The sequence below is a fragment of the Aptenodytes patagonicus genome, chromosome Z (assembly GCF_965638725.1).
Source record: "Aptenodytes patagonicus chromosome Z, bAptPat1.pri.cur, whole genome shotgun sequence".
In the NCBI taxonomy this organism is placed as follows: Eukaryota; Metazoa; Chordata; class Aves; order Sphenisciformes; family Spheniscidae; genus Aptenodytes; species Aptenodytes patagonicus.
Genome location: NC_134982.1, coordinates 79,564,466 through 79,819,077, shown reverse-complemented (window position 1 = coordinate 79,819,077; position 254,612 = coordinate 79,564,466). Strand labels below are relative to the sequence as shown.

At 43.6% G+C, this 254,612-nt stretch overlaps 5 protein-coding genes across 10 annotated transcripts; 3 read left to right on the top strand and 2 right to left on the bottom strand.

The window, feature by feature from the left end:
• Positions 1-2,485: 2,485 nt before the first annotated feature.
• RNF20 (ring finger protein 20) lies at positions 2,486-20,585 on the bottom strand. 3 transcript variants are annotated; one of them, XM_076363153.1, is made up of 21 exons: positions 20,525-20,585; positions 18,018-18,080; positions 17,589-17,759; positions 17,286-17,453; positions 17,019-17,166; positions 16,674-16,856; positions 15,312-15,430; positions 14,285-14,431; positions 14,027-14,104; positions 13,595-13,714; positions 12,135-12,314; positions 11,804-11,939; positions 11,012-11,133; positions 10,285-10,682; positions 9,586-9,703; positions 7,821-7,970; positions 6,632-6,844; positions 5,368-5,493; positions 4,153-4,293; positions 3,692-3,793; positions 2,486-3,457 (listed from the first exon to the last, which is right to left on the bottom strand). In XM_076363153.1, the coding sequence occupies exons 3-21, from the start codon at positions 17,715-17,717 to the stop codon at positions 3,281-3,283; spliced, it is 2,955 nt and encodes a 984-aa protein (XP_076219268.1). In that variant the 5' UTR covers positions 17,718-17,759; positions 18,018-18,080; positions 20,525-20,585; the 3' UTR covers positions 2,486-3,280. The 3 variants fall into 3 exon arrangements, with proteins under 3 accessions (XP_076219268.1, XP_076219267.1, XP_076219270.1); XM_076363152.1 differs by having other exon boundaries at positions 20,537-20,585; XM_076363155.1 differs by lacking the exon at positions 20,525-20,585 and adding an exon at positions 20,026-20,108.
• A 15,363-nt stretch (positions 20,586-35,948) lies between these two features.
• On the top strand, positions 35,949-51,014 carry PGAP4 (post-GPI attachment to proteins GalNAc transferase 4). Of its 3 annotated transcripts, none has more exons than XM_076362570.1 (2): positions 35,949-36,117; positions 46,021-51,014. In XM_076362570.1, exon 2 carries the CDS (start codon positions 46,148-46,150, stop codon positions 47,333-47,335), a length of 1,188 nt encoding a protein of 395 aa, XP_076218685.1. In that variant the 5' UTR covers positions 35,949-36,117; positions 46,021-46,147; the 3' UTR covers positions 47,336-51,014. The 3 variants fall into 3 exon arrangements, with proteins under 3 accessions (XP_076218685.1, XP_076218687.1, XP_076218686.1); XM_076362572.1 differs by lacking the exon at positions 35,949-36,117 and adding an exon at positions 36,231-36,556; XM_076362571.1 differs by lacking the exon at positions 35,949-36,117 and adding an exon at positions 43,169-43,356.
• A 4,940-nt stretch (positions 51,015-55,954) lies between these two features.
• Positions 55,955-66,132, top strand: ALDOB (aldolase, fructose-bisphosphate B). Its single transcript, XM_076361744.1, has 9 exons — positions 55,955-56,042; positions 62,563-62,684; positions 62,963-63,174; positions 63,709-63,763; positions 63,925-64,085; positions 64,309-64,392; positions 64,879-65,053; positions 65,199-65,398; positions 65,623-66,132. The coding sequence occupies exons 2-9, from the start codon at positions 62,573-62,575 to the stop codon at positions 65,716-65,718; spliced, it is 1,095 nt and encodes a 364-aa protein (XP_076217859.1). The 5' UTR covers positions 55,955-56,042; positions 62,563-62,572; the 3' UTR covers positions 65,719-66,132.
• Positions 66,133-68,033: 1,901 nt separating this feature from the next.
• On the top strand, positions 68,034-69,611 carry MRPL50 (mitochondrial ribosomal protein L50). The gene is made up of 2 exons (XM_076361831.1): positions 68,034-68,128; positions 69,102-69,611. The coding sequence occupies exons 1-2, from the start codon at positions 68,043-68,045 to the stop codon at positions 69,490-69,492; spliced, it is 477 nt and encodes a 158-aa protein (XP_076217946.1). The 5' UTR covers positions 68,034-68,042; the 3' UTR covers positions 69,493-69,611.
• A 3,759-nt stretch (positions 69,612-73,370) lies between these two features.
• Positions 73,371-214,100, bottom strand: PLPPR1 (phospholipid phosphatase related 1). Of its 2 annotated transcripts, XM_076362838.1 has the most exons (9): positions 214,062-214,100; positions 185,367-185,448; positions 152,323-152,432; positions 108,819-109,007; positions 95,914-96,046; positions 86,064-86,314; positions 79,025-79,201; positions 76,922-77,053; positions 73,371-74,902 (listed from the first exon to the last, which is right to left on the bottom strand). In XM_076362838.1, exons 3-9 carry the CDS (start codon positions 152,383-152,385, stop codon positions 74,870-74,872), a joined length of 978 nt encoding a protein of 325 aa, XP_076218953.1. In that variant the 5' UTR covers positions 152,386-152,432; positions 185,367-185,448; positions 214,062-214,100; the 3' UTR covers positions 73,371-74,869. The 2 variants fall into 2 exon arrangements, with proteins under 2 accessions (XP_076218953.1, XP_076218955.1); XM_076362840.1 differs by lacking the exon at positions 185,367-185,448.
• Positions 214,101-254,612: the final 40,512 nt, after the last annotated feature.

Here is a 254,612-nt window from a genome sequence, read left to right as displayed (position 1 = left end):
AAGCTCTGCACGGACCACTAAAAGCTGATAGCAGCAATACCCACGCTAATTAGCCTCATCAAGAAGAGTTCATATTCTATTCCCTGCTCAGTCCTTGGCCTCTGCTTTTGGGCAGCAAGTGTGTCTGCTTCTTTCAATACAGTCAGTAACACAGGAAAGAGTAACTAGGACATAAAACAGGAAAGTGGGATCCAGAGCCCTGCACATCAGATAGGTCTGAAAGACCTAGGATGTCCCTTCTTTCCTTGCCCCTGACAAGCTAGATGACTACAGGCAAGTCGCTTAGGTTGCTTTTGTTACCTTCCTTTACCCTCCCTCATTTAAATAATCAGCTTTTTGGGAAGAGCTTTTTATTTGTGTAGCATCCAGTACCTTACAACCTCCAGCGTAATTTGGTTAGAACAGATGAACACTGCTCTCTTCATTATTATGAGACAAACACTAGGAAAGAAATATTTCAGCCCAATTTTATCAGTATGTTTATCAACAGTTTGTTATGTCCTTAACTCTACATGCATAAGCCCAGAAAAAGTGTGGGGTTTTTTTTTTTTTAAGTAATTGAAAATGCTAATGATATCTTAAACAAAAATGTTTTATTTCAAAGTTCCAATTCAAATACTCCATCTTTCAACAAATCACTCTTCATTTAAAAACAAAAAATTAAGTGAAAAAATGTCAACCACCTAATAATTAACATTAAGCAAAAATCTGTATTTCTGGTGGGTGCCTTAGGGGCTACTCCCATGTCAAATGTAGAACAGGGATTGCTCCAAATTACTGCAGCACCAACTAGAAGCCCTTTGGGAGAAGGTCCAAGTTGTTGTTGCCCAACAGAGACACGTTTTGGCATGTTATTTTCTTACTCAAATATTGCTCTAGCCTGATCCCATAGGAGACAGAAAAAAAGACTGCCGTAGCTTTCTATGGGATGGGGAGTATCACACACATGTCAATGCCTGCAGGCTGCATAAACAGGGGGAGGATTGACTATGACATAAAGATGCACTGGAGACTGCAGATAAGGCCTTTTCTTTGACGACACTTAATTACTCTGGCTCAGACAATAAATTTAGACAGATTTTTGATAAAGAATACTTGTCACACCTTCCCTTCTTTTACCCCAGAATAATTCTAGTCTTCATAAACTTTTAATTATTTCCACTTATTCTGGCAAGTCAAAACAGACCACCTAAAATTTTCACTGTTTCTCAATGTTTAAATTATAAGCAGAGAGAGAAATTTAGTTCACTTCCAGAATGAGCTTCAAGGACTTCCTGAGCTTAAAATATTATTTTAAAATAAGAAAATACATTTTTCTTGGTGGGGAAAGAGAAAACAGGAGTTTCCAAACCTCATCTGTGAAACAAATCCAGACGGTTTCAAGCATTTGTTTCCTACCATGGCCAGAGCGAACCCAACACTGCTTGTACACACACAAAATTTCAAGCTTGATTTTCAGTAGAAGGGTGATGTGACTTAATGACTGAGAAAGGGTAAAGGGGCTTTGCACCTCTACAAGGAGTGTTTAATTCAGATTGTTGTTCACAGCTGTAAAAGGAAGTCTGCTGTTACAGCAAAGCTGTTTGAAGATCCGGACAATGTTTGTTGGTGACCCAGGTCCTGGTTTTGATGAACAAACATTTGTACCACAAAATCTACCATCAGCATTAGTATTCCTAACGCACTGTTCTTTCTCCAACTTGACGTCACAAACTGTGATCCAGGGAGCAACTTCCAGTGAAAGCAGAGAGGGTTCTGCTTTCATTTCTCCTACAGACGCTGTAACAGAACCAAAACCATACCACAAACTTTCAGCATCCCAGCTTTCCCTTGCAAAGATAGAGTCATGTGTTCCTTCTCACTTTTCAGGATTCATAATAATTTACAAGGTTTAATTAATATTTTCTGAATGTTTTCAGAAAGATAAAAATAATAATGCATACTATAAAGACAGTCTGCGATGACTTGCTTTCACTTTACTATTGTTTCTATTATTTCCTACAGTGAATACAGAAAGGTAATACAGATTTTATGATTCAGAGAAGGGACACAGATGAGACAAATCTGACAGCTGCACCTTCCAAGAAAGTTAGGTTTACAGGAAAAACACTATGCCCTGTGAAGGAATGTTGTAAATAAATGACTTTGCATTTTGATTTTAGGAGCAGACTTCAAATACAACCTTACACTACAGGGAGCATAGGGACTACAACCTATGCCATGTCCTTTCACAAAATTCCCAGCGGCCATGACAAAATGACTGCATAAATAGTCCAGCATCTTGGTCCTTCTGTTGTGTCAGGAATAAGGTAGTGAAGATACCACCAAAAGGACAAAGGTTCTTTTAGTTAACCATTTTTTGGAAGCAGAGGAAGGAAGAAAAAAATATCTCTAGAAGCTTAAAGCTTGTTAAAAACATTTCCAATAACTGGACAAAGGACAGGAGCACAGACATATACTACCAGAAGCAAGAAAACCAGAAAAATAACCCAGACAACAGCTTTTATTAGATTTTGTGCATTACAAGATTATTCTTTGTGGCAAAGTTGCAACAAAGTAACCCCTACAGATTCTTTTCTGGAAACTAAGGACAATGACAGCAATGCCTCAACCTAGGGGAAGATGTCCACATCAACCAGGGTTCATCAGTGGAATGCTACTGTCAAAGACTCTCCAACATCTTAGTATCCAGAAGAGCAGAAAGATAAGATGTGTGTTTGCTTTTGGGGGTAGGGAGGATGTTTACTAATGCACCAGCCTTCACAGATTCTTGCCCTGACTCAGGAAGATACATGTCTAAGGAGTCACTCCACTGAAGTCTACAGATGTACCTGTTCATTCGTTATTTGGCCCTTTAACTGGGAAACTATTCACTCTCAGAAACACCACCATACCTTGATGGGATTTAATAATTAACATCCAAAGCAAACTCCTGAAATAAAGGCCTCATTTATCTCTGCTGCACCACAGACAGCTTCCATCTCATCAAGGCAGGACTTCAGTTAGATGTTCCCAACTTGGCAGTGTGAGTGATGGATGGGAAATGTCCTCTCAGGCACAAAGAATCCACAAAAACTGAGGGCAAGAATAAAAGAAAAGGGACAAGAAAGGAACCAAGATCCAGCATCTGTTTCTTTCCATACCCTAACCACACTTCCCAGAAGAGACTGCAGATCAGCTGACAGAAGCACTGACTGCCCCAAAGGTGACAATCACAGAAAGTGAAGGAGGCTAGGTGGTCAGCGTAAGCGGCAACTTTCCGTCACTCCAGTGGAAAGAATCAACCGATGTAGATCCTATGGAAGTCGTTGGCACCAAAGGCAGCATTGCACTTGGGGCACTTACGCTGCCGGGTGTCATAGCGTGTTTTCACGCACTCAAAACAGAAGACATGAAAACACTTTGTGAGCACAGCATCCTTTTTGCGCATGTTACAGCATGGGCAGGTCAGGCGGGCCTGCAAGACAGAAACATTACAGTGAGGGCCCACTGCATTGCACTAGGTATGTTAAAAGATGACTGAAGATGAAGGTCCTTCCATTCCTCATAAGGAGAAGGTGGTTTCTTCAATGCAAGATAGGGCTACAATGCCAGAGTACAGACAAGAGATGTCAAATACTGAAAACATGACTACACAGTCTTTTGACTAAAGTAGAGTTAAAGAGGGAAGTTGATAGAGACAGCTACTCACCTTGTAATCCTTGATTTCTTCCATCAATATCTCGTCACAGTTGGGAACCATGTCAGGCTTCTTAGTGGTCTCCAGCTTCCTGCGTAACCTAGAAATATCTTCCTGCATAAAAATAAGAGACCAAATAAATGAGCAGTATATTCTCTGTCACAGCTTCTTCAAGGATCAAAGAGAACTAGCACCTGGCCAACAGTGCACCTGGCTAAGTCACTCCACCCATACTTTCATCCCCCACAGTCCAACAGACTTACGGCAGATTACATTATCATCCAGTGCCACATGTATTATTAGTTATCAGTGGACAAGAGACCTGAAAGAGCCAAGACCTGATGAAGCTGAAATCAAAGTGAAACTGGACCCCCAAAAAAAGTAGTGTAGTTGAAACCTACTCCAAGCTCAATGTACAAGGAAACAGACACCAAAGCAGACAGATATTGAAGGATCATGCATGAGGTATATACCTCAGCCCTTTTGAAGTTGAACATCTCTTTCTCTCTAGTTACTCTGTTTTCCACGATCTCATCCTGGAAGTCATGTAACTTCTTCTGAGCCAGCTCTAGCTGGGCTTTCAGATCATCTGCAAGCTGGGCTGCATCCATGGCCTGAAAAAGAAAACCAGTATAGAAGTAACAAACATGGAAAAAGAGCTCTAGTGATTTCTAGTCCCTCTGCCTGGCAATCCAAGACTGCTCATGGAATACTCCTTGGGCTGCTGTAGATCTATTTCCACAATCTAATTTTGGTACTTCCAAATGGAGTAATTGGAATTACTCCCTAAACATTACTTCAACAGCAAGATATCTTATTATTAACAAGTTCTGATCATTTAGCTTCAACATTCCTCTTCAGTAGAGCCAACCTGCAATGCACGTCACTTAGAAAAACTTATGACCACACAACTCTGTTCTTGTTCAAGTATTTTCAGCCTTCCACCTTCTAACATTTTCTCTACTAAATTGTTCAGAGGCAGTTCTATAGCTGAACTAGACAGAACTGCAAGATAAGTGTTTATTTTTAATAATTTTCTCTCTTCACCAGTTCTCCTATCACTTTCTAACTGTCTCTGCACCAATGAATCTATTAGCCAAGTTCTTCCGATACCAAATTGTGATATTAAGCACAAATGATTGTGCTGAATTCCTCCCCATCTCCTCTTCACAGTGGTATTTCTGCTTTCCTTTCTGTCTGTTTTAATGTTGTTCCTGCACTTCTACAAAAGATTTAACAACAAAGGCAGCATCAACCATAAGACTTAGTCTTACTTTACTCATAACAGACCTACTTTATTGATCTTAGACATTTGTTAAAGGTCTTAGCATTCCCCAGCCATATTTTCCTTTTACGTACCCCATCTTTCCTATAAAAGCTTTGACCCCAGCTCACTTCATCTGGCTGCTGCCTCTTCTTTCACAATAGGTTTCCTTTTAAAGGCACCTTACTTCAGTTCCCTAATCAGACTTTCACAGAAACACCTATGACCTGCTCCTCCTTATCAACGGAAACATCAGTCTACAATACTTTAATCAGAACTCTCTTCAGGACTCCTCAGCCTTCTGGTATACCAGAAAACCAGGGAATATCCGGTTTGGTAATACCAATGACAGCTAGGAGCCTTCTGTGCTTCCCACAACACAACTCCATCTTACAATCCAAGAGGAAATCAAGAAATCACTCACCTTGCGTTTGTTCATCTCCAGGGCCTGTGTTCGGAGACCTAGTTCTTTCTCGCCTGTTCCAATACTGCTTTGCAGTAAGTGTTCCTTCTCCTCCAGCTTACGTACAACCTGCAGCTGGGCATCCACCTTGGAAAGGGAGAGAGGAGGTACAGAAGGACTGAAATGCATGCTCTGCAAGTCTTCAGAGTGGTCATTAAAGCTGCATGCTAAAACTATCCCTGCCTCCCCATCACTAAGGAGTACCTCTTCAGCTTGCCTTTTTCTCCCTGAACAGACACACTAGCAGTCTAAGAGCTATATCCAGACCTCTCCAGTGAACACTTTAAAACTTAGCAGTCAAATACTCACAACAAAGATGTCTTATTTTTTTGGAAGGTGGCTTAGAGAATTGCTGCAAGGCAGTGAACAGTTCCACCTTGGTTCCAAGGATGGTAGAATATATATGTAGAAGTACCATTACAACAGGAAAATGACTTCCCACTTTCCTTCTCTCTCCTACTCTCCATAGCAATGAACCTGTAGGACATTTTATTCTCATACAGCAGTCTCTGTTTCTTACTATGACAGGTCCCTTTGAAGTCTGATGCAGCATAACTAGGTTGATTAAGGGAACGTTCCCCCCTTACTGATTTTGGCAGGGATACAGTTAATTGTCTTCATAGCAGCTCATATGGTGCTGTATTTTGTATTTGGGACCAAAACAGCATCAATAACACACTACTGTTTTAGGTATTGCTGAACAGTACTCACACAACATCAAGACTTTGTGTCTCATGCTGCCCACCAGCAAGTAGGCTGAGGGTGCACAAGAAGCTGGGATGGGACACAGCTGGGACAGCTGACCCCAACTGACCAAAGGGATATCCCATACCATATGATGCTGTGCTCAGCAATAAAAGCTGGTGGAAAGGAGGAAGCAGGGCGGATGTTCAGAGTTACGGCGTTTTTCTTCCCAAGTAACCATTACGCATGATGGAGCCCTGCTTTCCTGGAGATGGCTGAACACCTGCCTGCCAATGGGAAGGAGTTGAATTAATTCCTTGTTTTGCTTTGCTTGTGTGCACAGGATTTCCTTTAACTATTGAATTGTCTTTCACTCAACCCACCAGTTTTCTCACTTTTGCCCTTCTGATTCTCTCTCCCATCCTACCATGGGGGAGTGAGCAAGCAGCTGTGTGGAGCTTAGCTGCCTACCAGAGTCAACCCACAACACCTCCACCTTTCCCCATCAGTTCTGTTGTCCTCTCTCCTTCTCCCAGGTTACCTGTGTCTTCAGTGTCAAAACTTGGTCTGCCAGCTCCTCCTTCTCCTCTTTCAGCAGCTTGTGGATCTGGTTGGACTTGATGCGTTCTGACATCAGCTTGAAGTTGGCATCATCCTTCTCCCGCAGCTGCTGCATCAGGCGGATGTTCTGCTCCTGCATGTCTTCAAAGGCTTGCCCTGTGACATCCATTTCCGACAGCAGGGCCTCCTCCTCCTGCAAAAGAATCACAGGCTCTGGCAAAACTGCCTCCTGTACCCCCTACAATGACCCTGAACATTTTACTCAGAGACACCAAGCCTAGCACAGATGAAGGAAGATGTCTCAGTATCGCAGAACAGTATCTTCCCAGCAACCAGAAAAGACTGCTCCCTAGAAGTCTGCACCACAGCAGAGATGCCCTGAATTAGAAGGTGTAGAAAAGAGGTGGTCATGTCCACAAGCATTCACAAACTGTGGCTTGTCTGCTGGCAAAACCAGCTGTGACACATTCGTTGCCAGAGCTGGGCAGAAACCGACTCCCAGATTCAGGCAGATAGCTGAATAGCTGTCATACACACTAGGCCAAGAATTCTACATGTGGACAATTCAATAGCTTCCAACTAACAGACTGCCGAGCCCCTTAAACTCACTTAGGCCGCTTCAACATTAAAGGAGTAAGTGACAAGATAGAACAGTTCTGTACAATAAGAAAAAGAATCTGAATTCTAAAGAAGTACATGTCAAGTCACTGGCTTGCCTCTCCCCTACTGAGGTGGTCCTGCTCTTTTATCATTATATTAAGCCCTTTTTTGTTGAAGAAGGTATGTCACGGTACCATGCACATGTATTAATTATATGAACTGTGCAGATAATACTTTTAAAAAGAAATTGTAACCTCCTCCCCTAAAGGCTGATCCAGCCATCTCTCCTCTGTGCTTTTCACCTAGGCCACGAACAATTAACCATTCCCCATAACCCCCCACCATGAGTTTTGTGACACCCTGGTGGTGTGGGTTTTTTTTCATCAGTGTTGGTTTTTTTGGGTGGTTGTGGTTTTTTCCCCCCCTTCAATGAACAGGGACAAAACTCACATCTCTGGCACATAGGGAGACAGAAATTCCTTCTCTCAGGTAATCTTCCTGGCTGTAACCTGAAGGTAGTTCCTTCCCAGGTGCTCCAGCCAAGACAGAAATCATCAGAAACTACTCACCTGCTTAGCCATGGCTAATTTCTTCTGTAAATACTCAATTTGTTCCTCCACTGCTCGGATCTTGCGGAGGGCATCCTCATCAGCCATCTTTTTACTCTCCTTTTTCTCCTTGTCTTCCAATTCTTTCACCCTCTGCCTCAGTTCTTCCAGCTACAGCAAGGACAAAACAGAAATTACACTAAACACAAGAATGTGGCCTCAACATTGTTAAGAGCCTGTTTTCCGCACAATTGTCTGAAACATTGGAGAAACTGCCTTCAAAGCATGGGAAAAGAAAACTCATCTCATCTTGACAGGACAGCGTGTTACTGGCAGATGGACCATTAAAATGGGCTGCAAGCTCAAGACATGGATTTCAAAACCTCTGCAAATTCCATAGCATCTTTTATCAGAGTAGGAACATTAGTCTCTTGCAGTTGTGTATGTAAGAGTATGTGGACGGAGAGCATCTGCTCCTTTAAGACAGTCTGGTCAAGGACCTTTTTCAATACAAAAAGGGATAATAAAAGGAGGAACCCATAACCAAAACATACAGAGACACAAACCTGACAAATGATAAGGGAGGGAGTGATAAGAACCAAACCTGGTCAGTCACACTAATCAACAAGAGCATGTGAGAGTGTGAGAATGCTTATTCCAGCAAGGTTGTATGACTGTGGACCCTGTCAATTGGGAAACTAAGGGGACAGGGAGGGAGGAAGGAGAAAACCAGAAACAAAATATACAGAGTCACAGACCTGAGAGAACAAACATGGAGACAGAGACAAGAAACAAACCTCCCTAGTCACAATAGCTGATAGACTACGAAGAAACTACAGGCACCACTTCCAGGAAGATCAACCTGGACTTTGCAACTGATAAGACTGTAAACCAGGGGTGGATCCTAGACTGGGAGGGCTGTGGGAATCGATAGAGCTGTATAAACCCAGGAGGGATGTGCAAGGGAAAGGAGAGCAAGGATGAACAAATTGGGGTTAGACAGAGAAGGGTATAAAAGGAGCTAGTCACATGTAAAATGAGGGCAAGTCAGTACACACTTGTCTGGCTCAGCCCTGTGCTTGATCACCACAGCCTGTCCTATCTTCTTGTATCTTCTTCCTAAATATTTTCTGAACTGCCTCTGTGTAATCTAACTCTCTATCTCCTGTGTATATGTGCTGCATGGAGTAAGTGCTAGCTACAAGTGAGACCTGTATGTGAAGAAGGTAAGAGGGCCCAGGATCACAGGGCTACCAGACAGACAGAGGGGCCGTGCTGGTACTTGAGGGGTCTGCAAATGTGTGTGTGCCTGTGAACCTAGAGATTGCTGTGCGTGTGCCCGCGCTAGTGACGTTCTGTCTCTACCAGCTGAAGAGGAGGAAGGGGACTTGGCTGCCTATGTGTATGTTTTATGAGTCCTTTATGTACATGCTGTGGAAGGCAGCACCTTGTCTGTGGCAGTCTGACTGGCCGTGTCAGTATCCTCTCTGTGTGTATCTCTCTGGGACATGTGCTCAGCTTTGCTACTGGTTGAATCTGCAACTGAGAAAGCAGAAACCATGTCCTTCCGCCTGGGCAAAGGGATCATCCCTTCACAGAGGAGGACACCCCAAAATCTCCCTGTTCATCTCCAGACCATTCCAATCTCTCTTCTAAGTGACAAAGATGAGAAGAGGAACAATCTCCAGTTTTGAAGACAAAACCAACCCAGTTCAGGTGCAGAGTATCCGAAAAGAAGTTTTAAGTAATGCGCTAAAGAGAAAAAGGGAAGAGAAATGAGATTTACCTCAGCTTTTGCCTTCTTCTCAGCTGCCATCAGCTGCACTTTGTCTCTCTGCTCTTTGGGGGCAGAACGGTACATATCTAGCAACAGCTTCATCTCCTTCTGGCTCTCTTGGGCCTTCCTGGAGACAGGGAGATAGACAACTGTGAGAACACAGCAGGAAAGTTACGCTGTTACATATCCAGCATGAGAGTCAGAGCAATATTCTCTCCGTCTCCCACATGGTATGCATATGGAGTCATCCCTGGCTCATCTTACCCTGGTAATGTAAAATAGTCAAGGATTACAGGCTGGAGGCTGAGAAGAAACATGTTCAGGCACACGGGTTGAAAAGCCAAGAGAAGTGGGGTGGGGAGGAAACATGTACCCTAATAGTAAGCAACAAACTATCCATCTCTGCTTCAGTACTGATCCAAGACAGGGAAGACTACTGTGCCCTTTATTAATAACCTGCAGCTGTAAAGCTTTACACAATTGTTATGACAGCAACAAATAAAGATTACTTGACCTACACCATGAAGTATCTGGTTTGGTAATTCATGCTTTAGGCTGTCATAGAAGTGTACTACATTGTCCAAATCAGATATAGAGGGTTTCACTTCAGTGAAACTAATCTCATAAGAGCGAGCTACAAGTCATCTCACACAAACACCCCAGTTCGGGCACTACTCAAGCAGGAAAAGGAGGAACAACAACTCTTACTTGAGCTCAGCCTTCAGTTGCTTGATCACTTCAGCCTCCTTCTTTCTTCCATCTTCATGCTTCCCTTTCTCCTTCTCTTTGGACTCTCTCTCCTTCTCAGATTCCTTCTGCTTCTGCTTTTCCCGCTCTCGTTCCTTTTCCTTTTCTTTCTCTTTCTCTCGCTCTCTCTCTTTCTCTTTTTCCTTCTCTCGTTCCCTCTCCCTCTCCCGTCTCTCTCGCTCCCGTTCCTCTTCATCTCGCCTGGCCTTCATTTCATTAACATCTTCAGAAGCAGCCTTGGGGACAGACACTTGGGCAGAAGGATCATCAGGTTCCTGCTTGACCTCTGGAGGTTCCTCCTTTGTGTCTTCAGTGCTGGACTGGGACTGTAAGAGAGCACTACCACTGCGAGAGCGGATCTGTTGTGGAATAGCAAGAAAGAAGACAGAAGAAAACAAACCATTAAGTTCTTAGCCAGAAATCTACCTTATCCCCCTTCCCTTTTCTTCCCAGATCCATGCTTGCATGCCCCCTCCATAATAGCTACTACTTTTCATGGACCACTATACAGGTACAAAGGAAGACCATTCATTTGGTAAGTGGAAGCAGCAGAGTGCAGAGCTCCACCAAAAAGTACATTGCATCCTGCATGCCATATCAGAAAGGTTGATACTGCAGGCAAAGGTGACAGCATTTCCCCTTCTCCTAAGCACTTTCTGCTCTTTTCTGGCATTTCCTGCTCTGATACCTTGCTCAAGTCAGACTGGGCCTCTCTCAGTTTGCGCTTGTATCTTAACACCTCTCCCTTCAGCTGGTGGTTGTGATTTTGGAGGCTGCTGATGAGATGACGCATCTCCCGATTAATTGGGCCTACAAAAACAGAAACACAACTGTAACAAACCACACTTTTGCCAACCTTCTGCGAGGACTTTCATGGAGATGGAGTACAAGCTAAGTGACAATGACAAAGAACAAAAATAAGACTATTATCATTCTGCCACACAACAGAGCAACACAACACATTTGCAGAAAAAAGTCATGCCAGTTTTACATGCAACCATAAGTCCTTGCAAATTCCCAGTCCTAATTTCCCCTTAACATTTTTTTCCCCACGTTCCCAGGGGAAATGTGTCATGATACAAAAAATCTCTATGATTTAAATGCTACTTTAGAAATAAATTTAGTTCCTCTGATGAAATTTGAAAGTTATTGGTTTCCTATCCAGGTTGTTATTCCAGACTTGTAAATGAATCCCCCCAAAAGTAATTTTTAGTAATGCAAAATACCCTGTCATAAACCAAATTATTAGCAAAACGTATGTATTTTGCAGCATCTAAAAGGAATTCAGATAACATGGAACTGGCCTCCCATAAAACATGTGAAGAGCTTTGTTTTTTGAAATAGAGAGCCTGCCAGAACAAGTATTTAAAAATAACAAAGAATCAAACCAGGTATTTTACTGCAATGCAGCCTCTGGTGGCGTTGGGGGTGGGGTGGGTGTTGTTTGTTTGTTTTTAAGCACAGCAGAAAAACTCCATACCTGCTTGTTCATTGGCAGCAAGTGTCTGTTCAAACTCTATCCTCAACATCTCATATTCTTTGCGGACTTGTGCCAGGGTGTCCTCTAGCTGAATCACCTCTGTGCGTAGTTTCTTGTGAAGGCTGACCTCGTCCCTCTGAGGAGTAAGAAGAGGACAGAACTTGGTGCTGTAACCCTGCAGTATCTCTCACCTCATCAACATGAGGTACCAGAATAGATGAATTATTGCCAGGAATATACATTTCCTGAGCATTCCCAGAGTCACCCAGACCCAGCAGTGACGGTCAATGGGATGACAATGTTCCCTAGCTTGATGGAGCAGAGGTGCTACCTCGATTAGTTCCACCTGGCGCTGGTGTGTGGTGCGCGTGCCATGAAGCAGGGTGCGGGCCTCATCGAGATGTGCCTTCAGCTGGAGACTCTCATTATACAAAACAGAAAACTGGGACTGCATGCAGCGATATTCTGGGGTCTCCTTCACAGCTTCTTCTACTGCTCGTCGCAGCTCAACCTAGTCAGGACACAAGAAAATGCCACAGAAGGAAAAATTATCTCCTTGTCTTTGGTATCTATTTTGCAAGGTAGGAGAACAGTGCATCAAGCTGCCACAAGCAAAGACAAAGTAGAACTTTAGTAGCATTGCTGTGAAGCAGATGCAAGTGATATGCTTCAGTATGAATTTTAAAAAAATCTATGCTTTTTCTATATGCATTAGGCTGTTTCTCTTGCATAGTCACATGACGAGTCTTTGATTCTCAGGTTCTGCAATAGTTTCTCTAGAAGATAGGAGCTTGGAAAACATGATACACCTTTTCAATGGATTTACTGTAAAACCATAATCACCTAAATCAATAAAGATGGACACATAGAAAAGTATGACAGAAAACTAGAGAAAATACATGTGCAAGTAGGCATTATGTTAGCTTTCTACCAGTAAGAGACATAGTGACTGAAAGCAAGAGAAAGGAGAGAAAGCAGAAGTACAGCATCTGAATTTTCCTTATAAAAAAAAGTTAACAAATGATTGTGACTACCAGCAGTGAAACAGACACATATATACACACATACAGCTTAAGACTAGTTAAGAGAAAGTTGTAAGCCAAATGGTGTTTCTGTCAAAACAAACTCATGTGGATAAACAGAATTTAGAGGTGCCTCAAGACAGTTTCTGGAATCTCATCTCTGAAACTTAGGTTATCAGCTCAGACATTTCTTGTAACAGGCTAACAGATCTACTGATCACTAAGATAAAATTTAGATTATTCTCTATATCATATACTTATCTACTACAGAGTCACAGCTTTTCGTGTTACCACCTTTAAGACATAAGAAACCCATGCACTGTTTCCTATCTATCCTACCACGTTGGGAAAGATTTAAGTTCATTGACTCTTTCTAGAGCCTAGCTCTCCTACACAAGTTCCCCGACTTTTTCAGTTCTCTGGTTCCACTTGCACGGGGCGGAGGGAAGGCGGAAGAGGGGTCAGTACTTGGAAAGAGGTGAGATTAGTTTTAACCACACATCACTAAAATGTACTGAATAAATCAGAATGGAAAACAGGAAATAAGAAACCATTACAATTTCCAGTGATGACCACATGGTGTCACCAAGTGGTCTTATTCAAGCATAAGTCACATGAACTTGTTAAGTTGTACCTTGTACAAAATATAATCCAGCTAGCACAGAGTAGAATAGTATTAATGAGGTTTTCCAGAGACACAGTACAGCAAGACAGAGGGCAACCAAACACACAAAACACCTTCATCCTCAGATAGGTATAGATGTCTCACCTTGAGTTTTTCATTCTGTGTTGTTACTTCCTCAAGATCCTGGCGTAGTTCCTCCAACTCACTGAGGCGATTCCCAGCAAGCTCTTTATTCTCTTCCAGCTCTGCATTCATCTCCTCAAACTGTTGGGGATAAACCACTTGTAAATCCTACTGTGAATGTATCTACTGACAGTACTAATTAAGTAACTGTTTATACAGTAATAGAAATTACAGACTCAACAGTCAGGTAACATTACCAAGTGAGACAGGGTCTACTTCCATCAGGTCTGTTTCATAAGTAGGAAACTTGTACACAGACAAAATGGCTTGCCCAGAGTCACCCAGATTTGTGGCAAAGGAGGTATCTAAATTCTGTTCCAATCTATGGCCTTACACACAAGCTCTCCTTGACTTCATTTTTCCCCTTGCCCACAACCAAGCCCCTGACATTACCTTGCGGGCATTAATGGTGATTGTGCCCCCATAGAGGCTGCTCCCAGCTCCATACACCTTGTAGCCTTTGGAATTCACCTGCAAAAAAGGCAAAAGATTTCATCAATAGCCAATTAATGACAAGACTGCTGATATAGCATATTCAAGACCAAAGATGGTACTCTACAGATTCTCACAGCAAAGTATCATAAGATGATGTCACACATCTCAAAACTACACCAATTTCTCTGGTTTCCTGGCAAAGAGGATGGTGCTTACTCGTTCCAGAACATCTGCTAAGTGCCGGTTGAGCCTCTGCTCCCTCTTGCGTATCTTGTCAATATCCCACTGAAGGTCATCAATCATAGTCTCCAGAACAGACACCCGGGATTCTGCCGTCTCCACTCTCTCTTGCAGTTTCGAGAACTGCAATCAAAAGAGCATTTCAGACAGCATATTGAATAGAATCAACGTTTTTCTGAGACTGCTCAGTGTTCATTTTTCTCTTATATATCACACCCTGGATTCATGTGCTTTCCACCCATCTTTTGCTGTGGCGACAGACTACTTAAAGAACTGTCCTGAATTTTACACTGGTTGAATCCCAAGACAGTAATGAAAATAAGAAAAACTGAAAATGGAGAAAGAGCAAGAAGCTGGTAATATCTGGCAGAGTACAAAGGCAGCTACCTCAGCTTATTCAAAGGCTTTTTTTTTTTTTTTTTTTTAAATCTTTTCAATCCATGTTCATCTACTCTACAGACCACTGAAGTGCTTGGTTGTCTAACACTGAGCAAGGCCAGCGTTAACACAGTTTTTAAAGGAACTGAAACCTCTGAAACAAATACTGCCAATAACATGGATCCCTTAATGACTGGGATTATCTTGTAATTAGTGTCATTATACTTTCATACATGATGCAGAGAAACCAAGGAATTTGAAATGACAAGGATGGCACACCAAGTGTCTCAGATGTTTACACAACCACCTTAGCATCACCTTACCACTTCCTCTGCTCTGTTTTCTTTTAAAATTAAATCCATTCAACTCACTGGTTTGGTTATACTCTTCCATTCAGTGATGTAACAAGCAAATCAATCCGAATTACAGAATCTATGAACTACAGAAAATCTATGTACAGTTCTCCACAACAACAACGCTTTCCATAACCTTTGTTCAGAAGGCAACTTTCAAACCGTGTTGCTCCTGTCCCTCTCCAAGGCAATAACCTGCTTTCCAAACTATGGTAACCACAAATTATTCTAAGCAGGACCCCAAAGCGGATTTCTCTCTCTCCTTTTTATACCTCCTGAGACATGATTCGGTGCTTCTCCTGAAGAACATCAGCCAGCTCCTGCAGACGTCCATTTTCATGTGAGAGGTAGGTATTAAGCTCCAGGACTGCTTCTTCCATCAATGAAATATCTGAAAGATGCATAAAGAAAAGGAAATGAACGGAAATCAAGGAAGATTGTTTTTAATTCTTAAACAGCAAAGAGAGAAAAAAGAAAACAGAAAAGGAAATTTCTGGTTTTAACTTCTGCTTACTGTATCTCTCCAGCAGATGGTTCCCGAGGGTCTGACCTCCAGCCACACAGAGCTTTGACTTGCATTCACTAAGCAAAAGGCTCTGCAGTTTAACATACCACACGTTTCTGACTGTCAGTTACCATCCCCTAATGTCAGAGATCATTCCAATTGTGTCAGTATCAGCAACACAGAATGTGTCCTTGTAACCCAGTGACACCCTAATGCAGATCAAATTCATGCGTAAATCTGCTACAACAGGTGGCTTGAGCTAACATACCAGATGACAATTACAGCAACTGAGTACAGGCTCACATTGCACTAATGCCAATGCTACTACGGAGTTTAAAACTGCCAACTAAGGACAGTAATGCTTTGCCACACCAATGCTAGACTTGCCAGAGCTCCTTGATCAGAGCATATAGAACACTCTGGACAGAAGGCAAACCAAGGATGAGTTGATACTCCACCTAAAATTTCATTCAAAAGATTAAAATTCTAACCTTAAGCTGATGACGTTTTTCAGAGAGTCATCTGAGTGTAAATCGAATCTGCCACATTAATTTTCAGAAGCTAGTAATTTGGCTTTCTTCTGCAGAACTCTGCTTTGTGTTCAAAACTGATGGCTACACTAGGCATACTGAGACATTAGATGGCTACCATTTTGCTCAAAACTCCATGGAAACTGAGGAGCTGGTTATTCCTACAGCTTTTACTAAATTGCAAGTGAGAAGTCCAACATCAGTTTGCAATATTGATTTCACTTCTTCACTTGTAAGCATGAAGCCTTTTATGCAGTAGCTGAGGACAGCTGGGTGATAAGGTTTAACAGTAATCTGTAACTTCTCAGTTGCATGAACACGCTACTGGTTGAAACAAGCCTTTCCTTAGCCCAACACACTGGGCAGAGTTCTCAGCATTCAAATTTAAAGGCAGTTATAATACACTTCTAGCATATAGTACTAGTCTTTATTAGAAGTTTTGGCTATCGAGAGTTTGGAAAGCTAAGCCAATTTATTTTGGAAAATAAATGAGCACGAGAAGGACTGGGCCTTAATGCTTACAAGGCAGAATCATGTCTAAGCTGGGGGTAGACGAGGATTCTTGAGTATCAGCAAGGGATCAGCCACCTTGACCATACCTCCACTATTCAGCTTGTGGGACAGCACATCCACTTTCTCCTGCAGCTTGTCATACATCGTCACAATCTGGGCAACAGCACGGCGGGAGGACTCTACACGCTCCTGCAGCTGAGATTCTATCTCCTCACTAGTGCTGCTGGCTAGAGTGGCTAGGAAGGAGAATGCTGGCTCCAGTCCTTCACCTGGGAACAGAAAGAGGTGCAAAAAGGTAAATGCGCTCTGACAGGCAACATATCACTAGTCTTTACTATGACAGAGAGCCTCTGTCACCCTTTAGAACGGGACATTAACATTGTCCACAGCTGAAATCCATTTTTTCCCCTGTCCCCAAGCAGATGCCTCACCTCGTTCCCTCTCATCTTTGCGCTCCTGATTACTGTCTGAGTCTGGTTCAGGTTCTGGTACCACCAGTGCTTTTCTTTCAGACAAAAGGTCTCCAAGACCTTGGTCCAGGTCGAAGCGTTTAAGGATGATGCGGATATTTTCATCAAACTGAATGATGGGACAGGCAAGACAAGACAAAGAATGGATGTGAATAAACGGAGTGCAGTGGAAAAGAAGAAGAGACAAGAAAACAGTGTGTATATATAATAACAAAGCATGTTACTGACCTGATTCCAGTATCGATTGATAATCAGCAGGGAGGCATCATCAGTGGCCTGCCGACGCTCCAGTTTCTCAATGTGCTCCCGTAGCTCATCTTCAATGGCTTGCCGCTGGTCCAGCATTTCTGCTAGTTTCCGGTTCTTGGTCTGTAGGGTCCGGATGTCCATCTCCTCCTGTGCAGAGGCACAAGTCAGGGCACATTGCACACAAGCCAGATCACTGGGCTCATACAGAAGGCAGAGAGATTTTTTTTTTTCCCAGATGAAAAAAAGCAAGAGGTTGAGTAGGGGTGTGCAAGGAAGACATACCGTTGAAGAAACACCACCAAGCTTAATGGTCTCCACTGTGGTCCCTGAATCTTCAACCCCCGCCTTCTTCTCTGGAGGTGCAGAAGGGCCAGGCTCTCCAGCTGTCCGTTTATTGCCAATTCCAGACATGGTGGCCGAAGCATATAGACTCCCACCTTCTTTAAGTTCTTCCTGAACATTAAAGAACACTATTAAAAAAACCCAGCAAACACACACCCACACAATCAACTCAATTTAGGGTTTTTAACATACTGATCCATCATGGCAACAAGATGCCCGACACAGTACAGACCATATAACTCAAAAGGTTTTGGAAAATACTGGTCAAACATTAAGTCTTTAAAGACACCACTAGGATTAGCACTGCAAACAGCAAGCTGATGGGGAAAAAATCCACTGTTCTGTAATGTTAAAATGGAAGCACTGTACCTTATCACGGTCTTTGGAAAAAAATCTTCATGCAGGTTCAGTCTCTGCTTTTTTGACCTCTCTCTGTATTAACAAAAATGATCTGGGTTAGACTTTAACAGGCAACTGAGACTGTGTATATGTGGCACCAGTGCAGTTCATACCAACCAAATTGTTCCTGTTATATCAATGTTCAAAGTCAGTTAAAGTTGAGGGCAGCAACACCTTGAAGATGAGCCCTGTAAGAGCTTACATAGTGATCTTACAAATCCTATGGAACTGAACAGCGATTCTGAGCCAAGGTTTGTAAAGACCCATTTGAAGAGTTTTCCTGTGTAACAGCAGAGACACAGACATGTTTAAAGAGTTCTTATCCCAAAGTTAATGTAATTTGAAAAGCTCTGGACTACTAGTCACAGAATCACAGAATAGTTGAGGCTGGGAGGGATCTCTGGAGACCACCTGCTCAGTACTCCTGAATAAAGCAGGGTCAGCCAGTGCACATTGCCAAGGCCCTTGTCCAGTCAGCTTTTGAGTATCTCCAGAGATAGAAACTTGGCAATGTCTCTGGGCAACCTATCCCAGTACTTGATGACCCTCAGCATTAAAACAGTTTTTTTCTTATGTTTGAACAGTATTTCTTGCAGTTCCCCAAAATATTATTTAGCAAAATCACAAATATCTCCTTAAAGGGTTTCCAAAACAAATACAGCAGCTAGTGATGGAAAACGAAACCAATTAGATCTTCATTAGATGTAAGCAGCATTCTTCTCCCATATTCACTGATGCTGTGCCAACTCAATCCGCAGATCTCTCTCTACCTCTAAACTAAATGAAACCCAGAAGTAAATGAAACGCAGACCATACAAGTAAGATTTGTATCGTTCCATTTAAATCTATAATGGCATTTACAGTTAAACTAAGGGTTACAAACTGAACCTGCCCGTTCTTATGTATTTGCTTTACTTGAGCAGTTCTACTGAAAGTAATAAAGCTACTGTATTTTTAAGATTAAGCTGGTACACTGCTTTGCCAAATATTATCATTTAACAAGAATTTTAGCTTGGCGCTGCCCTTCACCATATGCAAAATAATATAAAGATGATTTCTAAATGAGTTACTGAAACAGTACATGGTGTTCCTGTAACCTGTCTTTTCACATAAGTACTAAATATATCTCAAAAAATAAATAAAGACAACTTCCACTTAACCATTTTCCTCCTTTTATCAACAGAATTCAGTGGGCATTGATCTTAGCTAGAATGACTAGGCCATTGGAGGGGGTGGGCGGAACAGCTGTCACTAAAAACATCTGCTATCTGTGAGTCCAGTGAGCCACCAGTGACTATTGCCTTTCACAATTTTTGTCCACGGACAAAATATTTCTTCCATTGCCTCTTGATACCATCCCTCACAGCTCGAGCACCTCCTCTCCCCACTACTCACTTCCTCACATACTGTACGCCAGGACCTGACCCACTCAGACCCTCTCTTTCCTTTAGGAACTCAACCTTACCCTCAGTCCCAGGCTATTCACATTCTTCTCTCCCCAAACAAATCACACTGACTCATCAAAGATTGACTGTCCTCCCCTACCAGGGACTCAGCTTCGTCTTAATCCCCCTTCTATGGCTAAAACCCTCTTACACAGAGACCAAAATACACCTCCACCTGGCACTCCCCACACCTACCACTGGCCAAAAGCCATCTACTCTGACCACCATCAATCACCTGTTAAAAGCAAATTTCCCCAGGCCCAATACTTAGCCACTCACCTACAACCCATGCCAACAAACTGCGTTTGAGCCCTTTCACACGCTCGTGGCACCTCTAGTCAAGAAACCTTTCAAAGCTCACCATTCAACCTCCTACACACACCAGCCACTCTCTACACTTTCATTATTTTTTCGTATAATCCACTGCCCTTTAAAGCTCCCCAAAAATCTGTCGTGGCCACCCATTCAAATCCCAGAGATTTCCCCCAGAGACACCGCCCCACGGAGGGTACATAAAGCTCCACATCACCCACCAGAGACTCCTCTCCACACAGCGCACGAAACCTCCTCCAAACCGCCACTGACTCCCCAAGCACATGTAGGGACCCACTTCACGGATGCCCACAAACACTCAAGGACGTGCCCTAACGCCTGTCCCTCTCTTCCACGCCCAGTGGGGACCCCCACCTTCCTGCCACTGACCCCACGCACACCCGGGAGCCTCCCACACCACCAACCACCGTCCGCGCCCACAGCTGGACACCCCTACTGCGCACCTCCGGGTACCCCGGCGCTGCTCCCCGGGCACCGAGAGCCCCCCACCCGCGCTGCCCCGCGCGTACCTCTGGGCAGCCCCACACCGATGGCTGCTCCCCACCACATCCCCACACGTACTGTCCCTTAGGCCCGTCCCTTCCTCCACGGGTGTACAGTGCCTCCGCCCCCGACACCCCCCCCCTTCCCCCGCACCCCCACGTCCGGCCCGGCCCGCCCCTCCCCAAACACCCGGCCCGGCCCGGCCGCCCCACAGACCCCCATACGCGCCCCGAAACCAGCTGCCGCCTCCGCCGCCACCTTCCTCCGGCCCACCGGAAGTCGCTGCCGCCGCCAGCGGTCCAATCCCGTGTGCGGCTGAGCAGACGTCACGCAGCACCGCCCCGCGGCCGGAGCGATCGGCCACCGCCCCTTCCGGCGGCCATTTCGCCCTCACCCGTCATGGACGCTCCTCGCCCCGCCGCTTGCCCTCGCTCGACATGGCCGCCGTTGCCATGGTGCCGCGGAGGCGCCTGACGCCAGCGCCCTTACCCGCACGAGAGATGGCCGCCACCGCCCCCCAGGCGGCCGCGGGAGGCGATGCCGCCTCGCCACACGCCCCTCCGGGCCCCGGCAGGGCGCCGTGGACTGGGCCTCCCGCCGGGGGCGGCCAGCAGGCCAGGGGTCGCCTAACGGCTGGGGTGGTCCCCACCGACACCCGCCTGCCCGGTGCTCCGTGGGTATATATGAAGCGTACGTAAACTTTTGTAATGCAGATAACATTTACATATGTGAAATATATAAAAATACATACGCTGCACAGGCCTAGCTCCAACTAAGATTGAAGTAATATTTTAGATAATGCAAGTTTAAAATGTTAATATTTTGGGTTTAATATCTTCATTTCTGCCCATCTTTGTAGAAAAACATGGAAACGCCTACAAACGTTATCAGACTGACAGGGTTCCTGTGTTATTTATCAGTTTAAGGTAGATTTGTATCTCTTAATCAGCCACAAGCTTTTTGTGCAGGTGCTGGTGATCTCTTCCCCCCAGCTCCACAGCAGCTGTCTCCACTGGGAAATGCCAAAAAAGGTACAGTCCCCACGTTGCAAATCACAATATAATGGACTGCTATGCCCAAGAGCAATGGACTAGCTTAATAATACACTACAAGACTTCAGGCTGAATGAACATCTGAGTTCCGGAAGGAAAAACAAAGCTTCCCCTATGGTTTTTTTTTTTTCCCCCCCTGCAGCTGCCAGAATGAGCTTGGCAAGCCAGTGAGCTGCTGTGGCAGCTTTGTGAGCAAGCGTGAGAGCAGCTGGGATGGGGAAGCTGACCAGCTTGATTAAGTCTGTATCTACACAGTACTGTGGCACAAAATAAACTTCACGTAACAGAACTGGAAAGGTGAGTACCTCGGGGGATTTTTTTAAAAGTTGCATTCAAACCTCTCCTAGTTAAAAAAAACCAAAACATTTGCTAATGCATTTTCTGGCCCCAGCATTTCTTTGCAGCTGGAGACCCTTTGGCTGAGTAAGAAACTGTTGGTAAGTCATTGATTCTCAGTGCAGCTAGTTCTTCACCAAAATGTTTGAAACCAAAAGGAGCTTTTTTGTTGAATTGAATGTACTCCAAATCAGGTCTTCAAGTCAGCATAGCTTTCAGTCCTTGTGTTTTCCCTGCCTTTGCTTTATACTCAGTTTTTCTCCCCTCTACATATTTTTTCTCAGGTGTTGATCCCATGCAGACTAGCTTTACATCATCACAGCAAAACTGTAACTGAAATGGGGACAGTCACAACCTTTTATTTAATTTTGTGTCCGTGTCTTTTATCTCTACACACTTTGGCATTTCCTCCACAAGGAAAGAAAAACCCATTTCCTGCAAAGCACCCTCCTACTCTGTACATTCTCTTCCATATCTGTGTTAATTGCCATGCTTTAGATAAGCATTCAAACTGATCTTTGAGCTGCTCTTTTATACACTGCATACCACATAGTGTTTGGACTTGCCCTAAAACAGAGTTTAAAAGGGAAAGTTCTTGCAGCCAGCCAGATTGTAGTGCTAAAAAAGAGATGGCTGTGCTTCAGGATACCTGTGTAGCTTTCCACACAGCCTGCAAACTCAAGACACAAAGATTGCCCTCCTCCTCCCCTCCACTCCCACTCTGATTTTGTATAACTCCTGACAGTCATTTCCTCTGAGCACTGAGATGCTTGCTCCCCTCCAGTAGAAGGAATGTGCCATTCCCAGTAGTGGTGTTTATAGATTAACTGTCACGTCCTTGTGAATTGTTACGCAAGCATACAGTTCAGCTGTCCAGGTCGCAGGCTGCAGGGAGTGCCTGAGCCTGTCACTTGTACCGGAGGGCAGCAGAGACAACACCTGTGTGCGGTGTGACCAGGTGGATGATCTGCTCAGCCTGGTGGCAGAGCTGAAGGAGGGAGTGGAAAGGTTAAGGAGTATCAGGGAGTGTGAGAGGGAGATAGATTGGTGGAGCCGCACCCTACCATCCCTGAGGCAAAGGCAGCAGATGGAAGCTCTACAAGAAGCAGAGGATCCCCTGCCTTTTTGCCACCAGGTAGAAAGAGGGGACCTAAGCGACGGGGGGGGATGGAAACGGGTCCCTGCTCGGGGTGCCAGGCGAACCCCTGCCCGGCCTCCCTCACCTTCCCGTTTGCCTTTACAGAACAGATATGGGGCCCTGGAACTTGAGGGCCAGGCAAATGAGGATGTAGACGAAGGTTCATCCAGGAGGTTGCCTAGGGTGAGGCAGTCAGCCCCACGCATTATGACTGCCGCTGCTAAGAAAAAAAGGAGGGTAATCATCGCAGGTGGTTCCCTTCTGAGGGGAACAGAGGGCCCAATATGCCGAGCGGACCCATCCCACAGGGAAGTCTGCTGCCTCCCTGGGGCCCGGGTCAGAGACATTACTAGGAAACTCCCTGGTCTGGTACGGCCTTCTGATTACTACCTGCTGTTGGTTATACAGGCTGGCAGTGATGAGGTTGCAGAGAGGAGTCCTTCTGTGATCAAAAGGGACTTCAGGGCACTGGGGCGACTGGTTGAAGATCGGGATCACAGGCAGTGTTTTCCTTAATCCCTACAGTGGCAGGGAAGAATACTGAAAGGAGCAGGAAAACACACCTGATCAACGCGTGGCTCAGGGGCTGGTGCCATCAGTGGAATTTTGGCTTTTTTGATCATGGGGAGGTTTACACGGCACCGGGCTCGCTGGCGACAGATGGAGTCCAGCTGTCTCACAGGGGGAAAAGGATCGTTGCTCATGAATTGGCAGGGCTCATTGAGAGGGCTTTAAACTAGGTTCAAAGGGGGAAGGGGATAAAACCAGGCTCACTAGAGATGGGCCTAGGGGTGGCATGCCAATGCTGGGGGCGAAATTGATCGCCCAACTCAAGTACATCTACACCAATGCACGCAGCATGGGTGGCAAACAGGAGGAGCTGGAAGCCATTGTGCAGCGGGAGAGATATGACTTAGTCGCCATCACAGAAACATGGTGGGGTGACTCTCAGGATTGGAGTGCTGCAATGGATGGCTATAAACTCTTCAGAAGGGACAGGCAAGGAAGGAGAGGCGGTGGGGTGGCCCTGTGTGTTAGGGAGTGTTTTGATTGTATAGAGCTCAACGATTGTGATGATGATACAGTTGAGTGTCTATGGGTAAGGATGAGGGGGAAGGCCAACGAGGCAGATATCCTGCTGGGAGTCTGTTATAGACCACCCAACTAGGATGAAGGGGCAGATGAAGCATTCTACAAGCGGCTGGCAGAAGTCTCTCAATCGCTAGCCCTTGTTCTCGTGGGGGACTTCAACTTCCCGGACGTCTGCTGGAAATACAACACGGCAGAGAGGAAGCAGCCTAGGAGGTTCCTGGAGTGTGTGGAAGACAACTTCCTGACACAGCTGGTAACTGAGCCTACCAGGGGAGGTGCCTCGCTCGATCTGCTGTTTACTAACAGAGGACTAGTGGGAGATGTGGTGGTCAGAGGCCGTCTTGGGCTTAGTGACCATGAAATGGTAGAATTCTCGATTCTTGGTGAAGTAAGGAGGGGGGCAGCAAAACCGCAACCATGGACTTCCAGAGGGCGGACTTTGGCCTGTTCAGGTCGCTGGTTGAGAGAGTCCCTTGGGAGACAGTCCTGAAGGGCAAAGGGGTCCAGGAAGGCTGGACGATCTTCAAGAAGGAGGTCTTAAAGGCACAGGAGCAGGCTGTCCCTGTACGCCGTAAGAAGAACGGGCGGGGAAGACGACCGGCCTGGCTGAACGGGGAGCTCTTGCTGGGACTCAGGGGAAAAAGGAGAGTTTACCACTTGTGGAAGAAGGGGCAGGCAACTCTTGAGTACAGGGATCTCGTTAGGTCATGCAGAGAGGAAATGAGAAAGGCAAAAGCCCAGCTAGAACGCAATCTGGCCGCTGTCGTTAGAGACAACAAAAAATGTTTTTACAAAGATATTAATGACAAGAAGAGAGCCAAGGAGAATCTCCATCCTTTACTGGATGCAGGGGGGAACATTGCCACCGAGGATGAGGAAAAGGCTGAGGTACTTACTGCCTTCTTTGCCTCAGTCTTTAACAGGCAGAGCAGTTATCCTCAGGGTATTCAGCCCCCTGAGCTGGAAGACAGGGGCAGCGAGCAGGATAAACCCCCCATAATCCAAGAGGAAGCAGTCAATGACCTGCTACGCCACCTGGACGCTCACAAGTCTATGGGGCCAGATGGGATCCACCCGAGAGTGCTGAGGGAGCTGGCGGAGGAGCTCACCAAGCCGCTTTCCATCATTTATCAGCAGTCCTGGTTAACGGGGGAGGTCCAGGACGACTGGAGGCTTGCCAAAGTGACGCCCATCTACAAGAAGGGCCGGAAGGAGGATCCGGGGAACTACAGGCCTGTCAGCCTGACCTCGGTGCCGGGGAAGATTATGGAGCGGTTCATCTTGAGGGCTGTCACAAGGCATGTGCGGGACAACCAGGGCATCAGGCCCAGCCAGCACGGGTTCATGAGAGGCAGGTCCTGCTTGACCAACCTGTTCTCCTTCTATGACCAGGTGACCCGCCCAGTGGATGAGGGAAAGGCTGTGGATGTGGTCTACCTGGACTTCAGTAAGGCCTTTGACACCGTCTCCCACAGCATTCTCCTAGAGAAGCTGGCGGCTCACGGCTTAGACAGGTGTACTCTGCGCTGGGTCAAAAACTGGCTGGACGGCCGGGCCCAGAGAGTTGTGGTGAATGGAGTTCAATCCAGTTGGCGGCCGGTCACGAGCAGTGTTCCCCAGGGCTCAGTTTTGGAGCTGGTCTTGTTCAATATCTTTATCAATGATCTGGACAAGGGGATCGAGTGCACCCTCAGTAAGTTTGCAGACGACACCAAGTTGGGTGGGAGTGTTGATCTGCTCGAGGGTAGGAAGGCTCTGCAGAGGGACCTGGACAGGCTGGATCGATGGGCCGAGGCCAACTGTATGAGGTTCAACAAGGCCAAGTGCCGGGTCCTGCACTTCGGCCACAACAACCCCATGCAGCACTACAGGCTTGGGGAAGAGTGGCTGGAAAGCTGCCTGTTGGAAAAGGACCTGGGGGTGCTGGTTGACAGCTGGCTGAGCATGAGCCGGCAGTGTGCCCAGGCGGCCAAGAAGGCCAATGGCATCCTGGCCTGTATCAGAACTAGTGTGGCCAGCAGGAGTAGGGAAGTGATCGTGCCCCTGTACTCGGCCCTGGTGAGGCCGCACCTCGAATACTGTGTTCAGTTTTGGGCCCCTCACTACAAGAAGGACGTTGAGGTGCTGGAGCGTGTCCAGAGAAGGGCAACGAGGCTGGTGAGGGGTCTGGAGCACAAGTCTTATGAGGAGCAGCTGAGGGAACTGGGGCTGTTTAGTCTGGAGAAAAGGAGGCTGAGGGGAGACCTCATCGCTCTCTACAACTCCCTGAAAGGAGGTTGTAGCAAGGTGGGTGTCGGTCTCTTCTCCCAAGTAACTAGTGATAGGACGAGAGGAAATGGCCTCAAGTTGCGCCAGGGGAGGTTTAGATTGGACATGAGGAAAAATGTCTTTCCTGAAAGAGTGGTGAAACATTGGAACAGGCTGCCCAGGGAAGTGGTGGAGTCCCCATCCCTGGAGGTATTTAAAAGACGTGTAGCTGAGGCACTTAGGGACATGGTTTAGTGGGCATGGTGGTGTTGGGTTGATGGTTGGACTCGATGATCTTAGAGGTCTTTTCCAACCTTTATGATTCAATGATTCTATGCACAGAAAATACAGCAGATGTGGGGAAAAAACACAGGCATAAATATGAGCGCTAAGGAGAGAAAGAGAGGGAGTATCAATACTTGGTTTAATACTTGAGATAGTTTTGTGAAGAAACTGGGAGAGCCAAGCAATCTAACGTCATTGAAGAGGAACTGCGGAGGATGTCTTGCAGCAATTTGCAATTTATTTAGAGTCTACTAGGAATGTGACAGGAGGGTTGCTTTTTCTTGAAACTGGCAGGTTCAACCACAGTCCTTCACTTGCAAGTGCTGTAAGGGAGAGTTAAGCACATACTTCATTCAAAACTACAGCTGCTTAAGAATTTGAATGACTGAAGCAGAGAGTTTCTTGGAAGGGATTTGCACTTGTTTAACATGAGCAGAGGGGAGACTGATAGGAAGAAACACACCAAAGACCCAGAGATGAACTCAGTAAATAAAGTTGCGTAAGGAACAGCCTACAGAGGAGACTATTTTTGAGCTTGTAGTGTTAGTATGCTAAGGCCGTGACCGCAAAAGGACACTCAGATTGACTGATTTTCCTTGTGTAAACAAGACTTGCACAGCCTTGTGACCAGGGCTGTGCTGAGCATCACCCATTACCGGTTAATCTCTATTCCAAATCAAAAGGACCTACAAATACTCAAATATTGGCTCTTCTTCAAGTTGTAAGAGTAGTAGCATATACCAAAGTTTGTTATGAAAGCCCAACACATTGGCTTGAAATGCATCCTCTTCCTTAAGTCAGGATGTTGAGACACAGTGTTGGGAACTGTTCATACATTACCCAGATGTGTCTGGACAGGTGGCATGCAGATATGTAGTTAAATTTGGAAGTTTGGCACACCCAGGATGGTACCTAAAATGATTTTTCATCCAGCAGAACTGTGCTGCTTCCAAGAGGAAAGGTCATATGGGAGATGTTGTGATAGCTGATCTCACTAAAACCTGTTAGTGAAACTCGCTCTGAGATAATGGCTAACAGAAGGCTCTGCCCTGGAGCACAGAGATAAATCCTCTCTTTTGCCAGAAAGGTTATGTGCCCTGGAGTCTGCTGAAGAAATACGAGAACACAGATTTATCCCAAAGGTGGGAATGGAAGAGCTTCAGCCACTCAGCTCCTGATGCTGTCAGTGGCAGATGGAGAAGGGGATTGCAAGTTGCATACACAAGGAAAGAGGTCAGACCATACGGACCTGAGGACTTGGGCCTCACAAAAAGCAGCTAGTCTAAGATAATAAGCTAGAAAAATGCTACCTTCAGGCAACCACTGTGAATGGGCAAAGCAAAATAGTATCCACAACAGTCACAGCAGACTAACTGCCCTAAAAGAGCTAACCAGACCCCAAAATTAAATGGAGAAAAGCCCTTGCCATAAATAATTCTGTGGAAAAAGTGTTTTTTTGTGTCAGTACACAAGTCAGCCTTTCATTTGCTAGGTTGTGAACTGGAACCACAACAGTTACTTCCTGATAACTTGGTGCCAATTACCATAGAAGAGTAGGTATGAAACACAACCCTTAGTGTGTCCTGTGGTGGCTTGCACATAGGCTCAGAGCCTACTAGATCAGATCACATAGTTGACAGGAAAGGTAGGGAAAGTCTCAAAAAGGAAAAAAAAAATAGGAAAATGCATGATAGTGGAACATACTTCCAAATAAAAGTGCCAGATCCTGTCCTATGTGTGTGCAGGTCTTTGGCTTCAAAGCAAATGTAGCTGTTTCCTTGGAAAAACAACTACAATAACTAACTAACTAACTAACTAACTAAATAAATAAATAAATAGGACAAAGGGCTTAGACTGAACTCCCTAACCCCCTTAATTTCCTCATATACTGGCTACAGACTCCAAGATGATTCTATCTTACTCAGCTGTTTTGATCATTGGTGCTTTGAAGCAAAAATACAAACACTAGTGTCTTAAAAAACATCCCTTTCTTATGGGCTGATTTCTGTAAGAGGCACTTTCATGTTACCAAAGCGTGATAAGCAATAAGAAAATTAATTTTTAAATCTGACCTTTGAAGCACAAAGCTTCAGTCCTTGCTCAGAATTTGGTTCTTTAAAGTTTGTTCTAGTATCCCATCCTCTTGGCATGACCTTGTCTTTACCTCATTGTGGCTAAGGATGTGCTGTAAAAATAGCATAACTTTTGTTTTTCTGTCACAAATGTCATGAAGTAGCTAATGTTGTTGCTGTGGGCATGAAATGGAATGAAAAGGCGATGCTGCAGTGTGCCGTGTTAGGTATACATTTATTAGGGACACCACTGGAACTGTATTTAATAACACTGAGATACTGTACCTAATTATATCCACCCAATGCAGTGTGTACATCAGATCACACAAAATATACCACTCTACAACATCCTTGATCTATCTAACAGTTGCTGCTCATATTATTGAAGATGGTATAATTTTCTTGGCAGACAAGCTGACTACAGAAAATGAACACACATGAAACTGTAGCCAATGCACTTGGACTAAATGGGGTCTTGCTTTACTGTAAAAAGAAATTTTACTACTCTTCTTTTAAACTAAAATTAGTTAATTATTGCTCATCTAAGGTCACCCTACAGCATACTAGAATACTTAGGACACACATCTGGGAAGGGAGATACAAATTGTATTTTGCCCGGCTGTAGGAATGAAATTCTATTGTCATCTGACCAGAACTGACTTGGACAGAAATGTTTAAGTGGCTTTTATATTCTGCAAAGAAATTCTCACTTACTTTTGTTTTGTCATGTTACTTCCCTAATTGTCTTCCTCTTGTAGAGAAACACTTGATGCTATAAGCTAAATGGAGAATATAGGTGTGAATGCAAAAGGTGATTAAGTGGTTTTATTTTATGGAAATAATGAGGTCTGTAAAACATGCCTTACCTACTTCCCCTTCCTGTTTGGTAGCTCACAAGGATGGCTCCCATACTTTTTCCAAATACAAGCTTTGCATATGATCTAACTATATAGTTACAACAGTAGCTTTTGCACAACTCAGTAAGTCATAAATATGATTTTCTGTAATAAGCTAAAGACAGTTTGCCCACACCACTCACACTGGAAGTGCCTGAAGAACCAGACAGGCCTGGGGATACAGAAAGGTAAATACTGGAAGCAGCTCAATTAAAATAAAAGACCATAGAGTAGAGAAGTGAAAATCACAGAATTTACAAAATAAACTCTAGAGAAATCACTTGCATCTTAATACTAGCCAATGTAGCTCTAATAATTATAGCAGGTTATCCTTCTAGAGCATGGACTAGTCACGGACTTTTATGTCCTTCTTCAAGTAAGGCTGGTGCTCCTAGTTGGCCTCCCAGGACTTGTCTAAAGTGAACATTCAAAAATATTAATCTGAATGAATTAAAAATATGAACTAAAAGTGAACTATTTAGTCTCTGTGTTACATCCTGTACAGACACTATTATGTAGAATGAAAAAAGGTTAAAATTTATTTTGCTTCTTTCCCTTCCAAAGACCATTCAGCTAAACTGAATTAAAACCTCTTACATTTCAAATAGTGCTGTCCCTTAGAGATTTGAAGCAGTTTTAAAGTAGTCGTAATTTGATACAATTTTCCTGAGAGTCTTTGTGTAGTTAAAACCTTGTACGAGTGGTACTCAAACTTTCCAGCTAGACAGGCCATTTCTCTCATGCCAGTAGCAGACCTTTAGTTCCAGAACTGCACACCTGAAATTTGCAGTGAAAGAGAGCAGAGAAATTACTAATACTCTGTGCTTCTCACACAGGCACCGAATTTGTTAGTGAAATGTGCCCAGCAACCATACAAAATAACTTTATGCCATCCTGCAAGGGAAAATTAAAAGCCTTCCAGCAGTCCCTGGGGGATAATTCCTGTCTGACCCTCAGTTTGGAAAGCTTGTGTTTTGCCTCTTTACCCCATTCTCTTTTTTAGCATCTACAAAAAGTACACTGTTCTAGACTATTCTTCTGTGTTGCAACACAAAGCAAGTGACTGAGAGCCAATGTATTTTAACAGATACTTTGGAGAGCCACCTGACCCTATTTCTAAATAAAAACCTTTGTCCCTCTCTTTGAAATACTCGATTTGTGGTCTGCAAAAGTCAGAACGTTGGAGTAAGACAGGTAGGCAGTTGGATCACCAGAGCATATACAACTAAACTGATTAAGAAACATCCATTTCTCTGAGTGCGATTACACTTAGGGTCCTTCTGAAATTCTGCCAACATTTAACACATCACCATGTTAGCTCACACTGGCATTTTTTTGCCATGAGCAGCCCTACCTATTGATTTGATCAGAGAAGCAAAGGAAGCATAGAAAAGCTTTGCGTGTGTGTCTGTGTGCAATACTCTGGAAGAGTACTGGACTACAATTGGCAATAGGTGTGTTTCTGTCATCTTCAGATGTGTGCAGCTTAGGTAGAAGAGATTACAGGAACAGTATTTAATAATGTATCTACAAGATGAATTAGTTCTTGGTATAAGCCTGAAAAGTCTGGAATGCAGTTGTATATAGGAGGCTGTATAGAGGGAAGGCCTGGGAAATATATGAAGAGTGCTTAGTCCTGAATAGATAACCAAATGCACACACCAGGATCAAAAGGAGATCAAAATATTTCAGCCTTTTCAGGGAACATTAATGTACCCTAGACAGCTAAGCCGGCATGAATTCATCCCCTTTGGAGCTGTATTTCATCTCACTACTGTTGTCTAAAGTCAAACACAATAGCTCTGACATAGGAGCTCACTGTGTCTCCAGTAAACAAAGGACTTTGAACACTTTGTGTCCCCAGTGATCAATACCGAGTCTAAAAGAAAAACAGAGAAAGCCACTGTACGTAATTTGGTTATCATCAATATTGTATTCCTACCCAAAACAGCCATCAGAAATGTCTGCTGCTTCTTAAAAAGCAGAATGTAAGCAGGAAATATTTATTGATTTACTCTGTGGATTTTTTCCTATCAATACATAGCAAGGGAAGAAAAATACTAAGTTAGCTTTTGAAGTGAACAGCAGACAAGTACAAGGAGAAGATACCTATTGTGCAGCTGATGGTACAGGAATAATCAGGTCATTATTATCATCTGGTAGCTGAACGTAAAGGAATGTACGTCACTGCACTGGAGAACTTCCCAAAGTGTTTGCAGAAAAGGCACAGCCTTTACAACTGACCAGGTTATACACATACTGGTACAACATGTTGTGCTAAACATACTATTCATTCCTCCTGCTAGAATGTAATCACTTTGTATTTTTTCCTAAGGACACCAGGCTTACAAAATCTTTTATTTTCCTCCTTCTTCTTTTTTCTCTTTTTTTTTTCCTTCTTTTTTTTTTCTGGCTTTTCACACCTTCCTCCATGTCCCTAATAAATTTTGAACACACTTGTCAAATTTCATTGCAACTGGCTGAAGGAGGTAAGGCTCAAATATGTTTGCTGCTGTATACTTCATGCAGTCTCTTGCAGAGCAGAGAGACCCACATCTCCATCCCACTGAATGAAAGCCTTCAGCATACGCTGAACAGGAACCCGTACGTTTGATTTGTTGGCTGGATAATCAGCACATGTAGCTCAAAATCAACTAGAGTATGCACATCCTCATGCTCTTGCTGTCTGGTAAAAACATGAAGCAGTAGGCCTACTGTGGGAGGAAAGCTAAGGAGTCGGGGGGTGGGCAAGGAACATGAGACAGGAGCTAAGGATATTTTGACAGTGATGCATAGGGCACAAATGACACAACTGCGTAAGAAACCAGGCTTCTCAGTTCAGCAGCCCCCAAGACCATGAATTTCTGATCTGCTGCTTTCCGCATTGAGCAAGCATCTAAACATCACCCGGCTACCTTGTCCTGCTTCTAGCACTCATGTTTATGAAAAGCAGGAGCTGTACCTGATCTCAAGCAAAGCAAAAGAAAATATTAGCTCCATTCCCTTGCACAAATGCTCAGTGCTGTGAAAGCTGTTACACTGGATGGCAGAGGGGAAGGCTGCTTTGGCAACAGAAAATACTCGGATCTGACCTCGGATCTGAATGGCTGGGCTGAGTCATAGACTTATAGAATAGTTTGGGTTGGAAGGGACCTCTAAAGGTCATCCAGTCCAACCCCCCTGCCGTGGGCAGGGACATCTTCAACTAGATCAGGTTGCTCAGAGCCCAGTCCAACCCGACCTGGAATGTTTCCAGGGATGGGGCATCCACCACCTCTCTGGGCAACCTGTGCCAGTGTTTCACCACCCTCAGCGTAAAAAATTTCTTCCTTATATCTAGTCTAAATCTACCCTACTTGGATACAATTCTGTCCTGGTTTCAGCAGGGATAGAGTTAATTTCCTTTCTAGTAGCTGGTACAGTGTTTTGGATTTAGGATGAGAACAAAGTTGATAACGCACCGATGTTTTAGTTGTTGCTAGGTAATGCTTACACTAGCCAAGGATTTTTTAGTTTTCCATGCTCTACCGACTGAGCAGGCTGGGGGTGCACAAGAAGCTGGGAGGGGGCACAGCCAGGACAGCTGACCCAAACTGGCCAAAGGGACATTCCATACCATGGGACGTCATGCCCAGTACATAAACTGGGGAAAGCTGGCCGGGGGGGGCCGCTGCTCGGGGACTGGCTGGGCATCGGTCGGCAGGTGGTGAGCAATTGTACTGTGCATCACTTGCTTTGTGTATTATTATTATCATATTATTATTATTATCATTTTATTTCAATTATTAAACTGTTTTTATCTCAACCCACGAGTTTTTCTAACTTGTGCTCTTCCAATTCTCTCCCCCATCCCACCGGGTGGGGGGGAGTGAGCGAGCGGCTGCATGGTGTTTAGTTGCCGACTGAGATTAAACCACGACAAATTCTCACCACATTATTTTTTTTTTTATTATAAAGTATTGTCCTGTTATTGTACAGGCTGAATAATTTCAGAAGTAACTATTTCTTCTGAGCATTTCAGGTTGCAGTTAGGTTACTACATGAGCGGTTGTGCCTCCAAATGTTCATCTCTGCTCTCCAGACCCCTCCCTGCTGTGCTGACGTAGTCATTTGGTGTGGGGAACCGAAGAGATCCGGATAAGAAGTAATCCATCATAAGAAAAGGTTTATTTTTCAGCCATCTCAGTCTCCCTTATGCTTGCGCACAGCAGGAGACAGCACTGTGATAAGAATGAGTAGTCAGGGATGACAGGCTGTTGTACAAACGGTGCCACTGCCCCAAAATCACTTGTGACTTTTCTCCCTCGGTCTTTCGGGTCTAACAGAAGCTGTTTTTGAAGAAATAGGTGTTTAAGGATGAATGTCAAGTGTTCCCTGAAAAGCAGGCAAGTGAGCAAAGTGGGAGCACAGAAGACTATACAGAAAGGCTCCTCACAAAACTACAATTACCTAAATATTTATTCCTGAAGAAAAGGCCTTCTGGCCCATTCCTTTTAATTTATTACTGCCAAATTGTTCTGCTGGTTGAAACACCATCTGAAATGTAATACTGGGTGCAATGTGGCATATGTTTCTGCCGATGTCACACAATAGTCACTCTCCCACACACATACAGACACAGAAGCGGAAAAATAAATACTTTTTGTTTCTCACAAATTCTGCAACTCTGATCCCAGGAAGAACATGCTAATGGAGCTCCCAAGAATGTATAATCTCTTTCCCACCTCCAGTACTCTCATGTACCCTTTTGCCTCTGTTCTGTTCCAGGATCTATTGTGTTTCCAGTGCATCAATATTTGCAGGCGTGAGAACATTTAGGTGGAAGGTAGAGTATGAATCACTGTCATTAAAAACTGGTAGAAAAAGAGGTAGAGGTGGTCAGCAAAGAAGGATTTTGGAAAGCAATCACTGAGAAACTATGCTTTCTTCTACTGTCTTTCCTTATTATTTTCAGACAGTAACATGCATCTAGGTAAACCTGTGGACCTTCCAGTGTGCCTCACCTTTTCCTAGGAGAGCAGGTCACTACAGGAACCCCAGCGCGATGCTTGATTGTATTATTATTATTATTAGCATTACTGTTCCTCTGGCTTTTCCCCTCTTCATCCACATTGTCTCCGCTATAAGAAGGCTTAGCTGAGGGACAGCTCTTGCCGGTTGTAAGAAGTAAGGATCACAGGCATGCATAACAGTTTCTTTGTTCATAATGCTTATTAGAGGGAATAATATAAATTGGTATGTTAAAATTAGAAAACAAACACTTGCATCATGCTAGAAGCTTCTGATCACAGGACTGGGCTCTGGCAAAATTCTAGCTGTGCTTAACAGAACGTAGTGTTTTACTGAAACAGCACAAGGCATTTTTTCTTGGTTTTTTTCTTGTTGTGGGGGTTTTTTCTTAGATTTTTCCTAGAAGTAAGAGAGGTCAGAGCCTGAAAATAATTTAGCCTAAATATATGCACTCACTTTTTCTGGAGCTGCAGGCACAAAACTAAGCGAGTTCTTGCAATTCCTTACAATGAAAGACAGAAAACTTTCTCTGAGGTGTATTTCAGATAACTGCAGTTAGAAACAATTTATATAATTAAGTATTATGGTCACAGGGCTGAAAAGTATGTGTGTAGAAGAACAGGGAAATGGAACAGAGAGAAAAGGGGCGGGGGGGGGGGGGAATGAACTGGTCAGAGGCACTCTCTGGTCAGTTTGATACGATTTTTGGATCCTGAACAGCCTGATACAAATTTTGGTGTAGCTGATGAGCCTCCCCACTTCAGTGAATGCATCTGTAATGAATTCATTGCAAATTAATATGGTGAAAGCTTAGCATTTCTACATATCACGGTTGACATGCACATGAAACAATCTGCTGGGAACTCTGAAGCACTGACTTTCCACCCGAGTATGCGGGGAGTGATCTTTCTCTCCACGAAGCAAGGCATCATGATTCGGACAGCTGGCAAAGGGCTCGGTGCGGGGCGCGGAGCTGGACTCCGGAAAATAAACCAGCTACCGACTAGGGAGGGGTGGGAGCCATGGAGAAGGAGCGAGACGGGGCAGTGCCGCAAAGGCGTGGCCGTAGGAGCCGATAAATACACCTGACCCATGCCCGGAGTACATTTGAAATCCTGGGTGGGGAAGGGCGTTGGGGAGGTTTGTGCAGCCGCAGAGGACCGCAGGGCTCTGCAGCACTACTCGGGCTGGCGTTCCGCTGCTCCCGATGGAGCGTTCGGGGACCACAGAGGGGGAGTGAGGGACTCTGGCTGCGCTGCGGTCTCTGCCCCGGGAGTCCTGCTGGGGCTCAGGCAATCCGCCTTTCGCTTCTTAACCTGCTTTCACAGGCCTCCCCCCTTTCTGGTTTTCGGTTTCTCACGCTTGCCAGTTCCCCTTCCCCTTTTTCCGAGCATCTCTGTGCTGGCGTAGTCACATGGTTAGGCTCTGATGCCTTTAATCCCGCCCTCACCGCCCGAGAGGGAGGAGAAAAAATTGCGGGAGGGAAGTGAGCAACAAGCGGAGTGGTAAGATAAAATGGAAAGCGGGGCGGCCTGCCGCACCCCCCGGCGGGGGCGGAGAGCCCGCCGTGCCGGCTAGCGGGGAGAAGGGGAGCGGAGCTGCCGGGTCCGCGGGGCCCGGCTCTCCCGCAGGCTGCAGGACGCCTCCTGATGCGCGGGGCGAGGCTGCCGAGCAGGAAAGGGTAAATCTCTCCGCGTGGCTCCGGCTATCCCGGGGGGGCTGGCGCTCGCCTTTCCTGCGGGGACTGCGGAGAGAGGGGGCCGTCCTCGCCCGGCGTGGCTTTGGGGACCGCCCGGGGAAGGCGCTCCGCCGGCGGCGCGGAGCGGAGGCTGGCGGGGGACGTTTCTGTCCTGCCGGCTGCACCGAGCCTCGGGGGAGCTGGGCGAGGGGAGGCACGAAGTTACTGACTCCGTAGCAGTGAAGAAGGGCATGCTTTCCGCGAACCAGCTGGGCTTAGCTCCTGTAGCTGACGCACCCGAGCGAGAGGGGAAGTGGAAAGACCCCAGAGAACAAGGAGGTGTTTTGTGCTTGCTCTGAGGATGTGACTATACATGGTGACGAGAAGAGAGGGTGGCCAGAGGCTGGCTGGGCCTAAAGAAACGGTCCTTCCGTTGGGGAAGGTGAGTGAAATTTAAGGAAACAAGAAAAAAAATCCAGCCAGCTTCCACCCTGTGCTTGGTGCCACCCAAAGGAGCCCTCGGCCGAGGTAAAAGCATGGCCAGAATTTCTCCAGGCGCAAGTCCGGGCACGGGGGTTAGGGCTGGACACACTGATATACCATCTGTGTCTCTGCTGTTTTGCAAGGAGGGCAGGGAGTGGAGGGGGGATCAGCTTTTCTTATCTAACACCCTCTTCTCTTTGACCATCATCACTAAGGTAACTGCTATTAATCCCAGTGCTTTAAGGGTCACCTTGTGCTACCTGGCAGCTCTCCCAAAGAGAAAGAGGAGCACCTAAGAAACCTAATGGCAGAAGTCACTGACGTTTAAAATCATAGGCTGTGGAGGAAATGCGCAGCTTGTGCTGATGGTGCAGCAAAACATGAAACTTATACCAGTGTGCACTACAGGTTCATAGGCTGGCTTGCTGTCATATAGTCGCTGAGAAAATAATTTCATGTACAACCAGTGGACTGCCATAAAGACACACCAGGTTCAGCAAGCATTTGCAAACACAAAAACAGGGAGAAATACCCTCCTGCATGTGTGAAGACTGCTGCCTTCTTGTCTGTCCAACAAGGGCAATACAGATTATGTAACAGACTGTTTCTCAGCTACTGTATTTATCCTATTTCCTTCCCTTGGGGCTCAAACAGATCACCAACATCCCCCAGAACCAGGGCATCCCATTTACCATGCCTTTCTAGGCAGGACAGATAGTCTGTTTCATACATGGGCGGGGAGGGAAGGAAGGCTGTGCATTCCTCAGATGCAAGTGGTGAATATGGAGAAAAAGTCAGTAGTACAGTTTAACATCAGTAGACAGTGTCTCTTAAAAGAGGAATGCTGTTTATAATATGACTAAACATTTTCTTTCAAACAGAGGTTAGAATCACAATATTCTGGTTGTCACCTGGTACAGTTTTGCATTTTTATTGTTACATAGACCTGTCCCAACTGGAAACCTACATCAAAGGCCTTTGCTCACAAAAATAATCTACTATGTCCTTATTACTGCGTTTTATTCTTTACAGTTGTAAATGAACAACAGTAAAGCTGCAACATTTTCTGTGTTGGCAGTCATCACCACATCTGTTTCCTTTTCTTTCCCTCTCTCCCCAAGCATATACCCACCCCCTCAGCCCTACTGTCACAGGTGTATTATTAAGAGAAGTCATTGTGGGGTTAACAAAAAGGTTTTATTAATGGTTAAAGGATGATCAAATGATAATTGATCAATGATTGAATGGTAATTAAATGATCAAATTATGATTAAGCAATAATTGAATGGTAATTAAACAGTGATTTAACAATCATTTAACAATAATCGATAATTAAGCTGTAATGAAATGGTACTTGAATGATGATCTAATTGATTTCAGCAATGATTTAAACGATAATTAGATGGCTGTCAAACACTCTGCTACTTACTACACTTCTAATACTTAAGCTATAGCTGGATATATATAAACGTTGCTAGCATACAATATACTTTTAGGCCTAATGTAAAATGTCACTTACCTCATTATGGATATCAGATGCCAGGTAAGGGATCTCTCAGCCTTGAGGAGTAACCTTGAGAGGCGTCCCTGCCCAAGGGGAGGTCATCACCGTGCAGCCTGCTGCTGTACAGAAGAGCTCAGTGGGCTCGGGGGGGCTACAGATATCTACAGCATAAAGTGATTGACTCGTAGTCAAACCCCCCTTTGGTATATGTGCAGGAGTGCAGCTGTAGCAGTTGTAGTTTTGTCTAGTCCCAGCTCAGGCTGGTACTGTTAGCTCCTGATAAGACGTGGCCTAGGCTCCTTAGTTCCTGAGAAAATACGACCTTGCACAATTCTCACGGTTTGCACAGCAGGGCCGATTTGTTGGTGATGCCTGAACCAAAGTGCTGCTCACTCAGTCAGAGTGGGTGCACCTGTCACACCTACCCAAATCACAGATACTCGGGGAGCTATTTTAATCTGCACGTTGCTCTTTCAGTGAAATAATAGCTGGTTTCCTAGCAAGCTCCGAGGGCACAACTCCATATAGAAATTGAATAGAAGAGCTATGGCAGAAGGAGCTATTCCGCAATAGCTGCACTGGAATACCTCATTCCTACTGCTCTGGAATAGCTCCTTCTGGACAGGCTTCTCCAAGACCAAGAATTCTTCATCCTCGTCTGTTCAGATTGCTTTAATTTGCAAAGAGTTGCTATTACTTCAGCGTACCACATTTAGTGGCTGTTTTTTCAATAGCTATTCCAGAATTTACCTGTGTGGATTACCAGTATGGTTAAATTATAAAATGCTAGTTGTTCATGACAACAAAACTAGGCTGATTTGTTACGTATCTGGGAAAAACAGATTCCCTCCTATCTTTTATATTCTTAAGCTGAAGATCCACTAAGGTAGAAATTGCCTCTTGCTATATTTGTGTACAGTGTCTTGTATGCAGGGGCCCTGGTCTTATTTTAGCAAAAGACTGTGACACAAGGAGGTAAAATACCAATTATCTATAGCACCTCTGATGAGTCAATGCTTATTTAGCTCTGAGATTCCAAGAGCTGACAGCAAAAGGTAATAGCTGGTGCCATTATTAGCAGCAGCTTTGTCTAATATATTTTTTCTTTTTTTAACAAGTAGGGATTTAAATTTTATACTAAAGCACAAGTGAGCTTAAACCAAAAGCCACATTTGAGATTTTGGAGGGGTCCAGGCAGATCTCTGTGAAAATATGCCGCAGTTTTTATACAGACCATTATCAAATTCTCTAACAATGTATCCTTTTTTTTACCTCGGGCACAGAAGAAAATGTAAATTCAGGCAGATATGGATTGCATAATTAACTTTAAAGCCACGTAACCTTTGGTGTCATCTTCTAAGAGACAGCTCCTCACAAAACTTGCCTTAAGTCTCTGTGTTAAGCTATTACCCTGCAGAGCTTTCTCCTCCAGGCTGCTTTCCACTCCCACTTCATCTGAATACTGACCTGCCTGCTTGATAACAACAGGGAAGAACATTGCTTTCCCATCACATTGCATAGCAGGGAGGCAGCCAGGTGAAAGTCAGCAGGTGTTGAGAATGGGCTCCCTTCGGATTTATGTGGCAGAGGAAAATTAATATACATGAGAAGCAAGACAGAAGTTGGGGAAGTAACTGTAATTAGTATACATTCAGTTCATAGCCTGTTTCACTAGTGGTGTAGTTTTACCTTAGTTCAAGGGAAATGGAGAAAGTATTTTCCAGCTGCCACATCCATGTACCTTGCCTGTTAGTTCAGTAGCTTTCAAACTGTGGTCCCTGGATTTCTAGGGACAACCTGTAAAAGGTAACCACAGTTAAATGAGAAAAGCAGGCCAGCTTATCGGTAAATTTACATTTAAGATGCAATTCTGCAGTTTCTGGGGTTTCCTAACTGGACAGGGTTGGTCCCTGTGCAGCTGTGCATTTTCACTTTTCTAATAGTGCTTGCATTCCATCTCCTTGGGCAGAAAAAGTTTATCATAGAACCATAGAATACCAAGTTGGAAGGGACCTCAAGGATGATCTGGTCCAACCTTTCTTGGCAAAAGCACAGTCTAGACAAGATGGCCCAGCACCCTGGCCAGCGGAATCTTAAAAGTGTCCAATGTTGGGGAATCCACCACTTCCCTGGGGAAATTATTCCAATGGCTGGTTGTTCTCATTGTGAAAAATTTTCCTCTTTGTCCAATTGGAATCTCCCCAGGAGTAACGTGTACCCATTACCCCTCGTCTTTTCCATGTGACTCCTTGTAAAAAGGGAGTCTCCATCTTCTTTGTAGCCACAAAGTTAATTGACAGGCTCTGAGGCACGGTAGATCAATGGCACAGCCGTCTGTTTTGATTTCTACCTCTTACACCACGTAAGTCATGCAAAGGACCAAGTCCAAACCCTCTCCACCTCCCTAGCCACTTCCCTTATGCTTCAAGCTATCATTAACCTATTAGAACATAGCAGTGTTATGCCTTTAGTACATAGACCCTGAGAAACAAAAAGTAAAGTTCAAAGAGAACTAAGACATCGAGTGCATCACCAGCAGCCCTGGTCTTTGCCATAGCAGGAAGCATTTTAGATGAAAGTTAAATGAAACAGCCTGGCTTATTTGACATTCATTGCCTAGAAACAACATAGTGACAACTGCTTTAAGCAGTGCTCGAAGTAGAAGAGGTAAGAGATATATTTGGTACCTGCTAGTAAAATACAACCAAAGAACAACTGCTGAGCTCTTACCATTAAGATTCTGCTGAATGTTTTTAGAAGCACAGCTCTTGCCAGGATGGTTTTTATTTTCTAGGGAGCCGAACTCCCAGTTTGGCATCTAAGGGTAATGGTCAGATTTGTGAATGCTTGGCTTCTGCTGGACACTACTGTTTTCAAGGCAATCCTGAAAACATTACAGAAATACTATCTGGCACTTGACCTACTAAAAGCTGTCAGAAAACGAGGAATTGCAGATGAGAAAAGCTGGCCATTTGGTCCCTAATAGGGATCAGCTCATGGTAGAGACCTCGGGTTTCAGAAGCTGAGGGTATCTGTACACAACAGTCAGCTGTCAGCATGCATATATGAAACAGAAAGAGATCTATATGGCTCTTTATGACTTTTTGAAGCTTGCATCAGTTTCCTCAGATTTAAGCAGGACTGTTTTGCTGGTGCACTAACAATGTCACAGCCAAGACAAAGTTCCTGTCTCTGTCAGAGAGGGTTAATTAGTAGAGGAGCTTGGTCCTGAGGTTGCAGCTTGTCTGCACAATGTTAAGTTGGGGTGTAGAAGTGTTTTTCGCACAAAGGTTTCAACTTGGCATGCCACTATAGGGTGAACACACAAGTCAAAACTAGCGTGAACACTGTTACTATTCGTGTGTCCAGAGAAGGGCAACGAGGCTGGTGAGGGGTCTGGAGAACAAGTCTTATGAGGAGCAGCTGAGGGAACTGGGGTTGTTTAGCCTGCAGAAAAGGAGGCTGAGGGGAGACCTCATCGCTCTCTACAACTCCCTGAAAGGAGGTTGTAGCGAGGTGGGTGTGGGTCTCTTCTCCCAAGTAACAAGTGATAGGACGAGAGGAAATGGCCTCAAGTTGCGCCAGGGGAGGTTTAGATTGGACATGAGGAAAAATGTCTTTCCTGAAAGAGTGGTGAAACATTGGAACAGGCTGCCCAGGGAAGTGGTGGAGTCCCCATCCCTGAAGGTATTTAAAAGATACGTAGATGTGGTGCTTAGGGACATGGTTTAGTGGTGGCCTTGGCAGTGCTAGGTTAGCAGTTGGACCTGATAATCTTAAAGGTCTTTTCCAACCTAAATGATTGTATGATTCTACTACCACCATTATGGCTGAGGTGGGGACTGTAACAGCTGGCCTTTCTGTGACATTTTCTGAGAGCCTACCTTTGCTTCCCACAGAGATGACTGTATGGCTTCTGACCGCATGACTTCATCCAGCTGTTTTTATGTTAGGAAAGGAATGGCTTTTCCCATTGACACTGAAAAGAAGTGTAGTTAGGCAAAAAGTAATCATTTAATGTTGTAATCATAAAGGAATAATTACAGCTTTGTCTCACAGAGCAGGCAGTAGAAGACAAGAGATGCCCTCTCTTACATTAGCTATCCAGGAGCCTCCTAAAATTTTGCAGCTTTGAAACTCGTAGGAAACTTTGTTCCAGGAATGCCTGCCCGCAGGAGTACCTCTGTGAAGAGGAGTTTGGAGCAGACAGAAAACCAGCTTTCTCTTTTAAAGCACTAGCACAGCAGACAGACAGACTAGCACCCCAAAGAGGACATTACTCTTTTTTCTACTCTTCCTCAGTGTGTGCAGAGGTAACTTTTTCCTGAACAGTATAATTCAGCCAAGTAATTAGGGGACTAATGAAGATGGGAATGTAGATTTGGAACCAGGTGAACCAGGTGTTTCTGGGAGGAATCTTCATCACAAGGATCTAAGTAAAGAAACAAGCTGAATATATAGCTTTATATCGCCACAGCTTCTAAATGTTTTTAAGCAATGGCTCAGTTCTATACAGAACATACATAAAAGTGGCCTCCACTGCAAATATTTACGTGGTTGCAGAGTAGTTACTATTCAAGATTCAGACATTTTTTTTTTTAAAGCACTATAAAATCCAATTCTGATTCTTGCCTTTCTCCTCAAACTTAATTTTTCTGTCTGAAATGCCACTTAAATACTTAAAGAACAAACAAGATTTCCCCCCCCCCCCCCCCCCAAAAGGGAGAAAGATGAAAGTGATAGTACTAAGAGCTTCTGAATACAGAATGGCTTCTGGAAAGTGAGAACCGTCCAAATGACTAGAAAACAGCCTGACCAGAAACTCTGGATTGAAGTCCTGCAGGTAAGATCAAACTTCACCTCTGTAGAAGCAAGAAATTTCTATCTAGATTTGGAACTCTCAGGTTCCCAGTGTAACAGCCAAAAAGTGGGGAGGAGGTCAGTGTCTCCCATCTTTTCTAGATCATTCAGCTTGTTTTTGGCATGACCTAGAGTATTTGACCCACTTTAATATGCTCCTGACTTTTTTTAGCCTTTGTGGTTATTCCACTACCCAGTGAAAACAGCCTTTTCCTTTGCAGATAAACTCATAAAGAGCGTGGCAGTCAATGTGAGTGCTAACAGCCCAGGCAGCAGAGGAACATCTGGAGAGAAGCAAAAGTGCCTGTTTGATGGTGGTTTTCCTTGAGGTGTCCTGGGTTGCAAAACTAGAATCTCTAGTTCTTGAGTTGTGTTACTGATGAGGTGAAGCCAGGGTAAGTCAGAAACGCTTGTGAATATGACGCTGTGACCTGCATGGCTGGCTTGCCGTCCTGTGTGCTTTTTTGGAGTTAGCTACTTCCTTGTATGAAGCGAGGAGATACCTCCTGAGAGGGTGCTGCTTACCTGCGCCACCTTAGCTACCCTACCATGCGCCAGGAGCTGGGACACCAGTAGGTGGAGACCCAGCACAATTTTCCCAGCAGGCAGGGCTGGTGGAGAACTGACCGGCAGGCTGCAGACTCAAAGGGAGTCTGCCCGCAGGGACCTGGGGAGTACCTTCTCATGGTGCAGGTGAGCCTGGACCTTGAACAACACGGGCTGCAGAAGAGCAAGACCTCTGGCAAGCTTCCCTTTGATTCATCTCGTGAGGCCACAGCCCCCACACCTCAGCTGGCCACCAGCCAGCTGTTCCTGCTGCTGCAGGGAGGACGTGACACCCATTTCTCCCTTTTCAGTAGAAGACAGTATGAAGGAGGATGCCTCTTGCTTGGGTGGGGATTATTAATGCTTTAATGTATATCCTGAGAGCTACAGAGCTCACTGCAGGCTCATAGTTCTTGTAGCTCAGATCTCCAGCATAGCTGGCAGATGGAAAGTAAGTTTCTTTACTCCCTGAGAACTAAACTACCTTCTGGCTTTTCTTCATCTCCTTTTCCCACTGTGATCCTCACTTTCAAGTTTAGAGGCTGGCTCAGCGACGGTGCCAACAATGCTGCTTGCATCAAGAGAAGGCTGAAATGTACGTCAGTGTGATACATAGAATATGATTCTGCATTTGTGTTCCCTTAATGTTTGTGACTGGTTAGCAGAAAATGAGAAAAAGGAAAGCCCTGGATTTTGGATGAGTAAGTGTATTTAAATGCCAGGTCTTTGCATCTGATGGATTTTCAGGTCTTCATGTCCTGAATCATCATGGCTTGGATCTGGCGGCCGAAATGCAGCCATCACCTTTAGGGCCTTTACAAGGTCCACTGATGCAATGCAATGCAGTGTCTGTGAAACAGGATTGTGTAATCAGAAAGAAAAAAAAAAAAGCTATATGGGAAGACACTGCAGATTCTCATGCATCAGTATGTACATTTTTTTATCCCTAATTACACTAAATCTTTGAAGTCTTGTGTTTTCGTGAATCCTAAGATAGCACAACACTGATGCCACAGTCTGTCCAAGGGTGGTTTGAGATCTCACAGCATGAAGTGCTTGGTCTCTAACAAATGCTTGGAATAACCCTTGTATATTTTCCATTAATCTTAGTAAAAAGCCTTTCATATAAGATTGTCAGATTCCCATATGGCAATAGGAAGCGGTTCTTTTGATGGTAAATACAGCAAATCTGTGACTACGGTAATGAAGGCAGTTTAGAAGCACTGCCAGATTTAGACCCTGCTCAGTGTCCTCTGAGTCATTTCTTCTACATGGTCCATTCTTCTAAGACAGAGAAGAAAAGCCATGGCCTTGATTTCTTTCCATCCACACATCGTTGCTCAGGCTGCTTCAGATGACAGTGCAGAGAAGGAAAAAGGGTAACATTTTGGTCTGGGAGCACCATTTGACGATCAGAACTTGGTGAAGGCAGAAAGTTAAAAATGGGATAAACTCTCCACCGAATGGGGCACAGTCAGCCAGCTGGGGGGGCATGAATAACTCGGGTCATAAAGAGAGGGAACGGAAAGTAAAAGGGAGAGTGAAACAGCAGATTAAAAAGGGAAATTACTGCCACAAGAGAATGCATCTGAACAGCCTAATTGCCCTGATTTTGTGAAAGTTTCTGACAGCTAGGCTGTTAGATGTTTCGGCAGCCCAGAGAAGCAGAACAGAAAAGCCAAGTATGGAAAAATCTAATTTTTATGAAGGTGGATGTTTGCTTAAAGTGTGTGTGTATACAAAAAATATATATTTATATAAATGTTTCAGTTTTAAATTAAAGGCATATAATTTTAAATTACAAACTTTTAAATAACAAATATGAGTCAATGGCTCAATTGCAACTTGTTAATCTTGCTGTGACTGTGTATTTCACAGGGTCTAGAGAGGAGGAGACACCTGAGAGAGAGAGACACACACACATTACGCTTAGTGTACACATCCCCTTAGTGAAGTAAATTGCTATCTTTGTTATCTTGCTTCACACTCTGGGGACTAAAGTGAAAAAGCATGCATTTGGAAGTGTGTGAGCAACAGAAGGGAAGCATGTCATTCCACAGAGGTAAAAGTTTGTCTCTCAAATATGTGCTGGGCTAAGATACAAGAGATCTGGCTTTGGTTCTTGGCTATGACCCAAGTCTTACTATGTCACTGTGACCAGATAGTGGTATATAAGTTCTCTGCCTTTAACAGAAAGGGATTTCCACGCATCCTGCATCCACGTTGCCTGTTTGTTACGCTTTTGAAGCATAATAAAGTCCTATCTAGCTAAGTCAGATCAGAGCTCCTACATGCTGAAAAGGCCTTAGGGGCACTTTGCTGGAAACTAAGTTTGGCTCATCTTTCCTCAACCTCCCACAACAATTCTGTGATGCCCACACCACAAGGGACAACTTGGGCCTTTTATTTTGGCTTACTCAGTGAATAGCCCTCAGCTTTCCATTTCTCAAATCACGGTCTTCCCGCTTTGACAGTTCCTATTTCATTAACCATCTTTTTTTCTTCCTCTCTAGGCTTGGACAAATTGTGCAGGTTTGGCAACCGCTGCCCCAGTGATACCTTGCAATCCAGGGAGGATGCATCAGAAGTGAAGGAATGAGGGCATGAATAGAGCAGGGGTGCCCTCCTTCTGCAGCAGCCATGTTACACCAAGCCTGGCAGCTCTATGGGAGGTGGTGCCGTTGGTCCAGTCCTTTTATCCATCTCCTCACACTGACTGTGGTGACATTCGGTGTGCTCACACCTTTGATTTGCCACCGGCTCCTCCACTCTTACTTCTATTTGCGGCGCTGGCACCTGAACCCCATGAGCCAGGAGTTCCTGGAGCAGAACCAGCAGGAGGGCCAGGCTGCCCTCCGTTACTTTGAGAAGCTGCAGATACCAAACGTCTCCGAGGCTTCTGGCAGTGACGCCTTCCAGCCCTTGCTGCTGGTCACCATTATAACTGTGCAGAGGCGGAATGATTTCCACTATGTCTTGCAAGTGGCCTCCCACTTCCACCGCCTCCTCCAGAAATGTGGTGCACGTTGCCGGAGCCACCGCATCCTCCTCTGTAATGTGGAGTCAGACCCCAGTAGCCATCAGGATGTCAGGCTGCTGAGCAGCTTCTTTCCTATGGTCAGTCGTGACAAAACTGGGGAGAACCCTGACCCCAGAGTGAACCAGTTTGAGAAGGAGAAGCAGGACTACATTTTCTGCCTTGAGCAGTCGCTGTTGACGTACAACCCAGAATACGTCCTCATAGTGGAAGATGATGCTGTGCCAGAGGAGGAGATATTTGCTGTCTTGCAGCACCTCTTGTTGGCCCGGTTCTCCAAATCATACCTCAGAGACGCACTCTACTTCAAGCTTTACCATCCTGAGAGGCTTCAGCGCTACTTCAACCCCGAACCCATGAGAATCCTTGAGTGGCTAGGTCTGGGCATGTTTCTGGGGCCCATGCTGAACTGTGTGTACTCCTGGGCAACTGGGCGCCCCAGCCTCAGCTGGCCCATTGTCTTGTTCTTTGCTTTGTACAGCATGGCTTTGTCAGAGCTGGTGGGACGGCATTACATGCTGGAGCTGCGCCGGCTGGCCCCCACACTGTATAATATCGTGCCAGTCACCGAGTGCTGCACGCCTGCCATGCTCTTCTCCGCTCAATCTGCCCGCCGTGTCTTAGGTTACCTGAAGGGGCTGCACTGCCGCCAGGGTTTTGCTAAGGATATTGCCCTCTACTCACTGCTGCGTACTAAGGGGGAGAACGCCTATGTGGTGGAACCCAACCTGGTCCGGCACGTGGGAATGTATTCCAGCCTTCGGCTAAATGACAACCCGAAACTGCTGTGATCTGTTCATGCCTTTCCAAACACAAAGTCCAGAGAACTTGCCACTGGGCAGAGAGACAGTGTGCAAACTCGATGTTGTGCTGCTTGCACTGGGCATCCTGTGCCTCCAGGTGGATGAAGAATAACTCTCTTTAAAAAAAAAGTTTCTTAAAAAATAAACTTATGTACATGCAGGCCCTATTTAATATATGCTTGGAACTAATCACCATGCACCATGTGGGAGGGGAGTGGAGGATTCCAGCTGAGGGCGTGGATTTTCTACTCTCCTTAAATCGTTCTTAGGGAAAAGCTCTCACACCAATATAAACAGCTATACTGCCTACTCTCCTTTACATTGGTTACAGAAATCCTCACCTTAGGGCAACAGATATGTTGGGCAAAATGAATGTTTCAAATTTAAGCTAGTGAGGAGGAAAAGCCCTTATTTTCCCATCCTTATTAAGGTCTGATCTCTGACCTCTGTCTGTTTCTAAGCTGTGATTTTGAGCAGACCTTTCAAAAGCAGCAGTGGTTTATGTGAACTTTACCACAAATTTCGCCTGTATCCTTCAAATTTTATGAAGCCTCTCGTTGTTACTGTCTCCCCCTACAGACACTATCCACACCTCCACCCTTCCACTCCTTTTTCTTGGAACAGAGGCTCTTACAAAAACAAAGTCTCCGCTACTTCGTTAAAGGTCACCTCTGAAGGTAGGAATAGGAAAACAGAGTAACAGCCATTGATGTTACACAGCCAGGTCACAAATGCACGTTTTCTTTGATACATTACAGACATTATAAACAACATCGGATGACTACTGTGTTGGTTGGTGTCATCACTAGTTGTAGTGGATCCAGGTCATTAAAAGAGGTCTTATCAGTTGCTGATTGGACTTAGACATCCAACATGAATTTACCTTGACTTCCTATCAGCACAGAGGCAAAGGAAAGGTTAGATCAGGTACCGCTATTGTGCAGTATCCTTGTCTCATTTTCGAGCTGTAGTTCACAGCTCAGCCCAAGTGGTTCATTCGCTGCTCCTGGCAGCAAGCAAAATACCCATAGGAAACAAAGCTAGCTGTTCATAAAAACAAGCCACAATAGCACAAGACATCAAGGGGCCACTCTGATACTGACCCATTAACTTAATGTGCTCTGGTTGTTAGGCATTTGGGATAGGTACTTTGTACCACAGCTGTGGGCACAGTTAAATATAAAACCATGCAGATGACAGAGATCTCATACAGAATCAAAACTGGCACCAAAATGGTTATGTCTAATGAAAAGCCCACCTTGACTTTAGTGGGCTTTGAATCAAATTCACTTATATGTGGAGTTTGGTTGAACTATTTTTGAAACTATATTCCTAGCTTTGGAATGAACCAAGTAAAATATTTTTGTCGAGTTTTGGTCAGTGGGGGTTGTTTGGTTTTGGTGAAGGAAGAGCTCTACTTTGAATTTTCTTTCCCCCAGTCTTTCCCAGGTGATTTATGCCTTAACAAGTCCAGTTGTACATGTGAAAGATAAAACTCTTGAGAGATGAAACCAAAGAAAGCTGCAAACCTCCAGCTGTCAGTGTGCGATGGTTATCAATTACACAACACAAATGCATAATGCAAGTTAGCTGAGAAATGGCTTCACAACACAGAGCAGTGCTTTGCTCTCTTAGTAATCAGCTGGGATACTTTTATAACACCTTTGGAAATCAGGTGTGAGTAAAAACTGCTTGTGGATTCCATGTCATTCCAAAGGCAAAGCACCTCTCCTGTCAGAGGACACAGGAAAAATTACAGGGGCAGAACCACAATTTATTCCCAGCTGCTGAAAACCCCAAAGATACCAGAGTGGTCACACAGTGGCAGGTGGGCAAACCTATTCTCAGGCTTTACTGTAATACAGTTAAGATGGCAAGATTTGAGTGTCATTGTATTTTTATTCCACTAAGTGCCTGAGCGTGTGAGGAAATACAACTTGTTTGTTTATGCGTCTTCAGCTGTGAATGTTTCAGTGTGGTGTGCTTTGTCTTTGCTCTTTTTGTCTTTGTACTATACAAATGCAGGGCAATGCCCTGTTCTTTTCATGAGGGTCCATTCATACTCATTCTTGCAAAGAAAATCTTGCAGCAAGGTACAATAAATGGGACAGGGAAAAGAAAAAGGAGGAAGGAAAAGAAAGAAAAAAAACTTAGAAAAGAAACTAACTAACTATATGCAGTTAATAAATGTTTTGATGTGGGCAATGATTTATCCATTTGTCTCAAAGTTATTTTCCTTGTTTGCCCAGTAGTACTTTATTTGTCGTCCCAGAAGTCCAGGGGAGGTCAATAATTTCATTGAGCTTCATAGCTGTAAATTAAGAACATGAATTTGAAGCATCCCTTCTAAACTAGAAGACAATTTTCAGGGCATAAGAGGCGAGAGAAATTGACTGGGAGACCAAACAATATGCAGAGGGCCTACAACTTGAACCTGCCAGTGAGAGAGTTTCAGATAAACCCGTTGAGAACAAACTCCTTCGTGCAAGGAGAAGGTTAATAAATTCTTCAGGTCCTTCTGGAATAATTTCCTTAAGTGCCCAATTCACCTTTACAACAGAGGTGCTTCTTTTACTGAGCCTGCTGGGGGCTATTTCTGAGTTACTTAGGCGCTAGCTCAGTGCCCGCCATGCCAATGTGGCATCTCGGGCAAGCGTTCCTTCTTCTGCTCCTCTGAACTTTCACAAGTAGATTGATTTTTGTTTCTGTTTTCTGTGCCACATGTTTTATTAGAAATGACAAGTCAGAGAAATGGACTTCGCCCTTAGAGCAGAAAATGGGAGGTTACTGTGAGTTCTTAATTCCTGTTGGATTTTGTTCCACAGTTTGGGCTAAAAATGCAGTTTCAAACACACAAGCTTTTTCCTTCTTTTCTATCAGGGGAGCAGAGCTGAGTTGCCATATCTCAGGCTATGTAAGTTCAAGGCCTGGCATTAACTCCTTGAAACGCTGCCTTAAGACTTTGGTTTTATTCACACTAAAACAAACTTAATGACTATTTTTGAAACAAACAATATGGATTTTCTTGGGTGTTGGTTTATTCCCAATAGTTCGGAGACTATTTTTCAACGCAGCAACTACTGCTTGCACAAGAGGATTCTTTCTTGATGGGCCAGTCAGCAGGACTCAAGGCATTATTGTCCAAGACAATTCAGGGGAAAATACTAATTAAACAAAAACTACCTTTGTTTCCAAGTCATGTCCAACTTAAGCATGATTCCGGCGGAACACAAAGCATAAATTGATAGGTCTCTATTAGATTAGAAGCCCAAGAGGATTTTCTAACTACAGTAGGTATCAGTGTCTTAGTGAGAAGGCACTGCATTTGAAGAGAGAAGGAAACAGCCTTCTTCTCAGTTGTGAGGAGCTGTGAATTGCCAGACTCGGTATTTTAACAGCAATTTGGCTGGATGCAGGGTGAACTACTTTTTTTCTAAAGATATTTACAAGCAAACTTTCTGCCAAATAAACAACCTTTCTATTAAAACTCCATTGTCTCTTCTTTCTGTACGCCACTGTTTGTTTTCCTGACTGACAGATCCATCTTTCCTTACTATATTTGACTAAGGAAGATACCTCTGTATTCATGCATGTGCATGCATCTGCATGGACGTAGTAATTTGGATCCTACAACAATTCAGGTTGAAAAGGACCTCTGAAGGTCCCTGGTCCAATTCCCCACTCAAAGCAGGTCTTATTAGACCAGGTTGCTCAGGCCCTTCTCCAATCAAGTACTGAGGCATTTTAATAGTGACCTGAGATAAAACCAAGCTCTAAGTGCTGGAATTTAAGCTTAGCATACTTTTGTATAGAAAGGCTATACATTTCACAAAAGAAAAAGGGTAATTTTCTGTGGGAGACAGTTGTAGTTACAAAGGCACTGGCAGTTTCTCTCCTGAAGTTAGAGCTTCTTTTTGTGTATTTCCACACCAGCTTTACAGAGTAGTATCCAAATTCAGCAGATGGCAGGGCCCAACATATGGTTCTGAATAATCTTCAGTAAAACATACATCTGCCAAAAGTGCATATAGAATTAGGTACTCCATGGTCTGTGCTTCTTCACCGCATGCATCCCTCTTGCTAGACTAACTTCATTTCCACAAAATATTATGTCCTCACAGCTCATGCTTTGAGAGAATCCGCCTCATCAGCCAGTTTGTGTATCTATAGGCTAAGAGTCTGCAATATCAATGTCCATTTCCAAGACTTTGTTCTGCATGGAAAGCTATGAATGCCACTTTCCCAGCTGTGTAACCACGGGTGATTTTTAAATGTTGACGAAGAAAAACAGTGTTATATTTTCTTGCCCTGTTAGTAAGCCTCTGGCCAGCTATGTATTCTTCAGTGCCTACTTTCTCTTTGGATTTCTGCCATGGTGTCCAGTGTTCCTTCAGCGGTGCAGAAACCATATCTACAATGGTCTTTTCAGCAAACTGGTCCACTTCAGACATCTGTTGTAGTTTGTATTTTGCAAATTGTATGCCAACGTTAACATGCAGCACCTAAGTGTGCTTTTTTGGACTATGTGCTGCTTAGATAAACAGGTAATCAACACTTAAGTGTCTCTCATTATAGCAGCCAATTGTTTGCCTACTTGTTTTTTTAAAAACAAAATGTCAACAGAAAGGCACAGAGACCAGTGTCATTACTGCATTTATCTTCATGTCCTGTTACAGCTATTTTGCACAGCCCAGAAATGTTGCCACTGGCAGCCTGATTTAAAGTTGTATCCTTGCTTGCTATCCCCACTACTGAAATTATTACAAAGATTTGGGTTTTGGTAACAGTAATGTTCTGTGCTTGCCTGTTTTTCATTCCAAGCCATGGTGTTTGTCACAGACCAGCTTTAAGTCACAAAGAACAAAAAGCAAGCAAACCCTCCTTGTGCAGTCCCCTCAGTGCTCTTTGTGGGCCTGAGTCTGCTCTGCCCAACACCCTCCATACCCTCCCTGATGTATGTGTCTGCAGAGACTGCTGTGGAGCCAGAAATACAGGTGATTCCTTTCAGTGGGGTTAAAGGCCCGCCTCTCTGCATTGGGGGTGAGGGCTGTAGGTGAGTGGGGAAAACAAACCACTTAATAAACAATACCTCTGATTAGATAGGGATGAACAAGCTGGACTTTGAGACAGTTAAGCAAGACCACAGAGTACAGAAAACAGGAAACATCCAGCACGGCGTGGAGAGGTGAGGAGCAGTCAGACTCCACTCAGCTCAAGTCTGCTCTGATTAGACTTTAACCCCATCACGCAGGCAGCACTCTCCTGGGGCATGCAGAGCCAGGTGTTTTTCACGTGGATGCATATTATACCCAGACATTCTTCCAACTTCCAGTGGTTTTTTCCATCCCACTTTGAACCCTTTTACAGGCCTGACCACATAGAAAAGTGTTTATAAGATTAATAGTACTTCATTTACTGATGTGCAGAGGAAAGCTTTAACTTTTTCATTTTTCTCTTGGTGACATGTAATCTCTGAAATTGCTTCATCCATTTCTTTCTTTTTCATCTTTCTTTCTCAGATGTACTACAGTTTGTCTCTCTTCACATTTACTTATTATTTTCATTTAAAATGTTAGTTAATATGAGTAATTAAAGGCAAAATCAGTATCGGAATGATACTGCTAGAAACACACAGAAAAAACACAATCATCAACCTGAAGAAACATAAGCAATTCTAAAATTTTTACCTGTTACCTTTAAATCAGGCTTTTCATTGATTTTAACATACTTCATCCAGCAACAGTCTTCACTCAAAACTTCAGTGCAGAACTGACAGATCCTTTGACAGCAAGATTGGAGATAACGAGGACAGCAATTAAATTAACTTCTGCCATGAATATCCAGTACTTGCATTATCAAACTCAAGAAAGCAAAACTACAAATTAAGACCTCAATAATAACCCAAGCCACCTGTAAAGACAGTTTTTAGTGGTCTTTAAAATTTTTAAATGTATACTTCTGTCAACTTTTGTATGGTAATCTCAGATGGAAAAGTCAACATCAGCAAAATCTCCAAGCCATTCAAGTAAAAAATTCACTTATGCTGTGCCGTGTTTATGAGAGGAAATGCCTGATGCTTGTGTTTTAACATTATCCATCTCTTTTATAGCTGACCACCATTTTCTGTTTCCATGCTATAAAAGGCACAACAATGAACATTTAAGCTCTCTTACTCATTATGCATCTTGTTTGCAGTGATGTTTCAAACACAGATTTGAGTGAGCTATAGATTTTTATATTGCAAAACTGTTTATATCAGCTTTCTCATAACAGATAAAAAAAACATAATCCATGCAGAAAAACTTCAGTCACCATATTTAGTTAGATATGTATTTGAGTAATCAATTCTCACACATCCAAAACTCTCAAAAAATAATTAGTAATCCTTTCTCTATTAAAAGATATTTCTCTTCACTAGAAAAGTGATCAGCAATCACTGCAATAGTCTGTAAAATTTTTAAGAATACCAATAACGGAGAGCACTCGTTCTTTAGCTCAACGACACTTTTCCAGTGTCGTTTTAATATCACTCTACTACTAACTTCTGCACAGCACGGTCAGCATCAAGGGTCTGCATGTTAATAGTACTGAACCTTACAGTGACATTATCTAGCATGATTGCTCATTCCATATTCTTGCCTGAAAAGGCTCCCATTCCTAAATTAAGTGAAAAAGTTAACCATCTTGTCCATTCACGTTTTTTTCTCCTCAGTCCTCAGAATCTCTGTTAGACCTGTAATCCTAGTGCTTGAAGTGCTGGATATTGGCTCAGAAGGACTAGAAAGGCACATACTAGCCATTATCCACCTGGAAATACATATATATACTTCTGAAAGAGTTAAGAACACAAGGTGGGCTGCAGGGGATTATCTAAAGACACTATTTTTTTCAAGAAGTCTTGCCCCAGCTTTCCTTTAATAGCCTGTCAGACTATGTCACAGATGACACTGGGAAAGAAACACTTCCAAGTACCTTCCTACCTGTGACGGCTTCTAACCAAACCAGGAATGATGGGACTCAAACTCTGATTTTCTCTGTGGCCCTGAAGAAGACCATCAGTATGACACCTTCTTGGTCTCAAAAGGGTCTTAGATAATGTATTTCATTAAAAATATTTTAATCCATACTGGATGCCTCTGTTTGTGGTGGAGAAACTTTAATACACCAGGGGGGTCATCTTTCTGCTAGGATGGGAGAAATAATTGTATATAAAGCAAATGCTGTAAAGCAGGGAAGGCTTTATGTCCATGTTATGTGCCACAGCATTCTTCAGCAAAAAGGTATGGATAAGGAAGGAGAACATGAAAGAAAACAAAACAACACAAGTCCAAGACCTTCAATTGGACTGTATCCTCAGCTTTTTCAGAGGTTTCTCTGCTGACTGTCATGGAGTGCTACTGCTGGCAGTGTGTAAGCTGTTAAGATTTCCTACAGGCACTGACCTTGGCATGCAGCTCTAGAAGAAACAGGCTGAAGGAGGAAGTGCCCTAATGAAGACAGTGTTGCTCAGTGAGAGGAGAAATCAGATGTCTCACTGTGTCCATGTAAAGGCTAAAGGTGTCACTACATGAGCCAAACAAATGGAGAAACTACGTCATTCTTCAGGCAAACAGTGGGTCTTTGTGGTAAAGACATGCTAATGTCCAAGGTCGCAGAGTGTGTTGTTGCTGAGGGAATGATGTTTGCCTAACAGTCCCTACGCTGTACTTTCCTCCAGGAGTACTGACCCACAGTATGGGGCGGGGTGGGGGGAGGCGGGAATCAAGTCTACCTACCTGCATTTGGTGAGTAGCTGTAGTGTGATTTCATATAAACTGGAATGCTGATACACCGTTTACAGAGCATTAGCATTTTTCACAGAAAAATTTTGCTAAGCAACTGAGAAGTTTGTGTGTCATTGTAATATGGATAGGTGTTTCAATGGGATTTTGGTGGAAGATTGGGCTCGCAGTTGTGCACCTCAATGTGGGCATATTTATTCTGATAAACATCATTTGCACACATACACTGCATTAAAGGGAATCAGAACTTGCAGGTTCATTAACCCTGATACTGTAGCATTGCATTTTGCCTTTCCATATGCTAATTGGAATAGGAAAATATGTTTCTATGCTAAATTTTCAAGTGAGGAAAATCAGTGTAACACTTAGGAAGCCACTGAAATGATAGTAACTCATGTCAATTAAGGATCTGTTGCATTGTTTGCATTTTTTTTTCTACTCTTCCTTCCTGCACTGTGTAGTTTCTGAAGTATAAGCTTTCAGAAAATCTAACCCTAAACAGAAAGTTATGCTTTCCCAAGATCCCTGTAAACAATTTCCATTGTTCCTCTTGTAGTTCTTTTCAGTCTGTTTTAGAAAGAGGAGGAACAGTTTGAAATAACTAGAAAATGTCTTAGTTTCACCGCATCACGAGTGGCCTTATATATGCAGGGGAGGGGAAAGGGGAGGAACACCAGGGGCGAGCCTAGGTCCCACTGGTTGTGTGTGGTTGTGGTTCTGACAGCCAATGACCGACCTCGAGCAATGACACCTCCCCGACCAGCCTGGGGAGGAGGGAGAATGACGGGGGGGGGGGGGGGGACGACACACCTGTCAAGAATTTTATAAAAGTTAGTGATTAGAAGGGCCCGGTCTCTTTGCCTGCAACCACCTCACCAGAAGCTTGTAGCAGCAGAGGCACTGTCCACAAACAAGTAAGTATAATCATTTCATTTCTAGACTGTAAAGGTGGTACGTATATCAGCAGCTGAGACACAATGTGTTTATCTAAAGTGGGCTTGGGGAGTTGTTTTTGGTTTTGTTTTTATTTTTTTGTTCCAGGAACAGCTTGCAAGAAATAAGCACTCAGCCATTCTGCAGTGATCTTCCAATGTGACCCATTTGCTGCTAACACTGGCTTTCTAACTTAGCTTAGTCACTCAGAACTCCTGGAGTAAGTGAATCCTTAGTCTAAGGGGACTACAGCAATAACATACCTGCATTGCTTTCTACTGCTTTGTTTTGTATGTTTCTTTATGCTTGTGGAGTATATAAATATATGTTCTGCAAGGAGAAGAGAGAATGACTGGAGAATGCAGCTGGTCCTGACAAACACCAATGCTGACAGAAGTGTAATTATGTGTGTTTGTTGTGCAGCTTCTTCTGAAGCATTAGTGCGGTAGTGTGGATAAGATTCTTCAGCAGGGGGATGTAAGGTAGTTTGCACTGCAGGAAACTTAAAACTGCTCTTGCATTAGGCTGTAACCTTTCAAGCTGTGAACAGCCAGCTTCAGGAAATTGCTCAACAAACTCAAATCCTCACTGAGTCTGTGATCCTCCATCACTTTCTCAACCATCCCATGTGCCTGGCACCCAAAACTATTTAGCCTACCTGAAACCCGTACCACCACTTCCCCTAGCCTCCCCTGCTGGCATTACAGGACTTGAATTCTCATGCAAGTCTGACAGCATTTTTTTACTTTCTCTGAGAAGAGCCCAGCCCTGAGAGAGACAGCAGCTTCACCCTAATGACCACACTTACGTCCAAGAAACCAGTGTCTTGCCACCTCAGCCATCTCTAGCCATCAAGAGTGCTCCAGGAGTGCTCTGTACCGACTGCAGAGGCCAGGTCCCTGAGTACATAACCTCCTTTCATACTTGCTAGAGAGATGGAATGAGGGTATATTCGCTCACGGCTTGAGTATAGCTCTGAGGCTAATGTGGGCATCAGGACAGGGAACTGCAGGTCTCACATACTCCCATCCACTTGAGATAGGATTTTGAAGCAAGGTCCCTAGACAGAGCATGAAGATGGAAAAAACCCCTTGTTCCTACCCTCGTAAGAGAGAGCAAAAACCAGCCAGGCAATTTACCATCATATATGCCCCAAAGGACCTATCAGGATGGTGAAATTAGTATGTCAATCAAAAACATCTGTTGCTTTTTCTAGGTGACAGAAGTCTGACTATCTCTTTTTGTCTCATACCCTTGACTCACTTTTTAGAACCCAGAAATGAAACATTTTGCTATACTGAAACCTTCACTCCCACTGCAGAGATAAAGGGAGAAACATCCTGTTCTTCCCCCAGAGCTCCTTCATACATACATACAGGAGGCACTGCTTCCACTTCAACTCCCTAAAGCAAGTACTCACACAGAGTCACAGGGTAATTCAGGCTGGAAGGGACATTAGGAGGTCTGTAGTCCAACCTCCTGCTCAAAGCAGGGTTAGACATAAGGTCAGACCAGGCTGCTCACGGCTTTATTCAGGTGGGTCTTGACAACCTCCAAGGATGGAGACACCACGGCCTCTGTCAACCTGCTCCACTGCTTGGCTGTCCCAATAGCGAAAAAAAAATTCTTCATATCCAGTCTGAATCTCTCCAGTTTCAGCTTATGCTTGTTGTCTCCCACTCTCCCGTCACATGCTGCTGTGAAGAGCCTGGCTCTGCCTCCTCGATCACCACTCTGTAGGTATTGGGGGTTGCTGAGAGGTGCCCCCGAAGCCATCTCTGCTCGTGGCTGAACTAGACCCAGCCCTGTAGCCTTCACCTCACAGAGCAAGTGCTTCAGCCCCTGACTTTCTTGGTGGCATCTGCTGAACTCACTCCAGTTTGTCAATGTCTTTCTTGTACTGCAGGGGCCCAACACTGGATGCAGTACCCAGATGTGATCTAAAGAGTGCTGAGCAGAGGATGATAATCCCTGTCCTCCCCTGGCTCTCTGGGCTGGACACCTGCTCACACAGGATGCTGCTGGCCCTCGTTGCTGGCCCCTGTTCAGCTTGCTGCCTGACAGGGCCCTGGGCCTTCTCCAAAGAGCTGTTTCCCCATCCCACTAGCCCTATCACTGCCAGGGCTCTGCCCCCCTGGCAATGGTTGGGCACGTGTCCTGGCTGAACTTCATGGTGCTCCTGTTGGTCTCTTCCCGCCCCGCATCCAGGCTCCTCTGGATGGCTGCCCAGCAATCAGGCGCATCAACTAGTCCTGCCAGCTTGGTGTCATCTGTAAGCTAGATAAGAATGTGCTCTGTCAGCAGGATGGGGCCAGGCTTGCCCAGCTGCTCACACCTATCAGTTTGCCCAATGTCCAAGTAACCAGACTTAATTAGAAATAGCTTTTTAATGGAGCTCCACAGAGAAGTGAGGCCAATAAATAGATTTATCCACTGTGATAAGAATATAAGGTGCATAACTCATTATGTGTCTGTCTCTCCTAAGCACTGAAGTGTAAATGAGGAGTAAATCCAGTCAGGTTAACACTGTGCCTACATGTGATGGGCTAAATTTTTTAATACTTTTCATTCTCCCTACCAACTGTATTTATCTATTTATATATGCAACTTTTGCTTCTTCAAACCTGCTCTTTGAAAGCAGAATCTCTCGTGTGCACAGTGCAATGACATGCACAGGTGGTTTGTATTGCTGTCAGAGATGATGTTGAAGGGCTGTGTTTACTAGTAACTGAACAGGAAAAGCTACATGCATGGGATACAAACTGTCTTTTGAGAGTTTGGTCCTGCACTTTTGGAACCAATTTTATAAAAGAAGGCAATGAAGAGACCCAAGAGAAAAACTTCCAGATTCTAATGCAATCTTTTCCCGTCTGCAAACCAGGACTCAGGTGAGATTTTCCGTAAGATTAGAAGATGCCAGTCACTTGAGGTGGTTGGAAAGAAAAGATGCCAATGAAGTATTAAAGTTTCTAAGATGACCTGAAGTGGAATGTAACAGTTCGTTCCTTCTGCTCTTCGTCTTGCCTCTGCCCTTTGGTTCTCACTATTAATATTAACAGGATGCGGTGCTTGTGCTGATATCCATGAAGATATTTCCCCTGCAGTCCTACATTATGGTAGCTGAGAAAAACTTGAGACTTCAGCAGTACAATATTTACTTTTACAACTGTGCTGTCCCCTTTCCCCCTACCCCCACCTCCTGCTGGTTACAGGCTGGGGGCTGAACAAAGAACTTTGCTTAAGGAGCTGCTGAAGCCTGACAAACACTCAAGGTAGCCATACAGCATTCTGTGCAGTTTTATCCTTTTGGTTTTTTCTTCCACTTTTAAAAAATGTTATGTAAGCAGTTACCACAAAGAGAATACATTGTATTCATACAATGTAAAATCAATGTGAAATCACTTGATCTTGTGACATTATACTAGCCCACAGCCTAAAATGGGTAAATAAAAATAAAACTTCTTGAAAAACTTTAGTGGTGGGACAACTCTTAGATACTGTTACTGAGAACACAGTTCCTTCGAGCTTTTTCCTGCCTGGAAAAGTTGTTAAATTAAACAAATAAAGCAGAATAGTAAGGCAAATAGGCTTCGTTCTTGGAAGAATGAAATGAGCTGTGCAGCTTTGGCAGCCTGGGTACAACTTTTTTTCCTCGGGACCTTTAAGATGACATATCCAGCTCTTTAAGGGGGGACATTAATGTTCCTGTGGATTTGGTGGGAGCTTACTCTTTACAAGGCAGCTGTATGAAGTGTTACTGAAGTGTAAGACTTCTCCACTCCCCTTTAAATGCTTAAAGCAGTACCTTACAGCGGAGACACCCTTTCTGAATCCAGCGGGGAAGATCCTCAGTGATTATGCTCCTCATGAAAGAATGACAGAAAAATAAAGTCCTAAATCCAGGGTCCTTGAACATTCTGGACCTTAGAGCTATCATTAGCTTTACAACTGCTCCTTTGCACTCATTTTTTCACCATTTCAGTTAGAAACACTGTGCATTTTATTCATCCTTGTAGCTCAGCAGGGTAGCTGGGAACTACTTACCATGGCCTTACAGATCATTTTGGGGAGCCTTTTCGCAAATCTCCACCTACTCCTTCACAGTCAATGAGATACTTGCATGGAAACTGGAACTAATCTGCTGTCTTCCAATTAATCATTGTGGAACTACACTGTATTGCTTCAGTCTCTCAGAGCACTCACTTGGACCAACATAGTCCACTGAAAACTCATATTTCCGTATTTTGGCAATTTGCTTTGCAGCTGGTTTTGAGTGATAACTGTCTCTTTGTTATCTTTATGCAAACACTGGAAACAAGCAAGATACAGCAGCCATTAGTCTCATTGCTTACCGCATTGCTGGAGAGAAAGTATACTCATAATAACATAACTAGAGTGACTGATGATCTTATAATTCAGCTAACTGGATTAAAGATTATCTGGATACACCTACTCGTGCTATAGCATACCTCCAAACTGCAACTCCGAAATCCCATTACTGATTTAGCAATTCATTAGCTTTGACCTTGGACAAGATCATATCCTTGCCAGATCACAATTTTCCAGTTGTTTCCACAGAGCCTGTGAACTACTGAAGTGATTCCTCATCATTTTGCATAGCAATTTATTTAACAGTGCTGTGGTTTTGACTGAAGTGCTTACAACACAAACTATTGTTACAGTAATCATAACAACAAGCCAGTTTCCTATTTCTAAGAGACATACCAGACACAGAAAGCAGGTGAGGCATAAGGAGGGCTACAGGTGTACTTAATTAGCTATGCAGCATAAACCATAGCTCTTCAAGTTGTTTTAGGTGGGCTAAACGGGATAAGAGCTGGGAGTGATGGAGTTGTGGTCACCACTGTAGAAGGATGCTTCCCAGAGCTCTGGCCGCAGCCTGGCATATAGAGAGAGGAGTTAAGCAAAGCCTGCTTTTGCAGGACCACAGCAAGGCATTTCACTGCTTGGAAAAGGAACCCTCGCTCATTTGATGCAGTCTTCATCATGCACTCCTTCAAATTCCCTCTAAACCTAGAATGACTCATCGTTGATAAGTTGCATAGGATGAATTCTAGTCTCAAACAATTCTCAAAAAGGTAAAGCAGACATCTGAACACTGCATCTGACTGGTCTGTACTGGCAGACAATGCCATCTGACTCTTGCACAATAACATCATCAATACCAAAGTACCTTCAACTATAAATCAGAGACACAGATTTATAGCTGTCACAGTACTGTGTTGGCATTGTTGCCAGAAAATTTTGGCACCATTTGCCATGGTGCAGAGAACTGTGTTACTCTATCATGAGTAATAACTAGACCCCTGATCCTTTCTCCCCATTATGCCCTGCAGCAGGGAGGGCAAGACAAGGATGCCCTGGCAACATAATACCTGTGTGCAGGGAAAGAGGATGGAGGACTTGGCTGCATACATACTGACATGAGGAGATGTATTTGCTGGCCATCTCTGGCACATGGTGAAATGGGAAATGGCACATTCTCACTCCCTCTAAGGCTGAGTTTGGGAATAGAAAATGCAGATGCTGCTCAGAGGCCTGCCTCTCTGGAGGAAAACTTGTTATTGGAGATCTTTTGTGTTGTTTTTAATGATTCATGTCATGGATTTATCACCTGCTGATAAAAACACGGGTGTTGCTTTAGCTATAGCATATGATAAACAGAGGAAAGAGAGTCTTTATGCCTCAGGCTCACAGGCTTAAACACATAGGGAAGTAGCTTGGACTGTTCAGATGATCTGAGAAACTGTAATTTAATGCCATATAATCAAAACTTTAATAAGATCAAGCATTTTGTCATAAAAACACAGAACCTTGATTTCAGGTGCTGGGTATCTGCAGCTGGTAAGCCTCTGCCACAGCTGAAAAGATAGAAATGAGCTGTGAATCCTTCTAAACCCCCAGGTCTTATATAAAGTAAGCAATGCGCTACAGTTCTGAAAGCAGCCATGGGAGGAAAGAATTACAAACCAAGGCAGGAGGGTGGGGATGGAAAGGTAACTAGACAAAGTAGCAAATACTGCCAACACAGGCCAGGGCATGGGAGAGGGGCACTGTTAGGGCATGTGTAAAGGTAAGCAATGTGATAACTGGCATTCTTCTGATTGGTACAAAAAGTTGTAAGTGCTTTACAAAGAAGTTTGCAGAGTCTGCAATTAGCATACTCGTTAGCTTGGTGCATGTTTTTATGACAGGCTGACCTTCCTTTAGTCTCTGAGCAAATCCATGTAAAATGCAGAGTCTTTCCCACTTTGGTTCTGGAAGGATGTGTTCCAATGTGGCTCCTGCATTTCTCTCTTCTACTTTTGCCAAACACACCAAGCCAAGAAGAACTCGAATGGATTTCTGGGCATGTGCCTATGATAACATGGACCAGACAAGCATCAAGAGCCCTCCAGTAGAAATACCCAAGTGGTGTCTCTGGTTCACAGTTTGTGTATACAGTCTCCTCCAGCTGGTAACAGTAATTCTCTTCCACAGATAAGTCAACATGACCCACCAATTCCCAGCGCTGTCTCCAGAGCAAAAGAAAGCTCTTTCAGACATTGCTCAGCGGATTGTGGCTTCAGGAAAGGGGATCTTAGCTGCAGATGAATCAGTGGGTGAGTTCTGGATATCAATCAATTAGCAGTACCCAAGACTTTCTCTTAAGTTTGCTTCATCTTTAAAATCAGTGGAGTAAATTAAAAACACTTAAAAACTGTTGACTGAGCAGGAACAACTCAGCCAGGCAGGGCTGCATCTATAGCAAAAAAAGCTGACAAACTATGGGTTGAGAAGGGATGCTCTGAACTGAAGCCCCAGTTCATTACTACATACTGGGACCAGAAGGCCAGCCAAACCTAATACCTTTCTGTCTGACCTTTGTCCACCTCGCTAGGTACCATGGGGAACAGGCTGCAGAGGATCAATGTGGAGAACACGGAGGAGAATCGAAGGGCTTTTCGAGAGATCCTCTTCTCTTCAGATGCTTCCATCAACCAGAGCATTGGGGGAGTGATCCTCTTCCACGAGACTCTCTACCAGAAAGACAGCAGTGGAAAGCCATTGCCAGCTCTCATCAAAGAAAAAGGCATCGTGGTGGGAATAAAGGTGAGTATCTGTAGATGTCTGGCTGGCAGCATACTCCAAACCCCGTTTCCAGTGAAAATTATACATGGGCCTGCACTCTCCTGCCAAACACTTTTTTTTTCTTTTTTGTGCTTGGTTTTAACATCAGTAAAGGATCTCTGCCACTATTCTCTGCATTGCTTTTGTACAATTAACCAGGGGCACATCTGCATTTCCCACATCTGCAGGAACTTTTCATCCACCAACTCCCATCTACTCACCATTCACTGCAATTAAATCCCTCCATGCAGTAAACTAAATCCAGTCCTTTCCACATCTGACAGAGCTCTTGAGCCATTCCCTGCAGCCATCTACACATTGCCCCTTCGTCTTACCCAATTCATGCCTTTTCTTCCCCTTTGCTCCACCATTTCCCACCTTTGCACCCTTAGCATGTTCAGCCCCATACTTTACTCACAGTCAGCCTGCAAAGACAGACTAGCCGTGGGTAAGAAGATAACAATGAGACTGATCTCCATCTCTCTGTAATCCTTCCTGTTTTTCTGGTCTCCACAGCTGGATAAAGGCACAGCACCCCTAGCAGGAACAAATGGAGAAACCACCATCCAAGGTAAGAGATAAGGAGAGATCTAAGGAGCCTAAGCTATGACTGGTGCAGCAAAAGCCATGGAATGACTCACCTGAGTTGCAGCCTTGGCTGGTGTCATGGTACTTTTCAGCGCTATGTGCTGAAGAACTGCTCTCAGTGAAGCACTGTTCTTTCATCTACAGGGCTGGATGGACTGGCTGAGCGCTGTGCCCAGTACAAGAAAGACGGTGCTGACTTTGGCAAGTGGCGTGCAGTGCTGAAGATCACCAGCACAACACCCTCTCAACTTGCCATCCAAGAGAATGCCAACACATTGGCACGCTATGCCAGCATCTGCCAGCAGGTATCTATCCTCCAGCAACCTTTCCTGAGATGCTGTTGCCCCTTCTCACTGTTCCCTGTGATAGCATGCTAGATAACTTGAAAAGTGGATCTCTGTGAGGATTTTTGGAAAGATGAGGAAGAAGGGCAGCGTGGTGAGAGGGAATACCAACAAAGTCAGGGTAGACAACAAGGACAATTTTTCTTCCATACTCCCCAGAACTTCCCTGTTTTTCTTTGCTTAGCATGGCTTGGTGCCCATTGTGGAGCCAGAAATCTTGCCTGATGGAGACCATGATCTCCAGCGCTGTCAGTATGTCACAGAAAAGGTAAGAGATTCCTGCCACTCTCCTCCCCTTCACAGATCAGTAGCTAATCTTATGCAGAGTTTGTGTTCACAGATCTCAAAGAGTTTTGACCAAAAAGGTACTCCATAACTGCATCACAAAAATGAGTTGCTCACGGTCAAATAATGAGTTAATAGCAAACGCGAGAGTAGAATCCATGCTTTTAGATTTCCACTCAAACTGCCAATGTAAGCATTCTCAATCTCAAGAAGATGGATTGGGAGGAAAAACACTTACCCCTCTTTCAGTATCTCAGTTTGCAGGGACAAATCCAGTAAATAGGAAGAGTGGTATCCTGGTCATCTCAAAAAGCAGTGGTGTTTCTAGGGCTGCAACCCCTGTGATAAATTTCATGAGAAAGCAAATTTCAATTTGATCTTCTCGCACTCCCAAGGAATAAGCTGTCTTTCCACAGCAGGCTGAGGTGAAGGTTTGAGCAGAGGTCTGTATTCAATCCTCTGTTTCCAGGTTCTGGCTGCTGTCTACAAGGCCTTGAATGATCATCATGTGTACCTGGAAGGGACACTGCTGAAACCCAACATGGTGACAGCTGGGCATTCCTGCCCCAAGAAGTACACCCCTCAGGATGTAGCCGTAGCAACTGTCACTACTCTTCTCCGCACTGTTCCTGCTGCCGTTCCCGGTAATTCCCGATTGATTCCTATGTATCCATTCACACTGTCACTCTTGCTGGCCTTGCTCCTACATCTGACATGCTTGCTCCTCTGGCACGTAAAGGTCAGGGATTGCAGAGACTTTTTCTAAGCCTCGAAACCTCTTTCTTGCAGGAATCTGCTTCCTGTCTGGAGGTCAGAGTGAAGAGGAGGCTTCTGTCAACCTGAACGCCATGAATCAGTCCCCTCTGCCTAAGCCTTGGAAACTGACCTTTTCTTATGGGAGAGCCCTGCAAGCCTCTGCCCTGGCAGCATGGGTGGGCAAAAGCGAGAACAAGAAGGCTGCACAGGAGGCCTTCCGCAAGCGGGCACAGGTATGAGGCTTCCCCTCAGTGCAGAGAGGAGCTGCTCACCATGAAGGGAGACATGTTGTCACCTTCCTAAGACTCCTCTTGTTCCTGCCCCTCCTGGTGCTTCATGCTCACCAGGGATGTTACTCTCCAATTTCTGCCTTGCTTGGTTACTCCTGCTGTCTTTCTACATCTGTCTTTCTTACTCCAAGCTAACTGGTTTCCCCTCCTTTTTGTTTCTTTTTCAGATTAACAGTTTGGCTTGCAGAGGACAGTATGTCGTGTCTGGGAAGACTGACACATCTGCCACACAGTCACTTTTCACTGCCAGCTACACCTACTGAAAGTACAGGAACCTTCCTTCATCCTGTCCCTCTCCCCAAGGTGGAAGATGTTCAGAAATGAAAGAAAAACAAAGAAGTCTAATTTCCCTTACCCTAAACAAAACTGGAGATAAAATGGATTAGCTTCCTCTCCACCCTTTGCTCCCACAATTTACCGAGGGAATATTCTTGTTTCATCTGCCTATTCCAAGGAAGGGGAATTCTCTCCATACAACAAACAACAGCTGCCAATGAATCACAAACCCTCTCTCCCTGTGGTTTAAACTTAGTCCCCAGAATAGTAGGCAGATTAAGTAGTTCCCTAGCAATTCAAATACATACCCTTGTCCATTACCACATTTTGCAGCCAAAATCCTGAATTACAAAACCTGATTGTGTCTTCAATCATGGGAATAAACAGTAATTTAAAACTAATCTCTATCTCACAATTCTTTATTCTGTATAAACTTTACAGTCTTTTTCACACATCTGTGGTTTTCAGTAGCCTATGCAAAGATTAAGTCACGAAGCGTTACTGCTGGTGAGCTTGGGAAACCCTGAGGAGATCAAAGGGAAATAATCCAATAGTGATACAGCTGGGGACATTAATCCTGCTGACTGAAGTCTGACAGACACTGAGAAAACCTGAGAGATGTATATGGTGAGCAGCGCCCTGGACTCAGGCCACAGATAAATAACACTACCTTCAGAAGCTTTTCGTGTCTCTGGAGAATCATGGTGGGTGTGATGAGGCTGCTATACACTGAGTTAGGGTTGCACAGGTTGAGTTAGTGCTGTGCAAAGATCATTTTTCCAAAGCACTTTTAGGTGGCATTTTCCACAATAATTAACATAAAACATACAGGGAGGCATCTTGGCCCACAGTTTGACCTTTGGTTATGTTGCTGTGTACCTGTTCGCAATGTAAGCTTTGTCAGCTAAAGCACAATTAGACAGTTGTTATGAAAAAAAAGCCATAAATGGCAGAAATAGCAGACTTCAGGTCATACAAGAACATTCGCCTAGCAACATGCTACGCCAATCAACTAGCAACACCTTGGAGCCGCTCGCCAACCAGCAAAGACCGTGCAACCCAGAAGACACCCCCCCTTCCCCCTTCAGGGCCAGCTGGGACCAAGCCTGCACAGCTGCAGCCACCCGGCTCTGCAGGCTGCTCTTCCCAGCCACAGGTACCCACTGCCTCTGCCGGCAAGGAGAGGGAAAACAGGGAAAATCACTGCCCTGTAACCTCCGTGTGTTCTTTGCATTAGTAACCACGCTTTCACACAGGCAATAAATAGACAAACTCCTTCACAGGGATCCAATCATTGCATAATTAATGCATGCATTTAGTCTGTCCTGACCACAACCATGAACAAAGAGCAAGTGACTTGCCACGAAACACTCCAGAAGCTGATACCAGAGTCAGGAACACCACCTCTTCTCTGGTTCGGTTGTGGTCCTGAAGGTCTCCATGCACCCAAGTTCAAATAAACCTCTGCTCCTGACGAGAAGCATCCTACTGATCTACATAGATTGCTTCGCTTAAAATTGAGAGTGGAAAAAATGTTCCCCCAAAGTGGCAAAAGAAACCCTCTCACACTTTATAAAACTAAAGCTGTAGCTTTGCTAAATAATTCCTGCTCCTTTGCTGGACATCTCTCACACACACTGTGCCTGATGCAGCTGGCGGCTGTGCCCCGGCTCCTTACGTTTCTCTTTGGCAGAGGCGTTTGTGACCGGAGAAGGTAGACGTCTGCTGAACGTACTACCATGAACCGAGGCAAGGCTGTGCACAGAGGAAGCGTTATTTCTCACTTTCAAAAATGAACATCCTTTTAAAAAATAGGAAAAGTGATATTCTCATATAATTGTGCGCCCGGATCAGAAACGTGGCCAACACAACAAACTCCCTGTGAAAACGGCCTGGCTGACAGCACCGGCAGCCGTCACTCCCCACAGACGGGATGAAAACCTCCACAGACAGCTGCCAAGAGTCTTTGGCTGAGAAAAATGCACAGCGACCGCTGAAGTCGCAGCGGGTGACGACATACGTTCCTGCCTTACGTTGTTTTAGTCCCCCACACTTTGATGCCAAACCTCCTTCCCACGCCTGCTGGCACGGCCTCTGCCGTGCCCGCCCCGCGGGGCGCGTGGGGCCGCTGAGGCGATGGCCGCTCCCCCCGGACCGAGGGGACGGCGGCGGCGGGAGAGGGCGGCTCGGGGGCGACCGTTAACGGCCGTGCGCGCGGCGGGACTACAGTTCCCGCGAGGCAGTGCGGGCGGGGGCGGAAACGCGTCACTCCCCCGCTGGCTGCCGGGAAGAGGCTTGGCGTCCCCTGAGGATGGCGGCGGTTGCCGCGCTGCGGGTGGCGGGCCGGCGGCTGGGCCTCGGCGCTCCGGCGCGCAGGGCGTTTTGGGGCGGCCTGAGGTAACGGCGGGGGAGGCGGGGAAAGCGGAGGGGGGCCCTCCCGGCTACCGCCCTGTGTTTTGGGGGGTGGCTCCCGGGGGGCGGGCAGGAGCTGGCGGCTTTCGACCCCCTCTCCCCGCTGCCTCCCCGTGCCGGGCCTGCGACCGGCCGGCTGGGGGTGGTGGTGGGCAGGCCCGCGCGGTGTCCCCGTGGCCCCCGCAGGGGAGGGTGCTGTGCCGCGGTCGGGAGGCTGGCTGGTCATTCAGACCTGCCGTCCTCAGTGCTTGGTTTTCGTGGAGCAGTCGAGAGCGTGTTGGGTCGCAGGACTCGGGGTGTGCAAGGAAGGCCCTCGTCGCGTCCCTGCCGAGGGTGCGCTGCTAGCAGGCGGGTGTGACGGTGCGGAGTTACGTTTTTTAATGCTTTTACCTGCTTTGGTAAGAGAACTTGCTAAGTGTGGAAGAAGAGATGTTTCAGGGCAGTACTACAATGGGGATGGAAAACAGTCGTTTCTGTATAACTTTTTAGGTGAAACCATGCTTGTCTTGTTGACTAGATTGTGGCACGGGAGCAAGTCAAGTAGCTTGGGGTAGGCTTCAATTTTCTAGTTAAAACTAGTGATCGTATTTTTTCTATAGTAGTGGTTATTTCCCGTTATCCTTTTTGTCACAGCAGGTTGGAAAATGGAGCTGTAACTGGGAAAACAAGTCATTAATCTGGTTAAAATTCTGTTTACACTCAGACCAATAAAATAAGCTAGGCAGGTGATCGCTATGTAGGGACAACCTATGTGGTAGGCAGCATTTGGGGGAAACCCAAAGGTCTAGCCTATGCGCTTTTGTTCTTGCATGCATAATGAACCTGCTGTGTCCACAGGGTGTGTAAACTCTCTACAGGCTAGGCTGAGTCCAATATTAAAAGACTGTGAATAGAAGTGTACTCTGACTCAGTCTGAAGTAGCCCAGAGACTGAAAAGATTTCTTTCTTGTGTCAACAGGAAGAAGGAAAAAGAAGTAGAAGCAGACAAAATAATTCATCAAGAGAAAAGTGAACCCAGCCTGATCTGTCCCCCACCACGCAGCAGAAACTATCTTCCTCCGGAGGATATACAGAGCTGCCTTGAGTCTCATGTCAAGGAGATTTTTGGACCCTCGCTTCCTGATAATTGGCAGCAGACACCCCTCAAAGAAAATAGGTTAAAGTATCGCCTCCTGGCTCAGCTGGCAGCAGAACTTGGTCATGCTGTCCCCAATTCACAGCTCCACCTGATGCACAGTGCTGAGGATGTCCTGAATTTCTATAGCACTCCCGTGAAGGATGCGTCCAAGTTCGATGAACTGTGCGCTGCAGAGCTACCCCCAAACCTGAAGATTACCTGGGAGCAGTGAGTCGCACCATGAAGCATCGCTTTGCTCTGCTTGTGTTCTTAAGGCAGGACTGCAGAGCCCTTTCATTGCGGTAGCAACCGAATATATAAATATCACTAATAAAAGTTCATTTAGTTGTCCTCAGGTTTCATTGTTTCTGTTTTATATAATAAAATGGAAAAAAGAGCAGAAGTTCTCCTTGTGAAACAGTGACGCAGCGTGGTCAGTAATGGTACTGATGTATGCTTTCTGGCCTTTACCATGCTGCCCAACAGTTAACAGGGTCCAGTGGGGATAACAGGGGGGACCAACTCCCCAGTTTCTTCCCTGCGCCTCTTAAAATTCTTGTCCTCAGTTCTGAACTGTGTTATGGGCTTTTGCGAGTGCAGTTTGGTTATGTCAGGGCACCCTGTTCAACTCAGCCACCAAGAGTAGCTGGGCCAGCAAACTCTTGGGGAAGGAGGGGGGAGGTAAGCCAGCATCTTTTTTTCTTTTCTTTTTTTTTAAATTTTTTTCCTTGAGATCGAAAAGAAGACCCTGTCAGCAATAATGTTTCTAAAAGCCATCACAGGTGCCCTCTTAAATAAAATCACTTGTTCTACTCAAAATTGCTATGTGAAGATAGTGCCAAGTGGAATTCTGAAATCTCTTAACTCAGTAATGGTGAACTCTCCAACAGCCCTATAAAAACAGCTGCCATCAAGGCAGCTTGTAGAATTCTTCCATGTCTGTTGAAGGACCCGATTTTTATAAGTTCCGTTGATCCTTCTAGTAGCTGTTAGTTAGTTTTTCTGATGTGTTAGTTTTTATGTAGCTATAGAAAGACATACAATACCTATATGTTAGTTTTTCTTCCTGTGTAACTGATTATGTAGGTTTGCCTTTAATCAGAGGAGGCAAGCAGTGAAGTCAGGCAGACGAGAAAATAAAAAATCTGTAACAGTCTGAGAAGTGCCTGGTACTTTGTGGATGTTTTCTACAAAAGAGGTTGTTTACAGTGAGGTTAGATTCTCTATGTGTGGTATTTCTGGGAATGATCCAGAAATACCCTGGTTATACCTCTCGCTCTCCTGAACCCTTGCTCCCCTGGTTTCTTTTAGTGCACAAATACCTGAAGCATGCTTAGGAACTGCTGCTTTTGTGTGTTAGTGCTCAGTCTCTTTATTCAGCAAACTTCTCAAGTGCTGCTTTCTTCTCATAGCTCTGAAGAAACTTAAGAAACCTGTTCTTTCCTCCTTTTGAGTCCTGGGGAATTACAGAATAGCGTAAGTACTACTACATGTTCCATTGCAGGGTGAACGTGAGGGAACTGGGGATGTTTCACTGGTCACTGTGGAAGGCTGGCTGTTCACAAATCCCTGTAGCTTATGGAGAAACACCGTGATAAACAGCTAAATCTGTGTCATCTTGTCTGCCTCAGAGGCTGTTTGGGAGCAATGAATTGGAAGTGGTTTTTTCGTGAAATTATGTCTTCCCATCAAAGGAGAGATACTTACACCTCCTTGCTTCCTCTTACTCAGTACTCATTATCTAAAAAAACACTTTCAGTGGTAGTTGCATTTTCTGCTCATCCCCCGCTTCTGTCTCTCTCCCAGTATCTAACTTTCATAGCTTATGTAATATGATCAGAAGAGAGAGTGAAAAACAGAAGACTGAAAAACAGGAGGATAGGCAAGAAAAGAGCATGACAACAGCTTTGTCTCGTGTTTTGCTGTGTCTGAGTTGTGTCAAATTGAGACTTCCCTAATCTGAGATACTTTAGTCCCTCTGGGCGCAAACCTCACTTCATCAGCACACCTGTGCAAGAAGCTGCAGCGGCTAACATACAAGGGAAGAAGAGGAGGCGTGGGCATTTGAGATGCAAAACTTTTAACTGCTTGTAACGAGCTGAAAAAGCAGAAGTCTGAAATGAGATCAAAGTCTTGCATAGAACACCTGGGCCATGGAAGGGCTAAGACTTCTAGGTGCTTAAACGCTTTTTTTTATCCTTGGGCTTTCAAAAGTACCTAATTTCTGTCAAATTCAATTATAAATAAATAAAAGCCCCACCCATGCATTTGCAGGAGGGCTGATCTTCATTTCTTTTAGGCAGAACCAGTAGAGAAGATCAAAAGTGTAAAGAAGCCAGGTTAGGAGGGCATTTTTTAACAGAGAGACTGGGTGGACCGGTGTCTCCATGAATGAGAGAAAGCTGCGGTGCACTACAAAGAGGCTCCTGCATGCGTACAACCAGCTGAGGGAGGCTGTCCTACACCACCACATCTGCCAGCCTGTGGGGGCATCAGCAAAGTCTGCCCATTCAAGTTTGGGGGAGGCTGAACATTTTATTTCTAATGCTGACCTCCGGTTTCGATGAGATGGGCAATTTTCCTTCCATACAGGTACTCAATTAAGGCAGGGGCAGATGGTTTTCCTGATACCGAGTCAGGTTCCAGAGCCTTCGCACAGCCAAGAGGCACAATCTGCACACCAGGAGGAGCGAGAACAACAGCTCTGCAGGGATACCCACTTCCCTGTCAGATGGGAGTTAGCTGGGGGACAGAGAGAGGCCACAGCCATCCAGCTGGGTGACCCCCAGGCAGGGGCGTCAGACACTGCTGCCAGTCATATTAAATAGACCAGGTTCATACCTGAAGTGCATGAAACTGCACACAGCCCAAGGGCCATACATCCGTCTTAAGCGGTGATCTAACTCCATCATGAAAAGCTAGCCACTGCAACACGTTTATTTTACACAGTTGGTCATCAGACTGGACTACAGAAGCCACTGTTAGTTGCCCAAGCTCACTGTACACAGCACATAGAGAATGATGTGCCTCAGAAAAGTGTGTGTGTGGGGGGAATCGAAAGGCTACCTAAAGACTGATTTTGCACTGGCTCACAGATTCCAAGAGGTGGACACACATTGCTCATGAAGGGAAAGGTACCTGGGAAAAGCAATGGGCTGTTAGGTTTAGACTGCCTGTGCAGAGGGTTATCTGTCAACTGGAAAAGGCTGAGGGTACTATAAATCTAAAATGGTAGCAAACACATAGAGCTAGCCAAGAGGAAATGCAGTGAATGTGTGTGATAGGTATAGCTTCATCTAACCAGTCATCCAGAACTTAGGCACTTGCAAACAAGCACACACACCCCTGTGGATCTGCATCTACCTGTAGACCTCTCTTGGGTGCTTATTTCAAAGTGGAGAGAGGTGCCTCTCACTGTGCTGCATTATAACTGGAAGGATAAGGCAGTCCTTCAGGAAGTGGAAAATTGAGATTCAAATCCTCCTTCAACCTGGAGGATGGAGAAGAAACTCAAAACCACATCTTCCACCTTCAGAAAGACTGCCCACGCTATCACGGTAGAGGATAAGCAGAGGGGGACAACATCACGACCAGTTCTGTGGAAGCTATTGACCAAGAACACAAGATTCACGCTGTGGTAACAGCACACTTGGGAGGAACACAACCCCAGAGTCCACAGCTGCAAAAACTAGGCTACAGAACATTAAGTTTTTATCTTAGAATTCAACCCCCTGCTAACCCTTTGCAGTGGACTTAGGTGCTGCTGACTGGGCATCTTGAATGGAGTATTCATTGCTGATAAGCTTTCCTGACATGTCATTATTCTCCTAACACAGCAGAACAAGGACCAGTTCCACAGCCAAATTTACTCAGCAGAAATTTTCCCTGTGGAATTTGGATCAAAGTTGTAGTGAAGGACCCAGAACACTATTGATGGTTCCTCATGGTCACAGAAAGCCTGCATGGCCCAAGTCTGATCCTTATATTCCTAAGACTGAAGCAGAGTCAGAAGAAAATAACAACCTGGAAGAAACACCGCAAGACCAGACACAAGTAGACATCCCAAATTTTCTTTGTGTCACAGGCAAATGACAGAGACCAGGCTACACATTTTGGTTTTTTGATAATTTTTTTTTGCATCTGTTTTGGAAAAAATATACAAAAAAAGCCAAGAAGAACCAACATGGAAATGTGAGGTAAACATTCCAGTAAAAGTACAGACAGAGGCTCCATTCTTTAAAGGAGACACACAGCAGTTATCACCATGCTAGAAGAATGAGATGCAGGAAAATCCTAGAAACAGTGAAAAGTCATGTAATGAAGCCTTTGCCCCAGTTCTAGCCATTGTAAATGGGCTCTTTTTTGTTCTTACCCCCTCACCCCCCCACACACTTGTCTTTTTTTTCCTTAAACAAAGTTGTTAAATTGTAAAATAGCAGTTTTGATATAAATTCTGTATGGCAGAATTTACAAAAATGCAGACTGCTACTACAGACCGTGTCCTGTGTCAGGGTTGGGGTTTTTTGTTTTTTGTTTTTTTTTTTACTTGCCAAAGCCCCTCAGTGAAAACTACACTGACAGGGCAAAATTGGCTTCTTGGTTATGCCAATCTGAATGCCAAGTAATGTCACTCCACTGGAGAAGTGGTGTCACTCTTCCTTTGCACCAGTGTTACTAGTTACCCCACAAATCTATGATGAAGTTATGAAACACTTAAAGCGCAGCCTCAGCTCCACAGTGGTGGCTGTATATCCCCATAGTCAATTCCTGAAGCCAGGTTTCACTGGGAGCTTTAGCTGGGCCTTGGGGAGGAACGGAGATCTAGGGAGATGATATAGTCAGCTCACATGCTATCAGCTACTACTATAAATTTTCATGTCCAGCCTGTCTATATTGCAGACTGAGTATGTTGTTTTAGTTATTCTTCAATAACTAGCACAATCACCCACACCAGAACAATCAGGTTTTGATTCAGTAAGATGCTTAAGGCTATACTTCAAGTCTGCCAAGTAGTCTGGAAACTGGATGGCTAACTGAAATCCGTCATGCTAAGGAATGCTTAAGTAGCTCACTGAATCAAGGATGGATGTTTATTACTTGTTGATAGTATCATTCAGGTTAGATTCCTGATCACCATTATTTTAATTTGAATTAAATATATGCAATTACTTCAGATCTATGCTGAACTTACTCAGATCAGAATCTGACCTACTGCTAGAAGCACTTCTTATGGTAAGAAAAGGTAAAAGTGATTTTTTTTTTCCCAAGATATACAAATTCAAAAATGAAAAAAAAAATTGTGTACAAATATCACATAACAACATCAACAATTCCATAGATGTAGTTCCTCAGTGCACACTTTAAACAAGAAAAGGTTTTTTTTGTTCTTTTTCCGTTTTGCTTTTAAATTCTGGCATAATAATATTAAAGCTGACAAAAAATCAGGGCAAGCTACATCACTTCCTCATACAAAAAAAGTACAAAACATTAGCCTCTAACTAGACATAACATAATACTGGTCATCACAGTTAGACATTTAGTAACTGTGTGTCTTGGGAGTATTGTACTGGAGGGTAATAAAAAATAGCTTCTGTTGCCAATCTTGCATCTCAGGTTACTTCAGTCATAGAGGCAGAGTGATTCTGCAAAAAGGAAAAGGCAAACACATGAACATTTGTATACATTTTGGCATTTACATATCCTAGTGTGTAAAATGAATGAGAAAAACCTTCACTAATAAAATCTATTTTCCAGCTAATGTAGGGCTTTAAAATTAAGAGATCACTGCAAATGTGACTGCCGTCACATTTATCCTGAGCTCGTGGTGGGAAACGCCAAGCTCAAGCACTGCTTCTGGGCTATGAACACTCACTAACAGGCTTGAAAAACAAGGTGCCACTTTTTCAATCAAGACTTTCAAACTGGACTGGATCCTGTCCAGAAGGACATGTCAGTACAGGCTCAAGCACTTCATACAGTCACATAACTAATACAGTGGGTCTGCCCTCAGTCAAGAAGAGCCTAAAAGACCACGGTTTGGCTTCATGTGATGTGTGCATGTAGATCCTACACAGTTTGATACTAGGGAACATACAGAGCTTAAAACCACACAGAGGTGGGATCATTATGGCAAAACACGTGCAGCCACAGATATATAGCAACACAGAAGTCCTCTTTAGGTGGAAACAGTGTTGATTCAACCTTCTTGGAAGCCAATGTCCAGGACTTCAGTGGCAGTACTGAGTCGTCCTTGGATCATGCTGTATCTGCAGGGTTTGTGTGGGTGCAAGGCAAAACAAGAGTGGGAATGGATGCAGAAATCTGCACAGAGAAGGACGATGCACCTCCTGTATCTGAAGAAACAGTAATGAGCAGCCACTCCCAAGGACTTGTTTATAATAGCTTCAGAGCAGGATCACTTTTTTCCCAATCTACTCCTGCATGGTAGATGTATGGTCATTTAGAGACTGATACCCTGAATCAGAGAAAATTATCTTGTTGATTATAGTGGACATTAACAGTTAAGGCCTAGTCCATACCTGCACTTCACAGTCCAGAAGCTATAAACAGCTGACTAGACAAAATTTTTCTCACAGTCTATGAATATTTTCACCTGTTCAGCCCTTTTGTCATACACGATACAATGTGGATATATAAGTAGCACATGGTTTCTGGACTGCAAGTCCACTAAGAGAACAGTTAACACACACAGTTCTGCAGATTTAGTTGAAAGTCTTCCAGCAAATCTTTGCTTAATCAAAATTGACTTTTCAACTAAGCAAAATATTTCCAGGTGAAACAGTGTCTTTTCCAGTTTTTTAATTCCTATTTGTCAAAGGGTTTAACAAAAGTCACTATTGATCTTGCCACAAACCATGTACACAGGAATGGTAGGCCATCTAATAAAGGAAGTATAATTTAAAGAACAAATAAATTACACCAGACCATTTCAGATAACTGATAAACTACAGTTCCTCCTTGTTCCCAGAAATTCTTGGCAGGTGGCATTTGCTCGTCTGTTTTGAAAGGACTGGGTATGATTCAGTTACACCAACACAAGCCATTTGAAGTTAGTAGTTTAACAGAAACACCATCAATAAAGATGCTCCTGCTAGCCTATTTTTTTGCAAACTTGAAAGAATGCTACTAAATTCTCTTCTGATGACTTAGAGATAGAAAACAATATATGATCTTTTCTTCTTCTTATAGAAGATACTAAATGGTAATAAGGATAAAACCCTAATCTCTGTAATATTTTTCTGGACAGCATAGTTTATCCTCAGGATTACGAATGTTAAGAGTAAATCCTTAAGGCATCCCAAAAGCATTCTGAAATGTAATTAGACAGAATTATTTTTACTTTCCTCTGTTTTCTATTCTTCTAAGCAAAAGTTTGTTATCACAAACGATATGCAGAGGCATGTGAAATCCTACTGCTTTAGCTTTGGATGTGCACAGGGGCAGAAGATCTACAGTATTTGGTAGTTTAAGGGATAAATACCTTAAAACAAACTCTCCCCTGATGCAAATTCACTCTGTTCAATGGACTTAATGTTAGGAATAAAAACAGCTCCCTATGTAGTTATGTATACAACTAGTTTTTACTCTGCCATAACAGAAAATGTGCTTGGCGACAGTATGGGTGAGAGGATTTACAGTACCTGTGCACTCAATGTCTCCAGAGGACTTTCCACTCTTGGAAAAGCCATTAGTGGCATTCCTCGTGGGTCTTCAGGCTTCGGTTTAGAAGGAGCTCCGTGAGTGCCTTTAAAGTTATGGACAACACATATCCCCTGTGTAATGCAGGGAAAAAAAAAAAGTGAGGTCAGCATGTTCTGTCCCCAGGAAAAATGCACAGGAATTACCATCAGGGGTCTCACAACTGCCAGTTTTTGCAACGAACTTAACCTGGGTTTTGGTTCAAGACATCATCTATTTCAGCCCTGGGCTACAGTGTGTTTACTGACATAGTTGGGCGTGGTGGACTACCTTGGTAAATGGGTTCATCTGGCCTCTCATCTGAGGTGATGAACCGTTCCCAGCCTTTTTATGTTTTGTACAGCAGAGACTCCCATGTCTGCTTTATCATTGCAGAACCATGGACTACCCCAACGATGCATTTTATTGGCCAAATACCCCCTTCAGACTCTGACGTTTCCAAACAGTGAAAACAGCTCACTGGATGGCTGAATCTACTTCACATCTGGATGATATCAGGCTCATGTAGCACCATGCCTGCATACTTCCAGCACAAGTGCTGTGGTGTTTATCCCACAAGCCCTTCCCTTGTGCGTGACCAGACTTACTGCACCCACATGGTGATGCTAATAAGAGCAAACACACATGGCAGTTTGGGGCTTGGGAACACAGTGGAAAAAAAGACATACAGGAGCTGACACATCTGCTGTCAGAGTGATTCCTGCAGCCAGCTCCTTGCTGGCTCTCCCTCTTCGCTGCTCTTTAGACCTGAGCAGGTTGCAGCCTGGGTGAGTCTTGTGCTGGCAGCGGGAAATCTCACAGCACCTCTCCCCTCCAAGCTCCGGGGAGAGCCCTTCCACCACTTTGCAATTGGGCTTGTGACACTTGCAGGGTGGCAGAAGGTCTGCAGGGCCAAAATGCGGCTGGGAGCAGGCTGTCACTGCTAGAAACAGGTACTGGGAGCACACAGATTGTCCTGACCAGATATATGGGGTGACTGCCTCTTAAACTGCATGGGCTAGATTTAAACTGCCTTTGCCAGTGGGAATCAGACAAATTACTTACATTAAAGCCAAGGAGATTCAGGTCAGAGGTTGCAGACATCTTTTTATTTAAAGGGAACACGGGAATAAATGATATGTGAAGGTTTGTTGGTTTTTTTTCAAGTACAGAATAGAAAAAAAAATCAGTTACAGGACAATCTAGATTTAAGGGATCTTTGAAACCTAATCCCTCCTGATAACAGGGATAAAGTGTCTGTTAGTATGCAGTGGATAGTTTTGAAGCCTATTTTGATTAAATGGAACCAGGCACATTTCTTGGTAATAGTGAAAATCACCTTGACTGCTGTGTGGGTAAATCCTCAGCAAGAGATCTCTCACCAAACAAAACACTTAAACCACACAGCCAACAGGGGAGCAAGTAACATTCGAAGTCCAGGGAGATGCTGTTCCTAGATTCTGTGGGAAGGTCTTTGATACATTTTAATAGATTTGGTTATCCTATGAGATGGTGAACAATTTCGGCTCAACTCCAAATGCTGCAAAGGGAGGTAGTTTTGTCTCCCAAGCAGTTTGTCCTGACCTTCCTTTCTATTGCACTTCTTTTATGGTCTGAAACAAAACAGGGAGCCAGGAGCACTGCTTAGAGCCCCAGACAACACCCTGTATCCTACATTTTTGCCAGATACCAGGCAGACAGTTGGGTTTTGCAACACAGGGGTGTCAGAGAAGAAGTCTCAAGCATGCCCCCTTTTGACATTAGCTGCAATCTACACCACCTTTAAAGCATTTTCCAGGATAGGTCAAGTAAGAACATGTATAGTAATTAAAATAATCTTGAAATATATACAATGCACAAATGTCATCATATTAGCCTTATTAATTAGTATCAACCTGATTTCAGATTAGGATTTTCTCTGATGGTACCTTTAATTAGATGGGGCTAGAATTAGTTCTTAGCAACTGGATTAATCAGCTGCAATAGGCCACAAGAGAATAGTAATTTTTTTTTTTTTTTAAACTGAGGTATTTTTAAAAGAAATGTGGAAGGACTGATGGGCTTACCAGAAACAAAGCTACAGCAGTCCCCAAGATGAAGCCTGCGATCACATCCGAACAGTGGTTTCGATACTCAGAAACTCGATTTAGCCCGGTGAGGAATGCAGCACACAGGGTACCCAGACACAGTACAGGTTTGGCTAGCCTGCTACTCTTTGTTTTAATTGTGCTTGTGATGTACATCTGAAACAAAGGGCAAGCCAAAAATGAAAAGGGGCTCTGCCAGGAATGCATCTGTTTCTACCCAGACAAATCCTAAATCAGCAAGGATGTGACAAAACCCATGATTCATTAAAAAAAGCATTGGGAAATGAAGGGAGAGGTTTAAGGTAATTCAAAGAACACTTTTAAGAGAACAAAACAGATACTGTTAAATGCTGTTTCAGGATGTGAAATATCCCACCAACTGCATTTACATACTGGACCTTTTCTGAGCTGGTATGTACAGGCTCAGTTTTACTGACTTCCTAACTTGTGCAAGTACTTGCTCATACGCTAGCAAACATGTACTCTGAATGCACCTGACTAAATGTTTGCAACGGGAGTCAAGAATTTATGTTTATACTCCTGCAGAAACTGTAATATGCGCATGATGGAGTGCCTAGCATCCATATGAACTAGCTGCTGCTCCAGTTTCCTAAGTGGTGTTAGGTTTAAGAAACAGAGAACACTACGAGAAACCATTCCAGACATTTTCTCTGCAAGATGAAATGAAACACAGAATATGAGAGAGATTTCTTTCACAACAAAGTTGATTCTGAAAATGTAGTTCCAGAGCATGAAGTTTTGCTGTGCTCTGAATATTTTTTAATGATCCCCACATGTTTTTGGCACTTTGTATTTTATTTTAAATGCTTTTTGACAGAGAGAGTAAAACCATGTGGGTCACAATTAGCAGCCAGTCATTAATTCCAGAGCCACAAAATTACAAAGACCAAGCAAACCAAGCCTGATGGCAAAACAATTCAGTAAAATCAATGGATGCCTGCATGATTTCCAAAGCTTTGATAAGCAAAGCAAATACGTCAAATACGTTCGCCAGAAATGTCTCCAGATGACACATTGCCTCCCATACACGAAACAGAATCAAGAAGATACATTTGAAAAATTCATTTGATTCTTATTACCAATCACCTGGTACACGAACCTGATTCACATAGTGTAGATGTGATCCAGTGAAAGTACCAACACCTGTTCTGATGGGGAATGGAAAGATTACAAACCATGGAAGTGTCTCTTTCAGTGTTTAATATCAAAAGATGCCATTTTATTTGTAAAGAAAAAATTTGTTCTTTTTCTGTAAAAATAAGTAAAATCACCAAAGCTGAAAATATTTCCATTCCTGACCCTTTTTGAATTGTCAGAAATGGAAATATGGTTCTGTTAGTCTTCTGGACAAAAGACTCTATAGAAGATCCTTACTGTTTTAATTACATCTGCAATAACACCATAACTAGGATCTCTGTGCTGTCTGCAAGTCACAAACCTCAACTTCCTCTGGGATGACCTCATTTCTGGGGAAGGGCACTGCTGAGCGCTTTGCCATGGGCAGCACTGAAATCAGAGTGGGACTCTGCAGGATGGTGGAGACCCGAGAGTTGTTCTCCTTCATTGCTGCTGCAGCAGCGAAGGACACCGTGCTGGCTCACACTGCCAGTCTCTGGCCGAGACTACAATGGCTTGGCTGGGGTGAAGCTACCTCAGGATTTTCCTGTGCCTGTGCCGAAGGAAAGAGGTTTGGCTAGGTGCAATTGCAACTACCAGCACAGCTTGCTTCGCACTCCATGATCTATTTGGCAACCATGGGCAATTGTTTTACTGTATTTTAATGCATGTCCCTTTCTTCATGAGCCAGGTGTACAGAGGTCACTATGGTCCGGCACATAGTTTTGGGATCAAGAAACAGAAATTATATCCATCCTCAAGGTCACTGTGTTCATTGCCTTTCATATATTCCTTTATTCTGCTGTATTGTGTGTATTTTTTACTCTAACTTTCTCCCTGCCCATATTTCTTTTCCTTTTTCCCTGACTGGGCCATCAAATGCCCCTACAGCTGGCTTCCCCTCACTGGCTGGTGTTAAAAATGTTAGCCCTAGACCCAACACAATACGTGACTCTAAAAGAAGGGAAGGGATGCAGCAAGCACCTCCTGTAAGGGAAAGGGACAGGCCAGAGAAACCTACCAGGGGAAGGCAGGTCCGACTGCCTTTGGGCCTGTACCTAGGCAAAATTATACTTTCACCTGCCAAGAAACTGCAGTAGTAGACTTCTAACAGCTGAATTTGCCAGATCTCTGCCTGGGGAATTGAAGTCTTCTGACCTTAAATGTGCTGCTGAACACATCATCTAAAGGTGAATGCAGTTTAGGAACTGGAATATTATGGTGTGTAATAGCCCTGGGAATGGGACTAAGCTACTCGAGTGGTTCCTGCTTGCTTTGTTTTTCCAACCTAATACCTGGCTGCGGCACATGCCTTGAAATGACAGCTAGCAACTGAGCACTAGGCGGCAATCTTGCCCCAGTTTTTGCTGGTAGGTTGAGCGGTACCTGACTATCACCAAAACTCACGCTAAGGTTCTTCTTTGGAAACAATAGGAAAAAATATCATTGCCACTGTGTGAATAATCATGCCCATCCTTTCACCCTATGCATTTCTTTTAGCAGACGCCAATTCAAATGAGCAATTTGGAAATAGGATTTCCAAATAGAAAGCCGGATTGCTTTCCTATTCCCCACCAAAGCACTACTGCGGTTTACAGCATGAAAAGGAAAAGCATCACCTCTTTAAAGTAACAATGCGGTCCTGCTGCGACAGCTGCAAACCCTAGCTATGGAGAACAACCCCCGCATGCTTGTTTTCTTACAGGAATGAGATGAAGCTGGATCTTTGGGTTACCCACATGGGAGAGTTCTCCTTTTTACAGATGGGAAGTATCTAATGTATTTGAAGTTTCACGTGTCTCGGCAGGAAAACGTAAACTTGTAGTAAAAAGAACATTTTTAGCAATGAGGGTAATTAACCATATGAACAGATTGCCAAGGGAAATCTGTTAAACCCTCATGAGGAGGGTTTAAAACAAGACAAACTGTTTTCCCAGAAGGTGTGCTCCACTTCATCCGTAAATCACTCACTGAGCTCAGAAATAACTAGGATAGCTTCTCCATTCTGGTCAGACTTCCCGATCACTGCAGTTTGATCTTTATTGTCCTGGTCCCTAAAGCCAAGATATTTTTTTAAGATTCTCACAATGTATTTACCCTTTCACTTAGACCATCTTTTCAAAGCTATGTGTAAAAGCCCAAAATCTCAGCGAAAGTCACTTACTTTTGTTTTCCTACACAGAGCAGGTGTTTTTGAAAATTTCCCACAATGCTATTTATAGGGTAAATTTATTTACAAAACTCTAAATGTCAAAAACAGTTATTTGATGGGTGGGAGAGGGAGGAAGGAAGTGAATATAAAAAGATGTGAGGAAAACAGAATAAATCATATTAAAAAATACACTACATATGATTTAACTATATAAATTATCTACTCAGCTTCTTTGCTGTGTAGTTTGTCAGTACACTCAAGCAGTGTATTTAGCAATGCGTAATGTATGATAGTAGCATTCGCCCTGTGTGTAATTCCTCTCCCATTTTTTTCAGACAGACAAAACCATAGACAGTCAAGGAGGCATTTTTGTTTGCAAGTTTAAAATAGACATACATACATATATATACTTATATATATATATGAAAATATATGCATATATTTAGAATGTGTGTTGTACCTATGATGAGAAAGGCAGAGTGGAAGAAGTCTGTCTTGTCCTTTCAGCAGAAAGTGGGGAGACTTGTCATAGTTTATTTTCCTTGGAAAGCTCACAATTTCATACTAATACTGGAAAATTCTGTGTCCTACAAGCTTTACAATCTTTTCCTTTACAATAGTTTGCTACAGTAAGAGAGAAGCGGAGCCTTTGACAATGATGTGTATTGTAGAACATGATGCAGCCTCCCAGATGCTCAGTGCAGTTGCTCCAAGTGCCAAGGCCTTGAATTACATTGATTAGTCTGGTAGGTGTTAATGCAGAAATGGAAGAAATTGTTGGTGGGGTCACAGTGACCTGGTTTGCAGAAGGGATTTGCTGTAGTGTTCTCTGCTATTCAGAATTTCCCAAATGTTGGAAGTTTCATGTCCAGGTATATTGTATCACTCTAATCTAGTCAAGAAGCAACGCACCCAGGTGTAAACGACAGATGCCAGGTTGTGATCCAGTGTAATAAGGTAAAGTCTTCTAGCCAGATGGAGGTGACAGAAAGCATTACTTGTGGATGCTGCTAGGCAAGAGCTTAGCTGAAGAATCCTGAAAACACTACTAAACAGTCAATGTAAGTGATTAGTTGTAGCTTTCAACCACAGTGACCCTGTTATGATTGTAAAACAATTCTCCTTGCTTTCACTCCAGAGGCAAATGGGAGGATCAGCAAGGATATCTACCTTCTCTCTACAATAAGAGGTCCTCCAGTTGTGCTGGTGAAATACTTGAAGTTTCCATGTTTTGGTTGAACACTACCATCTGTTAGATGTCCTTGTCATTGACTCTTCCATGACCTTTCTCAGAAGAGCATGAAGTAACCAGTTGTTTAAAGATGATGTAACTGGGATACCCAATGCAATATATGATTTTATTGTCTATTTTTTGGGTTTTTTTTTCCCAGAAATGTTAATGAATTAAGGAGTATTTCTAGCCTACCATTTTCCCTTGGGAAAAGTACTTAGAAACGTGTTTCTAACTGTACAGCAGCATGTACTATGTACAGTGACTGCCATCTCTTCCTGTGATACTTCTGGGAGACTAATAAAACTTCATTAGATGCCATTCTAAGTTTCGTGTAAGTATGGAAGCCTGGGCTGCTGGCTGTTTTCTCTTTCCCCTACTTTAGGCATACAAGATTCATCTCTGCCTGCCGACATCACAAAAGTGATGCTTTGGGTTCTCCTCAGCTTCTTCCGCAGGTGACAAGAAAAAGCCTAGTTGATTAAATATAAAACCCAGATTATAAAAAAAAAAACCAAAACACAAAGCCAAACTGATCACAGTGGGATTACTGTCACCAGCAGACTAATGAACAAATCAGTACACAGACATCTGCAGAGGATACTCAAGGTTCAGTGATGGGAGGAGACTCCTGGATCTCAACAGACACTTATACAATGAAAGACGATGTTTGTGCTGACTCCATTCTCCTGCTTCCTCATGTTCAACCTGTTTTATTTTTCTTGCTCCATGGCTCAAATCTTTAGCTTTATGCAAAATACAGCTATTACTAACCAAATACCATGTGTTTTATGTTCAGCAGCCCACATTATCATGCATATTAGAATCAGCAAGACACTTCTCAAAAAATTGTGCACAGCACAATTATTAAGCAAAGCTAGATCTGAATGCTGCACTTGTTGTGTAATATGATATTCCCAGCTGACAGGCAAGAAAAGACAAGTGGCAACACCTTTAGTGTTAGAGGGTGTCTTCAGGCGGAGAACTGGGCTAAAATTGGACTGTAGGCTGAAATGCCTTAAGGGCAGACTTTTATGACCTTATGGCTCAGAAATAACTCCATGTCCTGGCTCCACCTGGTATCTTCTTATGTGGGGAGAAACGCAGGCCCATCATAGATATGCTTGAAAGAGTAGGGCTCAGAAACACTGAACTACTGGGGACTTAAGCTAAGGAAAGAAAAGCATTGTTCCCCTTCAGTTGTAGAAATCAGCCTGTTTGTAGAAGACTTGCCTTCCTAGGAAACAAAGGAGGTTGGGCAGGGAAAGTCCATGAAAGGATGTAACTAGCTTAGGGCAAAACCAGGAGCAAGCCTGATCCTGGAGCTTCCACCTAAGAGTTTATCATGATGAAAACAGCTGCTACAACGATGCTGAGTTTATTGGGAACTGTATTTCACACATGGTTGCTTATTGTTCAGAAGTAATGCACACAAAATGTTACGGGCTTTCCAAACACTTCCCAACAAATCCTGATCAAAGGAGTTACCAATTTATATCTCCGTCGTTATTCACGCAACATTCAGTGCAAACAGATGGATATTGAAATAGCAGTGGGTGGCCTCTTCATTTTATAGTAATAATGTGGTGTTTTATTAATCTGCTACCAAGATCAGGGTAAAATATTCAGTAAACACCCCGTCATTAATAAGTTTAAGCTTTTCTCAAATCCTGATGACCTACAGACAGACTCTGCCACTCATTAGAGTCAAGCTATTGGGGGAAAAAAGACCTAGTTAAGCCATTTTGTGATCAGAATCAGGTTAAGTCCTTAGATCTTAATGGCAAAACCATCAAGGTTTTCTACTTTGTGAGCAAGCTTCTTGGATCAATTTTCAAACATTACAGAAACTTTAGCCAGACAACACAAAGGAGCTGTTGATCTGTTTCACTAGACTTTTAAAGACAGACGATTTTCTTCCTGACAGTATAGCAGTGTCACCTTGTCAAGATGTCAACTGGGGTCCATTTCTCTGTGATAGCAGCAAAATTCTGGCACTGACTTTTATTACAACCTTCTTTGCAGAGGGAATTCAGGTCCTAAACAAGGGGAGCAAAATCCAGCCTAGTTCAGCCTCCCATTGAAATGGCACAATTTACATCTTAAATGTTCAACAACCCATGGCATGTGAACAAAAGAAATAGTAGTGATCCAGGAGCCATTTAAGCATCAACTTCATTTTAGTGTTCATGAGACAGGGGCAGGGAGAAGAAGAGGTTGAATGCATACTCAAAGGCTTCTGAGAAAATCAGCAGCAAAGACAAGATTAGGACCTCATGCCTCCATATCATACAGTGCCTCAAAAGCAACGAGCATTTGATTTGCTTATACTAGGATTGGTAAAACAGAGAGAAAAGGCGATTTTCCCCTTCTAAGAAGAAAGCCCTCCCCAAAACAACCCTCTTTTTCTTCAAAAACCCGTTGTAAGAAAAATGGCCCCATCTAGATGCACACACAGAAACCTCTCATACAAGTTAGCAATCATCACTGGCACTCACCGTGGCATATAAAGCTGAGTAGATGCTCAAAGCAGCATGTTTGGATGGAAAGGATCTCCTTGCCTTTTCAATCACCTCCACATCCCCAGTGCAGATGTTGCCGTTGTTTATGAACTGGTGGTGGGCCCGACAGTCATTTCCAGTGTAGTTGGGTTTACATACAGTCAGGAAGTAGGGAGCCAAGTTCCCAGTCACAACCTGGCCAGCGTTTACAAATATGTCAGTGGCAAAAAGTCCAAATGCAAACACTCCTGTGAGGAAAGGTTAAAAATAATGATTATTCAAACAGGTTTAAAAAAAATCTTGGTACCTGAAAGGAAGAGACATAATGAGAGGTAAGGGACTACTCCCTGCAGTCATTACTCGCAAAAAGCCCCTGCTGACTCCAGCAGAGTCCTGCATCAAAGGCACGACACAGAAGACTGCATGCTTAACTCTGACAGGTGCTTAACTCAGGGTCTCCAGAAGGACTCAGAAACAGGCTGAAAACGATAAGCAAGTGCCTAAGTACTTTTGTGATTCACAAAACTGTGAACTATAGATTTCACTGAAAACTCTGCACCTGTACTATGCCTGTAAAGTTTCCACTATGACAAAGGTTCACAGCCTGCAGACAAGTGTCATACACGAGTTGTTAAAAACGTTTATGTATTTTTACCACACCTGGGCCAAAAATGGTAGTATAACGGCTCTGAACCTGAAAGAGCAGTGTAGTGCTGAGACACAATACTGCACTTATGTTAATATTACTATCTAATGTCAAGTACCTTTTGGATTTTGACTATTCACTGTCCTGATGGTGAAAACTTGATTGGCAGGTCCTTTGGGAAACATCCTAATGCTTTGCTCTGGAAGATGTTTCCACACAGTTGCAGTTCAGCTCATGTCACTGGGAGCACATACCCACAAATGCTATAGCAGGAAGCATTCACTTGAAAGCAGGAACATTTCCAGGGTTGTGGAGCATCCCTTGCTCAATACTGCAGTTGTCACATCCTCCACTGACTCCCCATGAGCTGCTACAATACCAATACCTGCTACAGCTGCTATGAACATATACGAGGATCTTCTACTTGCATGTACTGCCTACGTACCAAAGGAACAGAACAGCAGGTTTGCAGAAATGCCAAACCCAAGTGTTCCAAAAAACTAAATGGGCTCCTCTTTCCCCCTTCCCATCACTAAAGTGGATTAAAGTGTCACAAAAATTTAGAATAAATATTTACTTTTGGTGTGGGAATGTTGAGGGTCATACATTTTTGCTTTCTCCCTCCTGTAGCTCTGTAAGCAAAAGTCATTTAAATTATAAATTAGCTGAGATTGCTATGTATTTAACTGCGACCAAGAGCTGGACCTCCAGGGAAAATATCTTAGGAGAGCTGTGATAAAATCTTAAAAGCTGGCACCACCGTGGTCATAACAACTTCACTGCTTATCTGTACTGAGTTTAAAAAAAAAAAAGAAAAAAAGACTGCTATAGTCTAAGAAACAAAAAATATCAGGGAGTCAGCAATATAATGCAGCAGAAAATGCTTTACATCAAATTAACAAGAATGAAGGATCGTTCTGCAGATATTGTCACCCACCATGCAGCTAACAAAGCAGAAGGGCTACAGATGACAGAGTTAGGTCCTTCTAAACATTCAGGGCTTATCTGCACCCAGAAAGCTTGTACAGACAGTAGCATAAAATAAAACCCATAACTAAAAATGGATTCATTGTATGAGTGTCAAGTGGGGCTTGCCAGTGCCGCACGCTCACAGAGATGCTGTGGTGTGACTGATACAGCTGTGCTGCAACACCAGTTCCTCAGTGGGGTACTGATGGGAAGAGCCCTCTCCAGGGGAGCAGCCTGGAGTGGCTGCAGGAGTGCAGAGCCGTTTGTCCTCACCACACTTCCCCAAGGTTAGGAAGGAGCCTTACCACAGTGAAGACGATTTTGGGGACAGAGTTTATTACTATTCATTGTATGAGTTTATTATTATTCATTATTAATGAACTGATGTGTGATCATGGATTTAAAAAGCCAGCAGGAGGTAGCCTTCCTCTGGTTCTAGACTGCAGGACTGGGCCCTGCCTTTTTACTGGTGTGACGGTCTTCCTCGTGTTTATCCTGTGAAGTATCTGTGTTTAAAAGGGAAATTGAGAGAGCACTGACACTGCTCCTTTATTTCCTTTATCCCTCTGCTAATATTTTAAATCCATGGTTTTCCACAGCTTGCAGGAGCTCCTCATTTGCATTAGCCAGTGCACAAGCAAGTTCAAAGGAAAAATGCAGTAGGTATCTTTTCAGCCTGGTGAAACAGCAAGTTATGCCAGAGATGAATCTTATTTTATATACAGCTCTTTGGCCAAATTCTTAAAATTTTTTTGGCACAGCTTGCTTTAAATGGCATCTTTTTGATGCGCTGTGCAAATCACAGGGAATGCAGTGAGGATTATTACCCAGCCCTTTACAATACTTAGAGGAAATTTAAGAGCTAGGCAAATATTGCAGTCTGGCCCACAGTCTTTATTGCGTAATTAAGTATAAGCCAAGAACCGAGGTGTTTCAGAAAAAGCTCACAGGCTTCACAAAGTTATTTCAATCTCTAGGCAGTGCACAAGTACAAAGGTGGTCCAGTGTTTTTCTCTGAAAAAAAGAAGTTTTAACACCTGCATTTTCTCAATATTTGGTAGCACAGAAAGTGCTGGCCCAGACTCAACTGCTGAGGGCTGCAGTACTCTGCAGAGCAGCAGAACAAGCCATGGTTGAAACCTTTATCGTGCTCTGACTGTGATGCATATTGATCACCATAATTCCCCCCTTGCACTTCTGCCAAGCTGCGCCTTATGAAAATCATAGCTATGTGCAGCAATGAATTCGGCTAGCAGGAATTTAACCATTGCAGACTGATTACACATCGTGTAGTCTCTGGAGACTTTGAGATAGGGTTGGCTGTAATTGATTTAAAGGCTGTAACACCACTGAGCCTGGGTAGTGGTTGTACAAACCCCTGGTGGTTTTTGTACCTCAGGAATCCATCTGTTCAATGGATTTGTTCAATGACCTACAGCAGCTAAGCTAACTGACCAGAGCACGAGAATGCAGTGACATGATTGCCAGGTTTTTAGAGGCAGACAAATCGCTGCTGAAAGGCTTCACAGGAAGGGCAACTAGCCCTAGCTCTTCAGGGTCATACAGCTGAAGTCTGTGATATAACGCCACAGAGAGAGAATGGGAGAACATGTACCTTTTCCAGATTTTGATGCTCAGGTGTTATGGGAGGTAATGTCATCCTGCTAAGGAGTAGGTATTTTATCTTACCGTGCTCACTCTGGCCTAGAAAACCTGGGAGTCAACTTTAGTCCAGAACTTAGCATATGCTGAGAAAAGATGTAAACAGTAAGACCTACAGCCTCTACAGTTGGTTACTAGCAGAAAGGATGGACAGAGGCTAATTTCATTTACGTAAAGCCACTCCTTCCCCTCATCCACACGTGTCACATAGTCTGGCTGCACGGAGGCCTTAAAGAAGGAGCAGAAGGTATTTCTGGAAAGGCTTCCTGACTTTTTGTCACTGTCCTGGCTCTCAGCTGTGTTTGTGTGTGTCAGGAGCAGCCAGAAAGAAGAGGATAGAAGGCAAACCAGCAAGCAGAATGTAACTGGGAGAGAGACTAATTTAGGCCAGAGACAGAGGGTAGGCTCTACTCCCTGCTACTCTCCTTAGCTGTCCCGGAGTCCAAGAAGAAGGAACTGAGGATCAGATTTGAACATATCTTTACCTCCAGTGAGAAAGACCTTAGACAAACTAAATGTGCAAATGAAAAAAAGAACAACTGCCAAGAAGTCCTCCAAGCATGAACCCATAATTTCTGGGCTCTCACTCACATGCTACTCTAATGGTCCTTCTCCTACTGAGCTCCCTGTATGGCTGTTCATCAGTGTTGCCACCTCCAGCTGTCTATTGCTTTTGCTAACAGGGACATCTGCCCTGAAGAAGAATCCAGCTCTCCTCACTCATTGTAACCTCAGCATAACCCTGTCTTCTCCCTGGCAACTCATGCTCAAGCTCTCTCTTCTTCCACCCTGAATCTGTCTAACATCAGTGACTGCAGCTGCCTGTTGACTCCATGGAGACTCTCACTATTACAGACATTTAAAATGCCACTGATTTGAAAAAAACCAAACAACAAAAAAAAAACCCAGCAAAAGAAAAGCGACTAAAAAACCCCTGGGAGTTGTAGAAGAACAGCTGAAAAGACATCAGGAAGAGAGAAGTGAGAAGCCAGTAGGTGGAAATGAGAATGAGGAGGTAGAAGGCTTTATTAGAGAAAAAACATTAAACCCTTAAGTAAAGTGACAAAAGAAACAATGCATTGGAGGGCTCATGAGACATCAGAAGCTGTGCTCTTTGGTAACATATTGTTATGTCCTCCACCAAGTGCATTTATTTAGGCACTCCTCTCTCTCCCAGTGCCCAGTCAATTACCTGAATTTGTCACACTCAACCTAATTTACTCGGAAAACGTTCCTATTACGCATGCACGCTCACAATCCCCCAACCCCTTTTCCACCCCTATGTTTTTTAAAGATTACAGTTTCAACGAAGGGAGTCCCTGGAAGGACTCATGGCTCTGTGGAAATGCTGATCCTCAGCTCATCTCTGAAGGTTTTGCTCTAATGGTCCTGTGCATCCAATAAAGCCATACGTTTATAGTCCTGTGACTGAGACTCTGCTAAACCACCCTTCATCATTATATCTTAAAGGGTCTTGTTAAAGGAGATCTGTATCATTAATCCATTTTACAACTGGAGAGATGGGGGTTGCAGGGAAATTTATTGTCTGTTGCTATGGCATCAAGAACAGGCTCAACAGCAAGCTTCTTCGGAGCACTCATAATCTGATCCCAGGATTGGCTTTGATCTCCCACAAGTGAAGACCCCACAAAGCTCACTGCTCCAGGCGTCTACTCTTGTGTCTGCCTGCTTCACCTGTGAGTGTCTTGCCTGGATACTGTTCCCTCAAGACGTAAGAAGGAAGATGTGTGGTCTGAGCATGCAAGAAGAAATTCAGTTCCCAGTGCAAAAGTACTCTGGAGCCTCAAGACTCCTCCCCACAAACACAGGATTTCTTTCTTCCTCACTGCTTCACGCCTATCAGTTTTCATGTAGACAACAGCCAGCTCAGAGCCTGGCATAAAGTGGAACAGTAAGGTTTGATTTGTCTTCAACACAGTGACCTGTTTCTCATTGTGGAGGTTCTTCAGTGATAAGAAGGGAGACCGACAGTAGCCTAAGCTGCTGCAGCAGTTTAGGTTAGAGGCAGCACACCCAAACACCGCTTGAGCTCTGCTGAAAGGCAGCCAGTTGATAACAGAATGTGCATTGTTTCACAGTGAACTTCAGATCCAAGGCAGACAGAAGAACAAGGTCAGGCAAACTATGTCCTGCAGCTGCCTAGGGAATTGACATCAGAGCTCTGGGGTATATCTATCCTATTACAATAAACTCAATGTGTGTATAAATCTTGTAAACCTTTATTTGCTGAACTAAAGCCTTAATTTGCTGAAATAAAGCCCTAATTTCATTATTTAGCTGCCCACTGTGAGGTGTCACCATGCTTTAAATTAAGCTGTCAGCAGAAGCTGATCTGCACCATTTGTTAAACGCAAATTATGCAGGTCCAAAGTAAAAGCCACTGGTAACAAATTCATGAAGCACATTGCATTTCTAAATATCTGCACTGGAGAGAGGCTACTTGCATGTTATCAGGGCTTTGAAGATATACAACTTAATCACATGGATTAGAAACCTAATATAATGAAATGCAACACAATACACACTCTAGTCACCCTGCCAAACTGAGTCAGGGAGGTCTGAATCCATGATTCTGGGGGTATGATAGCAGCTGTATATAAACAGACTAAATCCTTGACTGAAACTATTCACTAAATAATGCTAAAATAATTTATAACCTCTATTTGCAATACAGATGATGAAGTAGAACACGGAAGCAAATGCAAGATAGCAAGGTGTTAACAAAGTACTGAATGGGAAATTACCATAAGACAGGGTGAATAAAAATACAAAAGGCTGTGTGTACTCAAGCTGGGAGACAGGGAGAAGAGGCAGAGGCCCAAGAAACAACCACGCTGACCCCCTGGTTTCTCAAAGGTCCAGCACATAAACGGCAAATTTTGGCAGCAGAAATTCATAATAAAACTGCTGGGAGCGGTGGGGAGAGGAGGGAGGAGAGATGATGTGACTAAAGAATAGCAGTGCAGCACCAATATTTTAGACAGAAAAAAAACTGCTCCAAAGCAATTGCACACCACTTGTTTGACCCGAAAATCTTCAAAATAGATGTCTGTGGAAGCAGCTATAAAAGATAAAGAGGAAGATGGAACAAATTGCAACATATATCAAAGTCTGATGTTTCAAGCTAAGCCAGCTTTTTTTCACTGATAAAGGAATTGATTTTCTAAATACAGGGAACATAGCAGGTTTCACCAATCTAGGCTGCAGTAAACTGCTGACCTGACGTACACTGGAGCAAGTTGAGAGGCAGCCCTTCGCCACAAAAGCAAATGTCTACCAACGTGCAGAATTCATGCCTGGGCCAGGAAGCAAGAAGAAATTTTGGTTCTGCTTCCTGTGGACAAAGAACCAGGGAGGGATTTAAGACAAAGCTCAACATTCAAGGTCCCCACTAAACTCAGGAGGGGAGAATCTTAGAAACAGACAGCTGCTGAGGGCTTGGGGAAAACAAGGAGAGAATAAGCAGAGAGCATAGTAAGCAAAATAAGAAAAATCAAGGAAAAGAAACATGGGGCTTTGCCAGCATCCCAGAAGAGTTGCAGGTTTTTGGTTTTGCTTAATTCTTTACTCCACTACCAAAGTGCAAAAAAGTGCTTCATTCTGTATACATGAAGAAAAAGCAAGAGGAGAAAAGGCTCAAGTCTAGCAGCCAAACCCAAAAGATCCCACAGAGATAGTGTGACAAGGGTGCTTATCTTTCACACCACCAAAAGATAGCCTGGAGTTTCCCTTTTTGCTTCTCTTTCCTTAAAAAATCTAAGTGAATGTTCAGTGAAGTATCTATAACTTTCTGCTTGTTTTGTGGAAAGCACATTTAGGCTACTATTCTTAAAACCCCATCTCTTCCCAGCAACTCTAGTTACAGAGGCAGGGAGGGAGAAAAAGCCTCTTTGCCTTTCTAAGATTTGGGAATAGCGACTCTCAAAAGCTCTCCATGATGTGCCTTGCAGGGTCAGGAAGTAGTGTTCATTTTTCCTGAGCACCCAGACACATTGAAGAATTTTTCTCATCCTTTTGAGTAATACCAACTGTAATGACTGATAAGGCAATATTCCAAGAAGTTCAATTACTACTTTTTGCAGGTACTCACCTAAGACTCACCTACGGCTCACACATCTGGGCCAAAAGAAATCATCATATGTGGATATTCCAATGAATTTGTACCAAGACTAAATTGGCAGCAAACTTCTTTGCAACAAGCCAGGCTGCTTGCTAGGGTACGTTGGAAGACAACCTACTTAATGAGCTCTGTAACTTATGGCCCTCAAGTTTAGCATGAGAAGACGCACACAAGGAAATCCATGTGTGAGCAACCTAAATTATTAGTCTCTCCAGAGCCAAGCATCCAGGTAGACTCTTTTTGGAGTAAGCAGCTGTATGGAGCTAACTTCCCTGATCATCCAGCGTGGGCTACAGCTGCTCAGTCTGTGTCATGTTTTCAAAATGCAGGTGGAATGTCAATGAAAAACATGCTGTTATTTTTAGTTCCTTTCATAAATTATTTCAGCCACTTTTCAACAAACTCTACTTCTCTCATTTTACTGCAGAGGCAGGGAGAAGGTTTCAGAAGAAAACAAGCAAACAATCAGCGTAGTTTAAGAAGAGACGAACACTGTAAGACATCTCTAATAATGTTGACTTCATTTTTCTCAGGAAAACAAGTATAGCTGCAAAGCCAAGATTGATTTCTCTAGCAGGGTTCATATCCTACTACTCTCTCTGAGTCCACTGTATCATCGCTACCCCGTTCTCTTCCACCAGAAGAAAAACAATAGCATGAATGTTTAAGAATAAAGCTAACTACAAGAAAACTTATAGAGCAAGCGCCTCCATGGTCTAAGCTCTTTTAGTGCTGACCCCGCAGGCAAGAGTATTTGATTAGGACTTCGCAACATGCCGAATGTGCTGGAACAGTGGACTCCAGTACCCTGCTTCTCTCTTAATGGCAGTTTACTATCCATCAATATATCCTAGAGGTTATGTGAAGTTCAAGGGTATTTTACCTTTAACTGCGTTCCCATGTCTTTTGTTTTCATCAGCAGCACACAGGCCAGCCCTGAGTAATGAACCACAGATGGTTTGTCTCCACCCCCAGTATGGCAGAAGGTGAAAAACCATTTCACTTCCTAACTTCCATGCATAAAGCAGGAGGCACAGAGAGAGGAGCGGGAGAAAGAAAACCATGGCTCTTCCTCCTTTGCAGCATGTATTTACTGATGATGAAAACCTTAACAGAGGATAAGACTTTCAACTCCATGCTCTGAGCAAGTATCCCTGCCTGCAGCCAGGCCTGTGCTGCATGGAAGCAACACAACCCTCGCCACAGTCACAGCAGACATTTTTCTTCCAGATAAAGCTCAAAAATTCAGCAGTGACAGGGAAGAAGCGATACAGATATTTTCAGCTTTTTTTTCCATTGCTTCTTTTAACTCAGACTGTGAATTCAGACCCAGCTCCCTGTAAGATGTGGCGTATAAGGATGCTTTACCTCTAAGAGTATACAGGGAGGGTGGTGCTGTGACGCCCTGTGGGCAAAGCCCCTCTTGGTCAGTGGGGAGCCATATTTACCACTGGCCCATGCCAGCAGTGACACAAGCCATCCCATCCCATGCATGAACTTGGGACTTCTCATGAACGAGTAAGAAGGAGGGAAGCTAGAGCCCCTTGCACGTGCAGTTCAGAGCTACTCTCTTTGTACTCTGCTGCTACAAAGAAGCAGTAAGTGAGCAACCAGCCCTCCTTTATCTCTAAACACCAAGGGGTGCGGGCAGCCTTAAATGGCTGTGAATTGGGAAGCCTTCAGAGGACAACCAGATTCTCTGTCAGTGCCACAGCGGAAACACAAGCTGCAATGCTGTTCCTCTTCCCTCTCCAAAAGAACCATGGGACGGTCCCCTCAGTAAGGTCTCATAGGCATTTTTTCCACTAAACAGTGTGAAAAAGGCATAGCGGTTTGCAAGCACCATATAAAGCAACCTTCAACGGTTTAGTGACAGAACTTACTCATTCATTTCTCAGCGATTAACTCAATGAAAGCTCTAACAAAAAACAAATACAGTTTGTATTTATTAAATAAAATAAATAAAATAAATAAAAATAAGAATGTTATTTTGAAGTGGGCTCTGGGCTTTTTTATATTGCACTCAGCTGAACATTATGTGGCAGAGCTATGGATGTTAAAATTAGAGCTGAAAAGAAAAATGCCAAAGACATGGGCTGGTGAGGACCAATTTGTAAGTAAAATGGGTAGCTTACACAGAATAGCAATGATGGAATTATTCATACAAGGATTTGATTGGCATAACCTTTCTTCAAGGGTCCAGAAGAAGCATTAAGCTCAGCAGAACAGGATATAAACCAGCTCCAGACAGCATGATATGGCACATTTTGAACGTTACCTTGCCAGTCCCGAGAGGGACTATCCCTCTAAGGTAGAAGAAGCCTGAAAAGATTTCACAGCTTAATTAATTTTGTGGTTTAGGTTATTAGGATGTTTCATTCTGTTTTGGTGCAAACAGGGACTAAGCTTGCAATGCTCAGGATGCTTACCTATAAAACGTATTATTCTTCGAAGCAGTGGGTTCAGGTAACAGCACTCTCCAGTCAAAATAGTTTTCTCTTGAATAATTAGGGTTTCTCGGGTTGACTTTATGAAATACATGGATATCTCACCAATAAAAATCTGCCAGGAGAAAGAAATGGAAGGTTAAAAATTACATGAGCAAACATTAAAACATGGGTGTCTGGTTCCAGCCCATAGAAACTACTACACAGCAGTGTGTTGGGACATTGCACTTCCACAGCGTGGCTACACTTACTCACTTGAGATGAACTGACATAGATCCAGCTCCCAGCCAAGAAAAGGATCCATCATTCTTGCACTCAGTGGCAAGACACAGCAAATATTAGGCCTTCTTATACTAACTCCTGGGATACAGGGGCAAACAGAGCTTTAAGGAATACTGTGGATCAGAGAAGCTCCCATTTTTACTGAGATTGGCACAGAATTTGTCATGTCCTGCTATTAGCATTTAAAATTTACTGACAGTATAGACTTCATGGATGGAAGGCTTCTAGACATCCGGGGAAGTGGAAAGTAATGCTGCAGACTTCCACCCCAGCTTTTTACCAGCAAGCCTCAGCAATATTGGATGCTTCCTGCAGCCTCTACACCTTCTCGAACTTATATTCGTCTAAGTCTGCCAGATAGGTTACACAGTTCCTGCCAACTTTGAAAAGAAACGTAGATGAAGGACATCCCTGCAATGGAAATTGATCTGAAGTCACAAAACTTTTGGGGACGTCAGTGAACATTCTGGACAAATACATCATATTTGTATTAATAAAGTAAAAAGTTCCAGGGTATGGGTCCAGCACGGCCAATCACCCATACTGTTACATTGCTAGCACGGTCCCTGCCACAGCCTGGCCTGGTGCCAACAGTCTGTCAGAAAATGCCTGGGACAAGTCCCACGAGGAAAGCTGCCTGCAGCCACTGCTTTTTACGCAGAAGGAGTTTAGCCATTTGGCCACAGTTTGCACATGCCAGCTAGTCTGAGGGCCAGAGGATGACTTCTGGCCTGTTTTATTTACTAAATGTCCTGTTTTATTTATTAAAACATCAAAAATGAAGTCTCCAGGGACCCACTGATCTTTATGTTAGCTGTGCTTATGTATTACTTATTTTTTTCTGATCAGAATATTCATGCTTTCTATAAAAATGATAATTGCTTCCCATAGGATTAGGATCAGTATTTCCTAAGCACTCAGAATTAATTTAAGTCTGTTGCACAGAGGTCTATCTGCCCTAGCTAAAGCTGGACAGACTTTGATCACAGGCTTTAGAGGCAGTGACGGTCCACTCACAGCGGGCACTTCTGAAAATCCCACCTAGCATGTTTTGTCAGCAGGCTTCAGAAGGGGAAACTGGGAGCTTTTAAGAAAGACAGAGTTTGTAATGAAAGTCTTTAGAGAAAAAAAAAAGCCAGTCTGAAGTGGAAGAAATGAGCTTTTAAAAGGGGAGCACTCAAAAGAATTAATTCAATACGTTATTATAAGACACACAAGAGTAACCCATAGTGCTAGGGAACGGTCAGAGAAATGCATAAGAAAAGCATGTGTGCACACACACATGCACACAGACAGCCAGAGTTAGCATACATGTCAAGGAACTAGTCTTAGTTCACTTTGACTGCTGGAATGGTACGTTGTTTCAAGGGCAACAATTTATCCTTATTAAGCCATATGAGCATCCTTATTATTGACATTCAAGCCGAGTATGCTCAACCTCTTTATAATTCTAACCGCTGATGTTGAGAAATGTGGAGTTGTAAAATGTATGTTGATAATGGCATGTGGGGGTGGGAGCCGGTGCATGGGAGCTGCACCGAAGTATTGCCTTTATCCCATTTCACTCCGTCTGCTCTTAACAGAATTGGCAAGCAGTTCAATAAGCTCAGCTCACTAACTATGGGGCTGAGAATTAAGAAAAACACCATCTGCACTAAAGCAGTTTAAAAGTGACACTCTGTTTCAAACCATTTATTATCTGAATTATGATAATGTTCAGAAGTTTGAATTAATGCTTTGGCTCTCTGTCTGCCTGGGGCTGTACATACACATTGAGAGACAATTCACACCCTGAGGAAATTCTGTTCTGTGAAGACATGGGTTACTGGACTTTAAACCCCCCCAACTTTTCAAATAAGAGAGACTTAGGTATAAAACATATTAATAGACCTCCTTTAACAATACATCCATTTTTAAAGTTCCTTTGCATCAGGAGTTAACTGAATATTTTCCTACTTCAATTCCCATCTTTATTTCTATAAATTTGGCTGCCTGGCATAATCCTAGCAACTCCCGTGTGGATAGATTAGTTCCACTTAGACTTAGGAGTAAATTTTGCCAGGCTATAAATCTGTTCAATTCCATGCCACTGATTTAAGCAGAGTTATCCCAGATTTCCTATAGTATAACAGATCAAAATGTGATTTTTTAAGTGAAGAGTGCCTTTGGTTTAATACAGAGTTTAGGTGTATAGTAATAATTTGTGAGGTGATACAAGATGATTCAACTTAACTGGACTATTCTTGTGGTGCCATCTCTGGCACTGAATTTAGTTGCCTAAATTTGAGGATTTTGTTTCATTGTATGTTTAAGGTGGGCTCTAGAAAGTGAGCCTTGCTGTTCTCTAAAAATTCAGTGGGGGCTTTGGGCACCTAGTTCTGGTAGCTGATCTAGCTGTGGTCTGAATGTGGCCTGAATAGCTTCTCATAGAACTGATCTTTTTTTTCGCCAGGCATTTCTGAAGTCAAGTAACTCCACTGATTCTCATGATTTAAAACCTGATGATTCTGCATGAGCAGGGTCCGCATCCAGCCAAGTTGTCCAGCTGGCCTCCCAAAATCAACCACTGAGACTGTGAAGTACCTTAGCTTCTGCCAGAACAGAATCAGCACCCCAGGAATTGGTACAATTCAGTTCTAAATCTGAAATCTAAATATAGATACACAGATATGGGTGGAAAAAGAAAACAGCAAGCAAACTACTTATTTCCGTTTGGGAAAACAATGCAAGGTTAATGAACTGTTGTATTATACTGGCTTAATTAGTTAGTAGAAATGGCAAGAAAATTGCACTGGAGGTTGGGGACTGGTGATCTGCAGTCTGAGGTGATGTAGGCAATAGGGAAGCAAAGGTAGTGCCACTGGATATGATTTTGTTCTTGATTTCCTGAATGCAATAGCAGCCCAACTACACTGAGGTTATGTTGCTTGGGCACTCTTGCTCACATTCCTTTTCATATTACTATTAGGTAAAAATACTACGATGATGGCCCAAAGCCCACGTATGTAATTTTTCCTCTGCTGACTTCAACCTGTCCAATGAGAAAACTTCTTCAATTTGTCCTGCCTTCCCATTACTGGCAATGTCACCAAATACTTGCTCCTCAACATTCAGCACTCAAAAACATATGCTGCACATGCTTTACTTATTTCCTGGCTCCTCCTGAGCAAAGAGACGGATAAAATGATCTGTCCCATTTTCCTCTTCAACAGACTTTTGTCCATGGCAGATTTGGAAACGATAGTCCTTCAACTTATGAACTGACATTTTCAGACAGCGAAATACCACATCTTCCCCTTTCAAGTTCTCAGCACAACATGAGCACCCAATACTCCCTGCACTCCTGTACAGATTACCAACAGTTTGTTAATTAAATTATCAATTTGATCAACAAAACAATGTAACTTGCTTTTAAGGGACATAGAATCTTTATCTTTTCTTTTAATTTTTTTTCCTGTAACACTTTCTGGTAAGCTTACAGTCTCCTTGCCAAATGATTCTTTGCACAACTGCATTCTAAAAATAGATTGGTGTAAACATCAAGAAGAGCTGTTGCTGTAAGGATAAACTAAGATAAACAGTCCAGGAATGAATCTGGGTTACAACACAGATGAGGTTGCAGAAGAGTGGCATCCTGGAGCAGCACTCCTGCAGGAACTGTGCAGTGGGGTGAGGGTGGGGGGCAGCCTTGGAGAGTTATATTCAACTCAGAAAAGTAATTATTGATGGTGCTGACAGCCAAGGATGGGCCCAGCTTTAAGACTTTGTTCCTTTTACTAGTTTCTCTCATTCAGGACGTTAGCCTTGTACCTCAATTCAAATCCTCTAGCAAAGCTGAGGACCGCACCCCTGCTTCACTCCCCTACCACGCTAGCAGCCAAAATCTTCCTCCTTAGTCATGTTTCTCCAAACCCCTGTGCGGAGCGCCACAATCGGGTTCCTCCTATGCACAAACTGGCTTGTCACCAGTCACACTGCCCCAATCTTGCCTCCTTTTTACCCTGCCTCCCTTTGAAAACTCACTACAGATTCACTGCAATTTAGTCAAACTGCTCACCCTTCTTCTCCGATGGGGTCTGGCCTGACTGCTCCATGCAGTCCCACATTGCTGCTGGCAGAAGCTGCATCTCAACAGCCCTCCTGCCTCTCGTTCACTGACTCAGCGGCAACAAATAGGAAAACACTATTTTTCTATTTTTTCACGCATTCAGCGAACACAAGTTGCCACAGACAGTTTTCATTTCAACTGCAATTCCACACAGATAAAGAAGGAGGAGCGTCAGCCAGGGTGCACAGAAGCGATGCAGGAAGCACAGTTGTGCCCACAGCCTGGGACTGCCTGAAGTCTCCCTGTGAAACAACACCCTTCTCCTGCTTCCCATGAAAAAGTATAACTGATGGCATTTCCGATCACAGCAAGAAGATGGAGATCCCATATTAGGAAGAATTATGTGAAGTACAGCTGTCTGTCTTTTCTATGTATAAAGTTTACATTATTCTGATTTCTGGGAGTTTTTAAATCTTTCAACTTGTTTACTCTAAGAGCATTCTTGTGACACAGTCAATCCTTGTTAACACCACTATACATAGAAACTGCAACCAGAGACATCCTATTATAAACGAAAATCTCTGGCAGCAAACAAAACTGAACCTGGGTCTTGGGACATCATCACTCTCCTTTCTGGGCAGGTTTCAGCAAGCTGTGTGACATTCCTGAATCCTCTATAAGAACGTGTGTGGCTGCATTTTTAATGTCACAAATAGAAAAAACTCAATCAAGTCTGCAGCATTCAAATAGCAGCCAAGGGGAGGAGCAGATACAAGGAAGGCACTGGCTGTGAGACAAGCTATGTGCAGAGCACTCAAAAATGGAGAATATAAGCAGATGAAGCTTATGGGGCTCAACCCCAGTCAGCCAGTTTCAAAATGACTCCACACAGCTCTCTCTGGGAAAAGCAGGCCTGTCCACCAAAAAGTGACCTTTTCAAAGTGCTCCAGCAGGTGATTCATCAGCACTGGCTTGCATTGGGCCAAAAGCAATTCTGTCCTTTTGCATCACGGTGTATCTGAGGACTGCATTATCACAGCTGCCTCTTCAGGCTCTACACGGGAGCTCATGGCTCCATTCACCTGTCATTAGTTAAATAGCAGAAAATTTTCACTAGCACTACAGAATGCAGAGGCACAGAATCACACAGTGATTTAGCTGGGAAGGGGCCCCAGAGGCCTCCAGTCCAAGCCCTACTCAAAGCAGGGCCAGCACAGACCGCAGCATTGAGCAGTTGTGTTACAAATGTCTTCAAGAACGGAGATCCCACAGCCCCGAGGGGGGCACTGCTTCAGTGTTTGACTACTGTCATTGTAAAGAGATTTTTCCTAATATTTAATCAGTTTCTTTTCTTGCAGCTTGTGTTCATTGCAGGGTTGTCTCTTGTGCTTCGAACAGTCTGTCTCCATCTTCTCTACAGTCCCCACTAAGAATATGGCTCATATTGACTTTCACTTAGTGGTGTTAGTTCCTTAATTCCTTACATCTCCCTCGCAGTTAGCCTTAGGCCCTGAGGGTTATTGATCTGCCATTCTACCTGCTACCTACAGTGCCAAATATTGACACTGCACTGCTGAGACTCCATAGTCAAACCGGGTGGCAAACACTAAGCAACATTCTTATTGAGAAAAGACACCTTAGGAGGCAAGCGGTCATTGAGGTCTGCCTTGGCACCCTCTCCAGGACACAGTATTTCTGCTGTGATCTGCAGCCAGGACCCTGACCCAAGCCTGCCTGGGAGGGCAGAGGTTTCTCCTGATAGCATCAGTACCATCGTTGGTCATGAGGAGTAGGGATCAGCTGAGAGTTTTTGCAGACACTCTCTCATCTTTGCCATCACCTTCACAGATCTTCTCTAGCCCACAGGAATCAATGCTGTATTTTGCATAACTACAAGAGGAAATGAAGCAATGTCTTCAGCTGAACATTGCAGATCCAGCTCACCCATAATCTTCTGAGGACAAAACCTTCATCTGCATTCCATTACTTATTATCTCATTCTGGTGGGTTTTTTTGTTTTGGTTTGGTTTTTGTTGTTGTTGTTCAATGAAAACAACAGCAAAGAACAGTTAAAAGTTATTTTCCAGAAAAAAAGAATTGGTTTCTTTTATTCCAAGTCAAAAGGGCCAAAATCCACAATTTGGATTCTAGCCTGCCCAAAACCCACAATTCCCTTATCATTGTGCTCAAAAAACGAATTTACTGTGGTAAAACTGTCTAAAATAATTATACCGAAGTTCTAATCAAGAGAAGAAATTTCCCACAGCTCTGCAGTGTTCCTCATAAACTGGCATGTGACCGGCACCATTACAAAGTCCTAGAGACACTGGCAGTAGAAGCATCTGAAAGTGTTACACAAAACAAACAAGATGTATTTATTTTCCAGAATGGTGTGTAAATACCAGAATAGAAACATTTACACAGAGTCATGGGCACACCTTTGCCTCGCTCCTACGTATCCCGGCTTGTCATTCACCATTTCACAAGCTGGGTCCTTAGCAAACCTCAAAAAGAGGGAGACAAGCCGCCATGCGCAGAGGACACCTGACAAGCAGCGGGGCTCTGCCTCGCCCTGTGAGCAGCCCCAGCTCTGTGTCCCGACAATAAAAGGAAGGTGTAGCCAAATGCCCTTGGGTGGAGATCCCCCCGCTCTGGGACCAAGCTGAAACGGAGGCCAGCCCTGAAAGCCAGGACCACGCAAGCACCATGTGTGGTACATCTCCTTGGAAAAGGGATGTATCCTTCCTTAACGAGGAGTAAGGGACACTCCAGGCACTGACGCTGACCTCTCATCCCCACTGCTGCCCAGCTTGCCGTGCCAGCACAGGGGTGAAGTGTGGCGGGTAGGAGACTGTAGCACAGGAGTCTCTGCTTCCCGGCAGCACTGTCACCAGCAGAGCCTAGGGATTTCTGCCTGAAAAGGCCAGGAAGAAGCTACTGTTACAGAGCTCTGAGCTGCATTAGCCACTCTTGGTTTTCCCGGCATCTGCTGCTGAGCAGACGCAGGGGAATCAGCCAGCACAGGCTGAAGTTCCCTGGCATCCCTTCTAGAAATAAATCACTGTAATAACATGGCTGTACTAAGCCAAAGCCAAGGAAGCAAGGTGGCAGAGAGAATAGGAAAACCATCTACGAGAATGGTGTTTCTGAAGCTTGGGAGGTAAGTGCAAATTGTAGGGAGAAGTTTGAACAGTTTCCTCCTGCTTCAGATAACTTTGATCAACACTGTAATTCATCTTCTAATTAATAATCAGACCAGTTCAGTTTGATTGATTCCAACATTATCTGAAAACAAATACTCCTTTGCACAAATTAATAGCACTGGCCAGTTAACAATTAGATGTAGGCTGCCACTTCCTCCCTGGAAATGGAAGGAAAGAAACTGAAGATTGCGTGAAAACAGTAGTGGCACTTTCTATTCTACTTTAAGGAAACAAGGCACAGTGTCCTTGAAGCTTTCTGCTGCTGTTCAGCATTCATTTCAGTGAGCTGGCTCTGTTCCTAAGCCTCTCTGCTTCTCTCGGGCGGGCAGACAAATCACAGTGTATGGAGCAGTGCAGGCAGCAGCTCTGAACTCTGGAAGGATTGTTTAGTACCAGCTGGGGAATTGGCTGATTTGCAGTAATCTCGTAATGGGGAAAGCTCGTCTTGAAGGACACTAATGAATGTGGTGGAGTCATCCCAGAATATTTTTAAGGAAATGCTTTGAAAATTTTATGTTTGTGCAAAGCAACCTGTTCCACTTTAAACATTGTTTTCATAAAGTTGTCAAACTGGCAAAAATTAAAAGAATTGTTAATTCTCCCCCCCCCCCCCCAATATTTTGGAATTGACAGTGCATTGAAATATTACACTTTCTCCCAGGCTCTGCATAACACCCGGCTGTGGGACAGGTCACTTTTAAATTCACCAGACCTGTGATCATGGAACTCAAGCTCCGGTGCTTAAACGTTCAAGCTGCTCTAAATTTTTACATTCCCTATCACTGGAAAACCAGCCGAAACCAGGACAAATACCTACACTACATTTACCTCCAGAAGAAGGTTGCATTCTAAGACCTCCAACTCTGAAAAAAAACCCCCAATTATTCTCCTGCTAATTTCACCCTTCCTGGAGTACCTATAACCACCAAAATGAGGGGCTGTCTGTCTAAAGCTCTGTAATGCAGAGGTCAGCTATCGAAATGTGCAGACATGTTGCTGTAGGCCACCTGAAGCCCAAGACAAAAGCAGTTTTTGGCAAGTTGGAAACTTTTGATCCTTCGAAATGCAGTGGAGGCAAAGACAGAAGTTCTGTGCTATTCTCACAAGGTCACAGAAACAAATATCCTCTTTCTCATTCCCCTTCCCTGGCCCCAGAGACTGGCTGGTAGGTACAGTACCCAAGTGCTTGCCGTGACTGTCAAGGATGGTACATTCCTGCCTGCAAAAATTAAAATGATTTAACCATAGCTTCTACTTTACTGTGAGACAGGCTGAAAGCATTCCTATACCCATCTCAGCATGACAATAGGAACACTGGAAATTTAGCAGTTGTTCAATAACCAACCGCCAACAATGTCAGTACAACTGAAATCAGCCTGCAAGAAGGAGAAAGTCTCTGAGAAGAAAAAAAGGCATTAAAAACAGCTGGCATGAGATGAAGATGAAACCATACATATCTTATGAAGCACTTTGTGGCACCAGAACCTACAGATAACTACAAGTTCAATCCAAAACAGACAGGATTACAGGAATCCCCCTTTTCTACCAGTGCTGACAGCAAAATTTACTACTTGAGTCTGAAGATCTATGTTTCAGGGGATAAATCACTAAATCTGAAATAAAATGGCCAGTTGTTTCTTTACAAAGAAAAACAAATTTTTCCTTAGGTAGCTGCAATTTATTACTAAATTCACCATATCCTACTACTTTGCTGCAAAGATGCTAATACCACCACACTCAGAAAATTAAAAATGAATAAGGCAGATGAAAGCCTTTGACCTATCCTCAGTGGAATATTTGGGAGAAAAATGCATTTCACAGAACGGAGGCAGGCATACATGATTTTCATTTATTTAACAGTGTTGTCATGAGATTCAGGCATCTTCCCTTGCAAGAAACTCCTGTTATCAGAGACTAAGAGGTTATCAGTAGAAGCATTAAAAGACTTTTGTAATTTTGATTTATGATGATTAACTACCCAGTGTAGCAGAAAAAAATGGTTAAATGGAGTCAGCGGCATCACATGTTTCAAGAACAACAAATAAAACTGCAGAAAAACAGGCCAGTCTCATCTATTTTTTCCACTAAAAGTGCAGGGAAATGCACATACAGTGCTACCAACCCACAACAGCACTTCTGAGAAGTGCTGTCAGGGAAGAAATAAAATACATGCATTCGTTTTCCCCATGGCCACTGTCATAGCCAAATGACTGAGACACAAAGATATTCCATTAAATTTACAAAGATGCTCCCTTTTGGCTTGTGAGCATTAGAACACCTCAGAGCTATGCTGGAATCAGTGCTTTGAGTCATCTCCAGACCTGTGCACACAGGACTGCACTTAAACACTGCTTGTGTCTCAGATGAGGGAGCTTGTACGGATGCCTAGACTATTTTCCATAGCTCCAGAAACACTGTTAACTAGTACCATGAGTGCTCCCTCGTTGCTGCTGGGTTCCACCCCTTCTAACAATAATCACTCCACTCATGCCATGAGGTGTCAGGACAGTGGCAATATGCAAGCAACACAGAGAGATCAGATTTGCTGCTGTAAATCCTCTTAGCCAAAGCAACCAATTTGTTGGCAGAAAGTGAAGCAACTAGTGTCTTGCAGAGGAGAAAAAAGTAATTGTATGGAGGGACTGGTACTACCTTTGACTTAAGTAATTTCTTCACAGTGGAGCTGCAGGATGTCAGTGATTATTCCTGAGAGCAAAGTGTAGAGAGTGAAGCTACAACTTGACGCACAGTGAATGCAGGCAAAGCTCCCTCCCATGAAGCCCAGCTGTGTGGGTTCTTTTGTTTGTGGTTTGGTTTGGTTTGTGGTTTTGTTTTTTTTTTTGAGACAGAGAGAATACAATCATCGCAGTATAAATAGAAATGGCTGCACTTGCTCCTTTCACTGAAATCCCTGGGAGATTCAACTGGATCAAACATCTCTTCCCAGACTGTGACGGTCTGAATGGCAGGCAGCACCCATTCGGGTACCAGGTGACAGCTGAGGATACTCACACTCTGAGTGGTCTGACCAGCAGTGCAATGCAAGGACAGTGTTTAGGGAGACTCTGAGCTCACTTTCTGTCTCATTTACTAGCTTTCTGTTAACGGTCATTGCCAAAACTGAGTCTGCAGAGTCAGCTACTAGCTGAAGCAGAAGTCTGAAATTAGCCTGCAAGGAGAGTAAAGTCTCTCAGCAAAAGATGGGAATGAGAAATAAAGTGAAATTACTCATATAAAAACATTGTGCTGAGCACCAGTCAGGAGGACAGAAAAAGATCCCTCTGACATATGCCCTAGTTGAAGATTAGCCCAATACTAATACATTAAATAATTAAATAATGTATTACTAATACAACACAATACAAATTATGCAAATAATTTATTAAATAGTGTATTAATACATACTCCATTAAAAATGGAAAGAAAAATGTTTTCCCACAAAAGTTTGATGTATTGTCTCCTTGAAGTTGTACACAGAGATCACAATGAAGCATGGTGCAGAGAGCCCTGTGCTGTCCCTGACCACATCTTCTCTAGATGAAGCAGTATAGCCAGTGTAACGACACAGCATAACCCAAGAAGCAGAGCTTACTAGCTTATATCCAGCACTGGATCCAATCATCTAGGGTGATTACTGTACTTCTGGACCCAGGCTAGCATCTCTGCACAGCCTGCATTGTATCAGATAGTCACACCAGATCCACACAGCACTAAACTGAAGGTCTCTGCACCCAAAAACTTTATTTGACATTCACTACAGTCTTTCATTCCTTGTCTTTAATATGGGCTATGGAAACTACAAAAACAGCATTGTTCATCTCCTGAAGAAGACTCCAATTCAGCTTTTCATAAGTAAGAGTAACTAGGAAAAACTTCTTGGGCCACTGAAAAGAAAGAAAATGCTGATCCAGTGGATCAAAACCTGAAAGGTTTGCAGCAAACTTTGCCAGAGCAAGGATTTAAACAGAAGATCCAAATAAAGAGCAACATTCTTACTACCAGTTGCCCACCCAATGCCATATTGCTGAATCAAGGGACAAACCTCCCACTAATTTTGTGGTTATGGCATCAAGGCAGAGTAGTGACACTCAATCTCCCCTTACAAACACTCCCTGTGGAAGTTACTTCCCTAAACAATGGCACTATGTTTATGTGGGGGAAGTCGGACAAATGGTTTTTTTTTTTTTCATTTGCAAATCATCTATCACTGCAGCACAAAGTAAAATGAAAGTCTTAACATTCAACTGAGTTTCAATACAGAAAGTAATACTATTACTGCAGAGGATTTTCATGAACTCATGATGTAATCCAATGCAAAATCCCTACACATTTTCAGAAAGTGTCCTGTACCAAAAACTATAGCCTCTTCTGCAGATCTCTTTCACATTTCTTATCATGTTCTGTGTTACACTGTTTCATGCATTAAAATTACTGCAGACCAAAACTTAAAATGGACTATGGTGCAGCATTCACCTTTCACAAGTAAATACATCATGCACAGCTTTAATCAACTTTCAAAAGGGATGCAAAGCAAAGTTAATATGAGAAAGACATATTAAAGATAAAGAAATAAAGAGAAAGAAATAAAGCAACAAAGTACATAAACACAGTCTGATAGGCATTTATCTATGTAATTACAAATGCAGCAAAGCTGGCTATTTGTGAAATTTGCAGCTTTCTGCACAGAAAATGGAGAAGGGCCAAAGTTTTGCTAATCAGTGACTGCAATCATCTGTTTGGAATTGTATGTACTCAGCTAATTGAATATTTTCATCTGCTCAGAACAGCTATGTTGCAGCTTTACTGGTTGGATAGTAAAAAAAATCGGGTAAAAAAAAGTTAAGTGGATGTGACTGCCAAAAATAAAGAGATTATAAACGAAAAGGAAATAGCATTCATACTTTTCTCTGTATTGAGCATCTTTCTGCTCATCTAAGCCTTTCAAAGCCCTTCAACAGTCCTTTTAATATAGCAGCAAATAATCCTGGATCTACTGCATGTCTGACCCAGGTTTTACTTCAGCTTTATCCTGTTTTCTTATTTCCAGTAATACATCACCTTTGCATTAGAGCCTCTCTCAAGCCCAGGCAATTCACAAGTAATCACTGAAGTGAGCAAGCTATTGTAAAAGGTTTAACAACCTCTACCCCTCAGTCTTGCACTGTGATTACCTCAGAATAATTACTTCTGGAGATAACTGATGAAAATCATATTAGGCTAAGGCAAAACAGAGGCCTGGCTAAGTGTAAATCAATTACAGTTGAAAAGAGAGCAGAGGGGACAAAGATATTACAGGACTATTGCGATTATTTATGGAGCAGTCGTGGAGAATTCAAATAATTTCTTATACTTACAATAGCTGTCGGAGTTGAAGCCAGCACACAGTAGAGCACAAGAGGTGAAATGAAGCTCTCATCCTCTGTTCCAGGGTATGGTTTCATCAAATTGCCATCCTGACAGAAGAAACCTTGGATATGCACCTGAAAAGTATCGGTGCACTCGAAGTAGTAGGCGAGCAGAACAGTCCCAGCCATGATGACAAGCTGAAAATAGAGCATGGTCACACAGAGATGTTAGTTGCCTTTTTAACAGATGCAGCTATGCCTCCGAGCTACCCTGGTCCTGCAGACCATCCTCCCTTTATCGTCACCCTGACAGCCCTTGCAATACTGGTGTGTGAGTGTGCGTGTTTCTGCGCGTCCGCTTTGCAACATCTGTTACATAAACCTTTTGGCAAACGACACTAATGAACATCTCAGATAGGAGTGGGTCTGTAACATGGCTTGTAGAGGGACGGGAGCTTTGATGGCTACTTTATCAAAGGGCATGTGAGTGTCAACGGCAGCAACGATCAATGAAAGCTAGCAGGATGAGGGGCAGTGCTGCAGGAACCAACAGTAGTGACAAGCTAAAACCTGTGCACAGCAGTAGGGAGCTGGAAAGGATTATCACAAAGGATAAAGGAAGCTAGAGCTAAAATGCTTCCCCGCTGCAGCTGTAAACCCATGCTGGGGAATGTACACCCTGCGCTAATCCAGAAGAGCCCTCTGTGTCCCAGATGAATTTTCATCCAGAGGGAAATCTGCCTCCTGCCACTCACGTTTCGTTGGAGCCGCTGCTTACGAGTACAGCTTTAGAAGTCTACCCAAGAAATCCGGACTCCCCAAACAACCGGTTGGGGCTAACTGTGCACTGCCTGGCTTCCCCACTCCATCACAACTGCTTTTGAAAAAGACTCTGGCTTGAGTCTGGATCTTCATCTTTATACATATAAACTGCAAGGAGCCTTTCTTGTCTTTTTTTTGGTAGTTTATTGCTGGCTAAATGGGCTGCTTGAAAAACCTCAGCTATCAAAATTTTTGTATATATCCACAGTTACTGCGCATGAGCTATTGTCAGTGTCTGTGTCAGCTTCCCACACTGCTTCAACAACACATCTCAAAACAATCTCACAAAGGTTGTCACTAATCTCACCTCGTGAAATTAAGCAGATATACTAATTCATCATTCTTGTTCCCTCTCTGCCAGACGGCAAAGGAAATCTCCCGTCACAATCCTCGTAACTTACAAAAATAGCAATATTGATTTGGAAATTACGACAGTTACAGGATCTGATTCAGAATCCTCTTTATAGAGACTAGTGCCTCTTGCCACTATTACAAGAGTTGTCACATATATGTTATCCTGCCACACCATAGAAAATAATAATAATGCAGAAAGTGAAATAACAAACTCCAAAGTGGCTTGTTTTCAGTATTTTGCCTCCAAGACTTTTGCATCAAAACTGTGTTGCTGTGAGATTATTGTAAGAATAGACCTTTAAAAAAAAAATTTGGCAAATCCATCTCAAAGATACACTTACAAGCTATCCATGCATTCCTCTGGCCTAACCTTGCACATAGGCTCTGACACACAAGACAGCCACTAAAGTCATTGTATATTTAAGTGAGTGTTGGACTAAAATTAGAAAAAAACATGAAATCAGAGAAATCACTGATGAAAGCAGAAGATCACAGAATCACAGAGTGGTTGAGGTTGGAAAGGGACCTCTGAAGGTCACCTGGTCCACCCCCCCTGCTCAAGTAGGGACACCTTGAGCCAGTTGCCCAGGACCATGTCCAGGTGGCTTTTGAGTATCTCCAAGGTGGGAGACTCCATAGCCTCCCTGAGCAACCTGTAAGATAGACTTAAGCAGGGCAAAGCGAAGCCGAAGTTGAGAGATTCTGTACCCTCCCCCATTTTTTACCTTCAAAATTAACAATATCATTTTGCAGCTAGATTTGAAACACCACAGATTAACCCCACCCCTGGAAAATACAGCCTGGATTGTTTAATGTTTTTAGCTCAACCAATTAGCTTTATGGATTCAAACATCAACTTCTGCTGATTACAGAATTATGGTACCAAGTGAAATTTATATAGACAAAGCACATAACCCCTTTTTAGAAGCTCAAGCAAGTAGGAATCAACATAATTATTTCCTCAAAAGATGCATATTCTCTCTTTCTCCCACCCTGATTTACAGTATGAATGTAATACATCAACGTAAAATGTTAATCAAGCATTTGTTTTCTCAAGATTTTGGCTTCCTTCTGATGATTCAGTAACTTTAAGATCCAGAACTTCGAAATCTACCACCCCACAATGAATTGCAGATATGCTAACCACGTACAGCCAGTAACAGGCAGCTGCTTTCTGCCGCTCCTTCCTGCTTACACTTCTCCTACGTCCTGCAGTGTCCATTGGAGACAGCTGGAACTGGCTGGAAACTCAAAAGATTTAGTCTGTGTACTTTTTCCTATGCAGTATCTACCTCTAAAGGTGTGTGAACACATGTATTCTCTCACATAATTTTATCTGGATCATATAATAGCTTTAGATGGCACTGCTAGAGTATTCAGTTTCTTAAATGTGCAGCTGAAAAAGTACTTACTTTTTTCAACTTTCATTGTTTATCCCGACACTTTCAAGACCCCATACCTACCCAAAAGGATTTTTTTTTAACAAACGTAAAGCAACATTCTGTTATTTGTGTATTCCCCAGAGACCTTTGCAGCATCCTAGTTAGTGGGATTCCCTATAAACAAACTGCTGTGGTTTAACCTCAGTCAGCAACTGAGCACCACGCAGCCGCTCGCTCGCTCCCCCCCAACCCCAGTGGGATGGGGGAGAGAATCGGAAGAGTAAAAGTGAGAAAACTCGTGGGTTGAGATAAAAACAGTTTAATAATTGAAATAGAATAAAATACTACTACTAGTAATAATAATAATAATAATTTACAAAGCAAGTGATGCACAGTGCAATTGCTCACCACCCGCCGACCGATGCCCAGCCAGTCCCCGAGCAGCGGCCCCCCCGGCCAGCTTTCCCCAGATTATGTACTGAGCATGACGGCACATGGTATGGAATGTCCCTTTGGCCAGTTTGGGTCAGCTGTCCTGGCTGTGCCCCCTCCCAGCTTCTTGTGCACCCCCAGCCTTCTCAGTCAGTAGAGCATGGGAAGCTGAAAAGTCCTTGACTAGTGTAAGCATTACCTAGCAACAACTAAAACATCGGTGCGTTTTCAACATTGTTCTCATCCTAAATCCAAAACACAGCACTGTACCAGCTACTAGGAAGAAAATTAACTCTATCCCTGCTGAAACCAGGACAGTATCCACCCCTTATTCTATACCATGTACGTCATGCACAGGTCCCCCACTTTCCAATACATTCCCATTAATCACCACCACTTTTCCTGGTTTTCTATATATATACACACAGATATCATTCCCTTAGTCTATGGGCCATCCCTCCAAAATGTTCGCTGAGTTCATTGAGTCCATGACTTTGGGCTCCATCTGTCGTCATAATCCTTCAGGGCAGGAAAGATGGAGATGGTATGTGGTGTTGGATTGTTTCATGTTGAAGTCAGTTCTGGTTCCATAATCACTGTGCTTTGCTCGGTTTCATCAAAGTTCATTCTTCACTAATCTGGGTGATTCTTATTGTAATATCATTGGTATGGCATATAATATTATGTAGCAATTAACATCACATAATTCAGATCATTGACTATTCTCACCCAAAATCAAATCCCCTTGAGGTACACATCGGACTTCCCCATCCTTCCACATTATCCACCAAGTGCACCCAGGTCCTTGAGCAAAAGCAATCCCACGGATGGGTTTGCCTTTGTCCGAGGCAGGAATAACCCAGACTGTCTTCCCCAGCATATTTTTTATGTGCACTACAGGGACTTTATTCATGTCTACAGTATGTAAAAGTTTTGACTGGGCAGGGCCAGCTCGATTGGCAGATCCCCTCGGGTGGACAAACCAGGTGGCTTTTGATAAATGTGTGTCCCAATGTTTGAACGTCCCGCCACCCATTGCTCTCCGTGTAGTCTTTAACAGTCCATTGTATCGTTCAATTTTCCCAGAGGCTGGTGCATGATAGAGGATGTGATACACCCATTCACTGTGCTCTTTGGCCCAGGTGTCTATGAGGTTGTTTCGGAAACGAGTCCCGTTGTCTGATTCAATTCTTTCTGGGGTGCCATGTCGCCACAGGACTTGCTTTTCAAGGCCCAGGATAGTGTTCCGGGCAGTGGCATGGGGCACGGGGTATGTTTCCAGCCATCCGGTGGTTGCCTCCACCATTGTAAGCACGTGGCGCTTGCCTTGGCGGGTTTGTGGGAGTGTGACATAATCGATCTGCCAGGCCTCCCCATAGTTATATTTCAGCCATTGTTCTCCATACCAGAGAGGCTTTAATCACTTTAACTGCTTGCTTGATTGCAGCGCATGTTTCCCATTCATGGATAACCTGTGCAGTGATGTCCATGGTCAAGTCCACCCCTCGATCACGAGCCCATCTGTATGTTGCATCTCTTCCTTGGTGACCTGAGGTGCCATGGGCCCACCGAGCTAGAAATAATTCACCCTTATGTTGCCAGTCCAGATCCACCTGAGCCACTTCAATCTTAGCAGCCTGATCCACCTGCTGGTTATTTTGATGGTCTTCAGTGGCCCGACTCTTGGGTACGTGAGCATCTACGTGACGGACTTTTACAACCACGTTCTCTACCCAGGCAGCAATATCTTGCCACAACATGGCAGCCCAGATGGGTTTGCCTCTGCGCTGCCAGTTGCTCTGCTTCCATTGCTGCAACCACCCCCACAGGGCATTTGCCACCATCCATCAGTCAGTATAGAGAGAGACCACTGGCCACCTTTCTCGGTCAGCAATGTCTAAAGCCAGCTGGATGGCCTTTACTTCTACAAATTGGCTCAATTCACCTTCTCCTTCAGCAGTTTCTACAACTTGTCGCATAGGACTCCATACAGCAGCTTTCCACCTCCGACGCTTTCCCACAATACGACAGGACCCATCAGTGAACAGGGCATATTGCTTCTCATTTTCTGGTAGTTCATTATACATTGGAGCCTCCTCAGCACGCATCACCTCCTCCTCTGGCGATATTCCAAAATCTTTGACTTCTGGCCAATCCATGATCACTTCCAGGATTCCTGGGCGACTGGGGTTTCCTATTCGAGCCCGTTGTGTGATCAGTGTGACCCACTTACTCCATGTAGCATCAGTTGCATGATGTGCACAGGGGACCCTCCCTTTGAACATCCAGCCCAGCACTGGCAGTCGGGGTGCCAGGAGGAGCTGTGCTTCAGTACCAATGACTGCCGAAGCAGCTCGAACCCCTTCATATGCTGCCAGTATCTCTTTTCCACTTGGAGTATAGCGGGCCTCGGATCCTCTGTATCCCCGACTCCAAAACCCTAGGGGTCGACCTCGAGTCTCCCCTGGTGCTTTCTGCCAGAGGCTCCAGGCAGGGCCATTCTCCCCTGCTGCGGCGTAGAGCACATTTTTTACATCTTGCCCTGCCCGGACTGGCCCCAGGGCTACTGCATGAACTATCTCCTCTTTAATTTGTTCAAAAGCTTGTCATTGCTCAGGGCCCCATTTGAAATCGTTCTTCTTCTGGATCACTTGATAGAGAGGGTTTACAATCAGACTGTAATTTGGAATATGCATCCTCCAAAAACCCACGACGCCTAAGAAAGCTTGTGTTTCCTTTTTGCTAGTTGGTGGAGACATGGCTGTTATTTTGTTGATCACAACCATTGGGATCTGACGATGTCCATCTTGCCATTTTATTCCTAAAAACTGGATCTCCTGTGCAGATCCCTTGACCTTACTTTGGTTTATGGCAAAACCGGCTTTCAGAAGGATTTGGACTATTTTCTTCCCTTTTTCAAAAACTTCTCCTGCTGTGTTGCCCCAGACGATGATGTCATCAATGTATTGCAGGTGTTCCGGCACCTCACCCTGTTCCAGTGCAGTCTGGATCAGTCCATGGCAAATGGTGGGGCTGTGTTTCCACCCCTGGGTCAGTCGATTCCAGGTGTATTGGACACCCCTCCATGTAAAAGCAAACTGTGGCCTGCACTCTGCTGCCAAAGAGATTGAGAAAAACATGTGGCATACCACTTGGCTGCCTTTGACTCCAGTTCGTATTGAAGTTCTAGCATGTCCGGCACAGCAGCACGCAACAGTGGCATGACTTCATTTAGGCCATGATAGTCTACTGTTAGTCTCCACTCTCCATTAGACTTTCGCACTGGCCATGTGGGACTGTTAAAGGGTGAGCGAGTCTTGCGGATCACTCCTTGGCTCTCCAGTCGACGAATCAGCTTATGGATGGGAATCGGGGAGTTTCTGTTGGTGTGATATTGCCGCCGGTGCACTGTTGTGGCAGCGATTGGCACCTGTTGGTCTTCGACCTTCAGCAACCCCACAACAGAGGGGTCCTCCAAGAGACCGGGCAAGGTAGACAGCTCTTTAATTTCCTCTGTCTCCAAGGCAGCTATACCAAAAGCCCACCAGTACCCTTTTGGGTCCTTGAAATACCCTCTCCTGAGGTAGTCTATGCCAAGGATGCACGGAGCATCTGGGCCAGTCACAATGGGGTGCTTCTGCCACCCATTCCCAGTTAGACTTACTTCGGCTTCCAATACAGTTAGCTGTTGGGATCCCCCCATCACTCCAGAAATACAGATGGGTTCTGCCCCTTTATAGCTTGATGGCATTAGGGTACACTGTGCACCGGTGTCTACTAGAGCCTTATACTTCTGTGGTTCCGATGTGCCAGGCCACCGAATCCACACAGTCCAGTAAACCCGGTTGTCCCTTTCCTCCACCTGGCTGGAGGCAGGGCTCCTCTAGTTCTGGTCATAGTATTTGTTACTTCTTGTAAATACAAGTCAGAAGTCTCTTCATTGAGATCAGAAGTAAAATCGGCCCTTCTACTCTGGGGAACTGCCCGCTGGAAACTGGAGCAGCAATTTTCCTGGATGAACCCCCTTTTGTGATTGTTTTTCCTTGCAAATCATGTGCCCGTGCCTCTAGGGCTGAGGTAGATTTTCCATCCCACTTCCTCATGTCCTCTCCGTGGTCACGCAGGTAAAACCACAGGATGCCCTGCGGTGTGTACTCTTTATGTCCTCTCTCTTGAGCAAAAGAACACTGACTCCTAATAGCCGAGATACTGGTCTGTACAGGTGGGGAGTACGACCTATCCTCTTCAAGTTGCTGGACCTCCCAGGACAGTTTCTCCACAGCCGAGATGAGGGAGGAAGAGAGACTTTCTTCGTATTGCCGGAGTTGGTCAGCCAAGTCATCCACTGTTTGTTCCTCTCCATCTTTCCAGGTCATCACTGCCAATGAGTTGGCATATGACGACAGTGCACTCCATACAAACTTCCACCACATGGGTCGTGTGCACTTGACTTCATCTGGATCTTTGGACAGCTGTTCGTTGTTCAGGTCACCATAAATCACCTCCAGCACAGCTAATTCCCTCAGGTACTGGATACCCCTCTCCATGGTGGTCCACTTGCCTGGCTGACATATAACATCTTCCTTGAAGGGATACCTTTCCTTCACGCTTGACAGGAGTTGCCTCCAGAGGCTGAGGACTCGTGTCCCTTTTCCAATCGCTTTGTCAATGCCCCCTTCCCTAGAAAGGGATCCCAGCTGCTTGGCTTCTTTAGCCTCTAATTCCAGGCTACTGGCCCCATTATCCCAGCATCAGAGCAGCCAGGTGACAGCATACTTTTTCCAAATGTTCTACTAATTTTTCAGGATTCTGCACTTGCTCAGGGGTGAAGTTCCAAGACACTGAGGGTGCCCATTGGCCTAGGTACTTGCCCATCCTATCCCACACACCCTGCCACTCATAACTATCCAGCCTTGGGGCAGATCTCTGGATGATATTCTTAAATTGCTTATTAACCTTAGACAAAACCAAAACAATATTCCCAAGAGATACCAATAGAAGTATCTTAACTACCCAAGGATGTTCAAGATACTGAAAAGTTACTGTAATGAAGGAAGAAACATCATAGAAGAAGGTAGTGACGCTGCCATTCTGTATTTCCTCCATAAAAAACCTCTCAAAGGAAGAACTATAATTGCTAATTGTCTCCACGAAGTGGTACCCGAAGTACAGTAATGGCTTCAGTACAAAGCTCAAATACCAGATTAAGCTCAAGGCCAGTGTTTTAATAACAAACCTCCCAGGTGTCCTGGTTTTGGCTGGGATAGAGTTAATTCTCTTCCTAGTAGCTGGTACAGTGCTGTGTTTTGGATTTAGGATGAGAATAATGTTGATAACACACTGATGTTTTAGTTGTCACTAAGCAGTGCTTACACTAGCCAAGGACTTTTCAGCTTCCCATGCTCTACCGACTGAGAAGGCTGGGGGTGCACAGGAAGCTGGGAGGGGGCACAGCCAGGACAGCTGACCCAAACTGGCCAAAGGGACATTCCATACCATGTGCCGTCATGCTCAGTACATAATCTGGGGAAAGCTGGCCGGGGGGGCCGCTGCTCGGGGACTGGCTGGGCATCGGTCGGCGGGTGGTGAGCAATTGCATTGTGCATCACTTGCTTTGTTTATTCTTATTCTTATTCTTATTCTTATTCTTATTCTTATTCTTATGATTTTATTCTATTTCAATTATTAAACTGTTTTTATCTCAACCCACGAGTTTTCTCACTTTTACTCTTCCGATTCTCTCCACCATCCTACCAGGGAGGGGGGAGCGAGCGAGCGGCTGCGTGGTGCTCAGTTGCTGACTGAGGTTAAACCACGACACCAGGCAAAACCATCACTAATCACTGCAGACCACAGCAAACTGCAAAAACCAACACTAATCTTTAACATGTACAGCAAAAAAAAAGAGCATGATGCAGGTCAGATAAACTAGTATCGAGAACAGATGAATCAATATTGTAACCTGCAACTGTTAACAGATATAAATTCCTTAACATGCTTTGGTTAATCTGTTACTACCTCAAACCCTTCGTGCCCCACGTTGGGTGCCAAAAAGGACTGTCGTGGTTTAACCTCAGTTGGCAACTGAGCACCACACAGCCGCTCGCTCACTCCCCCACCCCCGCTGGGATGGGAGAGAGAATCGGAAGAGCACAAGTGAGAAAACTCATGGGTTGAGATAAAAACAGTTTAATAATTGAAATAAAATAAAATACTACTACTAATAGTAATAATAATAATAATAATAATAATAATAATAATAATAATATACAAAGCAAGTGATGCACAGTGCAGTTGCTCACCACCCGCCGACCGATGCCCAGCCAGTCCCCAAGCAGCGGCCCCCCCGGCCAGCTTTCCCCCAGTCGATGTACTGAGCATGACGTCCCATGGTATGGAATGTCCCTTTGGCCAGTTTGGGTCAGCTGTCCTGGCTGTGCACTCTCCCAGCTTCTCGCTGGCAGGGCATGGGAAGCTGAAAAGTCCTTGACTAGTGTAAGCACTGCTTAGCAACAACTAAAACATTGGGGTGTTATCAACATTATTCTCATCCTAAATCCAGAACACAGCACTGTACCAGCTACTAGGAAGAAAATTAACCCTATCCCAGCCGAAACTAGGACACAAACACAGTCCTATAATTAAGGATTTAGAAGACCTGAATTTAACTCCTTGAGCAGCTACAGATTTCCTGATCAACCCTGGGCAACTCAGTTTTATAAATTAGCATCAGAGGAAGGCAATGACACTATCACTACTCTACCTGACATGCCCAGATGAATTTGTTAGAGATTACAGGATGCCTGGATATAGAGGTATTTAAGGTCTGTTCCAGCACCTCATATACCTAGGGCTGTCAGACGCAATCTGACCCACCATTCCTATCCCAAACATGCCCCCAGACATGCTTTAGGTTGCCAGCCCCAGTGAGCCCACACAGGGGAGAGAACAGGAGATGGTACTATATAGACAGCTGTTTTTTCGCCTGTTACTGGGAAAGGGAGAAAGCAGGTACTGAACTTATATCCTTCTTTGGGTGTCATATGGAAAAAAATGCTTTTCAAAAAATGTGGGTTTTTGATATGGGAGGAAAATTTCACTCATCCCAAATGTGCTCTCCAGCCAGTGGTTGCACAACTAACTTTGACCTTCCCAGTGCCAAATGCTGCCTCAGTGCTGCATGAAAACCTCTCCTGCATATAAAATACAGCTCTAGTCTGACCTATGTCAATACTGACCTACAACAACACAGGTACCTCAATAATAAACCCAATCCCGGTCGCACTTCAGTTTCTGTGTTTTGTTATTTTGAGAAGGAAAAAACATATTACCTGCAAAAAGAGATCTGAATTGTGAAAACATCAGGTCCCACAGGTGATGCCCACCATCGCAGGGAAAGAGCAACAGCAGACATCAGAAATTAGACCTCCAGCTCAACAGACCCTACCACAGTCCCATGATCACAAGGGATGATGTGAAGTACAGAAAGGACAGTCTAGCTATTACCATGATCGTGAGCAAAATTTTTGCTGCTCATACAGTCAGTGAAGACCTGACCACATCTGTGTGGCATGTTCCTGTGCCTCATGTTGAGTATTCACTGCTCTAAGCAGCTTCTCAGCAAAAGACAAACGGAAACATAAAGAACTTATTTTCTTTTTCCCTCCCTTTCTCTTTTTCCTTTCCTCTTTCCCTTCCACCTGGTGACTATTTCATATGTATTTATTGGCGCATGAGTGAGGTTTTTTGGTTTTTTTTGTGAAGGGGAAATTCAAATTGTAAGTGCTCAGCAGTGGTAATTTGTAACTGAGGAATGATCTGGCACAGAGGGCAAGAAGGCGCAGCTGCAAGAAGGGGTCAAACTGGCAGGAAGCAGGGATGCCAGAGACAGAAGGACTCCCTGCAAGGGAGTGAAGTTTCCCTTGGTGATGAGATAAGAAACAGCCACAGCGTCGTCTTGCGGTCATCCTGTAATGGGAGTGTTCAGGGGTCACCTCTGGGCAGCAGAGCTGGGCCAGGGGATGGACCCATGGCTGGGCTGAGGTGCCCCATGCAACCGCTCTTGGGAAGGGTGCTGGTGCAAGTGTATACAAGGAATCGGCTCCTGACGCATCTTTGCAGACTCCTTGTAGAAACGCTTATGGTGGTAGGACTTCGCACAATGTGCTGTTCATTAATTTTTTTCTTTATATTTAAGCACAAACGTGACTTCAATTAGCCTTGAGGGGTACCATAAAAATTCCCCAACATTTGTTTTGATTTACTGGTCACAGATGCCTTAATCAACTTCAGTCCCCTGACTTTTTTCAATTTCTAAAGCTAGGACCTAAAAAGACAAATGCACAAATCCCTGATTTTTGTAGCCACGACACGTAGCAGATGACAACTTTGCCTTTTCTCCCTATTTTCAGGTTTACAGTCATTGAAGGAAGCAATGAAGAAGAGCAGGTAGGCTGACAAGATAAAGCTACTAAATATCCAGTTACATAATTCAGAAAACGCAATGCAGTTTAACACTCACATTTTGCAGGGTTTATTTACTAATCCTTATCAACTCATTTCCTTGCGTTTACTTGGGAAAAGTTAAAAATGCTCAATAATTCAGTTTAGAAAAGCAGCCAATGAATGGAAGTGTCTACGGTGCCTAATGGCCTCCATTACCACAGTATTTAACCATGTCATAATCCTTAATATTTATCATCACTACTTCATTGTAAGATAAGAAAATGCTCTTATCACCATTTTACAGAGAGGGGACAAAAGCAGAGGAGATAAAATGACTGCCCTTAGGTCACAGTAGAGCCTCTGGCACAGCCAAGACTTACCTTTCTTCTGGACCAGATTTTTCTGGATTAGTCAATAATCTGCACATGAAAAAGCTCAATGATACATGCTTATGTCCTGATTCTGCAGAAGCTCATTCATGATAGTGGTAAGGAAACGCATCATGTATCTGATTCAGCCCCATTTCAAAACTCCTGCTTGATTTTAGATCAAGCTTGACAAGCTGGACTCAAACAATTGGTGTTTTTTCCTCAAAGCCAGCTATTTAAATGGATTAATTCTGTAGTATTTAACACATGTCCCTTGCCACACCATTAAATTCTGCACTGCTCTACAAGCCCACGCTGATTCTGTCCTTGCAGATAACACTGCACACCTTTGCTGCTCTTTAAGTTGTGGGAGTTCTCTGAAATCAAAAAATCACTTTCTTAAATGTCCAAGAAATATGAAGCAAGTGTTGCAATCTTCTTTAGGCAATTGGTAATTATTTGGTGCAGGTGCTAATCAGAAATTAGTGTAAGATTGTGTCCTGAGTATAAAGAGAATCTTCAAAGTAAGCAGTACAATTCAGTCACACTAATCCCAGGGCTACTGGGATACATCGAGAAGTCCTCCCCTTCACCTTAATACTGTGACAGCATAACTCAGAGACCACTGCACATCCAGAACAAAATTATCACAATACCAGGTAGTGGGACTGAAGCCCCAGACTGCTTACACTCTCCTCATTCACTGCAAAGCACTTCCCAGTTCCCTTAACAACAATTGGAAGATTCCCCCCCCCCCCTTTTTTTTTTACTGTTACCCACAGAGAAGAGGCCCCTGTTTTGCAAACAAGAAAGCAAGAGGCCAACTCCATTCAGGAAAGGGACACAAAGCTCTAAAAGACAGAGATTAATGGAAAATGACAATAGACACAGTAGGAGGCAGAGCTTTTTGATCAGCCTATATTGAAGACTCCCCAGAGTTCTTAATAGAGGAGCAAGAAATTGAGGGAGAAAAGGAAGAGGCTGTAAAAATTTCTCGTGTGCTCTCTAGCCATACAATCTCTGTCCTGTAAGACAGGCATAGAACCACTGCAAAAATCTCCTCTTGCTGTGTTTTGTCACTCATACAAATCATAATGCAAATCCATATGAATGAATTTGAAAACCCCAAGTACTGCTGGTGTTTATACATAAATAGGTAAATTCTTTTGGCTTATCAGCCTTCCCACATGCTACTGATAATGCATCTTACAATGCCTTTAATGTGTATGACTAATAATTGGAAAATTGTTCTTGCACACAAATGACAACATAAAAGACTACATTTTTATTCTTTCTGAAAGAAACCAAACCAGTATATTGCATGAGATGTTCCTCATGGTCAATGAGGATACCTATTGATACCCTTGCTCAGTTTGTTTCCAGCAAGCTTCAGTGGGGGGTTTCAGTTCATGTGCTGAAACTGTCACAATTTCATGAGCAGAGCACCAAAAACCTGCACGAGTGTTTTCAACTCTCAACACACATGCTGTGGCTCACAGTCCATCCATTTTAATCAGATTTCCACCTCCCCTTCTGAATAGTGACCAACTGTTATGCAAAGCCTGAAAATTTTTGGTGTGCTTTTTTGAGCTAGGTGATGAGAGCGTGACTCTTGGAATAGACACACTGGAGCATCCAACAGTCATAGCGTATGTGTATCATGAAAACAGACAGGTTAGCTACGTACAGGACTCCTAAGTTACTGCTGGAAGGAATTGTTAAGAGTGTGTCTTTGCTCTCTACTGGATAATATCAGAAATATTTAACTGTGCATCCCAGACTGTTTTGCCCAGGGGTGGGTCTGGGTCTTCCTCTGTGAAGGAAGCAAGGCTGTTTTTCTTTGGAGATGGGAACTCCAGTCTTGCTGTTGCAGCAGAGGGATGTTAGAAGCACAGCAAATTGGAAGAAATCACATGGATTGCTGAATTTCATGACCCACTTTTACCTTTCTAAAAGCAGATCAAGCCTCTACCCAGAAATCACTAAGGCTGTTTCCTGAAGTATCCTGATTAGCGTGAGGCCTCAGAAACTCATGCTGGTTCAGGGGTCAAGAATTTTTTTGTTAAGTGTTGTCTGTATTTATTTGTGGCCAGCTGATATCCACTTACTAAATCATCCTTCACCTCATACAGATTTCTTACCTGTAGTGTTTGTACCTGACATAAATAGAGAAAGAAAACATCTCATTAGTTATATTTTGTTTTCTTAAATAATCAAACTTCCTTCAAATACCGGCAGAAGAATTACAGACTCCTGGAAAATACTGGATTTGTATTACTACATGATAATTTTACTTAAAACAATTACTTTTATGAGCTTTTTCACAGTATGTCTCTGGGAATTTTTTCAGGACTCCTGAAATTGCCTATGCCAAAACCCCGACTCTAACTTCTTAAGAAGGGTCTACATTTTCATATTGTAGAGTGGTCAAGTGGTAAGGAAAACGTTAAACACCCTCTCAGACAAGCCTATCCTTACAAATAACAAAGAAGATGGAGACAACAGTTAATTAGAAGCCCATCTGATCCAGATGTGCTAGCAGCTAAAAGGCCTATTTTCACACTGAGGTGTGAGGGTACTAGGTACATATCTCCCATTAGCATTAATGGGAATTAGCAATGTGAATTCTTCAGGGATCAACAAAAGCCTCGGTCTCTGCAGCAGTTTGTTAAGCATCTGTTCTGTACCATTTTATCACAAATGACATGCCTTAAAAGGTTTAACCTTCACACTTCTGTAGCATACCCAGGTCTGTCGAAAGAGGAAGAGCATATCAGACAGTAAAGGCTCTTATAGTCTCTGACCGCAGTGAATTAATGTTTTTAATGGCTGGTAAGGATCTGGCCGACTGCGTAATCTTTTAGGTTGCCAAAGGATTGGATGCAGCAAATATAACCTACTTTTTGTTAAAATATTACCAAAAAAAGACAAAGCAGCTAGAGGAATGTGTAACGAACAAATACTTCACTTGGAGGCAGTGAGAAAAACAACCTATATTGGACTTCCACTTAACGGCAAAATAATTCCTAGTGAATAGTTTCATTATGCCAAATAACCATATATTTTACACTGTCAGAGTAAACGCGAAAGCCAATGATCTTTCTAAGCTGCCCCTCTTCAGAAGTGTTTTCTCTCCCTCACCTGATACAACTGACTTTGCAATCTGAAATCAGTTTTCCTAAGCAACTGCGGCACACAAAAGTCATGGTCTGTTCTGAAAGCAGCCAATTACAGGACATGGCTTTGCTACAGGAGTTTTTAAGTCCAGTCAGCATGGTGGCACAAGCTGGAAAGCAGCTTGGAGGGAGAGAGGGGTTATTAGCACACACGGGCTTTTGAAGCTGGGGCTGTGTAGAAATCAGAGCAGCCTCTGCAGAGCTTCTAACAAGTCCATTTCAAGAACTAATTGTATTATTTTACCATTTTAGTAATTAAGTTGGGACTAGGTATAGTTTATAAGGCTGAAGAAGACACTCTCAGACAAAAGAGGACTTTACATCTTCCTAAGGCACTTGTTTCAGGAAAAGAAGTTTTGTGAGAGTAGCATGGCCTCTAAAAATACTGACAGCTGGTTAAAAACTGTTTCAGCTTCTTTTTTATGTAACGGTCCTTGAAGAATTTCTATGTGCTACACTACAGAACCTTAGCATTACCTAAGAGCTCATCCATATAAAGAAGCCAGATTTCTCCAGCTCTAGCTGTTTAGTTACAGCAGTACAGTTCTCCTAATGGTAACAGAGACATAAAGGCGTAAAAATGCTGTAACCGGTACAACTTTTTCATATGTAGGAAATCAAATAAGTAACAGTATGAGGCACCTTGATTATCAGGTGTAACTCAATCCACTCTACACACTGCTCCAACTCTCTCAGTTTAAAGCAATGGTTTTCAGTCTTTTATTTTGTAGACCCTTATGTTTTACCAGTAACTCTTATGTAATAAATTTAAGCTTACTTTCTTTGACAGGTAATTGTGACGCATGGATCGATCACAGGCTGAAACTGTCAGCTTGAAGGGTGGAGGGACGCCTACCCACATGCTGTGCTGTGTATTATAACAGCGTAATATTTTTTATGTAGCCAAGGTCTGAGTATAAAAATGAACCAAGCCCAAAGCATCAGTGACAAACACCTTTGCATTTGCTCAGGTACCCAGGTAGGATAGGAATAATTGGAAATACTGGGTCCAGTTTGTTGGAAGCAGCGTTTGTTAGAAGACTGATGCAGAGCTGGTGGATTTCTGAACTCCAGTTGCACGGGTCTATTACAAGCTATAATCCTCTGGTACTCCTATTAACTAAAAAGACATTTTTCTCCTGGCATCTGTCTTTTCAAAGTTAATAATTCTCCATATCAACACAAAAATCTAAGCTGCATATGACCTCCGCTATTATTTTGGGTTTCCACTAGAGATGGATTTGCTTGTAATGGCTTTTGTTTCTGCCTCCTCCATTGATTCTTTTGGGATCTGTAAGAAGATGGGAGGAAGACCACCTTCATATCCACGGCACTCCTGGGCAGGCACCTGGCAAGGGCACCTCCTACACGTATTGCAACAGTAGATGGAAACATGGGCCATTCCAGGAGGAGTGAGAAGAGCTCAGAAAACATCCCCAACCTTCCAAGGGAACAATAATGACATGCCACGAACAAACTCGGTAGATCCTGGGCTACCTTCCCTCTCAGACTGCTGACAAGGATGCTAGAGCATGTTCTAACCTTTGGGACGATTCCTCTGACATCAACACTGAAAGTTGTGTAAGCTTGAGAGGAGATAAGGTGCCATATCAGATGAATGCATCACATGATACTACCCTGTCAAAAAAACCTCAGAGAGTCGACAAATTTTCCTAGATCCACTGAAATCTGACACCGACTTTATCAACTAAGGAAGATAACTGACATCAATAGCAGTTTGCCCTCCTTTATCCTACATACCCTACTTGCTCAGCACACTTCTCCTTTGTGATGGAGAAAATTCAAGAGATGAACATATCTCGTTTCAAATCCTGGGCTGTTGGCTGTCTACTACAGCAGAAAAGGGTGTGCAAGCATTTGCCATCTCATGCTGTGGTTGTCCAAGAACCACATACCTGCTTCTGACCAAATAGTGGATGAACAATTCTGTCCTATTGGGGTATTTTTTCCCCTTTTCTCACTTGTAATCTGTGACCATTGCCTTTGTAAGGAAAGAGCCCATTCATTCAAAGACTATTAAAAAATGCTTTTATAAACAACAAAGGAAAATTCTTTATAGATCTACCATGCTGTTTCCTGAGGATGCTGGTAATGGTGATGCTAACTTGCCTGCTTAAGAGCTTTAAGAGAAAAGAAAGCGTGTATGTTGTAGGTCTGATCGACTGCCCTCTTAGCTCATATGTCAAGCTAAGTGTGAAGTGGGAACTTCCCAACCAGTCCTGCCTTCCTCTTAATTCTTGGTGTTAGTGACTTGAGTACAAGAAGCTGTACACATTATGGAACTCAAGGTCTGTACTTTTAGCTATTTTGTAGCTGTTTAAACCACAGGCTAATGGATCGGATCCTGTACCAGATGCACAGAAGTTAGGGGTCAGATAGCATTCCTAGTTCTGTTTTCACGGTAAGGCTGTGACACCACTGAACAATGCTCCGCAGCCTCCTCTCACTGACAAAAATCAGTGCTTTAATGCTACAAAATTTGCTGGCCTTTCCCCACACACTCTTAACTTCCCAATACTGCAACACATGTGCAGAAGTGTACCATATGTATGACGCTGCTGTATGAAATGCCCACATGGCTATGAGCCACAACAGTCTTTCTCCCTTCACAATCTCTCTGAATTCCTGCTGAAAGGGAAAAATGCACGAATCTCTGCATTCATAAGGCAATATCTGTGCAAGCTATCGATGACTGGGAGCAGAGCTGGCTTGGGCAGGTATCAGTTTCCCTGCAGAATGCCTGATCTTTGCCTGGGACCCTGCACACAGGGAGGACAGGAGGGCACCAGAAGTGACTCTGTCCCACCCCTGCCCTGCTTTCACCCAGGGGTTTGTGGGCCTAATACTCTGCCTTGTAACAGCCTGACCCTGCTCTCGCTGCATTCATCGTACTCCTGACGAGCTGGGCTGCCATGAGACAGCCTCTTTACATGAGCTCTGCCTGTGAAAGGCTAAACTCACTCTTTGATGCTTGAAAGGGACAACACAGGTCTCCTCGCTCTCTTGAGAGGGAATGACCCGCAGGGGTGGATGTCCCTACAAGCATTAGGTGGCCAATGCCACGGACACTTGCATAAGATTTTATGTACCTCAGAGAGGCAGGGAGATGAATGGAGAAAGAGGAAAGATTCAGCAGCACAGGTGTTGGAAACTGGAGAAAACACAGTAGTGTGTTTTTAATCACTAACAGCAGAGGAAAAGCATTTCCCTTGTGGCTTGGAAATGAATCCCCAGCTCTCTTACGGAATCAGGTGATACCTGTGTTGCCATACGCAAGGCAGTCTCTGTAAAAATCAATACTAACGTTATCTTTTCTTTAGCTAGAAAATAGATAATAAATGTTGTGAAAAGGCCCATCATTTAGCTCCCCCTAGTATAACCCTGAATAGCAATACATCTGTTCAACCTCTTGCAATTTCTCTATTTTGGCAAGCTGTATTTCATTATAATAATCTGCTTTCTTTACAAAATTTTAAAGATTCCTTCTCTCCTTTAAGATTTAGTTCTTACACAGTCATGCTACATCACTTTGTCCCTTTTACTAAACAAACAGTAGAAAGGGTTCATATGTGACAATTATAAGGACTTTTTTGTTACTGCTTTTGTGACAGCACAGGCCTTGTTATGGAGCAGACTTAAAAGAAATGTGATTTATTTAAGATGAATCCAGTTATGATGAGATATAAGCTGGATTTTTTTTTTAATTTAAGGAAAGTAATGATGCACAGTACTATTAAATACTGAGCTTGATCCGAAGTAGATCTTTGAAGGCTTATCAGCAGGGGGCATTAATGAGACATTAAATTCCAAATGCCAGACTACCAAACAACCATGCAGTCTGTAGTGTTTTATGTTTTTAATATGTTTGGTTTCTCCCCTGTATTTTTCAGAGGATTATCTCATTTTTTAAAGTAGACCTGGAATTCCAGGCCATTTGCTGATAGTAGCAATTTGTTTAATAACCTATTGCGGGCTTCATCCTGATTTTAAAAACAAGTCTTTGTCCCTGTTTTATGTAGTTTAAAAGAGGAGAGGCTGATTTTATGACCAGTGAATTTGCAGCCAGCAATTTCGAAGGGGATTATCTCCAGCAGGAACAATAGGTGGGTTCAACACTCACGAAGGGTATTTGGTCATGAGCATCAGTTGCTCCCTGACATCAGATTGTGCACATTTGAGGAAATGACTGACAACACCCAACTTTCCTACACTTGCACTCTGACGGTAGCTACTGACTGGGAGAAGAGAAGCATTTCCAGGAGGCAATTTTTAAATAGCACCATTTTCCACTCAGAGTGCCCATTTCACTCTCCACTGACTCTGAGGGAAAAGTAACCACGCTGATAAATTAAATTATCAGTTATGAAGAATGAATCTAGGTGTTCATGTCAGTAGGATTTTATCTTGTGTTAGTTTTCCTAAACTAACAAACAACAGAAAGAATACACTATTTTTTCTAAACCTTACCAAAGGCAGTTCACAAAGGTACTCTGTCAGAAAGTCAATCCAGCAGTGAGCTGGTGACTGAAGGGGTCAAAATTAAAGCGGAAGAGATAACCAGTGCATTGGCTCTACTCCTTGGTCTTTTACTCAGGGTTGATCCTTACTCCTGGCACACTGTGATCTCGTTCTTACTTTGTTCACTGTTAGCATAAAAGCTACTGAATCTGGTTTGATCCTCCTGTATTAAAATCTATGTGTCATTTACAATAATCCACAGTATGTCCATATGTGTAGCATAAAGAGCCATTAATTTAAAATTTTGACAGGAATTACACTCCTTGGGCTAGCACTGCAAATTTTTTTCTTGACAATAAAAAGCTGGAAATTCAGCTAATGTTTTTAAACTAAAGCTGAGACTGTCACATTATTACCTGACTCCAGGAGTGGAATTTTTAAGAAAAATGAAGAATAGTTTTAAATATACGGTAACAGTGGGACTTTAAGCAACATTCAGATGACATGATCCACATGTGGACAATGATCCACATTAAGGATGTGGATCATTAAGGTGTTTGTCTGATACAGTAGCAAATTTCTCTCTAAAATGACTTAGGTCGTGCTTTCAGGTCCAGACCCTCTAGCTTTGGCTCCAGTATCTGGGACATCATGGTATGTCCCACACTTTTCTGTCTCTCACATACACATCCCGTAATTCACTTAACATATTTTCCTCAGGTACATGCAGCCTGCTGCATTTGTTATGGCAAAAACCAGTTATCCAATAGTAAAACAAAATGTGTTCCTCAAACAGCTGTAGTAATAAAGGCCTTCTGATCTTCCTGTCAAATTGGCGGCTACTTTCTCTGTGTGAAAATTAAGGCTCCTCTCTTAGCAAAACCTGATGCTTGTACTGTAATTTTCCTTTAAGACCCCAGAAACATGGAGTAATATTGGGTCTGATAGCCTTCCTGCTAAATGTCAGGATGAGATTTATAAAAGCAAGGAGAGAAGAGAATTAAACTTCCATCTCTCAAGAGGGAGAATGTATCAGATTTTTTTATTTTTACTTTTATTTTGTACATGAAGAACGTTATCACTATTACCAAGTGTTATTAAAACCTCCAAGCCTCAAGTATAGTATACATCTTCCGTCGAGCAGGTCCCATGAGGCTTTTCAGCAGGTGGCATTAATGCTCTATCCAGTTCCAGATGGCACACAGCCAGGAAACTGCTGCTTCCAGCACTTAACACCTTAAAATGATCAACAAACTATGGCAGAGAGTAATTTTCTTAGGAGAAAAAGGCTGTGTTAAAATGGCATCTGTCCTGAATGATTTTTTTTTAGCAACAGAAGCAGAGCATAGATATATTTTGACTACTCTGATATTAAATTAGAAGAAGCCAAGGGCATGTTTTGTTTTGTTTTCTTTTCATTTGATTCGCCCATCAAGGCATCTGCAGAATCAGCATTTTCAAATGAATCACTGAACTTTTTAGCGTTCAGGCATGTACCGGCACCAATACCTATGCAGCGCCCCAACAACAAGAATAGGCACTTTTTTTCAAAGCAGCCCTATACAGGTTTCCCCAAGTTTAAAGACTTGCTCTTGCAACTAAGAGAGAGAGAGAGAGGAAAGAGAGAGATATTAGGTGGCAGATACATATGACCACTTGGGGCTGAGTGAAAATGAGTTACACTCCAGGACTGGTTATCCTACATACCTAGGGCTTGCCCAAAACAAACAGTACAAAATCCTGGGATCATCTTCAGGACTTGTTAAGGGAGCTCTTACCAACTCCATGAAATCCAGCATCTAACACATTAGTAAAAACTTCTACGTTTCAAGCATCATACGACCAGCCACTGCTAGAAACAGGTGCTTTGGAAGAGCTTGTTCGGTTGGAAGACTTGCAACATTTGTCGCTGATTCTTCTAAGTGTGCCCTCAAAGAACTGTTGTCCACATTGTGCTTCAAAGGATTCAGGGTTTGCTCCTCTAAAAAATGACATTCTGTTCTAAAATACAATAGATCAACCTCTAGGACTGAGCCAGCCAAGGCTCTTCCCTCATAATCTATGTCCTATCCCAGTGTCCCAATGGAGGCCATGTTTTACGAGGCTTCAGTAGGTCCAGTATCTCAGCACTCACTATGCTAGACTGCTCCCTGGGGAAGGAGTCCAGGCACTGGGCATGTATCTGGAGAGCAGATCTTCCCCCAGTTATCTGCCTCATAATGCATTTCAGTCTGTCTCCCCAGAGCTTAGGGAAGATCTGACAATGAGTGTAATGCAAAGAGCATTCTGCAGTGCAATAAAGCCTAACAACACTCCTATGATTACAGGGATCAGCTACAGCAGCACAGGGACTCAGGTAATGCACAAGCACCCAAATGAGGTATACACTGGGGGGTAGACGGGATGGGACAGGACAGGACAGACAGTTGTCCTCTCCTGACATCTTCACACCATGCGAGATGTTTTTATGAAAGAGGTGCTTTGGTCATGAACAAGATATTGTATTCAGGAAAAGGTTGTCTGGATAAAGTTCTGCAGCTTGCTTTTCACTGGAGATTACTCTGGATCTACCTAATGGTCTGTTCCAGCCACAGAAATATCTGAATTCATGAAACTTGTTGGAATACTTAAATATTGCAATATAGCAAAATAATAAAAGTCTTGTAAAACTCAGAGCAACTCCAAAAAGTTTAATGACAATTTGGTGTTGAATTTGTCCTTCTAACTTGAAACAAGATGTGTTCGTCTGTGAAAGGGCTGTTTTGATTCTTCTTGACAGCAGTTCTTAACCTGGACTATACTGACATGAGTCATCCAGTGCACTAGAAATACTGCAAAATCTTGTCATAATTCATTATCTGCCTAATTTCAGTAACCAAAACACAAAATTGCAGCTTATTAAGTTTTGAAGTACCACAGTCATTCCATGCAAAATATGGATTTGATTGTGTGTTCCAGAAGTGTCCAATACAAGGACTGCCCTGGAAAGTTGAAATGCTGCCCTTGGCTAAAACAACTTCCAAGTTGCCATACAACCCTGAGAATGGTTCACTGGCTGATGGTATTTCACTGTACAAATGGCTCATAAAAGCTGTTAAATCCCTCATGCACTCTAAAGGCATTTTAATCCAACGACTATTTTCACTTATATAGAAGCTGTCAGGAAAATCTATTCCTCAAATGACAAGAAGCAACAGATCCTGACAAGACACAGGATTCTGGCACAACAGACTAATTTATCTTTTCAGTATGCTTTTCATTATTTCTCTGTAGTATCTTCATGCGGTATCTTTAACCAAAGCTGTTCACAGATGCAGAGGTGTATTTTGATTTCTGGTGTGTCCTTGTAGGTAGAAAAGCAAGCATCTTTCTGAAGATTGAAGGGACTGACAGTAGGAGAATCATATGAAAAGGAGAACTAGGATAAAGCACAATACAAAAGGAACAAAGATCTGAAGAAAGTGAAAACCAAACCACACCAAAACAAAATCCTTACTTTCCCTGTGCTTGTTTCAGACTGTGAACTTAAATGTTAACGATGACATTTCTAGCAACACATTTGAGGAACATTCAAGGGAAAACATAGTCAAGAGGGACTTTTGCCCACCCTGACTTCTAGACAAATGCTGAGGTGCACTATAGCAGAATAGCCTTCTACATAGTCGTACATACTCTACTCCCAATGAACAGTTGTTTATTCTTGTACACAGTGCACCCTTCTTTTCCTGACTATCATTTCCAGCCTGTTACTTGGAAGAAAGAAGATACCTTCTTGCGGACAGCTGCCATGGGGTCCATAGGCCATTGCCTCATCCACACATTACTCCTCCAGGAAGACCAAAGAAGCTACTAAAAAGTTCCCCATCAGGCTGACAGATCTAAAAGCTGCTGGGATCGTATCTGGCCAAAGGAAGGGGAAGCTGTTTTCCACTCCCCAGCACACCTGCCTTGCAGGCTCAGGGAAGCATTTCTACAGGAAGGGAAACCTTACAATAAAGTCATAGAGTAACTGTGCATGGTTAGGAAAAGCAGCTCGTCAGAGAGCCCATCCTCTCACCTTCCTCACACTGAGAATACTTTCCAAATCTGCTCTCTCCTCAGACATTTTTGCCCGTACTTGCTCTTTTGTTCTGGTCATCAATCTGCCTGTTAGGAAAGAATCTCAATCAGAAACCAATCCTGGCAGGTTCTTAAAAGATGTCGCTTTCAGCAATGCAAATGTGAGTAGAAAAGAAGCCTAACTCCAAAGCAAATCAGTACATATATCCACATTTATATTTTAGTGAACATTGCAGGTAGACTGGCAAGTTGGAGAGCTGTGAGGTTTTGTAGAACAGCAATAACTTCTATTTTGTTCTTAGACAGAACAGACCTATTGTTCTACAATTCTACAATATTTCTCAACCCAGAAAATCCGATGGTAAATGTGAAGCCTCAGAGAAGCCAAACACCTAGACACTGTACATTCTTGGGTCCCTTTCTTCTGCCTTTCAAATAAATGGTCATGTTGCCATTGATTTTGAAAGGTGTTAACAGCTGGCCCTTTCTCTGAAAGCTTCATTAATTACAGAAGTGCTCTGGGTAGGTGTTTTGGGTTAGAAATGGGCAAATAATTTCCCAGCAGTAAATGTGTATGCAGAGACAAGAGGCTGCAGTCAGACCCTTTGCCACAGCTGTCTCCACAGCAGGGGCTCTCCTTCCACCAGACTGGTGGTAACTCCACAAGCCACCTAGGCACATCCCAAAAAGGAGCACATTTTATTGCTCTTTTGCTGTGCTCAAACTACTGTTCTGTTAGGAAGATTTTGATAGGCGTTCAGATCTCTACTCTCCTTGCAGTCAGAGAGTGCTTACTCGTGTCTGCCTGGACTGTTCCTTTCCTTCATAAATGATGCTCTGATAGTTTCATCAATTACAACAAATGACAATTTTAAATTCTTTGCCCTGCTGCCAAGTTCTTAATTTATTATTATTAACTACTTCTGCAGCAGTGTCTCTAATATTGTCCTTCTCTTTCCTATAGCGGCATGGCACTCTGACACATTTTAAGCACCTGTTTAATCCCCCCCTTTTCCCATATGCATGAAAACACTTTATCACATTTTTAAATGACTAATGCTTCAATATTCCTATTCTGCTATCTGCTGAGGAAAAGAAAGGAAAAGGCTGAGTAATTGTGTTTCACAGATAGCAGCTTTACAGATGACTGCATTTATTTATTACTAAAATATATTTTAAAATACTGCGCCAGTGCAATGGAGCTATAACTTGATATATGTTTAGTTCTAAGAGAAAACTACTTTCCTTAGCTATGAAAAATTCTGTTGATAGTTCAAGGCCATTAAAGAAAGAAAAGACTTACAAAGAAGAGAAGAGGTGAGTATTCAGCTAGCAGCTACTGAAATACACTCGGGTTTTCTCAGACAGATCTAAGTCAGTCACGTCTCAGACTGAAGCAAAAGTCAGGATAAAAGACTTCATATGCAGACGGTGAGATCCTGACCCATAGCCAAAGGAATAACTTCAGACAAGTCACTCTGTGCCTCAGTTACCCCATCTGTAAAACTGAAATACAGCTCCCCTTATGATCCATGTGTTACAGTAGTTAACTCAGCATCAAGGAGACCTGGCGAACAAGAGAACAATTATATGGAGCCACCAGCTACAAACATGTCTGAACAAGATGCCAGGCTGTCAGCTGTAGTTCACAGAATTGCTGGGGTTGGCATGCACCTCTGGAGATCACCTAGTCCAACCCACTGGCTGAAAGCAGGGTCAGCTAAAGCAGGTTGCCCAAGGCCATGTCCAGTTGGGTTTTAAATACCTTCAAGGACAGAGGCTCCACAACCTCTCTGCACCATCTGTCCTGGTGTTCCATCACCCTTAAAGGAAGAAAGGTTTTTATTCTGTTAAATGCAATTTCTGGTTTCAGTTTGTGCTCACTACTTCTCATCCTTTCACTGTGTACCGCAGGGGAGCCCAGCACAGCTCTTCAGATGTATCTCACCAGTACTGAGCAGAGGGGAAGGATGATCTCTGCTGCCCTGCTGGCAATGCTCCTCCCGATGCAAGCCAGGAGGTTGTTGGCCTTCTTTGCCACAATGGCACATTGCTATGTCATGTTCAACTTGTCCACCAGCATCCCCAGGTCCTTTCCTCTTCACAATATGGAGATCAGTAGTCATGCCGAATACTCCCAATCACTTTCTTGTCCTTCATGTGTTTAGTAATGGTTTCCAGGATTAGTTGTTCCTAGGATTAGTTGTTACCAAGGATTGAGGAGAGGCTGACCAGCCTGTAGTTCCCTGGATCATCCTTCTTTCCCTTCCTGAAGACAGGACTGACATTTGTTTTCTTACAGTCCTCAAGAACCTCTCCCTATCACCATGACCTTTCAAAGGTACTCAAGAGTGGTTTGCAGTGACACCAGCCAACTCCCATGTGTGCATCCTGTTTGGTCCACGGACTTCTGTCTGTCCAGTTTGTTTAAATATTCCCTAACCTGATCCTCCTCCACTGAGGGTGGCTTCCTTGATCCAGATTTTCCCACCAGTCTAAAGGGCCTGGGATTCCTGCAGGCCAGTCTAACTGAGGCACAGAAGGCACTGAGTACTTCTCAAACTTTTCTGTGTCCTTTGTCACCAGGTTCCCTAACCCATTTAGGAGTGGGCCCAAATTTTCCCTAATCTTTCTTTTGCTGCTTATGTACCTGTAGAAAACTTGTTGTTGCCCTTCACATTTCTCATCTGATTCAACTCCACGTGGGCTTTGGCTTTCCTTACCCCACTCCTGCATGCTCAGACGGTGCCTCTGTATTCCTTCTGGGTCACCTGTCCCTGCTGCTGCCTCTTCTGTACTTCCTTTTTGTGTCTGAGGTTAGTCAGGAGCTCCTTGTTTATCCATGCAGACCTCCTGCTGCCTTTGCTTGATTTCCTGCTCATCAGAATGGACTAATCTTGAGCTTAGAAGCAGCGATCCTTGAAAATCAATGAGCTCTGCTGGATGCCTCTTCTCTGCAGTGCTGTATCCCATGGGATTCTTCCCAGCAGTTCCTTGAACAGGCTAAAGTCTGCTCTCCTGAAATCTAGGTCTGTGATCCTGCTTTTTGGCTTGCTCCCTCTTCTCACAATCCTAAACTCCACCATCTCATGGGCACTGCTGCCAAGGATGTCTCTGACCTTTGCATCCCTGACCTTCACATCCTAGACAAGCACTACCTTGTTTGTAAGTATGTAGTCTGGTAGAGCATCCTACATCAGCAACTTGATCACTTGGTGTTAGGAAGTTGTCATCAATGCATTCCAGAAACCTCATGGATTGCTTGGGCTCTGCTGTGTTGTCCCTCCAGCAAATATCAAGGTGGCTGAAGTCCTGCATGATGACCAGGTCTGTGAAAGTGAGGCTTCTTCCAGTTGTCTGAACACCTCATCTACTGCTTCCTGATCAGACGGTCTATAGCAGACACCCATGACAATGTCACCTATTTTGGTCTATCAGCTAATTCTGACTCACAAGCTCTCTGCTAGCTCATTGCCCATCCCAAGGCACATGTGTGATGTGTCTCAGCTGCTCCCTTATATAAAGGGTAACTCTCCCTTCTTGCTGCCCCAGCCTGTCCTTCCTGAAAAAGCCTGTCTATCCATGGCAGCACTCCAGTCGTGTTAGCTATCTCACCACATCACTGTGACACCAAGGAAATCATAGTCCTGCAAATGCACACAAACCTCTAATTCCTCTCACTTCCTTCCCACAGTGTGTGCATTAGTATACAGACACTTCAGAGAGTATGACCATGCATTCATCCCTGGCCTTGAATATTGTCAAACCCTGGTCTTGAATGTTGCCCAAATCCAGCAACTGTGAAAGCTGGCCTCAAGCTGAAACACTGAATCCAATAATGAACTGCCACTTGCTGGACAAAGAACACCTGTCAATAAGCTAGACAAAGAAAACTTGTTAATGGTATGACCTGCACTGCCTGCCAAGAAACCAGCTATAAATATGAGCTTGCTTTGTTAACCCTTTGTGCTGGGAACAGGCTGCTGATGGGTGGACCAGAGAGGCTCCCATTACCACCAACAGGCAGGGATGCCTCCTGTTGCTCGAAAAACCTACTTCTTTCTGCAGAATTGAGAGGATAGTGATTGGGATCAGAGGTTCAGGAATCAGTTAGTACTTGGTATGTAACAGTTCTTACTTGCTGACTAAAGCTTACAATTAATCGAGAGAGAGAGTGTGTAAAAAAAAATCTGGTTCTCTCACAGGGGAATCCACAAACCCGAGTCACGAGCTCTTAAATGTTGCATGACAGAGAAGCATCCAGCTGTGCTGATTTCCTCAAAATGGCTTTAGACCTTTCCCTGTCACTTCCTTACTTATGTGCTTATGCTTGGTGGGATCCCCCTTCACCACTCTTTTGTTGATTAGTGTCCCTCCTGTTCAGATCATGGTGGGCCCTTTGCTCAGTCCTGGTCCTTCACTGATCCTTCCAACCTGCTCCTTCACTTCCTCACATGGTTGTTGGTCATTATCTCCCTCCCCCATCACTGTTAGTTTAAGATCTTCTCTCCAGGTTGGCTAGCCTGTTGGCAAAGATGCTTTTGTTCCGTTTGGTCAGGTTGATCCCCTTTCAAGCAGTCTTGATCCTCAAAGAGGGTCCCATGGTCACAGAAGCCAAACCCTGCTGCTGACGTCAGCTGTGCAACCACGTTGACCCACAGAATCCATCCAGTCCTCTTCAGACCCTCCTCCTCCTCACTGGCAGTGTCAAGGAGACCACTGACTGGTGTCCCATGCCCTTGACCATTGCACCCAGAACCACGTAGTCATGCCTGATATTTCCCAGGTCACTCCCGATAGTATCATTGGTGTCCAGGTGGAAGAGCAGCAGGGAGTAATAGTCTGAGGACTGAAACAGTCTTTCCACAACATCCCACTCCTGAGCCCCTAGCAGGCAGCAAACTTCTCCAGACAGCAGGTCAGGTCGGCAGACGGGGGCTTTCATTCTCCACAAGTGAGTCTCCCAGCCGGTAGTCTCCCAGCACTATCACTCATCATTTCCTCTTGCCATATGGTTCAGATTCAGCTGGCTCAAGTGCTTCACTGGACAGAGCTCTCAGCCAGGGAGCTGCCACGGCACTGAATCTATTTCATAGCTGCAGACCTGCGTGTGGAGCAGGAGCCTTCCCCCCAGGGCCAGAAGTCACCAGCTTCCAGCCTTCACCATCATGGGAGTTTCCACTTTCCAACCTGATACACAGAGACTCTGTCCCCCTGCTGAATTGAAGGTTCAGGCTTTCGAAGCTGCAGGGTCTCAGAGAGGACCTGGTTGATCTCTTTCTTGTCAGCTCTGATGCTGTGCAGTCTGCTGACCTGGTTCCAAGCTCATGTACTTGGTGACACAGATCCTCAATGAGAACAACCCTCCTGCTGGCCAAAAGGCCATCTCCCATTGTCCCAGCCACAGCGAGGGGCCCCAGGTGCCTCTGCAGCCTGAGACCTGCAAAGCTTCATCCTCCTTCTGCAGCTCCATGTGCCGGTCAAGGCCTCTGTTGTTACAGGGGAAATTGCTCCAGTGGCTGATGGGGACTGGACCCTGTGACACATCACTATCATAACTGAGGACACAGGTGCTGGTGTGAGCAGAGTTACCGGTTCCCTTCTATGCAAAACTGCTGTACAACAGCCGCCTCTGAGAGCTGCGCCCTGGGCCAGGACTTACAGAGGCCTCTGCCTAGTACCTGCTGGAAGAGTGCCTGACCCTCCTTGATCAGGACTCAAGATCTGCAAGCTCAGAGCCCCCTTTGATCAGAAGCAGCTGGCAGAGCTTGCTAGAAGCTGCTGGAGCTTGCTAGCAGCCACGGGCTCATCTAGCTGTCCGCACTGGCACCCTAACATTCCTCCAAGGGTTCCCAGGACTCCCCTGACCATCCCAGAAGTTCCCAGAAGATCAAAAAAGTCTCAAAGCAGAGCCCAGAAATGGCTGTGTATGGCATAGAGGCAGAAGTAAACAGGGAAAGATTGCAGTCTTTTCAAGTGTTAGATGTAGGAGACTAAATCAAGCTATCGGGTGACATAAACAAAAACATAGATGGCATAGGTAAGCTGTAAAACTCCCTGACATACAAATTACAGGTACTAGCAATTTACAAGGGCTCAAAAAGCAATTGTAAAAAAAACTGGAAGAAAAATCTATCACAAGCTATTAAATACAGCGACACTCCCTCTGACCAGGGGAAGTACCAACACCATGTCAGAGATAGTCACCATACAACAGTCCTACTTTATACCCTTTCCTAGCTATCTCCTGCTTACCATAGATGTTCAGAGCCCTGCTGCCAAGACACGCTTTTGGTCTGGCTCACAACTGCCTTATACTCTACTGGTGAAAGATGTCATACTCCTGGATCCCAGGGTTGCTTGGGCTGGGGACAATACAGTTCTTTTCCTCTCTCTTCTAAATCAGCTCAGTATCCTCTTAATAGCTGTGAAGCACTTTGATGTCTTCAGGCAAAAAGATCTCCAGTGACACTACACAAACAAATCACAGTGTAATTAGCATTAACAGAGCAGTGCAAAGAAGGTTATAAGACAATGGTCAGCATAGGCATGTGATGGGCCTTGCTGTCTATTTGATTTTCATATAAGGACAGCAGACAAGTGAAAATACCACAGGGAAAACAGTGCAGGACCCTACGTTGCAGGTCTTGTAGGTACCCCATCCCCTCAGTGCATGTACAGAGGCACAGCGGCTCCCTGTTGTCCTGCCTTTGCTTTACAGTGCCTTAGTGTAGAAATACAGCACATGATTTTGCACTGCTGGTGTCTCACAGCTTCAGACAGATCTGCTTGATGATGCTACTCTACATCCTAACCTAGATCCTATTGGAGCAGAGCATGCTGAAAAGCAAAATCTGCAATTTTATTTTCAAAACAAAAAAATATTTTGCTTCAAAGCTTCCAGGCTATATGCTTCCTCTGAAATATTACGTCTTCCAGATCTTTCTCTGACTCAAGAGAGAACTACAAGACTCTTTGGTGGTATCTCCAAGGAGTTGATCTGCCTCAGACCGTAAAATCTCTCAGAGCCACAGACCCTGCAAGCCCACCTGCCCAGTTTGCCTTCCCTGTTAACATCAAGAAGCCAAGCCTCCAGATGTGCAGAGAGGCCCTCTTCTAGAAGCAGAAGCCGTGCCGCACAAACCCAAACTGCAGCTCCCTAACCTTCCTGTTAGTCTTCAACATCTTGGAGAAGTCTTAAAAGTTACGATGTCTTGGCAGGCACAGACTTGGGTAAAATTATGGGGTTTGTATCAAGCTGTGTCACAACAGTGAATCTTAAAAATCCAGGATCTCTAGTTGCCTCCTAAGTGAGCTAGTGGAACATGTTATCTACTATCAGAGTTTCAGTGAATACCCCAAATTAGAAATTACATTAAAAAACTCAGTTCCAAACAATGTTTTCTGATGCAAATTTCTTGACCTGTTCTGTATTTAGGTATTTTGTGTTCCAATACTCTTGCGCTGGACTGCTGTGTCCAGTAAATGTAACCTAGTCCCTCAGTATCAAGGCAGTCCAGAATTCATCATTCCAAAACCATCTGTAGAAGATGGAAAATCAAAACTAGTCTTACTCTAACAACACCGACCTTCTTAGATGCTTGTTCTGTTAACTATTTCTTCCAGGTATAAAGGCATTCCCTCTAAGTTGACAACCTTGGAGGCACTTGGAGCTCTGAATCTTTGTCATTAATAGAACAGCATTCATTAACATTCATAAAACTTGCCTGTGCTTCCAGACCAATGTTATTTAATAGAGTAGTGCAGGTTTACAGTCGTTAGACATTGATGAATGCAGCAGTTACTGCCAAAAGAAACTATCTGCTGATATCAAGATTGCAGGACTCTTAGACCAATCATAAGAATCAAATAGAGACAATGTTTTAAATTAAGTAGGAAACTATCAAAGACATTTTACTTCACCTAAATGGACACAGTCTTATTAATATGTATAATGCATTATAAAATCCATTTTATTTGCCTCCAACATTTTTCCAACTGAACAGGAAGCTTTTAAAACAACAATTACATTATCACTTTGAATCTCATCTGCTGCTTGCAAGTCATGTTGTGTCTGAGCCAAACCTTTCATACAACTCTTCATCACTGGTAGGCAGTCATATTAAAAAATTAATAATGACCACTTCATTTTCCAGAATCTGTAATCGTCTTGCTACATAATTGTGAATGCAGGGTAAGGAAGAAAGGAAAACTTGGGTTTTCAAAACTTTCATGAAATCCCTAGGTTCCGGTGCTCATTTTTGTCCCTTTCACTTAAAGATACCGTTCTCTTTTCAACGTTAGCCCTGTCAAAACAAGTAGAAATAGTCTGTCTGCACCTGGATTTAACATTACTGATGTTCCTCAAGGTTCTCTTTTAACAAGTCTCCACACACACAAAGGGCAGTTTTATCTCCTTCAGGGTCTTATTAAACCAAGGCGTAGCAGCAGGAGGCATTAAGATGCACATGTGCTTTTTGTAAGAAGCTACATAGTGGATAATATGGAGAAGAGTCCAATGGAAATTACTTCAGGAAGCAGATGTTAGGAAAAAGCAGCACAGCGATACAGCTCATTGATTCACAAAACAGACTGAGGTGCAAGGCTTGGAATAGGAACCTTTATCTAACATGTTGGGGTCTACAACAAGGAATGTGGACAAGGAATCAACACACTGACTATTGGTAATCAACAGGCATTTTCATGCTGGGCATGCAAAATCTAGGTGAAATTATTGCAAGAAAAAGGGCTGGGTAGACAAAACTGGTCTTAAGGTTCCAACTGCACATACCTCTAAATTCAGGAGGATTTTTTACGATTCATTCCTTTACTGCTTTCCTTTACCCATCCTCTTTTTTGTTCCATCCTACCTTCTCTTTTCACTGCCATTGGGCCTAGACTCTTTCTCCTTCACATCAGGTTATGTCACTTTACTAGAAAGAGTATTAGGACAAGTGTTTTTCCTATGAGAATACTCAAAAACTAAGCAGGTTGCCTAGAAAGGTAATAGGAAAACTCAACTGGACAAGGCCCAGAAGAACTTAATCCAACTGCCGCTGTTCTGAGCCCTGCTGTGCCTAGAGACCTCCGGAGATCCTTTCCCACCTAAATTATTATGTGAGCCTATGACTTTCCTTTTAACTCAAAGAAGTATAGACTTAGGTTTCTAACTAACTTGGTTGACCCTGGCTGCCTTTCTTGTTCAAATCACATCTACTCCGAGATTCTTCCAAGTCCCAAACTGTTTTTCTCCTTTCTCTCTACAGAAAGACTCTTGCAATAAGAATGAAAAGCCTGAAAGTCATAATGATAAACCAATGCTGGTATGTATTCATATGAAACCAATGCTGTTTAAAGTACTCCGTTCCCACAATTTTATCAATTTTACTAGTTTCAGTATGTTTCCTAACATTTTAACAGAGCTGCACTGATTTTTGCTTTGGCTAGTTTAAATAAGATCATAAAGATCCCTGATGACTACTGATTTAACTGGCTCCAAGTCAAAGATTAGCACAACTATAAAAACTAATAAAAGTGTAATCTGCTATCCAATCTACTTGGATAGGTTAATTCACTCCATTATAACTGGAATCTTATATTGGTCAGGCACTAATATGAAACTAGATTACATTTATGAGGTACATTTACACACTTTTTGCTATAATTTTATAAAAAATGCAGTATTGATTAGAGACTACAATAAATCAAATGGAAATTTGATCAATATTTCCACTGTGAAAAACAAAGTATCACAAACTATTTAGAGAAGAGATTTAAAGGCCAAACAACATCCTCTCCATGAAGCATGCAAAACTCACAATGAGTCTTGAAAAATCAAGTAGACTGTTATACATGGTTTAATCTAAATAAAAGTGGTATTAATTCAATAATGCTGTATATCTGCACAAAATAATCACACACTAAATTTCTGTGATTTTTTTAATAGAGTATATAACAAGTAGTGATGTATTATTATTATTAGAGCTCCTTCCAGGTATGCAAAGTCTACACTCCAGAAATAAGCCATTAAGTCATGACGAACAATAGATTATTGATTTTTAGGATCAACATGCAGCATTTAATAGCTGGGAGGAGGAAATACAGGGATGATTCAGCCATTACATGACCAAATGTAGCTATCCTTTAAATTACAGAATTCACCCTACTGAAGTCATGACAAAACTGACAGTGACTCCAGTAATAATTGCATCATTATTTCCAAGCTGCTTTAATCTTATTGCAGCATATTTTTGGTAGACCCCATCAATAATTACTGTAGAATCATAAAAAGTTAATAACGCTGTAGAATTATGAAAAGTTAATAAATGATTCAAACTTATTTTAAACTATCCCCCACATGTCCTATTACATGGGTTCCTCCATTCATCTGCTCATGTGATCAGGTTGTAAAGGAAATGACATGAGAAAGAAGTGTATAGCAGTTTTTTGGGGTATGTTTAAAACTTCTGGGCAAAACAGCCTGGCTTTTTGCACTGACCCTCTGCAAACATGCAGAGTCTTCGCTCCAAGGCCGCTAGTGACCACAGCCAGCCACGGGACTCTAGGTATGTCTAGTCTGATGCAGATCTTAATCCCAGTGAGTACTATAAACACATTACCCAAAAGTAAGAGTTACAGACCATTATGAACAACCATTTGGTTTCCTGAACTGTGTAACAACTCTTTAAAAATCGACTATGCGCTTAGTAAAATATTGATTAATCATTCATCTAACAACCACTTCTAAAAATCTATCTGCAATAGAAATCTTGACCATTAAATCACTCTGTTTCAGGATGAAGATGCATCTTTATTCCTGACTCTTTAACTTAAAACTGGGGTGTTCCAGGAAGAGCTAATACAATTTATCATTGTATATTTATACCAAAGTCACAGATATCCTAAATCTTATGAAGCCTGAACTTCTGAATCAGAAGTATTGTTTTAGGCATGGCATCAAGCTGAAAGATAATCCATGAAGACTCATGAACTCTAAAGATGAGGGTCAATCTCTAATCATTGTTGTAAGCAATCACCATGATGAGTAATGATTTCATGTGTGTTAAAACTTGAGTGCCCATTTAGCATCATGTGCGCAAGATGTAACACCTTTCAAAACATTGATTCCCAGCAACGCCACTCTCTCACACATTTCCTGCAAACACATCTGCATATGGTCAGTTTTCATATAGTCTCTTCAACAGCCCCACTGAGTTCACAGCTGTGAACAAATATATGACATGTGCAAAATTACCTGTGTGAGAGAGTATGTGATCGGACTTTAGGAATGTCACCTCACAGAAATTCCTGGTGAAATACACCACTGAAGTGCAGTATGACAATAAGGAAATATATCAGAGAAAAAATGTTTACTGCTAAAATGCTGGGATGTGGGGATGGACTGAGGGGAAGTAGCAGGCCTCCCTTCAGACTGCCCCAGAAGTCATGAAATAAATCATGAAGCCTGAGGTGCACCAGCCAAGTAAGTTAGAAATATGGAAACATACACTATCATTTCTCCAGAAAGCTGTATTTTATTTTATTTGTTGCCATGTTCTGCTGCATTCATAATAGCTTTATTTATTTTGTGTTACTCAGGTGCTGGTAACTGGATTATCTGTTTGTGCTTTGGAAGGAGAAGATACCACAAGACTCTGGAGTGGCTGGTCAGAGCCAGAAATAGAGTCCTTTGCAAGCCTGATGAAATTGGAAATGATACTTAGAGAGACCTATTTTACTTTTGAAAATTCTTCTGATGTCAAAACCATTGTCAAAAAGTTTGAGTGGGTTTGATATTGCAAAATATGCATTCAGCATCTTGCTTTGCTCTGACGTTTCTCAGCTCTTTCCTACTGATCAGTTCTGGGAAGGCTTGATTGTTGTATTTAGGGTTACTTAGTATGGATTTGTGAGTCGCTATTAATTCCTTTCCACCCTTTTTAAAACTTAATGTTGCTTACGCAAATTCAGTATCATGCTAAATAAACTCAGGCGTATTCCTACAGACCAAAGAAAAAATGTTTGTTCACAGGTGCAGACCAGAGGAAATGGTGCAATTTTGTCGCAGAGGAGTCAATAATATGATAATGCACTGCACCTGCAATGATCTCCAAATTTTCGTATATCTGCGCAAATAAATAGCTCAACATTGTGTGCTTGGGTGAGAAAATATGAAAAAACCTCAGGTCTTTGAAGTATGCAAACAAACAAACAAAAAGTAACACATTAGCTGTTCTACCATAATCTGCAAGAAACGTAAAAATCTAGGTATACTTCTGAAAAGAAACGAGAGGAAAATTCAGCAGTAATTTTCACTGATAACATCACTCTATTCCCACAGGGAGATAGCTGCCCATGTTACATACTGTGTCATATGTATTTTCACATTGCTATCTATTTTAAGCCTAATTAAAGTTGCCCAGTCATTGCTGGAAATACCTTCCATCTTAGAAGGCTTCAAACATGGCTTGTAGAGTTCTGCACATATAATACAGAAAACTCGCATGAATGGCACCTGGTTTTATAACCAATTTTCTTAAAATCTCTACACAATCAATTCTGTTTACTAGTTTTTCTAGCAGTAATCTACTAAAGCTATGGGGTTTTTTAACTTACAAATCAGTAAAATGCATTTCTACTTAAAAAACAAAGTGACTTCAACCTCCCTAACTGCTGCATAATTAAAAAAACACAATTACTTCTCTTACAAATCTGGTCATATAGACCAACATATTATAAATTGAAGTAGTTCTCAAAAGCATTGGCTAGTTTCAGGGCACAGTGAAACAGATAAAACAGTATATTCACAACATGTTTCTCTACTACCAAATGCATTTTTTTTGTTACTTATACAGACAAAGAATTTTTGGTACCTTTAATCTCTTCCTTGAAAATTGCACTGAATTCCTTGGTGCAAACCCTATGATGTTATTCAGGCTGTCAAAGGGATTATTTGTGATGGGAAATTTTCAGGATAAAGAGGGAGGATACAAAATAGGCTTCACGTGTCTGCAAGCAACAATACAATTCTTCTTTCATTTCTGTTTTAAAGAAAAATGCAGTAAAGCAGCTAATCCCTCTTGGGCAGTCCCTTAATGTTAATTTTAAAATGTCCTCAAGAAGCTAAGGAGTATAAAATAGTAATCTGCTTTTTTCCAGAGTGCCCATTTTGGCCATGAGTTTTCTGTGCTTTTCACCTAATTGTGAAGCACCTGGAAGGATTATCTTTTCAAAAAATTAAGTTTTAGCTTATAGTCAGGTAACATGAAAGCTGCCTAGCAATTCAGCAAAACTAATCCAACATCCAGGAGACACCTATTCACTGAGATTAAGCCAATTTTACAGTATGGAGTTATCCAGTCATCTGGAACAAAGGAGGTATGTGGTGGAGAGACAAAGAAAGCAAACAATAAGGAATGACTGGCAAATGGGGAACATAAAGAGACATTTAGAAAGAGCAACAAAGAGAAACAGATACATATGCTGAGTGAATAAAATAAGAAACAATGAATCCCAAGAAACAGAAGTGACTGAAGTATGGGGATTATGCAGAAACATCACCCTGCTACAAGAGGAGCTCCTCCGAATTTGCACAGCATCTGTCACCATCAATTCACACAGTCGGTCTAACTAGAGGATCTAATGACAGGCAGTTTATACAACACCAGCACATGACATGTCCCTCAGGGCATTTTGTCCTCATAGCATCCCAGTGGAGCCGCATAGCACTACTGCTTGCATGGCACAGATGGGGAAACAAGGCACAGGGCTTTAAATAGCTATGTGCAAGACACCTATAGCAAGGGAAAGGATTGAGCCGGCACACACGAACTGCTGGAAAATCCTTCTTTTCTGCCTCAGCAGGAAACAAAATCAAAAAGCCCCACATGGTGGGTACTGAATACTGCTACAGAACAGAGTCACTGATCACTGTAGCTATTTGGAAGTTAATTCAACCTGGGATGCCTTTTTAGTTAATGTTTATTTTAAAATCTGCCTGGAATTTTTTGGCATTTTCTAGGAGAACTGGACGTTACTTTGCCAAAATTAAAACCTGTAATTTGAATATCCAAAACTGAGATCCTATGTTCATATCTCCTTTATGCAATTTTAATCATATCATTAAAGCTCTAATGTAATCAGCAAGTTTTTCTTATGACTTTTTGAAGGTCACTCCCAATACATTCAATGCCTCTTACAAATGTTGCTTTGAGGACCACAGCACAAAGAAAAAGACATTTCACACTCCCCAAACACTTCTCAAAATAAGAGGGCACCAGCCACTACACCCAAATGTGCAAAATCTTTTGAGTTTTCAGAACACCTAAACAAAAAATTAGGATAAAAAAGTGCCACATATGTCATGACTGTTCTAAATTCACTTATTTTTCATAGGTCCCTAAACCCTGCTGTGACGCTGATGACAAACAGGAGTTCAAGAGGCATTTGTCTCACTTACACAAATGATTTCAGTATTGCAGAAATTCTCCTGCTAAAGAGTAGTTCAGCTGTTGGCTTGACTACATGAAATACTGGCAGTAAAATGTAGGCAGGCAGAGAAAGAAGAATGCTTTCCTTCTGTGCTTCTGTAAGTTGAAACTTTTGGTTTTTTAATTACCTTTGAACTGATATTTGAAGATGATTCAATCTGTCCAAAACTAAAATAGCAAAAAGTAAAGGAAAATTTACCCCACTAACTGTAGAAACAGAGATCCTACGAGGCTGTAACATAGCTACAGTTCAAATCAAAGTTTGCATCAGAATAGATGTAAGACCAGAGCTTTGTATTTTGCAGCATTTTTCATTTTATTCGTGGGGGGGAAGGGAAGAAGAGATTTTTCTCACAAAATCTTCAGTTCTTTGCAATGTGCTATATATCGAGTTGTCAAGAAGAAACAGTTTCCACCCTGCCTGCAAAAGCTTTCCTGAGGGCAGAATAATGGATTTAGTGTGAAAAAGTAGGATCTTCAGATTACAGAATTTGAAAGATGTCCAATGTTTTAAGTTTTAATGTTGTTGCTTATTTGAGTCTGCCCCTGCTACCTTGTCAATGTCAGGATTACAATAATCTACAGTAAAGCACAATTTGGCACATACATCAGTCACATTAAAGTCACTCGGTATTCAGTAACTCTTTGATCAGTTTAAGACAATTTAATTAAATCTGGTGCCAGAAAATTGCAGCGTTTTCAAGTGCAAAGACACACCTCAGATGCGCCTGACTCCTTTAAAAGTAACTGTACTTGAAAATAAGTCCTCAGATAACTCACACCCTGAAACAACTCAAGCCCTCAAACCAGGACTTGCCATGTGAGGAGGAGGAGTAGGAAAAAGGAAGTAGAAAGCGCCACATTAGCAGAAATTCCAGAATAAGTTTCTCCTTTTATTATCTAGAGAGCCGTTATAGTCATAACTGCTGTTGACTCAGAAGAGATGAGAGGGTTTTCTTTGGAGGAAAAAGAAGTGTTGCTTATTGCTTCTTTAAAAACTACCATTCAAACACATACAATGGCTCAAAAGTTGTTCACATGCTTTCCCCCTGAAGTCACATATAGTTGTGGGGATGCTGTTAACTCATTGTGTGTAACTATCCTTCCAACGTCTATTAGAAAATGCAATTATCACACTGCATTACACTTCCTGTCACTAATGATAAGGATCACATACGCTGCAAAAGCAAGTATAATTGCTTTGACCCACCAAATTCAAAGCCAGACTGTACTCAGCTCCCCTACACCCCCCTAGCATGAGTTTTGTCCTAGAAAGCAAACACCCAAAATGGGATGAAGAAAGACAGAGAAAGACCACAGCACATGGAAAGCACTGCTAGATCAAGAACTCAGGGCAGCTCACCAGTCCCCTAGGAAGAGAACTGGGATTCGTCATGCTTGCACTTCTCCCACTTCTACACCTGACGTTGCCTAGATCTGAGGGAGCTTAGTTGTTCTGACAATTTATTCCCTGCCTGCAGAAAACTGGGCCGCTGTGTACAAAACACACCTCCGCCAGTTGTGATTTTACCTTTCCCCACCTTCAACCAGTACACATGTGGATGTTACGTGGAAGGATGTAACGTAGCACTCCTTGGACCAAACCTTGCAAAGCTGGGTTGCAAAATAATGAGACAGCTGTGCTGAAGCATCATTAAAGATGTTTCTGACAGCACTTTGACACTCATGTCCCAGCAGGTGAAGGAGGGAGGAGATGCTCCACAAAGAGCTTTGGAAACAAATGCCACCATAAGGCAAAAGTATGTGGAAAAGGAAGAAAATGTTAGGAATTTTTTCCTGTCATCCCAGATGTTGCTTCTCCTACTTTCTCTCATGCTTGCCTACAATCCATAAAACCACTTTAGTGATCAGTCCTGGTCATCAACAAATCCTCAGACAGGCTGCTGTGCACTGTTTGCATTTGCTGGGATAGATCCAGGGCATACCAACAGCTAGGATCTCTATAGCCTTTGCTGCATGTTCTGGGTCCACCATTGACTCCAAAGGGCTCTGGAAGCTACTGGAGTAGGGCATCCTGCTCTTTGCACTTCTGTTTAAAAACTGTGAGCAGCTAGCAGCATCAGTCCTCATGGACCAGGTACTCAATGGTCCGTACACTGCTCAAAGCAGTGGCACATGTCAGCTGAATGAGGAACAAAATTGGTCTCATTGTGTTGCAACCTCTTACATGTAAACCAAGGCTGGGTGAGAGCCTCCTGAAGGCTCCTTTCACTGATGCTGGCTGCAAACAATGCTGCAAAGGGGGACAGGGAAAAGGAGAATATTAGTCTCCTGTACTTCCTAATTAATTGCTTATGTGTTTAACAAAATGTAATATACCAAATCTTCATAGACATTTGGTGACAAATGCCAGACTGTAATGATACCTCTTATAATACAATAAAGAACCATCTAGAAAGCTGCCTGCATTATTTGGGAGAGGGACTCAGATTTGATAAGTGGCTAAAAATTAGTTTAATGATTCCCTATTTTGCCTTTAAATCTACTCATAATGTGACATTGTGTTTCTAATTAGGGACTGAAGATGTTGATTTAACATTTCTGTCATTACAGATTAGACATCACATGCTATCTCTATTATTGAAAAGTTCGTATTTTGAACATAAAAAGGAATTTGTAGAGTCAGGCACAAGGTTTAACTTTTTATAATGAGCCATTCATCTTCAGGTCAGGTTTCATAATAACTAACTGCTACAAGTTAGTTGAGTGTGAGGAAAATGAAATGGAAAAAAATGGAAGTGTGGATAACTGCTGAAATTGTGTCACATTTGTACAGACTGAAGCATAATAATATTTAAAATGTCCAAACTGTTTGTGACACCTCATTTCCACCACTGCCACCACAACTTCTTTGAATACACACTGCATACTGGGCAGTTAGCAAATATCTACTGGCAGGGCATCTGACATGACGATCGAGGCTCAGCATATTTTTTCTTAAGAGCAAATATGTCAAAACTTTTAATCACAGGACCACATTCCACGGAAGACAGTGGGGTAGGCAGCACATTCTGGGCAACAGGGCTACGGTAATATTTACTGACTATCTCTTTTCCTACTCATGATCACCTGTCTGCTGCTAGATTGTTTTTGCATGGAAAAATGTTATCAGGAAAGCAGGCAACATATTTTTAGCTGCCCTGCATGCACCTTTAGCAACTGCAGCCAGGTGTCCCACAGCTAATCAATTCTCATGGTTGCTTCAAAACTACAAAAATAGGGCCCATCCTAACCCAGGCAATCCAGTACAGGGCTTGGTATCTGGGGTAGCTCATCTAAAAAGCACTTCCTTTAGTCTCAGAATCATGGCAGTAGGAAAAGAAAAACACCTTCAGTGTGCCTTAAGATTTACAGGGACTTTTCAGACCAAATGGCTACTATCAATCATCTCTGCACTCCCAGCAGGAAATTAGATTTCCTGTTGTTTAATGCTACAATGCTTGACATAAGTCTGTGAATTTGTAGTTCCAGTAGTGCTACATTAAAAATCTATACTGTGGACAAAGGGGAAGAAATACATGTTTTCATCAAATGTAGCAGAGAGAACATCTTTTCAGACACTACCTCTCTGCTTTTGACTGATTTTTATTTAAAATTGTGTTTTAATCAGCAAAGCAAGTATATGAAAGGATAAGGAAAGTACACTTATGGGGCAAAATATTCTTTTCCTCCTGTAAAAAGATTTATTCTTATATTCATGTCAGTCTTGTCTACAGGAAGGACAATTTATATCTGTCATAGGCTGCCAACCAGGCTCAACATTCATACATTCAGAGGACTAAAAATCTTCAGAGCTGCTTGTTTCAAGCAATAAATTTGAGACATCTTGTTCCTGATGATCTTTATTTGGTTTCTTCCGAGCTTATTGCTGCTTTTTCCTCATTTTTAACCTTTCTCTAGCTGACGGGATAAAGTAGTGACCCATTTTTTCAGTCAGAACAGCCCCTCAGTTTCCCCAGGGAGCAGAGACAGAGATTCCCCAGGAAGCTGAACAAATTTGTCAGTGACAAATCCCTGTGAAGCACTGCAAGGCTCAGCCACCTTCCCACACTGGTGTTTGCCACAGCTGCAGCTGGGAAAGCCCTGTGCCAAGCTTTACTAGTGGTTTTATTATGCTTTTCCTCTGTCCTCATCTTCCAACCAGTCAGATTCCTCCGGCAAGGAAGGTCATTCAAGTCAAAAGGAAAACTACTACTTACATGAGATTAAGCACCCAGGGATCATCTGACTGTGTTTTGGGGGCTAAGCTGGTAGTACAGAAAGTAGGGAGTGCATATAAGTGAACTGTATCTCCTGGCTGGAGAAGACACTACAAGGGGGGTACTCCAGGTGAGTAAGGGTTAGAGAGGTCCTGGATACCACTGCATGCTTTTCCCATGCCCCTGAGGAAAGGTCAGTGCTTAGGAGCTCTGGAAAGCAACCATTCACAGTGCCCATTACACCTGCCACTGCAGCACACTCAAACCTTTCCAAGATTTCAGTGGAAATGGGGTAAGTCTTACACAACACCCAGCATTACAACTCATCTTTTGACTGGTCTTATTGCTCCTCTTGTGGAAGACCACAAGTCATCTCATAATTTGGGCCAAAGAGTGAGTATTGCATCCAAACTACATCAGACAGGTGGCTCTGAAGATGATCAGTCACAGGCAGTTATCTCCTTTTCACCATCTAAATTTGACGGAAGCTTTCACCCTCCTTGGAAACCCGGAGTTTCCCCCCTTGCCAAGAAAACCATCCCAAACTTATAAGCACTAGTTGAACATTCATTGATTTGGATAATGATTTTGGTCAGTCTGGCAGCATTAGGGTAAGTAAAAGAAGCACCACAAAAAAGCAATTTGTACAGAGTAAAATAATAAGCCAATTTAAAAAAATCCCTACCCTTAACAAAGATGTGGAGCCATACTCCATTGTGGGAACAACCACTCCTGTAACTTCACTGCTGGACAGTTCAGTCCTTGTGCTAGCCAAGCTCCTTCATCACACTTAAAGGATAGGCATGCCTCATCTAAATTTTATGTTCCACCTGAACTGACATCAGAGCTGAGTGTTGCTTCCTAAGCCTATGAACCGTTAGACTGTGAGATCAGACATTTCCTTAAACAAGGTCTAGTCCTTGTGCAGCAGCAAGATGGATACAGGTCTGAGGAAAAATGGGAAGATGAGCAATCACTTGCTGCTGAACTACACCTGCAGCTACTGCCCGTTCTGTCAAATACCACAGGACTAGCTGGCAAATTGGGTACAGGCAAGTCTTGAAAACACAGCATCTACTTGTTCTTGCGTGCTTGTACCTAAGATCTGACTAACTCACGGGGGATTGTTTTCAGGGGGACTTGATGGCACTGAGTATGAAGATGGATATGCATGTTATCAAGCAAGAAAGCATTCTTCCTTACAAACAAAATGGCCAACAAATGACTTAATTCCTGAAGAGCAGAGCTGCCTTCTGTGTAGGCTTGGCAACTGAATGCTGCACTCACCTCAACAAAGATGAAGCAGGGGATGATGGAATAACTTCTTTGGGTATTGTTTCCTAAAGCCATTTCTCATCACACTTCTTGGGGAGGCACTGTTCAAAACTTATATTATCCTGAAAAAGAAAAGACAAAGGTATTTCAGAATGTTTCCTTTTTTTGCAAACTCCACATTTAACACAACAAGGTTCGTAACATGAAGCACTGACATATTGGAACAGGGATACAGACTAAAAAAAGCATCAAGGTCTAACTTGTGGTCGTACAAAATAACCTAAGGCGGCACTCCCTTTGCAGCACAAAAGCAAGAGGCAGACACAGGTCACAAGATACATCCCCTACAGAGCAAAGAGTGATAAGGAATACAACTGTTTTCCTTAATTACAATCCACTCTCAAGCAAAGGCTTCTTCCCTGGGACTGTAAAATCACATTTTCAGCCCACTGTCCTGCCTACAGTGTGTTTTAAATCAAGAGGTTTTGGTAATTGACTTCTGAACTTGTACTTTAAAAGACACACTTATAGTACATTAATTGTACACACAATCAAAATGTTTATCTACGTGAAGTGTGACCTGCTCAAGATGACAGCATGTCTTATGCACAAAAAAACCCTAATAAGCAAATACAACAAAATGCAATGAAGGACTGGGCGTTGTTGCAGAGCCTTTCTAGCCTGCTATAAATTTGTACATTAACCCACAAAACCCTACCTACTTAGCATTACTTCAGGCTACTGGCTATTCCAATTAACATAACCTTATAACACTCTGTGTTAAGACACTTAATCTCTTTACAGCACAAAAAGTAGGAAAGGAGAGAACAGAAGACTAACACGGAGAATTTTTACTGAGAGTGCATGTGCTTTTCTGTATGCATGAGATAGCACATCAAGAAGCGAAGTCTGGCTTAAATGATTTTAGAGAGAGGAACAGGCTAGCAGGGAAGAGGGGGCTGGAAAAGCAGCACGTTGCTCAGAGCTGCCAGGTGCATGCTTGCACAGAGCACGAGACACAGAAGAGAACGGAAAACATTTGCTATCAATTTTAACATGAGCCCATCAAGCAAGAGCACAGATTTAGGTGGGCCCGACCTCACTTCCAACACTCACACAGAAACCCTGCCCTGATCATAAGCATCTCCACAGGCCAGGGCCAGGGGGAAGGAGGTGAAAGCTGCTGTATTTTCCAGAGGATGCTTTGCACAACATCTTCCCCCAGCTCTTTGACCTCACTGGCATCTGGGTGTCTATTCAGGCCTTGGCATATGGAGCCTGTGAGGTTCATGAAGGGGTCAGTGCTTTCTCACCAGCTCTCGGCAGGGTTACTGGAAGAAATACTATTATCAGAGCACTGAGTTCAGCAGAGGTTACGAAGCCTGATTGAGGAGCTGGATCAGCTGCCAGTGCTTGCCACCTGCACCATGATGCAGGCTCTTGTCTTGCCACCTATGAACTACTTAATGTATTTCTTACCTCAGATCTACACCATTTGACCCAGAGCTGTAAAATACACAATGTATATGATGGTTTTGGTAATATGGTTCTAGGCACAGCACAGCTGTAGTGACTCCAGTGAAGCCAAATCATGTGTCAGAATGGCTTCTGAACTATAACCATTGAAAAATGCAGTTCCAAGTCAAACAAAATACTCAGGAAATGTTATTTGTGACATGCTTCAGACACTCCCATCCTACACTGTATCCCAGTTATGAAATACAAATATTCTGGATTTTCAAAATGCCTTTTTTTCCAAACATACTTCAACTTTACTTAGGAGATAAAATGGGTTTTATCTTAGAGGTTAGTGCCATTGTTTTAAAAAAAAGACAAGCTAATCCAACCCCATTTGGGCTGTGGAAAAAATTTCCAATCATTCATTTTTTAACAACATTTTTCATACCGCCAGCTCTTCTGCCATGTGGCCCTCCCTTTAACCTGGCAAACGCATGGTGCCTGGTAGAATAGCAGGTTAAACAGTTAGAGTAGCTTTACAGAGGGTAGCTATTTAGAGAGCATTATTCCACTAAACTCCTTTTGTATCCTGGAGATACACTGTCAGCACCTTTTTGCAAATCCTGATTTTCAAATAGCTTAGTGCAAAGGTGTTGATACCTGAGCACCTTCATGAATGCTTTCTCAGATCAAGCTTAGAAATAACCAAGATTTTCCATAACACTGTCCTGTAACTTCAAGCCATGCCTTCAGTTCCAACCACTGTGACTGCTGTGTGTTCCTGACCAAAGCAGTAGGCTGCAAGGCAACCCAAGAATTTAAGAAATGTTCTCAACAGAGGACTGACAGCAACTGCACAGACTAGCAAAGAAGCTGAAGGTTCTTAGTAGTCATATAAAATTGCCTAATTTAATGCTAGAGGATTCCCGATGTCATAAATGTGCATGTGTGTCTGTTCTTTTAAGCATATTGTGCACCACTGGTTTAAAAACCTGCATTGCCTATGGGAAAGCATTTTACATGTCAGCTTCTCTCCTATGTGATGACACATTTGTGTCAGACATAAGTAGTAAGAGACCAAATAGTTGCCTGATCAGGCCAGCTAATTCCCAGATTGTGGGAAAACTCTCAGCTAGCCTGCACTTGTCATAGCAGGTCTTTTCATGAGCTCAGCCAACAGAAGAGGAAAGGGGAGGAACAGTGTGATCTTGGTGGGAGCACCATCTTTTGTCTCTCTCCAGCTGGCAATGTGTCCTCTAAGGACACAGACAGCAAAACATGGATTACAGCAATGCCTAGATGCTTCAGTCTGCAGAGCAGTCAGAGGTAACCCACTTTTGCTCAAAGCATCAGGGAATCATCATAAGATGTAAAACAAGTGTTTAGTGGCAGTCCTGTTTTATAATCCATGAAGATCTCTTCGCATTGAACAAATTTTCATAGTGCAAAGCCTCTGACCAAAGCAACGGGAAATAACAGCTACAACATCAGCATCTGGTATTGCCTTCTCCATTTTTTATTTTTATCATTTTGACTCAATTGTTAAGGAACCCATGCTAGCAAAACTGTAAGAGGTTTTTTAGATCCCACTAGCTGTGACCGTTTACGGCCTGGTACGTGGGCATTGCATGAGAGTAGAATTGGTCAAACCTATTCTAACTATTTAGGGACCACTGTAAAGGGAATATTAATAATCTGGAGCTCTGGTATTATGAGGTGCCTCTACCCTTTAAACAATATATATAATTGTATAATACAACATTTGTGAATTAATTAGCATTAGTTAGTTCTCATCTTGCTCAATTTACCCCACGTGCATTTTCAGAAAGCCCCTGAACTACAGCGTAGGAGGTTATTGTCTGATGTCTCCTGGGAGAACAAGCGAAGACACAGAATATACATAAGTGAACTGAAAATTAACTGAAAAGGACAGCAAAGAAAAAAGAATTCAAGCTGAAGAGATTTTCTTGCCACAGGGAACCATCCAGGGGAAAAAAGAAGAATGAGTGTCTAAGAGTGGAGGAAAGAAGAATGTTCTAAAAAAAGGTATTTTCTTACAGGTTACTAACCAGCAGAAGAATTTCTAAAAGCCCCATTCAGGTATGTTCTAAAGCTTTTGATGTGAGCGTGTGGCAGACAGCAAAAAGGACATATCTAGGACAAGCTAGCATTTGCTGTGCCTTTGTAGTATAGCTCCTGCAGCAGACACAGTACAGCTGATCGTTGTTCTGTGTTATCAGTTCTCAAACCAATTCATTGCTTTTCCATTCTTCAGGAGACAGTGGCCACCCTTACGTTTTTTAAACTGTGTCTTGCATAGGTGAGAAGAGAAGATGAACAGTATGGCTTTACATATTGCTACAGTGGATATCTGGGCACCCGTGGAAAACACTAAAATCAACGATCTAGAAAAGCTAACAGGCACCGTTTATCATAGTTTTTAACCTATGTTTCATTTAATCAGTACCAATGCATGTTTCTTTTGCCATTAGCTCAGAGACTGCCAGCCTGAAACGCAGTAACTGCTGCGCAGACTAAGACAGCAGTGTAGCTGCTGGCACACGTGGGACATCACTTCACTGCAGAATCCCAGATCTGCTCAGAGCAGAGGTGAGGAGGGCAACCACTGATCATTTCGTACCAGGATGTGATGCAAGCACAAAAATATGGATTTGATTTCCTGTCCCTCTTCATCTAGACAGTTTCATGATCTTTTCAGCAGCAGCTAACATGTTGTTTCAAAATAAAATGTAAACATTATATTAGGAGCAACACAACTGTGGTGTTTCTGTAACAATGTTAAAGACACTTAAAATGCAAGCATCCCCCTGTTTGTAAATCAGTTTAACCTCGCATTAACAATTTGCAACCCTCTGTTGGCAATTGGCTTCAAATTATAAAGATCTTCCTTCTCATTAAAATAAGAATTCTGTTTACTCGTTAAAAAAAAAAAAACAACCCACTAAAACTTCTGCACCAGTCCATCAGGGATCAATTTGCCCAACTGAAACACGAAATTGCATATGTCAAACCTCCATTCAGTTAAGAAAACGAATTCAAACTAATGCCACTGCTGAAGATTATTTTCCAAGCTTTTGCAGAGAACTGTATCATTATAACCATTATTTATTACAGTAGCGCTTACAGATCTCATTCTAAAGCAAAGTCCTCTATTTCCTGTGGGGGAAACAGAGCCAGAAAGAGTTGAAGCAATTTGCCAGACATCACACAATGACTCAATGTCTAGGCTGAAGAAAGACGTATTATTCTCAGACTCCTGTCAAGTGCTCTATCCACTTGACTATACAATCTCTACACTTGAAACGTACTTGCTAATTCCTGCACAAGAACTATGCAGTTCTTATTGTGCATTTAAGTAATAGAGGTTTCCCTTAGCTTGCTACTGAAACCATGACAGATTGCACATCGCAACTCTGCACAAGCACTGATCAAACGTGCACCAAGACGTGACAGCCTCGCACCCTCTCTGTGCAACTTCACCCCTGGCACGTGCAAAGGCACCCAGTGCACCAATCCCAATGCAACCCTGGCATGAACATGCATGTAATTTTGAACAGGTTGCAACAGGATAATAGAGGGTGAAAATGTCTTTCCCAAAGCTCTTTTCCACATAAACCTAACCAATGCATACAAAAGGGCCTAAGGAATCAAAGGTAAGATTTTCCTGCAAAAGGCAGTCATGGCTATTTAATGTTTTCCTGGCTAAAGTACAGACATTTTTAGTGTTTTCAAAGCAATCAGAAACAGTGAGTAGTGGCATGAATCATTCCAAAAACCAAACTGTGTGAGGAAAAGCCCAAATGACACTGTAGCATAAAGACCTGTTTGTGATTTGGTTTGTCTGCCTTGCATCCAAATATAACACAGAATGTTTGCTTGGTGTTACTGCATAAAAATAGTAAAGCTAAGAAAATAGCACCACATCTGCAACAATTAGAAGGTACCAGACAACTGGCACTCAAGTTTGCTGTCTCAGTGAGCCAGAACACGCTGGTTTTGACCTACAAATGAGAAAGTTATCCTTTGGATCAGGTTGCCCTTGATCTGTGGAAAAGTGCATACACACAATGGAGCTCAGGCAAGAGGGAAGACACTCACCTAGCTCTGGCTTCCCATCATCAAAGAACTCTTTAGCTCATCCACCATGAACTGAGAGGCAAAGAGTCACCAACATCACAGCCATCAGACCAGTAACATGGTGTCAGACCAATGACATTGTATGCCCAAACCCTAACATGTTTGAGTCACACTTGATTTTCAGTTGTTAACTGACAAATTGCCTAGTCGCTGATCATAAATGTGTGGTCTAAGTTTCAAGACTTGCCTGGTGTCTGTCTCCAGAGCACTCCCATATCAGCAGCACGACTTCCTACTTTGCAAGAACACTGAAAGAGGAGCTGAACAGATAAAGCAGGAGCTCAGTTTATTGGATCTAGATCTCACCGTAGAATAAAATTTATTATAAACTTCCCTAACAGCATAAATGCCTGGTTTCTATTTAAGTTATGGCCATTCAAAGAAATTGGCCTGTCAGTGAAAAGTCCTTCTTATACGTGTCTCCACAGACTCAATGACAAGAAACTAATTACATATCACTAATGATAGCGAGTGAAAGAACAAAAAATCCACCACCAATACACAAAATAAACCCACACATATTAACCATCACAATAGACAATTTTGCAGCATTTGAGTATTAAGCCAGAAAAACACTTTCTCTGATGAGAATTCTGACCTTTTTCCTCTAGCAGAGGTCGCATTTTAATATTTCTGCACTCATACTAGCAAACCATCTTATGGCAAACGATACCTAAGTAATACAGTTCACAGCACATCTGAAATTATGATCCTTGATACAAACCCCACCTTGTTACAAAGAAAGCTACATGATTAGCTATCTGGATTCTTAAACTACCAATCTCTTAAAAATGTGTTGCTGAATCCCTGGTGGCAAAGCAGGATTTGATCCACAGAAGAAAGTAATGCCAGAGATTTTAAGAATTCTGTTAGGGGTGTTTTCCCTTGCTACTATCTTCATGTGGAAAATCATCCTGTGTCTGAGTGATAAGCAGCAGTATAAAATCTATAGACAGGCAGACTGATAAGGGATCTGCACCACTTATATCTTCAAGAGAGTTCAAGTGTTGTGTCAGCACAGCAGAGGCCTCTTAACAACTTCTCACTGCAGGGAGGCAAGTGAAATCCCAATGCCACAGCTGCTAGCGGCAAAATTTACATTGATGCCACTTGGCCAGAATTTCACAGATGTTGTCTAAGTAGAACCCAAAACATAACTGTGTAAATAGCAGGTATATGCATGCTAACATCCAGGAAGCCAAACAAAATGGCCACAAGCCTTATTTTAAACTATCTCACACCCACAAACCTTTCCCTGTCCTGCAGCTCTGAAAGTGTCATCATGGTTGATTACGTTTCATTTGGTGATTTCATTGAATTTCATTGAAATTCAATGAAATTTCCCTCATTGCAAAAATGTTCAGTACATCACTTACTTAGTGTTGCTTTGCATGATACCCACTAAAATGTGGTGTCACATCAGCAAAACCATATGAATAAAAAGTTTAACCTGCTATAGCTGATAACACTTCTCTCTTTCTTGCAAAAGGATTAGCAGTGCACGATAAATGAAGAAGGAATCTGATTATGAGATTCATTAGGAAATTCTTAAAAAAAGTAACAAGCAGTCTCTGAAAAAAAAAAAAAACAAGCCACTGAATTTATCCGTGCAATTAACAAGACTGATCCCACTCCCAGCTTTCATTTAACTCAAAAAAGCTAATTGTTCTAGCTCTCATTTCATCCCTTCAAACTCTAAAGTGAATCTAAATTAAATAGTTGTGCATTATCTTGGGCAAAAGAAAAAGACTATTTCTGGCCTTCACCCATCCACCTGAAGGCACGTCACTTTGATTTAGACTAATTAATTTGCCTTGTGAGCTCCTCTGAACAAATGCAAAAGGCAACTGGTCATTTCATTTACTTCTACCTGGTTAAAACTCCATGTATCTTTAAGGACATTTAAAGCAATAAACTGGCAGGTGTGGTCAGCAATAAAGTAACAGTTCATAGACATAAGGGACTCTGAATTCCAGAGATCAGTAATATGATTAGTTTAATGAAAATATAGCAGTCTATAGTTCCAAATGTAACATAAGCAAGACCCAGAACTGCAGCTGATTGAATTAATTAATCATGTTTAGTTCTATGCTAAATCACCAGTCGTAAAATATTGTATAGAGTTCTAATTTCACTGTCACATTTGCACAACCTACAAAGAAAATAGTCAAGATCCCTTTTTATTTACAGCTGATAGTCTTGCAAGGCTCAGGCTGGAAACCAAATATTAAAGTATGATTTCCCTGATATTTGGGATACTATCATGAAGGGCTTGTGACTGAATTTCACCCTTTGAAACCAATTCCATCGCATTTGGTCCCTCTCTGTGCAAAGCACTGACAGGCACTGAGGAAACTCCGGACAGTTTCAACAGGAAAAAAACGGAGCTGCATTCTCCTCAGGCTCTTATCACAGTTAACTGGTGGAAAAGGACGAAGACATTGAAGAGAAAGAAGAAAACAAAAGAGAACCTCAAGTTTTGTGATACCAGGTTGTGGAATACAGAGGATAAAAATGCAACAGTGCAGAGGAGCGGAAAACTGGATGAGGTACGGAAAAACTACTACGGGATGGAGGGCAGACAAGGAAAACAGACCACAAGTTTTGCCTGTGATGGGAAACCACAAGACTGAAAATTTTGTCTACTCTAACAAAGGGATCTCAATACAACAGACTCTAGAAAACACTTCTTTCCCCTCCCAAATTTCTCAGGGTTTTGCAGAAGATATTTTAATATTAATTAAAATAATTTTATTTTTAAATTATTAAAATAATTAATTTTAATAGAAGAAAAAAATTGTCCAGAGAAATTTCCCTCACTCAGATGAAAACTCGTACTTTAGTCCAGAAAACTGCTAGGGTTGTTTTGTTTTTTTCTTTTCAAAACATCCTTGGTCAACGGTCCTACTGAAATCTATTGAGCTACTAAAAAAACAATTGGTTGCTTATGTGTCAGCAAAAATAAAAAGTAATCGTTCTTTATTTGTAATAGAGTTTCACACCTATGCACAGAAAGAATTTGGGGAATTCCAATATTAAAAATGTATTTCAAAAATATATGCTGCATGGTCGTTTTGTATGCCATCCCTGCTGAGCCTAAGTCCAAGCACGGTGCTGATTCACACATTTGAGTGCAATCATTGAGTTATGTTCTTTTTACTTGCAGGAGGAACTGAGCAGTTACAATCTCACCTTAACTGGCCAGCAGGGATTTCCTTGATGCCATGAACAACTTGCACTGGAATGGATCTAGCGCAATCAGTCCCGGCACCGATTTGCCCCTCTCCATGCCACCTGACACTGCTATCTGGAGAACTCCCTGCCAGTTCCGAAGGGGGTACAACCAATCCAGCTGACAGAGATGAAAGAAAAGTCTGTGGGATGCTCTGACTGATAACTGAACTGAGAAAAAATGAATGGCCCTTTCACACCTCTCCTTGCTGAGCAAGCGATGGCATATCCTTCTCCTTTATTTGAAGGAAGATGCTTGTGAAAGTGCCAGCTACTCTCAGGCTTCAGATAGAGCTCTCCAAGGAAATTTCCAGACCCCTCTCCTCCCACTTTCCTGCTACGACAACTTAGGAAGCCAACACTTTTGGAGAGTGTTCATACAGGTCACAGTGTAAAGACGAAACAGCAGGAATATTGAGATAAGCATGGGAATGAATAGAGTACAGCTATGTTAGACAGGGTGAGGGGAGGAAAATTGTGTGAGTAGTATGTTTCTATTTATTTCCAATTTTTTTTCAGGGGATGAGTGCTGCATTGAAAATTTCAGCTCAAAATCATGGTAAGCTAATAGTAAACACTAGGCATGTAATAGGTACAAACCAGTGGACTCTATACAGAAAAAAATGCATTCATTTTGTCCCCTCAGGGCTAAGCAAGCAAAACTATGTGAGTATTGATTGCAAGCTGTAATATTACGAAAATAAACAAGCAACTGCCTCACCACACTGTAGCTTTTGGTGATGAGATCCAGAGGCACAACCTCTTGCTCCTCTGATATTCTGGTATTCATATTAGCAGCGGAGCAGCCAGAGTTACACAAGGACTGCACAGACTCCCACTCCTGCACACCTGGCAGCAAACTCAATCTTATGTGGATTTTTTATCTGTTCACCTAGTTTATAAACATCACCTTCACCTTCATCCCTTGCAAGGACAGAGTACAAAAGATTTCTGGCATACCTTCTCTGTTCCCTCATATAAAACACTATAGTAGAAGATCTCCTTAATAGCAAAAAAAAAAAAGTATTTTTCCTCTTTTTATCTCTGTGTCCATTGTGTGGCAAAGGGAAGCAAATATAACCCTTACAGGCTGAATACTGTAATTTGTCCACTTCTAAGGACAGTATTGTACTACAGCTCATGCAGTTTATGTGGGCCTCAGAAACACAACCTGGATGGAAAGTCAAGAATTTAAGAATTTACTGTTAGACTACCTGACATTATAACAGTCTAATAAAATAACTGTAATTAGTCCAGATCTATTTATTACCATTAAAAAAAGGAAAAAAAAAGAAAAAAGAAAAAGAAAATTCAGCAAACTATAACAAAGAGATTTCAAAATAGTTAAAAATCTTTTATAGACTTTGTAATACCTCTCTCTTCTCCGTGGTGTTATGCTCGCCACAGACCCCTCCCCGAGTTCTGTGGCTGATGGCTTTAGTCTGGGATGGGAGAGAGGGTTATGGCAAGCTGTCAATGTCCTGAGCTTTTCTCCGAGAGGAAGACATCAATGCTGACAGTGGGAACTCATTCCTCTTTAGTCTAGGATCCACTTGGGCTTATTTTTATACATTTTCTAACATACCTTACACCTTGCTTACTCTACACTCTTCTGCAATTCCATGTCACATTCAGATCTGCTGTATAAGGTATACTTTACATATTCTTTCTGTGCTCTCTTTGTAACACCCAAAACCAGCCTGACTCACGCCGTGGCTGCATTCCTTTATGACCATTGGTGGGTTGGCTGGTTGTAGCTCCGCTGGCTCTGGTACCACCTTGTGCCCACAGTTTTAAGGCCTCTGCTGTTATCCCATGTCTGTTCTCTTCATGCCGCATTTTAATCCTAGGTTCAGACAGTTCATTTTACACACAATAGTGACTTGTTAGTTCTACCTATTGGGTAGAGAAATGTATGAAAATTATTATAGAAATAGGCACTACATTATACGATCATATAAAAGTGAGCTACAACTAAAACTGATTAGGTAACAGCTACTACTTCGTTAGGCAATTGCTGTTACAGTTAAAAAGACCAGAACAAAGCTCCAGGCAGGCCAAGACAAGCCCTGACAATGCAGATCTGACAAAACCTCACAGAATTAGTTCAGAACTTGTGTTCTGTCACTAGAAAAGGCAATACAGCATTTGTCTGGCCACAAAGCCACAATCCCATCCCTCAGCTTTTGACAGACTGCAAAACGTAGGCTTTCACCTATGAATCCAGCCAGGCTTTTGCAAACCCTTCTATGGAGTTAAGCTCCTGATTATGGCCAAGTACTGATCTTCTTGGAGGTCTGTGCTCTTCCCTGTGTGATTTTGTCTCATGACACCTATACAGGTCTCAGAGCAGCTCACATGGCCATTGTTTGACCTGTTAAGCATTTGATTTTTAAAGCAAATACAGTCTGCGCAAACAACAAAACTGTTATGATTAAAATGACAACTACATTATACAAAGCCAAATTCTGAAATTCCTGTTGCTGAGACCATCATGTTACTTCTAAGAGTGTGATGTGATTAAAATCACATTCTTTAACAGAGTTTTCATGAGATATACACCTATTATCAGGTAAATTGTATACAGAAAGTTAGCTTATAATATTTTGTGGACACGTGTATATGTGCATACAAATTCATATATACTCAAATACAACTGGAACCTACAAACTGCAAGGCAGACGACGACTGGAAATAAACGGCACAATTTCATAATCAAACTTGGTCAAAATATGATTAAACAGTTATTTAAATACTAAAAGCTGACATAGGCGTATAAACATGCCCATCTTGCCCTGTGCTGTTTGCTGCCATCCTTCTAAGGAGACCATCGGGAACATCGTCTCTTGTTTAATAGCCCTTCATTGCTGATGCACGGCTCTCACCTCTAAAATACTATTATTATTCTAATTTTCAAAAATTACCTGATCAGCTTTTTAAAAATGAAAAAATCCTTTCCAGCAAATTGGTGTAGGACCGCATATCATACACACACAGAGCATTTTGCATAACGAGGAAACTAGTTTTTACCATCTGTTATTTTCTGCCCATCTGAGGGCCACTGACCTATACACCGCTTTTTTAAAATATCCCAAATACAATATTAGACTGCAGTCACCCCATTCACAACGTTGTAAAGCTATAATTATGCAATCTGTTAAAACTCAGTTTATCATGGGAAATGGTTCTAGACTTAGCTGATCTACAGCTGCTGCTTGTAGTGCTCAAAACATCACATTTTATAAATGCACAAAACTGCATTTCTCCAGATATGTATATACACACACACATTTACACACCTTTTTTTGATTACATACTGAAACACTGCATTCATATCTTACTAATCTATTAAGCATGATCACTATTAATAATAGGAAGTATATCCTTACAAAGATAGTCTTTTTGTTTTGGAGATTAACACGCTTTTAAATTTGATCCATTTTTCTGCTTCCCTTAGTTTGTTCATATTTTTCTCTTGTCATCACCTCAGCCATGACAACTGACCTATAAGAAAAGTATTGCATCATTCTGTTCACATATATGTATATATGACAATACAAACAAAACAAAAACAGTGAAAGCAAAGCTAAGAAGTGCCAGGTTAACAATATCCATAGCGTTGGAATGATTTACATATTCTTCCGTACTATGGAAGATGAAAATAGCGAAGATTGCAGAGAGCGTAAACTCTTTATTTTCATATTGATATCATTGGCATTTGCTCTGCTTGATTCCCTTGGTTTAGTCTAGTTGCTTTACCTCTGAAAACACTCAGATATTCTTTGTAAATGGTTCTGCCTTCCAAAACGTTCTGGAAGGCATGTTAGAGGAGCTATAGAGCCACAAGTGCCACCCTTCTTACTCCTTGCTTCTCTACAGGCGAGGCTCACACCACGATGGAGACTCCTGCTTTCATTGCACTTCACACTCTGCTCTCTCTGAAGCAGCCCACGCTGCTGCAAGCCCTTGGTTAGTGCATGTTTCAGACTAAACTGGTTTCAGTGTATTGCCCACCACCTGCTTTGTAACTGTGCTTCCACGCTGCTTCTCACAGTCAGCGTGATCCTGCAGCTGTACCTCAGCAATCACAGCACCCTGGCTTCTCCTACTTGTAGGTGCATCTCTTCTTTCTTCACTCTTGCTATAACCAAGTCTTTAGCCCCTCATTCTCTTTCACTATTTGCTTCCTTAGAATAGCTGTCCTAACTGCAGATGTCACAGTCCGCACCTGATATCCAGTATTTTCTGTTATATCATATATATATATATGACACGCAGCAGCTCCTAGGTACTTTAACTCCCGATCAACTCTTACTTCTACCAGAACTGTACGCTTTCCCCAGTCTCCACATTTTACCTTTGTGCGAGCCCTAGAAAGACAAGAGACGACTGTAGGCTGAGACTGAGAGCTTGGGGGCACCGGGTTTTATTTCTTTTCTTGTACTGATCTCCACCAAAAGGCCCAGTATGACACTGAAGCACTGTCCCGCTGCTTCAATTCCCCCTGCGAGCTTCATGCTAAGCAAAGGTACCTGCCACAACCTTCTTCCCCCACACACACTTTTGACACCACTTTTCTAACTGTGAAGTCACAGTTCGCAAAGGTAGCAGTTTGTACTGCCTCTTTGTCTTTCTTAGCCCTAGGATTTTCTTTAGCTTACAATCATTTATTTTCCTCCCAAACACTCCTATTTCTCTTACCAGGGTTCTGCCTCAGGACATGTAGTTCACATATTTATAGGCCCTAAAATTAGATGCCCTCTTGGGCAAGACCATTCACCACAGCTGGTCTATATGCAGCCTGGTCGATATGCAGATCTTGTCAACAGCTATTGTTTAGAACAGTGCTCTTCAAACTTTTGTGATAGTGAACCCATATCAGTAAAAAAATTTTGAGCACACACCCCCAAGGTATGTAATTTATAAATCATATACATGTACTATTGTACTAACATATTATGTGAATTTTAAAACATACAGAAAAATAGAAATTAAAAAGGATGAGCTAAAGATGAAATAAACACTGTTCTAAAAATTTATTAATGGTACAATATTTTCTTCCACACCCCAACGGACTGTCTTACGCACCCCTTGCAGTGTGCGCACCCCGCTTTGGAGACCACTGGTTTAGAAGACCACAGGCAGAGCCTGACAATCTCTTCTGACCCAAATATGCTTTCATTTGGCACATACTCTTTCCTCCAATGTAACTTTTCACCTTTTGATATTCCTTTTAAAGTTTGCAGAAGTCAATGCACCTCCTCAGAATGATGATTTGTGGCTGGAGGGCATACATCTAACCCAGGTTTTACAGCCACCCGCTGAGAAGCTGTAGTGGAAGCTTGCACAGCATTTTCTCATTCAGCCATGGTAAGGCAAATACTTCCTTCTTATTTAAGAAGCCATTTAGTGCACATATTTTTATTTAGAGTGCCTAATTTTGCAGCCAAGCCTGTTTAAAGTTCTGGGGTCAGCTCAGAAATTTTTTAACAACTTGATATGTCTCTGATTGCACATTTCTCTTTCTTCCCTTCTTCCTCAACCTTCTCATTTTACAGCAGTAAAAGGGTGCTCCAAAATTCACTTTGAAGATTCCCAGTATCTCATTAACAGGAACACTGGGACTTGTGACCCTCTGCTCCTCTGAGTGAAGGATGGGGTTGAACTAAGTCAAATCATAGGTCTCTGTCCCCCCCATCACCCCTTTTGGAAGGTGCTTTAGTAAAAGCTGTGATTAGGCATTACATTGCCCCAGTGCTGCACTTAACTTTTTCACCTCAGCTTGACAGTCTCAGAAGTCTGCACTCTTCTCTTTCAGGATTTGCATCTCCTACACCATTATTTAACCAATTTCAGCTAAGGCTGGGCTTCCATCTGGCTACACCTTGCTCAGACTCTCAACTATTTTTGTCAAACTCTATCAGCTCACACTGCATAGGCTGACACCTAACTAAACCCAAATTTGCCTAGGTTGAGTTCCAGAGAGATTAAGGCAAAGACCATCTTTTCCCTCCTCTGTGTTTTTCCTGTGATCCTTTATCATCTAAGTTGTCCAAAAAACAGCTACTACATTTTAAGTGACATACTTGTCAGGCCTGCAGGCACACACATTACTTGGTCCTCAGTGATGCCCCAGCATGCCACGAAGGCCCCCAGCATGGTTTGCCCGCTTTCTCCACCAACTTGATGTACTCATGCCATCTATGTAAGCCAAAGAAATACACCTTACATCAAGAGTCAGGAATTTATTGCTGGCCTAACTGAAATCTTAAAGCTAATGAAATTACTTCAGTCCGTGGCTTGTCACTAGCAGTGGATACAATGGGGCACATTAGGAGCTGTAGTAGGTCCCCTTTACTATTTCTTAACAAGTTTAAGCCAGTATTTCATAAATGTAGGCTCATTCTTTTAGCTGTTAATGTCACATGTCAATTATCCATTCATAACTCCATCATGATTATGATTATTCAATAGATGATGGGATCATAAGAACTGCAAGTTTCTTCTTGGAGTTTCCAGTGGAGCCATGCGATGTTGTACCATCCCATCTATAAAGCTAGGCATCAATCATACAACATGGCCACAGCTTAGCTTAAAAGCCACCATTATGTATCTACTTACCCTTGTATGTGGAGAAAGAAACAACCAACACCTGTGTGATGGCTAGCATCTGGCCAACAGACCAGGGACTGACCTTGATTCCTCCAAAACAAAAAGCTGCTTTAGCCTGCGTCCACTTCTCCACAGGAAATGTTGCAAAAGAGATCCAAGCTCTGTAGATCAGGCACACAAGGGGCCTGAGAGACCTTTTTTACCCAGCTGGTCTCAGCAGCTCATCATTTAAAAGTGGCCAAACACAGACCAAATCGTTGCCCTCCACTGCCAGTGACAGGTACCTCCACAGGGAGATGCTTCTGCTCCTCTTGCAGTCAGATGCATTAATGATCTCTGCAGAGAGCACAGCTGCCACAAAAATGGCCAGGGCTGATTTTTTCAAAGCACTTGCTGAGCTAACTGTACAGTCACTGAAGGCAGGGAAAAAAAATCCATAAATAACGGAGTTCAGCAACAGCTAAAACTGTGTCTCAGTGTCACTAAAATTCAGCTTTCAGTCTCCCAATACTTGGATCAAGGGTACCAGAGGTGTGTGTCTCAATGGATTGTTCAAGTACTAAGCATAGCTGTAATTGAGAATTATTAAAAGGAAGATCACTGGTTAACTACATTTGCAGGCTGTGTTCTAAATCAAGTATTGCCTGTCCTCTTATAGCTGCCAAAAAGCCACAGAAAAGCCAGATTTTGCATTCAGCGAATTCAGCAGAATCACAGTCACAGGCCCACCACCTTACCCAAATGAATTTACCACTGCTTGGCAATCTGCGGTGCACTGATCTGGTATTAATGAGTGTGCAACCACTCTCTCAGTTCTGACGAATATGAATTGGACCCAGAGGACCTCTGCTTGTATGCAGTAGCTGAATGTTTTTACCTGCTCCTACTGACAGACTGGAATGTCTCCAAACCCCACCTCCCTGCACACCCTGGCACAAAGGAAAAAAATCAGCAGGAAATTGACAGAGAGATGGATGACAGTGGGGAGGAGGAGATCCACTGTAATGAGTTTGGTCCTGTGGAGCAAAGCTCACATATAATAATGATTGGCATAAAAGAGTTCCAAGATAAGCAATACAACAATTATCACAACAGGAGGCATTTGCTCATAAGAGAATGACTGTGACAGCTAAACATAGCCAGCTTCCCCAAACAATGAGGAACATATGATAGTGCTTTTCAAGTTATTTTGGAAATATAAATTACTTCACAAGCTTTGTTCTCTCGAGAGTTTCTTGCAGAAGGATCTTTTCATTTCAGGACCTGTTTGCAAAGAGATATTTGAGCCCCAAGATGCAAAACAACAACGCATCTCCTCTAACAAGGGAATGGAAGTATTTAGTGTGCTGGTGATAACGACAAGTGACCAGGATGGAATCTAAGAAAGAAAAGTTGTGTGAAGTATCAGATTTAATATGTCACCTATTTCTAGCATGGAAAACTTTGGAAAGATTTCAGCACACTTGCAACAGCTGCAACTGCAACAGTCATACCAAACATACAGCACCAGAACAATGGCTGCTAATATGCACGAGCTAATAGCCTTTTCCCATCTTTTAACTTGAGTGATCAGGCATGTAGCGTGACATCTCCTCAACTCTCAGTGGATATACAAATAAATAAATGATTGAAAAGTACCCATGTTCTCATCTCTCTTAGAAAGCTGAAAGGGCTACCAACCCTTTCTGCATACTGTTTTCACCATGGTAGTATCCACATAAATTACAATGCAAAATAAGCACCACAGCCATTATAAGCCATCTGCAGATTCACTGTCCAAATCTAATACTTGACACTGCTTTTTCAAATTATATCTCTCTCTCTCAGTGCTGATTTGCGGACACAGCAGGCTTAGAGAAAACCAGAAAACCTTAAGATGTGGTAAGAAGGAGTTCCACAACTTTTGCATCAATACTGGGAGAGTCTGGCTGCTGCCAGTGGCTGCCAGTGACTTCAGCTGGGTGAGATTTCACATTTGCTTTTTACCAAGACATCGCTGTCAGAGGAATAAAATTCATTCCACTGTTAAACTAGCATGTTCTCTATCATCAAGCAAGGTTTTATAAGAGACATGAAAAGGCAACTTGATTTATATATTTCTCTGTCCAGGACTCTTCTTGGAGGAAGTCCTACCCTGTACAGTCTAGAAAGCAAGAGACAAGAATAAAACATTTGCTTACATATCACTGTTTTAGAAGGGTTCCTCACAGACCTTAGACAATCTTAGCTCAGCATTCTCATGTGAAAACATTGTTAAAAATCAACACAAGTGATACCAGCAGGACGTGTTCTTTTGAACAAAACCTCAGCTTCTGAAGTTTACAGTCTGAACCAGCCAGACACCAAAGGTATGCACAACTTCACTCTTAGGCCATGTCTCAATTGTCTTTCATGGTACCATCTATATGGTCACAGCAATGAAAGTGAACTCTTACTAATGCGAACGTGCCAGAAAGGTCACAAAGGGTATAAAAATAAAGCCCTCTATATTGCCATAGCTGTGTTTCTGCCAGCACAGTTGAATTTACTTGTCAAGGATAAGTATGCACAAGGGTGATTGGAATAAATTCTAATCAACAGAAGTTTGGGTTTCTCCGAGTACTTTGTGTTTCCTAGAATAATCTAGCAGATTGTTGCCAGTCCAGGTAATCCACCAAAATAATCTGAAAACAAATTAAGTTCTAGAAGCTTTTTTCAAACATTCATGTGACTGCTAGCAGGCAATCAGCCCTCTTCACTGTCACTAACTCCAATCAAATTAAGGGCTCTCAGGGCAGCACAGGAACCAACTGCACATTTTTACTGAGGGCAAGTGAGTCTTGTAGCTAAACTGTGAGTGAGCTCTGGGTTAACATACAGACTAATCATAGAATCATAGAATAGTTTGGGTTGGAAGGGACCTCTAAAGGTCATCCAGTCCAACCCCCCTGCCGTGGGCAGGGACATCTTCAACTCGATCAGGTTGCTCAGAGCCCAGTCCAACCTGACCTGGAATGTCTCCAGGGATAGGGCATCCACCACCTCTCTGGGCAACCTGTTCGAGTGTTCCAGCACCCTCAGCGTAAAACACTGGATTTAATGGATTTAACAAAGTTATTTTGAATACCTGGGTCAGTTTGATTCTTCTGACACTAGCGTAATCTCTGCATGGATCAAGGGCAAATAGGGGCCTGTCAGCAGACAATGTTTTCAGAAAAGTTAGAGTGTTGCAACAGAACTATTAGGATTTGGATGAGGAAAGAATGTATGAATGTAAGTAAGTGGAGGGAAGAGGGAGGCAGACAGGGAAAGTGCCAGAAGAAACAACAGAAGAAGGGTTAAAAAGAAAGACATGCATTAATTGCCACAGACAACTGTAAGCATGGTTTCACTGGAACAGAAAAGATAAGCTGCCAAGAGGGTGAAGAACATATCTGGAGACATAAAATACCCAGATAAGGAAAACGTAAGAACTGTGAAATTCAAGAACTTTGACCAAGACTTATAAGAAGGTTGAAAAGGTGGGGAAAAAAAGAAGAGACAAAAGATCCAAACTGGCACCCACTCCTAAAGATTACAAAAGAAAAGTAGGTCTAAACCCCATTCACCATTGCCAGCCAAGCAGAGCCCCAGAGACGCAACAGGACTCAGCAGCCGCCATGATAATTGGGTCCTGTCCGATTCACACCAGACCCATGCCATTTAATATACTCATTAACAACATGACGCAAACTTGCCTTAGTCAATGCCCCACTACAGAGAAAGGGCTCTCCCATTAAACTGAGTGAAAACACACAGAGTACTAATAAAGGCCTAACAGGAATGTAACTCATCTACACAAATTTTCAATAAATCCACAAGCTTAGGAGGAATTCAGTGAACACAGAACTATGAAAATAACAGGCAGCTTGAAGAACAAATTCAAAGAGGTACAATTACAGAGCCGACGGGAGAAGTGTAGCCTAATAAATGTGATACTGCCATAACTACAGACGGGCCACAGGATTTGTATAAACTCTGCAAAGCCTCCAGTCTTGTCTGGCTTGTATCTTGGCCAGCCTGGAGCTTTGATTTATCCTGCATAGCTGTCTCAGCGAGTGACAACCAGGTAACTGTTCCCCTGATCGACTTTAGCTCAGCTTTGCACAGTTGTGTGGTGCAATGCCTATTACTACAATACTTTTGGTATGTTTCTGCAACTAGGAGTCTTAACCTGAAACTATTTTGTGTAGAGCAAACTATCTATGAACCTAGAATAAAATCACAGCACAGAGGAACACAGTTGCAGAATGCTAACAGAGACTTTGGAATCACAGACACAGGGTGATAAACAACCCAGCAACAGTCCTGGGCCATTAAAGGAATGCAGCCCAGTTTATCAGCGTTACAAGGGAACAAAAGAGAAACATGACACATAGAATAAATTCAGATGTAATGTGAAATCGCGGACCAGTAAAGAAAGGGCAAGGATTTGTCTGTGTTTAGAGAGGTATGAAAATAAGTCCAAGCAAGCCCAAGACGAAACCATCAACGTCAGTGTCCTCCTTTCAGCTGAGACCTGAGATGCTGATGGCTTACCATCGTTTCTTCTTCTTGGTAAAGACTAAGCCACTGACCAAAGGACCCAGAGGGGCATTGGAAGGGCGAGTATAACACAGGGGAAGGGGCAGGTACTGGCAAGAATATATGTAACAGTTTTACTTGACTTATGAAAGGGAATTACTTAAAAAACCAGTTAATTTGGACTGCTAGTATCATTTCAACCAGAGTAGTAACAACTGGTGCATGGTGACTAAACTGTTAAGACACAGATTAGAAAATAAACTCTTGGCGCTGCATAGAAGGTGTATTTCTGTACCCTACATAAGCTGCAGAGTATCAAAAGGAAACAATCCACTATCTAATTAAAAAAAAAAATCTTATCAGTCTGAAATGGTTATTCCTTTTTAACTTTTTTAGATTCCTTCTGGAGTTACTAGTCACAGAATATTTCACTAAGTGGTGTGATAGGTTTGGTAGTACCTAGGACCTTACATCTTTTCCCATCATATTTTAACTTGTTCTCACCTCAGTAACTTTTGTCTTTGATTTAAATGTCTTCTCTTCTCCAATGCATTTTCCATGCCAATTTTTGCTTTAGTTGCTGTTACTGATTTTGTTCCTAAATCATGAAACCTGATGATTATCCATAAATCAAAATATTTTAGAACAACTTTGACATGGGACAAAGCAAGCTGGATGCACTTTCAAGGAGCCTTAGGTAAGAACTGACAAACTATATACAGGCATCCTAAAATCATGAGAAAGATGCTCATAATTTACAGTATTTACTTGAAAATTATTATTTTTAATATGACACTCTTTGATTCATCTTTTCCTGTTTTTTGAGCTTTTGGAAGGCACATCTTCCTACCATAAAGCTTTTTGTTGAAAGCATTGTGCACAGGACTTAAATAAAAAGCAAGAGAGAGACAGGGATTATGTAACCACTAGACTCTGGGAGCAAAGGCTTTAAGACAAGCATGAAGTATAATTCTGCAAACCTATTTTGTATAGCCTTATCATCAACACAAGATGTTACACACAAGGTCCTTGGAGGCTCGAAGAAGAATGGAAATGCTGGCATTTTCTTCCGGACGGTAATAGATCTTTGCCTGTCTTTCAGTGGATGCAATGCAGGAAGGCTTTTTGATTTTTAGGCATAGTAGTGCAATCGGAAATGTTTCTGTTGGAGCTCAGCTGTTTTGACCAGCCCCACCACAAGTTCAGTGCTGGTGCATGCATAGAAGAATGGCTGTTTAACACCGTCTTCACAAATGACATTTTGTTTTGAGACACTGCAGAAGACAGCTCAGGATATGAGCTGCCAAGAACAGGCTGCCTAGCTGATTTAAAACCACTGGAGTGAAACATGATTATTATGCTGTTTATCTCCATACAAATCAAATGCCTTCATTCTCTCATCCACATTTACCAAAACAGCATCTGACTAACAAAACCTGCTGTCCTCCTGTTATGAAGATAAGCACAAAGGTCTAACTGGGAGGAGAGGTGTGTGGGGGAATGTCAGTCCGACTTGTTGGTATGATACTGCAGTAGAACAAAAGATGGACAGTAAGTGCCATTACCCAGAAAATCTTATAAAATTATCTTTTGTTTACACACAGACCAACAAGCCTATGGTGTGAAGGGAAAATGATTTAGTTAAATCAGTACAAGTTTTAGGGAACAGATGCCTTAGTTTCACCTTCAGTTTGGATAAGCTTACTATGGTTGAAAAAATGCTATTGTCTAAGACAAAAGAAACAAAAGGCACACAGAAGTGAGTGTGTCACTATCATAGCCTTCACTGGTCTATACCAAAGAGATTCTCAGGCTGAAGACACTGATGTCTACTGAGATAAACAGTGCTGTTCAAACAGTTAGTTGCCTCCTACACTAGCAGTGAAAAAAAAGGTGACACAAACCAACCGGTTATCAATCCCAAACTTGCAGCAGCTACGTTTTCTTTGCATGCTTTCTTTTTTTGTCTGTTTAGGTGCAAGCACAGAATATGTGTAAGTGTAGGCTTGCACACTGTAGGCTGCGAAATGTCCTCCCAAGGGCCATGAGGAAACCTCACCTAAAATCAGACCAGGTAAAATAGTAGAGAACATACTGCAATTACATAGTGCCATTAAAGTTGGGAAGAATTTAACTCTGCAAAAGTGTTCTTTTCAAAAACTGAACTTTTAAACAGAAAGCTATTTGGACTTTTAAAACCCTTTTTACTATCCTGAGCTGTCTTGCTTTGTGTGTGCTTGTCACAGAAAAGACGACAGGAAAGAAGTCAGAGGCAGAAGGAACTCAAACCCCTGGAAGTATTTGTTTTCAAAACAGCCATTTCAATTTTCAGCTTGAACATTTCATAAATTTACTATGGGTAAAAGCCTTTTTAATCAGCCAAAAAAACCCCCCACCCCAACAAAAAACCCTGAAAGATTGAATGAGCTCTAACTTTCAAAATAAAAGATTAAACATACAAGCAAAGTTTTTCTCTTTCTCCTCCCTTTTCTCCCACTTTTCTCTTGGGGGTTTAAGCATGTTATCTGTGGATCAACAGGGTTTTCTGAGTATGTCAAATAGCAATTTTTTCACATTTCCCTTAATCTCTTTTGGTTTAAATATTTAGGACTTCACAGGTTCTCAATAGTAAGCACAAGCTCAGTAAATCTTTAGTTGGGCTGGTGAATGTGCCTTCTGTCTATATTTAGCATGAATATTTTATGATTCCTATTCACTTCGGTTCTAGGAAGCAGAGGGAGGGCTGTTAAAATAAAAACAAATAAACCCTAGGATTGCTTTCTAAAAGGGTAAGTTGTTCTGCAAAGGTAGTTTTGCCTAATGGAGAGGTTCTTCTGGCTGCTATTTGTAAACCTATTGCCTTGCCTCAAAAGTCAGTGAAAAAGACTACTTCTTTCATGCTGTTGTGCATCATGGCAAACATGGAAAACAACTCACCCTTCCCCAAGCATAGTATATTCCCCCTTGCTATTCCCTGACGGGTGAAATGGAGGCATTATACCTCTGGGACCAGGTTTTAACTCTCTGCTTGTTCTACTCCTGTTACAGTTCTCCTTGGAGAATTTGATTTGTAACTGCCAGCAAGTTAAATGCTTTAACAAAAACAAACAAAGCCAAAACAAAGAAAAGAACTCCACCTATGCCATACGTCATGGTCTTTCTAAATACATTTTGCATTGATATAAAGATCTTACATTTATTCCTTTTAACATTAACAACTTGAAAACACACTTCCTCCCTCTCTTCTCACTTTTCTTCCCTCCCTGTCTCCCTCCCTCCTATCCCTCCATCTTTCCTTCTTTTCTTCAGACTGAATAAGCAAGGCACCAGTCTGCCCCACATCAAGGCAGTCCCTAGATTTTGCCTGTATAGAAAGAAACAGGAGCAACCGCACCTGTAATGCCACAAAAGGTACAAAGAGATTACGTATTATCTGGGGTAAAGTAGGCCGTTATACACCCTGTAGCACATTAATGAAAGCAACATGAGCTTTCTTTGATCAAGAGCTGCCATCCCAGGTTTTACAGCGTGCTACAGGCGTCTAATAGTACAAAGTAATTCCAAGTGTCACTGAGCAAGTTTTGGCTGTCTCTCCCTTGCTTTCTGCTGGGAGTGTGCTAAATCCTGCCTGCTACACTGCTGGTCTCCGACACTCATGAGGACGCAGTGAAGGCTCCAGCTGATTTCAGACTTCAGATCAATCTTTAAACAGCAAAAGATTTCCATATATGGGAGATGTTCTTAAAGATCCTTAAAGTAATATTAGCCTTCTCATGCAAGACAAACAAGCTCATTTAAAACAGAGGCTTCATCACTCTGGAAGTTTTCAGAATAAAATCCAGCATGGGAGTTATGTGTGTTCATGGGAGTAAAGTGAATGTTCAATAAGATCAGCTCTTATGCATATGTTTCAAGCATTTAGCCTGCAATAAAACCAAAAGGAAAAAAAAACAACCCAAAACTTCTTGAAGTCAGCATTAAGACTTTATTTTGCAAAAGCATTCAATTTATTAGGGAAATGAGAAAACCAATCCGTAAAATCTTGTTTCTAAAATGGAAAAAAAGTTCCCTGAAACAAATGAAGACCCAAAGCAGAAATAATATACCTCTCCAGGAGGGTCAATCTGCAAAATTGCTCTACCTCACCATATGACTAGAAACTTGCAAGGACCGTAATGAAGAAGAAGCCACTTCATAATTAAAAAGCAAACAAAACAGTGCTAGAGTAGATGAAGTGTTTCAGGCGAAGTGTTTCTCTCCTAATTTTACAGACTCACAGACCCTTGAGAAACATACCAAATCACAACAGTAATAAGTACAATTCTTAATTTTTGAACAACAGTTCCCATTAGGAGATGAACAGCATGGGGAATAGGAGCCATGTCTCCCACATCCCAGTCTAGTACCCCACCACTACGCTATCATGAAAATTAGACAAGAAAAAATAAAAGAAGCCTATTTCTAAATGTATTCACCTTTTTTGTGTCCTGCTGACATAGCTGAAAGTGCAGTGCACACTCCTGTAAATTAAGATGTGGATACTTCATAAGTCAGAGCTGTAAAACGCTTTCATAGCTCCAGGCATAGCACTCTGTTAAATTACCACATTCTGCAAAGGTCTTCCTGGAAGAGGATTATACCATGAGAAAGAAGTGAGAGGGAGAGAGGGAGGGAGCAACCTACTTAATGCTCTGATTTAGAAAAGTTTGATAAACAGTGCAGTAATTGGTGTACCGACAGAGCTGTGGGATGGCCAGCTAGACGGAACGTATCTGGATGTGTAACAGAAGCATAAGGTTAGTATAAATGACACAAGAGTATAAACGTGTGCCGGATGGACAGGAAAAAACAAAAGGAGATGCTGTATTGGTAAGAGTGGACATGAATTCCCCCGCAAAAGCGGGGAACACATTGCTTCTGCCAAGCCCAGAAAGTTGCACCCTGACACAACCACAGCACCAATGACCTCCATCCCCACATCAGGAAGATGGCAACAGGACTGAGCAATATTGCCTATGCCATTTCTCCAACGATTGAAGAATTTCCTTCCAACACCCTACCACAGAAACAGACAAATATTCCAAACAAACAAGGGAAAACAGACAATGAGCAGCAACCTTGTTTGAGATTAATGAAGCCACAGGAAGCAAAGTCCTAATGCACAGGACATTTCCATAGTAAGTGCAGCCTCCTAAAGGTTTTGAAAGACCTGTCCCAAACCTACTGTGTTGTCTCCAGTCCAGAAGGATCCCAGGGACATAACGCTATGTCAGACGCTGGCTGCCCTTGTCCTGTGTATTGCACACAAGCGGTGCTGGACAGACTACTTGGGAATGCAGGTCTTGGTGCCTGCAAATATGTGGGTGTGAGAACGTGAGTAAATGAAAACTATGAGAGAATGAATGCAAGTAAAATCAACTTACTCAGGGGTTTTGTAAATAAATACAGCCTTTCTCTTCTGTAAGATCTCCCACAGAGTTTTGTTACACTTATTTCCAACAAACATGATGTTCACATGCTCATATGTTGAGTTGCCAGCCTGGGGATGGCAAATGGATGAACTGAAAGCTCCTCTTTCCCTGTGCCTGCTCTGGTACAAAGTTCTAGCTAATCTTTACTTTCTGACTAACAGTATAGCTCAAGTATTGTCCAGAAAGTTTTCCAAATAAAGAAAAAGGTGGGGAAGAAAGAATTTGGAACAGGCTTTCATTAATTTTTCCTCAATTTTTCATCTGGAATTTGAAAGCCTGCTATTTTTTGCTGGTGTGGAAAAAATATTTACATTTTCAGCAATTTTTACCAAACAATTTTACAAAAAATGTCATTTACTTGCCAACTTTTTGTTTAATCTTTTCCACCTTTATTGTGCATTCTTTCCTTAAATCACAGCTCTCTAGTAAAGTGAAAAAGGTAACAATGGAAAAAACACAATAAATATAGCAACTGAAAAAAAATCTCCACCAAAAATCAAAACAGATTGAATGTCATTCCAAGTTTGTTCTTATTTCAGGAGAAATTACAAAGGTTTCAAACAAATGAGATTTTTGTTATACATTCCTGTAAAAATGAATATGCTAGCTGCCATTCCATCCAATGCATTATCACTGACAGTTGCAACTAACAGACATTAGTAAATAATAAACATTTTGTGCATATCTCTTTAGAACAATGAAGATGTAGATTTTTCACCCTAAAGGTTCACTTATCATCTTAAGTCACTGTCTGTAAATTCTATGACTCAATTTCAGATGTGGTTGTTAGGCAACCAAACGATAACCATTATCAGAATTCTTTCAAATAACTATCTTCATTTATAGCCACATAGTACCTACTGCCCTCCCCTCCTAAATAGCATGTAAAAGGTGTAATAAGCAAGTTTATATTAGTCAGGTAATAGGAGAACTTAAGACTGGAGAAGAGAAAAAGAAATTTTGACTTCTGGCAGCTATGCCTTCCATCAGCCCACCATCTTAGGAACCACTGGACACAGTAATTAGATGCAGTGGAGTCCATCAATCTTTGTTAATGTTTTCTGTAAAAATCAGAGTGATTGCATAAGTACATTCACATACCTGGTAAATCGCTTCTGAATACAGCAACATGCTGCCCCCTTTCACCTTTTTAAGCCACTTCATTTTGAAAAGTCATGTCATGGTTTCCAAGTGGAATTTCTGAACAACAAATCTATTACTTTCTATTACTTACGCAACTGCAACTAGAACACAAAGTTTTTTTCAGGTCTGAAACAGATGCTGACATTTTGAAAAGGATGCCATTGATTGTACAGGTCATTACGCAACAGACATTTCCTGAGCCTGCTGAAATCAGTTGGAAAAATAGCTATCACAACAGGGCTATATTCAGTACAACAATGCTGTTTCCTCTGTAGAAATACCTGTCAGCTGATGAGACTATACTTGATCAAGGTATCAACCACATCCAGTGAAATCCTAAATATAGTGCTGCCAGAAAGAACTGCTTCTGGCAATGTGGAGCTTCCCAGAAATGCCTCTTGCTAACAATGCAAGAAACTCAGCAGTAAACATGGAAATGCTGTAGTTAACAATTTTAGAATACAAGGAATTAATCTTTTCAGATATTCTACAGCTAGAAGCCACGCTTTCCAGCTTCACTACAAGGCTCAAACCTCAGGTGTGGGATAATGTTAAAGGCATATTACTCAGAACTAAATGCAACCCCTTACCACTCCACATCTGGATAACATGGGACTGAACTCAAAAGATGGGATCCCATAAGAAAATGTGTACACCAAGCAAATTTTGTTATTAATTCTTATAAGCGACTGCAGGATTTTCACATCTTTAGGGAGGTTAGGAAGGATGATGTTTTTGAAATTTTAAGCTGCACTGAAAATCAAAGGGCCTGAAAATATGATCTGAGTTAGCATTTTGCTTTATATATTAATAATTCCAACAAAGAGCTGACAGTCTGAGGTCTCTATGTATTTTTGTTCTGTTTATACTCACTTTTGAATTACTCAAGGAAGTCTCTTCACATTATGGTATTTGCATACAATGTTTGTGTTATAGCATTGTTCCATATTGTGATTTCCCATCCTTTCTATACTAGAAGATTCTCTATCTCAAATCAGGATTCCCCTTCCCTCTCAACAGCACAGCAGAGGTAAGGCGGCTAGGATTCTCTAATATCCATGCACTAGATCAACAAATAGAACTGCCAAAAGGATATACTGTATCCTGGCAAAACAGTAAACTTGTGTTTTCATTCTGCATTACAAATTGGCTATCTTTTCAAGATGCAATTTTCTTAAAATAGCCCATTTTCAGGTCCAGAAGTTCAGGATCATGTTTTCACTCACAAAGACTTTTTTCTCTCTTGATCCCTAGTCAGAAGTGACCAACTGTAAAGTATATCATGATAAAAGCTTGACTTATGCCAATGCATCTCATGAAATGTTTTGGATTCAGTGAAACAGGGTTCTCTCTGTTTCCACAAGCAGAGAGACAGCATGCCTCAGCTTTCCAGAGAGGAGAGATGCCTTCTCCATGCATGAAAGAAAAGCCAGTGGAATTTGCTAAATATCACTGTGTTCAGATTTGCGTGTTCCCTTACAATACAAAGAAGTGGCTAGCTATTTAGAAAAACAGCTCTACATTTGACAAAGGAAAATGAATAATCCATCAGCTCTACATGTTTGACACTTGATGAAGAAGCTCTTGAACCCATTTATTTACCACTCCCTCTTGCCACTGTAAGGCTTCTGTTTTCAGACTTGTTTGGCATTCCATGGAAATGGTTGAGCTGGCACATTTTCTATAATGCATTCAAATAAAAAACAAGCCAACTAGCGAACAACATGACCAAGTATCTCCAGGCTTACACCTGTTTATGCTGCTCATCCAGCAACAGCAGCCTCTGGGAGTTCCTGCCTGCCTTGAATCCTCCTGTCTGTGCAATTGCTGGACACCTGCTGCTGCTAAGGAAGCAAATAAATGCACAAGGCTTTCACCTCCGCAGGTAGAGGTCTATGCTCTCAAAATCAATGCTATGCTCTTCTTCCAAAAGGCCTGCTTTTTCCATGTGTTTGAGACACCAGACTGGGACTCTGGAAAGAACAGTATCTGCTCCTACCCCCAGCACTACACTGACAGACAGGTGACTGACTTCAGGCAAGTCACTTCATCTCTGAGCTTCATGACATTTTACTTCCCATAACCCAGCATTTGTAATTCTAAAGAAACTTGTCCAAAGAATGCTGCGAGCTAGATACTACACTATTATCCCTCAGATGAAAAGGAAAAGCACATTACGACAGCTAGGCTACGGCTACTCAACTCCCATAAAGCTGAGAGAAGTGCAGCCAAGTGGTTGTGTGTGTTTTGGCATACTAAAAACTATCAAACTCTTTGTGTTCACTACAGACCTCTTAGAGAATGGCAAGATGCTTTTTTCCCAAGCTGTTTTAGTAGAAAATTCAGAGTAGTCAACAACATTATTGCAGCACAAGGCTTCTTGTGACCCATTACTGGGGTTACATTGCTGCAAAAAAAAACAGCAGAGAAAGCAAGTCCTTTGCAGCCCTGCTTATGTGACTGCTCCTATCTTGTCTGACACACTGGAGACAACTGCCAAAGTTAAAAGGGTAAGTTGTGACAGCATGAAAAGAAACTCTTACTCAAGCTGAAAAAAATTCATACCATACTGGAAAAAACAGGCATATGCAGCATATATTCTTTATTGTACCAGCCTTTAAATTGCAGCCAGACTTTTTTTTTTTTTTTAAATACACAGGCTCCCTTCTTTCCAAAATGCCTGAAAAAAACTTGGGGGGGGGGGGGAACCATCCCACCCAATAAAACCAACCAATCCCAAAGAAAACCCCACCCTACACAGCTACTCCCTCTTTCTCTGGTCCAATTAAGTCTACCTCTCTACTTGGATCAGTAACTTATTTGTCCAGATCACGGAACAGCACCATTTTCTGTATGTTTCTCCTCAGTTACACGACCAGAACTCATCTTTCTCTTTGTCCAAACTACTGAGCTAAAGGCAAGTGACAGTACAGGACAGGTTACACTGGCATCAAGGTGTGAAATGCTAATTTAACCTTATTCCTAAATGATTGTAAATACTCAGGTCTAAGCAGGTAATAGCCAGACTGTGACATCCTGAGTAAAACTGGACTCCACGGGAAATCTTGATGGAACCACTTATTGATTAAGATACTGCCGAAAGTGATCAAGAGACGTAATATCAACTTATTTGCTTAAATCACTTGGGATTCATTTTCTCACAGATGCCTTCCCATGTATTTGAACAAAACTCAGTTCCTTCATGATCTGTGAAAGTTATATTGTTGTATTCGCCATCAAACAAAGGAAAATAAATCTTTGCAAAGTGTGCACTAGATAAGGACACTACCTACTCACACTAACAGTTATTTTGCAACCAGACAAAAGAATTCAGATTAATTGTGACCAACAATTGCTGTACTGAAGCTAGAGAATGCAGCTTCTCACAAAGTGCATCCAGATCATGCTCTATGCTGGTTCATTTTCGAATGTCAGCAACTTTCTGCATTCTAAAAAAAAAAAAGTAATCCTGTAATTGGTAAAGAATGTAAAACCCCATTCTAGTCAAAAGCAAAAACAAACCATGTTGCCCGTAAGCTATTGTATTGACCCAGTGAAACTGCTGATTTTTAATCAATGTATTCTAGTCTGTCCTGTTTCAGATCATGGCTCTATTAAGCCACCTGTTAGTTCACTGATGTGAGACGTGTTTTTTTTCTTTCTACACGGACCCATTAGTAATAATAGACCTCCTTTTTTTTCCATTAAGGCATTTCAAAGACAGTCTGCAATGAGCTTATAATCTGCAAATGTTTTTGTACAATTTAATACCATCAACTGTAGTATTATATTCAAATAAGAACACATATTAAATTTCATTTGGTATGTGGGAAAATAAAATGAAAGGATGAGTTTTGAAGCATAAACAGGATAAATAGATAGGGTTCTACTTCATCATATTGAATAATTACATCCTGGCACAGTGCCCAAAGCATATTAATCATGAAGAGACTACAGTGTACAGCACACTGCCAAAGTCTAACTTCCTCAGACAAAGGCTAGATGATTCTGACAAATCAGAAGTCTTACAGATTTGCTTGCTATTGCTGCATTATAGGTTCCTGGAAATTCACTGAACTGCAATTCATCATTACAGTTCATTAACAAGGTCCATAAATATAAAAGCTGTTAATTACACCTGCGTTGTGCAAGTGTTCACATTGCACTGATTGCATTCCTTACATCTCCCAGCTTGCAATGGGTTCCCTTTCAGGGCAGCTTCTCAGCCTGGCTTAAGGACTGAAGAAAGCTGTCATCATTGTTTGCACCATAAGGAAACACAGTATTGTTCCCATCCTGCTGCTGCTGTGAGGCTGGGCCATCTGTGCAGCTTTACATAGAATTTACACTCAGCAGACCTCTGTCTTCTGCGGGGTTTTTGCTTTGGAAATATGCTTTACTTCTGGCATTGTCTAAACTGCTTTATTCTGGTCTACAAGAAGCATTCCCAATACCCTACATTCTACCTTATTAATAAAAAATTAAAAAGCACCAGGCACCTAATCCACACATCATAAAAGAAAAGGATTCAGTTCCTGGTTGCGAGAGCCGCATTGTCAGTCCTGCAGCAGATGCCATTGTTGGCTGCATTTGCTTGCCCTGCAGAGTCACCAAAGAGGATATGAAGTCAAATTTGTCATTTTCAAAATGCAAAATTTTTTGTTTTCTCAGAACAGTCATTCTGCTGTATGTTATCCTCCTGCCATAATATCATTTATCCATTCATCAAATGTATTTTACCCAACTGTCAGGTAATTCCCATGGAAGTACCATTCACAAGATCCAGTGTACTATGCCCAAATGAAACAAAGAATTTATAACCTGCCCAGGGATATTGCATTAGAATATGCTTCCAGCCAAATCAGTGGGATAAGATTCTCCATGTCTTAAAATTACGGTAACGTAACCTACATGGATTTTTTTTTCTTACTGAAGTGAAACATGAAAGACTAAGTTAACCATACATAACTATACAAAGTCCTCTTTTCTACCCTTTTCTACCCTTTGCCATTTCAACAGCCAGAATTACAATACTTAAACCTGAACATGAGAAGCAACCCCAAGTTAAAATCCCTTCCTCCTCCAGTGCAGAAGCAGGACTGAAACATATGCATGGTATTACCCCAGGCAGTCACCAAGGTATTGCACTGGCCTGCATGAACCCACACCTGAGGCCAAAAGCCAACAAGGAGTGGGCATGAGGGCAAGGGGATTGCACTACATTTCCTGGGGGATAGGGTTAGGGCAGGGGAGTGTATTTTGAGGTGTGCTTTCATTTTGCGGTACTTGAGGCAAAGCAGTGCCACCAAGCTGCAAGAGACACAACAGGGCAGCTGGGGCTGGGGCTGGAGAAAGCCACGAAATGGGATTTCCTATGGCAGAGGTGAGGACAAATCTCACATCTACGAATGATTCATTTCTTAGTAGACCTTGGAGAGATTTCTTGTCTAAGGCCTGTCCTGAGAGGGAGCAGGCAGAGGTGATCCGTTCCCCAGTTGTTTCATTTCCAAAGGGAAAACGAAAAATCCGTATTTCAGTCTAGTACCATAAACCCAGCCTGCCTCTTTCTCAATCACAAGCAATTTCTCCTTTAGGGAGGTCCGCAAAGCATGTAGCTTTTCCCTTGCTTCTTACTGGCGCTCAAAGACTTTTTTTACTGTGATTGCTCGTTCTGAAGTTTAGCAACGTAAGCATTCCTGAAAATTATATTGCCAGCTTGGACAAAATGAGAGTCTCAAAGTCAATACAGACACAAACACAGAAGCTCAGAACTGTTAATTCATATTACAGAAACTGCAAACACAAAAGAGTAAGGCCATTGTCAGTCGAAAATCCCACTCTATCTTGGCTAATCTAGTTACTTGCCTGGAAAAAATAGTTAAACTACAAGTGCAACCTTATGCTAGTTGCACTGCATCTCTCCCATGACACACAGCAAGAAGATTTTCTTTACAAGAAAACCAGGAAGAGACACAAAAGAGGCATAGCTCTCTGAAGACACAGAAGACATAGCTGTGGATCCGTTCTCCTATAAGAGAGATTAAGTTAAAAAGTTTGTCCCCCGTAATTAATTCTTTATGTGACAAACCTAACAAGAAGAAAATGCTCCTCCTGTTTTAAGGCAAAATGAAGAAACAGGTCAAGATTTCACCTGTCCAAAACACAGAAATTAAATGGACATTTGCATTACTTTGCTTTTCTTTTGATGGGACCTGAACTCAAAACTGAACCAATTACAGTCAGTTACTGTTCTGACGTGAGACAAGATTGACATGTCTGGTACTGGGCTTTTTACAGGCAGACTAAGATCAGGCAGCTGTCTACACCTAGCCATAGCAAGGCTGTAACTCACTTTTTCCAGGTCACAATATACCTTTCAATTACTGTACAAAACACCCACTAAAATCAATGACAGCTTCACAAAAATAACTGGAGTTATACCTGGTTCTCTTAGTACATATACCGAAGGTTGAGGCTCTGTTTGGTTCAGTTTAGAACAATCTCCAATACGTTTTAGTGTTCACTGAAAGGAAAAAAAAAAAAGAATTTATTAACGATAACATAGATTTTTTAAAATGTTTTTTTGGCAAAGGCAGACTAATCTTAAAACTGTTTTTATATTAATGCCCTTTTATGGAGGATTTGAAAGTACTCTGTGGCTTCTTTTCTGTTGAAGTCTGAACAAAAGCAATACACACTACGTATATGGACTTGTAAATTTATCAAAGCCAGAAATGTCTCTTCTGTGTGGAAACAAAGCTATAAAGAAGAAAGGCTAATACTCTAATTAAGAACACATTGAATTACTATTAATCAGAATAAAAATAGTCAGTTCTCTACCACCTTGAAAACACAATAATGCGTGTTCGTAACCTGGCATTATGCATTACTCCCTCCCAATTGAAAAAAAAAATACCACTACAAGCTTGAGTATCTAACTGCAATGGCCGTTGACTGTAACTGTATTTCCTATTGTCATTCAGCAATCATGCCAGTTTTAAAAGACATCTTACCATACTTCCATAGAAATTCTCCACTCCATTACAGCATTGTTGAAAGGACTGAAATATGAACACCAAGAGACCTTTTAATGTGCTGTGCTGGTCTCCAAATATAACTATAAACTAAAAAAGAAGTTTTGACATCCCACTCTGATTTCACCTTCTCAGGCAGATGCAAAAGCTTCTCCACATGGAGTCAAGCTTTCTTTTAACAACAGAGGGGTAAGGACAGGTGCCTGACTTGGCATTTGAAGGCAAGCAAAGTCTGAAGATAAAGACTGACCCACTTAAAGCATGTTCCACTTTAGATTTGAGAAGGCATTACCCTAGTCTGACAGCAGGGTATCTGTTCTGAAATTTGAAATTGCTTTATCTTTTGCTCAGCAATGAGATGAAAGGGATTAGAGACCTGAGCTGTGATTGAGACCAGAATAAGTTACTATTTTCTAGCAGCTTAAGAAGACAGCAATGTCCTATTGCTATTCCTTTACATCACCGCTGCAATTTACAGCAGTTCAGCTCTTTTTTGTCTCTCAGTGAAAACGTTTCTATTATCATTGTGTTTAAAGGGGGTTTGCCAAGAGATGTTTAGCAGTCCCATTTGAACTCTCTCTTGATTGAAATGGTCTATTATTGTCATGAGCTATCAAAAAACTTTGTACCTCTTCTGGAAATTTACACTTTGATAGAGGCTGTTAGCAGATTTGTGTGTATGTGTGCAAGCTTGGTATTTCAAAGGGTTACATACTAGCAATGTAGAGTATGACAGCAGGCTTGTAGGTGACTATACAGACAGGCGCCTGGCAGAAACCCCACACTTCTCGCTAAGATAACATACTGCTTCTACTTCCACCTGCAAGCTCTGAGAGGCTGCCTGTAATTGACATTGCAAAAGGACACACTGCAACATCGCCAAAGGGGTAAATGGGAGAGACCGCAGAGCCTGCATTTAGACATGCATCACTGCCTGAATCAAGATCTATTTACAGGCCTCCTGTGGGTGCAGAGTAACACTATCATTACAGTGTCTGTCTGTTGTTCTCTAGCACAGACAGGAGTACAGAGCTTGCCCTCTAACCAGGACATAGCCTCAATGGCAGATCCAGGGGGGCAAAAATTAATTGCTCTGAGCAAGTATGTCTTTAAAAAAGTCACTGCTGCATTATAAAAAGGCAAAATCTGTATTCAAAAGTCTCTTCTGATTTCAGGGTATTTTTCTTGTTAGTTGCGTTCTTACAAGAACATCTAGAAGGAGGGTTCTTTTTCTTTAAAAAAAAAGGGGAAAAAAAAGAATCAGTAGCACCTATACCATGAATCAGTGACACAAGGGTCATTTCCCAGATGTTAGGAGGGTGCTGAAGGAGCTTTCAGTGAGGGAGATACATCTGGTCAACATGGCCAGCCTGTTCCTGAGAGTGGCCTCATGATCAGAATAATGTGGGAACTGCTGCCTGGGATCATGAACTGTTTGGGAAAAGGGACTGTATTTTGCCTCTGTAGTCCCAGCATTTACAGAATCCTTAAGCACTTTTGAAGAAGAGTTTCACATAAATCAGTAAAAACAAGCCTTTTTCCCCTGAAGACCCAGGCAGCCTTTACGCATGTTTTTCAGGGCAGCCACCGGTCAGAAGTTTTGGTTTCAAAGGCCAGGGCAGATGACTGAGACCAGCCACTCTGACGTTCCTCACACAGCTGAGGAGAGAACCATGTCCTCTGGGTCTTGCGTAATGATTCAGCAGTTTTTTGTGTGGTTGAGATAATTTTTTCCTACTGCTAAAGAAAATTTGAAATCAGATTTTTATAGTATTCTACCAGAGCCCCTAAGAATGAAAGAGACATTTATTTAGAGAGTTAAAGGTGCTTCCTTGGCAGAGTATTGTGGTGGGCTAACCTTGGCTAAGGGCCAAATTCCCATCCAGCCTCTCAATCACTCCCCCTCCTCAGCAAGACGGGGAGAAAATAGGATGAGAAACCTCGTGGGTCGAGGCAAAGACAAGGAGATTGCTTACCAATTACTGTGGTGGGCAAAACAGACTTGCCTTGGGGGGAAATTAATTTGATTTGTTGCCACGTAAAGTAGACTCAGGTAGTGAGAGGCAAAGACAAACAAACCAACACCTTCTCTGCACACCCCCCCCCCCCCGGAGCAGCACGGGGTGGTCAGAACATGGCGGTTTCCCTCTGCGGCTCCTTCCCACTCACACTTTCCCCCTGCTCTGGCCTCCTCCCCCAGGCTGCAGTACCTGTCAGGAAAACTGCCCCGGCGTGGGCTCTCCGCAGGCGGCAGGGCAGATCTGCTCCAGCCCTGGCGTGCTGCTTGGTGCTGCCTGCCCTTCCTTGCTCTTCCCCTCCCTCACTCTTTTTTCCTCACTCCTCTGCTCCTCTGGCATTTTTGCCCTTTCTTCCATATGTTTTGTCAGCCGCACCAGTGGCTGAGGGGCTGGAAACATCTGGAACCGGCCATGACCAGCCCTGGGCATCCCCCAGCAGAGACATTGACATTGATCTCCCTTCAGCAGAGATCCTGAAACTGAGCTGAGACTGACATAGATTTATCTAGCTATTACAAAGGATGTGACTGACGGGGAGAGGGGAAGGAAAAAAAAATCAAGCTGACTGTTGCAAGACTTGTTTGCAAGGGATGTTAGCATATTTTTGTCAGCTAAACCACACAGCTCTTTGCGCTCCAGTCAGATCCCAGTACGAAGGGAGGAATCAGCAGTTCCTGACCTACTCACTCCCTGGCCTTAGATTTCGAGGGCATTGCTTCATGCCCGTCCTCCCTGCCAGGGCTCATGGGGAGAGAAGGGCAGGCAGCCTGTCCCACTGCCGCCCCAGCCCTCTCACCCTTCTCCCATTCGGCATCCACTGGTCCCAGGAAATCTTTCCCAAAGCTGGAGATGGGACAGGTTGACAACCTCCTTGCTCTCTTCCAGCTCAGCGAGATGGAAGAAATTGCACTACCCTTGAATAAGGAGAAACAGGTGACACGTCTTCAAGGCACAGAGATAATGATAATTTTCTTTTTGTTGATGCTGAAGACATAACATGCTGAGTTTCAACTATATTCAACAAGAAAAAAAAAAAAGGGGGCAACTAAAAAGTTATGTCTCTGTCATTAAGGGAGAGACATTTCCTCAGGTCACTGCACCACTGCTGGATTTGGCAAAAACGAAGCTAGCGTGAGCAGGCAGGTAAATAGGAGCTGCAGATTTGCAGAAGAAGGTAGAACTGGCCAAAATAAGGGCTGCAGCCACCGAGGCAGCTGCTCCGCCTGACCTGTACCTATGGAGGCTTGCAATGCCTGTGCTGGCCTAATGAGGACTGCAGAGAAGCCTGGAAGTTTTGCTTTTGACCTCATTCATTGACTTCAAGGGAACTGGGGTCTCCTATTCAGGATTCACATTGCAACAGGCAGCCTTCTTCATCTCCTAACAAGCACTTACTTGAAAAGCCAAGGAATGGATTAACACTGCACCTTTATTCACAAAAGACTCTTGTCTAGTATTAAAGGCAAGATGGTTTGCAATACAAGTGCATGGAGAGCCTGGACTGATCCCAATAGTAAGACTAAGACTGCACAATGAGTGAGTTTGGGTTGACCTGAAGAACTCTTCATTCAAACCAAATCCAATTTTCAGCCACAGCTAGGGATGATTAATAAAATGTCTCTCAGTGTTAACTCTCAAAGAAAAAGCAGTTAAAACTAACAGAAGATGATAGCACTCTCCCTGGTTTTGCTAGTTCTGCCATTTACAAAGGTCGTAATTCAAGAAAAAGACATGGTTTTGATGCACCCATTTAAGTCCAGTGACACCATCACAAAGTTTAAAGTTAGGATGTGTTCAAGGAGTTTGTTAAACTTAATATATCATTAGTATCTCAGTATGCCATATGCCAAGCACCACAATATTTTATGCTATTACTTGACAGTGAATACCTTTTGTCAGAGGTCTTTCTTTTGACAATACTGTGCTGGCTATTGCATTTACTGTGCAGGGATTTCAGATCTCTCTCTCTCTCCACTTGTTGCTATGATGGTTGGTTCAGTCTTCTCTTATGAATGGTTACGAATCAGACAGTCTAATATGACAGTGACAATGCTTCCCTATTGTGACAACACTTGTCTACATAGGATTTTCTACAGTACTAGGCTTAAACTTTTCATTCACTGGCATCTGCACAAATTGTACCACCAGTTGCTACGCAAGGAAGGTTAGGCCAAGGCTGGATGCTTCAGAAAACCTTGCCCACAAAGCTCCAGCGCATGCTCAAGTGACAGTGCTGTGAGTAGCAACACATACCCCAAAGCACTCTTTGCCGCTGTTCGGATGAAATAATGCCTCCAAGACTATAGGCAGGCTGCTGCACACTCACATGGCTGTGAGTCTGCAACAAACAGCGTTTCTAAATAGATTTCAGCTCTCATCATTTAATCTGAAAGGCCTGGCTTTAAACACATCTGATTTACAGATGTGAAACATCAGACATACTGATGTTTCAATAAGAGACAAGAACACCTTTTTGTCACCCTATTACTATTGCAAATGCAAACCAGAAACTGGTTGGAGATAAAGACAGAATAACCAGTGCTCCATTCTGGAGATTTGGTCTTTGGCTGTAAATCAGGCTGGTCCCAAATCATTTCGGATTTGTTTATGAGGAGGTCACATCAGAGGTGATTACATACTCCTGGTTGTGGATTGTAAGGACAGGCCTTTTGTGATCTGAAGAACAAGGTGAGGATGGCAATTAGATCTGCATTGTACTCAAGCTCCAGGCATAAGCACACAAAACACCAGAAAACAAAACCACTTTCATATGTGCGAACACATTAAACTTGTTTCTCCAAAGAGCCTTAGGGATCACTGCACCTAAGAAGAGTTCACCCAGGTAGGCACCCTCACAACCCTATAATGGACATTTTGGTCTCCCTGCCCTCCCTGGACAGTGCTGTCCTCCTTTCTTCCCTGCCCAGGAGGGGGGAAACAGCATGCCCTCTGACACAAGACCGAAGATGTCCCAATTACTGCTAGTCCTGCTGTGCCACCACGCAACCGCCACACGAAACCACACTGCTCTCTCGTTGAATTTGCACACAAGGTTGCTGCTCTTAACCAAGATCCCGGCTGAGAGCATAGACAGGTCCTTTGCCCACGTCAGCCCATTTACAAGCTGTCTGCCTCTTCTGCCACTGGGAATATCTGTGGCTGCCGATCTCATGCTTACACTCCTTAACAGCAAGATAATATAAACATCTTGTGAGCCGGAGATGTTTGCTTCCTTTCCAGGGTTAAAACCCTCTGTTGACAGCCTTCCTTCCCTGTCTGCAGCAAGCAAACCCTCTGAAGAGGGACAAAACATTAAGTCCATATCCTCATTAGTATTTAACATAGAGCAAAGGTTTCCCGCAGAACCTTTTAGTTGTGATTAATGCTGTGAAGACATTGGTAGGCAAAGCCTGGCCAGGCAAAAAAAGCACAAAACGTTTTTCATGGATGTCACCTCCAATTCAAAGATAAATTTGCTTCAGCTATTTCCCTGTCTCTCCCTGCTCACATGGCTCTCTCTCTAGTGAATTAAAGCTTAGTAAAAATATGCTTGCTTTTCTCCTCTGTACACAGAAATCACATCCAACTTGGGAAATCCTTGGATTGAAATGGTTGGAGGTGAAAGAATGTTATAAAGAAGCACTGTGTATGCGCCATTCCAAGGCAGCGTGGTACCCTTTCCTGGATGCCTTACTGCATTACGTGGATATAGTCTGGCTAAGAACCCTGGACCACCAAAGAAAATGAGTGCAGCTCCAGATGGAAATTGTTTTTCAGATGGTCAGTTTTTAAACAACAGGATGCTTTCTAAAGAAAGCAAAACATTTATCTTCCAAAAAGCCATTACACAAAAAATAACTTTTACATCAGAAAGGCCGACTGTGTACTTTTGAACAGGCTAGAATACTCATCAGTGTTCATTAAAAAAAAACCTTGCATGTAGCATTCTCACTTTAACGGCAGAGCAAATTAGTTTTGCATATGTGATTTCTGGAAGCAAGAAGCAGAGGGACAAGAAGGAAGAATTAGACAGAGCAGTAGCATCAACAAAAGCAAAGTCATCAGGAGATCAGCCAGCAGAAGCAGCTAGCTTTTATCTGCATCTTGTGTGTGGGATGGACATCTATGCGCTAGGATAGAAGAAAATGATTAGGCAGGAGAAAATCCAACTTCCAATACATGCTTTCAGTCTGTGCATGCATCCACCAGTGGCACTCTGGGCTGATGAGACTTTTAACCTCACCTTCTGCCACCTGTGTTGCAATTGCTTTGCAATTTCGCATACCCTACACTACTTAACGGTCTGGCTTCTTTTTAAAGCTACAGCTGTTGGATTCATCTGTTACTATTAGGAAGGTGAAATTTTTTTCTCTCAGTTGCACGGACAATGCTCAATAACAGAACCCCTAGAGAATGTGAAACAGAAACCCAAAGAAAATCCAGCTGAGAAAAAAAGGACACTGTTCTAACTCTTTAAGTTCCCAGTGCAAAATCTAGCAGCTATAAGCTGCAAAATCTTGCAGCTAACAAGTCTACCCACATAAAATCAATAACTATCTTCTTTACTGTCCATGGAGTATGAAGACATTGTCCCTTCCGTGTGTCCTCATGATTGCTTGCAAGCTAAGACAGTGGTAGCAACTCCTTTTTTCAGAGGCCAAAACCTATGAAGACAGTTCTCAACTACCATTGAAAGATGAGGACACCCACAACTTCGCAAGGACAGAGGCAGAGTTAGGAGCTGAGGCTGTGCTTCTGAAGTTGTAGGGCATTACTTTGATCACCACATCTATTCTTCCTTCCCCCAGACAGATGCAGATTACCATTCCCCGAGATTTCCTTTCTGTTCAACCAAGACAAGTATGAATGAGGGAATGGAGGGGCACTACAAGGAGCAGTTTTCTGCTTAACTGGTCTCTGTACAGTATCACAGGTCTATCTGGACACAACTGGAACAGGAAACACAGCCTAGACTACCTCTACACTATGCAAGTCACCAGAGCTTGTAGCTTTCTCTTTTTACATGTCTCAATTTCTTTGCAACTAAGAATATAGTCTTAGAGAGCTCCTTAAATAAGGTTTTAGATAGAAAAATATATGATAAGTAAGTAAAAAAAGCACCCTACTGTTTATGTAGATTTTTATGTTTGGTTTTGATAAATCCATGCAGTCAAGACTCAGAGCATATACATGGAAGCCAATGGCAGCTCACCTGCGCTAGGCATCAAGAGATTAACATGACATGTTATGGACTCTTAAAAATGTAATATATTTCATCATAAGCATAATGCAGAATACATGATGAAGATGAAATTCAGCCCTGCTGGGAACAGGAAGCAACCCCAATCCAGCCAACGTAAAACAAAATTTCAGCAGCAGAGCTCTGGAATGGAGACTATAAAACAGGTGGACCAGAGAATAAGGCAGTTCAGTGGATCCAATGAGTCTGATGGATGGTTAGAAGAATAAAGAAGACAACAGGACAGAGAGTAAGATACTGAATCTCAGAAATGGAATTTGTATTGAAACTGAGAATAGCCTGAGTGCATACCACCACTCTCAGACATTCACCTGAGTGAAGGAACCAGCGCATCAAATATCGGGCCCCAGATGGCATCTTATCACCCCATGCCCTGTGTGAGTCAGTGGTCTAGTCTCAATCACCTAGCTTATCTTCTTATACAGCAGAAGGCTTCATCTGATGTTAATGCTTGTATTTCACACTGAAACATGAGATTTTCTTTCACCTCTTGCCAACTGGCTCTACAAACACACCACTCAATCAGCAACAAACAACACTTTCGGTTTAAACCACTCCTTTAACCCTGTGTGCTGTAGAAGGTGGCTGAACATGGAGCAGTAGCTTTTAGAAAGACACTGAATTTCTGACAAGCACACTTCTAAATGACGCTTAAAGGTTAGATTATGTTCAGATACAAGATTTTATTATTATCTATATAAGTGAGTGCCACGCTGCATATCTCTGTCTTGCTCAGACAACACAGAAACTTCCAAAATAATCAGCAAATGAACAACCTCATGCAAGAAATAAGATATTTAAAGAACTGATTAAATCAAGCAGTTGTTCCTTGGAGACTGATTAGAAAGTGGATATTAAATAATTTACCCAATGCCATAAGCCCTCCCTGCAAACCCTCTCATTCCCTCTCACCAAAGTATTACCACACCCGCTTTCTTCTTCATCACAAACCTGTTATGGCCAGGTGCAGCTCTTGGATCCTCAGGGCTGTACTATCTGTAGTTAGGGAGTGTATCTGTATGTTAGGGAGTGTTTTGATTGTATAGAGCTCAACGATTGTGATGATGGTACGGTTGAGTGTCTATGGGTAAGGATGAGGGGGAAGGCCAACGAGGCAGATATCCTGCTGGGAGTCTGTTATAGGCCACCCAACCAGGATGAAGGGGCGGATGAAGCGTTCTATAAGCGGCTGGCAGAAGTCTCTCAATCGCTAGCCCTTGTTCTCGTGGGGGACTTCAACTTCCCGGACGTCTGCTGGAAATACAACACGGCAGAGAGGAAGCAGTCTAGGAGGTTCCTGGAGTGTGTGGAAGACAACTTCCTGACACAGCTGGTAAGTGAGCCTACCAGGGGAGGTGCCTCGCTCGACCTGCTGTTTACAAACAGAGAAGGACTGGTGGGAGATGTGGTGGTCGGAGGCCGTCTTGGGCTTAGCGACCATGAAATGATAGAATTCTCGCTTCTTGGTGAAGTAAGGAGGGGGGCAGCAAAACCGCAACCATGGACTTCCGGAGGGCGGACTTTGGCCTGTTCAGGACGTTGGTTGAGAGAGTCCCGTGGGAGACAGTCCTGAAGGGCAAAGGGGTCCAGGAAGGCTGGACGATCTTCAAGAAGGAAGTCTTAAAGGCGCAGGAGCAGGCTGTCCCTGTACGCCGTAAGAAGAACGGGCGGGGAAGACGACCGGCCTGGCTGAACGGGGAGCTCTTGCTGGGACTCAGGAAAAAAAGGAGAGTTTACCGCTTGTGGAAGAAGGGGCAGGCGACTCAAGAAGAGTACAGGGATCTCGTGAGGTCGTGCAGAGAAGAAATGAGAAAGGCAAAAGCCCAGCTAGAACGCAATCTGGCCACTGTCATTAAAGACAACAAAAAAAGTTTTTACAAATATATTAATGACAAGAAGAGAGCCAAGGAGAATCTCCATCCTTTATTGGATGCAGGGGGGAACATTGTCACTGAGGATGAGGAGAAGGCTGAGGTACTCAATGCCTTCTTTGCCTCAGTCTTTAACAGGCAGAGCAGTTATCCTCAGGGTACTCGGCCCCCCAAGCTGGAAGACAGGGACGGCAAGCAGGATGAACCCCCCGTAATCCAAGAGGAAGCAGTCAATGACCTGCTACGCCACCTGGACACTCACAAGTCTATGGGGCCAGATGGGATCCACCCGAGAGTGCTGAGGGAGCTGGCGGAGGTGCTCGCCAAGCCGCTCTCCATCATTTATCAGCAGTCCTGGTTAACGGGGGAGGTCCCGGATGACTGGAGGCTTGCCAAAGTGACGCCCATCCACAAGAAGGGCCGGAAGGAGGATCCGGGGAACTACAGGCCTGTCAGCCTGACCTCGGTGCCGGGGAAGATTATGGAGCGGCTCATCTTGAGGGCGCTCACAAGGCATGAGCGGGACAACCAGGGGATCAGGCCCAGCCAGCACGGGTTCATGAAAGGCAGGTCCTGCCTGACCAACCTGATCTCCTTCTATGACCAGGTGACCCGCCTAGTGGATGAGGGAAAGGCTGTGGATGTGGTCTACCTGGACTTCAGCAAGGCCTTTGACACCGTCTCCCACAGCATTCTCCTCGAGAAGCTGGCGGCTCACGGCTTAGACAGGTGGACTCTGCGCTGGGTCAAAAACTGGCTGGACGGCCGGGCCCAGAGAGTTGTGGTGAATGGAGTTACATCCAGTTGGCGGCTGGTCACGAGCGGTGTTCCCCAGGGCTCAGTACTGGGGCCGGTCTTGTTTAATATCTTTATTGATGATCTGGATGAGGGGATTGAGTGCGCCCTCAGTAAGTTTGCAGATGACACCAAGCTGGGCGGGAGTGTTGATCTGCTCGAGGGTAGGGAAGCTCTGCAGAGGGACCTGGACAGGCTGGATCGATGGGCCCAGACCAATTGTATGAGGTTCAACAAGGCCAAGTGCCGGGTCCTGCACTTCGGCCACAACAACCCCATGCAGCGCTACAGGCTTGGGGAAGAGTGGCTGGAAAGCTGCCCAGCAGAGAAGGACCTGGGGGTGCTGGTCGACAGCCACCTGAACATGAGCCGGCAGTGTGCCCAGGCGGCCAAGAAGGCCAATGGCATCCTGGCCTGTATCAGCAATAGTGTGGCCAGCAGGAGTAGGGAAGTGATTGTGCCCCTGTACTCGGCACTGGTGAGGCCGCACCTCGAATACTGTGTTCAGTTTTGGGCCCCTCACTACAAGAAGGATGTTGAGGTGCTGGAGCGTGTCCAGAGAAGGGCAATGAGGCTGGTGAGGGGTCTGGAGAACAAGTCTGATGAGGAGCGGCTGAGGGAACTGGGACTGTTCAGCCTGGAGAAAAGGAGGCTGAGGGGAGACCTCATCGCTCTCTACAACTCCCTGAAAGGAGGTTGTAGCGAGGTGGGTGTCGGTCTTTTCTCCGAAGTAACAAGTGATAGGACGAGAGGAAATGGCCTCAAGTTGCGGCAGGGGAGGTTTAGATTGGATGTAAGGAAAAATTTCTTTACTGAAAGAGTGGTGAAACATTGGAACAGGCTGCCCAGGGAAGTGGTTGAGTCCCCATCCCTGGAGGTATTTAAAAGACGTGTAGCTGAGGCACTTAGGGACATGGTTTAGTGGGCATGGTGGTGTTGGGTTGACGGTTGGACTCGATGATCTTAGAGGTCTTTTCCAACCTCAATGATTCTATGATTCTATGATTCTATCTACTGGTTAAACTGGCAGAGCTTCAACAAAGCCAGGGCTTTGTTCCTGACTGAGATTTGGGCCTTTATCAATTAACTGAAAAATTTCAAGTCCTTGCCAAGGAACAAAAATGTACTTTCAATGGTTTTCAACACAGATGCAGCAAACCAGCTGCTTTTCTACTTGCTAGCTTGCAAAGCAATACCAGTCATGAAGCTTGCCAAAAAGGAGGAAACACTTATTTTAAAGTTAAGCAAGCATAATGGATTAGACTTCAAGGGTCTGATATAGTCCAGGGTGTGTTGAATTGTAAGCCAAATGTTGGTCTCTAACATCCAGCGGTGCCATCACTGTCAAACAAGAAAGTTGGCCAGAAATGGCATTCAGGTGACCTTCAAGGGCTGCTGTACCCTGTTGCTGATGGCTTAAATCATGATCGAGCATGTGACAAAATTCACCTCTAGGTGACTGGCTCCTGCATTCGCCATGCTCTTGGGCGAACTTCCTCTCTGCAAGTCTCTGGGGTCTAATTCTTGACTTTGACATTTCAAAACTTGTGCTTAGCTATGTCGCAGACTGGTGGCTCCCATTCCTACAAACACCTCCATTTTCTGGGCAGACGCATTTAGAGCAGCTCTAGGGCTGAGGCTGCTTTGAGCAGTGTCCTCAAACTAGCTGTTGTCCTGCCTGATGAGCAGAGCCAGCAACCTAGGGGCATGCTCACAGCACACTGAAGCTGCAAGGGGAGCCAAGAAAGGCTTTTGGAGATACGGCTCCTCCGTTTCCACCTCAAAACACACACTGCATGCTGCCTTTGCTTGAGATGGCCTGTATTCAAGGAAGTGTCGGGCAGGTGACGTTTCAGCTCAGCTCTCCCACCTCCCAGACAGAGGGTCCTACCACCATCCTATGTGGACAGACAACTTAATGGCAGTGCCACAAAAAAGGTCACTGGTAGAGTTCAACCATCAACTTTTCACTAGTGTTACCGCCTGTCCAGGGAAATGTAACTATAGCGGCCCTAGTTCTGAAACTCCTGTGACTTTGTGTAGCCCTGCATGGCTTTGCACACAACCACCTGCAGGTACCGCAGGCTGCCTCCACATCAACTGCTCCAGCAACTTCAGCCCTCACACATGTACCTGAACCAGAGGTTTGAGGTACCTCCTGGGATGCTACCAAAACCACCCAAGCAGCAGGGTGAATGCTCTTTCATTTTAAGCCTTCTGCTACTACTGTAAGCACCTACTTCCACTGGAGCTAGCTGCTGGAAGCTGGGGTGAAACAGGAGGCTTTGTCTCTCAGGAGGCTTTGTCTGGACAGTGGCCACAGAGGAACAGAGCACAGTAATACCAAGGAGAAGGAGGTGAGGACAGTAAAAGCCACCCCTATATATTAATCCTTCTCTTTGCTGCATGCTGAGCATACCCAAGTACACAGAAATTAAAAGAAACTGCAACTGAGAAACTTGAACTCTCTGACAAACTGCATTTCTAAAAACAATAATCTCACCTCTAAGCTTCCGGCTGGCTGCAGGAATATTTCCTGTGAAATGTTTTTAGGGGTGATGAAAAGGGTAAAGCACTGCTACTCTTTACAGAGAGATAGCTGTACATCACCAAAACAGTCATCACTGGTGCCGCTTTCCCTCTTTTGGGTTTTGGGAAGCAAAGGGCACCCAGACTTTGCTTTGCCTGACTCCTATAGACCACCTACCATGACTGTGGTGAAATAGAAATGTTTCACAGCATAAGTGAGATATGTTGTAGATGTTAGTTTTGCTATCACTCTAAAAGAAGGACAATACAAATAAATGTATACTGTGAAGTGAGAAAAACAGAAGAAGTTAGCTTTGATGCCTTTCCAGAGAGAGTCAAAGTAAGAGGGTAGAAGGTAAGAGCAGTGAGAGGGTTCAGGGTGAGGTTGTAACAGAGACAAAACGAATCCCATGGCACAGACAAGCGAAATCCATTACGGAATGCAAAGGGCTAAGTTCTGCTCTTCTTTACAAGCCTTCAAATAGATTATACAAGTGTCAAGTGTCAGCAGAGCATGGCCCTGCGTGTCCAGCCGGGCTTGAGTGCCGTTGTGGTTGTAGAAGGTAGATCTTGATTGGCAGCAGAAAACAACATTCACAGAGCTAGCCCTCGTGGGGCTGCCGGAGAAAGGTCAAAGAGCAGGCTTTCAGACAAAAAAGGAAAACATATCCTCACAAGGAACAGCAGAGATGATAAAAAAACTTGAGTGTCAAGATACTCTCCCACCTTTTATCCAAAGATCACAGGCCTTCGAGAGGAGAAGCAATTTAACTGCCACTGGTTAATACTTCTACTTGAAGTATGTGTTCATGTGAAGAGCAGTATGACAATCATGTCCACTAATGTAACAGCCTTATGATAAAAAAGGAAGTCTGCTACTTAGAAACACACCCTTGTGTTAAAGAAAATCTATCAGAGAAAACTGTACAGCACATGATCAAATTTCACATAATGCTGATTTTTTTCTAAATTTCAAATTCTTACCATTTCTTCCTTTTCATCATGCACAGAAGGGAACTACATTTCAGTTTAATGCATTGGGTTTAAAAATACATTCATTAAAAGAATACTAGAGTTGGCTTTTTTTTTTCCATTTTGACCATGGTAATTGTCCTTTCCTCAAAACCTATTTTTCAAAACCATTCTAAAAAGGAGTATAGCTTCTTTTAAAAAAAAAAGTTGAAGCAATTGACCTTAAAAATCTTTTTTTTCCCTACAGTTTTGAGAAAGAAAACATCTATAATTGGCATATCTCATTAACAAACTCAGCTCTGCTATGATAGTAATAAGTGGGTAGCGAAGTGAGACTAACATTTTAATTAAGTCCTTTTCATTTCTAGGCTAATTTTCTTTATATTATGTGATCCTTTGAGGGTTACAGAAGCCTGTCCTATGGTCAAAGGCATGCTAAAAACACCATTCCTCAGCCAAATCTCTCTCAGTTACATGCCCACTGCTTTTGTTGAGAGCATTTTAACTCTTTTATCCAGTCTCTCCCTTTACATCAGCATCAAGCCAAAATATATCACTTGTAGCAATCCATCTCAAGGCCCTGGCTTCTTCAAGCTTGGAAAGACTAAATTATGATTGATCTTCCCAGGTACTCTCTTCAGGATGATGCTTATTAGGCAGGTAGTTACTGGAAATGTGAGTAGCTTGGACTGTATCCACTTGGCAGCAGATAAGCTGTGCTTCCAACCACAGATATTGGGACTGGTATAAAGGCATCAGAGCAGTCACATATAACACTCAACATCCCACCTGGCAGCGGCAGCCTCCAGGTGCTCAGCGGGTGGTAGCAGACTGCGGGATAATAAACTTACCTACAGCTTCTTCCTAGTCCCTGGACAGAGAGGTAAAGACTCATGACCTAAATGCATCAGGGTACTCATCCCTTCCACTGCTGTCAAGCTAATTTATATCCCAACCATTTGCTTTCTGGCCAAATCACCAAGAAGTGAAACTTCCTGAAGAAGTCTCTTGGTGTTAGCAGCTCTTCAACGTAAGGCCACACATTTGATCAAGCTCCAGGTCTTCTTTTGTGTCAGAGAAGCTAATTTGATTTCATTGTCTTTCTGTTAGATTGTGAGACTGGGAGATAAGGCTAGCAAAGCAGAGTGGAAAGTGACAGAGGTGACATACTAAGGGCTGACTCAAAACACCCAAACACGCATTTGGCTGGAAGAGAAATGCCTTAATAATCGGTGTTCATTGCATGTCAGCATGCACAGCATAAGTGCTTATAAACAAACACAAGAACTGTACTGTGAAACTGTCCCCTGGAAAAAGTTTGAAATCAAGGCAAGATAGTCCATTTATTTATTTATTTTAGGCATTAGCCATTTTTACGTTAAGCAAGATAAAACTTAAGTTCTGGAGTGGTTACAGCACTTGCAAATACTGGGTCAAACCTTGATCCCACTGAATCAGTAGAAGCTTTGCCATTAAGTTCAAGAGAATCAAAGATCTATCAAATTCTATGAAAAACACTGCAACAGTAAGGGGAAAGGTGATCTGAGAAATCTCTTGCAGCATAGCTTCTCCAAAATGTGAATGAGTCAACATCAAAAGATCTAGCATTTAACTTGAAACGTGGATACCCACAGATTTCAGTCTGCAATTTATTTTTTGTTTCTATTTCATTTTCAGGGCTGTAACAATGGCCAAGATGGGAGTTGAGACTTCATTAGCAGAATGAAGATTTCTAAAAAATGAACAATTTTTAAGTAATACAGCCATTAGAAAGAGTTTGAGTGCCTGCATTAATCACTGCTTAACCTGACCAAACCAGAAATGAGGTAAAAACTCAATTACTTTTCTGTTTGACTTAATTTCACTCCACTCAATCCACCTAATGCTGTGGAGTACATAAAACTTAGGCTATCTCCACAGGGTTACGTTTCACCTTTCACATGGCACATGCCATCCTCTGCTATAAACCTGTATAACTCCGCTGGCTGCAACAAACCAGGCTATTGTCAACAGATCAGTACCATGAACTGCACCTTCATGTACAGACAGAAAGAGAGAGGAAAGAAACCTATGCTTCTCTGGAAGATACTTGTAAAGCTTAGATACCTTTTTAGAGGATGTTCCTGAGACAAGGCATACATTACAGCGTTTAAAAGACCAGCGAATGAAACTCCCTGCCTGTTTGCACAGGAGGTCAAACAAAGCACATGTTCCAAGTGCAGAAGCAGAGGAGAGCTAAAAGTGCTGCAGACACACTAGTAAGAAGCTGCATGGCCTTAATCCTGATATAACAGCTCTGCAGTATAGGACTGGTTTAGAGATACGACATTCTGTGTTAACATATGCATGAGTACAGACCCCAGGACCAAGTGAGGGGACCCCATCTTCTGCTCAGACTGGAAGGTATAAAGAAAACGGGACAGCAACAGAGACCAAGTCTCATTCCTGTAACACTTGTCAACAACAACTGATGCTCACAGAACCACTACCATTTACACCATTTCATTCCCTTCCTTCTCCACCTCCACTTTACATCACATCACTTGCCTTTTGCCTTCCCACTGAAAGTCCGGCTGTATCTGTGGTAACTCATATTTGTCATACATGGATACACTGTGCATACATTAAATGTGGAGTTTTGCATGACAGCTACACCCTCCCAGCACCTCAGCATTTGTTTGCAAGCTGTCACTGCTCGACTGTGCAGCTACTGTTTACGGCAAACTGATAAAACAAGGCATGAACTGCTTCTGCTACACTAACGCAGAGGGAGAAAGAAGTTCTGAAAATTAGTTTCTAATTCCCATCTGTCACTCACCTGAACTATTTCCATTACCTCCTGCGCTCCACAACTCACCTGCAAAACCTTCCAGCAGAAGAATTGTTTGAAGGCTTAAAAGCAAATAATTTTTAAAGTACCAATCTTGAATCACTGATGATTTGACCAAAACTTTGAGTCTCTCACTGAGGCTGTTAAGGCTTAAAACAAACTCAAAACTGCAATTGCTACCAAGAATGCCTTAACTAATGCTTGCAAGTAATCTCAGTTTACTTTCCTGACATAATGCAGTTACTGAGGAAGTTTCAGTTTCCTCCTTCTCTCATCATCACAGGTAGATGAAATCAAAACTATAAGAGACAAAAGTAAATAAGGATTGAGAAGACCAGTATATTAAGGAAGGCCAAGGCTGGGCACCCAAGCAAGGTCAAAGAACACCAGACTCCTCCGGTAGCCAAGCTGGGAACAAACCTGAAAAGGACCTGACTCTTGCCAGCCAGACTGTTGAAAGCTTTGCCACTGAATACATACGAGTAAACAAACCCCAGAAGAGTTGCGTGACTCTGAGTCACACCAAAGTAGTCATATAAAGCAGAAAAAGCTTGCAGTTAAGGTACATGAAATGTTGTTGAGGAGGATGAAGGAGATGAACATGACTGGTTTGAGTCCTGAGATGGACACCTCACACATCTGGCTTCAGGGCGAAGGGCATGGACAGAGGAGAAAAAATGGCTTTTTCTATTACAAGAGGATGGAGGAGGTGACAAGGGACAAAGCACCACACAGAGAAAATGCACTGGCCTGAGGTCTAGGAGGACTTGGGTATCCTGACCTCCTACCATCTCTCTTTCTCTCTGCCCACGGAGCCATTCAATGCCAATCAAAACCCATTTAGGTATCGACACTACCTCTTCACTGAGCCGCAGAATGCAAAAAATATCAAAATGTGCTTTTTTGTCCTGTGGTTTGATATGAGCTTTACCTGAAACACTCACTGTGCTCTCTCTGTTCTGATTAACATAACATTTACTGCCTGACTCATTCACCTCTCCTCACAAAACAGTGTAGATTTTATTCCTGCCTTTCTATTTCCCTTGTTGAATGCTTTATAATAGAGATAAATACTTTTCCCTTTTTCCTTTTTTTTTTTTTAATTACCTGCATCATTGACTGGCTTCTGCTGAAGATCACCAAGCTGAATGAAATTCAACAAGCGGTAATATTCAGTATTTTGCTATGGCTATCTATCCCTACCTTAAATAACAAGGAAGAAGAATGGCAGTTTTAAAATGATTGCTTTCTATTGTTCCACAATACAGTAAGATTTTTTAAAAATCATTCCACATCACATCATTGCAATTAGCAAGTGTGCTCTCCATGCACTCCGTGGTAAAATTTAGTATGAGACTTGTGTCATGGGATTTAAAGCTGAACAGCTGTTCTCCTAGCCCTATATACCAGGGCAAACATCTTGCAATCAGGAATCAGCATGATCTCGGCAGGAATTTAGGAGACAAGACAAATACATATCAAAAGAATAATGAAAAGTAGCCTCTACTCAACAAACCTTTCTGTTCTTTCGACTATTACCATTTTTTAAGTCCTCCTGTCTTTGGAACTCATGTCGCTCACACTTACAAGCATATTTTCCTGCCCCATAAAAGGAGTAATGCAACAAAACATCTGCTCTCTGGTGCATGCATTTTAGATCTGTGAAGCCATTTCACTGAATTATTCAGCCAAGAACGCCATGAATAACTTCGGACCAGATTAAGTCATCTTTAAGGACTGTGAGATACATCCATCAGACCAAGTCTCTGACAGCAGCAGAAACTGTCTCTACTGTATAAATGAAGCCAGGGGAGGAATTCTTCTTAAGATAAATGAAGCCTTACCATTATAAAAGGATGGCAACATTAAAAAATTAAGGAAGTGTTATGAAGATGCTAGTTTCCCAGGAAGAAATGACTGAGGAAGACAGGGTTGTATGTTAGCCAAGGTGAGTTCTGGTAAATGAAGACTTACAGAAAAAAAACAGTCTGTCCTAAAACACTAGTCAAGTAGCTATTTCTAGTACCAAAAAATAACTTCTTAAAATACTTTAAAAAAAAAAAAATTGCAAATTTGGTCAGAAATTTCCTTCCTGATAATGCTGAAGTCCACAGTGGAAACCTTCAGTCATCATCATCACTGCCATATTCTCCTAAGGAAAGTGGCATATTCTCCTCTTTGGCTGTCAGTCTCTCTTTGCAATGCTGCAACTGCCAGAAACCAAAGAGAAAGTGCTGTCCTAAAAGGGCACTGACATCGTGGACTAACGTCTTCAGCTACTGCCAGGAGTGTGGCGACGAGCAACACAATCATTTTCAAACCAAGTATCTCCCACAGCCCAGTTCAACAGTGGAAGTTAGGGTACTGATGATCTGCGCGTTGATGGTATCCTGGACATGGATGAGTAATACAAATTTCGAAGTCGTGTACTGAAGGAACAACATATTCCAACTTTTGTCCTAATTCCAGATCACCAGGAATGGTACTAACATCCATCCCTAAGTTAACTTTGTCTCACCTGAGACCGAATACAGTTTATGTCAACTATTAATTAATACCATGAATATTAATTATTTTCAAATAATGTCAGTTATCTGATAATAATTAAACTTTTTTTCAGCACTGAAAGAATGTTTATAGGGCTGCTGGGCTGAAAAACATTACAGGCTGAGCTCCTCGAAATGGATTAGTTGATCTCGTAAGAGCTTTGTTTTACCTTTGAGCACCCTAGTGGTGTTGATTCCAAAGACATGAGCATTTGATTGGATAAATGACTGCAGATTAATTACAGATCATTATGTACTTGAAAATACAGGCTATCATGCCAGGAAATGCAGAACTATCAGTATTGAAAAAATGTCAGCAAGTTTATTTACCATTTCCTTGACCTATATATTCCTATTTAGAGAACAAAGCCAGCAGGAGCACATCAAGGTCAATGATATTTACTCATTTTTTGCCATTCCAGCCAGCCCCTCTTTCTGTTACTCTTTGTTTAGTCTGGCATTAATATTTCTTCATGCAAATAGCTTATTCATGACTCTTGTGGTGATCAGAAATGAGGTCTGATGTCATGCTTAGGCAACAAGATTGTTACAAGTTTTAAAATAAAAGAGCGTCTCAGTCTTTTTTACAGAGTGGCAAAAAAATCTTTGGTGGTCCCTTTTCTGTAGGGACAAATGCAGTCACTTCCTGGGTAATCACAGGCAATACTGAATAAATGCAATCCATCCAATTCACACCACTGCTACTCTGTTGAACACCAGCTGTGTGCTTTCCCTTCTCTTAAGGGAACTGGTGAATCCAAAGGAAAGAGCAAGGGAGGGGCTTGGGGACATGCTTTTGGTGAACAACTCCTGCAGGTAGTTTCAAAATTTAACTCTGGGTAAATAAAAGAAATTTTTTACAAAAAGAAGCTGCAAACCATGAAGAGATAAAACAGTGGAACAAAGCAAACAAAGTATTTAATTCTATCTGAAATGACACTGCATTTTCTTCCTGTTAGCAAGAAAAACAGCTTATGGCTTTGGTCAACCCAAAACAATTTTCTTCCTGGCTCCCCACTCTCCTACTTTACCTCTTATTTCCATCATAGAACCACAAACTCAAGCAAATCTCTGTAAGAATCCAATTAATGGACACAGATATGTACACAAGCAGAATTAGTAGACATAGCGGACCTCCACTAGATCCTTGATCTCTTTTTGTTACTTCAAGCTCCACATTCCTTCTCTCACTCTAGATATCAAAGTCAAAAGTAGAATCTTCTCTGCCAAACTCAAGACACTAACACAACACAGAAAAACAGATAAACCCTCACACTCTCAACTGGAAATAAACAAAGAAAACAAAAAACCTAATGCAGCTCAAAATGGTGGATCATTTTATGTATGTTTGCAATTTTAAGTAAACATAAAACAAACCCTCCAAAAAACAGCTCCACGGCAAAAAAAATTTTGTATGCATAATTTCTGCTCAATGTTTTGGGCCAAAACTTTTCAGAACTGAGTAATTTTTGGCAGAAATCTGTATGTTCCAGAATTTTATTTTGCTATGGAAACTGCCTGCATAAGAGAAACAAAGTCATAGACCAGCCAGTTCTAGTGAAAATTTCCTCCACTTTCATACAAATCATACAAGTGAATGATTGGCATATAGTCCTTGAACAGCTTCTCTTTAAAGACCATTCCTTGTAGCACAGACTCTGCTTTTCTTGCTGAACACCTGTGAATTAGTTATACTCTGCAGCTGCCTTCATAACCTGTTAGCTGATGCAAGTTGTACACAGTCCAGCTCCAATATCCCCTAAGTGAGCTGAACTCAGTGACAGCCCGTGGGTGGGCTGGGTGCTGTTTTGCTTATGTGAATTACATCTCCTCTAGGATGGGTGGCAGGACAGAGTAATGTGGCCTTATGCTACCTCTGCATTGCCATTACAGCTTCTGTACAAAGCACAAGTTGAGTATCGCCGAACCGCTCATTTTCTTTCCTTTCAGTTGCCTCTGTCCTTATCTAACCTAAGATATCTGAAAATTTCCAAGTTGTTTCTCAGATACTTGGGTCACTGGCTTCATGCACAAGGGCATGCATGAGAGCAGAAGCAGATGTACTATATGTGACAACCCACATAAACAATGGCCTCTCTCCATTCACTGCTGTAGCAGTGCCTGAAATGATTATGTACCAATGATTTTTCTCTTGTGTTTTTGGCAGCCTCACAGTAGCAATGTGGTTGCAGTGCACAACCCATGACCCACCTCTAGTTTTCTCAATACCACAGGCTGCTACAAAGGGCTGCCCTCTGTCTGATGCTCATCGGCATGGAAAACCAACCTGCAACCGCGTAGCCAGGACACCACAGTTCGAATACTGTGTCTGCATTTGGAGTACACAGCCCTGCGCAGCCAGCAAGTAGTAGGATCTCTATGAAAGTGTCAGGAAGCTGGGTATTTCTTGAATGGTATTTTATTTTTCTCGTATTTTATTTGCCGAAAGACATTACCTGTTCCTAATGGCTTTCATGACTGACAAATTGTATTACATCTTCTCATGTCTTTCCAAGTAACATTCACTGTATTCTCAAAATAAGCGAGACTAATTTGTCTGAGTGATGCAAGGATGTGAAATCTTCACCAGTTTGTGGCTTACATTTGCACTGGGGAGACCTGAAATTCCCTTGACTCAGCCCAGTGTTAGAAGTGTAACACTGGAGACTGGTGTCTTCTGACTGACCTGGTCCTGCTTTTAAGAAACATGCCAACTTTCACCACATATTTCTTAAGGTGGACCCCTTTCTACCAGCAACTCAAATCCCCGAATACCCCAGTTGCAAAGATGATCCACTGTCAATTAGTCTTTCACACCCAGTTCTTTAAAATTTGTTCCACTTTCAGCTTGGTAGATTACAGCAATGGTTCTGCAACCCAGCAAAGGTTTTGAGCTACCTGACATATCTCTAAGCCACACCAAAAAGATGTGCACTCCTGTTCAACACACGTGTATTTTCCCTCCTCTGTCAACGGTGTTCCCAGCACGATGACTGGTAAGACACCTCCCCAAGGTACCTCTTCATCAGGAGCACAGTCGTGCTCATAGCAGCCAGCGGGCACGATCCTTACAGAGAAAAAAAATGGCATTTTGGGGCACTTTGCAGTCTACTGCAAAGTCTACTGCCATCATCCCACAGCCCTGCATTTTGTAGGCTGTCCTTCCCTGCTTGTCCTCAGGTCTGCTATCTGAACTGGCACGGCATTTCACAAGCAGGGCCAAGGCCACGCTGAGAGGTAGGAAAGAGTTTTAGCACAGGAGAACACAAGTTTGTATAGCAGGTTTGCTCTGTCAAGATTCCTGCATGAGACCGTGTAAACAGTTCTTCTGGCTTCATTTATCCAAATACAGCATTGCCATCAGAACTGTGTTACTCTGACACGTTACTGAGCATGTTTCATTGGTGCTACAAGCAAGCTTTGAGCACAAAGGAGCATGACTTAGGTGTTTTAGGGAAGGAAAGATACACTTTTACAATGACTCTTCATTATTCCAATACTCTTCCTTTCTCCAATAGATGGTTCTCATGGGATGCTCCAAAAATCCCAGCTACATTTTATGAAATTATATTTATCAAGTTTCTTGCTAAATATCTCAGTCAATTTAAAAACAAATAGCTAATACAAACTGAGTTTCTCTTCAGTTCATGCATTATTAAACACCCCCCTCCATGCACAAGGAATGGAAGAAAGGCTGGAATAAGTAGAAAAATAAGTTACCGTAGAAGAGCTACCAGTAATTACTCAGCAAACTCAATAAATTATTGTATATGTGGAAATTAAACGTACTTCATTTTGTTGTCAGTGAGTATTTTACAAGCGTGGGTGACAGAAGCGTGGAGCAGAATATGAATGTGATACAACTCCCTTTTGCAGTATATGTGTTTCCATCAAAGTTGGATTTTTTTTTTCTCCTCCTCCTCTCCTTTTGATTGATTTAGACTGATGGATGGTGAAGCAGGATTCTGAATTCACTGGTGCCTCAGCAAAGCAGTAAAAAGCAGCACAAGAAACATCTATGAAAATTCATGCTGAAATCTCATGCTCCCATTTGAGTTACTGAACAGGGCAGTTCTGCTAAGGGGGTCCAACCTTCAGCTTCTCTAGAAACCCATTAGCTTTGACAAACTCTAAGCAGGCATTCAGGTCCACTCAGATGAGACTATGCCGGGGACACCAGGCATGAGATTCAGACATGTTTCTTGAGACTTATACAGCATCTGTCTTCAGAGAGGCTTAGGAATGAGGCTCAGTTTTGCAGTTGTGCAGAGTTCAACTTCAATTTTAAGATCAGTTCCGCCTTCTGAGATTGTAATAGTGGACTTAGAGCCATTGATAGAGTCAGTGTCTCACAGACATTTGCCATGAACTCGGCAAACCCTTGATGTCATCAGTAATAACAGCCATTAACTCTAAATGTTGTTTCTCTATAGAATAACTTTTCTGAGCAAAGAATCAGCCCTCCACTTGCTAGAGCACAACAAAGAGAAAATAAAAATCAAAGGAGGGGTGCATTATCAAGGCTATTTAAACAAATGGAGTAGAGGATGTGTGGCAACGTAACCACCCTGTATTGTCATGAATAAAAGTGGTACCTTTAAAACAAGAAAAGCAGAAACCTTACTCCAAATGCAAAGGATGTCCAAGCCCATGTCCAAGCCCCTTAAACCTCTATCTGGCAGATACAATTCTGTTAGTTGGCAACGAACAGCATGCCTTTACATTTATGCTGGTCCTCAGATCCCTAGAGGACATGGTAAATCAATGATTAGCACATTTGTGCACATGGATCTGCCTTGAAGCTAATTCTCGTTCAGGTTAAGACATGAGAATAACGCAGCATGATTCCTTCAGAAAAACGGATCAAAACACTGTCTTATATGTATAAGCCCATTCTGTCCCCACTCCCCGACCTGTGGCCACCCCTTTCTGACTAATTATGTCCTCAATCACTCCCATATGATTTTCACTATAACCAGAAAGGATGGCAGCTGCACAAGACACACCAGACGCTGTCACGGGATGTCCTGCACCCCACACTAGCAAAGTTCGACCCTTTTGAAATAAAACACAGAAACGCACTTGGGTAAGGAAAGTTATCTTGTATTTCAAGAGGATGTATTTCAAGAGGACTGTGATCCATTTGCTTATTAGAAAAAAAAAGGTAGCACAACAAAGATTACCATACAAATGACGCTACCCTCCATTCCCTACAAATGCATGGAATTGCCCCCATCACTGTTACCAGTGATTCAGGCAGTTACCGACTGTAAGGAGGACTGACTGTTGACAACACAGACATGCTGTTCAGCGCTGTTTTGACAGTGCACAGGGTACAGGCTACCAACGAAGCAGGTTTTCCAAAAAGTGAGGAAATGGGTGAATGTTGATCCCATATCTAATAACCCAGCTAATGATTACTCAGAATAGCTACTGATTCTGTAGCCTCCCTTTTTCAACCCTTGTTCATGCCATCCAATAGACATTGATGGTAGCATGATTTTAACAAAAGCATGAGATTTTCAGAATCAGGACATGCATCGTGAACAACAATGCCACTCACAACTGCTCTCTCGGCTTCTGCCAAGCAAGCATTTCTGAAAAGCACCGTTGAAAAGCAAGTTTCACCCTGGATATGCAAACCCAGCAAACAATGCCTAAATAGGCAGGAGAGGGTATGTGAGCAAGCTGCAGCACCAGTTTCGCACACTAGTAGCAATAAACATGTCGGTCCTTAGTTTTGTGTTTATGCCCCATCCAAACATCTACCTATTAAAAAAACCAAGAGCTTTGGGTGTTCTTCAGAGAACAACTGGGTTTGCAGATCGATGCTTGTACCCAGTCTTTTCTGTCTGTCATCAGATAAAAAAGAAAAAAAAAAAGAGAAAGAAAAATCCAAAAGAAAGAAAACATGGCCTGTGAATATTACAGGGCTAAGTCTGCAGAATTCAATGTAACATCAAGCCAGGCTATCTGAAGAGCGTGGATTTCCTACAGAGTAGGGAAATTCAAAGCACAGAGCATCGCAGACCCCCAGACCTACAACAGACAATATGCAGTAAGTTCTGGAGAATTAACCTCCTGGGTGCCAACCAAGTTGACAGAACAAAACTGAACCTGTTTAATACACATGGGAATCTCACCTGGGAAAGAATGGACTGAAAACCAACCAAAGGCTTCAAGACTTAAGCTGCCATAAGCAGGGGTGCTCTCACTTCCTAAGAAATAACCACTCTGATTTCAGTCTCAGAACGAGGGGGCACAGCTGATTTCAGCACCCTTGTGTGAAAACTAGTGGAGAACTGACCATGTGTAACAGATTTGCTTGGCATAAACCAGTAGAGAGAGAAGAGAGAGGCTCACAAAGGCTTCTGGCATCAGCACTACAGATTTGTCTTTGTTCTACCTTTATTTTCAGGAAACAATGATGGGGAAAAATAATCTTGAAGATAGATCTTACCCTTAAGAGTCGCCAACTTAAAAAGTTAGTCTTTTGCCATAACTTCAACCAGTACAAGTAGGCCAGCATTAGTGGATTAAAAAAATTATTCTTTTAAGCATTGATGATATGTAGCTGTTTTCCATTAGAGAAGTTTGCACTTCTTGAGGGCCTAGTTCCATGATAACTGACAATTCCACAATAAAATCCTAGTCAAAGTGATATTCACTATAGGTCCTCCTGAACACAACTGGAAAAACATGCTTCCTCCATGCTGTTGTATTATCTGCAGAAACTATTAAGAAGAAAAATTAAAGCACTAGAAAGTGGGGTAATTAGTTTGACATACTAGCTGATGTAACAATTATGGAAATGTTTTCCAATTTAAAAAAATCCCTCAGAACAACGAAGTGCATCTAGACTCCTACCATTGAACAAAGAGGCAGGGAAGACTGAGCAAAGAAAAAAAATGGGAAGTTTTTCATGATGATCAAAGATGTCAAAGAAAATTAAGATACAACATTAAAAAAAAAGACAGCTATGATGCAATTGCAAGTTCAAAAATCTCCTTCTGCTACTGAACTCTCCCAATTCAGTCAAAATATGTCTCCAGTTACAGACCCAGCAAAAGGTTCTGTAACTGAGCAGATGTGACTGCATGGCTGAGGAATTAAGGATACAGTTCCCCACCAGCTTGTTCTCTCCTCTGATGTCTCATCAATCAGAAAAAAAAAAGCATGGTCTTTATTGTGTGTTGAAACAGGTTAATAAGCACCAACAACTAGCACAGTTTTGCCCAGTAGGTCTACATATTCTGAAACAACTTCACATCCACCATCAAAGGAGAAATAGCACTGAACATCATCCTTGTTGATACACGTGGGTTTAGCATGTTTTTCAGCATCACTGGTTTTCTACCCAATGTGAGCATAAGCCAACACTGAAATATGCCATGTGAGAGCTAGCAATGAAAGTTGAGGAGGAGAGGAATACAAATAAATAAGGGGAGGTAGTAGGGAGCTGTTGTCATAGCTCCCAGTACTTGACAGATCCTCAGTTGATGTAAATTTTTTCCTTTTTCCTCCCCTGTGACAAGCCTCCAAAGCAGGTTCTCCTCCTGTACAGTATATTCAAACTTACCTATGGACAAATGCAGAAAAGACTTCCCCTATGGTCTTACCCATTTTTATTTTTAGAAATAGCCCCCAAAAAATCACTCACTAAGAGTAGTGAGACGACTTAAAAAAGAGGGAGGTCCACAGCAATGTCCTCGGACTAAACTGGCTCTTGAAATTCAAAGGCTGAGGGCAGTCACACCGAGCAGCCTCTGCCTTGGAGGTAACCCCTTCTGCAGTAACTCCTCTGGAAACCTTCTTTCTCAAGTCAAGCACAAGAGCCCATTGTACAAAACTGAAAGGTTTTAAAAAACCTCCTTCCTTGTGCCCAAGTAGAAACAGGCGGAAATCTGAACACAGAGCCATGACTTCTGCTTTTCCTCACCATACCCATCTCATCTGCAGTAGGGAGGATGTCACCTGAAGTCCCTGCTCTGTCCCAGGTGACTTCATGCCTCCACAAAGACCACATCATGTGCAGGACCAGTACTGTTACTCTTACCCATTTATTTCTTAAGTATTCACCCAGAGGGATCAAAAGAACTATTGTACAACCTCAGATATCAGCTAAGAAATCTCATCTCACTACCTGCAAGCTTTAAATGACAGCTGATCAAAATGCCTGCAATTTTTCCCTTTTGGTACCACCTAGATTTCTAGAAATACAAAAAGAGTCAGGGTCAGGTCTCTCAAAACGTTCAAACCCGACAGGGACATTGCACATAGTGACATTTTTGCACCTCTGCTCCAAAGCCTCTTCTCCCCGCATGCAGTGTATCCATCACGCCCTGCCGCAGCACGCAGTCGTCTCCCAAACGACAACCAACTCCGCAGCACTGCGAGACAGCGGCAGAGAAGAGCACAGTCGGGGAACACCGTGGCAGAAACATGGTGTCCGCCTTCGCTGACTACCGTCTCCCCGTGGGCCGCTCGCGGGAATCGCCGCTCTGTCCCCACTCTCGGCGCAAAGACAACCCACGCGTGTCCGCTACAGACACGGCCGGACGGCACCGCCGGCTGCCCCGGCAGCCAGCCGGGGCGAGGGGAAGGTGGTTGCTCCCCACGGGACCCCGAGCCCAGGCACCAGCCAGGTGCCAGCCTGCGCGGCTCCACCGACGTCGGGAGCCGAGGCGGCGGCGAGGGACCCCCCTTTCAGGGGGAGGCTCCGCGCGGAAGGGCCGCGGCCGCAGCACCGCGGCGGGGCGAGGGGCCGCCCGGCACCTTCGCGGGGGGAAAGCGCCCCTCCGCAAACGGACCGTGGTCATCGCGGCGCTGCCTCCGAGCACGCTCCTCGCCCCGGCGGGCCACCCCTCGTCCTCCGCTCGCCACGTGGCCACCGGCGAGCCCGCACGGCCCCCGCCTGGCGCCGGCGCCCCGGGCTCTGCCCCCGCACTGCTTCCAGGGCGTCCCGGGGATGCCGAAGCTGCCGAAGACAAACCCGTACGCTCCCGCGTCCCGGCCCGCCTCGGCCCGCGGAGACGGGGGGGGAAGCAGGAAAGCAGCCGCGCCGCCCCGGCTCCCGCAGCCCAAACGCCCCCAGGGCCGTGCCGGGCTCCCGCCGCCTGCCCGAGCCCCCCCGGGACGCGGTGCCGCACGGCCGGGCCGGAGGCACCTCCGGCGGCGGGCTCCCACCCGGCCCCCGCCGCCCACCCCGGCCCTCCACACCCCGCGCGGCCGCAGGGGCAGCCCCCGCAGCCGGCCCCCCGCACCCGCCCAGCCCGGCTCACCCCGCGGTGCGGTGCGGTGCGGCGCGGCGCGGCGCGGCGCGGCGGCCCCGCTACGGGCGGCGCTCTCCATGCGGGCGGGCGGGCAGCGCCCGCCAGCCGGGCATCCTGGTCCGCCCGCCCTCCTCGGCGCGGCGGAGAGGGGCGGGGGCCGGGGCCGCCCTCCCTCTTCCCCTTCTTCTTTTTCGCCCCCTCTTTCTCCCTAACGATGCCCGGAGGATAACCGGCGCGGCTGCTGCCCCATCGCCCGCCGCTCCTCCTCTGCCTCCCCGTGCGCCGGAGCCGGCCTTCAGCCCCCCGCCCCGGCTGCGGAGCGGAGCGGAGGGAGGGGACAGGGGCCGGCCGGGGAGGGGCGGGCGGAGCGGCGGGCGAAGGGGAGGGGAGGGGAGGGGAGGGAGCGGGATCCCCCCGGGCACCGCCGCGGCTTCCCCCCGCCCGGCCCGGCGCCGCCGTGCCCCCGGCCAGCCCCGGCGCCCTCCTTTGTGCCGGAGCCACCGGTCCCCGGGGCTTTCCCCGCTCCCACACGCCGCGGGGGCGGGGAGCAAGGCGCCCCCCCACCCCGGGGACCCTTCTCCCTGCAATTCGGCGATTGCCAGGCAGAGGCTGGGCGCGGTCCGGCAGCCCCCTCCCGCCGTTCCTCCCCCGGCCCCCGCCGGGGCGAGCACGCAGCTCCAGTGCCTTCACCCGGCATCACCCCAGGCCGGACTGCACACCCCCAAAACCAGGGGCGGGGAGGAGAAGGCACCCAGGGAGCAAAGCCGGCACACGGAGGGATGAGGTCTGGGTGAGCGCTGGCAGCGTTGGCGCCCCTAAGCCCAGGGAGGCTCTGGCTTAGAGGACCCTCGCAGCCTGGAGCACGGGGCATGCCCAGGGCGGCAGGGTGGGATCCCGGCCCTGCTGCAGGCCCTGGCGTCGCTGGCGTGCCTCCTTCCCCCGCGGCTCATCGTGCAAGCGCCGGGCACCAGGCGGGACTGCTGACCAAGGCTGCTGCACCGCGTTGTGGGCCCGTACTCACAAACCGTGCATTGCCCATCGACCTGAGCAGCTCTTGCTGCGCAGGAGCTGCCGGGCCACTCTGAACTCACGGTACCCGACACAACCCGTCCTCAACAAACTGTCGCTCGGGAGCTCAGTGAGAACACCGAGAGTAGCTTGCGCTTGCTCTCTGTTAGGCTCGGCTTTGCCTCCAAGTCACAGCTGTGTTACTGTAAGCGAGAACAGTGCCGCCCCAGCTACTTACATGTAAGCCAAATTCCTAGCTGGCAGGGCAAAGAAAAGGTGGCCCGGGGGTTATTCTACCGCAAATGAGCGCAGAGTCCTGGCTTCCCACGAGTGCGTGAATTCCTCTTGCCAATACGCCTTAACTGTAAAATGGAAAAAAATAGCATCCGCAAGCTAGAGTAAATTGGGAAAACGCAATTTTTATCTGTGGAGCAATGGCGTTTCATCCCTCAGTTGCCACGGTAGCTGCAGAAGCGTTTCTGGGTACTTCATTCCCCCCCCATTTCACAGGCGGGGAGCACAGTGCCACCTGGCAGTGAGGTGGCTTGCCCAAGGTCACCAGAAAGCCCAGACTGCGTCTCACCAGCATGCATCACGGGCCACATGGACTGAGGGGCACAAGCAGACAAGTAGTGTAAAGTGATCCACTTAAGGCTAAGAAGTGTTAAGTTTTGTCTGCTGCAACGCAGAGGAAAACACATTTGTGTATCCAGAGCTCTTTTCCTTTGTAAGACATCGGGAGCACAGGCACAGCCCACTGGAGACGTCTCAGTTGCGGAAGAGAGGTGTTGCTGTTCATTTAAGCAGTGCAACAGCATGGGCAGCATTGGTCTGATCATACCCAAAGACCGATATTTACCCAACAGATCAATCGAGTTAAGTTAAACTGAAGAATGACTGCTTGGAAACTAACATGAAAATGTCTTCTTTGCAGCTCCATATCCCTGCAGTTTCATCTTTTCTTTCACGCTCTCTATAAGAGAAGTGGTGTCTACTGCCCTTGGTGGATGTGGAGGAGGCAGAGGGAAACCAAAACACCAACATGCCTTTCTGCCGTTTCCCCACTTGGCATCATCAGCAAGCCTAGCAGAAGCAGACCAGGACGGCAGGATTTGGTTTTCCTCCTGCTTTTTGGTCATATGGGTTTCTGACCTGCTTGTCATTTCAGGGAAGCTCAGCAGGGCGTGAGGTTTTCTTTTCTAGTGTGGGTGTTGTGTGGCCCGCGTGGAGCTACAGCAGTAGCAACAAGGGCTATTTTTAGCCTAAAGTAGGCCAGGCAGTTCCAGAAGACATATTAATAGGAGGAACTTTTGAGAACAAAACAAGCAAACAAAAGAGAAAACAAACTGAGAAATGTAAACAAGAATCATCTTTTACCAGAAGCACTTGCTAAATAGTAAACAAGTAGAAACTGCATCCTGCCTCTCAGGGGACATAACCCCATCCCACAAAACCCAAACAAATGCAACCTCTCAACAGTATGTGTTGCCTTCAGAACAATCAAAGTATCTTGTTTTAGCACCTTATATCTGGACCGGGATTTTTAGAGATGCCCAATTCAGCATTTTCCAGTATGCATTCATTTCCCAGAAAAAGCATACCTAGCCCAGTAATTTAAATGGATATTCATCTCCTTCTTAGAGTTCGGTACACATCTCTGTTTTGAATCGGAGTGTAGCTGATACTCAAAGTGCATTGCAACTGGTTGCCCAACTTGCTGGGAGAATACCTGCCCACATTTGTTAGTGGAATCCTGTGGGCAAGGTGCTGCTTTCTGTGTGCAGCTCTCTACAGTAGGCAGAAAAAAGAAGTGAGGATATGTACTATAGAAGAAAGATTCATTTTTTACTGCTAAAAGCAACAAATTTTAGTTTTCGATCAATGATAATTCAGTGGGGGCATGGATATCTGTCAGCTCCTTCATCTAGTATTGGAGGTGGAAGAATACATTGCAATAATTCAGCAGTCTGTAAATCTTCGGGGAAGAATGAGTGTAACGACATTCACCACAACCGCATGTGTACTTCCCACATGGACTCATATAGCTGGTTTTTACTGATTTTTTTAGCTCCTGGTAGTAGTTTCTCCTCCTCCCAGAAGGAGTCCCAATAAGACATCTCATGTTCTTGTTAAAGCGTGAGTCATTCCATTGAAGCCTATTGCAGGACACGTTCAAAGCTGTTTGCTTGCCTGAGTGTTTGGGTAGATCCTATCCAGAAATCCAGAACTATCTGTGTCACCGTAAGCCTTTAAGAACTGAGCTTGTGTAGCACAACATATAGATCGGAAGCAGTTTCCCCATCGTACAGGGGATCACAATGAAACTTCATGTCTCTATCAGGAGACATATGGCTACCGAAGTTCTACAATCATACATTATTCCATCATGTCTTCCAGTAGGATGCTCATAGTGACAACAAAAGTGTTTGCTATGTTTAGCACGCGTTTGCTTGCTGTTAATTTAATGAGATTATTTCCTCAAAGAGACGAAAGAATCAGCACTTTTTGCTTTACTCCTCTAATTCATAAACACCTCTTTAATGTCCTCATCTGACTTTTTTCCACACCAGTATGAATACATACAAGGTTTCAGATGAAGTCATGTCAGAGTTTAGTGCATAAGAATTCAACGTAAGGCCTCGCAGCTATCATCTGTCAATAGATTTGCCCCAATACTCTCTTCAGTGTGCAAAAGGATAGACTTTCTGCAAAGCTTTTTGAATTGAGTTAGACTTTTAATTGTTTCACTGACCAGAATTCTAATTCATGCCCACACCTGTCTGTGCACGGAGCAAGAAGGTGATAGCATACGTATGCACAGACCAAACTGCATCTGCAGGATTTGTTTAAAAGGCATGGAGATGCAAAGTTTGCAACAAGTATAACACGAAATAATTTTAGGACTTACTTGGTGATTTTTTTAGCTGAGTACACTCTGTCTAAGAACACTGCACTTACTTAATCATCTTTGCTAACTGCTTGTCAAGCAGCAGTGACAGGTTACCAATCTTAAATCAAGGCCTGCTTAAATCAATTTAGGCTACAACTCAGCAAAGCACCTAAAGCTAAGCAGGTGCCCATTGATGGCAGGTCAGGCAGCAGTTAGATAATTTGTCAGTCGGGTGTCGCTCTGGAAAGCTGGGACTGACTGCTACAGAGCTGCCAGTGAATTCAAGCTTGGGAGATTCCTTTTCACTATGGCTTATTTCTTCCTGCTATCTTGACATGACATTACACACCCCTCATCCCTAGCCAGGGACTTAACCATACCAACTGTTGCAGTGTCAGATGTTTCTGGTTGAAAATTCAGTGCACTTATTTGTATGTCAGTCGTCGTAGTCTCAATAGCAGGGCACACTGCTGTAGTACTACTGTCTCTTGAAATCTAGATTTACACAGCTTCCTTAGATCACAGATTGAAAACTCAGTTTCTCTAAGACCTGAGGGGGCCTCAGTAGGCCACCGTCACATCCAGGAACTTCCTGAGCGGGTGGGAAGGAGGCAACATCCCTGCCCTGATGTGAAACTCCACACTAGGTGCTGGCCGGACTGCGGAGGTGCCATAAGCCTATCTTCACGGCAGCCGGCCCGAGAGGCTTCTCATCTCAGCTGTGCGTGCCAAATACACCTGAGTCAAGCCGCAGCCCAAGCAAGCCTCTCATGACTAATTATGAGTGATTTGTCAAACTGCCAAAGTCCTGAAATAGATCAGGCCCACTTTTTGCTGGACACTGTCCGACCAACAAGCTCTCGACCACTGTGGTCTGTGGCGATGTGCTGCACAGGCAGAAGACCTGGGGGGAAGAGAAAGTAGCAAAGAGGCATCAAGGATTTCCTCCTGCTCTTTGCAGACTAGGCACTGCATAGCTAATTAGTCACAGAAAACGCACCATCTGTTTTGCCGATGTAAGATAACAGTATTGCACTTCAGCTGCAGGGAAGACCAGTTTCATAAACAACGCCATACCCAAACCTCCTGTAAGATGGACTCTTCTGGCCACAGGGAGGTACGGTGGGAGCTGCTATTTCTCATTAAGCACTTGGTAGGCTAAATGCAAAGACCAGTTTCTTACCTGAAAACAAAGGATTCAAGCATAAAGTACAAGTTAAAACCCACAGAGAGGGAGTAGACCAATTTCTAACATGTTACATTGCTACTACAGGTATGAATATCTTTTAGCTGCCAGTGACACAGAAGTCTTCACCATGGAGAAGATTCATGGGGAATGGGAACAAAGCAACCTGGCAAGAGGGATGTGAATACAATGAGCAACGCACCCTGCAACGCTGCCATCCAAATTACTCACTTTTTAAGGAGTGGGGGACCAGCTTTCTACTTTTCAACATCAGATTGATGCTTTCTAGCAAAAGAACCTCTATACGCATACGTATACACACACACAAGGCTGCTGATAGGGTGTGATGCACCTAAGTTTGGGAAAATCATCTCATAGCTTTATGATAGCAAATTACACTTGCATAATGAAGTGTACTGGCAGGCAAGCTCAAGCTGAGTGGGTGTAGGCAGGTCGTATGCTTCAGCAGTAACTTAGAGAGCTGTTTCCTTAGCACACGTGAGGAGTTTATATGCCTCAAATGTTTTCTTTTTTAGTTTTCTTAAATTCTCTGGCATCTTCCTATTAACAAGAGAGAAGATACTACCTCCATATGGGTAACAGCAAATTCCTAATTACTGTACAGGAAGAGATGAACAAACCAGAATTTGCACCTAAGTGGAGATGCCCTCTATTTTTTCTGGTACGTGCCTAAAACCAGCACTCCAGACAAACAGCCCACAATGTCTGAAGGCAAGGTGTATACCGCAACCCAGTTCTCTCCATTGCCTGTTATCTGTTGGCTTAAAGCCTCAAATCAGGACACACCCTCTATTTGGACAGCGTTTGAACTCAAATTATACGTTGCTTAAACTAATTTTTTTGGCCTGTGTACACTTCTAGATTTTTTTTTTTCTTGTCAAGTTGTTTTCTGTGCTCAGCATCATTAACGGCGCTGGGCAAGTCCTGCCCTAACACGCAGATCAATGGGATTCCTCCTGTGCGGGTCACTAGCAGCCAGCACATTCAGAAAAACAGTTATAGCAATGGGAAAAAGTTCCCTGCATGTTTGTGTAAGATTCAAAGAGGTGCAGATTTAACTCGTTAACGCCCCTTCGCCATCATTTTATGAGCCTTTCTGGGCATTGGCCTCCTACGCCAGAACAGCTGTGCAATTCCCTCCACCAGAGTCCTTGTCCATGTGAGCTAGGAGATGCCACACAAGCCCCGGGGGGTTTGCTGTACACCTCAGAAGACATCTGCCCCCTGTTCATCCAGGAGTGGGTGACAAAGACCAAGCCACCAGAGAAGGCAGAGTGAGTGATCCACAAATACCTGTTTTCCATTTTGGGGCTAAGAACTATTTCAGGTATTGCTACTCAGGTATCTTAAGAATAAACTCTGCTTTTCCACATAGGATTTGAAAGACAAAAAAAATTTACGGGCAGTTTCAGAAATATACAGTGCTTATTTTTGCAGGTGTAGTCCTCAAATTGATGCTGGGTACTTCACTTGCTACCTGCTTGGGGCCTTAATGAGGCGACTTGATGTATAGGCAAAAAATCTTTTGGCAAGAATAAGGACAAGGAAGTCACCTGTACGACAGCCATGCAGACTAAAACTATTTCAGTACAGCTTGAAAATCTCACCAATTAATTGCTCAGACATGAGCTAAAAGTTAGAATTTAGTGAAGTTCCAGCTTTGTTGAGGTGGCGTACATTATTTTCTTCAAGCTTTCTGAACAATCATTCATCGTACTAAAGAGCAGTGAATTTAACCTCCTAAATGAGATAACTTCTGCTAGACCTAATGCCCTGAACAGTTGGTGGGGCAGGAGAAAAGCCTTACAGGCTCTTCGTATTCTTAGGCATGAGCATTCAGGGAGGTTCAAACAAGCAAAAATGTAACATCCCTACACAAGAGAAGAAGCATTAGCAAAATAAGCAAATTTATGCTTTCAGAAGAACCGTATCAAATCTGTGAAGACTACATCTTCAGCCTAGCTCACAAGTAAGTAAATGAGTCAGTGTAGCATGCAGGAGTTTGCTCTCCAGTCTAGTGTTTAGATTTCAGAAGTGTGGGCACCTCTGTAAAAACTTCAGGGTCTGGTCAAGTCTTTTTCAATTTTTTGAGTAAGAATCAGTCTCAAAGCACGAGCAAGACTCAACGCTCTAACAAATGAGGCTCCTCCTAGTTTTCTGTGAGTAGGTCTGCTCTGCAGTGGTTCAGATTTGCCCGAGTTGCAGACCTTGGAAATAGGAGGGGTTGTCCTACACGAACATGTACCAATTTAGCTAAATTGGTAGCCCTGCTATTTATATATTTTCTTATCAACTCACAGGAATTTAGCTTGCCTTATTTTGCTGAATTGGATTTTAGCTTCTAGTTTCTAACCAAGCTAGGCAAGATTTTCCCCGGTATATCTTCATGTGTTTTCAGTTTACATTATTTTTTTTCATTCTTGTACAAATGTGTTGAACTGCACTTTCTCTTCAGGTAACATTCATACTCAACGGGATCCTATTTTAGTACTCAAAGCTAGCCATTCCCTTTCCACCACTTTGCTTGCTTTTGAATACTGTTTTAAAAAGTATATTCAATTTTTGGAGGTTGAGCAGCCCCTGTGCCAAAAGGTAGCCAACTAGTTTTGATGTATCAATGAAATTTTAAAACAAAGGGCCCTAATCTTGTGGCCTACACAAGCCATAGTTTGTACTTTGGTGTTTTTTACTTGATGGTATTTGTTCATGCTGCAATTGCACCTTAAGTTAAAGTCCAGCAGCACTCATGAGTCAAGAAAGTCTTTCTTATCATGAAATCCATCGATGTATCACTGGACCTCTTCATCCTAGAGGGAAAGCACAAGCAACAGCTCTTCTAAGTGCATTTTAGTCTGATCTCCAAGGATGAACATTTGAGCACGCTTACTGAGCTATCTAGACTCATGCTACAAGACCTGCACTAAAAATCACTGTTAGGGCTGCAGGCAAATGAGGAGAGCACTAACTGGGCTCTGGCCTGAGGTGAACCAAACTGAACAGGACATGAAAAAAGTTGGACTTGACATGAGAAAACTGTTGGACATAACAAATAGCAGTGTGAGATGCTGACAGAAGTTACAGATGGTGCCACGAAGGATGGCCACATCTCACAGGCGGCTCAGGGGGAGCTGTATGAGACATGGCCAAACTCTACAGATAACTGGGGGGAGCGCTAAGGATCTTTTGGGAAGTACAGTCTTGAAAAGCTACCACACCCAGGTAACTGTATCAGGTATATCACATCAGATGAAGATTAGCCAGGTAACAGTACCAGAAATACCAAATTTGGTGTCTGTGGGGAAAAAGTAATTTGAGGTGGGTTGTTGATTTGGAAGGAGACTGAGGCGGACATAAGAAGGTACAAGGTGGTGAAATAGAGTGTTAAGAAATGGGAAAAAGGATAATAAGGTCTACAGATGATGTGAGTAGGACTGTGTGAGGGGCATCCTTCAGGCAGCCCTGCACTAGGCCACGGCAGCTGGAGAAAGACAGTGAATAAAACCTGTAGCTACAGCTTCACCATATGAGTGGGGCCTGGTCTCAGCCTCAGGAGGACTGGGTGGGAGCGGTCCACCCCTGTGCCTGGGTGGACCAAACTGAGCATCCCTGTAGCACCATGTGGGCGCCCATTCTGGGTCTGGCAGCATCGGGGTCTGCATACCGGTCCCTAGCAGAGCTCCCACCTGCCTGTCCTTCCTCTGCTCTCTGATGTTGCTCCAGGGAAGGGCCAAGAGATTTACACCTCTGCCATCCCACCATCCATGTCCTTGCCTCCTAACCCATTTTCAGTGCCTGCCATTTCATGATTCCAGGTCCAAGCTGTCAGTTATTTGCAGCAATGATGAAGCATGAGACTTTTAAGGACTAGGAACAGCTTTGGAAAGCCTGACCTGCCAATGTTAGGGTCACAAACAGTTGTTAGATATATCAGTCAGTGTCTATTACTCTTTTCTTTTTCTCCAGTGTAGGAGTAATTTTAAAAGCCCTTTAGCAAGGAAATCACTTGCCGCCAATTTAAAATGGCCAAGGACTTAATCTCCCCCTGCCCACTCTACCTCTTTCCTGCACAGGAGCTTCCCCCTCTGTGCTCATCTGCTTACCCATGACTGCAGCAGAGCTCAAAGGCGAGTGCGATGCCGCCGAGCAGCAAGATTTACATCAGATCAAATGCCAAGGTGAATTTCTTTGTTTCTGCATGCTCAGCCTAACAACAAGATTAGCATGTGATAGTACAGTGCCTGAAGTTTAAAACTAATTTGGAGTTTGTAGGACAGCTCTCTAGAAAGTAGGTTTTTAAGAAGAGATGTAATTACTAAGTTTAATTACACTGTCATCTGTCATTTTTGTTAAGTCCAACTACATCTGTGTGCAGCGTCTGAGAATCAGGTACAGAAGTCGTAATGACCATTTTGGTGGGTCAGGAACCTGGGACCTGAACTAATCTGGCAGTTGGATAATGCTTACGTCAAAGAGGTTGTGTGGTTTGGTGGGGAAATGTGGTATCACACACACAAGAGCATTCAGGGTAACTGCTTCATTTTACAAGCCTTGGTATTAACCTGCTCGCTCTTCTGGCAAAGCAGATTTTCCATCAGGCATGAACAACGGAGCTCCAGAAAGGCTGCTTGTGAAGTCTGGGTGTTTAACAAGTGGAAATGCAGCCTGGAACAATAACTTCTTTAGAAGGTACTATTTGAGAATAACCTCATTCTGTCAGCTAGTGCTCGTCACAACAGCAGAGCAGAAAAGCCAGCCTCAGTGCTTCCTTCCCGTTTCAAGAAATTATCCATGAGTGATGACTGAACCGGCACCGACTTTTTTTTTTAAAACCATTACAAGGAAGGAAAGGGCCAGAAGAGGAGTTCCACAGGCCATTACTGCCCATTGCATTGCTGTCTGCAGCTGTGATACCTAGATTTAGGAGGGTTGTACTCCAAATCTTGCACTGTATCAGTGCAAGCCAGTCACCCAACCCCTCCAGCTCTACAACCAGTCTTGCTCAGACGAAGGGCCAGGTGCATGGGCATTTCCTGGATGAGCAGAGCAACGTATGGGGTCCTCACAGCACAGGGTTCCCACAGGCCTGACCACACCAGTGTCTGAAAATAATTGTGATAACTGTGAAAGTGACTTACTGGAAAACTATAGTTTCTGCTTTCTCCTCTCCTCAAATAAAATTGTGCATCTTTGGTGGAAAAAAAAGATTCGGTCTTTTTTGCAGTATTTAATTTTCTGTAGAAATGAAAGACAATGGAATGCACTGTGTAACAAGAAGGATGACTGCTTTGGTTAATCACATACAAGAAATGAGGAAAGTCACTGACTTTTGACTCTGATCTGACTCAGCAGCTCTTATTGAATAAGTGATATGCATTTGACTGTCTTCCCTTTCGAGGAAAAAGTGGACCAGTCCATCTCATCACCATGCAAGGATTACATGCCACTCTGAACAACAGTATGATGACGAATGGAATCTTAAAAAAACCTCAAAGTACTTACATACTCATACCATTTGTATAGAGGTGACAAGCCATCACCAGCCAAATCAAAGCATAGGCAGAGGAAGAAATGCCATCGCAGCTACAGAGCACTTTGGGTGGCAGCTAACAACCACCTACCACCCTATGGAGGTGGCTAATGCAGTCTAAATATCAAGAAGAGGGTAAATTGTAAAGGCTTTACAGGTCGGTTTAGCTATCAACCAACAGGAAAAAATCTATTTCATAAGAGACCTGAGGTACGAGCATGAAGCAAGGAAGACTTTTCTCCTCTGAGAACAACTTCACATGTAAGGCTTCTTTAGGTTTTTCATGATGTGTTTGATTGTACTGTGACTTGCCAAGGTGTGCGTTTAAGAACAAGGAGGATACACCATTGACCCTAAGATTAGTGTGGTGGGTTGACCCTGGCTGGATGCCAGGTGCCCACCAAGCTGCTCTATCACTCCCCTCCTCAGCTGGTCAGGGGAAGAGAAAATATAACAAAAGGCTCATGGGTCAAGATAGGGACAGAGAGAGATCACTCACCAATTATCGTCATGGGCAGAACAGACTTGACTTGGGGAAATTAATTTAATTTATTACCAATCAAATCAGAGTAGGGTAACAAGAAATAAAAAAAACCCCAGATCTTAAAACACCTTGCCCCCACCCCTCCCTTCTTCTCAGGCTCAACTTTACTCCCAAATTCTCTACCTCCTCCTCACCAGCAGCACAGGGGGACGGGGAATGGGGGTTGCAGTCAGTTCATCACACATTGTCTCTGCCACTCCTTCCTCCTCACAATCTACCCCTGCTCCAGCGTGGGGTCCCTCCCATGGGAGACAGTCCTCCATGAACTTCTCCAACGTGGGTCCTTCATGAACTGCTCCAGCATGGGTCCTTTCCACAGGGTGCAGTCCTTCAGGAACAGACTGCTCCAGCATAGGTCCCCCACAGGGTCACACGTCCTGCCAGAAAATCTGCTCCAGCCTCAGTTCCTCTCCACGGGGTCACAGGTCCTGCCAGGAGCCTGCTCCAGCGAGAGCTTTCCATGGGGTCACAGCTTCCTTCAGAGCACATCCACCTGCTCCGGCGTGGGGTCCTTCACGGACTGCAGGTGGATGTCTGCTCCATTGTGGACCTCCATGGGCTGCAGGGGGACAGCCTGCCTCACCATGGTCTTCACCACGGGCTGCAGAGGAATCTCTGCTCCGGTGCCTGGAGCACCTCCTGCCCCTCCTTCTTCACTGACCTTGGTGTCTGCAGAGTTGTTTCTCTCACATATTCTCACTGCTCTCCCCTGACAGCTGTTGTGCAGCAGTTTTTTTCCCCGTCTTAAATATGTTATCCCAGAGGTGCTACCACCATCGCTGATGGGCTCAGCCTTGGCCAGCAGTGGCTCCATCTTGGAGCCGGCTGGCATTGGCTCTATAGGACATGGGGGAAGCTTCTAGCAGCTTCTCACAGAAGCCACCCCTGTAGCCTCCCTGCTACCAAAACCTTGCCATGCAAACCCAATACAATTAGAGAGACTTCCAGGGGTGTTTCTGAATTGTGACCAGACCTCTCTACCTTATTCACTCCAGTAATTCTGTTGATTTGAGAGGGTCATCCACAATATTTGGAAGGAAAGAGAGAAGACAGAGAATTTGGCTCCACTGAAGTTTGGTTTCTCAGTTAAAAAATGCTTCCTCTGTGAAAAATATAACGACTATGTACTGTCCCTGCCACTTCTCTTTGATGAGTGTTGGGGTAGAAGACAGAGGAGGGAGGATGGAGAAGAATCTACACATTTTTCATCACCACCTTGTGCCCTGCTAGGTTTAATACAAGATACAGGAGCATTGAGTAGCACAGAATAGGATTTTTAACAGCTACAAACACTTTTAATTCAAATTGACTGCATTAGATTTAGACTATCTAGAAGATTTTAGAACTATTAGGGAAAATATTTCATTTATGTAATTACTATATTAATGTGATTCCTTTCTCTGTTCTCAAGAGGATCACGTTTAGCTCTCCAAGCACCATGATGCTACATACTTATATTTTGCAGGCAGGCACAGTCCATTTTGAGATCAGCCACTATTTTGCTCTTGAAGGGGCAGATGCACAGCCTGGTCCAGAGGAACTGTTTCCCTCTACAGGGGCAGATGTGTCACAAGGGTGTGTAAAATATCCCGTGGTAGCTCAGAGATACAATGGAAGCAGGGTCCTACAGACCTGTCACAAGTAGTGGTGATTCATCCTTGACAATCAGAAATTTAACACCCCCTACTCAACAGTCTGAGCAGAGCGGCTGTTTCCGAACATTGATTCTCACAGCAGTTTCAGGATGCACACCAAAACCTGATACCCGAGTGCTTTATAATACCTCAGGGGTTTGAAAGGAAGTGTCTTCTTTAGGGCACTGCAATCAGATTTGTCTGTGGATCTTCCAGACACCCTGGCCATGACCAGGTATCTCATGACTGTAGGAATCAGAGGCACCAGCATCAGTAGAGGACTTGAGATTGTCAGATCAAAGGATCAACAAAAGCCCTACAGCTACTAGATATATAATCATGTACATGGAAATTGTTCTCTGCCACCAGAAAAATGGGGTCCAATCAAGACTTGGGTTTAGATTTCAAGCCTTGAAAAGCCTGGAGGTCTTTGGTAGTTTCTGACTGGGAGAGGAAAGCCAGGGCCTTGGGAGGGTTGAAAGGAAATAGCAGCTGGTCAAAGAGACACAGAAGTGGTGTTTCTGGACAATATCAAGGGGGCTAAAGAGTTAAGTAGTTCATTTTGGCCCTAAATCAGTTGCTGTCCTAAAATGGAATGGTTATCAAAAGTTGATTAAAAAGAAAAAAAAGGAAAACAGAACTAAAAAATAAGTTAATACACTCAGTGTCCGCGGAGTAGTGGCTCCTCAGATAACGGTTTGCCAGAAGTGGGGCTTCCTTTGAAAAGGCAGCACAACCCAGTTTGTGTAATGACAAGCTCAATTCACATAGCTCCTCTAGGATAAAGAGATCAATTTGGAAGTGATGAATATAAAGAATTTGGATATTGAGGTTGTTGCATACAATCCTAGGCCAAGTAATGATTGGATTTATTCACCCGGTTTAGAGAGGTTCTGATTACTGATAAAAGAAAGGGAAATGAACAGACAGGGTATGAGCGAGAAAATGCAAAGGATTAACTGTTAACGTGGCGGGCGGAGTAGAAGCAGGTGGTAGAGTTACTCAGCTCTAGCCCTCTTGTCCTTCGCAGGCCTTACGGAAGAGCAAAGCTGAGCTTTTGCCACAAGTGAGAATAGCCTCGCATCTACACAAGCAGCAGGAGCTTCCTGACGTTAGGCAGCTCACTGGCACCTGAAGATTTTCTCCAGCTGTTCTACTGTGTAGCTACAAGGTCTCCTCGGAGCGCCAAGTTAGTGCCAAACACCCGGCTTATGAAAAGGAGGAGAGGATGAGGAAGGAAAGGTGACAGGCAATAAGATACCACCTGAGCTGCTTCAGGGCCAGTGCCGCAGATTCTCTCCTAGGGTAGCGTTAACTCCTGCCACTGAGATGCGTCCTCAGCACTGGCTTGACAGCCCCGATTAATTCTGGAAGACAAGAGTAGCCTTAGCGCAGAGACCCCCATCAACCCAATTTCCCTTCTCGATCTCCGGCTATCCCCCTGTGCCAGCGCCAGCAGGGACCTCCGTGCTAAGAAGGACCGAGGCACTTCCATACCACTCGCCACATCTCCACCGTTGGCTTTCGGACGTAGGCTAGCCTGAATCCAAAACTAAACCCCGTCTGTGTTGAGCAAACCATGGGAATTGAGAGTGGCAGAAGCCCACGCTCCGCTTGCTTTAGAAATGTGAAGACTACAGCTCTTGCGGAAGACTCCTGCTTCAGCTAAGCTGTGGCCCTGTCTCCCAGAAAGACAAACGGATGCCTCTCTGCTTCTTGCAGCTTAGAAGAAAACTTAAACACCTGCCCTAGATGTGACTATCTCAATAGCAAACCGGCAACTGTATAACACACGAGACGTTTCTACCATGCACCTTCTTTGTAATCGTGCCCCAATGGGATACCCACCACCTTCTTCTGACGTCGAAGGGAAACGAGGCAGGCAGGAAAGAAAGGTTCATTGCAGTCGTCCCCTGCTAGCAGAAAGAAAGTGAGTCACACTGGCATGAGTACACCTTAATTTTACTAAAGAAAATGAATATTGTGACCATCTAGTTCAGAGCCTTTAGAGGAGGGTAAAGAGGATTGCAACCGTATTATTTTATCTCCGAGAATATCCTGTCCCTTCTTAGACCCATTTTCACTTGGAAGGAATAGGAAAGGTTTTCCTGTCCCCCTGCACTTAATGACTCTCACCGCAGGGTGAGATACTGAGCGCGATGAAGCAGCCGAGTTAGGTCTGTTGTTAGGACGTGAATGCTAGATACATTTTCACTATAAAAACGCGCTATTATTCAACAATAAGGCCTGTCAGTCATGCCGTGTGTTTCTGCACGTCTCCAGGACGCTTACGAGGCACCATTGCTTACCGGGCAGTACTTGCCCTGCACTAGCTTTTGAGAGGGAAGTAAAGAATTTCATTTCTACCAGGGGCGGAAAATGAGGCCAAGGCATGAATCTGGACTTGGAGCGCTTCTACGTCTGCTCCTCTTCAAACGTTCTGAGTTTGTGTTTGTGGATGCTCCCCACAGAACAGAGTTATTTGCAAGATGCAGATTTAGTTAATTTGTTAAAAATGCAAGGAATTACATTTGTTCCTCCACAAAATCAGATGTAGGAGGATTGGAATTTTAGCGGTTTCGAGAGACAAAAGATGTTACCCAGGTTGGTGGGATCGATGTTTTTTTCTGCCTACCAGGAGAAGATCTTAGTTAACACCTATCTAAACAGAAATGGAATCTGAATCACAGCAAAGGCTCTCTTTTCTTTGTAACCTCTTAAGCTGGGGCTATTTGAAAAGCAAGGATTTTGAAATCCTGTGGTGTATTTTTAAGTCTAGGTACCTCAAATGCTACTTGAAACTGGTGAGGACGGGAAGATGCTCTGGAGAGCACGGAATTGTTAATATATCATGCGTTTGCACTGTGCATGTGAGCTGAATGATAAAAGCAGGTACGGACTGTAACGTAAGGTACGTTGTTAGAGGCTGAGAAAAACCCACAGCACTGTTCGGAATTCAGTGAAGCCACCCTTCTGGTTTTTGTTCTGTTTGGGCAATTTTGGCCATCTATTTACTCGCTTGAACTGTGAAATGAATGATAAATTCATAAGATTGCTGTTTCTACAATAAACACTTGGTTCTTCCTTGAACATTTGCCCTTACCAGGTCTCAGCGTTTATTGCAGTTATTTCCATCCTACAAGTATGGGGAAAAAAACCCCGAACACAAAGAGATGCAGGAACTTGCTCAATGTCATCCTGTGCAGGTAGCAGACACGTTCCCCTGCCCCGGGCGAATCTTAGAGCCACCAGAACATGGGAATCACTACCGGACATCTAATTTGCTGTCCCTGAAACACGCAGATTCAAGAAAGAGGCTTTGTCTTTGATAACTTATTTCTGACAAAAGATCTGGAGTTGAAGGGACCCAGAAAGCGGTTATTAAGCTATTTTGGTGAAGTGACTTGGGGATTCAGCGGATGCTGAACAGAGTGTGCAAACCAGGACCCACCAGTTAAAGGAAAATCAAATGTCAAGAAGAGTTCAAACAAAGCCCGTGTCTTAATTCTTATTACTTATGGATCTGCAAATACGTTTGTGTAGGCAAGAAGGGTTTACCGTAAACGTGTGCTCAAAAGGCACTCACAGAGGACTGTTTTCTCCCTCATCCTGTTCTTCCTTCCCCTGCACCCCCAACAGGGATTCATCCTAAATGGGTGATGAATTGACTAACTTTGATGTGAACGGTAGACACTTCATCTCCTACTCTACAAAGTCTGTGGGTTAATATTTATAGGGATTGAGGAATATTAAGTTATTTGAGAAGGAGCATATCTATTCCCACCAATAGAGGGGAGGAACGGAGGGGAAGAGATTGCCAAAGTTTACAAAGACATCAGATCGTGAAGAGCCTTGTGAAGACATTAGGTGGTGAGGGAGCTAGTTATTTACAAAAGGAACTCAGTCATTTTAATGAACGCATTTCATGAAAGTTTAATACTGTCTTATGTTGCGCATCTTAAATCCCAGGCTCCCGAAACAAGGCGATTACATGTGAATCTCCACTTTCCTTGTTCATCCAACATTGTTGTTGAAAGCATTGTCCCTAACAACTCAAAGGGAAAGTAGAGAACTGTCAGATGTAGAGCTTCAGACATCTGATTTATGCAAGCTTCTTGATTTTAGAAAGTTTGGCTTCATCTTTGAAAGTGCTGACACTGGGCTTCTGTGGGAGCCCTGACTGACATGATAAATCATGAAGCTTATCAGAGTTCTGGGATTTTTTTCTCCAAAAAAATAAGGAACGAAGCATGCAGACAGAGAGTGTGATTGTTACGGTGCCTTAGCCTGGCACCGAGCAGAGATGAGGCAACAGGAGCTCCATTTTCACCGAAGGAGGCAAGCTCTGAGTCTTGCATCCTTCGACTCACCCTCAGCCCTTTTCCACTCCACAACCCTATGGGTATCCCCGCATTCCTTACATTTCTAACCTGCTGTACGTTGGGGTTCTTGGTATTACTCTTCACCTTTCCATTTTTCCACTCTGTTCGCGCACAGGGGTTGTTTTCCTCTGTTCTCTGCCATTCGAAGCGGAGACGTTCTTTGGCCTAATACGCTGCCTGCCACATCTTACTGCTTAATGCCCCATCGTACCCTAGTTGGAGTAATTTGTGCTGCGGCATCTTGGAAGGCTTTCATGTGCTTTCCACGGCCAAATTACTGCTGTCCCTTTCTCGCCACCTTTGGTCTCAGCCCTCCTCAGCTGTGCGGATGGAGACGGGGAAGAGTTGTATCATTAAGCACTAACGTGGCGGCATCTACATTTGTCAGTTGGTGAGGTGTGCCATGGACATGTGCCTTAGTGCACAGGCTGCTCTCAGCAGCAGCCGCTGAGTACAAGTCTTAGATCATCAGTACTGCAGACTGCTTTGCAAGATACCAGTAAACATGGAAATGACCGTAAAAGCAATTTGAGGTGTGGGAAGGTAGAAGTAACCCAACCGGTATGTTTAGTTCAATTCCCTGCTTTGCCATCAGCTTCACGTGCCTTCATCTAAATACTTTGTGGCTCTAGCCCAGTGTGCCTATGACCTATCTGCCCACAAGGGCAACGGGGTTCATGAATTGCAAGGTGAAAGACAGGCTCAAGACCCATTAAGGAAAAAAAGGAGGCTGAACCTGGGTTTCTTCGCATCTTGGGGTACCCCTAACATCCAAGGTAGAGTATCAGGTTGGAAAGGTGGGGGTACAGGTACTACGTCGTGCTTTATTTTGAGAGACAGATGGTCATACCAGCCCTCTCTCAGAAAGGATGCTCCAGGCAGGCTCTCTCGGTTAGAGGCGGGAACATCCTGGCAGCACCTAAATCCTCGTGTGAATCGAGCCCTCACTCAGAGCTAGTAGCTAAGAGCCGTGAGAACTGGAAGCTCCTCAGATAGCGTAGCCATAATCAGCACTTACAGAACCTCCATCCCCAACAGGCTCTAATACTTTGGGGTGAGCTGAGAGGACTCAGTCTGTAGTAGTCCGTAGGAGTCTGTGATGCCTGGCAAGCCTGGGAGGGTTTTAAATCCCATGGGTTACTTTATGTTTTGATCTCTAGGGGTTGGAAGCAGGGGGATATGTGATGCAGCTTGCAATAACTCTACAGGGACGTGGCGCAAGTGCCACTTTCTTCTGTAGAGAGCCCTTATTTAGGGAACATGCCTGTTTTGTCACAATTTCCACCTGAGAAATACAGGCAGTTATTGAACGCTGTTGGCCTGCAGAGCTGCCCAAAACTGAACAGCCCCGTCTCAGTTACTAATAAAGGCACAGACAGGCAGACGGGCACGTAGTGCAGGCTGGACGGGTCCCCTGTTATAAGGCAGCTTTAAATGAGAACCGTGTGCAAAATGAGGCTCCTTGTGCTGGCCTCGGGAGGAGAGAAATCTTTTCCTTTAGCTCTGTGTTGCCTGTAACAGCGGAAGTTTGCAGAGAGACGTTTCTTTCCCTCGTGCACAAAAACGCTCCCAGGATCTCAAAACAGCTCTGCTCCCTGCAGATTGCAAGTATCCATTTTTTATCAGCTGTTCGAACAGAACAGAAATAATGAAAAATAAGGCCCCCGTGTCCTTTTCTCAGAAATGCCTGCAACCTCCCCAACTAAACCAGAATTTCTGCTGCTCCCCAGCATGGACCATGTGAAATGTTTTCCCTACTTAGTCTTTGAGAACAGAATACGCTTTGGCGTGAAGCTGCTCATGCCTTTCAGGATAAGCCTCTCTCTCTCTCTGATACTCAATGAGTAAGTACTTCCTGGCACGTTTTGAAATTTATGGCTGGCTTCTAAGGCAATAATTTTGCCTTAACTGCTTTCTAAGAGTATATTTGGAGAAGATTTAAACTTTGAAATGCTTTGTGGCAGAACGCCTCCCACGCAATCGTTTTCCTCCCGTGAGAAACAGTTTACTTTTGGTGTCGGCCACCATCAGGTTATCAGCTTTGCTCTCCTAAGCAGCACTGGCTACAAAAGTAAGCAAGAGTTGCCTTTGTCTCTGCAGAAATGGAAGTGGACCTCACTATCCTATGGACTTCACCAGAAATGGACCTCACTGTCCTCTTACAGAGCAAGTCCAGACCCACACCTTGTTGGCCCGCTCAGAGTCACCGGGGCTCTTCAGCATCGTGCAGGTGACCACAAAATCGCAGGAGTCCTTAGCCTTGGGGGGGATCTTCAGCGTCCCACAGTGGGACTACTGCATTAGAGAGACCAGAGCTCGCTAACCTCACGACCAGCTCCTCAGGGATGACGTGCAGGACGTGGGAGCCCAGAACCACTTCCTGGGGCTGGACCCCAGCTGCACTTTGGTCAGATGGACATTCAAGCCCCTTCCCCATCTTCTAATTTCTGTGTAGGGAAGATAACCTAAACAGGCAGGCAGGGAGCTTCGGTGGGTGCCAGAAGGGCCCGTATCGTTGCTGATGCTCCATCAGAGAACTGACTGCACGGGGCAGCACAGCTTCCCTGAGGCCATCAGGAAGGAAACGATTTGGTTTGCTTTTAGCTATTTTCCCAGCAAATACAGACAAATCTCTGTATTATACAAACTCCGTATTAAGGCAAACTCCATATTGCGGCACTGAAAGAAAAAGAAAATCTTTGCTTATGCTGAGGAGCCTTAAGATAGCGTGGAAACGCTTATGGCACTGCAAACCAAGATTTCCAGACTCAGAAGGCTTTCTACCGTCGTAAGGATATACAGGAGAGAGGCTAAGAAAGACATGAAGACGCGCTGGCTAGGAAACATTTCCCAGCTGGCTACATACCTACTAAGGGTCAGATCTGGGAGGGAAACAGTTCTTTTCTTCATGAGAAGTACCAGGCGAAAGTAACTGACGACACTGGGTGTTCAAAGGCGTTCTCCAGCTCAGCCCAGACTCTTCCCTTTGAACATTCAGCATCATTTCTCCAAGGAAAATCAATTTGCCGTATCAAATCCCTTTCATCAGCCCACTTGGTGGCCAGCTGCCTTCTCAACCATACCCCGCTCCACTCCTTGTTTTTCCAAACTCTCTCCCCCAAAGAGCCTCCTCTCTAGAGGGCTCCCAGGAGGACTGGATGATCTTCCCCCCATCGTTTAGTTGTTCCCCCCAGCTGGAAGAAAAGCAATTATCCCTGACTGGGCCAAGCCCAGTGGTTCTTCCTGGGCCAGTTGTTTTGTGATGGCTCTTGTCTGCAAACACCACACGCCTTCCCGGCTGTAAGGTAATCTCTGCTCAGCAGGGGGAATGGCACGTACTTCGAAGAACAGACACGAGGCTAAAACGTACGATCCCCAAGCAGTCATGGAAAAAAACAGAAGGTCTCATTAATACATCTGATCTGTAACGATAATGTCGTGCGATTGAAAGGCAGGCAAGAAAAAGCGCAGGCGTTATTTTCACGTAGTAGTGGTTCATTGTTTCCCACCTGCAGGTACGAAATCGCTTGTCTCGGCTTTTTCAGACGTATCATCACCCTTACGGCAGAATTGCCTTCCTGTTGTCGACTGGATGTTTCTGATTTGCTGAATGGACATTGTCGTACACATTTGCCGTGTTCTGCCTTTGTAATCAATTTGTGGCCACAGGCTAGGCTGAATAGGGACAGGTTTTGAATGTTTGGCACTTAGCTTTGACCTAGCAAGCTACCTGAAAATATGCACCGTATGAAATTTCTGAGAAGTCCCTCTGAATTAGAGTTAACGCGGCTATAGTGGAAGAAAAATCTCATGCCCTTATGGACACTAAGCATATGCTTCCTCCAGTCAGTGTTGATTAGTCTACTCGGGAAACAAGATGATGACGTGAGTATGAACAGCTTCATTGCTGTGTGAAGGTACCTAGCAAATGACTAGGCTGTAGGAGAAGTGATAATTACGTTGTGGTTTCCACAGCTGCAGAAGGAGAGCGAGGTGATCAGTTGTTTCTGGGTGTGCTGGTTTTGCCTGGGCTGGAGTTAATTTTCTTCACAGTAGCTAGTATGGGGCTATGTTTTGGATTTGTGCTGAGAACTGCGTTGATAACGCAGGGGTGCTTTGGTCGCTGCTGGGCAGCGCTTGCACAGAGTCGGGGCCTTTTCTGCTTCTCACCCCACCCCACCAGCGAGTTAATGGACGTAATTGCAGCTGCTATTGCCATGCGTCAGCTGTCCTACTCACAGGTTGCAGTCTCTACAAGCTATAAAAGATCACCAGATATATACTTCATACTGTCACAGATTTATTCCTGGCTGGCTAACTCCCCTGCACGTTTTCCCCTCCTTTAACACTGACCTTGCGTTGTTCCTGTTGATCTCTCATTATCACTGTGTCATCACCACTGCCAAAGGAGAGCAGCCGGTTGACTTCAGGAGTTCGTTTTTTATCCCCATCCAAAGAGAAGGAAGAAAAATACGTGCCTTTTGGGGTTTATCCTCTCACAAGTCTGGAGCTGTGCAATGTTCTGCGAGAGCAAGAAGAAAGTGGTGAGTCATGAACGCGTCTTAACAGAAGGGATATGAGAGAGTGAACTTGGGGCTGAGGAGAGGAGAGTGTGGTTGCAGGAATCCTCTAAGCAGGCAAACATCTATAAAGGTTTGGAGATACAAGGAGATGGAGCTAGAAGTATGGGTGGAGTGGAGGGAAAGAAACCCTTTATAGGAAGGGCGTGCAAAGTGCAGAGTAGCCTATGCCTTTTTGCATACTTTTTCTAACCCTTCCCATTTTTTGCTAAGGAGTGTTCATAGATCAGTGATCAGTTAGATATCCTGGACTGCCGATTTATTAATGCGTACACGCTTGATTTCTCTGTCTGTACGTTAGGAATAACTGTTTTTGGAAAAGAGACAGGGAATCCGTTCAGTAAATTTCTGGTGTCTTCGTTTTAGTGGATACAACTGCGTGGCATCCCGTTACTACAGTGGAAAAGAGATGCTGAACTTAGATTTGGGTGTTTGAGGTATATAATTGGAATGATACCAAAAGAAAAGGCTCATTAGTTTTGATTTTCAAACTTGTAAGAAAAAATGAAGTCTGTCATCTGGTCAACTACTGACTCTTTTTGCCTGCATTTCATCAGCCACTTCCCGTGTAACAGCATGGAAGTGTAGCCGGGGAAGCAGCGTGTCTGTGTAGCTCAAGCACGTGCCCAGAGGTAAGCAAGCAGGTACTGCTTTACCCATGAAGGGTCAGTTTTGGATAGGAAGAGTTCATCCTCATTCTGCTGAAGTCAGTGAATGACGTACCCTTAATTTAAAAATGCGAGTCGTAGCAGAAATGCCTGACAAGTGAGTTGCAGTACGGCAAAAGACACCTGAGCTCACACTACATACTCCTTTTCAGTGAGGAAATAACCATTTTGCTAAAACTGCGATTACAGCAAGCTGTCAATTTTATCCACACGCTTCTTTTTCCAGTCCATTTTGTGATCATTCATCTGTTCTGCTTACCTGCCATTTTCCACCTGATATCCAGATTATCAACTGTTTTGAAAGGAAAATGCCCATACCATCTGTCTGGTCAGCATTCAGCACAAGGGGACCCTGTCTGAGCTGGGAATCCCGCACGCATCTAGACAAATACTTGACCTTGAAGCCAGACGGGAAGAGGGCATTATCAGTTAAGCCAGGGGTGATATGTGCATTTTGCATTAAGAAATGTACAGTGCTGGCTTCCCTCAAGAGAACGTAAGGCAGGAGAGAGGTAAAGTGTAGAAGAAATCCCTCACGGATCTGAATTTTCCTGTGATGAGCTGGAGTGCCTCCTAATATCTCGGTGCTAAGATCAAAGCTCCGCTGCAGTCTAACGCCTGTGCTTCATTAGTAAACATTAGGCCAAGCCTAAACTTGTGCCAAAGAGGGACAACGGAAGTGCTAAACTGAATGGCTTTTGACCGAGAACCATTCACTAGCTTCGTAACCCGAGTTCCCTAATTGCAGTATGATTAGCTATGGCAAACCACGTACAGCTATAGGTGTAGAAGTGCTAATGAGCACTACCCCAGTACCACGTGGCTGACGGTGTAAGCTCGGGTGCTGGTGTGTCTGAGAGAGGGAAGCTGTTGACGTGACATTGTACCGTGCCAGCTGGACGAAGTGTATCCGTACTCAACCGATGCCTTTGTTGGACCGTTCTCCCTTCAGCTGACCTTGCCCCGGCTAATGATGTGAATGCCAGTCTGGCGAAGGCTTGTTCTTTTCTCTGCTCCTGCTCGGTCCCTTGAAGGGTCGGAGTTGCAAGAGGATGGTGTGTGGACACAAAACTGCATCCATGGCTCAGTGAAGTCAGTGGAGAGACACTCGGCCTCTTCGTGGCTGTCGGGTCAAGCCGTAAGCTCAGCTTTGCTTTGCCTGCAAGGTGTGCTTAGCCAGCTAAAACACCAGTGAAAAAGTCCTCTGTGTCTGTCTGTAACACGCACGTTAATCCCCACCAGAAGGACATTCTGTGATCTAACAGCAGACTTTGGTCTCTGCACAGGCTATCTGGACGAGCCTGCTACTTAGACGTCCGATCTGGTAGTCCCTTCTGGCTGGACGCTCTGAACGTGGGGTAATGGATTGTCGGTCTGTTTGGCTCCAGAGTCTGACATCGCTCTGGTGGAGAGACCAAGAAAGCTTCTGCACAGGCTGACTGCTGCCAGTCGTACTGACTGCTGCCGCAGCCCGTCTGGAGCCTCGTCACCAGAGATCTGGGTTCTTACTGGGATATGACTCATGCGATAGAAAACGGCCTCGGTACCTACGTGTATATTCCTGGCACAATCCCCGCAATCCGAAGTCTGTCTGTCTTTCGTTTTCTAGAATAGCCAAATACAGGTTGGGGTTTTTCTTACTCCTGAGAGTCCCAAAGCACCTCGCAATTTATGTATGTTACGCGCGCTGCCATTCCCGATTCCCAGCGGTTGTGGCGTCCCAGTTAACAGCACAGAAGGGAAAGAAAATTTTGACCACGGCACGTGAGGGGTTTTTTGTCCACATGGTAGAGCTTCAGGGACTTTTGAGGCAGTCCACAAGGGACACAGAATACGCTGTTGTGGTAGAAGATCCCGACTGCCTGTGTTGGGAAGAGCAGAGCGACACCAGAGCTGCTAGAGCAGAAAGCTGGGTCCCAGCAGCTGGCAAAATCACCGCCTCTTTCGGGTACCTCTTGTTTCAGGAAGACGCCAGCAGCTTGTGCACAAAGAGGTGAACCACCAGAGCAGCCGGTCCTTGTTATTCTGGCTGCTGTCACGCCACGTCAGCAGGACGTGACTTCCAGCTTCATTTCGGGAGAGCATTGCCTCGGCCAAGCCACCTTGTCATCCCTGAGCACGTTTTGGCTGGAGGAAAGCTGCCGTGTTTATAGCCTAAATTTGGGTTTTATTTCAAGTACACCCTGATCAAAACGTCGTATCTCTTGCGCCTCACTTGTGTGACAGCCAGCCACCCGGGATGCCCCAAGGGATGAACTGGGGGAGCGGGTGTCCAGTGGGAAGGGGCTTGTGCTGATCCCATGTAGAGGAAAAGTTGCCCATTGAGATGAAGCGGGGACAGGCATCTTTCTGAAAGGTCCTAAGGGACTGGTTTATGTTGTGGCATGGCAATGGAAAGAGGAACTGATAGCTTTTCCTTAACTGAAATTGCATAAAGAGAAACTATTTGAGATAAGATGTAATCACTTGTGGTTCTCTGTTTGCCTTGATACAATGCCCTGTGTGTTGAACAGCAGTTGGACAAAAGTTACTAAAGCCATTTGTTTATATTGCTAATGTAATCACTTAATTTTTTTTTTATTTTTAGAGGATAAATGCAGAGCACAACAAAAACATCTCTCCTTTCTGGGAAATACACGTAGAGTGTAGCTGACACAGGGGCTTGAAGGCTTCAGAATGGTATTCAATGATGCTAAAACCAGGAGCCATTTTCTGTTATTTAATATTAATTACATCTTCTGTAACTGTACATATTCTGTGCATCTTCTGTGCCACTGTATATGGAGATAATGAAGCCCCACTAGAATTGATCCTTCACAAACTGAAAGGTCCTTGTCACAAGGACTTTGCTACTTTACAAAAAAGCTGTGAAATATTACTCTATTTTATTTTTGACAGTGATTACATTTTCCTAGTACCAAGCAAAGCAAAAGGCAAATTACTCCAGAACAAAGAATAAAACATTTCACTTGTGAGTACATGGAAAGAGTTGTCAAGCATGCAAGAAAAGCTAGAAGTTATCAGGAATTTCAAGGGTTATGCTACAAAAGGCAAACCTAAAAACTAGTTGGTAATCATAGACTTAATGTCTTGTGTGCACTTAAATGTGTGTAAATTGAATAGAAGAATAGAATAGATGTTGGTGGCTCACCATTACAATCAAATGCATTTTTTTTTTGTACTAAAAAATTTTATACTATGTGTTCAAAGTAAAAACAGAATAAAACAGGATCTCCAAAAATACTTCAATGCTGTCAAAGGCTCAGGATCCCAAAAGAAGCTGTAAGATTTTTCAAGTGGAAGTTGCTTTGCAATGAATGCTCTTAAACATTGGCTTGCAAGCCTTCACCCAAACATCGCACATGAATTCTCTACACATTATTTTCCTGAACACCAATGGACTTTGTAAGGCAGAAAGAAGCAATTAAAAATCTCTCTGTGATGTACTTATGCTTGTCCAAACTAATCTGAAACTAATGTTGAATCTTACACTCTGTAGAGTGGCAAAAGCAAGCTGTAAAAAGAAATAATAGCTCCAGACCAGAGGCTTCTGTTTCCTTAAATCTCACATTGTTAGAACTGGGTTTAGGAATGATGGAAGAGCTCTATAGCCATTAACAGCACATTAAATTATCCCATTAGGCTAAAGTGTAGAAACGTGACCTGTTACACTTCTATTTTTGTTATGGCCATCCTTATGCCTGGAAGGATGATATGTGAGCTGCAGAAATACCATGCTACAAGCTGTAACAAATTGTCTTAATGAAAGGTCTTCAGAAGAGCTAAGAAAGCTCTTAATGACAGCTTCCTCTCTAAATAGGGGTCGGGCTCCTGTTTGGATCTCAACAGCATAACTGAGCACTCTGAATGGTGGCTTTTTGGTGTTGATCTACAGGCAGCATTAGAAACATCCCAAAATCTCCTTATCAAGGCTGCTATTTGTGTATGGTGTTGATCAATAATCATGACCCACGCTCCTCTCTGCTGTGATTTATGAAAAAATCACAAAAGGACTGCAGCACAGCTACCGCCTCCTGCCAAGATGCAAAGGCACAAAAACTTGGCATCAGCTGTGTGTGGCAGGATAAATGCCTTCCATTAGTCCTAATGTGAAGAGAAAGGGAGACTCCTAAAGCTTTCTAGGCCATCCTTGTGCCCAGTTCCCGTTACTAGTAATGGAAGAGAGGGTATTTGAATGCTTTATTTGGCACTGAAATCTTAACACATAAGCATTTCAACCTTAGAAGGCATGTCTGAACACCTTCCAATTATACTGCCGCAGTGTGTCTGATTAATTGCTGTTACTCTATGTCATTTGCCTTTTTTGTAAAGACAGGTCACAGCTTTTTCATCCTCTGTACTTCTGAAGCACTGCTTTTCAAGGATCTTATCTTAAAAGAAATTGCATGGAAAAACTAAACCTTCCCAAAGCTATTAATCAACATAATTTATTCTCTAGTTGCTGTAGCCATATCAATTAACGCTGTCTAGTTTTTGTTGCTGTTACCGAGGTACGCTTGTTCTTGGAAAAGTAAAGGCCTTTCTGCAGTTGAGGACAGCTTGTGTTTTATTGGTAGCATTAAAACAGCACCTAAAGGCTTCAAGCAGAACTCGTGGCCCTGGTTTGTTCCAATTCGCATTGCTCTTAAGGAGGATGTGAAATAGTTTTTCTAGCTTGTGAACATTGCTGAGAGGACAAATATTTTTCCCTGTTCTGCATCAGGTTGTAATTGAGTTACTTGTCATTTCCATTTAAAAATGTCCTATTTTTTTCATTTCGATTGGCCATTAACTTCCAGAAATTGATTCTTTTTATACATTTCTCTGCTATGTTAAAGGCAAGGTCAGTACATGGAAATCATTCCTCACGAAGGTACTCTTCCACAGCAATCATGTCATAGATCAGCCTCCTTTTTGATAAGTGAAACAGGCAGATTCCTCTAGGTATCTCATCTTAATGGATTTTCTGCAGCCCCTAAATGCTATCTGATGTGTCCTTGATGTGACCTCTCCAGTTTTTCTGCAAACTTTTTAATTAAAGCATAGATACACGGAGAGCAGCCCTCGAACCTGATCTCTGCACAAGAGTGCCTTGTGCAGAGACCAGTGCAAGCTGTGCCCCGTGGGTCGCAAGGACCCCGTCCCATCAAGGAAGACGCTCCACATCAGTCTTTGGGCAGAAAGTGGTGGGGGATGCCACAGCCATGAAAGAAAGCAGAGGCCGGGAAGATCTGTGGTGTGATCCCAGTGGATCGTAACCCTGGCAACTTCCACCCACCAGAAGGAAGGAAGGGAGGGGAAAAAAAAGTTACTTTAGTGCATGGCCACCTTTGTGACGGCAGGGACATGGGCTGCAGCATGCACTTGCTGAAGAAGAAGGGTAAGAGAAGGAGCTCCCCATGAGCTACAATCTCTGTACCAGAATGGGGGCTCAGTGGGGACAAGACCCTGCCCTGGCTGGTCCTGTCTGACCCTGCAGCGCAGAGCAGCAATTCCCCCCTCTCCTGCCTGCCATACTCCAGTGCAGCTTTGAGCTTTGGATGAGACGCAGGGATCTATAAACGCCATCTGTGGCTTTCTGTCGAATGGGATGGGGTCTGAAACCTGACGTGAATACTGGGGAAGGCTGCTGAGAGCATAACGCTTCTACAGCAGCAGCGCCCAAGCGTGGCAGAATGATGAGCGGACCCATCCTGTGCCCTGGGAAGGAGCCTGGAGGTGGAAATGAGAGAAGTTTAGAACAGCAAAAAGGTATTCCAAGCGTTGCTGAAGGCGACGGTTATGTCCACCACTGCTGTGCTTTGCTGGTTGGTAATTATCAGAGTAAATACTTCTTTTTAACTGGAAAGCACACCTTGTCAGAAATCAAAACTTTACAAGAAAAACGACTCTGATGCACCTCTCGGTCCCTCCGCAGCTGAAAGAGGTTTTGCAGTTCTTAAAGACTTTTGGGGTTGTGTTCTGGTTCAAGAACATCGACCGTTTTAGAAAGTAAGTGAATTGGTACAAAAAAGATCTGTGTTTTTGTTTGGAGTTTCACAAGGTCAAAATCAACCCCAAACTTTCAACTTTTTTAATTCTTTTTTTTCCTTCCACATAATCAGTTTGCAAAAAAACCCAAACTAAGCCAAATAAACAAAAATTCAAGACTGAATTTTAAACCTGGTTTGGAAGGAAGACCATTTCAAATTCTTTAGTCCGATAAATGCAGCGAACATCGCGTGCCCAGTTGTAATTGCTGCCCTCTCGTTCTTCCCACATTCTTCCCCTGTGATTTGCAGTGTTTCTCATTTGTGCCTTCATCGTACAGCAAGCGTATGTCTCCTCACCAGAGGGTGTGCTTCCCTGGGTTTCTGGTACGACAGAAGTCCAAGACTAGCGTCCTTCAGACACTACTCATCCTTGTGTTTGACCGGTAGCCTGAAGCTGGGGCGACCTGGGCTCATCTCCTTCCCGAGCCACTCGGCAAGTACACCACAGTGTAGCGGTGGTGGGGCCACATGGGCATTAGACACACTGCAACGTAACAGTTAAACTTGTCCGTGCGTCTCAGGCAAGGGGTGGCAGACGGGGAGGAACAGGGCTCGATGCGCCGGTCACTGAAGTCAGATGCAAATCTTCAGTTAGGTTCCGCAGCGTTGTAAGGACCCCAGGACAGACCCCGTAACGTGGGCGCGGATACGTAACAAAGGTGACGAGACAGCTTACCTCCCCAAAATAAAAGGGGGAAATCCCTTCTCAGAATGACACCTGCCACGACTCAACCAAAGAATACCCGGAGGCCTATGTACCGAGCAGGAGTCACCCCAACCAGGTAGCACATTGCAGCAACATGGCAGTTTATCTCTTTCCCACAGCAGTTTTAACTTACGTGGCGCAACACGAGCTTTGAGAGTTGCCCTGAGGAACATGTCCTGCAGATGAGTCTCTGAAGGAGAAGGTGGAAAGAACAGATCTCCGGCTATAACCTCAAATTCAGCCTAATTCTCTTAATCAGAACGGGCTCTTTCAATGCCAGTCTTTTAAAAACTCTGGGCACACAACAGTCATCAAGATAAACACTGTAAAGTGAGGTTCACAGAAATCTGGCCTTGGTTTGGACCCTGCTCCTTCTTCAGTGACAATGACTAAGGACTGGTGGCTGCAGCTCCCGGTGGAGGAAGTCTGCATGTTCCTCTCCTTATCTCAATGAGCGACTGTGTACGTACTTGTGGTGAATATTAAACACACACTTTCCTACGCTTGCTTGCTGAAAACATAAATTCTGCAATCTGCAGCATAAGCATTCTTCTGACTTCTCCTGATAACTGGTTTAATGGATACTAAGAGCTGCAGAAGCAATGTAGCCTGCACAATTTATTGCTGTAGCTAATTACAGAGAGTGTACACGTGCAGCATGTTACAAAGAAAGAAATGTATACAAGTGCACACATGTACAAAGCATCCCTAAATCCTCTTTCTGATGAAAGCTCCAAATGAAATTTCCTTATGTACCTCTAATCAAAGTCTTTGAAAAAGCAATCCAATCTTAACATAGTCAATATCCTCACAAAGTAACCTTTTATGGCCAACTTAAAAGTAATTGGCTAGATGTCAGTACTTACATTTAAAGACTCTGAACATTTTGAGCCACAAATTCTAAAATCCTTTAAACAAGGTGGAAACTTAATATTCTAATTGCTCACTGTAGGAAAGGGGGAGCTTCACCAACGGCTTGATAAAAAAGAATCAGCATTAGTTATGTCAGTCAGAAATTATTTGTCTCTCTTGCTCCTCGCTCATGCACAGGATCTATTTCCTAGGGTTACCAAGCCTGCCACCTTCTACTGAAAATGATGGAACCTAAATGATTGACAAATACCCATTTCATCCTGCTGCATTTTTGACTGCAGCCTGATGTTCTTTAATTAGCTTTTAAATTAAACATTTGCTTCCCTGATATCAACAGTTCTACAACACGTAGAATTAGTCAAATTAATTAGTCAAATTAGCAACAGGCAAAATCATCATGCTAAGATGTAGCAGCCGTTTATGGGCCAGATCCAAAGCTAATTACTACCTTAGCATTTACTTCAGCATGCCGCGGTCTATCCCTGCATTTGTTTTAGGACCAGTTTCCCCTCTAGGCTTTGGCACTGCCTTGCTGGCTCGACAGCTGCACAAAAAGGAGGGTCCCAGCCTCAGGGGGACGTGTGCTGAGCATTTCCAAAGGAGCTGCAAGAGGTATTCCTCCGTGTCCGCAGATGAACCCGCAAGAGAAGACTCGTTTGGGAAGGTGATCGGTGCTGGCAAAGGGAAGTGGCCACTGCTGGTGGCCGAGGGTGTCTTCCCTGCCAAATTCTGCTCGTCTCATTGGGGTGAGCGGACCTGGGAAGCTCCTTCTTCTGCCGTGCAGGTGCTCCCTCTGCCGCAGCACCGCTTGCCAGGGCAGGGTTGTGTCTGAAGCACCTCGGACATTGCCCAGGTTCATCCAGCTGCTCCAGGGAATCATAGAATCATAGAGTCATTAAGGTTGGAAAAGACCTCTAAGATCATCGAGTCCAACTGTCAACCCAACACCATCATGCCCACTAAACCATTTCCCGAAGTGCTGCATCTACACGTCTTTTAAATACTTCCAGGGACGGTGACTCAAGCAAATCAACTCAGTCCTGCCTGCTTCCAACAGCCCTCGGTGTGGGACAGCAGTAATTGGATTATTGTTCAAGAAATGATGCATTTATGTGACTGTTGCTGGAGCTCCCCCAAAATACAGTTCAGTCTCTTTGAACTTCAGAGGTACTTGAGCTTTCAAGCTTTGTACCCAAGTGGCTCACTAACCTCCTGGGACTAAAAAAAGGACATATGCTCCTATTGTCAAATTAACAGTCTCAGTATGGCTAAAACTAGCAAGTAATGCCTTCCAATAGCTGGATCTCCACCTGAATTTATTGCTGGTTGGTTGCCTAGCTGGAAAAGTGGTTTGGCTGTGACTTCACTTTGTTACAGGTAAACCGAAGTCGGCATGCTCCAAGGACTGCATGGAAAGGGTAGCAAATGTGAAGGGAAGTTGCCCATCAGGGGGAGCAGGATTACAAATAGGAGCAGCAAAAGTTAGCTGCAGCTTGGGAGAAAAGGAGGGAATCAATATGGTTACTCTAAACTAATGAATTTCATCCACCTTCTGCTTTCTTGCCCCTTCCAAAGTATTCATCTGTGTGCCCTGAGAACTAAATGTTCTTTTCTCACTTTCCCTCCCATCTCTCTTCCTGAATCAAGTCAGTTTATTACGGAGATAATTGGTATCGCCAACAAAGCAGCGCTTCGGCACATACTAGTCCCCCCAAACGACTGAAGCAGAACGTGGTGAAGGGATGGGGTAAGGTGTTCAGGACAGCACAGTGCAGGCAGGGGACCAACGCTGCGTGAAACCCGTTCCTGGAGGCAATGCCTCGGAAAGCACGAAGCTCCTGTACACGTAGTCCATCGTCAGCCTGGGGTCCAGAAAGCCCACGCTGAGAAGTTCCTTCTGCTTCAGCTGCTGTGGCTGCAGAAAGTCCTGCTGCCCTGCCCGTATGTCTCCTTCTTCAGAGAAATGAGGGAACTGCTTTCGGCAGAGGAAACAGATGCTAGCCGTCCTCTTTAAAGCTGGGGTCAGACGTTTTTTCAGACATGCGGGGCGGATTGTCAGACGGGTCTTGGCTTCAAAAGATGCAAAGAAATGCGTAATACAATTTCAGAAGCAGAGTCACCCATCGATAGGTGACTCAATACTTTTGAAAATCAAGTGCATATTTTCTGCTGGAGTCAGGTGGATTCAGACAGGAATTGCTCAAAAGTTGTATGGCCCAGACCAGCTGGGCTTCTGCTGTACCAGGTGTTGTGTGGGAATCACAGGACAAAATTCAGCCCCTGCCAGAAATTTCTGACGCCACCAAAGGTCAGTCCTAGCAGAATAACGACCAGGCTGAAGATGATGAGGGGCGGGTGTTGGGTGGCACAAATGTAACAGGGTGTCTCCCAAATCTATCAGATCAGGCCTCCTGGCCCTTGATAATAACCATACGCTGCACCGATCTATACCAGCAGCTCACTAACGTCAAAGGGAGCATTTTGCTTCTTTGTGCAGTTGGAGGACCAAGTGTGGCTCTTCCGATGGCATTTATTTCCAGCCTAGAGTTCCCCTGACACGGGTGAAAAACTGGTGAGCCAAGGGTGGAGCAAGCTCCGGGTCCCTAACCATGGAAACAGCAGCTCTTTTTGCCAGCTGTTTACACTGAAATGTGAGTGAGAAAATTTGCTCCGAGAGAACACCTTTGCAAGCTACTCGCCTCCAACGGTTTGCTCTTTTTAAACCTACGGCAACTATAAAGTAGACTCGTGCAGAAGCCATTTCAGATAGGCAGACTGCTCGTCTGTGTTATAAATGGTTTATGGCCGGCTGCGCAATGAAGCAGGAGCTGGGGGAACTGTAGATGAACCCGAGTTTCTAGTCTGAGTCTGTGGGAAGAGAAAAAAAGATGTCACGAACAATTATAATGCCTGACCGGAACCATAGAAATCGTGAGAGTGGAAGAAAAGATGCTCCACCACTGTTCCCTTGTCTTTCCCCCGCTATTGGCAATTTCTTTAACCTCTGCATCTTCTATTGCCTTCAGCCGAGCAAGGTCAGCTGAAAACAAGTAAGAAACTGGCTCTGTTGTGATTTAAGGAAGGGGAAAGGACCTGGAAAGTGGGTGTCTCTTAGGTCTTTTGGAAATGACTGTGCTCAGCTTTGTCCTGAGGTTGTTCACGGCATCAAACAGCGCTCTGCTTTTGGCTGGAAGCAGGTTTCAAAATGAATGACGGGACAACTGCTCTCTGGCAGAGAGGTTATTCTAACACAAGCCCGTGCGGTAAAGTCCAAGGGCATGCTAGCGTTTTGTCATAGGTAATAAAGGTCAGCAATCTGGAGATGTGTTAACTCATGTCAGAGTGAAAAAACCGTGCAAGAGCCTGGCAGTTCAGTACCAGCAACAGGTTTGAGAGCTGCCTGTGAAAGAAGGGAATGAAGGATATATTTTCTCGATGGTTGAGTCTAAGCCCGCCCAGAGGCTCCAAATTCTTGACCAACAAACACCGGGGCTGGCCCTGCAGACAAAGGACTTTACTGGCATCAGAAATCCCGCCGGAGTGAATGGGAAAACGGGTAGCTGTAATGCTACCCTGTGACTGCTTGCAAGATCAAGGCTCACCGTCTGCACAGAGCAGCTTTAAAACTCTTACCGATCTGCTGTGTTCTTGCCACCTGTCTATGCCCTTGCTTATCAAGGGGAGCACGACCATTTTAACACCCCGACGCACTCTCATTGAAAATCTATGGCGATGGTTATGGGTCACCGGCCTGATAAAGCCGGCATCTCGCATTGCACCGTGAGTCTCGCTGGTGGCACTTCTGTCGGTCCAAGAGCGCTCCTTGCTGACAGATGGAGCGCAGGTCCTTGAGGTGGGCATTGCTGAACCTGCTTCCTGCTGAAGGCAGCAAAAGTCGCAGAGACAATGGCTTCGCTGGAGGCAGCACGCATGCCTTGTGCGCTGCTGGAAGAGAGAAAAGTTTCTGCGGCATATTTGTATGAACTCAGACCTTCGGCAAGTCTGGATGGAGAGGAAAGAAACAGTCTGACCCATATTGCTTCCCCCCCCAGTGCCGCACATTTTACACACACACACAAAATTCGTGCCAGCAACATTTTCTAATGGACCCACATTTATTTCCAATCACAAAAAGCTCGCAGGTGGCGCTGAGCTAAGGATAGGCATTATAGTAGAAAAATAGCACAGAGCCTCAGGAGGACTGACTCCAAAATACAACTCGCATGGCTGTGGAGCTGAATTTCTGAATTAGGTGACCCACTGAAGTTAGGGTCACCTTTCAACATCTCCATCAACATGTGGACTGGAAAGCATCAGCCTTTCCCAGCAATTGCCATTTGCTGCAGAGCCAGTCTGCACAACAGCCGCAACAGCCATACACCGCGCATGGTTGTTTCCTTCCCCAAATCCGTCTCCAAGGGGCTGCCAACAAACCTGGAACTAGGGAAAAGCGGTGCATTACCTTTTCTCCCAGATGCCGCTCCCAAATCCTTCTGTGGCGAGCTGCATCGTTTTGCAGCCTGTCTCTGAACTGTTCAAGCTGATCTATCTTTGGGACAGGGAAAGCTTCATATTTTTGTCCAAGCGGCATCCGCGCTTTCGTACAGAGAGCTTGGCTAGCAGAGCGCGGGTTTCTTCTTACTGCGGTCCATGGAACAAGAGCAGTTTTACTGCTGGGAGAGCCCTATATTCCCTATGTCCAGACAGTGTCTCGAAACACATACAATTCGTTCTCTTCCCGTGCAGTGAAGAGGAGACAGACCCAGCCAGGCTCTCTACCCAAGTGCTCGCACTGGATGCCCCTGTGAAGTCCAGCCAGGTGTGCCGTGCTGAGCTGGCTGCAGCGGTTGTGGCAGGATCCCGGTAGGAAAAGACTAAGACTGTGGGGTTTTGTCGCCTCTTTCTCTGGTCTTGACCAGATCACTAGCACCTCCACGGAGAAGGGAGGTGATCGTACTCCTTCTCCGTAACACGGGAATCGTGGGTGAAGGGACCTCTCAGCTCTGGCTTTTCCCAGAGCTTTTCCTGAGATGCAACTTGTCAGTGCTTTCTGCTCACGGTTTGACTTTGCAATCCGTTTATTTACATATGAATATCTATCCTTACCTTGAGGAGCGTCAGGTCCCCTGCTGTACTTATCGTTGTCGGGACTAATTAAGCGGAATGCTGGGCCGTTCCCCGGTCACGGTCCCAAACACGTTGCAGTACCGCTACCTGAGGGATTGCTGTAGACTGTGGTGGTATCAGAGTTTCCACAAGGGCAGAGTGAAAAATGACGGTGGGGAGAAGCTCCCGGGACACACCGCAAGGGATGCCTGTGCTGTTGCCGCCGCCGTGACAGGTCGCAGGCCAGCCGTGTGGAGGTGTACAGGGACCGGCTATCTGAGCATCCACCTGCTTCCCCGGAGGGTTTGTGCAGCCAGCGGTGAGCTGCTGTGGTTGCACGACTATCGAGGGACCGGCAGACGCAGCTTTGCTGTCGCGGGAGGCAGGGGCGCACGGCGTGCCGGCAGGTGTGGGCTGGAGCTGCAGACCGGTGCTTACCCCCCTCATAAATCAGTGTCCGGCTACTGCCCACAGAGACTGTCCCCGTGGACGTCCCTGCTTTGCCGCAGAGGCAGGGCTGCAAAGGTACCCGAAGGCCTCCTCTGCTTCACGTGCACATTGTGTCCTGAGCTACAACTTCTCCTGGGGAACCGAGCAGCACCTTTCTAGTATATAGCGAGTGACAGATGCCAGTTGAGTCTTCCTGGAATTTCAGTTGCTGCCTTTATTTTCAAGAAATTGGACCTTTCATGACCTTGTGCCCAGCACAAAAAGATCAGAATACACCCATTTCATCCTTGCAGTGAATTGAATTATCCCTCACAACAAGAGGTGAGACATACCAGTTACAATGGATGGTGAGCAAGAACGGCTGCTCCCTTTATCTGAAACGAAAAAGTTCTCAAAGTAGCATTGCAATCAGCCTCCAAAGAAGGTGTCCCTTTTCAAGCGTTTGTTTCAACAGCCATTTGTTTTAAAAAAAGGAGAAACCTCCAGTTCCTTGTTTTGTATTTAAAAAAGAGAATTTTTGTGCCAGGTGAGAAATCCAAATTCCAAGCAGTGTAATTTTGAAAAGGACAGATCATCTGGCTGTAAAGTCCAGGGCAGCCTCCTATAAATCTGACACACAGATTCTGTGTTTGAAGCGTACCGGTTGCCGTGGTTACCATGACAGTGCTAGTCTGATTTATAGCCCTGCGCTATATATGTATTGCTTTCCAGAAGGAATAAAAGGGATAGCTGACTGTGAAGGAATCTGGGAACTGCACGTTAAAGAAGAGACGTAGAGGGGAAAAAAATCTAAGTAAAGAGGGGCTGCTGAGGTTAGATGTTGGCTTTTGCAGCGCGGGGCCGTGACTCCGTCCTCACGTCAGGGCAGGCAGGAGGGATGCAGGCGGCCTCGTGGCTCCTTCGCCCCGAGCCCGCCCAAAGGACACCCGTGGGTGTCTGAGGGAAAGCTGGGGCACCGCTCGGTGTCCCTGCAGACCGCTGGGGCAGGATTTCCCGGCGCTGGTCCGCGTCCCCGAGGGACAGCAGGGAGCCCGTGGGTGGCAACGCAGGTGGGAGAAGGGCTCGGGACAGAGAGGGGCAACCTCTGATGTCGGCGCCCTCCAACGCTGCGCCCCAGAGACAGGCAGCGGCAGATGTCTGCACCGAAGCGGGACACGTTCCCCACCTCTCCCAAGAGGACCGTATTTGGCTTTTCTTCCTCTCTGAAGCAGACTATAACATACGTGTGTGGAGTCATGGATGCCGAGAGAGAGAGAGAGAGAGAGAGAGAGAGAGATGGTGTTATGAAGACTATACATTTTGTTAGGAGGAATGCAAAAACCCAAAAAACCTCAAGTCAGTGGCAACATTTACACAGGGACTGCCTTGTAATATGGGGTAAGGACAAACCTGCAGGTCTGTAGAAAAGAGAGGGACAGAGAAAGAGAGTTGGAGGTAGATAGAGAGAGAGAGAAGGCAGGCAGGAGAGAGAGAAAGAAGGAAAGAAAGAGAAAGAAAGGAAGGAGGGAAGGAAGGAAGGAAGGAAGGAAGGAAGGAAGGAAGGAAGAAACGGAAGGAAGGAAGGAAGGAAGGAAGGAAGGAAGGAAGGAAGAAACGGAAGGAAGGAAGGAAGGAAGGAAGGAAGGAAGGAAAGAAAGAGAAAAAGAAAGAAAGAAAGAAAGAAAGAAAGAAAGAAAGAAAGAAAGAAAGAAAGAAAGAAAGAAAGAAAGAAAGAAAGAAAGAAAGAAAGAAAGAAAAGAAAGAAAAAGAAAGGAAGAAAGGAAGAAAGGAAGAAAAAGAAAGAAAGAAAGAAAGAAGGAAGGAAGGAAGGAAGGAAGGAAGGAAAGAAAGACGGAAGGAAGGAAGGAAGAAAGGAAGGAAAAAGAAAGAAAGAAAGAAAGAGAAAGAAAGAAAGAAAGAAAGAAAGAGAAAGAAAGAGAAAGAAAGAGAAAGAAAGAAAGAGAGAAAGAAAGACAGAAAGAAAGAAAGAAAGAAAGAAGGAAGGAAGGAAGGAAGGAAGGAAGGAAAGAAATAAAGAAAGAAAGAGAGAGAGAGAGAAAGAGAGAAAGAAAGAAAGAAAAAGAAAGAGAGAGAGAAAGAGAGAGAGAAAGAAAGAGAGAAAGAAAGGAAGGAAGGAAGAAAGAAAGAAAAGAAAAAGAGAGAGAGAGAGAGAGAAGGAGGAAGTAAGGCAGATGGGATGGATGGAGGGAAGGAGGTAAAGTACAGAGGAAGGGATGAATTTTTAATAAAAAGCTTCCCCAGTTTTTAATCTAATTCCATTTCCAAGAGCCAGGTTGCTGCCCAGGTCAGCTGTCAGCCCCAAGGGCAGTTTCAGCCGCCCAAGGTTAGATCAATAATATAAATAGAAAATGTAAAGGTAAAAGTCTTGAAAATGGGAAACAACCACCTTGACAGCTGAAATGTAAACCAACAAGAAAAAAGAAAGTTTATTAAAAATAACTGACATGAGGGGCTTAAATGGTGTCTCCTATAAAAAATTCAGGATTGATAATATGGGTATGATTACAAGCAAAAATTCTGAGGAGGGAAGGTCTGTCCAGACTACGGCTGAGCTTGGAAATCACTCACCACTTCATTTTCAGTCCCCTCTTCCTCTTTGATGATGCCTACAGGCTGAGATTGAATTTAGTCCATTATTGGAAGTACAGGCAGGTTTAGTTAGGGAGTAGGGAAAAAACCACCCCAAAACAACATAAAAAGAGGAAAAGAACATGAAGAAGGGACAAAACCAGAATTAGGTCCTGTTCCCCTCACTCATTTTAAAGAGATTTTTCCAAAAAGCAAAATATTTTCCCTTTAAGTCATGTAAGCCAGAAACTGAATGTCCCAATAAAATACTGTGGATGCATTGTAATTGAGCTTCAGTATGAATTACAATGTCACATGGCTATGCCTCTACAGAAATTTTGCCCCTCAGCAGCGAGTTATGCCAGTCCCGTACAGAAGCAGCCATCACAATGTCAATATACTTTTGCTGTTGTCTGCAAATTACTAGATGGCCTAATACCACCGCAAGCTTTTTTTTCTTTGTTTTGATTAAACATAAATTATTGAGGAAAGTGAGGAAATTCCAAGGTAGCGGAGATGACGGTCTCTGTAAGTAGAGGCTGTCTGTCACTGTGATACTTCTGACCTGATAATTTGATATAACACTTATAATCCAGGATACTCCTCTAGGAGTCTGTTCTTTAGGATCTAGTTTGTTTAAATGCCCAGGCAGGCACACTAGAGAGGGAGTGGGAAAATCCATTTGCCAAAAGGAGAACAGATAAATATTGAGGTGGCAGCAACTGGAACAATGTTGGCATTCAGTTGTGCCTGTGGAAGAAAAGAGAAGAGGGGAAATCATTGAAGTTGGAATTCAAATGGCTTTACACCAGTGTAAGTTGATTTTTTTTTTTTTTTTAAATTTTTATTTTTACAGGGAAACCCTATGGGAAGTAATGTTCCAATAGGATTCTATGGAATCATGATTCCTGTACCAACTATTCTAAAACATACTGACTTTTTGATCATGAATGGTGTTTTGCTTTACATTTTGAGTTGCGTATGTATGAGTCCTTCTAATCTCCACAATTCCGATTATAAAAGAAAGTGGACTTTGTATGGAATCCTTGAGGAGGCAAGGTGCTGCTTCTTCAGGAACTTGGTCAGCAAAACTCTGACTCCAACCCTGCAAACATGGATCATGCCTCTCCTCTTGGGGCATAGGGTTTCTTCCTTTCACTCTAGTGTAACCCTCTGACCTTTTAAACTTTTCCACAAAAACATGCATATTAAAAAATGAGGTGCTGCTAGGCATTATCTGAGATTTTGGATCATGTCTAGCAGCAGGAGGCCATTAACCAGTATGGCTGAGATTGCGTTTCGATTGCACGTTTGTGCATTTATCACAGAATTTAGAATAAACACAAGTGATGATGCAGATGTAACCAGCTGTTAACAGCAATGTCGCAGCCTACAGGCTTCAGGCGCTTGCTACCCTCTAGCTCAGAACTGGATTTAGATGTTGGAGGCAGCATGACAGAGAAGGGCTTAGCTATGTGAGCAAGCACTTCGTGTTTTACTGAGAGGGATTTAGGAAGGTATCGCTTTCTGTAAAATCCAAGGTGTTAAGTTAGAGTCTGAAATGAAATCTCATTAGATATTTTGGCCTGATAGTGAAAGGCTATTAATAAAATTTGTGACTTCAACCTTTTAGCACTAATAGCAGTGTTCAGTGCCCATAAAATAAAACTCCTACCTAAAATCTCAATGATGTTCAGTGAAGACTTAATTATCAGACTGCTGAGATATCTTTTAACACTCCTACTGGTTTTGATCAAGAGTAAGAGGAGGCAGCTTTCAGATGCAAAAGTTCAAATGCAAATAAAAGAATGTGGAGAATGTGTTTAAGTTTTATAATGCAATAGGTGTAGGTTATTTAACCTATAACATGAGTGCTTTTCCATTTCCTTGCTTTGGAGCCAGAAAAACTTTTGTATATTGCTATATTCTTCTCTGTACTACATGCCAAGAAAGTAACTTTGCCTTCTCATTGTTCTTCTCAGGTATCTTCTCATCTATACCTGTGTATCGAGCTCTCAGCTTTCCTGGACTGTCTCTGTTTTGCAGCTCCAAAGGCTTCTGCTTGGTCCTCAGAGTGGAGCATTCAGGATAAGTCGAACAGAAATCTGGTCTTGCTGCTCCCCAACCAAACCTTTTTAACAAAGCATAACATAGTGTAAACAGTGAATACCTGTCATGGTCAACTCCAACACTAAAAAACAGGCAGGCATCACCATTTCAAACACTTTGAAAGCAACCACATAGTAAAACAATTGAATATTACCAGCAAATCTAAAATGTTAAGCTACTCAAATACTGTTATAAGCAGACAATAGTATGTGAAGCAAACCTGCATACAAATATCATTTCTACAGCTGAAATGGTTTAAACCAATGTAGGTAACAC

Bases quoted from the DNA above. Each gene is read 5' to 3' on its own strand.
- PLPPR1 (XM_076362838.1), bottom strand. From the start codon at position 152,385: ATGGCTTTAGGAAACAATACCCAAAGAAGTTATTCCATCATCCCCTGC. The intron at 79,202-86,063 runs GTGAGTGCCAGT...CCTTTGTTTCAG, and splicing joins ACTCAGCTTTATATGCCACG to ATGTACATCACAAGCACAAT. The intron at 74,903-76,921 runs GTACTGTAAATC...TCCTTTTTGCAG, and splicing joins TGGAGACATTGAGTGCACAG to AATCACTCTGCCTCTATGAC.
- PGAP4 (XM_076362570.1), top strand. From the start codon at position 46,148: ATGTTACACCAAGCCTGGCAGCTCTATGGGAGGTGGTGCCGTTGGTCC.
- RNF20 (XM_076363153.1), bottom strand. From the start codon at position 17,717: ATGTCTGGAATTGGCAATAAACGGACAGCTGGAGAGCCTGGCCCTTCT. The intron at 11,940-12,134 runs GTAGCACCTCTG...CTTACTCCTCAG, and splicing joins GCCAGGTGGAACTAATCGAG to AGGGACGAGGTCAGCCTTCA. The intron at 3,794-4,152 runs GTATATACCTCA...ATTTTTATGCAG, and splicing joins TCAACTTCAAAAGGGCTGAG to GAAGATATTTCTAGGTTACG.
- ALDOB (XM_076361744.1), top strand. From the start codon at position 62,573: ATGACCCACCAATTCCCAGCGCTGTCTCCAGAGCAAAAGAAAGCTCTT. The intron at 64,086-64,308 runs GTATCTATCCTC...TTCTTTGCTTAG, and splicing joins ATGCCAGCATCTGCCAGCAG to CATGGCTTGGTGCCCATTGT. The intron at 64,393-64,878 runs GTAAGAGATTCC...CTCTGTTTCCAG, and splicing joins GTCAGTATGTCACAGAAAAG to GTTCTGGCTGCTGTCTACAA.
- MRPL50 (XM_076361831.1), top strand. From the start codon at position 68,043: ATGGCGGCGGTTGCCGCGCTGCGGGTGGCGGGCCGGCGGCTGGGCCTC. The intron at 68,129-69,101 runs GTAACGGCGGGG...TTGTGTCAACAG, and splicing joins GCGTTTTGGGGCGGCCTGAG to GAAGAAGGAAAAAGAAGTAG.